Genomic DNA, 258,185 nt, shown 5'->3' with positions numbered 1-258,185 from the left:
AGTTTTGTCTACAGCCATGTTTTACACAGAGGCAGAGAGGAAATATTTTTCAGCTAAGAATACAACAGGAGAAAAAAACCACATTGATAAAAGAATTTATTTCATTGAGGGGGAGTCATTAATTATCAGGCTCATCTCTGTCCTTTCCATGCTCACAAGTAGAAATACATTGCAGTGCTTTAAATTACAAGTTTGCCAAGGCAGGAATACATCACTGGTCATCTCTAAATCTCCCTGAACTTCTGTCTTTAACTGACAGACACCCAGTAAGAAGCATTATTCAGATCTTTTTTTACACTATTACTACTTGTTTACCCCAAAGTATCAAGAATTTTATGTATAACAGTGAAATGGGGACATCACTGCACTGCAGGATGGACTTCCAGAGCCATTTCAGCTTTTACAGAAAAGGACTTCCTGCTTTACTTCCCTTCCATTCTCAAGAAAATATGCAATAGGAAAAAAAAAAAAAAGGGTTATACAAGTGTAGAGAAGCACTTCAACATCCTTCCCCACCTCCCAGGCTGCTCCAGAAGGCAGGCTGAAACTACACTGAGCAGGCCCCAGCTCAGGAAATCTCCAGACATCACACTTATCATGGCATTGCTACCTCAAATATTTTATCCAAAGTGATGATCTGCCTTTCATTTAACATAGCTGGGGGTTCCCTGTAAGTGCAATTCATTTTTATGGTCTATGCCATGGACGGTTGAAGCACTTCAGCCCCGGCAAATCCCGGGAGCTCCACACTGGAAAACCAACAGGTGCTTCTCCATGGTTCTCACTGCTGTGCCTGCAAGTCCAAGAGTTCTTTTGTTACCTAAAAGTCACTCCCCCATCTGTCAGTGATGCAGGTCTCTATCTGAAAAGTGCCAGTGCTATCCCTGATTCACCAGTGGAGATCCCTCTGTCTGCACCAAGGAAAGCAGCCCTGGATTCTTAACATGCCCATCATCTTTATTGAAACCTGGCAAGTGTCAGAAGGGAACAATATAATAATTAAATACCACGCTGCTGTCCATCTTCAGCTCCCTTAATCCACTCAGCATGTTTTGAATAAGCTGAAGAACACTTTGCATCCAAATAACATGCCCAAAGTGCAGAGCAAAGACTGGACACAGCAGACTGGGGCTGCATCACAAGCACAAGCAGCCCCTGCTGTTCCAAGAGCTGTCCACTGCTGCTCAAATGTGAAATGAGAAAAATACTTCTCTTGCCACTGAATGATTTAGCAGGTGCAGCCACACCACCTTCCCTTCCTCCTTCAACAGCTGAAAACAATTTAAAAGTTTCCTTTACTACCTCAAAGTGGAAATTTTGCAGCTTCGTATGAATTTGAAACCACTGGAAACTTCCCTGAAGCCTCCAGGCACCTGCCATGAGATGGTTATCAGCGATCTCCACACGCTGCTCCGGCTCCAGATTAAAAATGGACCTGAAGGCACATCTCTAGAGCTGCCCTACATGTCTCACACCAACACCTTTGCTCTCACCCCAAACATTTTTCCCCGTGCACCATCATGAGTTGTGATATGTGAGCATCTCCAATTTAGGAGAATTAGCAGAAGGGCATTTCCAGCGAGGAAAACGACTCCGGAGTTCATTTCTCCAAGCTCTGCCCGCTCGGTTTGGCAGAACTCGACCCTGCGGGAGCCTCGGGGCCCGCGAAGCGCCGGAACTTTTGGAGACGGTGCGTTAGGAAGTGTTTGGAAGAGCACAGCTCCCTCAGCACCGGGCTGAGGAGCGACACCTCCGAGCCAGCCTTGGCAGCGCGAAAAAACACTGAAAAAGCCGCCCAGGGGACGGAGCATCTTCACCCAAGCGGCCTCTCCCGCCATCCCCCTCCCTCCCCTCCCTCCCCCAGGGCGCTCCCTGCGGGCACAGCTCTTCCCGCACCGCTCCCCGCACCTGCCGCGCCGCCTCGCCCCGGCCGCCTCCTCCCTGCGGACCCCGGGGCGGGCGGCTCGGCCGGGGCCGCTCCGGGCCGCGCCCGTCGCTCTTGCCCCTGGCCCCGCCCGGCCAAGCCCGGCCTGGCCCGGCCCGGCGCGTCCCGGCCCGCCTCTGCCCCCGCGGGTCCCGCCGCCGCCCCCCGCTCACCTGCGGCCCCGCCGGGAGCGGCGCGGAGCGGCCTCAGCGCCGGCACCGTCCGGGCGCCATTTTGTCTCCAGCCTCGGAAGTGACGTTGGGGGGGAGGCCGCGGGCAGGTCCTGCCGCGGGACCCCCCCTTCATCCCCTTCATCCTCTTCATCGTCTTCATCCCCTTCATCGTCTTCATCCCCTTCATCGTCTTCATCCCCTTCATCGTCTTCATCCTCTTCATCCTCAGCATCCCCTTCACCCTCGGCATCCACTTCATTCCCGACACCTTCTTCATCCTCAACAGCCCCTTCCTTCTCTTCATCCTCAGCATTGCCTTCATCTCCGACACCCCCTTCATCTTCTTCAGTCCTTCATCCTCTTCATGTGCTTCATCCCCTTCATTCTCTTCATCTTCTCCATCCTCAGCATCCCCTTCACCCTCGGCATCCCCTTCATCCCCGACACCCTGTTCATCCCCAACAGCCCCTTCCTCCTCTTCTTCTTCATCCCCTTCATCCCCGACACCCCTTTCATCCTCTTCACCTTCAGCATCCCCTTTGTCCCCAACATCCCCTTCATTCTCTTCACCCTCTTCACCCTCAGCATCCCCTTTGTCCCCAACACCCCTTTCATCCCCTTCACCCTCAGCATCCCTTTCATTCCCAACACCACCTTCATCACCTTCACCTCCTTCCATTCCCTTCACCCGCAGTGCCCCGTTCATCCCCAACACTCCCTTCATCCCCAACATCCCCATCATCCCCAACACCCCCTCATTGCCTTCACCCACTTCTATTCCCTTCACACCCAGTACCCCTCCATCCCTTCCATCCCCAACACCCCCCTCATTGCCTTCACCCCTTTCCATCCCCTTAACCCCCAGCACGCCCTGCATCCCCTTCACCTCCTTCATCCCTAAGACCCCCTTCACCTCCCTCATCCTCTTCATCCCTCCTTTATCCCCTTCACCCCCTTCATCCTCTGCACCCCCAGCATCCCCCTGTTCGCCCTTCCTGCCCCAGCCATCACCGTCTCCAGACAATGAGGAGAGCAGCTTCGCTTTCCCTGTTGCTTTTATTTCTATTTTTTTTTTTGTCTGTTTTTTGACTTCTCATAATAAAGCAGCTCAGCAGCTCGGTGGTTTTCTTGCATGTGACTGAAAACAAAACAACAACAACAACAACCAAAGTGGCTGAGGCGAAATTATTTGAGTCACTGAAGTGATGTGGGGACTGACCCACACACCCCCTGAGGGGCCTGGGCTGGGACCCTTTTATACTCCATTTACATCATCCTGTCCCATCTAACCCAAATTTTCCTCACTAATTTCTAAGCAAGTACCTGAGAGGTAAAAAAAAATACGCATAATCACCTCCTGGGAGATACCTGTATTTCTATTGCAGTGTCTCTCCCCTTAATTACTATCTCACCTGAATATTCTATTCATAATGCAGTCAGAGATGTAATCCTCATGGGCCAGGACTATATTTTACCTGGAATTGTTAAGAATTTGCCATTTTCCCAGAGGAAAACACACTGACTCAAACTTGTAGAAAATAGAAGCCATTAAGGTGAATTTGAACACCTCTGTAGTGATGCTTAACTTTGGCAAGCAACAGCAGACTGAGAAATAACAGGACACACTGATGTTCCCACCTGGAATACTCAGGTTATTTATATTTATATTATAAAGCATTGTTTTAGTTACACCATAATCAGTTTTGAAACCCATAATTTTAGTAGTAAGAAAATCTTAAATGTGTTCAAACTGCTTTAACTTATTAGCTTAAGTGAATTTTAATTTAATTGTATTAACATTAAAGTTTATAATTAAGCTAAAGTAGTTCCACCTCTGTAAGTTTTGGGGTTGTTTAAAAAAAAAAAAATCAAGTCTCCGTTTTAGATGTTAGAGCCCTATACCTGTACAACAGGAAAATTAAAAACATAGAACAAACTACCTACTCTGCTAGCTGGAGTAATGAACCTTTCTACCTTCAAGATTATATATAAAGTGTCCCAAAAGTATCACAAATAACAGAAATTATAACTTTTCTCTACTTGTGTGTACAAGTCATCTTTTTTCCCCTGCATTTACACTGAGAAGATCTACCATCTGGTGGTGTTCCAGGGGACTTGCACTTTCAATTTACACTTCGTGCTGGTCAGAGAAGCCTACAAATCTTTAGCTGATTAAAGTTCTGAACCGTTAAGTTTTTGTATTCTGAAAATACCAATATTGCTGCTATTGTGCTCTTTAAAATGATGAATTAGCTCTTCAGATTACCTGTGTGTGTGTAAGCACACAGGGCCACAGAAGAAACAAATACAAGCAAAAGCTCTTTTGTAAATCTTGGATGTCTGACTGAATATATATTAGAGAGTTAAAAAAAAAAGGATCTTCTCATGTATGAAAATCTTCATGAGCCATGGCAGGAAAAAACATTTCTAGGAAAGATTTTTCTTATCAGAGGCTCTGAAGCAGCATTGAAACTGGACTCCAGTGATACCAGCATGGCCAGTTCTTCTCTTGTAAACTGGGACAAGGTCTCTTCTATCATAACTCTCTGTGCTGTTCTAGTTGTCCCTATAAACACAGCATGTTATGGCTCTCACTAATAATGTCCCTGGAAAACACTGATACAGTTGTACTGCTTGGGTTACTGGTTATTATTAGCTCTGAGTTTAAGTAATATTACCATCTTTTTCTATAAGTCTTTTTGGTAGATGAATTGACTGAACCGCTCAGACATTCAGTTATTAAGTATTCCTGCTCCTTTCCTGCTGGTTTAGGTGAGCCTTTCTAACCTCTGGGTCCACCACAGCCCTTATTTTCGTTTCTGCTTCCCACAGCCTGGCTCATTTTTGCACCAGTAGCAGGTTTCATTATAAAAATCTGATTTTTTTCGCAGAATAAAGCCGTGTCCCACTCTAGTCTGTGTTGTGACAAGCTGGCTCAGAGGATGAAACAGCACTGAGAGTGGAGACAGCAAATCACTGTCTGTATTCCTGCCTCTTCCAACTTCCAGCTGCTGATCAATCAAAACCGCTGAGGTGCTGCGTGGATGGTGCAGGCATGCTGTGAGTAACCAGTAGGTAACTCTGGTTCTGATGGAAGCGTTTTGAAAATAAAACCAGGCTTGATGGCTACGAGACAAGGTACAATAATCTGAAGCTTTTCTCTGTTCTGAACATGTTCCCTTCTCCTGTAAAAATGCCATCAGTCATTCCCACCACTAGCTGGGGCTCGGGTACAGCTTACCGAGAGAGCAGTCATTGTGCATCTGCATCAGCCTGCAGGGAGGAGTCTTTAATTTTAATAGTCTGCTTGTACATTCTTTATACATTCCTTCCTGTCGGGTGAGTGAAATCTCAAGCCATTCTTGTGGCCCTTGCTCAGTTTTCTGCATGAAACGCAGACGTGCTTCACCTTCTCAGACCCTTCTGTTGCTGCTTCCCACTCAATCAAGCACGTTTATTGTGTTAGCGAGCTAATTATTAATCATGACAAAACGAGGTAGAAGAACTCATCAGGAAAACTGTTTTCAAGGAGTAACTTCGTAATTAGGAGTTAAACATTTCTCAGCTTCGGCACTTCCAGGTTTAAACGAGCAGATGGCAGAGTTTGCCTCCCTGTGAGAGGTGATTAATAGTAATCTATGCTTTCATAATCTCATTAATATTTTGTCTCTTACAAAGAGGCAGGTCTTAGTGCCAGGAGTAGTTTGCTCAGGGTAATTCCAGGTCTGGATCACACAGGAAACTTTATGCAGCAACTTATACCAAGTAAATTCTTTCACTACTTTTTAACAGGCAGCCTTTGCTGCACTATATTTTTATATAAAACTTGCCTTTAAGGGCTGGCTTTCAGGTCAAAATCTCTTGTACTTTCTAAAGCTCTGTGTGAGTCGTGAGAAGTGGACTTTCCTCAATTCTCAGTTCTCTTTCTCTAACCAGTTTTTAGGGGTGTTGGCAGGGAACCATCGACAGCTGTGGCTGTCCCTTATTTCTCAGCAAAATGCCTCAGTGCCTGGTACAGGAGAGGACATTCCTTCAGGGAGGAAGCTGCTATTTCCTCCACTGTGCTCAGTTATTGCTGCTTTTTCAACTCCTCTGGGGTTTCTTCCTCCTCTAGATAGGAAATGAGGAAGAGCTGCCATTCCTCTCTTTTTTCCCCTGAGCACACCTGCTGAACCTGCTCATTCCTTCCCCGTTTCCTGCACGGGATGAATCAAATGTCATGAGGCAGAATATCCACAGGACTCAAAGGAATGTGTTATTTGAGGATTAGCATGGTTCATAAAAGCAGGAAATGGAGTTGCTTTCCAGCTCAAGTGAGACATACAGTACTAATTTCCTAAGACAAACACCAGGACATTTAAAATTGCCTTGTTAGAAAATGTTTAGTCATTCTGGAGGGAAGCAGGGAGTGTTTAAATAAGTCAATGACTTGTTAAATAACTCAGTTGCTGGTCATTTTTGCTGGTCAGTATTGCCTTGAAGTTATTACCAGATGGCCAGCAGGAAAAATTAGTTAAAGGGCTTTGTTAGTAGAGAAAAATCCATGTTCTTAAAGCATCAGTAGCTTCATGTTCTGCACGGGAGGAAGAAGTAAGAGGAGTTCTCCAAAGAATAGAACTAAATCTTCCTACCTTTTTCCCCCTCAAAAAACAGAGGGAGCTTCTAATTTTCCCTGGCTGTTACTGGAATTGTTGCTGTGGTGCATTAGTATCACTCTTATGTGTCACTTTTACTGCCTTTTCTACTGGAAGATAAGGTTGTAACATTTGTAGGAATTTCTTCCCCAAGTTTATCTGACTGCTATTGTTGGTATAACATCTAAAGTAGCCCCACAGGTTGGCAAATTCATAGCTCAGTTTTAGCTCAATCTGTAAATGTGAATGATATTAAATGTCAGTGAAGACAATGTGTTGCAGCTCTATTTTTCCTTCTTCCATTTCCTTTTTTTTCTTTTTTTTTTTTTTTTCCTGGATGGCACTGTTTGGTTCTGAACTCTCTGGAATCAATCATCCCTGCCAACTTTCTTTCTGGAAACAGAACACAGCTTTGGATATGCATGGAATGTGCAGCACTCCTTGCCTGCTGAGACATTTGCCAGTTTAACGTTTACCAGAGTCTGAAAAATCTGACTTCTGCAGCCTGGAGCTGAACAAACTCCATGATTGAATGGGGATCTTTGTGTTGGGAGTTCAACTGTTTGTTGCAGAGCAGGGGGACCTGTGGGTTTGGTCTGAAGCCTAAATCCACAAGGCCTGGACAAAGACACATGGCCAGTGAGATGCTCAGTTTATTTATCCAAAAATGCCTCCCTGCTGCAGCTGTAAAAAAAAAATGGACAAAGCACTAATTCAGCCTTCTCCTTTTGGCACCTGGTGTCAAGTTGCAGATCCCCTGTTACCTTCTGCATCCATCAGAAGCTGTCAGGCCAAACAAAATGCTGGGAATCTCAGTGGGGTTAATCTTTTAGCTTAAAAAAGCTGCCTGCAAAAGGATGGGTATGGATATTCTGCTACTTCATCTGGTGAAGTAGGTGAGTATAAATAGATATAACAATGTCTTCAGATGTGCTGCAGGCCAGTTATGATTTAGGTTTTAAATTGCAGTGCTTCAGTAGCACCTACACTGCAAAACTTAGGCTGGTGGAGCAGAAATTATTTTTAGCTGGAATGGTTCTTCATCAAAAGCGATCTGAGCACACCTGTGACCTGAGGGGCCTCCTACATTCAATGAGTTGCTTTTTTGCTCTGTTCCTATCCTCCACTAAAGAACATTAGGGATGATCTTACCATAAAACTTGCTGAACATCACTTCATTTGAACTAATAAGAAGCTGTGACAGGATTAATGTTTTAATGTTTAAAGATTCCTGGGCTGGTGGCTTTTCCCTTACCTGTGTTATAACCCTCGGCAAGTCACTTAATCAAGGCAGAACTTGCCATTCTCATGTGAATGATGCTTCAGCACACTTGAGTCTGAAACCTTGACAGAGGTGTTAATGTGCAGGTTGTACTTATTTTTAAATTAAGTAAGATGTGATTAAGATATTTGCAGTGTTATTCTGCAGTGCTCCTGCATGTTGGTGTTTAACTATAAATGAACACTTCTTAAATTTATAGGAGTAAATTGACCTCCATAATTCTTCTGGTGCAAACTTAATTATTATTGGTTTTATTGAAGTCGTTCTTCTGACATTTTCTGTTCTTACAGGAAAAACATGCCTTAAATGAACTGATGGAGGAATTGCTGTATCAATGTCCAAAACTGTTATAAACAGCGATGCATCAGCTTGCTCTCCTGGTCACAACTGCTGTGTATCATCCCCACAGACACAAATGCAAGGGGACAGCTCTGTTTATGATATTTTTTAGTGACATCTGGCACTCTCACAGGAAGCCTGGTGCCTGCTTGTCTGTTTGGGAGAGCCACATTCATGACTCAAGGCCAAGCTGCAAAAGGGAACGTTATTGTTGGTGACTGTAAAGGAATGAATGTGATCAGGAGCGAGGGCTGTGAGTTAAAAGCAAGTGTTGATTTATTGAGTGTTGTTCCCTGTGAATAAAAGTCAAACTTGGCCAGCTGGTGAAAGTCTGGAGCTGCTGTTTCCTCGTGTGTTCTCGTGCATAGGAAGTCTCCTGACCTGGGGCCTCGATTCCACCACTGATCATTCATCTGAGCTCACAGAAGGGTTTGCCCTGGGACAATGTGCTGTCTGACTCCTCACAGAGCAGAAAAGATCCCACCTTCCACAGAAATTCCACCAAAAACTACATAGGTTGTGTTCAATCTATGTTTGAAATCCTAAACCAGCTGGATTTTAAGGCAAGGACAGCCCAGTCACAGAAACCTGCAGGAGTTTTGTATGAAATCCAGAGCTCTGTGTGGACTTTTAGTCTGCATTTCTTGGGCATTTGTATCATGGAATTACAGATTAATTAAATTAAGGATTCAGTAACATATAGATACAAACCAAATAGGGGCAAGATTTTAAGGAACAAGCCATTGTTTCTTGAGGTTTGCTTGAAGCTGACTGGAATGTTCTACATTTGAGACTTCCAGGCAGCAAGGTGTATGAATCATCAGAATATTAAATGTGTCATTGTAGCAGCAGTTGCTGTTTCTTCAACTTTTCAGAATAACAGATGTCTTCTGATTTTTCAGAACCCTTGCTTCCTCTACTCTACACTGAGTGTCCTGTACTCCAGCTGATAATCAGAAGGTAATTACCTTCACTTTTTGCAGGTTCAGATTTAGAACAGCTCAACATTTCATACTCAGTCTCCACAACTGATGTTTCAGAGGAGCATGGGCTGTTTGCTTAGGGGTTGATTTTTACCTAAGACGAATAAAACTTCCCTTAAAATAGAGGGTGGAGTATAAAGGCACAGTTAAGACCAGAAAATTTAGGTAGTTGGTGCATGAAGTTTAACTGGCTTTTAGTGAGAGATTCTGGCGTAGGAGCAAAGCAAAGTGTCCTTGAGCAGAATTTCAACTGGTGTTCTGTCCATGATCCAGGAAAAGTCAGAACTGCCCACAAAGGTTGCCTGCTCCAATGCCACACATTTCTCAAATTTCTCTTGTTACTTCAGGCTTAACCAAAATTCAGAGCTGGCATAAGAATGTCTTTCTGATTTTGTGGTATTTGCAAGTTAGCAGTGACTGCAGAAGAAACTGGTGACATCTGTGCTATTCCCTCCAATGGGTGAATAATTCATAATTCCATATGCCAAGCATTTGGGAAGGAATTAATGCATCTTCTGGGGCAGTTTCCAGTACAGACAAGAAATTGTTAAATCTAGACTAACAGAAATTACTATTCTTTTGCCACAAGGAGAAGCTTTAATCTTCCTTCTTCCATATGACTTCACATGAAGATAAAGCTTATTACTCGTGGTCACAGACAGTCTGTCAACTCAAAAACTAACTAAACACTCCTGAATTACTTTTTCTCATATGTTTAGTTTTGAATTATAGTTTCATTTATCAGTGTCAAATGAATTGGTTGTAGGCATTGCACTGACAAGACAAGTAGCAAAATAAGTCAGGAAAATTGAAGGAAGTTTAAAATATTTTAATTTCTTCAAAGAAAACAACAATGACTGTAAAGTAAGACAATTTATATTATGATTTTTATTTCCAAAGCTTGGATTGATACAATAGTTCATGGCACACGAGAGAAACAGAAAAGCAAATACAGAGAAGTTGACACATTCAGCAATTATCAGCCTTGTGGATTATCAGGATTTTTACACCAAACACTGAATTAGATTTAGAAAATCTGATGCACTTGCAGCCACTTGCCACGCAAAGCCTTTGCTCTGAGCTCTGTGCATTCAGGTCCTGCTGCACTAAAAATGCCACAGCAAAGCTGCCTTGTACCTCAGTGCCACGCTCTGACCTGGGCTTGCACGTGTTGTCAAACAAATCAGCTGCACTCTTAGAAAACCAGACATTCCCAAATTAAAAAAATTTGTGTTCGCTAATCCAAAAGCTTCTCCACATCAGCTCTAGAGCTGCTGAGTAACTGGTTAAAGTGACCCATCAAAAGTGGGTATTTTCCAAGCACCCCTTAATTCAGGATGTGTATTTCAATCCCTGCACGTCTCTGCAACAAGAGAAGGCAGGAAATTCCTGATGCAACAGTCAGAAGAGCAAGCGTTCAGGTGGTAGGTCAGATCCAGCCAGGCCTACCCTGTTTTGCCACAGAATAACATAAGAATCACCAGCAGAAAATCTGTATCAAAGTGGAAAGATTTCAGCTTCCAACACCCAGTATTTTCTTAATTTGTAAATAACTGGTTCTCTCTGAAGCTAACTCCTCCTTTTTGATACATCATGTGGTAGATGAACATGCCACAAGCACTTAACCAGCCAAAAACACTTAAAAAAAGATTCTGAATATGTTCTGGATAGGTTTGGGGTTTTTTTTTAAAGAAAGGCATAAAATGTAATGTGAAATAATCTTTGGTTGCGTTTAAAACCCAAGCATGTATTACCTGTGAATCCCATTTCAGGTGTACATCTGCTTGCTGCAGGGTTTTTTCTTACTGCAAAATCTTTCTCTTCTGGTAAAATCCTGGATAGCAGAAATCCTATAAAGTGTCCCATACTCTGGAATCAGGGGGAGTGTGGGATGGATGGTCCTTAGAGCTGTGTGGGATCCCCATAGACCTGGAATGCTTTGACCATCTTTTCCATGGATCATCTTCTCACACAAATACAGGAACAGTCTTTAGTTCTTATAAAATAAGAAGCACTTGTATTTTCTGGCATAGAATGGCATGGCTGCTTGTTTCAACTCTTTTCAGGGCCTGGAAAACAACAAGCAGATATTTATTGCCCATCCCTACCCAAATGTTAGATACCTGATCTTTTTTTCCTCCCTCTCTCTCTTTCCCATCACCACTTTATTTCTCTTCCCAGTTGTTCAGTTGCTTTCCAGTACTTGTAGAGCTTGGCCCTGTCATAACTCCTAGATGATTTTACCTCTGTGCAGGACAGTAATTCCAAACCCCATGCCCTTGATATTATAACAATATCTGGCAATTTTTTTCTGATTTCTGGCGCCTTTAGATTCCCCCACATTGTGATGCAGCTCTTGCTGAATCTGATGCAATGTGTAACATAAAAATAGATTATTTAGTCAAAATAGACATTTCCCAGGTGATTCCTGGGACCTGCTCAGAGGATGGTGCTTGTTGGAAAAGCCTGATTAGCAATTTACTTACGAGTACCTGCCTGACATCTTCCTTACGACAGCAATCACAATTCCTGCCAGGATTCCAACTGCAACTACGATTCCAATGATTATTCCAACCAGTGCAATCGTTTCCAGACCACCTGAAAGAAGAAGTTGGGAGTGTGAGCACGTTTCTCATGGAGACCACTGGTAAGAGGCTACTGATACAGAACTGATGCTGTCCTGCTGCATCCCACTCCTTGGGGAGATTCCTTTCTATCTTGGGAGTTCTGAAGTAGGTTTGGGGAGTTCAGCAGCCTGAAGATGTGCCTTTGGGCTGGAGGATGTGGACATGGGGCAGGTGAACCAGGGGAGGCAGTTCAGGGATAGAAGGGGCACAGCCAGTGGCTGCTGGAAGGGGATTCCCTGTCAATTATGTTCCCCCTTGTCTTTTGAAGCAAATCTTCTCTTTAATACCTTTTTCAGTTTTCTCTGGTTCCCCACTCGGTTCACCTGCAAAGCCAGAAAGAGAACAGTTACTCACTCTGCTTTGTACGGAGTTTTCCAGTCCAATTTGTAATGCTACATGCAAGGAAAACTTTTATCAACTATATCACGATGATTTGAGGTTGTCCTTTTGACAGGAAGGGAGCAAATTAAAAGTTTGGGAGAGCGAACACAAAAAATTCCTAAGTAATAGAAAGAAATTAAAACCTGAGGGACTGATTGATCTGATATTTAGTAGTGAAATGTGTGATCACATTAGGATCAATAAGGTACTTATATCTGGTATAAAATAATTATGATTAAGGCAGAAATCAGATTTTAATTGTCTGAGATTGGCATATGCTGATAAAATTTCACCTTGCTCTGAGTGTATTTGCTGGACTATTCAGTGCCTGCTCATAAAGAGAACACCTTAAACTCAGCATTTGAATTTTCCAGATATTATTTAGTAGATGGCAGTAGAACTTTGACATGGAAAAAAACCCCAGAAATGAAAAGGTGTTTTACCATCCACACTCTCTGTGTTCACTCCATAACCGGTAGCGTTGTCACTGTCTCCATCCGGGACAAAAGCACTTTCTGTGGTCATCAGGTGTCCAAACTGCAAGACATTTGTTACACTGTGTAGTCTGGTGGGCAACTACAACAATTGGGAGGGGGAAAAGAGGGATAAGAAAACCTCAATACTCTCAGTCTATGTGCATGAAGACATTTAAATGTCTTGGTCATCCACATCTTGTCGATGCTTTTTGAGCTGTCACCCATCACCTTTGACTTGTCTACAGCGACCAAACCAAACCAAACCAAACCAGCTGGGTTATTTTCCCAGCTGGAGGCTTTTCCACATGAGATGACTCCTCAGCAGAACTACAGAGGAGATTGCAGGATATTGCAGCCCTGCCTTTTTTTGGTGGTTTGGGTTTTTTCTTTACACTGGTTTGTCAGTTTGGTTCCACTGAAGCTGAGGGAGAAACACTGAGTTGGAGGAGGCAGCGAGGGGCAGTGAACAGGCAGGTAACACAAAGGAACCTTTATCTGGCATTTTATACTCACCAGGGTCGGCAGAGCTTCGAATTCCGTGTCATTTCTGTCTCTGAAATCAATCGTTGTGCTTTCTTCTCCTTCTAGAACTGAGCTTGCTGAATCAAATTTGAGAAAATGAGTCAGGATTTTACTTTTTAGTCACCTGTTCTGGCTACTTTGACAAGAAAAACTTTGTTAAACACGAGCTCTGTGTACTGCTCTGTGTTCCTGCCCCACTTTGGTTTGTGAAATTATTTGGAATAATTGCAAATTCTCCTTTACTCTTACCCAAAGCAGTAGGACAAAGAGCTTAAACACCATCACTTAAAACATCTTGGCTACTAACATTTTGCCTAAGAAAAGATTTTTTTCTTTTTTTTAAGGAAAGGTTCCCTCTCCCCCCAGAGGGGATGTGATGCCACCAGATTTCCAGCTTATGCACTGGGATAAATGACTTCCAACATCTTCCATTTTCTAAAACAGTAAGAGCTTTCTCCCATCTTTCAGCTCAGTCTCAGCTGCAACCTTTCTTTTTAGACCTGTCAGCAATGTTTATGGGGGGCAGGTATAGTTTGAAAATACCCCTACAGAAATCTGTCCTGAGGTTTTTCTAACATTGCTAATGCTTAGCTGCCATAATTTGATTTTTTTGTTGTTGTTTTAGGCAACAATGTAACATCTTCCTTTTTTATTCTACACCTCTGTGGCATCTGTGCTCTTTGGTATAAAGGACATTTCCATTTTGGCCCTCAGAATGCTGTTTATTTACAAACACAGCCAGACTTCATTCAGAGGCAAAAAAAAGCTGGAACAAGGTAGGACACGAAAAACATGGCCCTGTGAAGATAACTGGAATTACCAGGAAAATGTTCTCATCTCCTCTGCATGTGAAGTTAAGAGTATATCTGAATTGTTTGACCAGGTCCAAATACTTTTTGTGGAAGATTTTACTCCTAAATGCACCCTACCTGTGTTGTATGTGATACAGAGGCAAGAAAACAGCTTTTGTTCTGTGACTGAAATGAGTAAGAATGGGTATTTTGCTTGATATCAGTTAAAATTTAAAAAAAAAAAAAGTATAGGAGCACTTTGGATCAGCTGTGCAAATACCACTTGTAATGAGTGTTTTTTAATTGTGAGTTCCATTTAACTTTTGTTCATTTGTAACTAACTGCCCCTTTTAAAATACAAATGTTATTTCAAATAAAAAAGCCAGTATTCCATTTTGAAATAGGTAAAAAAAAAAAAAAAAAAAAAAAAAAAAAAAAAAAAAAAAAAAAAAAAAAAAAAAAAAAAAAAAAAAAAAAAAAAAAAAAAAAAAAAAAAAAAAAAAAAAAAAAAAAAAAAAAAAAAAAAAAAAGGCACTGGCAGCTTAAAGGATGAATGAGTTGGGACAGAGGAAAAAAAATCTGAGTTTGTTCAAAACTCTCATTTGAATTCTACTGGAAACCTGCAAATATTTTTCCTTTGCTCCCAAAACTGTTTTCTGAACCAAACTGGAAATTTTTTTATCCATCTCCACCAATGGAAGACTGAGAGCTTTGTCCCACTGCCAAGAGACCAAACACTGAACTAAACTTAGATTTCTAATTCCATGTTTACTCAGGTAAACAGAATTTTATATTTTTGTACCTTTACAAGCCTGAGCACAGATACACTTTCTATTTCAGAGCCAAAAGGCTGTGCAGGTAGTGCTTTGGGCAGTAGCAGATGAAGGAAGTATATTCACATTATGCCAACATGAGGACTAATATAGAGGCTAATTAAGCCAGTCCGTGTCCCAAAAATCACCAAAAATCCACAGAAAGATTAGAAGAGGCCAGGGTAAGTCAGAGCTCCGAGTTAAATGGCAAAAATAATGTTTTGGTCATTTTTAATTGAAATACTCCAGCATTGTTGAGGAAGCACAAAGTGGGCTTTACATTTAGTTGTATATTTAGACACTTCCTAAATATCAGCATAATTTAAGATATAGCACTACTTATAATACTTATTTTTTTTGCTTATAAAGTAATCATTTTAGAGTGTAATATTGGATGTAAAATATTGGCCATGTAAATGTTAAGTTTAAGGAAAAAAATAGCAGTAGAACTCAACAATGTGAATCGTGTATGAATCAGTTTACCTTGTAATCCCAGTCAGAACTGAAAAAAACATCCTTTATTCACTGGTTGAAAAATAAGCACAGATGGAGAAAACCAATTACCAGAGGAAAATCCCCCAGCAGAAAAGTGAAATAAATGTTGTATGTTAACAACAAGCAGCTTATTGGGAGAAGCTGCTTATGCTCCTGGCGTGGCTCTCAGCCCTGAAAAACTGCCTGGTGGTGAAGGCAGCAAAGCAAACAGTGTCACACAGCAAAGGTGTAGAGAAACAGTGGCTGGCACAAAGAAACATAAAATAATTAGACTTTGTGTGGCACTTCTGGAGATTCTTGGCCGGGAGCGACATGTAGAAAATCTATTTTCGGTGCCTTTGCCCTCTCAGAGACAGACAAAAGGAGGTGGCCCAGTTTAATCTTGCCTAATTTTAGATAATCTTAATAAAGGCACCTAAATAAAAGGTCTGCTTGCCCTTATCTTCCTTCATAGTCTGTGGGGAAAGATAAATACTTGGAGAAGGTAACTCAGCTCACCTGAGATTTGGGTCACCCTTGGTAGTGCTCAACTGGAATGTGGCTCCCATGAACTTCCCCAGCTCAGATTGAACTGATTTCTGCCATTCTGAAGGTCTTGACCCAGTCCCATCCCCTCTGTATAACACTGTTTTCAAGCTGAGGTCCTGCATTTGCTGGAGAATAATCCCTGGAGTCTTTCCAGGTTCATTTTGGGTGGACACTGGGGTGGTGGTTAAACAGACACTACTGAATTATTACCCACAGAAAGGCTGGGAGGCAATTTGTTATCAGAATAGTGGGAGGGAAAACTGGATATTAGAAAGCTTGTCATAAAGAAGTTAAATATTTAAATGAAACTGAGAAAAACTGTTGGACTTGAAGCTTCTTTCCCTGTCCCCAGCACGAGCCCTGCACCACTGACATCAAAGGCAATGTAAATGGGGTGGAAGGGGTGTGAGCTCCTGTCATTTCTTGGTTTCAACTGATGTGGGCCAACTGTAGCAAGAGTCAGGGCTGAGTTGTGCTCCTGCATGTGTTCTTAATATTATCTCAGAGGAGGCTGTCAATAAAAATATTGCCTCACAGTGCTGGGGTTGTCTCCAAGGAGCACCAGGGCCTCCTGTGTTTGCAGCTCTGCGTTGCTGTGCATGTGAATTAATCACTGCACCCCTTCCTGCCACACTTCCAGCTGGGAGCCTTTCAGTTCAAAGCCCCCAGCTGCTCTCAGGCTGCACACCAGGAGAAAATTTGCTGTCTTTAAAAGTTTAATACTGCTTTGAAACCCTCCCGTGCTTAAGCATCCCATGACCCACTTAGGGGGAAGATGAGCTCACTACTTACATGCCTGGAGTGACAGTTTACTCCAGAAACCTCTCAGGGCTGCTCTCAAAGCTCAAGTGGTTGTGTTGGAAAGGAGAGGGAGTTGTAAAACTGTTGTTCATTAGCATTTCTTTCAGGTTATCTCCAAAAGCAACAAAGATACTTCTGAAGATGAAAAAACGTGGCAGGATCTTGTTTCTCTCCTGGCAAAAAGCTGAATAAACGGTGGGTAAAGGCAGTTGTAAGCCTGTAGTTTAAGCTTAGTCCTTGAAATAGGAAGCCCTCCAAATAGACTGAGTTTCCATCTCTGATAAGAGACCAGGAGATAAAAATGGCAAACCTTAAAGGATTCCCTCTAGCAAGAACTAAAATAATCTTTTGCTCTGCTTCTATCAAAAAAAAAGAAAGGAAACCATCCTCAGTTATTTGTAACAACTAAAAAAAGGAAACCAGCAGGTTAACTGTCAAACAAAAGCTTTGATCTTAGAATTCAAGTTTATTTTTATCTGTGTCTTATCAACATCACGTTTTATCCCATCCAGCTGTGCTGAAGAGCTGCTTTGGAGGATGCTGCTCTAGAAAAGCAGGGGAAAGAATTTAGCAGGATGGGTCACTTGGGAGGTGTCACCCTCCTGCTGCAGATGAACTGAGCAAACATCTGGAGCTGACTGATGGCTTTCAGGATCTGCTTCCGGAAGTGCTGCGGCCCAAGTGGTGTTGTTTGAAGGGCTGTGTGTGGATTTTTGTGTTCTCCATCCTGTTTTGGCTGTGTTTTACTCGGCATTTATGCCCTGAGGAAGCATTCCTCACCCAGAGACCTTAACTGGATTGTGAGCAAACTGAGTCTTAGTCTGTGTCTCATCACTGGAATTAGTTCAGTTGTAGTTCAGTGAAAACTTTTATTCCTCGTGTTGGAGGTTTAACAAAAATACGTGATTTGTGAGGAATCTGCCTTTTAAATACAGCAGCTCTGTAATTTTCAAATGGAATGGTTGTGAGGTTTTTTTGTTATTTGGCTTCATACTCAATTTAAGTGTATTCCAGAATCCAAAATCTACAACATCAGCTGAATTTTGTCTGAAAATAGTTTTCCATTATTTTTCTATTTTTGAATATTTGGGAGGAAAAAAGCATACAGGTGTCTCTTTTGTTGTGAAATGCTTCAACATCACCAAATTCAGGCTACAAAATTTTTCTGGCTTTGAAAACGCGAGGTTTCGAAGAATCTAACCTAGTGGATTCTGGGATTTGTCTTTTGAAGTTTGAGCCTTTGGCCAGTTAAATTTTTCAGACTTTAGAAAGGCAGGGAAGTTTGTTAATGAGCACTGAAATTCTCATTTGTACCTCATCTGTATCCTGCAAAATCATATCTGCAGGATCCCGAGAGCTTTGTGTCCTTGGCCTGTTTGGGGCATTTTCTTTCTCTGTTGATTTTTTTCTGGAAGTTGGAGTAATGTCTCATCCCATAAGAAATCCCCTGGGGTGTATTTGAATGTCTAGACTCTGTTGTTGAGGAGAAAGTATGTACTGTCTAAATCCTGCAGTGCCTTCTGCAGTTTTCCTTATGCCAAGACCGACAGTTTGCTTTATGTAACAAAGGAAGCTGGATGACAGAACACCGGGAATTTTGGAAAGCTGCAAACCGGCCACGGAGCAGGAGGCAGGATTTAGCTCAGCCTTATTTGGAGTGTGAGTGAGTTTGCTCAGGTATTCCCTGGAGCTCGTGATGACAACGCTTCGCTGAACGGTCAGAAATTTGGTCACCGCTTCCTTTGGTCACCACACCCTGCTGCAGATGGGTTTCATTGCTGGGGCTGCCTCGGCCAAAGGAACAAAGCCAGGGTTTAAACACGCAGTAGTGCCAAGTGGCAAAGAACCACTGGGCTGCTCCTCGAGTCGATCACGTGGCTCCTGAAGGTTACAGCATTCCACCGACGGAAGAGCAAAGCAAAATATACTTAAACTTTTCAAGGAGCTGCTCTTCAAGGGCTTGCTGTGTGTAATGACCCCCAGCCAAAGGTGGGAAACATCCCACCAGGGGAAAATGTGGAACCTTGGTAAGCCTTGTCTTAGGCATGATCAGCCCCAGAGCTGAGGGCATTAGGAAGGGACTAACTCCATTATGGGACGTTCCTTTAAAATATTCCTTGCAGAATTAGAGGTGAACACTCCAAATTTATGCTTTTAAGAATGTTGCTGGGTCAGCCTCTGCTTTCTTGTCTGCTCAGTACACTGAGCTCAGACTTGCTATCCCAGGAGGGTGGGATAAATCCACTTTATTATTGATACTTGCTGCCCTGTCCTCCTGGTTCCCTGCTGGCAATTTAATTGTTTTCTCTGAGTGTCTTTTGCACCTTTCTGTCAGTGGCAGGATGACAGAGCTGACAAGGAAGGAGCATTGCAGCCAAGGCAAGGAGGGAAGGACCAAACTTCGTGTCAGGGAGCAGCAGATTTTTCCACACGTGCAGCAGAAAGCAAACATCTGTGGCTGCAAGTACTGGGATATGTAAGTGCAGATGAGGGGAATTAAGAAATGAGCTCTAATACAGTAATAAACTAATCTTTTCCCTGAACCACTTCCTCTCCAGAACTCTGAGGCTACAACGATTCACAACTGCCTTGTTGAAGGTTATGAACCCCTTTGTATCTGCCAGCAGGACCCTTTGCATGTTCCTCAGCTCATTTGTTTGAAATACTCCCACCAAACACTGAACTGGAGACTCTTGGGTGTTAATTTTGTTCACAGAGTGATTTTTGGCTTCCTCCTTTTATTGCCATGCAGCAAGCAAGATCCATTCAAATATGTTTAGTCTGACTTTCCTCCTGCATTAATAATGTGCTAGCTAATATTTGGATGAGTTTCATAGTCATAAAACTACTTTAATGTCCATTTGGAGTTAAGTGTGTTCCCTTTACAGGTTTAGCAGTATCTCCTACACTACTCAAGAGAGCACATGTTTGCCTGAAAATGGTGTAACAGCTGCATTATGCCCACACAAAGGATTATTCTGATCCAATTTGTGCTGGATGTTGTGGTGTCTGTAATCAACAAGCACGGAATAAACACGAGGAAGTCATAAAGCAACATGAGGATGTGCTCAGCATCAGCTTCTCTGTCCTTGGAGAGCCTCTGACCAAGCTTCTGAGACTGGGAGCTGGAAATCAACAGTGCTTTTGTTTCTCTGTAGAACATCCCAGCACACCTGCACTCCCAAACCCCCCCAGCCCAAACGCTGGGCAGCAGTTTGTGCTCTGCTGGGGGATTCATCCCCACTGAGGGGGGCACAGAGAGACCTGAGGGGGAGAGGGAGTGGCAGGACCAGGCAGCATTTGGGTTCCATCCTGTGCTCCCTGACCACATCCAGACAAAAAGCAAACAAACCAGCAAAACAAAACGTGCCACTGAGATGGCCCATCTGCCCCAGCCGGGCCAGCAGCAGGAATGAGGCATTTCTGTGGCTCGCCTCAAATGACACATGGAGAAACACTGCCTGCTCCTGTTGGAGCCCAGCAGCCTTCCTTCACTGCCTTTTATTATCTAGTAAAATGCTCTCTAGGTTTTTAACTGCCTTTTTTTTTTTCCCCCCCAGATGATTTACAGTCCCAGGTCTTGGGTAAATGGATGGGTTCAGTGGGAACTGCTGAACGACAGGAGTGGAGAATCTGGCCTCTCTGTTCCCATGTTTTACTGGGCAGCCTGAGTTAATGAAAGGTCCACTTGTAAGCCAATAAATATGACTGTTTTCCTTGTTTGTGAAGTTACAGATTCAAAAATTAACTGTTGGGATACAGATGGGCAAAGCTCTGCTCGCCCAGCAGAGAGGAGAAAGCAAATTTTATCTGTTCTCTGCTGGTTTTCCACAAAGACACTGCAAAATACAGACCCTCTAATTTGCAGACCTACGACTAGTGATTCAGCAAGATGATTTTCTCCTTTTTTGGGGATAATTGTTTTGGGTATTGGACATGTAGAGTTAGATTTATATTATCAAGAGGCATGTATGGGACACGTGTAAGAGCACTCCTCATTCATGAGGCAGGGTGAAAGGTTTTGTGGTGCTTATTTAGTAGAAAACTGGCTCCCTTTTGAGTTAAATGTGACTGTCCCTCTTGGTTGTACATCTTATTTATTGTCAGCAGTTACAGAATCTGATTTTCAGGACAGTTTAGGGTTGCCTGACTTTATCATAGTTCTGCCACTGAAACAGCAACAGTTTGGGTAAATCAAGACTCTTCCAAAAAAACTTTTCTGGTGATTTTATCAATTCTGGGTTTTTATGATTTTGAAAAACATAAAAAACTTTTTAGTCTTTCATGGCTGACTGTAAACTTCAATTCCCTTTCTTCCCACATAAACACTTGTTATCTGAATTATCCTGTCAATGTGCTTACTTTCAGCCCAAACCACACTGTAACATGACCTGGGATAAACCTGACTTGCATAAGGAGATATAATCTAGTGTTTGCCTCTAGGTAACATCAGGCACGTGGACAGCTGATACAGCTCAAGTGACATGTGCTATCTTGTTAACGATCATGCTCATTTTTGTTCATGTTATGTGACAGCCACTGGAGTAATCTCCATCTCTGCAACGATATTTTCACCACAGGAAAGGGTTTGGGATGAAGAAATGCCTCTGAGAAGCACTGGTTTGGATGCTGGTGAAGGCCAATTTCCATTTCAACTCGTTTGGTCTGATCCAATAACTTGCCTGAGTTTTTATACGCTGATCACAGAAGGGCAACAAAAGGTATGTGCTAATCATTCCATGATAATAATAATCCTTTTGGAAATTGGAAATTCACTTCCTGATCGAAACAAAGCTGCTTTTCTTGAGTCAGTCCATAACCTGGAGTGCCCAGTTGTAAGAACAGGGAAGCTGCAGATTTATTTGTGGCCTCATTGGGTTAAGAAGTATCAGAATATGATTGGGAGATTTTTTTTCCCCTAAAACCCTCAAGCCACACTGTCCCCCCCAGAGTTTCAGATATCTGGATATACCCATCCACCAGGGACTGTTCAAGTCAGACATTCTCCCTTTCCTTGTCAGCCAGGCACAGACTGTGGAGGTGGCACTGCCACCTAAGTTCTCTCCTAACACATAATTGCTGATGGTTATCAGTAAACAACAGTAATACACATTAAATACTCAAGACTTGCTTATTTTACACCTGGAGTCCATTTTCCAGGTGCATCCTTTGGAAGTTGTGCTAAATGACTGGCTCCATGTGAAGAGAAAGCCATAAAACCAAAACACACCAAAAGTCTTAAACACTGTAAACTGTGTTCTAGATCCAGCTGTGGAGTTCACAGCTGGTTATAAAGCAGAGGTAGGATCTTGCAAGCAGCAAATACTCTATTTTTTTATAATTTTGTTGTCTGACCAGTAGGGTTTCAGCTGGACTTCTTCACTCAGAGTTGAGAGAAGATATGCTTAAAAATTCCCCGAAAGCCTGGAGATGAAACACCTTTTTTATCTGTAATTCTGGTATCTCAGAAACTGCTTAAGGCAATTCTATAAAATAGTGGTGGCTTTGCATCATTTCTAATGGCTTTAAACTTTGGTACATTTAATATTAATGCTTTTTAAGGCTAAGGCAGCCGTCCTTAAACAATTCCTAGAATATCCCACCATTTCCTAGAAAAAAAAACTGTGTGATTTTAGATTTTCTGTGAAATTCTGAAGCACAGCTCCAAACTTTCAGCCTCCTATTCTGACACACAGAACACCATTAGAAGTCTCAAGTCAAGACCCCCACAGGCTGTATATTGATATAGCCCCATTCTTTCCAGCAGAATGACAGTGATTATTATCAGGCCAAAATCAGGTCAGTTTTTTGTTTTCAGTTTGGGTCTCCAAATCCAAGTTTGACGAGTATATTTATGCTTTGGAAGACTAACGGGCTGAGTTCCACGTTGTTGTATTTAGAGCACTGGCACTGGGATGTGTTCCATGGCAATACCACACAGAAAGACTGAATTTCAAAATGATATTCCTGGAATCAAGTACCGGTCAGGATAATTCTGATTTACTGTTAAGAAATCAGACTCTTCCTCTTTAGGTGTAAAAAAGATGTCTCTTTTACCTAAAAGCGTGTCTTTTTTTATAAAATTCAAAAGAAGTAGTTTGCCAGAATAATCTTTTCTAAGTAGGTCCATAATAATTTTTAAATACATCTCAGGTAATAATTCTCCCTGGTTGAGTTTGTATTTAGAGCTCGTGGCTAAGTCAGGCTTAGCAAAGCCCCGTGTAAGGCTCAGATTCTCACAGACACACACACAGAAAACCCTTCCCCACCAGAGCCTAACTCAGCCCATCTGAAAACCTCTGCTGTGTTCCCTGCCAGATCACAGCTGCAGCTGAAGAATTCCACGGGAAGTTTTCCAAGCAGGACAGAGCAGCTCCACAAGCCGTGAGTGAGCGCAGGCACTGCTGAAGTGCAGGAAGCGGCTGGAAACGATTGGAACCAAAGTTTGTCCTTACCTTCCTCGGCGAGTGCTGCGAGGGGCACGCTCCCTAGGACGAGGATGAAGAATGGAACCTTCAGAAACATCTTGGATCTGCTCGGAAAGTCACTTTTCCTAACCCTGAGACCGGATGGATCCACACTGAGATTAATTTTTTTTTTTTTTTTTTTTTTTTTTTAGAGGCAGTGGAAGAATCGAGATCCCGAAAAGAAATCACTGCAAAGAAAAGACTTTGGTATTCCAAGTATTCCTTTTGCTGCTGTACTTGCAGAGGGGGAAGGCTTTCCCAGCTGATAACTGTACAGTTAGAGAAAACTGAGTGGAGCTGGAGTTATTTTCTTTAGCCAAGGGGTGGGAGCAGCCCAAGGTGGTCCTCGACGAGCAGCCAGGCCCGCCCTCCGCACGCTGTTTGGTCAGCACCAAAATTATGATCTCAGCCCAGGTTTAAAGTTACAGGAGCTGTGGTGGCTTTCACAAGACTTTTATTTAGCAAAGGAGAGGGGGGGGAAAGGGAATTTAGGCAGAGCGAGATGCTCCCTCCCTTCTGCAAACTGCCTTTAAAAAATACTTAAGGAACAACACTAAGGACATTTTTCTTGTTATTTCCAGCGGAGAACTGATGGTTTTTTCATTTCAAAGTGAGCCCCCGTGTTTGTCTAAGCAAATGTGGTAGTGAATGGGCATTTAGGGATACTGAAATAGTTTTAGGACAGGCTATTTAATTCTGCAGTAAATAGTGTCTGAATTTTCCTGTGTGTCTGAGGCTCTGAGCTTGTGTCCTCAAGTGACACCCTGGCTGTGCTCGACCATTTCTCCCTGCCCACAGGCTTGCTGGTCTCAAGAGTGCTGATACCACCCTTCAGAGAGAGGATTTTTCCTTTTAATATGTATTATGATTAGCAGTACAGCCCTACAATGAGCCTGTGCAAGACTCATTGGTTTTTCCTTGTCCATGTTTTTGGGAATCAGCCTTGCAGGGCGGGTGTGCAAGGCTGGATGGCACCAACATCTGTCAGACAGGCCTTTGCTCACCAATAATGGTTGTTAGGCAGGAACTGGGGCTGAACTTGGAGAGAAACTATTTATATTAACCCTATTCTGAGTCTTCCCTCATCCTGGGCAAGCAATAATCTCCTAATTTACATCTATTTGTGTATTGTTTGCTCACATGTGAATAGAGTGAGTGAGGAAGGGCAGGACCTTCTCCCTCAGCTTCTGCACCTCCAAGTCCTGCAGTGCCAGGAGCTCAAGCTCACAGAGGAGCAGCAGCAGCAGCAGCGTGGATTTATCTCCTTCCTGCTGACAGCTGTGGAGGAGGGAACCTCTGCTACAGGAGACTTGTGGCAGGGGTTTTATCATTTCTTAAATACACACAAACAAAAAAACCCCCCACCCAACGAAACAAACAACAAAAAAAAGAACCCCCTAAACCCTGGCTGGGTTGTTTTGCTCAGGGAATGAGTCAGAGCTGTCATTAAGACCCCACAACAACAAGGCTGAACGTAAGACATGATGTAAAAGGGGCTGCAGATGGGAAATGCTGCACCTTCCACTGGGATCTTCTCTCCCTCTCAAAGTGATGGGTGCCAAAGGAATTCCTTAGCTATAAATTATGGGGCTGTAATTGTGTTCTTTGAGATGGAGGGGAGGGTAGGATGACAACACTTGATGCCAAGGCCAAGAATTGGCTTATTGTCTCCAGAAAAACAGTGAAATAAATATTGCCTCGTACTATCTTTCAGCATTTGAAAAGCTGGGATTAATTATTCTCAATAGTGCAGTTCCAAATTTATTTAGGAGAATGTTTATTTATTGGGGAAATGCCCCTCATATGAAACTAAATCTTGCTAGGGGACTATGTCAGTTTTAATGGAATTTATCTTGAAAGAAATATTTTTTTACCTTATCAGAATGGAATGTTTGGAATTCTGTATGTATTTTTAGAACAAAAAAAAAAATGAATGTAGTACACCATGAAAGACAAACTGCTGCAAACAGTGACTTTTTAATGTCAATAAATTTTCAACAGGAGCAAAAAGGAGGTATTTTTAGGCTTTCATTCAGCTTTCTTCAAAAGCGCTCTGGAGACCTTCTATGATTATTTATATAAACGAACTTATCTCAGGTTTAGGAATAAGCCTTTCTAAAGGAAGAGCTATTTGCTGACTTAAATAAATTCTTTCTTTAAGCTGTACTGTCTTCTGGGTGTAGAGCTGGGGTTCTTGAGCTTTCAGGAGTTGGAGATGTCCAAATTCCAGTAGCTATTCCAACACTTTTCATTACTTTTATTATTCTTCCCAGTAAGGAATAGTTCCTCCTATACCAGCCTGTTCCTCAAAGGAAAACTCCTTAGCTAAATTTACTGAACCGTGAAGAATTTGACAACATCAGCTTCTACCATGGCATCAAAGTGCACCAAAGGGCATGAGAAACGCGCCTACAGATGCAAAACCAGCTGGAGAAAAAGCTTCTTCCTCACTGTCACCTTGGGATGGGATTGCTCCTGAAGGACAACTGGGACAGGAACTTGCCTTCCAGTGGGGACAGTTGCTGTGTAAGGAGATGAAGGCTGGGAGACACCGCTGAGCCCTCTGATTTAAAACAGCAACAAAATTCTTTCAGGAGAGCCAGCGTGCCCTTGGGAGAGGGGACGGAGCCAGAAGGATGAGGGAGCAGTTTTCCTCTGAACTTTTCCAATTTCCCAAATTAAGGGCGTTCAGTGAAACGGCAGCTCAGTCTCCTGTCATTCCCTTAAGCCAAGAGGTTCTGTGGCAACAAAGGACTTTATTCAGAGGTGCTGATTGAACAATTCATCTGCATTTAAAGCAGCCCTTGATTCTGTGTGTGTCTGAGAGCAGAAGGTGAGCGCACACAGTGCCTGGCTGTGGATGTGCACACGTGCCCCGCTGCTGTCAGGAGACGAGTGTTAGAGACGTAATTTGGTCTGGGTGTGTTATGACAATTCCCACAAATTGCCAGGATATGAGTGCATGGGTGACTCTCTTTTATTTTTTTTTCCCTGCCAGGCAGGTCTGTGTTTTCAGTCCCGCTGGCTGAGGGGAGGACGTGGGAAGGGGCTCGAGTCCACGCAGCCCTCGGGTTTGCATTTCATAATCGGCCCCTTCCGTCTCATCGTATCAGTGGTTTGCAGAGCCCTGGGAGAGGTTTGGGCTGTGTCTGGTTCAGTGAGAGCAAGGAATGAACCAGAGCTGGGGGAGTAGAGAAGTGGTGACTGTATCCTGCAAACTGTTCCGCCTCAGGGGCGAAGCCGTGTGGGACGATGTTTTCCCCTGGATCAATCATGAACACGAGGGCACTGAAGCCAATCCAAGGTTCCCCCAATCACAAACGGGCTTTGACTTCCTGTAAATAACCTGTAAAATGGGAGCATAACCATCCCCACTGTTTAAAGTCCACCAGAGAGACCAGACCAGTGCATGTACATCAGGGGGTGGTGACACTCTATACTCAGATCTAAACAGGCCACACAAATATCTCACAGAGGAATATCCAAGTTACCCCCCTGCAGCCCCACAAGCTGTCAGAGGTTGTAGCACGGGGACACATTTGAATGTTCTGACTTAGCCTGACTTATTGCAGAATTTTCCATGAAAGTACAGCTCCAATGCTCTAAAATTTGTCTTTCCACTGAACCATCTCGTCCATTACCTCCAATAAAAGAGAAATCTTAGCTTACAACATCTCCAACCCATATAAAGCAAACCCATATTTCCCCTTTCTACCCTTTCACTAAAAACACTCAAAAAGTGTAAATTAGGCATTCCATTTGATGACATCCTCTGCCAATCTCCCCTGTAGCTCAAACGACACTGTCTCTTTCTGTTGCCAAATTTCCTGTTTCTGGACCCTGGGGGCAGCTGTGGGCCCTGCAATATTTGGTCAGAAGCACAAAAGCTGTTTTCTGCAAGCTTTATTAATTTTCAAGCCATTTCCTGTTTTCCCTTTGCAGCCAAACCCACCCTTTTTGGCAGGTAGTGAAATATAAAAACACATGATCCAGCCTGAGGAAAAGTTCAGTTACTTGACAGAGGAGGAGACCCCAAATGATAACTCTGAATTTTCTTATCTGCTTTCCACAGGGACACTTTCCTTTATTGCCACGTAACATTCCAGCAGGTTATGTGTGGAATTGCAGAAGGCTTTTGCAGAACTACAGATAAGGAGTGGCTTTTACCTTCCCTTATTCCCAAATTGTTGAAGTTCAAGTCCATCATATCTTGTTTGCACAGGTCTCAAATAGGTGTCACTTCATCGTAGCTTTGGGGTTTGAGTCACTGAGGTTTTAGTTTCCCGTAGTAAGAGATAGGTCTCAGTATTGACAAACTCAAATGTTCACATTATGCAGCTTTTTTTTAAGATAAGCAGCTATAAATCAAATCCTGTTCCTTGACCATCTGTGCTCCTGGCAGGGTAATACATGCACAGAGCTGTGAGCAGCCCAAGCTGTCAGATGTGGATTATGAATGAGCAAATTGCAGCAATGCTTGGAGTTCTTGAGCTCCAGAAGGAATGATCTCTGTCAGTCAGGTTTAGAGGTGGGGTTGGATTTGCAGCTGCTATAACTCCCCGTTTCACCAAAATCAATAAGACTCTCAAAATAAACGTATTTAAGGAGAAAGAAGAAAGTATCTACACTTCAGATAGTTTCCTTTGAGATTTCTGGGCAGTTGTTCTTGTACAGGTCTCTTTTCTCCCCAATGCCATTTGAGTCAGGGATGAAAAGCTGATTAAGATGAGCTGGGAGAGGGAAAGGGCACTGAGGGCTGCACTGGAGTTTTACAGAGAGTGAGCTGATCTGTGTCAAATGTCAAGGCTTCTCTATGATATTTCAGAGCCTGTCATTTGATGTTGAAGTTCCAAAGTTGAAATTGATATTGTTCACACTTTAAGGTTCTTCATTAGAAGCAGATGAATTGGAGCCGTTTAACACAAAAGCCATATTCTTATATTCTTATATTCTTATATTCTTTATCCAAGAGTAACACCACTGCCTCCCAGGAACAAAACACTGCTGTGAAGGGATAGGAGACATTTGGTAGCTGGTCTGCAGTGCCTTTCCTGAGAGGATATGAGTGTTGGTTGTTTAGAGAGACCCTGGAGCAGAACTTCTGAGCTGCTTCCTCAATAAGGCTCCCCCCAGAGACAGCGAAATCCTCCAGGGACTCAGTCCTAAAAATTTCATGGAATGCAACAGGTTACATGGGGCTTAAGAACTGACTGTAGGGAGCGTGCACGATCCTGAGGACACCCTGGAGCTGGGATTTCTGTCAGGGGGTGCTTCATCCACAGAAACTCTTCCCAGCTCTGCAGTTGTCTCGACGTGACACACAACGGAGTGACTCAGAGTTAAATATGGAATGCCCACTCTTTCCTACTTTTAAACCTGGGACTGACCACCATGTGTTTAACAAAAAATTATGAGGTTGACGTAGGTTTTCTTAGGTCAGGAGTGTTTTTTAACTAGAACAGTTATATAAAGAAAGCAAGACAGCAACGGAGCCAGAGGGGGGGAAAACACACCTACTGTGTACTCAGTCTCATTTACTGCTGAATGGTTCTGGGAGTTTTTCTTGATGCTTTCAAAGGCTTTCACTGCTTCGAGTGTGAGTTTATACAGCTAAAGCAAATGCCTGTCAGTAAGAATTGACATGTCCTAATTTTTTTTACAGACACTTTGTCTCGGTGTGGTGGAAATTCAGCAAGAAATGTTGTAACCCTGACCGAGATCACACCTGAGTGGAATTTGAGCAGAACCCAGGACTGTTTGAGGCCATGCTGTGTCCTAACAGCAGCCAGGAGCTGTCTGGGCACCTTCAAGGTGGGGCAGGACTTGCCTGGGTTTACAGGGAGAGGGACTAAGGAACACACAGAGCATGTGGGCACAGCCAGTTCTTTGCAAATGACTAATTGTCTCTGGGAATAAACGTGTGTGTCTTTGAGAATGAAATGCACACGAATGAATAAAGGAGAAATAAGACCCCTATGAAGTTCCAGGGGGAAAGTCCCGTTTCAACTCCGATTTTAGGGAGGAATCACATATAAAATAATGTGGTTTCTTTCCCTTTCTGTACACTGTGCTCCTAAAAATAGGCAGCTGCGTGGAGGAAATGCACAGATGAACAAAAGCTGGTGGAATGAGTAGTTGTTTCAAGTGGGAGAGGGCAGGGAGGGACAGAAAAGCAGACTGATGTGGGGATGGACACTTGGGAATGTGTGCAGAGTGGAGTTCTCCGTGGCCTTTCCTGACTGTAAATGGGATTTACCTGCACATAACGTAAGTGAATAACCAAAAAGAGCCCATCTCCACAGTACCCTGTGGCCACGAGAGGGAGCGAGATGCTCACAGGTCCTGCTCGGTTTGAAACACGCTCAGTGCGGGGCTGGATCCCACCACTTCCCCAGTCCCAGGGAGCAATTGGAGCCGAGGAACGTGTCCCACACGGGGAAGGGTTTGAGCTGCGATTTTTCTGCCACAGTTTCAAGCAGCAGCATGTTTTTCCACCCCGGCTCCAGGTCCAAACGGGGTTGAAAACGCGAGGTTTTTGGTGAGAGAAAAAAGGGGCAGGGTGATCTCTGAGCAGCACAAACCACGGCTTGTCTTGCTGTGGTGACCCCAGCTCACCTCCTGACTGCCAGCCACATCCACAGGCAGCAGCAACCCGAGGAATTTCACTAAGGAACAAAGCACACCTCAAAGCAAAATGAATCCAAGCATTGAAATCGGGGCAGAGATCGGGGATGTTTCAGCTATTTGGCAAAATCCGGATCCGCTCACATGTTATTCCACTGACGTGTGGCTGAATCATGTCCTGCAATCCCTTCAGATGAAACACCACACCAGGGACTTCAATAAAGGGTCTCAGCTGCCACTGCTGTTGCTGTGACTGGGAGAAATACTAGACTAAGACTTTACAAATATTTCTGCGAGATGTTTATCGTTCGGACCGTTTTTCCTGAAAAATAAAGTGAATAAGTATCATAGCAAGGGGAGTCAGAGCAACAGAGGACACCAAGAAGGCAATCAAATCAAATGAATCTTCATGACAGTTAAAACAATGATTAGATTAAGGATTTAATTGTTCTCTGGACTGCACTATAAATCACCTTTGACTGGTTAGAATGAAATGATGACCTGAGAGCGTGTGGAGGGCTGGAGTGTCAGTTTGAGGGTAGAAGGTGGGCTGAGAGGAATGGGATTAAGTGGAGTTCCCAAAGACAGATCTTATCTCAAAGCACTGCATGGGATCACTTTGGCGATAGCAGCCTGCCAGTAGTAACTCCAGGAGGACAAGGCAGTTCAAATGCAGGATTTTCCTGTCTGTGGGGTAAGTTAACTCATGCTTAAAATTCGGGAATGAATGTTTTATGCTTCGCTCCGTATTTGCAAGACCTGTCTTGCATAAACTAATCCTGGGGCACAAAGAAGGAGGGAGCTGCTCTCCTGGAGGCCTCCTCAGCACTTTAATAGCCCCAAGCCATCTACGTGTGCCTTCAGATCAAGGCGCTATTGTGTTGTTAAAAAAAATAAATATTTAAAAGCCTCCGCCTTTTAACATGGAAATGCTGAAAGCTTTTGCAGTGAATATCATTTCACTTTAAAGCTCCAGCCTGTTGGTGCTTCTGGTTGTTTCCATATGAAATGAGGGAGAAACTGAGGTGCTGAGCACTCTGCTTACACAGAGCAGGAGGGGAAATAAGTATTGGAGCCTCCCTCTGCAGTGCCAGCACTGTCTCTATCATATAAATCAATTCAGGAAACATAAGCAGTGAATTAGGAGGATTTTTCTTTATTGGAATGTTAATAATATCTTGGTTTCACTGCAGGAAAACTGAATTAGAGGACCGTGATTCATGGATTTGTAGGCGTAGGCAGCTGTCCACCAAGTACAAAGAATATTAACAACTTTAATTGCCTGCAAGCACTACTGAGAATTCAGCATCTTTCATAGCAAAGCAGAATACTCCTAAAATAATTGATTTAGATCTAGATATCTTATCCTATAGCCCACGAGTCTTCCAGCAGTTTTATCCCTTCCCCTGTTTAAAAAAGGGTTACATTGTGAGTGTGAATCCAAGTCCGACACTGACTTTGGGATGGATTTTTTTTTTCACCTCAGGAGGTGTATCCAGGGAGTTTGACCTGTACTTTATTCATGTACAGAACATTTATGTTGCCCAAAGCTGCATGCTCATAAATCCTCCTGAAAGCTCAGCAGTTGTGTCCCTGCATCCTCCTGCTTTGGTCCCCCTGTCAGTTCAGGTACCAGTGATGAGCCACAGGCAGCAAAAAGGACCAGACAGGGCTTATAAAAGTGACAATAAAGGGCCTGCCCTGAGTGATGCCCAGAGACCACATCATCAGTGACAATACTGCAGTAAACTGGATTTTCTGAGGAGTGACAAGTCTGAAAACAAACTAAAAAACCATCAGTTTGCATTAACTAACGTTTTATTGGATTTTTTTACCATCCAAAGTACCTCTAAACTGATTCATGCTGCTCAAAAACAAGTCATTAAAACCCTTCTCAGTGGTGCAATTTGTAACACTTCTGCTTTGGCCACCCCTTGACTGGAGCAGTAGCCAGAGGAGAGAAGCTCTTCAGGGTAATGTGTGCCTTCCTATAACATTTTAGTGCAAGGAAAGGTTCCACTTTTAGGGATCCAAGAATAGCAGTACAACAAAAAGTAATTTTCAATTTTTTTTTTTTTAATTTTTTTTTTTACTGAAAGTCTTCCGTTAGACATTTTTGGCTTCTCTATTTTTAGTCAGCAGCCATCACACAATCCTTAAAAATATCTTTTTGCTTGTAGCACAGCCTGAGAAAATGGAGAGTACAGTGCATTCCACGGGTTACCACACGGACAATGTTTTTACCACGTTCCCTTTTTGTGCCATTAACTTCCTGAAAAATGTAAAAGAGCCTGGAGCAAACATACTTTTTCTTTTAGGTTCTCTTCGAATTTGAGATTTAAGAGACTTCACTTGTGACACTTTTGCAAGATGGATTTCTTTCTGATCCTGCTAAAGTAGATGCAGAACCATCTCAGGTTGTGATACCTCCCAACACCGTGCCCTTTAACTTCACTAACAATGCGTGTGATTTCCCTTTATTTCTGGTGATGTTACCCAGCTTTAATATCTTTCAAATGAGGCAGACCCAAAACTGTAGAAGGCAGGATGAGCAGATGAGTGAAGATGTTCACCCAGGCATTAATTATTCCCACAAAACAGATCTGCCCCTACAAAGGGCAGGCACTGAGTTACCCTCCCTTAACACCAGGGAGTAGTGGGGGACAACCCCTGGGTGCTGAGGCACCTCCACCTCCCCATCCTCAGGGTCCTACTGAAGTTCTAGTGTTTCAAAACCCTCTGTACCACTGCACTGTCAACATGTAGGATGAGAAATGTTGTGTTAGACCAGACTGCACCACGCCAAGAGGGACTGTAACAAATTCTGGGGGTTATTTTTTATACCACTGACTTAGCAGAGAATCCTCCCCCCAAGTTTGCTGCCAGTGAGGTAACTGATTTCTGAAGCAATTATCAAACTACCCATGGTAATAATTAGCCCTGGTTATCAACATGCTGGTGAAAAGCAGCTCCAGAGGCAGCACTGCAGGGCTTCCCCCTGTCCCCTGGGGGAATTGCTGCACTGGCTGATGTGATTCCACCTGACATCTCACCCAGCTTATTAACAGGGCGAGGGACATGTCACTAGGTATTAAGTCAAAGTCTGCTGCCTTCCCTAAGGGACACTCAACTTCTGGATGGTCAGAGAAAGTTTTTAAGAGGATGGAAAGATCACTTCAGAGGGAAGTCAAGTGAACAAGCAGAATCCTCTCCCATGAAGGGAACTGTGGCTGCTTCAGTTATACCAAGAGACTGGTAACTACACTGAGTTCTTGTCTTCTTGAAGACTTTTTCTTTGCACTCAGTAAAGTGTACAGGCCTTTTCAACATTTCTACTTCAAAGGCAAAACCAACTGGTCAACTAAAACACCTGTCAACTGGTTTCATCGCTGTAAATCCATTTGCTGTTCCTTAGAACAAAGAGAACTCCCCAAAGCCTTTTCAAGGAGGACAAATTAAAGCAATACACTTCCTCCCGAGGGAATACAAACTTGCTCTGCAGATATCTCAGGTTAATTTCTGGTTTTCCTTCCTCGCAGGAGCATTTTTTCCCTGGAACATTCACCATTTTCAGATTGCATATTCAGCTCCCGGCGCTCTGGGAAGGGCTCAGCAGTTGTTCTCTCCAGAAGGGCTGGAGATTTGGAGGAAAGCAATTCCCAGGAGTTCCCTGTCTTTTAAAGCAGACAAATCACGTTCATCGTGGCAACCACGGGTTAAAAAGTCCAACCTCTTGAGCTTTGCATCGAGGCTGGATTAAGTTTTGTGGTATCTCGGGGCGTTGGGAATTTGCTCTTCTCTCTTCAGCTTCACTGCTTGAAACTCAGGCGCAGGTTGAAACAAGTTTCAGATATCCAAGTTGTGTTCAGCTCCAGCTGCTGCTTTAAAGGCACTGACTTTCATAATTTTTTTCATAAATTTTCCTCAACAAACCCTGTGTTGGACTTGTCCCGTAATTTTTATTTAGAAACCCCCGAGCTTTTAGAGAATCTTGGATCTCTGATCTCCACTTTCAGATCTTGAGCAAATAAATAGTGTTCGAGGAGGACCCCGAGATCAGCTTTAATTGTGACTTCTTTAGAGCAGCAGTGGATATATGTGAGCATATCTCCATCAGCAGCTCAGGAGGGCTTTTAAGTTAATTGCCTTTAATTTGCTTTAAAGCAAATGTGGTGATTCTGGACCAGCCCATCAACTGTGTAGAGGGCAAGCAGACTACCCTGGGCACAAACTCCTTCCTGAGGGGAAAAGGGAAATAAAACTCACACTGGTCGTCTCTCGTGGCTGCTTTTAGTGACTGAAAAGGGTTTGCAATAAGGTAGTGACCACATGTCTGAGTGAGCCAGATGATGGAAGCCTTTTGATGGGTTTAGGCTGGTCTCATTTGGCTGCTGAACTGCACTGTCTGAAGTTTTCAGATTCAATCACTGCTGCTGCCACGCTGATTAATTTTGATGCATTTTCCCTCCCAGTGGCAGAGCAGCAGCAGAGAAGGACTGAGCAGGTGTAAGACAAGCTCCAGCTCACAGCTTCTATCAGCTCATAAATTCTAAGACAGGAATAGGCCGTTTTCCCCTTTCAGTTTTTCAGTCCTTTTTTAGGTGTAATATCAGAGGGAAAACTGCCCAGAGGAGCCCCTTGGCTGGATTCCTAAAAACTGCCTGGGCAGAGCAGGGCAGGATCTTTCTCAAAAAAAGAAAAAAAAAAAAAAAAGTTAAAGCCAAAATGGCAAAGACCTGAATAAAACTGGGACTGGTGCTGGTTTAGCTCTGGGTTTCAGTGCTTGATGGATCGATTAACACCCCGTCACTCGCCCAGGCTCCAACATTGGTGCCCAGGACGCATCGTTAATGTCTGATAACGAGCAGGAAAACCCTTCGCAGTCCTTCGGTGCACCTGGTGCTGCAGCGACTGCGTGCCTCAACTCAGCGAAGCATAAGCCTGGAATAATGACTTCCTTCATGGAAAAATATGCTCAATTAGCTGCTAAAAAAAAAAAAAAAAAGGGAATGAGGACGGACAGTTTTCAGTCTGAGTCTCTTGTAAGGAAGGATTTCCTGGCTGAGGTCCCAATCCTTCACGTGTGTCTGCACAATCATCGCTCTTTCTTTTTTTTTCTTCCATTACTCAAGTTATTTGGGGAAGTTTTGAACACTTTTATGCAGAGTGGTGGAATTTTCCATGGGAAACGTGAAAACTCTGTCAGAAGTGAATGTTTTTCCTCTTCTTTTCCCACTGCTTGGCATGATATAGCACAGATAGTACACCAAAGATGCAGGACCAGTGTGGTTTGTGGCTTGCTTTTATTTTCAAGGTTTCTCTCAGTAGTATCCTGAACAGAAAATTAAAAGAATGTAAAGCCAGATCACTGTTTTAAGTCCAAAGCCTGCCTTCTGTTGTGTTTATTCAACTCCTGCTGCTGGGAGCTATGGAGAGAAATTGGTTTTTTACCTTCCTTGCTCTCCTTCTCCGTAGTTCTTTGATTATGGAATTGTTACCAAGGATGTTTTTCAAACCCAGCCGGTCCCTTTAGGGGAGCCTGTAAGGCAGGATCAGAGATAAATGGGCTGGAAATCAAAATTTGATCAGTGTGGGATCCCAGCTCTATGGAGAGAAGAAAATTTGGGGGGGGGTTTTTGTTTGGCATCAACTTCTAATCGAGAAGTTTGTGCTTTTACAAGCCTGTGTGTACTAAAATTTACTGCTGGAAGTATTTTGGGCTAACAGGTGATAAAGCTGTGGGGCTTTGCTTGGGAGCACTGAAGAAGCACAGATTATAAACAAACCTCCATTTCTGAGGCCACTCACTGGAGCAATTTGATGTTTTACCACAGTGCCAGTTGAAGCACATAAGAAGAACACTATCTGGATTATATCTTTCATTTTCTTTAATGGGAAGAGGGAAAAGGGAACCTGAGAGCGCAGCTAAACTGTAGGAGTGTGTAAAACACGCTAAGAGTTCACCAGAAGGGACCAGAGCAGTTGTGGGTGACCAGTCTGAGGGCACCAGAGGGTGCTGTGCACTCAGCAGAACACAGGCCACACCCCCCGATTTTAGCAGCATCACTGCCTGATGCAAACGAGGGTTTAAAAAGTAAAGCTTTAATATCATCTTAGATAAAAAGAGCCTCCTCCCTGCTAGCCAAAACTGCACGGAATGGGTGGCAAGTGAGCGAAGCTTCAGAAAGAGTCAGGAGAATTTCTGTGCCGTGAGGGAAACAGCTGAGGGACAGAAATAAGCCCCAAAAAAAAGCTGCACAGACCAAATGACCCAGGAAACGTTGTGCAGAGAAAGATGGGTCAGGAGGAAAGGCTTTGAAATGGAAGTCAGCAGAGAAGGGTGTCAGACCATGGCAGGCACTGCAGCTGGGTTTGAGCAGCAGATCTGAGCTGTCACACCTTGGCAGTGAAATCTTCTTTGCCTGGATGCTGTGAGAGCAGGGCTGGGGCTTGACAGACCTCCAGGATACCTGTCCCAAAATATCCAGAGCCTGGGAGCGATCCCTCATCTCCTGCCAAGCCCTTCACAGACAGGGAAGCTCCACGGATTGTGTGCAGAATCTGCAGATCTGAGCGTGCAGGTGGTGTTGCTTACAGGGGGAAGCAGGTAAAGAATCCAGGGGAGCAGCTGAGCAAAAGGTTCCTGGCAGAAAGGAGTGGTCGTTTTAGCAAGGGCTGGTGGAATTCTTAGGGAAGCTGAATCCTCTTCCTAGCCCTGCCACTAACATGTTCTTGGATCTTTCACAAATTGTGCCTTATTGTCTGTGTCTCCCATCTGTGAAGCTGCATAATAACACTGAGGCATCTTGGAGATGGAAATGTCACTGCCTGGTTCTGTACATTTGATACAAAAAGGGGGGGGATCTGCAGAGGAGGAGCCACAGGGACCCTTCAGTCCTGTGCACAGATAACTTCTCTTAAAAGAGAGCTGGAACTCTCCAGATAAAATTACATTGCTAAGGACATCAAATCAGCTCTGTTTTACCGTGTTAAAAACACTTTTCTCTCTAACCTAAAGCCTTAGTTGAATTAGGGGCAGAAAACCAGTAGGTTACAGCAGGAGCAATGGTTGTTGAAAGCATCAGTTTTGCATGAGAAATATCAGTTGCAGTTGCTTGTTGATGCTGATTCACTGAATCCTGACCACAGGACTGATTTTGCATGTTTGGGTATTTTCATTAGGAGGTAGCCTGTCAAACTTCCACTTCCTCTGTAATTTAAAGGTAAATATTTTAAATAATCATCTCAGGAATTTATTTGGGCTTTGCCCTGGTGATTTATGGAGGCAGCTATGCCCATGTCTCTCTGGGTGGTGTTTTAGGAGTAATTTCAGACACTTGGAGCAGAATATGTCTTCATGGGAGGGATGCAGAGGCTGCTTCAAGGTGCTTTACCCAAAAGACCTCTGAGTTCGAAACGAAGTGTGCTGCAAAATGTGGGACTGGTGTTCAAAGGTGTAAACCTTCCTGGCATCCTCATTTCCTGACAGCAGAGCAGAGAAGTGCTGAGGTTGGAAGGGACCTCTGGAATCAGCTCATCCTGTCCCCTGCTCAAGCAGAGTCAGAGCAAGTTCACCCAGTGCTGTCCCCACCCGGGTTTTGTGGGGATATTCAACCTCTCTGACCACCCTCAGAGTAACAGAAATGTTTCCTCGTGTTCAGGTGGGTTTTAATCTGTGCCCATCTCCTCTTTTTCTGTCAGTGGTGCTTTGAGAACAGCCTGGCTCCCTCTCCATTCCCTCCCAGCAGGTCAGTGTTTCTCTGAGCATACTGAAGGAGAGGTGGCTGATACTGCTTGCATTATTTGGGACCAGGTACAGGTATCTTGGAGAACAGCCTGTCTTAAAAGGAAATTTTCCTACCCTGTCCTGGATGAAAGGTACTCTGAATTCAATTATGAAATCTGCCCTGAAATCGTGATTACTGGCCTCTCTTTGGCCTAAGAATGAGCTTTCCAAAGAGTTTGTGCCCTGTTCCTCAGGACACCCCCCCAAATACCAGCTGTCCCCAGAAAAATCATCCACAGGTGTGACCCCAGCACTCCAGTCCCGTTTGTCTGCTTACACACCGAGCATAAGGAGGGAGGGATGGAGTTAAAAATTAAGTGTGTAGCTGGCTGAGGACCTGCCTTTGTGGGTGTGGGTTTTGGGGGATGTCAGGAAAACACAGATGCCTTGTTGCCAAATCATCTCTGCTGTCCCATGGGAGACGGACAGATTGACTGTCAAATATTTCAGCCCCCTGAAAATGAAGGAAATCTGTTCAGTTTTTAACCAGCTGAAGATTTGATCCACGATTTGCACTTTTATGTGGTCCAACAGACATTACTGGGGCTGTGGTAGAAAGTAGCTTTTGGGGGTCATTAAAACAGGAAGGAAAAAGCCCCATATTCCTTGTGTAGCTGCAGTCAGTTATTCTTCTTGCTTAAAAGACACTGAGTCATATTTAGATAATGTGAATTGCTCTGAGAGGCTGAGAAGGCATCCAGAAACAACACAAAGCCAGCGTTCCCTGTCTTTGGGCTCCCCCGCCCTTGCTGCTCCTCTGCTCCCTGTTTTACAAATGAAAGGGAGAACAGTCCTTTGCAGGCATCCAGGATGCTGCCCGACTTTTGTTTGGATTTCCACAGGAATTGGTCACCTTGGTGCAGGCTCCTGCTAAGAAGCACAGTAAGTGATCTCATCGGAGTTTTTAACCTGAAGGGCTTTTTGAGCATAAGCTGTTGCTGTCAGAGTCACAGGATCAGGTGTGATTTCCAGTTTGCTGGAATATACAGCAAATGTGCAAACAGGCTCCGGGCTTTTTTTAGCTCACAAAAGCAAGGGAGTCCTTTGAAAGCTCCTCCGTGTACCCAATCATCGCTTTCCTCACCCTGCACGGCATCATAATATTCTGACAGTGTAAATCCTCACATTTGCCTCCCTCCCTCTCTCCTCCAGCCACTCTCCCTCCCCCTCCCAGCCTGCTGCTATCGGATCTGTGATGATATGTGATCTCCTGGATACAATCACACACACACACACACAAGTACCAGGCACTCCTGCTCAGCTGAGCAAAATGTCTTTCTCCTAGAAGTGGTTGCTCATCCCAGCGCTCAGATCCTTGACGATGTTGCCATGCTTCCCTTCCTGCCTCCTGCCTTTTGCTGCCTTTGCCTGCCTGCTTTTCCTGCCCGGGGGTCATCTCTGCCCTGCTGCCTGTAGCTGCATGGACTACCACACCATAGATTGCCGGGATCAAGGACTCCCAAGTGTTCCTAATCCCTTCCCGTTGGATGTAAGGAAACTTCTTATAGCTGATAACAACATCCAGGCGATACCAGCCGATTTCTTTATATTTTATGGAGATCTGGTCTATTTGGACTTCAGGAATAACTCCCTCACCTCTTTAGAGGAGGGCACTTTCAGCAGCTCCACCAAACTGGTGTATTTAGACTTAAGCTACAATAATTTAACACAGCTCGACGCCGGGACGTTCAAATCGGCAGAGAAGCTGATAAAGCTGAGCCTCGGCAACAACAACCTGGTGGACGTGGACGAGGCTGCTTTTGAGAACCTGGAGCAGCTCCAAGTGTTAGAGCTGAATGACAATAACTTACAGAGCCTCAACGTGGCAGCCCTGGAAGCGCTGCCCTCCCTGCGGACTATTCGCCTGGAGGGCAACCCCTGGGTGTGTGACTGTGACTTTGCCAACCTTTTCAGCTGGATACAGGACAATGCGTCCAAGCTGCAGAAAGGTAAAGCTGGGCGGCTTTCAGCGCAGTCCGTGTGTCTCCTGCGTGTGCGTGGGAGGGCAGAGGGTTCCCGGGCAGGCTGGCTGCGTGTTGCTGCCTGCAGTGCCCCACGCTGCAGTTCGCTCGGGCTGGGATCGCTTGCTGCCCGTTAAATGGGTGGTGGCTTCTTTTCAGCGGCAGGTCCTCCTCCCAGTTAAGAAACAAAATTTTTTTTTTTTCAAATTGAAGCCCTAATAATTTTTGATTTATGGACTAGAGTTAGGGAGTGAAAGAGCCTTTTCAAATCCATTCAGCCCAGAGCTGGTTCTCTTCCAGACTTCATTTTCTCTCGGGTAAATATATTTTCTACAGTAAGCCCTTTGAGCTGCTACATATCCTGTGCCAGCTCCTTAGGAAAAGCGATTTTTCTCTCATTTTACTGATCAGCTATAAAGCTGCTACAAAAGAGTTAAATTCCCATTTTATGCATCAGTGATTGTCAGCCCTTTCCTGGAAGTATTTTCACAGAATCCCAGAATATGCCGAGTTGGAAGGGACTCGCAAGGATCATCGAGTCCAGCTCCTGGCCCTGCACAGGCTCATCCTTGCTGTGATACTCTGTGTTTGAAACTCTTCAGTAGCTAGATTTTGGCTCTTTTCATTACGACAGCACTGCTTCCAAAATTAGAAATAAATTGAAATGGCTCTGGAATGCCCCCAAATGCAGGATATAGAACCGGTATTTTAGCCAGTAATTTTTAGAAAAGCGTAGGGGGAAAAATAAAAGTATTAAGACTGGCGTATCTGGGGAATCCAGAATCTTGCTCCACATGTCCCACCAGACCCCAAAGCCTCTCTTAATCCAGCTTTAGCAGGAGATCATCTCACAGTTCATGTCTCCCAACAAGCACCAGGGAATGAAGTCCTGCCACGGAGCGGTGCCCGAGGGCAGCTCCCCCTGGGAGCAGAGAAACCTCAGCAGGGCCACAGAGGGGACACCTTCCACCAGCCCAGGTTGCTCCAAGCCCCGTCCAACCTGGCCTTGGACACTTCCAGGGATGAAGCAGCCACAGCTTCTCTGGGCAACCTGTGCCAGGGCCTGCCCACCCTTCCAGGGAAGGATTTTTTCCCAGTATCCCATCTAAACCTCCCCTCTGGCAGTTTGATGCCATCCCCCAGTGTCCTGTCACTGCATGCTCAGAGTCTGCAGTCAGTTATTCAGGTTCTCCCCATGCTCATGACCTTGGGTAGCATTTTTTTAATACACTCATCTAGGTTGCCCTAAATATTCTTGACTGTAAAGCAGCTGCTTTAAGGAAGGAGTCATCTGAGGAAAAAGTGTTGGGTTTTTTCCTCTCTGCCTCAGTGAAACTTCGATCTTGATTCTTTCTACACCAAACCTGGGCCCCTTTTCCCACCTTCTCTGTTGCTTTAGCTAAAGTTTGCTTGATTTGAACCAAATATTTGCCTGTCTCTAGTGCTCAGTTCAAATATTCAAACACCAATTATCTTTACCCCTGCTTTTAATGAACTTGTAGGCTGTTCCCTTGATCCAGACTGAGTCTGGTCAGTCTGAGCCTGTCCCACCTCCTTCTCTGCTGCCCTGTCAGTGTTCCAAAGTGTATCTGAACTTATATCTCAAGCATTGCCAGTGTCCCCAACGTCCTCCAAGCTCAGAGTTGCTTTCCCACAGCGTTGTCTCTCATCCACAGTTGCGTTTTGGCCAAATAGCTTAAAAAACCACTAGTTTGTCCAGATCTTCCAAAACTTTAAGGAAGATTTGATTTGGGAAGACAAGGAGGGAAGGAGCAAATATTCAAATGGTTGGTTTGATCAGAGCTGTCCCCTAGGGATTTGCATTTATTCCCCGGAGCCAGTCCCCCCTCTCTTTGCACCCAGCCATGTCAGGGGAGATGTGCAGGGATGCAGAAAAGCGAGTGCAGTCAGCGTTTTCTTGTGAGCTGCTGCCACGAAAGCACTGACTGTCTCCTCTAATAAACTACCAAAAACATTCTTCCCAAAGGTGAGGGCAAAACCAAACCCAGACAGGACAGCCTGTCTCAGTGACATTTGAAAATACACGGCCACGGTTGAGTGCCTTGCAAAACGACTTTTGGACAGTCAGAGTTAAATTATTAGAATTCTGATTTGATCGCATTTTACATCCAGTTTCCAGTTTTTAATGATGTCACGACACGACACCCATCAGGAACTGATTAAATTAGTGTTACTTGTCTGGTTATACTTATCCAAAGCCATCCTGGCCTTTGCTGGGAGGAGTGGAAGAAGCAACTCAGACTCTCTGGCTCCTCCTGATAGTGCTGTGAGGCTGGAGACAGAAGGATTATTGCAGCAAACACACAAAGATAAGTAGGGCAGCAGGTTTTAAGTCTGGAAATACAGAATAAGAAAAAAAAAAAAAAAAGACAGGGATGCATTTTCAGGGCCCAAGAAAAGAGCTTTGGCTGCAAACAAACTCCTGCTTTGGAATTCTGCAGGTTTGCACTGCATGGGCTGAACACAGGGCTGGGAGAAGGAGATTGGCATTTTGGTTCCTCACTTTAAATGACACTTAAGATGGTTTGATGTGCCCCATCTGAGGGAAGTCACTCGCTATCTATGAACTATTTACAGCCTGAGCTTGATATAAAAATGTGAACTGAAATCTCAGTAACTGATCCCGAAGCTCTCCCCGTGTAATTAAGGTCCCTGGAGGGCTCAGTGATCTGAACAAAAGCCTGAACACCTCAACTCATTAGTTTTGCAGGAGCCAGGTCCATTTTCTTCCTGGCACGTTCCCAGAAATAGCTGGTGAAGTTCTAACTTGGGCTGACCTGTGTGTGCCCAGCTGGCTGGGAAAGCTGGGAAGGTTGGGAAGGTTGGGAAGGCTCTGCCCAGCTGAGCTGCCTCTGCTCATCTCAGCCATCATTTCACATGAACAGCTGGGATTTGACTGATTTTACAGAGCCCAGCACTTATTCACTTACCCTGAATTTTAAATAAAGGCTTAACTGGCATTAGGTGAACGCTCCACTCTGCCCTGGCAGATCTGCAGGGAGATTTATTAAAGGAACTGCAGGAGAAGTTTTGTACTTAGTCCTTTAAAACAGCAAACACATTCTTTTACCTGCAAAGAGATACTAAACCAGCATTTTCATCAAATTTTCACAACAATTTCCCTCTCTGATTTGGTTAGTAGTTGATTAAAAACAAATTAGTGAGCATAGTGCAAAGTAGACAAAGGAACTGTGAAGATCAGTGGGATGGTGATAAGTGGAGAAAATAGAATAGTTCTTTTTCCTACAGAAGGGAAAAGTGCCCATTATGGCTCACAATGTTTAAGTATAAAACTTATAAAGATTTTCTGGAGAAGGATGTTTGGTTATATAGGCAATTTTAACACCTGAATGGCACATGGTGGCCAATGATTCACAGTAAAAGCTTCCCATCAGTAGGAGTATGGATATCAAGAATATTGGATTATTGCTTTTGGAAATAGAAAAGTTGCTGTAAGATCTCTGTCCCTACAAAAATAGGTGTGAAACCTTTCATGGAAGGTTTTACTCTGTTGAGAGCATGAAAAAAACTCACAGAACAAAAAATATAATGACAAAAAAAATGCCTAAATTGGTCTATAAAAATACACTCAGCCATTTATCATACCTGGCTGGGCTCTCTCCTGCTTTCAGAGCTTGCTGTGTATCACATTTATCTTGGCTACAAATGTACTTTTTTTGCCTCATCTCTTCACCTACTTCTTTTAGTGATGCTGCTTGAAACTCAGGGCTCATCCAGCAAAGGGTGTGAGGGGTTTGAACCTTCCATTCCAGTGGTTAAATGCAAAGGGCTTCCATGGAGTCAATTTTTGGTGAAAAATACTGTTTAAAATTAGTGCAAAAGGCATTTGTTGAACCCCCTCTGAGGATCCCACCTCGGTGGAGGGGCTGGATTCAGAAAAAATGCCTGTAAAAAAGAAATAAGAGTCGTCAGCAATGGCCACATCAAAGGGCTTTGTAGAGGTCCCTGTTGCTGATTTTTACTGACCACACTTTGGGCAGCAGGGCCTGTGACCTTGTTTGCTAATGACTAGTGCATTTTTAACACTACTTTTAATTAGAGCTTAAGTATCCCTCAGAGTGTGACTGTAGTGTCTCCTTTCTGTCATCTTGCCCTTGTTTTGCTTTTGAACTTTTGTCTCCTCTCAGTATCTTTGGGAAGTTGTGTGGAGTTTCTGGGATTACTTAAATTAGTTGGTTAGTTAAATTCCCCACTACCCACTGCAAGAATTCCAAATTTTTCTGCCCTCTATGAAAACAGCATTGGAAAGACTTTCAGGAGTTTGATAAGAAGGTTTAGACTGAGCTTTTTAAAAGGGTAGCCTGTGACCACTGGTACTTAAAGGAAGACTTGAAAAACTCATTGAGAAGTGGCCAGAGACAGAATTCCAAATAGATTTATGCTGTGATAAATGAAATAGATGCTCTGGATGCCTGAAACCGAAGTAGCACATGTTTAGGCGAGGATTGGTGCTCATTTGGCCAAATTTTTCTCTGCTTTGGAAAATTGTGGGCACATCTTTAAGGTACTCCAAGAGGGTTTTAGTGCCAGTGCTGACACAGAAGCTGTTTAGCTACTTTCAAGATTTCCTCAATAGAGATGGACAGGTAAATTCTGGAAAAGTGGCATATTTCCAGGTCAAGCCTGTCTGTGCAAAAGAACAGGAGAGGAGGATGGCAGTGAGAGGAGGTAGGGGAAAAGCAAGAGCAGGTGACAGTGAGACTGTGAGCACCTGCTGGAACAAGAAACTCAGATAAAATTCAGTCCTAAAAGAGAGGTTCAGAAGTGAATCAGTGTAGTGGGAATCATAAAACAGGATCACAGAATCACTGAGGTTGGAAAGCACCTCCAAAATCATCGGCTCCACCTTGTGCCTGATCCCCACTTTGTCCCCCATTCCAGAGCACCGAGTCCTTCCTTGGACACTTCCAGAGGTGGGGACTTCACCACCTCCCTGGGCAGCCCCTGCCAGTGCCTGACCACCCTTTCCATGGAGAAATTCCTCCTGATGTCCAGCCTGACCCTCATAGGATTGACTCTCTAGACCTTTCCAGATCCAGAAGAATGGGATGATTTTTGTAAGGCTGTTTAGAAAGACCAGGCCATGAGGTGTCCGTTTCTTGCTCCTCAGACTCTTTCCATCATTTCATTCCAATATAAAATCTATTACTAAACTTCTTCTATAAATTAAACAGTGTCTTATTTCTCTAGTCCAGGCCTTTAGAGCAGCCTTGGGCTCACTGAAAATATTAAATATTGTCTTCAAAACAAAGCACCACAATCACACGAGAGCACAGGTTTTGTTTAACCTTCCAACAAGCGAGGATTTTCCAATCCTCTTGACTTCTCAGTCCTTCATTAGCCCTTATTTATTCATCTGCTATGGAGAGAAGGCTGCCTCAACTTCATGTACTAATATAGAACCTGAGCAAGCTTCAGCTAGAAAGGACAGGCTGTTCTGTCCATTCCAGCCATCACTTCTCCCCCAGTATCATGCACATGGTAGCACATCACCAGAACAGAACAGAGCAGACTATCTGTGCTTTTGGAAGGGAATTAAAAGCCTCAAGACATTTCACACATTCAGCAGCTTTTATATTCTGTTTGAGCAGAAACTCCTAACAGAAATTATCTTCCTTAACAAGCACATCAAATCTGTTTCTACATATACACATATATAAATATATAATTTGATCTCCCAGTCATTTTGCAGCAAAACAATCTGACTGCCACTGGCTTTTCACTTTGTTTCCCCCACGCTAAGGTTGTCTGGAGCACTTCCATCTTTCCCAGATTTGAGGATGTGAGGACAGCGTTTGCAGATGTGAGCACCTCGTGTTAAACTTTATATTTAGGCTTCGAGACAAACTGCTAAGTACCCTCTGATGTTGTTCTGGGAGTCTCTAGGGCACTTGGCCATGAAAGTTTTATTTAGGGACCTAAATCTAGGCTTCAGGGTTTTTTTAAGCCTCGCTGTTCTGATTGCTCGGGGCTATTTCCAATGGAATTTCATCTCTCTGCAGAGGCACTGCCTCTCTCACTGCTTATTAATACATCTAATACATTAGTGACAGGGTTTAAGTAGACTAAAGCAACTCTAGCTGGGAGCAAAATACCACACAAGAAACAAAATGCCACACTGAAACATTTCAAGATCCGCGTCAACTGCATTCAGCAACGCGAGGGAACAGCTAAATTCCACCCAAGAGGGCAAATACCAATTTTACTTCAAAAAAACACCCAAAAAAAAGCCTATTGTAGAACTGTTTACATAGCAATGAACACGTGTGCATGAAGCCCACTCGAACACTGACGGCTTCAGACATTTTTCTGGTTGTATTTCCTACACATCCCAGTGTTTGTCGTTTATCTTACCCTGCTGCCCGTTGCTGAGTGGCAGGAAACTCTTTCTCCTCATACCCGTTTTTTGGGAACCCTACAAAGACCCATCAGGACTGAGATGGAAAGACACCAGGAGTCCTCCAAGGCAGACCCAGAGGAAGCGACACCTCTTGGTGCTTGTCTGTAGCTGGAGGAATATGAACCAAAACTCACAGCACAAGAGGGCATCAGCCAACATACCCAGGGAAAACCCAGGGCACACCCAGGAGAAGGCAATGTCAGACCAGAAAATTCCTGGTCACACAGTGCCTGTGAGAAACATGGGTGGGTTATGGGCACAGAGCCCCAGCAGAATGATTGCCAATGGAACGTGGGAGCTGGGGTTTCCTGGGCTTTTTTGAGTTGGGAAGTTGCAATTTTGGGCCATAGCAGCACTGTCAGTTTTCATTCATTTATAAGGGAATTATTAATTGCCTGCACACAGGCTGGTTTGGGGCTGCATCTCTGTTCTAGGAGGTTCAGTTTTGCAGGGGAAGGATCTCAGCTGAGTGGACCTGTGTATCGTCCAGAAACAAATGCATCAGTGTTCATTAGGAGCCAGCAGCAGCCTAATTGCATGGGACTCACTGTAGGGTTCAGGTGTTGGACTCAGGGCAGTCACACTGCTCTAACACAAGGCATCTCAAAGTCATCTTGTTCTAAAACCCATGAGGGAATTTCATTGAAATAAACTCCACCTGGGACCCTCCTGCATCACTTCCTTATAAAAAAAAACATGTGTTTGTTTGTTTGTTTGTTTGTTTTCCTTTTAAAAACAAGCCTCTCCTTTTAACATTATGGTTCTGGAATTCCAGCCTTTTCACACGTCCCGTGTTACTGAGCCAATCTATTCCTCGGGGTACAGACCTGCATTTCCATCCTTATTTTTTTCAGTGTTAAGACAAGCCTGTCTAGAATCCAGCACCTGTCCCCTGACTGGGACTTCAAAGCAATCAGTACATTTACAGCTTGCCAGTGAAATGCATCTGCTCCTTCAGATGACAGAGCAGAAAGGATACAGAGTGTGTGACATTGTCCTTGGGACAGCTGGAGTTATTACAGATAATGGGATGGCCCTGACCAAAATAACACCAGCTGGGTATTTATAGCACCCTCACACTTGTTATTTCATTTACAGTTTTGTTTGGTATGGAGAAGCAACTCCTTGAATATGTTGTGGGAGCAATGAGGTAGATATATATAAATGTCATCAAAGGCTTTCTTGCTGCAGCCAAGCACTAAATATCAAGAGATGCCCTTTACAAGAAGCCTGGCTGGTTTTTTAAAATAATAAATAGGTTCTGCAGAATAAATAAATTAAAACAAACAAACTAACTAACTAAAAAAATACAAAAAAAAACACCTCCCAAAGAAGCTATAAAAATTAATTCCATTCTAGTTACACTGTGTGAAAGCAGAGCACTGAGGTTAAAAGGCATCTCCTGTCCTCCAGAAGGGTTGTGTGAGGGGCCAGGTGACTTGACTGGCCAGTCTATGAGCAACAGAACCGCAGTGAGGAAAAATCCTACACCCTGTAATGAATACTGATCGTTGTTCATGCAGAGGGTGTATGATGATGACCTGGAATCACTTCCTGCCCAAGGAAAGAAAAGAATTGGCTCTACTGCTGGGCACCAACGCAGCAGGACAGGTGGGGAACAGCCCATCAGCTCTCTGCACACTCTGGATTCTCAGGCATAAGGAAAACCTACCTGTAAATAATGTACAGCAAGTACCACCTTGTTGTGGAAGGAGGCAGATGAAATGGTTTTGTCTGTCTGTCACCTTTAGCAGACCTGTGTGACCTGGAGGTCATGAGGTTTTTGGGTCGACAGCTGGAAGCTGCGGTGCAGCAACCACTGCATCAGCTCTGGGAGGAGGAATCCCTTGTTCCACCAGCAGCAGAGCTGCCAGCCTTACTGCTGCTCCAAGTGAACAGTCTGTTCCAAATTCCCCTGGGAGCCCAAAGGAAAGCTGCTGTTGCCGTGCTGGGTTCGCCAAGAGCGTCACGACTCGGCAAAGGGAAACGCTCACCCACCAGGACGGCCCAGTCCATGTTCCTGCCCCTCAGTCACTGCCACGGGCTCCCACCAAGCTCTGCAGCCCTCCCAGGCTGCTCCCAGCGCTGTTTTAGCAGCTCTGTTTGTGGATGGGAGAGGGCAGTTTGTTCCTTTCTTGCTGAAAAGCTGATGCACACACAGAGGAGCTGAAGCCACAGCTGCGAGCAGGCAGAGGCTCTCACTGTCTTTCACCTCTTGGCATCTGTTGTTCCCAAAAACAAAGAACTCTCTAAAAACCTGAGGCCACACCAGCCTGTTGTGGTGTCACACAACAAAACAAGCAGCGAAATCCCACCTCATCTGTATGGTTTGAGAACATGACCCAGATTCCAGTACCCATGGCTACACGGAGAGGAGCTTCTTTATTCCTCCTTACTGTACAATCAGTCTCAAAATCCTGGCAGTGCCCGGATTGTCACGCCAAGAAACACCCTCCAAGTGCCTTGGTGTGCTGCAGATTGCTTTCTGTTTGCAGTCTGTGTGTGGTGAGGTGAGGTGAAAGCATCAGGGGAACAGGAACAGAGCTCACAGTCCACAGGCTCGGCTTTGATCCGTGGCAGAAGTGCTGTTGAGAATGGATGAGTGGGCTCATTTCCCTCCCTGGGATCCTGGGGAAATACTACCATAGTAAGTAATTTCTAGTTGCAAGAGCTGCAGTGTGCAGAACTGCTTAGAACAACAGTTTTCTTTTGGAGTCTTTTTTTTTTTGCTCTGTCTCTTTCTTTTAAAATATATTTAATATATTTTTTTTCTACTCCCTTCCTTATGGAAGCTTGGATCTGATACCACCATCTCACCACCCCAGCACAGAGGTGCTCCAAATGCTGGCAGGTGAGGACAGTAGAGAATTTCTTTTGCAGTGAGTTAAAAATAGAATAAAGTAGAGTTGTTTGTGGTCACCTGAGCACTGTTCCTTTAGACCTGCAGCGAGCACAGCTCAGCTGCTCTCAGGAGGTCTCTCCACCTGTTCTACTGGTTTCTTTTACAGAAACACTGTTATATAGAAACGTTTACTTTCTTGTGCTTGCCACAAGTCAGATGGGATCTGTTTAGGTGCCATATTCAGCTGGTGAAGGTTTTCACTGCAGTGATCTTTCCTATTAGCAAGGAACTTCCTCTCCAAATGAATTTGCAATGTGTTACATTCACTTTCGTGCTCTTTCTACACAAAAGCAGCAAGTGCTTTGATGCCTGTCAGCTTTATATTTATTTACTGAAAAATGTTTGCTTTTTAAAAACCTCTAAGACAGGTTTCCTCACCGTCTGTTGTGCATGGCCAGTGCACTCCAGGCTCAGAGAAAAATCAGTGAGAGTTTGGGCAGCTTTGCCTGGAGGAAACCAGTCGGCCTTGGGCACTTTGACTGCTGTGCTGTCCTGCTGGCACCTCCTCTCAGTGCCTTGTCAATGAGAGAAGCACGAGAGAGAGAAGGCAGTAGAACTTAAGGCAGATATAATAAATACAGGAGGGACTTTAGGGGTAAAAATTTAGTACAATCACCATTACAAGGTCAGTGTGATAATTGGTTCCATAGCAGAAGTAGCTAAAACTCCTTTTCAAATCAACACAACAGCTGGGCTGGGTTGGGTTGGATCCAGACAAACAGCTAGGCTGGCACCAGTAACCCCAGGAGCCCAGGTTTAGTAGTAAGACATCACATGCCATGGTTATCCAGCCACGGGAAAAATGGGATTCACAAATGCAGAGGAAATCTTGTCACCATTCCCTGTTTAAAGTGCCAGAACGGTTCCATGGCAGATCTGTGTGATGGAAAGGTCCTGTCCTCTGTGTACACACAGCAGGGAAGAGCCAAAGCCAGGGAGAACGTTCTGGGATCACCAGCAAAGAGTGGAAGTTCCCAAATTACCCAGCAGCAGTTCTTGTGTCACTAAGATACAATTCTTACATTTTTACATTTTCCCTTCACATTCATATCCTTGAGAGTAAGACAAAAGCTGTCCTGCCAAGAGCCCTACAGACTGAAATTCAGTATTTGCTCCACTCTAGTCCTGTTAATGCCCCCTCCTGATGTTCCCCTTGTTGTGAATGAAGAGGGAGCTGGGCATATGCAGTGAACTGTGTGCTTTTACCAACCAGGATCAACCTGTATTCTCAAAAGTTCTTAAATCTAGGGGGGGTTTTGCTTTCACTGCAAAGAGCCCACCTCTAGGCATTCTCCAGTAATGCAGGGAGGAACAATATCTGCCAGTCTGCCTGGCCTCAGGACAGCCAGGGAGAAAAGGTGGAAGCAGGTCACAGACAAACAAGCATTCATTAAACCCAAACTGTTGTTCTGACCAGAAAAACAACTGTAGTTTTGGAACTACATTGGGAAAAGTAATGTTTAGAAGGCACCAAGGGAACTGCAGTATCCCTGCTAACCCTCTTTTGGAGTCAAGAGTTTGTGTTCAGATGGGAATTGCTTCCAGGCCTCCAGGTTTAGATGCATCCAGGGTTCAACACTACCTTTTTTAAACCCTCAAATCACCATCCTTGATCACACCTGACCTCCTGGAGGCCAAATAACTTCATTTTCAGGAGCTACTCAAGGGGGTTTATGTAATGGCTTTTGGACGGTGACAGCTTTTGCACCAATTTTTCCTAAATATTGAACAAATTCACAAACCAGAAATGAACCCTAAAACTTTTCCTCAGCCCCTCAATCTCCGCCCTGGAGCGACAGAAGGACTCATTGATATTCCGCTGATTTATCTCCCTCTCCTCTTCTTCGCAGGTCTCCACGAAATCCAGTGCTCCCTGCCCGTGGAGAACAGGAGAATCTTCCTGAACGAGTTATCTGAGGTCAGCTTCAGTGAATGCAAGTTCAGTTTGTCACTGACAGACCTTTTCATCATCATCTTCTCCGGGGTCGCCGTCTCCATCGCTGCTATCCTGTCCAGCTTCTTCCTGGCCACCCTGGTGCACTGTTTCCAGAGGTGTGCTCCCAGCAAGGATGATGATGATGATGAAGATGACAGTGAGGACTGAACTTAGTCTATATCCTTAAGTTTCCTCGGTCTATAAGTTATTAGATCATCAGCCAAAGTCTAGGAAGAGAAGGAGTAGAGTAAAAGCTTTCCATGCAACCCCAGTGTGTGAGGATCCCTTCTAAGCAGTGATGGTCACAGGTAGGAGTGGCAGATGTGGCACTGCCAGCTTTGCTTGCACATGGAACCTGATGCAATCAGATTGGGTTCGTTTTGATCCTTCATCAAACACTGAATTTAAATTTGAGGACTGGGAGAAAAAGGGAGGAAAAGCAAAAAAAAAAAAAAACCAACAACACCACAAACTTCCAGTGTTGAAGACTGGAAAAAAAAAAAAAAGGAGGGGAAAGGCAAAAAAGCAATCCAGTGTTTTAAAAGACGAGTTCCCAGTTTCCAGATTGTCCTGATGAGATGCAGTTTCTTATAAGTACTTAAGTCTTGTTCTAAATGCCCTTTCAAAAAGACTGGAAGGATGGAAGCGTTTCAGCTGGAAAATATGGAAGCAATTTAAAATAGCCCCTTCCTAGATCAAATAGAGGGAGATTCTATTAAACTCACACAGCTTTCTAAGTAACAAAATGCAATTAAGATGATTCCTGGAACTGTAGAAAGCAGGAGAGGAAGGTTGGCATTTTCTCCCTACAAAGGTTCTCCCCAGACATCCATCCCCCATTTAATGACAGCAGTTGCAGGCACCATTCAGCCAAAAAAAAATTTTTTTTCTATAAGTGAACATGATTCTGGGTCTGAGTCATCCACTGCAGATGCCTGGCACTTCTTTGGTCATGGCACAAATACTAAATATAACATCCTTTTGCATTTTTAGATGCAATGAAGTAAAGGATTTCCCTCCCCTGCAGTGCTCAGCACCAGTAACTGTTGCAGCATCCAGTCCATTTAGTTATTTTAAAACACTAAGGGCTATATTCTGCTCCTGATTATACCAGAATAACCCAACTGAAATGAACACCAGGATCCAAATTGGCAACTGTATAAACAAGAGTGAAATCTGGCCCAAGATGTTTCTGACTGTACTATAGATTTGTCAAAACTTGAGCTCTTCTATATGATGGTAGATATTTTTGTTAAAATTAAAAAAAAAAAGACATTTATTACAAGAGATTTTTGGAATAGTGCTGGACAGCTTTTTAGGATAAGTATATTTTTAAAATATTTGTAATGGAAATATTTTTTTAAAGCTCTGTGTATTTAAATTATTATCTAGAGTAGCTGTGAGGGCTTGAAGTAATGACCACCATAGTAATAAGCAGCTAAGGACTGTGTGCTATTATAAAATAATTACAGCTGATAAAAAGTAGCATTTGTCGAACTACTGTAAATGCTCTTATTCCTTAAAAGAAAACACTCTGTGATTAAAATACTGCCTTGCTCAGTAGGAGGGAATCACCCTGTGTGGTCAGAGCTGACACCAGGACTCAGCACTCCTGGGCGCTGTCCCTTCCAACAGGGATCAGCTGGAGGACCTTCAGCAAATCACTCTCTGCCCGTGCCTCATTTCAGCACCAGGAACACCAAGATCAAAACCATTTCTCTCCTCCAAGTGCTTGTGCCAGGAGGGGGTGGTGCCCTGGGGCTGCTTGGAGCAGTTCCCTGTGCCAGTCTGGCTTCCCTGGCACCTCTGCAGTTACTCCTCTGGCTGCCAGAGTTTGCCCCCGGGGCTTTGCACCACGCTGAGGTCACACAGCCAGGGGGGGGGAGTGTTTCTTTTAGCTCTCCAGCTTATTCAATGCACTCACTGCTTCCCAGTGTTAGGATTATTGTTTCTGAGAGCACACTCAAGCAGAATGAAGTAGGACAGTGAGAGGATATTCTGTATCAATACTGTCTTATTCGATTCTGATTCCTTCAAGAGAAAAAAAAAAAAATGAAATGACATGATTTTCACTGTGTAGTGCCATGATTACAAAAAAAAAAAAAACAACAAATATATTTATAATTTCAACGTGGGCCTTCATGTTTATTTGTATGTGGGTATGAAAAAGGGAGACAGGCCGTGCCTGATTCATCTTTTCTAAGTGGGGTTGTGTGGTGTGGCTGGAAAGACACAACACGTTGCCTTGCTGGAGTTCCTGGAGCAAACTCCCTTTGCCTCCAACATGGATACATCATCAACAGTTTTCTATTTAGAGCTCTGCAAATTGTTCAGTCAGGGAAAAAAAAAAAACTGGGTCACACTTATTAGGGGGCTCAAAATTTGCAGGAGGTTCCCAAAATGATTTGTCCCACCAAAGTTCCCGGTGAGTTATTTCAGCAAACATCTGCCCTGCCTTTGGTAAGGAGTCCATGGGTTTGTGTCATCATCCTGTGAGGCTGAGCAGCTTTGTAGGGGTCACATATCAAACTCAGCCGCTTTTACTGGATTCTGCTCCTACTTGCAGGTCCATCCTACTGTGGGGCCTCAAAATGAAGATGTAGATTCTTTTACGGTTTGTAGCTTTTTTTTTTTTGCTCAACCCAACCCAAAGCCCTGAAAGGCCTGGATTATATTTGGAATTTAGCACCCCTCAGAACAGCAAGGAGCAGACCAAGCTGACACCCACATATCACAGCACAAGCTGAAGAGCAAGGCTTGGGAAAGCTTTATTTGGGAAGCTGCTATTCTGGATACTCCATCACACCAAAGTGATTTTGCAATGTAGGGTTTTTTTTTTCTGGATAAGAAACTTTAGTGATATTTTCCCTCTATAATAATTATATTTCAAAAGTATTGAACTGCTTGCGTAATATTGATTCTTTGTAAGCACCAGCAGTTACCTACTATTAGTATTGATTTAATTCTAATTGCTTGTAAATGAAACAGAACTTGGATTTAGTTCTTAATGGAATTTTTCTACTTTGATGGAATCTCCAGAGCAAAACATTCTCCTGTTGGAATATTACCAGAACCAGTGTTTCACCATAAAGATCCCCTGCAAAAGTTTGACAGCAAACTTCATCATGGATAAAAAAAATGGCCTGAGGGTTTCATTATTCCTGTGGTTTTACCTCTACAAAGGCAGTGATGTAGAGGTGATTCCATCTCCAGGTTTTGGACATGGGAAGCGTTCCTGTGTGCAGATGCTGCCATGGGGGGGATGAGAGGAGCCTGCACTCCCTGCTCAGGCTGTGATGACCCACATCAGGATCAGTGAATTTCCCTCCAGTGAGGGCTGAATTCACCTTCCCCTCCCTCAAGCAGCACTGCCTGCAGGGGATTAGAAACGTGCTGTGGGAAGCTCTCAATTTACAATTTCCCTTCTAAACCAGCGTTGTTTTAGTGATGCAATCCCACCCCCCCCCGTCAGAGCTGAGCAGACATTTTACCTGTTTCAAGGGGAAGAAAGAAAGATCCTCTGACCCAAATAAAGCGTTGCAGGCTCCAGGAGCCAGGCAGCAGCTGTCACATTGCCTGCAGACACGTCTCCTTGATGAAATGCTGGAGCTTGGGATGTGTGAGGATCCAAAAACTCTACCAAAAAAAAAAAAAAAGCAAATCTGCATGATGTCATTGAGACAGCCTGACTTTTAGAAGTGTGCACATTGGTTTAAAAAAAAAAAAAACAAAAACAAAAACAAAAAAACAACCTAATGCACAGGATATTAAAATAAAGAACACCTGAAGCCACTGCCCAAGCCCAGCATTTCACTCTCAGTGTGAGCCCCACATCGTCCTGAGGCAGCTTCAGTCCTGCTGTGGTTCCTACTCAGAGCTGAACATTAAGGGGGTGGTTTTTAGAGCAGCATAAAGATGCACTGGGACACCCCAAAGGGATGGTTCTGGAAGGTCTCACAGAGGAACAAACTGCTTGCCTACCTCAGACCTAGAGCAGAGGGTGGCCCCCTGCACACTGACAGCTGACATTTAGCCTGGCAAACCCAGAGGAGACAAAAAACACCGGGATGCTTCACCGTGGAGGTAAGTCCTTGTGATTCCCGGTGGTGAAGGTGATGTTGGAATGCTGAATCCTTGGGTGCCCTTTCCAAGAAGAAAGCAGAAACATCCACTGGGAAATTGGAGGGTAAGATCTGCCATGGGCTCTGGGTGCCAGGGAGCCTGTAACACACAGGAGCCACCACAAACATGGATTATTTCATGTCCTGTGCCCCCTGGAGCAACACAGCCTTGTAGAAAACAGTCAGGGGAGGTCAACAAACGCATTTCGTCACAAAAATACTCGGTTTTCTAATCAGATCCCTATTGCCACTTTCCCCTTCGTGTCCTGGTTGTTGTGTCTTTACATCTTAACTGTGCCTAGAACAACAGGATGCCAGTTTGGTGTTTTCTCTGCGTGGTGCAGCAACACAAATCCCCACAGCAACACCCAAAGTAGTCAAACCACAGCTCTGCTTGTGCTGACCAACCATCCAGCAGCGATTGTGAAGAGGGGGGAGGTCTGAGGGTCAGCCAGTGCACACCCAGGTGTGTGGAACAACGTGTTTCAAGGAGAGATTGATGGGAAATGAATTCCTAAAGTTCACTGCTGCCAAAGCAGTGTTTGCCTGTTCAAAAGCTTTCATTTGAATGTGAAATGCCAGGTGTCACTTAGAAGGCTGCACAAAAAGCTCTTATCAGCTCAGAAATGAGAAAGTCAAAGAAGTCCACACAGACCACGCTGGCAAGACACACTTCAATCATGTCTGTATGTTCAGTATTTCACTATTTGATATTTCAGTATTGTTCCAGGCTGACATCACCGATATTATAGATTTTGACTATTTCTTTTTCTTCCCCTGGTCTCACTTCTCACCAGCAGATCTCACTCTTTATCCTTCTAAGATCTGGATTCAAATGGGAATTGGAGTCCTGGGAGGAAATGACCAGAATAAAACCCTCAAGGTCATTTTGGCCAGTTGGGCAAATGCACCAGAGACGCCCCTTTTCATCTGTATGAGCTGTGTACTTGAAGGTGGGAAAACTCTGAGCTCCAAAAGACTCCCTATAAACATGGAAATGGATGGTTTTAAAAATGCAAGGGCAACCAGAGGGATGAGAGACATGGATTATGAATATCATTAAAAAGGAACTGAGGCACAGTTGGATTGACCAGTATTTTCCTTGGAGAACATTATTTTTGGGTTGCTTTGTTGAGTACTTGCTTTAATTTTAACACAGTGATGATAAAACCTACAGCCTGGCAGGGAAGTTTGGAAGATTGGCCATAAATTAACAGTTTGTGGGTTTAGAGCTGCAGAGTCATAACCAACAACCTGCAACATCTGTCTTGCTTTGCTCAGAATAATTCAGTTGCCTTCTGTTTGTATTATTTAAAAATCAATACAAAACCACATCAGAATTAACAAACAAACAAATTAAAAACTCCAGCCAACCCCCCTGAGTAGTTTCATTGGTTTCTTCCTATAGCAAGTCCTTAATGTTATTGTTTTTACTGACCTCAGAAGTTCAATAAGAGGTGACAGGGGAGTGTTCTAGAAATACATTTCAGATATTTCTTTCTTTCTATTCTTTATTTCAGGCACTTTTTTCCAACTTGGGGCTGGAAATTCTCAAAATCCAATTGTAGCTTCTGCTTCCAAGAGTGGTATCATGGCGTGAGTGCAAAGTTAGATAAACTGTCCGCATCTTTAAGAAAAACAAAACAAAACAAAACAAAATGCAAACAAAAAAACCCCAAACAAACAAACAAAAATCCCTCCCAACTCTCTTGAAAACAAAAATTGGAAGAAAAAGCTGCTTTAGGAATTTTTCAGTCCAGACTGGCTTTTTTTTTTTAACAATCAAATTAAAATAAACCCTGCAATGTCAGGTTTTAAATGAAAGCAGAAAGTGCTCAAGCCATAAATTCATGACTATTACACTGTATGGCTGGAAAGTGACTACAGACTTAATATTTAATTTATATTATTCCTTGAGGGAACAGAAATCATCAGGCTGAGGAGCTGGTGTTGTTTCTAGGGAAAGAATTCCATGCAGGCTGATTAGTTCAGCGTTGGTGCCTGGGATGCAGATCCTCCACCACGGAGCACTGTGGGGTTTTGTGGGGCTGTGAGTGCAGCAAAATATTGCTTTGTGCTTCACCTCAAGTGTGATGTGGCAAAAGGAATCACACTTGGCTTCAACTGTGATTTATTTCTGGGATATATTACTGGGAGATGGCTGATATTCTGTGCAGAGGCCACACAGCTTTTCCAGATGTGTTCTGGATCCAGTGCCCTAGAAAAGGATCTGACCCTCCTTCCCAAAACTCAACTGCAGCCCTGTGTTGCTCAGGCAAGCCAGGAGCTGTCATTTTCTGGTGATCACTGAACATCCCTGGCCTAGTTTGGTGATGGATTTATAATGAACATCTTTAACCTCAGCCTAGCCCAGCCATCTGCTCTGGGAAGAAAGCTGGCACTTCAGAGCCATTTTCTGCTTCAAGGTGTCTCCTTGTAAGTCCTACAGAACAAACAGTGAGTCATCTCCTCCCACCAGGAGAGAGAGCAGGATTGTAGCCCAGCTCAGTGTGAGGAAAGTCCCTCGTACTCCCGGCTCCAGAGCTGGGTGTGACTGAGCACAGGCACCAACTGCAGCTTTGTTGCCTCCCAGCTGAACCCTGGAGGGGTGACACACGAACCCCTTGAGGGATGTGTCGGGTATGGGAGTGTTTAACATCTGTGGGAGGGGTTTTCTTGACGATCTGATGAAAACAATATTCGAGATCACTGTTTTGTCTGGACTAGGCTGTTGGAGAACGCCGCGCTGGTTTCATTTCTTACTTCTCCAAGTGTTACATCAAGTGACAGGAATTTGCTTGGGGGTTTTTTGGGGGGGTTTAGATTAGCTTTGATTTTATTCTATGATAACAGATATAAATGGGAAAGGTTTTAAGGCGTGGGGTTGTTACTGCCAGCTCATTTCAGCCCTGCAGCCTCGCTGGGAGCAGTCCATGCTCAGCACTCAGGTGAGGTGGTGGGATTTGGCACATAGTGCTGCATATACATTGTATTTTCACCAGATTACATGCACAGAAACTGGGACTTAGCTTGGTTTCTCTATAAAACCCATGCTGACACAGGAAATTGGTTCCAAAGCTCGGTTGCAACAGAAGCGAGTGGATTTCAAACTTATTATTGTACCACTTTGGATCTGTGAGAAGCTGATCTAAATCCCACTGGGACCGAAGAAAACGTTCTCCACTGACCCCTCACAGGCTTTTATCAAGCAAAATGTCTTTGGATTCTTCCAAGGGCGTGTGGTCTCTGTGTTTATTTAAAGTTTGCCATTCAGTGAGCTGCCTGTTGGGCCATCCTGAACTCCATCTGTTCATTTCTTAGATGCAGGAATTGATTTCTCTGTCAGCAACTTGCACTGTTCCTGCAGCCTCCACCACACACCCCTTGTGCAGTGAAAACCCTGTCCCACATCTATGGACAGCAGTGCTTATCCAATGCTTATCCAACCTCCCCTTAGCTGTTCCTGATGGAATCCTTGCCTGTTTTGTATCCACACCACCATAAATTCCTGAGGCTTTTTTCTCAAACTTCCATGGCAACTGTCCATTTTTCTATTTAACAGGATGGCTCAGAAAGGGGAAGTGTCAGTGAGGGCACTCACTTCATTAATGAAAATCATTTTTGGGTGATGAAATTGCTCTCCACCTGCCTACTGTTAGCCAAAATGAACCTCTGTCAAGTCTGCAGGATTTTGTTCTCTTTTCTATCGCAGCTCTAGAAAAATAGGGACATCCAGTCTTAAATGGAAAAGTATAAGGAGCTTTGTCTCATAAAAATGAAGTCTAAGACTTGTCTGCCTTTTTTTTTTTCCCATGTTCTTTACTAGATGATCCCCCCTGCTGCCACCTTCAAACGAAGCGATTTGGGGTGGATCGGATATTAAAGCTTTAAGACAGGGGTTTAAAATAAATGAAATGCTATCAGGACTGTAATGGCAACAGCTGCTGTGTCTGCCAGCTGGGAGGCAGACTTAATCACCCCTCAAATCCCACTTCCCACAGGCCTGTGCTTGTTTTCTCTCCCTTCTGCCCTTTCAGCAAACCCCCAGCATGGGGATGCTCCCCGTGGGTCCCAGCGGGCTCTGCCGTGGAGGGAGGAATCTCTTCCTCTGACTTGTCAGCACAGTGGGCACTGAGCTGGGCTTGCCTGGCCTGGAATGTGCTTTCCAAAGCCATAGAATCACAGAATCAAAGAATCACAGAATCAGCCAGGCTGGAAAGGACCTGTGAGATCATCAAGTCCAACCCTTGATCCAACACCGCTCCCAAATCAGGAAGGAACCTTAAACCTCTGGGCATGCTTTTGCCTCCAGACCTGCAGACACAGATAGGGAGGTGCTGTCCAGGGCTTTGACACTTAAGAAAATGTATAAGGAAAAGAGAGAGAGAGAAAGAAAGGATAAAATAGAAAGTTCTAGAGTCACCCCCCACTGGATGCAGCGATGGAACTTGGGAGTTGCAAAGTGATGGGCTTGATCTGTCAGAGGGTGGGGGAAGTGCACAAAACTCAAAGGTTTCCTGAGTTAGATACACTCAGGTTCGGGTGGCAATGCTCAGTATCTGCACTTGCTGCCCAGCAGGGCCTTTTGGAGTCTGGTTTTGAAGATGTTTGTTGGAAAAGCAGCTCCAAAGGCACAAGTCCTGAGCCTGGTGCTCATAAAACTATTATCCAGAAACAAGGAACTTCTGTATCACTGTGGACTGAGTAGTAACTCTGTCAAATATAGTTCGTGGGTGCTGTCACCTTGAAGAAGAAGTTGTCCCTGCTGACTTTTAGGCCAGGCCTGTGGTTCAAAGCAGTTCCAGGTACCAACCAGTCCATCTGTCAAAACTCACTGGGGAAACAAATTATTCCCAACTGAGTCATCTCACAAAACAACTTGTGGTTCCCAAATGCCAGATTTCCCTTTGACCTAAACTTTGTATAAAGTTTAGCAAGAGAATTCAGTGTGATTGTATTTGAGACGAAACTGAATTTTTTGGTTGGCAGAAACGAAACGTTTCCTTGTGTCCCATTTGGCTAAAAGAGCCCTTGGAAGAAAAAAATTTAAGTGAAACTGGAAAGACCATTTCTCTGATTTGTGCAGAAGGTGCCAAATCAATAGATTGATTATTTATTCAGGTCTGGCTTCTCACCCCCAGCAGTGCAGGTAACACAGTGAGCAGCCCCAGACACGGCAGTTAACCTTTCTATTGTGTGTTTAACCATCTGTAAAATGGATATGATACTACTTACCTGCCTGACACAGCTGGACAGAGGCTTAATTTTTAATCAAGTTCTGTTGAAACACTTTGAGCTCTTTGTGTAGAAGATGCACCAAAAGGCAGAATGGTTTTATTAGGGTATTATTGCTTTTATATCTTATATTAAATTCCCAGACTATTGTACAGGGAAGTGTATCAGTTCTAGAAATAACATAATAAAGGAAAGAAAGTATCAAGAAGCAAAAGAGATGTACTGGGATGGAGAAAAGACTTCGTGACAGTCTAGGGTTCCTTCATCCCTATTAATTATACATGTGGAGCAACTTGTTAATGCATTTCTAAAGACATGTTGACACAGGCCCAGCCCTCTCTCCTGGCCACAGGCTTTGCAATTAATTGAACCCTGGGATCAGAAGAACTGGACAACGTCGTTGGAGGCATTTCTATAACAACCAAAGGAGAGCAGTAGGAGCACAACAGATTTCCTGGGTCCAGGAGAGAGAGGCAGTAATGGAACACCTGCATGGGGAGCTCGTTATGAATAATTTCTGTTGAAGGCCCTGGGGTTACATTTCAGGATGATTGTCTGTGGAATATGACCAGGTATTATTCTCCATGTTATTTCTGTACCCCCTATGCCCTCCACCACCTCCAAAAATAGTGATAAAAAACACCTAATTTTACTGAGAAACTCCTTGAGTCCTTCAGGAGTTACATTTATATGGTAAAACATAACTGCTTGTCTTTAACAGCCAACAGAAATGGAAACCAACATTTAATTACAGTTAAATTCATTGTCTAATATATGCTACAGTGTTCAAATCATATTTTTCAGCAAATTTGACACTCTGTGTGCTTTAAAGGCACAAACCCCTCACAAACCCCCTCTAATTGCTGTTAACTTCCACAGTGGGGGAGGTGCAGGGTCTCACCTGCAGGTCTGCTCTGGGAAGTGACTGCAGATGGAGTTTGTGGAGGTTTCCTTATCACAGAATCCCAGAACGGTTTGGGTTGGAAGGGACCTTAAGATCAGCTCGTTCCAGCCCTGCCATGGGCAGGGACACCTTCCACTAGCCCAGGTTGCTCCAAGCCCCGTCCAACCTGGCCTTGGGCACTTCCAGGGATGGGGCAACGGGATGGTTTCCTCCCTGTGCCATCTCAGAACCTCAAACCACACCTGTGATCTTCACAAAAGAATGGAGAACAGCCTGGAACTTCCAGGGACCGACCTGGGGCAATTTCTTCAGTCTGTAGGTAAATAAGGTCATAAACCCCACCCACATCAATGTGACATGAAGCTATTCCAGGAGATGCAATCACTAGCCCACAAGATTTTTATTTTCCCTTTTTCAGAGTCACTTAGAAAATTAGGGCTTTCCAGATGAAAACTTGAAGTGGGTTTAAATTAAACAAAAAGCCTTGCTGGATGAGACATCCTCCGAGTGTCAGAACTATGGCATTAATCTGATTATTTTGCATTGCTGATTCATTCACAGGGTAGTCCTCCCCAAAGCATCAACCACTGAGGGTGTCTCAGGGCAATTTATAAAATCAATTCTTAAAGCAACAAAATTATTAAATCAGGCACTTTTTAAAGGAACAGCAGATTCTGAGTGTGCAGCTTGAGGTATCCTGAGGAACGTGACCTTAATATGAGCACCTGCTGCCTGGAAAATGCTAAAAATCCGAGCCATCCAAATCACGTTTTTGGAAAAGCAGAAAAGGGTGGAAATGTATTTTTAAAACCTGAATAAGCCATCAAGTCAGCCTGTGGGCACTGGGAGAAATGTCTTTCTCGTGGTGTTGGAAATCAGTAGTTGCCACGCTCTGCAGGATGAGAGGCAAGGGGAGCAGCTCGTTTAGAGATTTCAGGTGAACTGGAAAAAAAAAAAAAGCAACACTTTACCCAGTCAACATGACTTTTAAAGAGATGCCCACACCACAGACAGCAGCTCTGCAGCCTCCCCCTTCACACAGAGGCCGTACTGGACTTTAAGGAGTTAAAGTTTTCTTCCTCTTGCCTTTTTTTTTTCCCTTTCTCCCTCCCTGACTGGCTCCAGCCCTGGCTCTCATCTGAAGGGCACAGCACACTGAGTGATGTTCACATGATACCAATGACAGCAGCATGATAAGCCTATTTCTGACAGTGTGGCAAATTACTATTATGAAATCCCAGGACATTTGATTGCAGAGTGACTTTGAGAGGGGATCACACACAGCAAGGTTATGAAGGGCTCAGTGCTGACTGCAGTAATGCTGACTTACTGGAAAAGAATATCGAGAGCTCTTTAAATAAAAAAAAAAAGCTTGGGAGATTCCCAATTCAGAAAACATTTGGCTGAGTATATCCGACCAAGCATTATGCTTCTCTGAAATGAAAGGGGAAAAATAATCAGCAGAAAACCTTAGGCTTTTTCCCCCCCCACCCCCACCCTCCATTTGATGACTCAGTGAAATGTGTTTGTTAGAGATTCACTCAGAAGGGATCAGGAACTTGAGGATGTCCTTTCCCCCCTGGCATCACTCACTGCAGGAGGTTACAGAGGATCTGTCTCCCTGTTCCAGCCTAAGGTCAGGATCTCCTCAGCCTGTGCAGTGCCCAAGTTCAACGGAGAACAAGACTCAAATCAAAAAATCAGCAGAAATGGGACAAGAAACAGGCAGTTCATGGCCTCAGACAACATGGAATTTACCAATAAACATATCTGCAAAATCCAAAATAGCAGTGACCCACCCACCTGCTGAATTATCCCAGGGGGGTGTTGAAACATGGAGATAAATAGTCACTGCTCCAGATACCTTCCTTTTAAATTTATTTAATCAAATTTATCAGTCAGGAAAATCAAAGAGAGGCATAAAGGGCTCAGGTTTACAGCAGGGTTTTTATCACACCTGTGGGCAGTGAAGTATTTTCCTGGTGAAATAAGTACTTAGTCCACTGTCTACTAAATAAACAGCATTATTGCCTTGTTTTTTCTAGACTTTGCTGATAAAGTTTTTAGTTAGGATAACTCAGGTAAAGGTCTAATTGGTTTTCTTGCTTTTATTCATTATAATACCAGCAGCTGCCTTTGCTCAGGCAAACACTGCTGCCCTGGCAGGTAAAATTAGGTGTGTAGCAAATTCAGATTTCTCTCTTTTTCCCTCCTTCCCTCATCCCTGACTAAGAACTACTTCAATGCTGTCTGAAATACATCTGCTCTCTGTGAGCGTGGATACAAAATGTAAAAACCCCTGAAGTTTAGGTAGAACTCACTTGGGTCTGTGTGAGGTTTTTGAACAGCAAAGGAGTAAAATTTGTCTCCAAAAGCCCCCAAACACCTGTAATTTCCTCATTTTAGCACATTTGAAGTCGATCAATAGCTCAGTATACCAAAGCTCCTTTTCCTAATCATCTCAATTTTCTAGGCCAAGTAGAACATTCCCATGTTTATTTTGGGATACACACACACACAACACAATCTCGTTTGTCTGCTGACTGGAAGGTTAATATTCCAGTCTCCTTTGATTACTTTTCCCAGATGAATTAGGGGATTGATCCCTGAGTTTAATAAGTGAAGACTTGCAGGTTTTCCTGTATTCTGCCTCCTCTGGGACATGAGTATATTTAGCTGATGATGGAACAAGAAGGTGGCCAGAGCCTGTCTGGGGTTTAAGCTGAGTGTCCAAATGTCTCGGGGTAAATGTGCAGCATCCACAGCTGCCTTTTTTGAAGGTTTGTTGTTTTTTTTTAAGGCACTTGCCCTTGGAATTTATTTCCTGGGTGGCACGCTGTGCTGTGGAGAGGCCAGGTGTTCAAATAAGCTCTGCAAATTTTTTTTGCCCTTTGCTGCAAGGCCTGGAGGGGATTGTCTCTGAAATCAAACTCCTGGTGGAAAAAAGTGCTTTTCAGTGAGCGAGGGGTTATCTCTAAAAGGGGAAGAAATGACAACTGGGGGTCTTTTCTCTCATCCAACAGACTTGGGTAAATGAGACTTTTACTTCACTGGGGCCAGGATGTCACCTTACCAGGTTTTGGAGAGAGAAGTGCTGATGCTGAAGTCGTTAATGCCACACTCCTGGGAGGGTGAGCACTATTCCTATTTCCAGGGCTCCGACATACCAGGGCTGTGAGAGCTGTTAACGAGCTGAGGGGCAAAGAAACTCTCTAATTGCAGCTGCCCAGCACGTGGCAAACTGCCACAGGCAAAGCCAACAAAAAAAAAAAAAACAAAACACCCACCCAAAACCTCATAATTTCATGCAACGATTCAACAAATACTGGAGTTTTCCACCATCTTTTGCCATTTGTTTCTTACTCTAAAATTCCACGTTTTCTCCCCACTAAATTCTGCAACGTTTGCTTCACAGAGGATATGCTACACCAATAATGCTCACCCTCCCTGGAACTTGGGGTTTAGTGACTTGCTTGATTTCAGGAACTTCAGGAACATAAAGTCAATTAAAACCTGTGAGACTGCAACTCAAATGACGTGCTGGGAAAGCACATGGCATATTCTCAGCCACCAAAGTGGCTGAGCTCTGTGCTCTACAGCAGGGGATTGATCCCTTGGCTCAACAAGTGAAGACTTGCAGGGTTTGTTTTTTTTTTTTTTGTAAAAAATTTACTGGTTGCTACATGAAAGTCACTTTTGTTCCTGATCCTGAGCTTGGCACCTTTTGCTGAAACCTCTTGTGGTTCTTTAGGGGAAGTCCTGATGCTGTGGGAGGAGAAGAAGAGGGCACAGGGAGCACCCACCTTTCACCAGGGGCTGTCCCTCTGAACCAAAGGTGGTGTCACCCAGAGAGCTGCCCCCAAACCCCATCACGGCAGTGCTTGGTGTCGAGGTTGAGACTGGCAAAATGGACAGGGTGGGGTTTAATCTATATTAAAAAAATCTATTAACAAAGTGGGGCAATGGGGGAGGATGCCCCCCAGAACTCTGAAGCACAAGTGGACAAGTGGATGCAAGAGAAAGGGGGCTTCTTGGGAATCATTACGGTCTAAAAATGGAATTATTTCTATCCCCCAGAGTCGCAGTTCCAAGAGCTGTGTAGTAACAGCCTGACCATAAGTCTTTCACAGCCAGTTGGAAATCTTTCCACTGTTTTCAATTTACTTTGGACCATATTGTGTGCAATTCATCTCATGCTGTAGAATTCCTAATTTTCCCCTGGAAATATAGTCTGGGGCCCTGCTGTGTTATATATATTACGATGCCATTTCCAGCAGAGTCTGAAGACAATGACAAATGCTGCTCTCACAGGAAATCTTTGTTCAGGTATTTCAGCTTAGTCATACAGGGGCTGATCCTCCAGTAAATCTGAATATCAATATTTATCTCGTACAGGCACTCCTGACACGGGAATTCCGAAGGACGTGTGAAAATAAGGAAATAACCTCTGCAGAATTCTTAAAAAAAAAAAAAAAAAAAAAAAAAAAAAAAAAAAAAAAAAAAAAAAAAAAAAAAAAAAAAAAAAAAAAAAAAAGACAATAATTATCAACGGTGGGTCTCCTTAAAATAGGCCTGGAAGGTTTGCTGTGGCTCGATGTGTTTTAAGGAAAGGAAAATGTTATTTTAACGGCGGAGCTGCCAAATTGCACCGTTTGGATTCCACGGCAGCAGCGGCTGTGAAACCCATGATTTAAAAGCTGCTATTTCTCTGCTGTCTGAAGCTAAACACACTTTTTTATTCTAACAAATCTGAATAAAATTAGAGCACTCTGCATAAATTCCCCCTGCCTCTGCGCCTGCTGTCTTAGCTCGAGGCAGAAGCAGATGCCTGTGATTTCCAAGGCTGTCAAACCAGCCCCAAAAGCCAAAGTTACGTTCACCTTAAAAACCCACCAAATTTCTTCCAGCTTGGTAACAAGCTGGTCCATTATTTTGCGGTTTTGGTGCCAGTGTTCAGTTTTTAAAAGGCCATCTGAAACCTCACAGGCGTTTTTGACATTTTCCCATTAACAGGGGCTGATATTTGGGGGGTTGAGAGTGCTTTGTGTGTGTTCAGATTTAAACTTTTAACACCTCAGATCTGTCACCGGTACACTGGAAGATGCTATTTTGGTTTTCTTCATTAGCAGCTCTGGGGGAAAAAAAAAAAAAAAAAAAAAAAAAAGTACATTGCTCATTTAATATTAATTGGAACATATTTTTTCCCCGTAGCAGTTTGCTGATTATGAATTTCAATGCCACAGAGGTGGCTTTGCAAACAGCGCCTATAAATAGAAAATAAGCGTTTTCTGTGGCATGCCCAGCCAGAGAAAAGGCTCATTAATCAGGGAACAGGTACAGCCCAAGAGCCCAGGCTGACTCTGCTCATGGAAACACAGGCTGACAGAGCTGTCTGAACGATCAACCACAACAGTTCTGTCTCTGCATAGGGAGAAAGTTTAGTCAAGTGTTTAAAATATGGAAATCAGAGTGAAAATGCGTTGTTTCCTCGGCTCTCCTGCAGGCACATCACCTCCCTGGCGTTTCATCACTGACAAAGGGCCTCCTTCCACCTGAAAACTGGGAGCCACATCTCTTGGATGCAGCAGTTACATCGTGTGGAGGGTGGAAGGTGAACGTGTGTAAACCACGGGGATTCGTGTGGCAACTGAACTGCTCCTGTAAAAGCCCTGCAGGTCATTTTTGGGCTGGTTGCACCAAAGCTTTGTCATCCGTGGCCCCTGTAGGGAGGGCATTGACTACAGCCAGAAAAACAATTATCCATGAGGGAGGGTGAGCCCTCGGTCAGCCAGGTACCAGTTAAGGAGCACCTTGTGCTGGTTTGCATCAAACCAAGCCCAGTTTACCTTCGACCCTGCTTTGACCCCTTTCTGCTTCTTCAGAAATAAGAGTAGTGACAATGGCACCTTCCATCCCTGGGGATTTCAAATCCTTGGGAAAGCTGTTTGAAGGAATATGTAGAAATTCCTTTTTCCTGAGGAAGAGGGGGGGACTCTTTTCCCTGACATCCCCCTCTGGCTCATTGGGGACCACCCGGGACCTTTGCAGACCCTGCCCTGCCCCTCGGAGCCCACCGGGCAGAGGTCGGCAGGCGGCTCCCCATCGGCACTGGAGGATTCCAGAGATTCCCAAGGACCGCGGTGCAGTTTCCAGGAGCACCAAACCAGATCCAATCCTGCCACCTGCTGCTCCTTCCACGCCTACAGCCCTTATGGTCAACTGCGGGCTTGAGCCTTGGGCTGCTCCCGCCCGGCTGAGATGTTACTGAGCTTGTGTTTACCGGCTGGGATTGTTGTGTTCGAGCCTTAAAAAAAAAAAAAAAACACCTGAGAGGCTCAATTACTTGCTTTGCTTTGAATATTTATCTAAACAGCAGGAATGCAGACTGTCCCTGCAGCACGGAGTGATAAATGTGGTGAAGAGCATCCACACCTGCTTTACAAAAACAAACACTCGGATTGTGCTGAGGACGTGTTTCAAAGGAAAATTACTGATAACACGAAGTATCAGGAATATTGAAGGAGACTGGGCTGTTCAGTGAGAGCAATGACATAACTAAAGGTGCTTTCAAAGCTCTAGTGTTTGAGGGAACAGGGGGAAAGTGCAGGTTTGCCTGTACAAACCAGTGGGGGTTGAGAGTATCCCTCCAGATATCTCCAAGTGAGGAGTTTAAATTAGAGAGCTGACTCTGTGGGCAGTTATCAGCAACCAGCATGTGAAGAGCCGTGGCTTCTGTATCACCGTAGGAATTCGAGATTGCTTTGGTTTTAATTTTAATTTTAATTTTAAATATCCAGGGTTTTCTCTTTATGGGCTGCCAGGCTGAGACACCCAAGCAGCTTAGGCAGTGTCTGGCCTCTCAGGCTCTTCTCCATGAGCACTTCCCTGTCAGGTTTGAGTGTTCCCCATCTTGAGGTGAATTGGGAGGGAAAGGCTCTAAGCTTCCAAGAGCTGATGTAAAGGATGTCCTGGTTGCCACAGCAGAATGTGGTTGTTTGGAACTTCAGGGAGCATCAGCACGTTCTTCCACGGATCCTTAACTGCCTCTCAGGCCAACCACTGTCAAGGACAAGGGCTACCATCAGGTCAATGATCACTTTATTTATAGTGCTAACTAAATTTAGTGTTAAATCCGCTGTGAAAATTTACAGCTTGTGATATTTACCTGCCAGGAGCCCAGACCCTCCTGACCAAATACCCAGTTCCTTAAATTAGACACAAAATATGTCATGGGACAGCAGCCTAAATTACATATTTACAGCACTGAAGCAGGTAAGTACATATTTACACAGCCAGCCCCGGGTTCTTATTTTAAAGAAGTGGACTGGCTTGTGCAGTGTATTTTTTAGGCACTCAGAGGTTTGGGAGCTCAGTGCCAGGGGCTCTCTGTGCACTCTGTGTTTACAGGGAGGATCCTTGGGGGTTGTTGCAACTGAAAGAATAAAAGTATATGACAACAAAGAGCAACTGCCTCTAAAATGTCTGTGCCTCGAGATTTTCCCCTTCTTAGCACATGGTAACGCTCCCAAACAACTGGTGGAGTATTTATGCATTTATGTAACAATTTCCTTATGGGTCATTGTTGAATAGAACTTGGGTCCTTCTATACCCAGAGAAAACGTTCCCATCACTGTAAATACAAATTAAGTGCTTTAAACAGTGTCAGGGCAGTTCTTCTCTACACCAGCAAGCTTAGGAGTTGCCTCACAATTACATCCAGAAAAACAGAATTCCATTCTCCAGCACTTCTACAATATCCCAAACTCATGCATTTGTGAAATAATTCCCACAAATAGCCTTTGGGGCTTGTGTAGCTTTTAAATCATAAGAAAAGAAGGAAAAGGGAAAGAACCGAGGGAATGTCTTGATCAGAGTCAGCTCATTGCACAAAGCAGGTTCAGGATGTGCTGCTGCATTTTTGTTGCTTACAGCTGCTCTCGGAGATAAGTGGCCCCTTTGAAATGTGAAGTATAAATTAGCAAGGTGTTTCTGCAAAGGATGTGTCACATTTTGTGAGGTTTGTGCAGTCTTTGTTCAGGTGATCAAGCAGAGCCTTACCCTGCTTACTGGTTAACTTGGTCTGAGTGGAATCAGTGGCTCTCAGTGCCCCTGTCCAGAGCTGGGTGACTCAGCTCCTGTTGCAGCAATTTGCTTTGTTTGATGAAAATCCTGATGGGAGCTGCAGTTCCTGCTGATGGGTAATGATATTCCTGTGAGGAAACCACCCCCTGTCGAGAATAGAGGGACCAAATATGAATTCCTTTGAGAAGCCAGTAAATTGATTTTTTTTTTCCTAAAGTGTGACAACCCCATATGACACTGAGATTATCATCACAGGTGTGTTGCAAGTGGGATCTGCTTGGACTTACAGAGAAAAAAGGGAGCATCAATGGCATGGCTTTAGGATGGTGCCTTTTAAGAGCTGACCAGCTCAGAGCAACAAAGAGTACAAAGATTTAAAAGAGGAAAAGCCTCGTTACTAATGGCAATTTGATGTTTCATCACTAATGTGAAAAAGAAATGTTAAATACACACCAAGCTTTGTGAGGAATGTGTCACTGCCCAGCAGAGAAAGCTTTTTCACATTCTTATGGAAGAAGGATGAGTCTGAATCCCAGTCCCAGGAGCTAAACAGGCTTAAAGATGCTGTTCCAAGGAATCAGAGCAGTGGGATGTGCAGATTTGGAGGACAGGACTTGGCAGCCATTGTGGCTCCTTTAGGCAATGCTCAAACTCAGACCAGTGAGGCTGTTTTATCACTTAACTGGCCTGGATAGCTCTCTATAAGCACCTTCCAAGGAATATTTTGAACTCCAAAAGAGGCCTCCTGACTGTGAGAACAACTTCTTGTCAACAGCCCCTTTCCCTCCTCCCTGACACGCTGCCATTTAATCTCTGTGACCACCCTCACTCCACAACCGGCCCCCTCAGCCCCCAATTCTTGCAGCACTTGCCAGCCACAATCAGCGTCCCTGTCACAGTCCCAGCCCTGGCAGAGCCTCTCAGTCTGAGGAATCCCTCGTCTTGTTCCCACAGCTCATCCAGGCTGACACGTGTCTCCTCCAGGGCAAGAAATATGCTGCCCTCGAGGCGTGGGCATCAGTTCTAACCACTGCTCAGCCTCCTCAGTGCCACAAAAACTTCAAACACAAGGCTGATTTCATGGCATCGAGGCTGTCTGGAGCTTTTTCATCACAGGAAGTTGTATCAGAATGTCTATTTGCTCCACGACAAATTGAAGAGCCTTTTGCTTCTCAGTCACGAGTGACCACAAGGCCCCCAGATTAAAAAAAAAAAAAAAAAAAAAAAAAGCTTGGGAAAATCTGGCACATCCAGAAAAATGTCATCCTTTGCATATTTTAATGATTCCCAGGAGCCTCAAAGGGCTTGGGATTAGTCCTTACAACATCAGAGTGGAGCAGAACAAACACTACCTATTTACTTGTCTGATACAAACATACTTAAATGCCAAACTTGATCCGTATTCCGAAGGCCTCCAAGTTCAAGAGGTTTTATCTCCGGGTCTATATGTCAAGTTGATCTCTTTTCTCTATAAGGTTATGCTATTTTCACCATTAATGTCCCCTCTTCCTGAAAAGTGGACATTTTACAATGTAACCCAGCTTTTCTGTTGCACATTTCCATGACTTGGCTGCATTTTCTACTTACTAGTCAATGGATTTCTGACTTATTGCAGATTTGCAATGATGGCATTTCCGATTTTCTCACCTCTTTTCCATGGGCTGTGAGCATCTTAATTCTTTCCATGACAGCTGTGAGCATCTTAATTCCTTCAGTTTTTACATGTTCTTGAAGCACAGGCAAAATAACCTCTGTTTCAGCGGGTTTATCATCAGTAAAAACCCTTGTAATTTCTGAAGATTGGAGTGAGCTGGGCAATGTTATGGCAGGGAGGAAATATAAATGAGATATTCTTGGTGCAGCCACATGCTTGCAGCGCTGCTTCAGCTTCATGGGTTTTTTGGGGGGGGTGTTGTCTGGAATAATTTAGGTCAGCTGAGTTTTGCAGGGGGGGGAAAAAAAGAGGGAGAAACCTTGATTAGCAGAGCTATTCTGTCTGCAGTTTTGTCTTGTGGAATATTTGAGATCAAGATACGTTCAGGATTTGTCACTGGCTGGTTGGTGTTTGGGTTCCTGGCTGCTTGATGTTTGGGTTCCTGGCTGGTTATTGTTTGGGTTCCATCACCACTGAGCTCAGGCTGAGAGCTGGAGAAGCCTGGGCTGGTCCTGCCCTGAGCTCAGCTGGAGTCACCACAAAGCTGGGGACGCGTGAGGCGGGTTTACATGGCCCAGGTGAGAACAGCTCATCAGTTAAACAGCTCAAAGGGGATATTTTGCTACCAGGTGTCACTAATGCCACCTGACAGCTCTGGAGGAGCCGTGCCTTTTCCTGTTTAAGGAGCTCCCTACCAGAATTCATTTCATCTCGTTACCTTGGGCTCCTTTGGGTGTTGTGGTTGTATATTTAATTGTAAATGGCTCAATAAAAAACAGACCAGACCTGTGCTTGGGGAGCCCTGCCCAGGCAGCTTTTGGATTTAGAATTAATGTTTTCATACAAATTTCATAGGTGGTTCTTGTGCCTCTCAGTAATTCCCTGTACATCAAGCCAGTCATTTCTTTCCATATATGAGCTTTGCTTTTAGAAGCACAGTAGATGATAACCATAAATGTTTCATTGGTTATAAATACTTAATAATTATGAATGATTGATGAGTAGATTTTTAAGCAAACTGATCAGAGTTGTATGAAAGTAGGGATACCTTTGTATTATTTTCTAAGCTGCATTCTAAGTCTTATCTGGGCTTTGCTGTGCTATAAAAGTGCCTGATTGGTATTGTAATTAAAAATATTAGCAGATGGGAACAAACAGAAAAATACACTTTTAATAGATTGGCAATAAAATTAATATGGAGGACTTCCTTGTGGATACAAGAATTTCTGTATCCACCAGTTTTCATTCCGCTGTAATCCATCCTTTATGGATTATTTTAGAGGTGTTTTTTTCCAGGAGAATGCCTTTAATAGCACAGTACTAATAGCTGGCTGTGATTCAGTGACTTTCACCTATTTTGCTTTCAATTTTTTTCTAATTGCCTTTGATCTCCCCGGGGCTTTGAAGCCTAAAAAAAACCCCAATAATAATAATAATAAATATATATATAACGCTTATCTAATTATCAGGGCTCTTGCATCTCTGAAAGATTTCATTAACAACGCTGCTCTCTGCCTCATGCCCTCAAGCTGAGGGGCTCATCCCTGTCCCGCTGATGTTTTTGGGTGTCTCCCGGATGGATCCCTTTGCCAATAGGTGCCACTGTTGCTCTGCACACACGTCCGAGTCGCCAATGCCCTTCAGCTGCAAACCCAACCTTGAGAAAGCAAACCTAAATCACGGTGACTAAAATGTTGCAGAGGTAAAACTCCGTCCAGACTATGGCCAGGGGCTTGTCCGTGCCAAGACTAAGGTATATGCTTTATCTTCTTCCTAAAAATAACTCTACTATTGCTAATCTTGAGCAAAAAAAAATCTGATGAATTGCACTGAAGTAATTCCAGATATATTGAATCTAAGCAATTAACTTGCTGCAGGTTTATTGTTGAGCCTCAGACCAAGAGCTCTGCAGATCTCTGCTCTGGACCAAACGTGATTTCGAGGCAGAAGTTGCACTTCAGGGCAATAAGAATTTGGGCCTCTGGCAGCACTTTTTCCATAGGTCGTTTGGGTACTTTCTCAACAGAGTGAGGTCTCAGGGCTATTCCCTCTCAGAGCTCTTCCCTCCATGTTTACAGTTTGGTAATTCAAGGTCAGCTAATGGAGTTTACTTTGCAGCTTATCTACCCTTAAGTGCTGTTCTGGATGTAAAGCCAAGGGCAATCAAGGTCTGCCTGCTTCCTGCACTGGGAGGAACCTTGCTTCACCTTGGCCTTGCATATGCAGCTATTTCATATGTCTGCTTTATTCTTGGATGTTTCAGGCATATTATGGAATAACACAAGGTTCTTTTCTGCTCTTTTTTCAAGGAAAAAAAAAAGAAAAAAAAAGCACATCCAGCTGTGTAAAAATGACAAAACAAAGGGCAAAGTGATTAGGAGGTTTATGTCCTTTCAGGTTCAATCACAGTTGTTGGGTTTTTTTCCTTACTGCAGCTATTCATTGACTACAAACCAAAAGATAAAAAAAATCTGTTTCCTGTGGTTTAATATCTCCTGAAATATTCCTGGCCACCTGCAGGTCGGGATGTAATCCAGCAACTTGTTCTAACTAGTAAAAAGCTCTGTGCCTATATAACCTAATTCTCATCCCTTCTGCATGGCCCAGCTCACACAACCAGTCTATATTAATAGCAGTGCTTAAGATCACCCTAAGCAGTTTACACAGCGTTGTCCCTGGCTGTTCTGTCTCTCAGCAGTTGGCCAAAGCCTTACAGATATTCTGACCCCTTTTACAGGCCAGGATTCTATGAGATTTTGGGGAAGATGTCCCTGGCTGGAAGGCAGAGCAGGAGTTCTTAGCTGGTTGTCTCAGCTGACAAGAGGCAAAAGCAGAAGTTTTGGGGCTTTCACAGGAATTGGACAACATCCTGGTCTGGATTCAGCTTCTTTCTTGTGCAGTTTCTCATCAGGTGCTCGAGAAGCCCAGAGCTGGTGGGTGGTTCTGAGAAATGATGAGATGTTAGAAATTATGGAATTCAATTTTTGGTCCTGGTGTTCCCACTCCACAGTTGACACAGGGGATGTTTGTACTGTTTTGACACAAAATAAGGGCAAAACAGATCTTTTGGTTGCCAGGGCATGTGTGTCTTCCTCTGGCTGGAAAATCACTGTTAGATACCAACAGGAACTGCAGTAATGGCATCAATCAGGAGTCCTGACTCAGCATAGCCTCTCTGGTAGATATTAAAATTAGCACAGCTTTATTTCCCCTAAATTCAGAAACCTCATAACACTCCATGAATTCTTCTGCTCCTTGTATTCCACAGCTCTCCTTGCCTTCAGCTGGTATTAAAAAGGGGAGAGAAATCTGCCCATTGACACTCTCCTTCACTGCTTCCTGTGGTGATTAAGTATTGTATGGACAACATTTCCACTTTATCAATCCAAAAAATAAACTCCTGACTGGGTAAGAAAGTAGCCAAAAGTCACCACAAGATCCATTTTCGGAATTAAAACAGGAGGAGGTTCCTGGCTCTAAATCCATATATTGACCACTGCACCATGTTCCATCTGATTGAATTAATAAGTCCAAAAACTACTGAGAATGGGGAAATCTGATTTCTGAGGAATCCAGGCCAACTTGCATCCGCTCCAGCTCTGGAGGGGAGGCAGCACAGGTTGTAACTGTGTTTATTGCAGTTATTGTCATACTCCAATACTAAATTTTGGATTCTTTGTTCCTTGTGATGGGTGAAGAAATGCTGCAGTGCCAGGCTGTGAAATGAGATGCTCATGATGAAATCAAGCTGCTTGTGCACAGCATTCAGGTGGCTCAGGGTGCTTTTGAGTCTGACTGTGCTGCCAGTGATATCACACAATTGTCAGCCCTTGTATTACTTTTACTTATCACTTAATCCCTGAAAATAAGGGCATTTGCACTTCAAGCAAAGTAAATTTCCAGTTAACTTAAGCAATTGCATCTGCACGTCATGAGATCTGATTAGTCTGATTTCCACACACGCATCACGGATTTGCAGACACACATTTAAGAAGGCTGAAAATGAAAAGCTGATTGTCTTGTGCTGCTTAAGTGTTTTGTGGTGCAGCAGCATTGCATATCCTACCTTCCAGCTGTCTGTCTGGAGAGAGTGATAATATTTGGGGGTGTTGAGGCACCTCGGTGGAAAGGGATGTTCCAGTAGATGACACTTGTGGGAAAAACATTGTGAAGGATCTGGGCCTCAGTGTAGTGCAGGTTTTCTGTATAAATTGGAGGTGTGCTGATTCAAATAATCCTATTTTACCACCAAGCTCCTGTTAGAGCTCACAATACCCAGTCCCAGCTGGTCGTAACACACTGGTCACCCTCCAAGGCAGAGACTGGGGAACATCCAGAGGGTACCAAGCAGTGGGTGCTGTTTGTGTGCCTTGGAAGGGCATCCCTCTGGAATCCAACCCACAGGGGAGCTCTGCAACCTGGGAATGGCCAGGGAGCTGCAGTGCCTTCCATTACACACACAGTTGTTTAAGGATATATAAAATAGGATTTAAGTATTAGTCACGGATCATCCCTGTCTGGAATGTTGGCACACACAGCCCCCCACACTGGAATTTTCTTTTCCTTACCTCAAATTTCTCCATGGTGGCTCTCCTCAGTGTTTGGGTTGTGAGCAGATAAAGACTCTCCTGTATCAGCTGCTGCTGAGTTTCACAGTGTCTTTTACAGACATGAGAAATACACAAAATTCAGCACAGCCAAGGCAGCCCAGTCATCACAGCAGCTCTGTCCCAGTGCTCCTTTCTTCCTCTGTGCATCTAAAAAGCACTTTTTTGGGAAGAAGCCTGGGTTATGTACTTTGTCTAAGCTGTTAAAGTCAGCTGGTGTAACTAGCTAGTGTAAAATTCTGGATTGGTTCCTTAGTATAAGACATGTAAAATATTGCTAATTATAAATTATTACTTATAATTGTTAACTACAAAAAATATATATAAATTCTGTACAGTCCTTGAAAAATTAGCCGTGGCTTGGTGTTAAATACTTTTACCTGCCACACCAGCATCTGAAAAGGATGAATTATCTTTGTTTTCCCCCTTTGGTCCTATTTCTGCTGCAGCAGCTGGGCTCTGCAGTACAGTCTGGCATCTTGCTCCAGGAAAAAAAAACAACAAACCTAGGGGAAGTAATTTTAGCAGAGTCAGGAGGATTTGCCTGAACAGCTCCAATATTGAACCTAACTGGCATGTTTTGACAAAGTTAAATGTCTAATGACAGAATTTTGCTGAGCTCTTAGGCAGGGCATGAAAACTACTGAGCAGCTCTGCCAGCAAAGATGCTCTTGTTTCCAGAAGCAAATGAAACCAATATCCAAGTTATTAAAGACCCTCTGATACAAGTTATGAGAAGTTCTGACCCCTCTGTTCCTGCTCCCACCTTCATGATCTTCCCCTTTTTCTTTCCCAGTCCTGTCCTCTTCTCCAGCCAGTTTCCAATGGGAACTGTAGCAGAGTATTTGGGTTCAGTTTTCCACCAATCCCATCCATCTTTCTGTGATGCAAACATATTTCATTGTCTCACCAGCACTACCCTCCCTGGCTGTTGGAACCACCCTTCATGTTATGTGGTGGAACATTACCCAGTGCTAAATCTGGGACAGAAAGGGGCTCCAGTCCTGCCTGTGTGCTGAGAAAATTGTGTGATGTGTGGAGCTGCCATGGAACCATTTGTTTGTTACCCCCACAGCGACAGTGACCACATTTTAGGCTGCATTGTATTTATTGTTGACCAAAAAAGTGCCTTCTAACCCACTACAGTCAGCTGAGGTGGGTTGTTTTGATCTAACAGAGCTCAGAACTCCTCTGCACCAACAAACCACACACACCTGCTAACACACAGTTTCTCTTCATACACGCACATTTTATTTTAAACAGCTGGTACAGACCAGGATGTCCATTTAAAGTACCATTCTCCTTTACTGACAGAGCTAAAGATAAGGGCTTGCAGCATGGTACAGGCTTGTATAAGGTTTGCATATTCCATGTTCCAACTAACAGCTGGAATGATGTTCTGATGAGCTTTGTTTATCATTCTTAATGGCTGCCCTTGACTGACTACCCATCACCTGATATTAAATACCCTAAAAAGATATCTTCCTAGGTCGAGGCGTGAACAGACTCGTGGAATCTAAGACGTTAACTATAAGCTTTTCAGGAAGTTAACAACGCTGTCCAGTCCCCTTTTCCCGGATGGAAATGAGAAACCACAGTAATCATAGAGGCTTATGATTCCGTGGAACCCATCCTCGAGGTGGTACCAGGTCACCCGAACGCCGTTGTCCTCCAGCCTCTTCTTGTACAACAAGCCGTCGTCCCGCAGCACGTCGTACTCACAGGTCAGGATGAAAGATTCCGGCAGCTGCTGAACAACAGAGTCTTCAGCCAGCAGAGGGCACAGGTTGGGCTCACAGAATCTCTTCACCGTCTCGTAAACTTCAGCTATGAAATCGGTGGGCCTCAGGGGTCTCACACCTCTGACCTTAAATTTCTCGGGGATGTTGTCCGGACTCACCCACTTGGTGTACTTCAGCCTCATGTCTGGAGGAATGTGAGAGCCCTCCAAGACCTCTTGCATGTGCAGTGCATCCCCCTTGAGGTACAGCAAAGCAAAGAAAGCAGCACGTTCTCGGAACAACAAGGGGACTCCTCGGTTTTGATGGTAAGATGGTAAATTGAAGTCCAGGGCCTGAAGGCCTGGGTAGAGCAGGATCTGAGCACGCAGTTTGGGGAAGTCTGACCTGCCTACAAGGGTCTGGCTCACAGCAGCTGCCAGGTTGCCCCCAGCACTGTCCCCACAGACAGTGACACGGGCAGGGTCCACTCCATAGTGCTCCAGGTGGTGCAGGAAGTGCTGGGTGGCGTTCAGGCAGTCGTCGTACGCAGCGGGGTATTTGTGTTCAGGGGCCAGACGGTACCTGGGACACACAGAGGGACAAGTGTAAGAGAAGGGAATGTTGTTAGCAGCAATCAGGAAATGGTGTCATATCGTTGTCCTTCAGCCCTATCATTTTGGGGTGCTCTTGTTCCACATCACCTCCCAAGCAGGCACTCCTCAGTCTGTGACTGCACATAACCTGTAAATTGTGTGTTCAGTCACAAGGACTTGCTGAAATAGGACTGCCTCTGATTCAGGGAATTGTGCAAGGTCTTACTCACACTCAAAACTTCCTCTGTCCTCTTAACAAGATAATTTAATCATTTTGTGCCCCTGCCTCCTATCTTAAAATGGGAGGAACACATGTGATTATTCTCTCTTTTCCTGTAGATCCCAATTGCCTGGAGGATTTTATTTCATGTTCACATGTTCAGCACAAGGAAGACTTTTTTCATCTAAATTCTTTATTGGCTTTTATATATTTCCTTAGTGTGCCAAATATTTCCATGTGTATCTTTCCTGAGCATCCCTGGGCACGAGCAGTTAAGGGCTGGGAAATCTCCATTATCTCTCTTTATGGTCTTCACTGACTTCTACAAAAATTTCTCTGACGAAAAAAGAGCATCTCCAAAACCAGTGCAGCTCTGCTGTGGCACCACAGCAACAATAATCTCCCAGCAACAGAACTGGGTAGGGTTCACTTACTGCACAGACACAACCACCGAGTCACTCTCCCTGGAGAGGTAGCGACACACCTTTTCATAGGTATCTGGAAAAGAAATACTGTCATCAGTGCTTTGCTACTGCCCTCATCTTTGAGACAGCCTAAGGAATGCTCATTCCAGAAAGGCTTCCGACTTCCTCCCAAAATCACACCCTTATTTCAGTTTTGTGAAAAGACTTTACTGCAATTCCTCCAGCAAGGATCTTACCAAGGCTTCCAAATACCCAGCCTCCTCCGTGAAAAAAGAGGATGCCTCTCCTTCGCCCGTCAGAGGTAGATTTAGGCTGATAAACCCTCACAGGAACTTCATTAAACTGCAGATCTTGGATGAAGAGCTTTGGATCCAGCCCCAGTTTCCGTCCCTGTCGCACATATCGGCCAAAGGTGATTTGGCTGCAAAGCCCAGTCTTCTCCAAAATCCTTCCCTGTTAAAGGTGAAAGAGATTAAGGCATCTTTAAAAGTCTTGAGCTAGGCAAGGTATAAAAACTGCATCATACATCAAACGGTATTTGAGGGAAATTATACAGAGCTCTGATTCGGAAAAAAAAAAACCACCACCAAACTTTTCCAAGTTCTCACATCCTACAGTCTGTAAAAAAATTTACTTGTACAACTCAACTCCAGTGTCACTGTAATGTCACATTAGAAATAAAAATTGCAGTATATATTTTACCTGTCAGTATTGTCCTGCACATCTTTGTGCTCATTCTTGTTTCATTTATACTTGGTAACAGCAATGAACTGTCATATGTAGAACCAGTTCGTCACTGCAGAGGCTGATATTCAAGAATTCAGTGAATTTGCAAATCTAAAGTGCTGAGCTGTGTTGTGCAAGTTAGTTATTGCTTTTTATTTGCACAACAGATCTACTGAACAAAATGAAACTGGCTTGCTTTCCCAATGCTCTTGCAATGCTCTTGCAAGCTACAATATAAATCTGATGTAATAAGTGAACAAACAAGAAGCTGGCGACCAAACACATAAACTGTTACACTGTTCACTGGCTAAACAAGATCCCTATTTTTAATGCCCAATGAGTCTCTCTTTATCCACTCCCTTGTCACCTGCTAGTGGATCAAGACAGACTCACTGGGCATTAAAAACAGTGGAGGTTCAGGAGAGCTGGGCAGCTTTGTCAGTAAATTTAAAGAGGATGTAAACGGTTTAAACACCTGTGTGGAGGAAAACAAAGTCTGTGTGACAGCAGGGGTGATGCTGTGGCAAAAGGAGTGACGGAGGAAACTGAAGATTTTAAGAAATTCAAAGACAGAGCGAGTGCCAGCGCCAGAGCTGAGGAGGGCTCTAAGGCCGTTTATGCAATGCTGCCAAAGGGAGTCCAGGGATTAAGTAAAGCAGCCCTAACCGGATTGTGTGCCATAAATGTCAGAGCCATGGCAGGAGCAGCTGAAGAGCTGCGGCTTTCCTTGAGCAAGGTGATCTCGCCTAAAGGTGCGGGCAGTTACCAGGCAAACCACCCCCTCCAGCCCTCAAATCGGGGCTTGCAATGGCAACCACCGCTACCACCGCCCGGCGCGCTCCCGAACGGCGTCTGCCCGCGACATGAGCAGCGTCGCGACCGGGGATGCCCGGGGCAGCATCCTCGAGTGGGGATACTCGGGGCAGAACCCCACCGGGGTGGCCGGGGCAGCATCCTCGAGTGGGGATGCTCGGGGCAGAACCCCACCGGGGTGGCCGGGACAGCATCCTCGAGTGGGGATGCTCGGGGCAGAACCCCACCGGGGTGGCCGGGGCAGCATCCTCGAGTGGGGATGCTCGGGGCAGAACCCCACCGGGGTGGCCGGGACAGCATCCTCGAGTGGGGATGCTCGGGGCAGAACCCCGCCCGGGGAGAACCCGCTGGGAGGTGCGTGGGGCAGAACCCGCCGGGGGATGCCCAGGGCACTAAGAAGCCGCCCAGGGGTGCTCTGGGCAGAACGCAACGCCGGGTGGCCGGGGCAGAACCCGGCCGGGGGATGCTCCCCGCATCACCACCCCGCGATGCGGCGCCCGCAGCATCCCACGGAGCGGGCGGGGACCCAGTGTCTCCACGTTTCGTTCGCTCGTTGCACCCCCTCCAACCCCCCCAACCCACCGCCCCGGGGGTGCCCCCCCCCCCCCCAAAAACCGCTCCCCCCTCCTCCCCTTACCCTGCGAACCGCGACTCACCAGGGCGGCGGTGCCCAGCAGGACGGTGAGCACCAGGCGCAGCTTGGCCGGCTGGTTCACCCCGGGCGGGATGTCGTAGCTGGGCAGGCCGAGCAGCAGGGCGGCCGCCGCCAGCGCCGCCAGGGGCAGGAGCAGCAGCAGCAGCAGCGCGGGCAGCAGCGCCATGGCCCGGCCGCGGCGGCCCCGCGGGGCTCCCCCGGCTGCGCCGCTCGGCAGAGCCGCGGCCCCGTCACGGGCCGAGTGCGGCCGCTCCGCAAAGCCGCCGCAGGGGTCATGGTGCGGCCGCGGCCGTGGGGGGAGCCGCGAGGAACGGCCGGAGGCGCCGGCCGGGTAATCTCGGTTCAGGGAGGGCCCGGCGTGACCCGCGCGCGGTGCCGGCGAACGGAACGGCCCCGCCGCCCTGCAGAGGCGCGGGGGACATCGCGGGGGACACCGCGGGGACACTGCGGGGGACACTGCGGGGGACACCACTGCGGGGACACCGCCCCCCGTGCCCGAGCCGCAGCTCCGGCCGAGGGATGCCGAAGGAAGGGGCGGCCTTGGCCGGGGAAGGAAGGAAGGAAGGAAGGAAAGAAAGGGCTGCCCCCGGCGCGGGGAAATATAAAGGGAAGGCAGCGCGTGGGGGTTGCTCGTGGAAAGTTCTGATTTACTCGGTCTTGTGGGATTTTTTTTATTCCCTCCCCTCCTTAGGACGAGGAGCGATGGCCGTAAACCAAAACGCAAAAAGTTTCACCTCCACGGGAGGAAGAAGTTCTGCACGTTGAGGGTGGCAGAGCAGTGGAACAGCTGCCCAGGGAGGGTGTGGAGTCTCCCCTTCTGGAGATATTCCAAACCCACCTGGGCGCGTTCCTGTGTCACCTGCGCCAGGTGACCCTGCCTTGGCAGGGGGCTTGGACTGGATGATCTCCAGAGGGCCCTTCCAACCCTAACCATTCTGGGACTCCGTGATTTTCACGTCCTCATTATGCTGTTATGAGTGTGCTCCCTGCTGTTCTTCTGTGCTTTCATCAGCAGGGTGTAATGAAGCATCATGTCAAGGAATACACTGCCTTGTCAAGCCGTGGAGAAAGCACAGATTCACAAGTTCAAGCACACAATCACAGCAGAGAGTCTAGAAAACAATAATACTGGGGAAAACCATTTGGAAGAACGGGAAAACACTTTTGGTTCGTATTTTGTCTCTCCTTGAGCTGAACCTTTCAGTACACACAGATCAGGAGCCCAGGTCACTCATCGTTTCTGTCTTTCTAAAACCCGCTGTCAGCATTTCATCTCAGCAGTATTTCCTGCCCTAAGTGGGCGTAGTGGAGACATCCCAGCATTAAATAGGGGTTTGTAGGGCTACAATTATTTCAAAGTTAGCGTAGTCCTTACTTGCCTCCACCAAAGTGTCCCCAATCAACTATGGCCTCACATTGCTACTCTTGCAGCCATGGAATATATTAATCTCCTCACTGAGACCTTGATCTCTGCTTGTTTATCCACAGTTTGCCTCTAACTCTTCCCCTCCAGCTCACTATCTACTTAGCTTTGTACTTCTTAGTTAAATGAAGTCATGCTTTGGAGCTTATCAAATGGGCATCACAAAGATCCTGATCCACTGTAATTTACAGGGTTTAATCCATATAATTCCACATGGGTTAATTATATGGAAGTATAATAATTTGGGAATTAAAGACAATGAGTCAATCAGATGCCAATTTCAAAGAAAACAACAGCAAATGGAAGGTATTCAACCTGTAAAGACTGAACTGTCGGGAGTCTTATGAGGAAAAGACCAGTGGTAATTTGCAGTTCATGGATATCAGAATTAGTATTTTACACATCAAAGAGTGCCACATTTTTGGTGACAACCACTACCTGAGGTTTGGGAGCCTAAACAGAGACTTTAATGGGAGAAACATAAAGAGGAAGAGTTGTTTTTTCAGGCCTTTTATGAATGCAACAGTTTTGTCCAACGCCCTTTTTCCAAATGAAAATGACAATCAGTCGCTATCAAATGAGTTTATGATTCCATTAAATCCATCCTCGAGGCGGTACCAGGTCACCCAACCACCATTGTCCTCCAACCTCTTCTTGTACAACACAATAGGGTGATTACATCTAATTAAAACAGTTGAATCACCACTTTCCAAGTTGGTTTATTAGTCAGTTCTCAGCACACCGAAACGCTCTTTAGGAAAGCATTCCCTCGTTTTGTGTGGTGCCAGCATGGAGACACATGGACCTTACTGTGGGCTGTGTCTGCACTGTTACATGATGAGGGAGGGGGGAAAATTAAAACAATCCCCTTGAAATTCTGTCTGGCCACCCTGGCTCCTGGGGGATGGTGGAGTGGGGGGAGACCCCACACCTTCCCCAATGGGCGGAGAGCCCTGAGGGGGAACTGGTGAGGGGCAGCTGGTGAGGAGCAGATAATGAGGGGCAGCTGGTGAGGGGCACCAGGGTGTCATGTATGTTGGTGGGGCTCTCCCTGCTTTGCCAGAGCGGGTCCCCTCCAGGAGGCACCGGGGGAGATGGAGCCATGAGGTGCCCGGGGAGCGGGTGCCCCCGAGCAGGTAGGCCCTCACATCCCACTCCCTCCATCAGGCAAATTGTCTCAGGGAGTTTCCATCTCTATCTCATCACCATCTCACCTCTGACGTCATCTCTGTCCCTCTCTCCTGTTGGGAGAGGGAGGAGAGCTGGGCAAAGCAGGGGGGGAAAACCCCACGCCTGCTGCCCCCGGAAGCAAGAGAGCCCTGAGGGGGCACGAGGGCATCACATTTACAGTTCTACCAGAGTTGTTCTCCACCAGAGGGGAACCAGAGAGGATGGATACGTGAGTAGGTGCCCCGGAGCAGGTAGTTCCTCATGTCCCACTCCTTCTGTCAGGCAAAATGTCTCAGGGCAGGGAAAAGGAGTTTCCATCTCTGCCTCATCACGTCCAACAGCTTTACCCCAGTCGTACAGCCCGGGTGTCTCTCATCCCTCTAAGATCTCCTGGGTTCCTGTTTTTTCATCTCCTTGAAAAGCACCCAGCTTTCTGTTACTGGTACTTCCATTACCCAGCCTTCCTTGTTGCTGGAAAGCCCCAAGAATGGCCTAAAAACATCATGTGTGCTTAGCTAAAGTGGAAATCAAAGTAATCTCACTTCGTATAAATATTTAATTTTAAATTTAATTAAGGAAGCTCAGCTGATAAAGCTTGGGCACTTATGGTTGACTTAATCCCTACGTATTAGGGGGAAATCTGGCTGAAACTCTATTTCAGGTCTAAAAGAAATGATTTTACAAAAAACATTGTCCTCTCAAGTAAGTCCCCCAAAAATAAAAGTCATCAGTTAAGCCTTGATGCAGCCAGCAGGACTCAGGTGTTTACACATAAAACTTTACAAAAATATCATCTAGCCCACAGTTCTGGCAGAAATCGTGGCAGTTACTCACCAGAGTAGTTGTAACAATCAGTAAAGCAAGTAGAAATCGAAGTTTTCCAGGATGGCACACTCCAGGAGGGATGCTGTGATGGGCATAGTGAGTTTGAATCGTTCTCCTGATTGCTAATATGAATGAAACAACAATTATCAGCAGCAGTATCGCTGGCAGTAGATTCAAAAATGCCATTTCGTGATACAAATATGACATGTCTTCATGCCTTTCTTTGGTTTGGCTTTCTCAGATAACACTAAGCCCTCAAGCTGTCCCAGTTCCAAGAGATCTGGCCACACACTTTAAAGTCCTTGGAGATGTTGTGCAATGGGCCAGCACTCACATTGGCAAGGAGTCAATGTGTTTAATATCCTGTTTATCTTTATGGTAATTGTGGGATTGATAAAGGGCCTGGTATCTTAAGGAGAATACTCGGAGTGTGGATGGTAAGAGTGAGTGTTGAGAGGCAGCAGCTGAGTTCTGCGTGTAGTTCTAGTTTATGACGTGTATTTACAAGCAGAGCCAGTGAAAGTGAAGGTGGAATTGTCTCGTGCAGCTGGTCTGCAGGCACAACACAGTGCTTCCTGCATCGTGGGCATGCTTTAAGTGGTTTGGAATGTATAGTTTTAACAAGGATATTTAGAAAAGAGAATGGGGACACAGCACCTAACTATTGTGCTCTGCAAAAGTAGATGCATCAGCCTTATTTTGTTGTTATTTGGGGCTTTGAGCAACCTGGTCCAGTGGCAGGGGCTTGGAATGAGATGAGCTTTTACGTTCCTTCCAACCCAAACCATTCCCTGATTCTAGGATTCTATTTAAGCACAACTTTTTCAGCATAGTCATATGTTTGATAAACGTAGGAAAACACAGCATTTCCTCCACTGTAATTTAAACAAAGCTGTCAATAGAGTATCTCTGTTGGGGACCATTGCAGCTGTTACTTCTGGGTTTTTTTTGAGTCTAAAATACCAGTTTACCCACCCACAGACATCTTCTGCAGGTTGGTGACTGGAAATCTCAGGTGCTACACGTAGCATAGAGCACAGGCTCTGCACTACAGTCCTGGAGTGTCAGTGCCTTTCCCCTTTGCCAAAACACACCCTTCTAGGAATAATGGAACCATCAGTTACAACTGAATAAAATAGGTCAGACCAGATGCTGAATGAAAATTTTACTGCATCTTTTATATTTGCTGAGAGAGTAGCAAGTGTCGAGTCCAAACAGATCACCGAAACAGGCAGACTGTGCATGGAATGCTTCAAACAGCACTAAAAGAAACTTTCATAGTACTCTTGAAATAACCTTTTACATTGTTCACACTGGCATAATTGCTTTTTAACAAATTGTCCTATCTGAACGTCTTACATGGAATTCAGAAGCATAAAAGACCATGGGAATTCGGTATTCTTACAGGAACGAATTAAAACGTTCGCTATAAGCTTTTCAGAAAGTTTATTACGTTGTCAAGACCCCTTTTTCCGGCTGGAAACGACAACCAGTCGCCATGAAGTGACGAGTTGATGATTCCGTGGAACCCATCCTCGAGGTGGCACCAGGTCACCCGAACGCCGTTGTCCTCCAGCCTCTTCTTGTACAACAAGCCGTCGTCCCGCAGCACGTCGTACTCACAGGTCAGGATGAAAGATTCCGGCAGCTGCTGAATTACTGAGTCTTCAACCAGCAGAGGGCACAGATTGGGCTCACAGAATCTCTTCACCTTCTCAAAAACTTCAGTGGTACAGTCAAGTAGCACACGTGGCTTGTAGCCTCTGAGCTTAAACTTCGCAGGGATGTTGTCCGGACTCACCCACTTTTGATAGTTTAATTTAATGTCTATAGGAATATGGGAGCCTTCCAAGACCTCTTCCAGATTTGTGGCATTCCCATTTAGGTACTGTAACACATAGAAAGCAGCACGTTCTCGGAATAGCAAAGGGACTCCCCGATTCTGTTGGTAAGATGGTAAATTGAAGTCCAGGGCCTGGAGGGCTGGGTAGAGCAGGATCTGAGCACGCAGTTTGGGGAGGTCTGACCTGCCTACAAGGGTCTGACTCACAGCAGCTGCCAGGTTGCCCCCAGCACTGTCCCCACAGACAGTGACACGGGCAGGGTCCACTCCATAGTGCTCCAGGTGGTGCAGGAAGTGCTGGGTGGCGTTCAGGCAGTCGTCGTACGCAGCGGGGTATTTGTGTTCAGGGGCCAGACGGTACCTGGGACACACAGAGGGACAGCAAATTAACAGAAGGAAATACCAGTTTAAAATGTTCCTGCCACCAGCAATACCCTGATCACCTCAGAATGTTCATTGTCCCCACGGGCTGATCATCAATAAACTATGCCTGGGTGGTGCAGATTATTTTGTTATGATATCATCTGTTCATGATATCTCTCAGTTCTTTAACAACACAGGAGTACTCAGCTGCCAACTATATGCAGATTTTACTGACAATCATTTACTTATTTTCTGCTTTAGCTTTCCAAGGGTCAGGAGCAAGTGGCAATACTTCTGGTTTATGTCTTTGTTAGGCAAAGTTATGCAACTATATCCTCATAATTCGAATCATTATACCAGTATTTTGATGATGTATTAGCTTGTCATTCATGTCATGCTTCTGTAAACGTCAGGGTATGGTTCCTTGAATAAGGATTAAGGAGATTATATGGCTTACTATCTGTTTACAATCAATTTTGAGTTTGGAATTTGAAAACATTGATCCAAAACTTCATTTTTCCACCTAGATATCCCAGAGCATTATTTGTAGTGCAGTCAGACAGAGAAAACAGCCCAAGCCAATCTTCAGTGGCTCCAAAGAAGAGCAGAGTGAATTTGTAAATCACACCCCTGACATTTCTCCAGGGAAGGTTGTTGCTGTGAAGGGGGGACACAGAAGGTGATATCTGCACTGTGGGAAATAATCTCTCAAAACCAGCAGGAGCAGAGACTCACCCCACAGATACAACCACAGAGTCACTTTCTCTGGCGATAGAGCGACACAGCTTCTCGTGGGTCTCTGAAAGAAGCAGATTTGAGTGGCTTTGGGTTGGGTTTTTTACCCAGAGTCAAAGAACTGCAAGAAGAAAATACTCTCTGTTTTTTTCTTCCCCCTCCTACACAGCTCCTCAGATCTTTGGTACCCCTTCAATCATTATTTTTTCCCCTCCTATAATTGTCCTTGTCTGTAAGGAAAGCTCCTTGAAGCACAGCAGATGCTTTCTTCTGGCAGCAGGAATTAGGAGATTGCACCTGTGGTTATACTCAAAGTTTCTAACTGCTACAGATCAAGCAACAACCAGCTTTAATATTTATTTACGTATTTCTTTCATGAAACTATAGTATGTTTTCTTTTAGACGTCTTACCAATACTTCCAAATACCCATCCTCCTCCATGGAAAAACACAACTCCTCTCCTTTGGCTGGCAGATGGAGCCTTAGGCTGGTAAATCCTTACTGGCACTTTCTCAAACCACAGATCTTTGATGAAGAGCTTTGGGTCCACTCCCAGGGTCTTTCTGCCTTGCATGTACCGGACAAAGCTCACCTGGGTGCAGATGCCAATGTTTTCCAAAATCCTTCCCTGTTCAAAGGCAAAGAGAACAGGGAGTTCACTCAAAAGATTCTGTATTTTCCAAAGTAAAGGAACTCTGTGGACAGGAAACTCAGGGTATCTCAGTCATGAATTTTAGGGCAGTAATAAATTAACAGAGTAGTTGTACAGGTAAAGTACAACTGAACAAGTAACAGCAGCATCAGGGGAGGTTGTGAGAGAGTTACATGGACCAAAGACCAGAACCCCAGACAAAGCAGCATTAACAGACTGGGGAGACAGATCTCTCTGCCTTCTCAGTGGGTCCTTTACCTAACATTGAAAGGGAGATTGGTTTTCATGGGTTACTCTCTCCTTGCCCCCCAGAAGATGTGAAACCAGAGCAAAAGTGAACGTTCTGGTGCTGATTTTTATGGTACAGACACTTCCCCAAAGTAGACTTGATTAAGTTAAGAACATATTTGATAATTGCTTTTTGATTCATCTCAGAAGTCTCACTGGTGTGTGCACTGTATTGACAAGAAGACTTTGAGATATTTAGTAGGAATTAACTTCTGCCACGGGGATATTCGTGCCAGGCATGAGGAGATGAAAAGAATACAAATCAAATATGGTCCAACATAACTTTGCATAAATAAAAAAAAAAGGTATAGCCTCTGTTTTGAAATACTTTCTGTAGCCATGCCAAACCAGTACTTTGTTCCTGAGGAAGATTTGGATCAAGTTCATAATATTTACTATTCTATTATGAATATTTCTTACTACACATCCACATTTGCATGGATTGTCAGAGCAGTGTCACTACTCCATATATTTACCTGTGAAAGGCCTTTTCTTCAGTGACTCCAGCTATTTATAATGTTTTCCATGCCTGATCTCACTCTCACATTCTTCTTGCTTGTTTTCTTTCACCCTGTGTTGTTTATATTGCAGCATATAATGCTGGTTTAGGGTACAAGTGGGCAGTGGATTGATGATCAAAAGAGAACTGGCTTTTCCAGCTGCTTAGGTGAAGTAATCTCTTTCTAATTACAATCTCTGTGTTGCCAAAGCATGAGAATATATGTCTAGAATTCTTTCCTGTGGTCCACTATAATCTTGAATATTTCTAACACAGAATGTGGGGGGTTTTTCTTTTTTTTTTTTTCTTCTTGTTTGAATTTTAAATTGTTTGTTCCTCTTGGAGGTGTTTAATTAAATTAATTAAATTAAATATATGCTATAGCCTCTGCTATCTCATATCTAACAGCACCTGTCACAAGAGCACCTGTGCATCTATCAGTACGTGGAAATACCTGTGATTCAGAGAGCTCCTCTATCAGCAGAGATCACCACATGTTCAGGGCAGCTTTTGGGGGCTGATTACCTACCCAGGCTGGTTCACCTGGAGGAGCTGGGCAGGCCAGAGCCCCTCATTTCCCATCAGCCAATCCTGCTTAGTTGCTGCAGGAGTTACATAAATGTATTTAGGGCAGACAGGATTCCTTCAGCTCCTCTTGGGCAACGTTACCTCCTTTTTGTCACTTGTGCAACCAGAACTCTCCCCCTTCACAAAACCAATTTTGAAATTGGTTCAATTTCTCATTTTATATTCAGAATAAATACATAACCCCCCATCAAACAATCAAATCAAATCATTGCTGGGTTGGCCCCAGTCGTGGCAGAAGCAGAGTCAGACATTCACACCCTTGTGTTAGGCAGCATTTAGGAGAGCTGGGCAGGACTGGACTAGAGCAGAGCAGTGTCCAAAGTCTGCTAAAAAGTGTCTTTAGCAAAACTGAGCTAAATACAACATGCAGCACGACAGCAGTGCCCTGCTCTCCTCCCTCTCCTCCTCTGGAAATTAATTCCAGGCAGGCTTCTAGCGCTGCATTAAGTTTAAAATCTACAGGTTCACCTTTCTTCCCCCAGAAATCACACCAGGTTCACTTACCACCACAGCTGTGCTTATTAAAATTATATGAATGATTCGGAGCTTTGCAGGCTGGTTCACTCCAGGAGGAATTTCTGAGTTGGAAAAATCAAAATTAATCGCCCCCATGACCAACAATATAAATCCAGCAACAAAACCTGCTAAGAATAACACCAGCAGTGTGAGTACCACTGCCATTCTGCTGAACAGCAATGATCTGAGATGTCTTTGATTTGACTTTCCAAGGTATATTTGGCTTGGAACTTCCTGATTCCTTGTTTGCTCTGGTTAAAAACCCCTCTCCTCCCCTTTACAAATACATTAGCAGGTATCTTTCCCTCTCCCACTTTCTTTCTCCCTCGCTCCCCTTATCTCACAAAAGATAAGCTGGTGGATTCATGAACAGATCTATGCCAGCATCATTTTGGAATTTTTGCAAGAAACCAGTCCCTGGATGGGAGAATGAGCTGCACTGATATTAAATCAGTTGGAGGTGGACAATGCACACAGGGCATTTGTGTGCTTTGAGTTTGGGACACTGTAAAACACCCACCTGAAGGAGAGTTTTCCTCAGAGCTGGGAACCTGCCTGTGATGACTGTCACTCCAAAGGGCCAAATGCATCCACCCCAGTGCTCTTTTGGAAAGGTGCACTTAGAAAATGGTGTCATTTCCCCAGTATCAGTTCTTTTTAGTGTTTGTGGTTCCTTTTAGCAGAAGACTATGGTTAAAAAAAAAGCCAGAGGAAGTTCAGATCCATGACTGGGTGACCTTGTAGCAGGTAACCTTCAGTAACTCACTGTGCTACAGGTGCAGCATAAAATTAAGTTAACAGTGATTAAAGAGTTTCAAATCAAACGCCTTTATCTTGTTCTTGCTGAGGAATGGGATTGTGCAAATGTAGAGATGGTGTACTTTAAATGGTGCTTGAGAATTAATTAATTAATTGTGAATCTAAGTCTGCAACTCTTCAAACAAGTAGGATGTCAGTGCACTGAAACTGCAAATTCCCAGGGAAAGGAAAGAGGTAAGAATCTAAGTTTAGTAGGCAGCAAGGGTTTTGTTGTTGTTGTTACTGTTCTTTTAAATTTAAACTGTAAGTGATGGGGGAGAAAGTATCATGTCGTTTTAGTTACAAAACTTTATAAAAATTTATTTTCATATTTTTTTTCCCAGTGGGAAGTTGAGTGTTTTTAGCAAATGTAACTCTTACTCTTGTAACACAAATGTTTGCAGTGTTAGCTTTTATTTTTGGTTGTTGAAAGCATCACAAAATCCCCAGAGCATTACAGTGATAACATAGGTAATATAAAGTTGTGCTTCTCTACCTTCTTACATGATCTTCAGAACTTCTTCAACAAACAGCATAACAGGTAGCCTTGAGCACAAGATAATCCTGAAAGAAAAACAAAGGCTACAGGATGGAAAAATCTCACTCTGCACTTCCCTAACACACTCACTGAAGTTCAGGGCTTCCAGTTTAAGAACCAAGTTCCAAAATGAAACATTTCTCAGATTCCAGATAAAATCAAACTCATTCTAGTTCCAGTTGAAGACTTCTGCTCCAGACAGGAGCCTTCCTTTTAGTTGCCCTTTTTTTCTAGAGCACTCTTTATGCAGATTAACCCTAGAAATTAAATTCATGGCTGCAATTCCACTGTCTGCTATAAAACTTCACAGAACCTGAGTTCTCCATCTGATACCACGAACACCTCCTGTCTCCCCTGGGCCAGAGCAGACCTCAGATGTCTTCAGCATTTCTGGGCAAGCTGAAGACTCTCCAGGAAGATTCCTGTCACTTCCCTTCAGCGAGTGCCAGCCATGCAAAGATACTGGAATGGTCAGAGTTTTAGTGGAACAGGATAGGCCAGTTGCCTCACCTTTGCATCTTGGTCTTACTGGTGTGTTTTCTAGAATGGTGGTGCTTTAAATAATCTTAACATTTGTTTGAGAGTCACTGCAGAAGCAGAAATCAGGAAGTACAAAATGCAGTCAAAATCCAAACCGTAAATCAGTAACGTTTTACATTCTTTGCCAAGTATAAATTCATCAAGGATAATGCCAGACTCGCATCGTTCTTCCGAAAAACACTTCTATAAACTGTTTATATAATTCACCAGACTATCCACTATCTTTTTTCCAGATAAAAAGGAAAAAATCCCGTAGCCAAAAAAGGCTACAATTCCATGGAAGCCACTCTTGGAATGATACCAGGTCACTTGAACACCATTGTCCTCCAGTCTCTTCTTGTATAACAGCCCATCGTCCCTCAGCACATCAAACTCACAGGTCACAATGTAGGCCTCAGGGAGCTGGCAAATGACGGAATCTTCAGCTAAAAGTGGGGAAAACGTCAGTGCTAAAATCTCCTTGACAGCTTCGTGGACTTCGGGTTTATACGAGGCGGGCGCCGGGGGCACGTAGCCTCTAACCTTGAATTCATCAGGAATGAGGTCAGCACTCACCCACTTTTTATACTTGCGCCTCGTGCTCTCACAAACGTGGCAGTTGCGCAGGACGTCTTTCAGCACCGTGGGCTCTTTGTTGAGGTAACGGAAACAGAAGTAGAGGACCAGCTTGCGGTACAACACGGGCACCCACGCGTTCTGCTGGTAGGAGGGCAGCTGAAAATCCAGCCCCTGCAGCCCTGGGTACAGCAGGACCTGAGCGCGCACTTTTGGCAGATCCCGGCCGTTCAGCAGGATCTGGCAAACGACGGTGGCGAAATTAGCCCCGCAGCTGTCCCCACTGATGATGATGAGAGTGGGGTCCACGTGGTACTCCTCTAAATTCCTCATGAAGTACAAGGTGGCGTTGAGACAGTCGAAATACTGCCCTGGGTAGGGGTGTTCTGGGGCCAAGCGGTACCTGAAATGGCAAAGTTGTTGTGGTTATTGTCAGCAGAGTTATAAACGTGGGATTTGTGGTGTTTGTGGTTGCTGTGAGAGTTATGGAAGCCTTTTTTTCTTAATTTTAAAGTTTATATTTTTTTTTAGCTAGTGTAGATTGGAAAGCCAAACTAATGGTGTTACAGATATTTTGCCTACAAGCACATTTCTAAATTAAATAAATTCTAAATTAAGTGAAAAATAGGGAGCATGATCTAAAATAGTAAATATTTTTAGCATATTTTTCACAAATATTTCGACTGAGAGCTGTATTCCCATAAATACTTCCACGGAAAAGTAACACTTACCCAACAGACACAACCACTGAGTTGCATTTTTTGGCCAAATAGCGGCATATTCTTTCAAAGGCTCCTAAAGAGAAAGTTTATCAGAAATGATGATTTGAAAATCAAATATCCTTTTGAAAATGTAAATATAGACCAGTGAGGAACTTCTGCTCTGCAGTATGGTCTTTACATGTTAACATGTTCTCTGGTTGTTGGTCTGTGGCTGTCGGGGCATCACAAGAGCAGGTGAGGATGGTGATACTGGGGAAACCAAGAAATCTGTCTGGGCTGGTCTTGCTTCTCACCTGGTGGGCAACAAAAGGTGTCTGAGGAGAGCATAAACTGAGGACAAATATAAAATAATAAGGAGCACACAGGAATTTAAGATTCAGGGGACTCCTTTGAGACAGAAACTGTCTTTACACCTGATGCCCTTGATTAATGGTCCTGCTCTGAACTACCCAAACCACTTCCTGACCCCATGATTTTAACATTAACAGCTTTGTGCAGTTCCCTCCCTTGCTCCCCTATTTGCTCCTTTTGAACCTGGCATTCACTACTTCCATTTGGGGACATTAACTCTGAAACTGTGGCTGCCCCATCCCTGGAAGTGTCCAAGGCCAGGTTGGATGGGGCTTGGAGCAACCTGGGCTGGTGGAAGGTGTCCCTGCCCATGGCAGGGGGTGGGACTGGATGAGCTTCAAGGTCCCTTCCAACTCAAACCATTCTGGGATTCTATGATTTGTGCCTGAAGCATGACTTCCATGTGTATGGATTTTGAGGAATAAGCCATAATTCTCTGTCCACTGATTCTGTTCCTCGCTGTGGCTTCTGCTAATTTGCTGGTTTGCAGATTTCAGGCCTCCTAGGCTGGAGATTCCCCAAGCCCTTTGGAAAGCTTGTCCTCACGTTGGTGGCTTTCCTGTTATCGAGTTCCAAAGGGAATTGAAGCCAAAGGTCAGGTCCCACACTCAGGGGATGGGTATGGCTCCTTGGCATTCACCAAGGCATGTGAACAACAACTCACTATGCAACTTGTGGTGTGGGGTTTTTTTTCTGCCAGTGAAAGGAATTCACCTTTCACTCAGATCACAGGGGCTCATCTCTTGATGCCACCCAAACTAGCTCCAGACAAAGAGCCTGACACGCCACGCAGCCTCACGTGCTCTGCAGTGAACCAGGGGAGATTATTTCTGCCCAGTGCAGAGTGGGACCTGAGGCACTGGGAGTTCCTGCAGGGTGCTGAAGGAACCAGGGAACTCAAGTCTGCCCATTACAGTGCTAGTGCAGACCTGCCCTTGGAAACAGTAAAAGATTTAAACCCTACAAGTTGTCCTGTCTGGAATGAAATCCAGATTTTCGTATTAGGGGCCTTGGTTTCCAGACAAAGCACTGCCAGCCTTGGTTGCTCAGAAGGGGATCCAGAGCAGTCAGGAGCTGAGCTCCCAGCTACTGAGACAACAAGGATTGTCTCCCTTTCTGGAAAAAATGTCAAGGATCGTGTGTCACCACAAGAATCAAACTTCCCCAAACTGCTCATTCCTTATTTGTATTTCCCTTCCTTTGGATTCCACGTTTGCACGAATGGGAATATATTTACAGATTTTTTTTTTTAATGCATTTTTTAAATTCTTCCTTGGACCCATGTTATATATTTTATGTAGGATAAGAGTAGCCTTAGCAGAGCAGAGTCCCTCTGCTGACAGCTGAGCGAGGGGCTCTTGCATCTGTAGCCCAAAGGAAGCAGAGATGTGACTCCCCTTAACATGACCCTATTCATCCCACAAACACTTTCCAGTTGGCACTGAGACTGCAGGGACAGGTGTCACTGGGAAGGACAAGGGCACACCTTGACTGGCATGTCTGAAGGTAAAAATGTAGAGGTTTGGATTCGACTTGAAAAATAAAACTTGCCCATTTCTTACTAATGCTCCCAAACGTGCCAGCGCCTCCGTGAAAATACAGAATTCCTCTTCTTTTGCCAGTGGGTGGGCTTTTGGGCTGATAAATCCTCAGGGGTACCTCATCTACTTTGAGATCTTTGATAAGCAGTTTGGAGTCTCTCCAGGGGGGTATTCCATCGAGCAGTATTCGCAATACAGTTAAATCATTGCAGATCCCCACCTTCTGCAAAACCTTTCCCTGTTGGAAAGAATTTGGAAGAAGAGGAGTAATGTTGGCTTGCTCCTGAACAGACAGGATTATTATATGTACCTGCCCTTCAATAGGTGCAGGATACATCTAAATGCTTGCTTAAATTTGTCACATGAAACAGTTTTCCAGCAAAAAGTGGCTGCAGTTTGACTGAAAAACCCAAAGAAGCTTTTAGGATTGGTCATATCAGTTTTATGATTTAATTTAACATATATCAGTGCTTACAGGTTTCAGGGGGCTGAATTGCTTCTTTTTTTTTTTTTTTTTCTTTCTTTCTTCCAGCTCCCAACTGTCCTTCCCAAAGCAAAGTGAAATCCCAGTTTGAAGGAATTGGACTTACCGCGATCATGGCTGAAATCATCAAGGAGTGGAAAAAACGGAGCTTTAGAGGTTGGTCAATCCCAGGTGGCAGTTCTGAATTGAAAAAATCATACAGTACCCCCACCAAAAACAGTGCTGGTATCAGAACAGGAGACATATAAATCATTACTATAATTGCTAAAGTTGTATAAACAGATGCCATTTCACTTCAGCGGAAGGGAACACTAAAAAAAATCTCTCCTGTGTTAAGCCCCGTTTCCAAGTGTGTCTGAGGTGTCTTCACAGGAGACTAAGAGCTCAGGTCATATGCAGGAATAAAAAGTTTATTAATGTTGCAATACAATGCAATGCAATTTTCTCCACCCTTCTTTTGCTAATGATATTATTGGCAACACTTCCTGACACTGAGGAGAGGGGCAGGGGGAGGTTTGTACCCTTTACAAAAGGTGGGATTTAAAGCATATGGAAATGATACCATGAGCTCTTCACTAACAAGGAGACATTATTATTCAGAGGGCCCTGATTTGAAGGTTGACTGTGGATTTGGTTTGTTGGTTTCATTATGGATGGAAGTTCCTGTTGCGGTGTTAAATTTTAGTGACATGGGGCCACTTGCACTTCTCATCAAGGTGTATATACACTTCTCCGAGAATAAAAATATTCAAATCCACATTTTTTTATAAATTGTTTCATGGGGGAATGCACAGACACAGTCATGCTTTAATTCTGGTTTATGTAAAAGTACATTTACTCAGTGTATAAAATTAGTGCAAGCCTTAACATACAGGAAGGTCTCTCCAGACATACTGTTATTTCTGGTGAAAGCTTTTCATCACCTACACCCTCAGGGTTTTATATTCACTGTAATTCTTGTTTGTAGTACAGTGTAGAGGCATGATGAATACAGGTGTATTGGTGAGGGATGATTACAGCTGGTGGCAGTTGTTTGGTGAAATAATTTTTCTGGTTTGTGTTCTCCTTACTAGAGTTCCGTTTTCCACACTACTTAAAATTTACAGCTCACAAACCCTTTTAGTGTCCTGGCTTTTAAAGTGGGATTCCAGTCTGAAAACTGAATGAGTCCTTAGTTTTGTCAGTTAAGTCAAAGTATTGATTTAAATCAAAGCAGTACCGACAGCTGATTTGCACAGCATTGGCTTGTGAAGATCACAGTGTGTGGGGTAAGGATGTGTGTGAGATATTGGGAAATAGGCAGGCCATCAGCTGCTCACAGTAAGGGCTGTTTCTGTGCTGAGATGGCTGATTTGGGGCCTTTCCCTTACACAGATTTAGGATATGGGTAGTTATGTTGAGGGCTGAAGCCAAGCTCAGGTCCCTGTGGCCAGGGCTCAATCTGTCCTCAACTTCTCACTGCTCTGCACAGGCCCTGCAGCACAGCTGGGGCAGCCCAGGGATGCTGGTGCTTATCAGTTCTAGAAATTATTTCTATGTATTGTGATATTCCAGCCCAGCCAGCGGGTTTCTGTTATTTGTTTTCCCATGTATTCCTGTCAGAGCAGCCCAGATCTTACGAAGTGCTTCTTGCTGATGTCTGTGCCATCAACCCAAATATCCTGAAATAAATTCCCACGTGGAGGTCACCTTAGAATACCGTGTTTCTTGATGATTCCTTATATTTGAATCCTCAGAGGAGGCAACTTTTGTGCTTTCAAAAGCGCCTCTGATCAAGAATAATAAATTCCTCAAGGCACTTAGTCCTTCAGTGGCAGTAAATGAAACTTTTAAAGGCAACCAAAGCCAGTTAAACTCCTGATATTTGGAGGGATCAGCTCCCATTATGAAAGCTCCACATCAAAGAGCACAGGTCTGTCTGCTGGGGCTCCATGAGCTCTTGCTGACACCCTGCTGGCAACAAGACTTTTCTTCACCTTCTCAGTGAGTCAATAGTTAATCACCCTTAATCAAAACCAAAACACCTCACAGACACCATCTCTGTTTTGAAACCTTAATGGATCTGACACAGTGGAAGCAATATTGCTTGACTGCCTTTTTTTTTTTTTTTTTAAAATTTAAAATTCAATTAACAAAGGGACAGTTTGGTTTTGTTTGTTTGTTTTTTGGTGCTATGCCCTGGCAGTTGTCATCAGCAGGAATCTGTTGTAAAGTCGTGGCAATCTGAATAAAAATCTTTCAGCTCTGCGTTACAGCCCTTCTGTTGCTAAAGAAACGGTGGTGAAGTAATGTTTCAGAATAATATCTTCATGTTTTAATCTCTTAATATGTTCCTTTTAGAGGATATTCAGAGCATGCTCAGTTAGAACAGGTTGGACCTCTGTGCTGTTTGCACCTCAGGTCTCCCTGCCCTGTAACTACAATGTTCAGAATCAAGCAAATTCCATCATCTGAGAGCTACCTGGTCCTTCTGGGGATGCTTATATTGAGAATGATGTCATGATACTGGTACCTTATATTCCAGATATTTCAGCTATTTCCAGTCTGGTCAGCCATTCCTGTACCTGCAGATGGATGGGTGGGAATATCTGTGACCACTGTCAGTCTCTCACGTTGTTATAAAACAGTCATTGAGGTTTTGGTGGGGTTTTTTCTCCCAATTGTTTTTGAGGTGGTAAATTATCATAAAAATATTTTATTGCCTTTCAATCCACTCTGTCAAATGAGTACCTTAAATCTTTCCAATCCAAAAGGCTTCTTCTCTTTCTGGGAGTAGAGAGCTATTCTAAAATTCCTTCTCTTATTTATTTTTCAGCATATTTCCAATGGTCACAGCAATGATGGGAAGCTAAAGTACAATAACAACACCTATCCAAAGAAATAACCATATTTACTGGTTTTCCCCAGGCTGAGCCCACGAGAGTTTCTGTAGCTGTGGAATCACACCCAGCTTTGTAGGCTGAGAATGTGTAAAACTCATCAACTTTGCCCTCAGCTCTCAGCAGCAGAGGCAGCAAAAGCTGCCAAAGCCAACACCGAGGGAGGCAGAAGGGTCAGTGGAGATGGTGCTGGTGAGCCCTGGGACTGTCATGTGTTTCCTTGTCAAGTTTTTGTCCAGCTCACTGTGAAACATTCCACTTTTGATTGCAGGCTGTTCCTATCACAGTGACCCTGCAGTCAGGTGATTATTGCAGAGCTCTCTGTGTAACACAGGAAATCCTACAGTGAGTAACTAAAGCACAGTCAAGGAGTGAGTCACTGTGATGACTAGGCTATTGATTCCATCAGGTACAGCCAGGCTTAATAATTGTCTGGAAGGAAACAGGAAAAAATAATGTATTAAAAAAAAAAATAAACCAAGCAATACTAGCTGTCCCTTTTTTGTTTTTTTTTCCTTCTTTTTAAATGTTCATTTCAAAACAAAACACTCTGGTAAATATAATTTGTCTGGCTTTTTAAAAATTATTATTATTATTATATTATTTTCTCTAGGTAATTCAGTAGGACAGTTAGACCCTGTAGAGTCATTTAACTGACTTTGGTTTTACCAAGTAGAGCACGTGAGGAACTTGCCACGCTCCAGTAAACATTTATTTTCTTGGTTTTATGTAAACAAATCACTGAAAGCATTTCAGACCTCTCCATACAAGTAAGCCTGAGTCTTCTAATCTGTGAGGTGGATTTAATATGCTCTTTACAGTGACAGTAAGAAGCTTTAAGAAATTACAGCTTATTCCATGCCCTGCCATACTGTTGTTTAAAGGTTCTGTGCGTTTGCTTCATCCATGTCCTTCATTTACTCTGCCTCCCACCTCCTTTTCGGTGTCCTCCCTTTTCCTTATCTCCATCTCCCCGCCCAAAATTAGTAGTTACTCCCTGTGTGTTTTGCTCCTTCTCGGGACTGAAAGCCATCTTTCACTTAGTCTGCCACAAATCTTTATTTTAGCCCTTCCTCTCTCCCTCTGGAGTTATTCTTTGAAGTCTGTCCCTTCCAATGACTCACAGGCTAAAGAGCTGCTAACAAATTCTGCAGTAAAAAGCTGCACTGTATTAAAAAATATATATATATAAAAACATGGCAAATGCCGTGTATTAGCATTCGGTTAATCCACAAATGGATTCCAAATACGCTGCCCTGGAACATCCACATGGGATTCCATGGCAGGTCACCACACCAGAACGTATTTTTATTAAGTCACAGGTTATTTGAATGTAAATGTAACAACTGCAACTGCCCCTGTTTTGCCATGGCCAGGTTTGTGTGAGTCTCAGAGCTCCAAATATTCAGTTTAGCAGTGTCAGCACAGTGAATCGCTGGGGTAATGAGCAGAGAAAGAAGGCTGACAGCAAAAAAAGCAGCCACAGTTTACAAGATTATGCCTATTTATTTCAGGAGCAGTACAGTCAATGTGCATCACAGGCAGAAAGTAGTGTTAAATGCTTGTAAGTAATTATTTATAAATAATATAGCCAATTAATTCAGAATTCTTGCTAATTGCCTCTTCATTTTAAAAATTCTTTCTGTGGTTTGTGACTTTTAACCAGAGTGGAACGAAGAGGTGATGTGAAGACAGCAAAGCAGAGGATAATTGCAGTTGTGGACTTTTTAATAAACCACTCTAAACTTGAGTGGTTTGGAACAGGTAATCTTAAATTGTCAGGGCTCAAAATGTGCTCTGTTATTAAACAGACAGCTTCAGGCTATGGAGACACAACAAGAGGCTCAGTAAAACATTGAAATCTGAGCCACAGATTGGCCTTTGGTGATGCCTTTCAGGTCCTCACCCTGTGTGCCCAGGGCACAAGGAGCTTTGTCAGGTAATTGCAAACCCAGGTGTGTGCTGACATCTGCCGATGGAACGATGCAGGGCCGCTCACTTTCCCTTTCCTTGTTTCCATCAACACCTTCCTGTAACACAGAGCTGCACAAAGGGCAGCAAGACCTCCCAGTTGCACTGAGCTGCCCAGCATTTCACTTGTTTACAGGTCTTGGCAGTGTCTTGATCTGTTCCTGGACCCCTTTATTTGTGATATGGTGCCTTTGGGCCAAAGCCTAAAGACCAGGTAAGGAATGTGGCTCCTGTCCCTGTGATTTGGGGTTAATACCTCTGCATGGACCAGCCTCATCCACACCCAGCCCTGCCGGGAGAGCAGCATGCCCTGGGCTATCTCTTCGCTCAGGGTGCAAACCCCAGAGGGAATCATCCCCTGGGGCACCTCACCTTCCCCTGTGGCAGGATCTAGTTATTTCTGTCAAGATGGGAAGAAATTTTGCCATCAAAGAAAACTTATTTCTCAAGGTCATATTTTCCTAAGCTCTTCGTAGGCAGAGACTCCTCGATAACCCAGAACTTCTCTGGGTTAAAAAAAAAAAAAAAAAGTAATAAATCTGTATTATCTTCAGCACATCATCTTTGAGTTGTAATACCCACGAGAGATTTGACAGTTGTCAGCTTTTGCCTTAGCCTGACTGGATCTGGATTTTAGTGTCAGGAATGTACTGGTCTATCCCTTCATGGACAAAGTGCCACTGATGTCACCTCAGCATTAGTGGCATGGGTTGCCCATATGAAAACCAGGCAGAATTCAACAGTGTCAGTGGAGATGTGTGCTTAGAAATCAGGAAAAGACTGGAAAGATTTTCTGGGTCTTTTCCTTAGTCATGTTGTATTCACTCAGAGAGGCCATATGGAAAATTTCCCTTTTCCCTGACTGTTCTGTGTAACTAAATGTCATTCATATTGTTCTGCGAGGCTTTATTTGCTCATATGCAGAATATAAACCCCAGCCATGCAGAGCATTGCAGAAGGTCCTTCCCTTGGTTGTGGGGTGTCTTGTGGCAGAACATCTGCCTCACATAACTGTCTGCAGCATTTTGCTTCTGGGTATAGTTCAAATAAGCCAGAGGGGGGCAGGAAATATATACAATAATATCAGGTACAGAGGACATTATTTGTAAATGATGGAACTGGAAATTTCCCTGACAAGAGTGACAGTAATTTCAGTGTGGGGAGTGTTCCAGGTGTTAATTTAAGCAAAGACAGTTAGAAGTTTTGACTGTAAGTAAAACTGCATCCTCGTCCTGCTTCCATTTTTGCGTCACGCCTCCAAGTGTAACTCACTGAAGAATTTGGGACAATACAGTCTAGTAACATGGTAAATTATTACAATTCAGGATATAAGACTATAATAGAAACTGAAACAATTACACTCTTGGACAGTTATAAATTCACCTCAGAACAGCATCATTCAAACATTTACCGACATTTATTGACAATGTTGAGTACATTTCTAAGAAAACACCTTACACTTTTGTTATGCCATTTTATTTCATATTGTTTGACTTATCATACATCTCTTGTTGTAAACAGCTTAAGACTGACATGAACTTTGATTTGGGTTTTTTTTTCCTTTCTCCTTCATTGTCCTTTCTCTGTGATGGCACTTCACATGTCCCTCTGTGGGAAAGTCCTTCCTGCACCAGGCACTGCAGGCCTGACCAAAGCAAGCTCTTTGTAAAGGAAATTCTATTGCTTTATATTCCCACATATCTTTTACCTATATACAAAATATATTTTCATGATTTTTTCAGTAGATGTTGTTTTCCTTAACCAATACTTCTTATAACATCTGTAGTTCCATGACTAACCCTTTTTGTCTCCTCCTTTCTTTCCCCTTCCCTTTCTTTCATTTATGTCCATGATCACATTTTTTTCCTCTTGTATTCTCAACAGAGAACTCCTTGTCTCAAATTCAGCTCCCACCACGTACAGGCTTTCCTAAACCATTTACCATGCTCATTATACACTGACCCTGTAGATTGCATGCCCTGCTACCTGCCCCAGCTTGTCCTGGGTTTGAGTTTTAATATTACCAGAACTCCATTAAACCAAACTGCATTGCAAACCCCTTGCTATGTGGACTGGATCTTTAATGGCTACAAGAGAAAAATGAAGAGGTGGTAGAGGAAGGAAATGCAAGTTCACCTGATTTTGCCTCTCCTGGAAGAAAATCAAACAAAAGCCATCGCGAAATCAGCTTATCAGATAAAAAGAAGACAGATGCGATGCAGAAATCTAAGGTGATGACTTAAGGAAAATTGATTTATAAAAAAAAAAAATTTTCGTAAGCAATAAGATAGGAATCAGGAAAGGAAAGCAAGAAATTGAATTTTACATCAATCTTAAAAAATTTACTATCTTTTCCATGCCTTTAATTCCAGATTTGAATGCTATTGCCCAACCCAAAGTAGCTGAGAACACTGTGCCATGGAATCCCTCTTGCAGGTGGCACCAGGTCACTTTTATCCCATGATCCTCTAATCGTTTCTTGTACAGCAGTCCATCATCTCTGAGCACATCGAATTCACAGGTCACAAGGAAAGTCTCAGGGACCTGAGCAACAACACTGTCTTCAGCCAGGAGTGGTGAAAAAACAGGGTCAAGAATATCCTTGCTGTATGCATAGAGTTCTTCTGAGGGTGGATATGTTGGACTTGGTTTGTAACCTCTTGTTTTAAACTCCTGAGGGATGCAGTCAGGACTCACCCATTTCTGATACTTCAGTCTCAGCTCTTCTGGGACGTGGCGACCTTTGAACAGCTCTGGGATGAGGGACACGTCTTTATTCATGTACTTGAGGCCCAGAACCAAGGTCCGCTCCTTTAACAAAATGGGGACTTTCGCATTCTGCTGATAGGAAGGCAAATTGAAGTCCACGCTCTGGAGGAAAGGATAGATCAGGATTTGTGCTCTCAGCTTTGGGACATCCCTTCTGTTGGCCAGGGCTTGGGCCACCGCAGCAGTGAGTGTCCCACCACTGCTGTCCCCACAGATGACAACACGGGAGGGGTCGACTCCGTGGTCCTGCGCAGTCCTCAGGAAGTGGACGGTGGCGGTGACACAGTCCTCAAACTGGGCTGGGAAGGGGTGCTCGGGAGCCAAACGGTACCTAAAGAGGAGTGAAAGTGTTTTAGCAGAGTCACAAGCAGCGAATGGGCCCCTTGGCATCTTGTCATTCATCTGTTTCTCTCTGAAGACAGGAAAATACCCTGAGATCGTAATTACAGCAGTGGAATTGCTCCCAATTAGTGCTGTTGATGTATTATTTGCACTGTTCACATCTGGGAGAGTCAGAACGCTGTTCTACCTTTACAAAATGCTTCTCTATCTATCTTTTAGGTGACTGAAGGCACATGCAGAGTTATTTTGGAATTAGCTGGCAGGGCAGGTGTGTCTGAATCAGTTACAGCAATTCCAGTTAGAAACTGGAGGGAACATTTCCCAACACATATGAGCATAGAAAATTGATAATGACAACCTGAAAGGTTTACAGTGGTGTTCTGTAAGGGAAATTCTTTAAACAGAATCAATGAGGGATTGGTTCTTCAAGAATCCTAGCTTGCAAGTAGCATTTAGTGCAATTGTAATTAATTTTCCAAGACATCAACTCTTATCCTGAACTTCTATAAACTGGTTCTCTTCAAAATGCATTACAAGTCACTGGGAAAATACTTTTAATGTTCATCTCAGGTTGGTTGCAAGTTAAATGTGGATATCCCCTCAGTTTTTCTCAAGTACTAAAATGACTATTTGGTGGCCTGGGCAACTGTGCTTGTAACAAACAGTCCGCTTCAGGCTTTCAGCTTAAGGTGGTTTGCATATGGCTCTAGAAAACAAAAACATCCTCAGCTCTTCGTGGTGGCTACAAATTACAAAATTACTGTAATGGATTTCATTTGCAAATAAACAAGTGGGGATTAGTTGACTAATTCTTCTCAGGAGAAATTAGCGCTGGTGAAACCAATGGGATCATTAAAAGGCAGGCACTTTACAAGGGAGCTTGGCTAAATGTTTACAAACCCAGGAGGAGGCACAAATTGCTCCCAGTGTGTGTCTGACTCCACTCACCCAACAGACACCACCACTGAATTGCTCTTCCTGGCCAAGTACCGGCAGGTTCTTTCGTAGGCCCCTGGAAAACAAAACATTGCCAGGGGATTGTGACTGGCTTTAAAAACAACTTGATCTTCCGAAATTCTGATCTTTGTTGTGTGACTGATGTCACGCTGTGATTCTCCTGTCATGGCATGGTCTAATCTGGGCACTGCTCATCGTTTCCCTACATCTGCAGGAATCTTCTTGCCAGTAAAAAAACCTGGAATTTACAACAATGCATTGGTTTGGTCCCCTCTTTGAAAAGTCAGTTAACTACTGGTGCCACTTCTAAAGTGGTTTTGAAGGTGAGAAGTTGGTTTTTTTTAAAAAAAAAAGAAAAAATACAATAACTCCTGCTAAATCTAGCACAGCAATTTTTCTCGTGCATGAGGCACCATCTCATCCCTCAGGCATTCCCATTTCAAACACCAAAATGTGTCTTGTTCTTGCTTGGCCACTATAAAGACCCACAGCAGGATACACACAGAGAAGCTTGCACACACACGTGAACACAAAATGGGTGCTTTAAAATAAGAAATAAAGTTCTAATGACATTTTCAACTTTCCTCACAAGCGTGAGGAGGAAGGAAAAAAATGATCAGAGAATACTGCAGAGACACAAGAGAATTTGACACGATGCCTACTGCATGGAAATAAAATTATTCTGCTTACAAAATTAATTTTAACGAACTAATTAATGACATTAACTTTGTTATTTATAAGGTTTAACCTACTCTTCTTGTAATTTATGAAATACCATATCAGATCAGAAACTCCTTGGTGGAGTGGGTGTGGAGTCTCCCTCCCTGGAGACGTTCCAGACCTGTCAGGACACAATCCTGTGCCGTGTGGGATGCTCTGGGATGACTCTGCTGGAGCAGAGGGGTGGGATCACTGTGGTCCCTTCCAGCCTCCCCCATTCTGTGACTCCCAGTGCAGTTACAGCTCATGTTATTTGTGTTACTTACGGATGCTTCCCAACCATCCAACTCCTCCATGGAAGTAAAGCACTCCTCTTCTTTGGCTAGTGTTTGATGTTTTTGACTGGTAAATTCTTACTTTAACCCTTTCAAACCTTAAGTCTTTGATAAGAAGACGTTTATCTTTCAGGGGTGGTATATTCTCCATTACAGCCCTGAGGAAATGAACCTCTGAGACGATACCTACTTTGTCGAAAAATTTTGCCTGTTAATAGAAGAAACCACAAATTAGTGCAAATTTCCACCTAACCTGGAGATTGAGCATTAAAAAATTAAAACTCAGGAGTCAACTCAGGAGGGAAAAAAAGCAGCTATTAACAGTAAATAGAAGGAAGTGTCAAATACTTCACTTTGTCAGGTGGTTCAGAGCAAAATAAGGAGAGAGTAGTTACAACACTTTATCTGTGGATGAAGAAACCTGGCCACTATTTCATTTCCCAAGCTCTCACTGCTTTTTTAAACTTGCAGGAAAAAAAAAAAAATTTCCATAGCATTCACCACAGCTGTCCTCCTGCCCAAGAATAGCTGTGAACCCTGGCTTGATCTTCTCACAGCTCACTGATTCTTAATTAACCACTCGGGCTAAGGTTCTTATGGCACTCTGAGCTCGTCGACTTCATCGCATCCCCACGGCTTTAAGCTGTTTCAGTTGGAGTTTCTATTCCTGCTCAACGTGAACAGGATGAGGCAATATCCCAGTGTCCCCGCTAGACTGGGTTCCATTTTGCTCTCCTTCCACAGCAGACACCTCTTAAGGAGCACTTGAATTAGTTGTGCTGCCAGTTATTCGTGCCAGTGCCTCTCAAAGAGGGCTGCACTCGCAAAGGTCTGAGTGGATCCTAAAAACCCACCCTCGAGGCTTTCACCTCACGTTTCACAGACCTCATGAAGCTCAGCAATGTGGAACTGTTAAATTCTGTGTAGGTATCCCTATTTTAGGCCGTCTGAGGAGCTGATCCCACAGGCAGGAAGGATCATCTTATGGCAAAGTTTTAGTCTCATATTGATTCCTTCTGCAGAACTCCTGGTTTGTGTCTGTGGGAAAATAGTTTTATTTCTTTAATCTTCCATTTCCCTCCGGTATTTTCCTTTCCTCACACTAATACTTGTGTAACAGCAAAGGTTAAACCTATTTGTATGGAGTATGGAGATCTTTGTCTTGGAAATCCTGAAAAAATAGGAGTCCTAGGGGTCCTTCTCACTTCTCTCTCCACTGTGCTTAGTGCTGGCTTTTGTCCCAGCTGAAGACTGGATATAGTAGTAAACTTTAATTTTCCATGAGGTTTTGACGTCATGGATTATCAGCCCTTAAAGGATTTGGCTACTTTGGCATAAGGAATTTGCCCAACAGCAAAAGCAAGGGTTGCTACACGACTTGAACTTGCATTTAAATTCTGGTTTAACTATACATTAATATCCTTGTCTTTCTCCTCCTTTGAGTTGCTCAGCAGAAAGGATACAAAATTGTAAGTTCAGAAGTTAAAAACTACATCAACCAGCAGTAAATTTCTAAATTCTGCAGTTTAACAAATTAATTACACAAAGACAAAACTTTGATGGATAAAGGGTTATCACACAGCTTTTACCAAATCTGGAAGTTCACACATTGTATAACACTTGCAAGAAAATTAAATTTGACTTGAATTACTATCCTGTTTTATTGCATTGCTATTGTAGCAGTGCTGGGGCCTGGGTGGGGCAGATCTCCAGAGAGTGTGTGAGTCACCTTCTTGGGAGCTCCCTGGCTGGCTGCAAACAAAGCTTAATTAGCAACGAAGCAGAAAAAGGAAGGAAAAATTAATAACGTTAGAGCCCAGAACTGAAGTGATATGTAATACACAAGCCGAGGAGACAACTAAAAGAAAAGAAGCTCGGTTTAGGTATCACAGGAGAAGTGTTTTTAAGATGACGGAGGCAGCAATTAACTCAGGACAGGATGATTGATGAGACAGAACGACAAGTGCAAGTCCCGAACGAGTTTTGAAGAGAAACGACGATGTAAAGCAAGGGAGGATCAAAAATGTGCCGAAAACAATGACACTGAAAGTCGGTTTATATATCGTGTACTGTCTCAAAAGAGAAAGTCGTTTAGGCTCTTTGAAAGGCAAAAGCCCGTGAATGTGGCAGCTCTCTCAGGCGGCCCAGGAGGAGAGTGGCAGGGTTGGAGAAGAGGTCACAGACATCATCTGATTGCTCCCTCTGTAAGTCAGCACGGGGCGATACAGAGCACAAATTCCACATAACCCCGTGCAGTTCCCTTCCAAGCCTTCCAGCACCGTCTTGAGGCAACAGGAACAACAAGCTAAAACAAAGGCTGTCAGAAAAAAACTGGAAATTACACCGAATTTAATTTTCCATATTTCCTTTGGTGCTGGATAGCACCATCTGCTCACACCACCGAATCAGTCCAGCTGATTATATTTGAACGTTTATTCTAACCATTACCCCTCTAACAGAAATGAAATTAAAAACTCCAGCTTTAATCAAAGTTTTACTTACCAGACCAAACCCAAAGTTCATCAAGTAATGAAGGGCATAAAGCTTTCTGCGCTCACTGAAATCATGAGGAATTTCTGCCTTGGAATGTTCATAATAGAATGCTATTGCCACAAAAACAGTCAAAGCAGAGAGAAGAATGGCCAGGAGGAGTTCCATCTCTGTGCTGGTAGGAGCCCAGGGAGGAACCAGCTGTGGGCTCCCTCCCCTTTTTCAGGCTTTTGGATTCCTGAAGGTAAAGGCATGGGATTAGTAGTTCCCTTCACAGCTCATAATCCAGCTCTTAAAAATGCCAATAGGAAGATGAAAACATGTGGCAACCCAACCACACAATTAAACAGACAGTAGCAATTAGTCATGGGAGAGACTTGCATAAGCAGTTTTTCATATTCACAGCTACACAGGGCTGTGTTTTGAGGCCATGCCTATCACAGCAGCACCACCACTGGTGTAAGTTCAGAAGACAAAAGCTTGTTCTGTCTCTCCCTTTTCCTGACTGCAGGCAGATCTGCATTACCTGAGTCCCTGGCCTTTCTTGGTAATCACCTCCAGAGCCGCTCAGCTCGTGGTTTTATTGTGCCTGCATGCCTTACTTCTCCAGACTTTCACTGAAATCAGGGTTCAGTGTTGCAAACACGTTTCATCACCTGTGATGACAGATTTTGGACGCTGCTGTGCCTTGGGATCTCCGAGTCCAGCGGAGCCAGCGGCAGCTGCAGCCTGCTGTGAGGGCTGTGTTCTTGCCTCACCCTTGGAGGCTCCTCTCCTGCACCAACTCTTGTGTTTAGTTGGCTTGTTGTTTGTTTTTTTTAGCAGCCTCTCGGCTGAGCCTCGCAGCGCTGCAGTCTCTGTGTGCCCCGGGATGTGCCGCATACAGGTGTCATTCCAGGTAGAAATACGATTCCAGCCGATGGAAAATACCCTTGGACTTCAGGGTTATACTTGGAACTGAGTGGACATCAGGAGCCCACCCTTTCTGTGGAGAGCTTTAGGATCTGTGCCTTCCTCTGGAACTAACGTATTTTTCCATACACAAATAATTAGTGGTAAGATTTAACCTGAAACAAAAAAGATCTGTAAAGCAAAGGTTTTCAGCTCATGTGATGCCACCTTTGGGAACGGTGTGTTTTTAGCAGTCTGCTCAGACTGTGAAGGCAGCAGATTCTCAATCTGAAAAATAGCAGTGTGGGTAAAATGACTGTGTAATTTTTTTCCCCTTAAATCATAATTTAAAAAATAACACAAGGCATGAGCTGCCCTTGAACTGTATATTAAAGTGAAACAACACAGAGAACCCCTCAGCTTGAGAGTGCACAATCCATGACCTGCATGGGAAAGACCTCAGGCTTGATTCCTGACTTCAGAAACTGTTTCTTAATTGTTTAGAATAAACAGCACGAAACTTCATGTCTGGTGATAACTGAGAAGCAGCCGATTGATTCCCTCTGCCCAAACTCATTTTATCCAACAACTGCCTGCAGACTTTCCTTTCCCAATGCCCCGCTGCCCCTCCCTCCACAGGCTAACTCTAATAATCAGGTTCTTTTGGGTTTATCCTCCTTGGTAGCATTCGATGCCCGGCTCGATGAGGGATGCTGGTGAAAGGCTCATGGCCTGGGGATTGGACATGCTCCTGGGCAATGGCAGCGGTGCATCAAACCCCTCAGGACTGAGGCTTCAGCTTTCTTACAGCCCGGACAAGAGAGTTGGGAAACGCGGTTACACAAAAGGTGATTGCAGCTCCCCTCGTTAGCGTTCAGCAGTGAAAGGAATTAATCGGCTAAACTGCGCTGTCCCAATGACTTAGGTGTGGTCTAAGTACACTTATCAGATCTGGCCCCTCTGGGGATCTGAGGAGACTCCTGACACCTGGGACAGATCCTTTGTGCTAAGGTTCTTAGCACCTGTGGTTCTTCTTTGTCCTTAATCTTTTTGGTGCCAATTCACCAACAGCTGGCAGGTCTTGGACTCTTCCAGGCACGTTAACTGGATCCAGACATCACAGCACGCACCCACCCACCTCCCCCCACACAAAAGGGGCTCCACACAAAGTCCTGACGTGCTGCAGTGCGGTACAAACTGTACAAGAAACAAACTAGTTGGTTCCTGAAGTAATAATGTGCTTTTTTTGCTTTGGGCGTTGCAGGTGCACAAAGTCATACTTAATGTTTTATAAGCTTAGACTCAGCAATTTACAAGCTTGAGGCCCAGGGTGGAGAACCATTCCCTAAATAAGCTTTCAAATGTATGCCCTCTCCAGTTTCTGATAAATTCTTTACCTTGTCTCTCGCTCTTGTGAGACAGAGCAGAGGACACACCACACCACAGTCCCATTTTCTCCTACCCCAGGAACATTTTCTCTGGTCAGTGTTAGAGTTTAAGCACCACAATGTGATGAAAAGCACCAGTAATACCTCCCATGAGTTAAATTTTACTCTCTCACATATCTATTCCTTTTCCCTTGGACTTCACATAACTCACATTTACACGGTGAAGTGACCTCTAAAAATTTAGCACTTTAAACAAAGGACCAACTTTCTTACTTATTTCCAGTGAGGAACTAAATGTCAGGGCCTGAAATCTTGTCAACCCTTCAGATTTTTTTTTTTTCCCTGTTCTGTGTCTGCACATGCAAGGGGCACACAGAGACTGAGCCGGGTGTAACAGATGCGAAACGTTCCCTCACCTCATCTCCAGGCAGTCGCAGGGATTCTCTGTCTCTGGATCTTCGTGCTGATTAGCTGGCACCAGGAACTCCCTGCGAACGGGTGCCTGGCCCGGGATACTGGGAAACCTTTCAGGGAAGGTGTAACCCAAGGAGCTCCCTTTCGAGTTGTGCAGAGCGTGAGAGCCATCTGGTGCTGGAATCCTGAACCTGAGACCCGAGCTAGCCTAGTCTGAGCTGTGAGCTCGATGGCAGAGCACTGACAGGGGCTGTGAATGGCTTCTTTTGTGCCAGAACTCCCGTGCACACCTTTATTTCCCTGTATATATTCCTTTTGGAAGGACACTGGTGTGCATAATTGCGTAGGTGTCACTGATTGTCACTGACTGCGTCTTAGGTACTTGGAAGATCCACATTTTGGAAACTGTAAAACTGCCTCCAAACATCTTATCCTAGCAAAGCACAGCCCACAGCAGATCTGCAATTAATTAAAATAAAGTAGAGGACAGGAAGTTCCGTGAAGACAATCACATCTTGTGACTTTCTGAAGTTTAGAAAACAAGGGAGTCGTGACTAAGCAAGGACCACGTTATTTCAGCACTTGCTGTTCTCTGCTTACCCATCTGCACTCCATGGTTAGAACCCATAATTAAAATGTGTGTGTGTTCAAGAGAGCTAATAATGCTGCTGCCACATTATAGAGGTGAATTTGGTATTATTTGTGGTAAACTAACAACTGGAAGAATCTCAGGAGTAGATCAGTGCAGAGTTCGAGGTGTAAGTCCAGAGACTGGATAAAGGAAAGAAAACAAGTATTGCTGAACTGACAAGGAATATCATGCTGAAGGATTGAGCGTAAAATAGCATGAGATCTGTAACCATCTCATAAAATCCAAGGTGCAACTCTACATCCTTATTTCTAGCACTTCCAACCTTCTCTGTACCTGCCAAAAGTCATAAAAAACCAGGCCTGATGTGGAAGGTGCAAACAGAGAGACAGGAATGAAAATTATCTGAATGAAGATAAGCCTAACAACTCTCACAGGTGGGACTGCAGTTCATGAAGTCTCACCCAAACTACCTTTAGGCCACCCTGCTCCAGTGCAGGTGACAGTAGAGCCACGGTGGTGCATACAGGGATTAACTACTCCAGTATTCTCCAGCTTTGGACGTGGCTTTTGCAGCAGATACCACCTGCTGCACTGGCCTCAGCTCCCAACCCGTGAGCTGCTAAACCACACCTTGACATTAGAACCTAAAATGAATCCCCAGCTTCACACCATGCCCTTGCCTAAGCAAGGCAAATCCTGAAATCCTAAAACAGTGGAACATTTGGAACTCTATCACATTATGTCCTCCTGGAAGAATTTCTTTGAAGAGCAAAATTGCTACTACCTGCATTAGGAAAAACGAAACAGATAAACTCTCTGTTGTGGCAACAGAACGTGAAGAAATGTAATTTCAGTTTGCTGAGAGGGACTGGAGAAGGAGAATTCACAAGTACTGACTTGTTGCTGCAGAAATCTGCCCCAGCCCACCTGTCACCATATTTAATTAGCACGGTGACAGCGTGGAGAATTTACCCCACCATCTTCTTCCTACTCACAGTTTGCCTGGGAGAGATCAGACAATACCAACCTCTCTCCACAGCCGTGTGTGCATGGCTATTGCAGGTGCAGGGTGCTTGCACAATGTGAGATATTTTACAATGCTGAGACACTGCATGCCCAGCAGGTCTGCCATGCAATGGCAATTATCTTGGCATCTGTGGTTACCAAAGCTGGATGTGTCCTAATAACAACAGAGCAAACTGAGCTCAGGTTTTTCTTTTCCTTCCTGTTTTTGAGATTATTTTGGCGGCTTCCACGCTGTTTACATGTTATCTGCCCAAAATCCAGGTAAGCAAGTTGAAGTAGTGAAGGTATTTTCACTCGGCAGAGGTGTTGGGGGGCACTTCCCTGTGCTGCCCTGCTGATTTTGGGTACTCTCTGTGGGCTTGGGTGAGCACAGTGCTGATTACTCACACGCTGCTTGCTTTAGAATATTTTTTATGATATGGTGAGTTTTTATGCTTTGACATATGAAGAGAACACAAATTCTTACAAAGCAAGAAAAGAACAGCAAAGCAAGCTTACAAAATAAAGAATAAAAATAAAAATAATTAGGATGTTGCTAAGTTATAGCAGTAAAAATCAGAGCTGAGCAGACCATGCTAATGTCGCAATTTCTCGCCCCGATTCTAATGTACAAATAACTCGTAAATAGTTAATTGAGTCACACTCTCTCTGCACAGCAGTATGAAAGAAAATATTTTAATAGCCTTTTATAAAGTCTACAGCGTGGTTCACCACTGTACTTGACGACGGAAAGGAGAAAATGCCATATCCAAAAAACCCCATAGTGCAGTGGAAGCCTTTTTCCACGTGGTGCCACGTGACTCTTACATTGTTGTCCTCCAGGCGTTTCTTGTACAACAGCCCCTCGTCCCTGAGCACGTCGTGCCCACAGGTGACAATGCAGGTGTCAGGGAGTTGACAAACAACAGCATCCTCTGCCAGCAGGGGGGAAAAGCTGCACTCCAACAGCTCGGGGACTTGTTCGTGGACTCGGGGTAAGAATGAAGTGGGTAACGGTGGTTCATAGCCCACTTTAAACACCTCTGGGATAAGATCGGGGCTTATCCACTTCCTGTATTTCAAATTCACACTCTCAGGAACGTGAGAACCTGCCAAAATCGGTTCCTTCAGGGAGCAATCCTTCTTCAGGTACTTGAGAATAAAGTGGACTGTGCGCTCCCGGGACAGGAAGGCAATGAAAGCATTTTTCTGGTGAGAGGGCAGATTGAAGTTCAGCGCTTGGAGAAATGGGTAGATGAGCACCTGGGCACGGATCTTTGGGAGGTCTGCCCTGTGCACCAGCTCTTGGCAAACAATGGCAGTGTATGTGCCCCCTACACTATCCCCACAAACAATAACCCGAGCGGGATCCACCCCGTAGGTGTCTGCAGTCTGCAAGAAGTGCACAGTAGCTGAGAGACATTCCAGAGTCTGGGCTGGATACTGGTACTCAGGTGATAAATGATACCTGAGAGGTAGAAAACACAGCTGGGGTTACACGTTGTGAAGTGTCTCATCTTGAATACACCCCATGCAGTTGCAGAAACTCCCCCAAACCAGGATTACTTACCTAGTTTAAAGATTCACATGCTGAAGAAAACCAGAACAGCTTCCCCTCCCTTTCCTTCTCGAAACCAATTCCTCCCAACTTAATAAAATCCTTTAGTAATTAATCTTTTCATGGAAGAATTTGTTGGAAACTGAAGTTTCTACCACCAGCTATTTCCCAAAAGCAGAACATCTTTAAAAGGCAGCAGTGGCCCATGCTGGTTTTAAAAGAACTCAGACTCATTATTTACTCCTTAAAATCACCCCCAGATGATTTTAAATAACCCCCTTAAATATTAAAACCTGGCATTGGCCTTATAATCCCTTATTATTGAACAAAGGCAATTATTTTTGTGCTGATAGCAATGCAAAATAAAAAAAAAATCTCTTTGTTCCCCTGAAAAAAGCTGGCAAACAAATTCCTTCTGTAACTCTGCCCCTGGATCAGGCATTTCTCGTTGCCATCCCCTGGCATGTGCTTGTCCCACATATCAGCACTCTGGGCTGGACAACACTTAAGTTTCTGTTCTTCTCTTCAAAGAAATGCAAGTTCAGGGCTGTGTGGGGAGCAGGGGGAAAGCAGCAAAATTCTGGGATTAGCACTGGGAGGAGCTCACTTACCCAACAGACACAAGCACTGAATCAGATTTTTTGGCTATGTACCGGCACACTCTTTCATGAGATCCTGAAGAAGAAATGTTGGGGATGTAATTAATATCTTGGAAAACTTCAGTCAGCACCATCCCCTATTCTTTTATGACTTATTGCCAGGACTGAGTGTGGGCCCCTTGCCTATTTAGGGAGTACCCAAATTTTCTCTAGGATAAAAATAATCCAGACCTTTGGACAGCAGCACATACTGGGAAGTTCATACATTTAGGGAGGTTGTTGATCTATGAGGAAAATAAGGAATTATCATTATTACTGTTAGAGAATGAGCAATGGTTTTAAACTGGGAGAGGGGTAGAAATCAGTTTGGATGGAAGGAAAGACATTTTTTACAGTGGAGGTGGGGAGGCCCTGGCCCAGAGAAGCTGTGGCTGCCCCATCCCTGGGAGTGTTCAAGGCCAGGTTGGACGGGGCTTGGAGCAACCTGGGCTGGTGGAAAGTGTCCCTGCCCGTGGCAGGGGGTGGAACAAGATGATGTTTAAGGTCCTTTCCAACCCCAACCATTTTATGACCTTATGGTTCTATGATAAAGGGTGCTATATCCTATAAAAAATAATTTCAATTCTAAGTAAGTGCAGATTAGAGAGTTTATAAAAAGGAAGAATAAACATTAAGTGCTTTCCATCTCTCACTCTCTCACATGACTCTTCAGTCACTTTTCAGGTTCAGGAGAGTTTTTAAAAAAACATGCAGTTAACAACCCTAAACAACCATATTTTCTGTCAGCTCCTTACTGATGCTTCCGAAAATCCCACATCCTCCATGGAAGAAGAGGACTCCTCTCCGTTTGCCTGCAGATGGTTCTCTGGGGAGGTAAATTCTCACGGGCACACCATCAAAATGCAGATCCCTAATGAAGAGCTGTGGATCCCACAGGACTGGCAGCCCATCCGTGATCAGCCTGATCAGGGTGTGCTCCTCAACGATACCCAGACGGTTTAAGTTCTTTGCCTAGACAGATATAGCAGGGAAAAGGAGAAATTAATACAGGGAATACAAGTCTTCCCACTCTAGAAAGGCCACAGCTTACCTTTTTTTTAATACTATTTTTAAGATATTTGCTACTTTGTAGGATTCCCACAAATAACCCAAGTGGCTTTGGGGATTTCAGTTAAGAAAATGAAAATGCACACCTTCGTGATTTCTGGAGGAATGTTGTAATACTTAGTTCCATTAAATGTATTATATAAATGCCTTCTAATTCCTGTGATCTGGATTTACCACAGGTAACAACAGGCATTTGCTGAGGTATGGAAGTTGGGAGGCTTGGGGCTCCTTTTCGAATCAGGGAAGAAAAAGAGGCTTTTTTTTTTGAGGACAGTTCCAATTTCAGGTGTGTTGAGTCACGTTATGGAGGTGTCTGTTCACCTCCATGTGTACTTTGGATACCTCAGTTAAGGGATTTGAGGTTAGCTGAGAGGAAAACATCCCTCCCATGACAGGATTTAGTATAATGGGAGAAAAAGGCTCCTGCCAGTCTGGGTGCAAGTTTGGGAAATTACTGGTGTTGGGTCATCTCAATGGCACGGGGTCAGTGAGAACAAGCTCTAAGAAAATCACTGTGTCTCTAATTATTAGTGAGGGGCTGCTGGACTAAATGAAGAACTGATGAAAATGGTTCTGAATTGTATCTCCTTCCCCATCAGTGAAACCCCTGCCTTTTTCAACATCTCACGTGAGATGATTCTGCAGTTACTTTTCTACATCTAATCAAGGAAAAATCCTATTCTGAGGACAGGAAAACAAATAGGGAAGGTTTGCTAAACGTGTCAAAACATTTCCTTATCCCAGGCCAGGATAATGCAGATAGTCTGAAGATCCCCCTGGAATCCTCCTGTACTTTGAACACATTTTAATGGATGTATTTCCTGCTAGGGACAACATTTCCCTTCCCATTACAGGGCGACTTACACACCCTTATGGACTATTGCAATGGATTCTTCTGGAATGATGACAATCATCACAAGCCATTTGCAGATTGTGCTGTCCTCTTCTGAGCCACAGAGGTCTCTGTATCAATGCCTTACAAACTATACAGGCCAGCTTTGCTTTTGTAAATTGTTCTTTCCAACCTTGTGTATCACAGATATTGTTTCTTCCTAAAAAACTAGACCAGGCTGCAATAAACAATTTGGGTGAGGAGTAATAAAAGAAAGGGCTATGAGAAAGAAGATCAGTTAGTTAGAAACAAAGATGGGAACCCAGAGGTGATCTGGAGTTCTTTTACAACCCTGTGCCACAAATGTCAGCAGTGTTTGGGGTGGTTTAAGCCCCAGTTCCCTGAGACAAATGGGTAACTACAGTTCTTGCCTTACCTTTGGAAAGGCCCAATTTTAGGGAAAGATTAACATAAGAGCCAAGGCAATTGTGGCAGAAACCACAGAGTGAATATAACCTCCCCCAAGCAGCAATCTTTGAAGCTCTCATGACTCAAGGCAGTCCTTCTGTCAGAGTTATGGTTTTGGAATGGTATGAAGTTGGCAGAATTGCCATTTAATCTCATCTGCATTTTCTAACATCCCTGAGTTTATCCAGAGCTTTCACATCCAGTAATAGATGTGACACACTTGGTACCAGAGCATCCTATCTGAAGATCCTCTTTCCTTCACTTAGGAGTTCCTGATGTTACAGAGGCATCTCCATATTCAGGGAAAACACTGGCATGAAGGAGAACAGGAATTAGGTAGGTACTCTATCGAAAGACTTCTTGATCAATACTTCAGAACCGTTAGCAATACACAATGTGATCAGTGTTAGTGGGGGAAACACATTACATAAACCAGGTTCTAAAACAAGCATGTGTGTATGAAAAAGGGCATGTCAGTAGAGCTTTTCTTGTGAAACAGGGTCTTTGAAAAACTATTTACTGGAACACCTAAATTCTGGCACAAACTGGCTTTTTATGTGGAAGATCATATGGGGACCAGATTTTCACTTTACAATAATTACGAAATCACATACCAACAAGCAAAACCCACTCAGTTTGAGCTTCACAGACTTTGGGACTACATCAGACAGTCTTTCTGTCAGCCACTTTGAGGTGCTGAGCTTTGCCAGCCACAGTAATTCTCACCAAAGCTTCCTGTCCCAGTGCAACGTGGACAGTCAGTCTGAACACAGCAGTGTCAAACAAAAGCCAGGAGGGGAACTGGGAGGCCTCCTCTCATCTCTTCCATTTGAGATTATCACTGACTCCCTTATGACAGAGGATGTTCCCAGATAGAGCAGGAGCATCGTCTGTGTGACACCTTTGGTGTCAGAGCTAAACATTTACCCGGTGACGCAGCTTTTCTGAGACACACATTGCAAGTAAGGTGGGAGAAAAGAGGAAAAACCTGTCCTGTGTTGTAGAAAAGAGAGGTTTTTACTGCAACATACAGCACACACACATCACTGGCACAGGAAGGGCAGAATTCATCAGGATGAGAGGGAAAAGTTAACTGCACAAGGCATTGTGCACTTAATAAGAAACCTGTGAGGTCCTCACTGCGAGGGCTGCTCCTGGGAGCATAAACACAAACCAGAAATACACCCAAAGTACCAGCAGATGTCTAAAGGTTTTCAAAAAAAAATTAGCTATTGAGTGGATTCAATGCAGAGCAAATGGGGAAATGCAGCTTGGAAACCACCCAAAAAAGGAAGCAGAAATTTAGGGACAATATTATCAGCGAAGAGAGGATCTGTACTATTGCATAACAGACACTTGGGAGCTGTAAAAGTGGGTTAAGAGTGTCAACTGAAAGAATATTTTCACCCAACCAAGTACAGAAACTTGGAGAACTTAATAACATAGAGTCAGATTATAATGGGATTTTCCTGCAGGCTTGCTCTGACCATGTTACCAGCAGGATGTGACAGGGCTTAGGCTGCTCCTGTGGGCTCCTGTTGCCTTCCTTGGAAGGTTTTTGGGCAAAAGCTGTCTCTGTGATGGCAAAGCCCACAGCATAGTGAGTCTGCCTTACAGGTACTTAAATAAAAAGTGATAACAGATGTAGCTGAAACCAGGAGGTTTGGTTAGATGACCTCTGGAGGTGTCTTCCAACCCACCTGATTAGTATCTAACTAAAACTCAGTAACTCAGTGACTGCAGAATGAGAAACAGAATGATGGGTAAGAAAATGACTGCAGATAATTCAAAATGTAGGAAGTTGCCTTACATATATCAGACTGCACTGAGCTACAGAAACTTTGGTTGCTGTTATTCATGTAAATTATACCCACAACCTTCCTGTCATCACCCACAGGACCAACCAAATTACAATTGTGACATAAGGATGGATATCTCAGTATTTAAAAGAACTCACCTCATACTGAGTGCTTTTACATCACTAATAGAACACCAAGTCAACTTTTGGCCTTTAAACCTGTGTTACTGTGTGGCTCCATTACATTTAGCTGCAATATTTACATGCATATCTTCTTTCTCCAGTTCTTCCTTCCCTGACAATCCCAGTATCACAGAGCATGAGGAACTCACCAGAATATCCATCAGAACGTACACACAGTGAAAAAAACGGAGCTTGGATGGCTGGTCAACATCAGGAGGAATCTCTGCCTTGAAGGACTTATAATCCCTTACAATTAAAACCAGTAACACAAAAACCACCAGAATTCCTGCTATTAAAACCAGAGTATAATAGGACTCCATTGTTCTTCGGTAGGAATAATTTATTAGGCACTGATCTGGCCCTGTCTATATTTATATCCTCCAGACTGATTCCAATTTACATTCCAAGTTCCCTCCACCCTCCTCCTCCTCCAGATGAGGCTCCACGTGCTCACAAACATCCGGCCAATGCCAATGACAACTGCACTTGGCATGGTCAAAGTTCACATGGAGGAGAATCACTTCCAGGAAGTGTCATTCCTTTGTATATTCCAAGGTTGCAGATGGACTTTATTTTTAATCTGCTCTAATTGCCTTCCGCTTTATGAATAGCTCTCTGTGGGTTTTTACAAGTGAGTGGAATGATAACACCCCAACTCCAGAGCCTGGGGAAAAGTGGCTGAGCTGGGCTCCAGTCTCCATGTCCAGGAATTGTAGTGGTTCCACTCTTGGAACGGGTCTGAAGGCTGGTTCAGTGCTGATCCTTCTCCCCTGCTCTCCTGCCAGCGCAGACAGCTGGCCACAAGAGTTAGAACAGACATTCCGAAGCCCATCTGGGACTCAGCCACTTACAAGCTGTAAAAGTCCAAGGAATTTTGCTTGTGGAGATCCACAGAGAGCTGTCAGTTATTTGGCAGGAAGGTTCTTTGGGTTCACCAATGAGCCAGTGATAGCAGAGGAAAAGCCCCCTCGGCTTGGAGAACTTTGGCCCTAACCCTCTGTGCTAATTCCTTCTCCAGACAGGATTTGGATGGCTTTACAGCTCCACATTTTGGTAATTTTTCCAAGACAACTCTACTTTATCCAGTGTTGTAATTCAGGGGTGATTAGACCACACTGGATCCAAATGGTTGGACCATTGAAATGGTTATCCCCTGAACACTCTGAAATATTCCGTTATCCCCACTAATCTCCCAGACACTGCATTTTAAAGCCCTTATAAAAGCTTGTAATCGTGGTCATAGAAGAGAAATACTCCATTTTATTCTTCATTTGGCCAACCAGGGATCTTGACTAAACAAAGGTGAGTCCTTTCTAGCTTTTCTTACACACTTTAAAAAAGCAGGAAAAAATATATCTGCTTAGAAAAATCCCATTTATGCAAAATACGCATTAAAGGAAAGAGTGAGAAACTTCAAGGTGATCTAGTCAGTGGGGTAAAATAATATTTAGCTGTGTGGAATGAGTAAACAAGATGAGTCATAAGAGATAAAGTACCAGATGATAAAGAGTGACAAGACTGGATTCTTAAGAAAATAGGTGTGATCCTTAACTTCAGTGGTCAGCAACTACAGCTGATGGAATTAAGGGGTTTAAAATTAAAAGAGAGAGAGAGAGAAGAGGTGTTAAGGTAGGAAGACCACGAAATCCTTGTAAGTTATAACGTGGAACTCTCAGCTTGACTCAGCAGGCCTGGACCTTGTAATCACAACAGTCACCTTTGAAATACTGACTCGAGTCAGTCGATTAAGCTGGGGAACAATTGATCTCTTCCATCGCTGTGAGGTGCAAGACACTTCACTGAGCCCCTCCCAACTTCCCACTCCATCCACAGCTTTGAGGGTACATCAACTGGAACGATTTCAAAAAAACCTCAAACCAAAACAAAGAAAAAACAAACAAAAAACCCTCGCCATAAATTAAAGCAAAAATTAAGGCTACTTATTTATTCCGAGAAGGAATATTTAGGTTGGGGTTTATTGAATTTAAAGCAATCTTATTTCCCCACATCAATTCATACACCTGATCCCTCTCAGCCAAAAATGTTTGCCTTTGACAGCAGAATTCTCTTCCTAACATTGCTCCTCTTTTTGGCTCCCTTTGTAGAACTGTCAACTTTGAAGGATCTTAGGACAGTCACAGCCCCTGAATTAGTTCACTTTGGTACCTACTAGTGAGCCTGTAAGGAATTGTTTTAAAAAGACATTGTTAGAAAGAATTCAGGGAACATTTTATCCTGAGATTTCTTTCCTAAGCTCATTTGAAAGTTTCCAGTGCAAACTTGTTACAGGCATTAGCCTGCTGTTCAGTTTTTGTCAAAATCCATGTCACGTTGGTTTAGGAGGATTTCAGGATTTTCAGGACATAATTCTTCTGCCTTCCCAGTTCCTTGTGTGTCTTAGAAGTTTTGCCAGGACTGAGGAATTAGTCAGAGGGGATGGGTAAATATTGACTGGTATAAAAGTGAGGTAAATGCACTGAAGAGAAGGTAAGATGAGTCCATCAGTTTAACAAATGCAGTCACTCCATTCCTGTGGCATTTTTTCACTGTTCTCTCTTCCAATACAAAGCAGCAGCCTAACAGATAGAGACAGATTTGGCTTCTAATTAGAGATAGGTGAGGAAAAAGAAGGGCTCTTAGTACAAATGGCAAACTCTAACACGTACTAAAACAACCCAGCAAGTGAAACAGGTACCACATCTGTGATGTTGCATCCCTGAATCTCAAAAAGGGATGTCATCTGGAATTTAGAATTACTCAGTCATCTTTGGTCACGACACTGCTTGTGGTGAGACCCTGGGAAAGGAGTAAAACATCCAAATGCAGCTTTTCACACAAGACTGAACGTAGAGTCTTTGTTGTCAGGGCTGGAAGTTAACCAGAAACCTGGGGCCTTTGAGCTTAGTCCGTGGCAAAACTCCACTTACAAGGCAACAGTATCAGACCCTTAAGAGCACATAGAAGGCCAGTGTGGAATCACAGAACCACTGGGACCCGTTTCAAATGGAAAATGTGAACTCGAGGGAGGAACGAAATCAAGAAGCACAAAAATGTAGCTCTCAATTTATCCAAATCTGACAGCAGGACTTCACCTAACAAAAAACAGATCAGCCTGGCAAAAGGTTTTCCTTTTTTTTTTAAAGGAGGTTCAGTTTTATTCTGGGATCATGATAGATTGTCCATGATCAAGAACCCTGCACTGATGTAAAAACTGCTGTTACTTGACACCATCATCACATAGACTTTCCATTGTGTAGCTGCTCCTCTGTGCTTCCAGGTTTTCACACCCTGTACCAATGAACTGTATATATTTGGGTGGTTTTGTTGTTTTTTTTTTTTTTTTAAGTTGAAAACACAGAATTGTTAGCCCAAATGGCTTTCAGACATGCCTCGAGCATGGTTTTGATTTCCAGCTGTTTTTCCCTTCAAAAATTCTTGCAGTTTAGCAATTTTGTTTGCACCAACAGCCTCCCCAGGCTGGCAGGAACTTGGCTGCAAAGGCTCTGGGAACAAAGTCAGAGTTCTGCCAATAAATAGAGGTGCAACATGAAGGTGTGTGTAGAGAGTGTATCAACTTGTTTTCCAGGTAAATGTTGTTTTTTCATTGCTGTTTTTTCCTTCAAGACAGGGCAAGTCAGAAAAAGTCAGATTCTATGACTCTCATTGAGAGTATGAGTAAATCTACACTAACTACAGTCCAAAAGCTGTACAAGTACAAACCCAGAAATTTAAACAGTCCAGTATCTTTTTACTCCCACTCCAAATTTGGTAGCAACTTTGTACATAGGTCAAAGTCATAACGAATAATAAAAAAACCACTTCCAACACATATTTGGATTATTATTAGTCGAGCTGGAAACAGATACATGAAATCAATATTCACGAGATTATTCCGTTCCCACTGGCTTCAAAGGAACTGCAAATGTTTTACATTAATAATGAATTTTCTTTTAAATCCAAACAGGTTAACTGTGTAATACTGCTGAGTTTTCTACTTTAAACGTGTCTGTGGTCTCTTTATGCACAAAAGAGACTGAACTCGGGAATCCAAAAATCAAATGTACTTTGATGGAGTTCATATCCTTTCATTTTCAACACTGCTCCTTATTTCCGCACCAGAAAAGTTGTTATATTTGTTCCCAGTCCAGACACTGAGTCATTCCTGTTTAAACCAGACACTGGGCTCTCTGGGTAATTTCTCTCTCCCCTTCGGAGTTTTTGGACTGAGAGGAAAACTGTAATGCCAGGTGCCTCCCTAAGCTCCATTTCTGAAGGTATTACTGTAAAAACACACCGAGGTGCTAAATGCTGCCAAGGGCCACGGAAACTCTCTGAGCTCTGGTTATTTCAGAGGCAGCTCAGTCAGGGAATACTCACTGATTCAGACAGTATGGACAGACTCGGAGTTTCCAGTTAGAAAGCTTCATCTTCTTGCTCCAAAAGCCTCTCTCCTGACACTCTGTCGTGATGCAGTGACAGTCATATGGATTATTTCATAGCAGGTAACCTGGCAGTTAAAGGTAAGAACTCTGCAAGTCTCTCTCTCTGTCAATTTTATTTCCTTGGGTTTTTTTTTCCTTAAAATGTTCGTGTAACTTAACGGAGTTGAAATTCAAGGATTCAGATATTATTCATATTTTGTGTTAAAAAACCTTTGTGTGGTAAAGCTGTTGAACAGGGGGGGGTACCAGAAACTCGGCTGCTCCTCTTTCTGCAAACAACCAACCCCTGAATGTTCTGTTCCCACACGGCCACTTTGAACAATGCCTGTTCCCAAAAGTACCTACTTCATTCCAAAGCATAAAACTGAATTTATTTTCAAAGGGATTAAGCTTCCAAACTCCCCTCTATTGGTTGTGTAACATAACTTGTATAGACGCTTAGACTCACACTCCCACTGAGGTGGTTTTTTAGAACTACAGACATAAAGGTTGGAGAAACTCTTTAAATTTGTCCATTTTTTTTCTCAATTCCAATGTGTACCACTAGATGGCTTCCCAGGATAGTGCATCTGGATCCAGAGCTGAGTGAACGTGCGGGACTGGATTCATTTTGGCACATTCCTAATGATATATGCAGATATAAACCCGAAGTCCCTTCCAGCTCAGCTCTGAAGACAGCATTGTGAGGTTTGACATCCTTGAGAACTTTCGACATCCCCAAAGCTTTGCATTTTAGGTTATTTTATTTCTGATTGCTGCCACAGCTTCCTGACTGGGCATGAGCAGCTCTCAGGTGAAATGTGCAGCTGGAGCCCCCTCAGAAAAGCTTAATCTGTACAGCTGAAAACTTAATTTACCTACCTAATGCTTGACAGTGCAAACAGCCAGGCTGGGGGGCCCAGCTGCAACACACTCTGCCTTTTCTCCTGTTATAAAGAGCTGTGGAGACCTTCTGGTGTTGCAACTGTGTCCTCATCACTGGACAAAAAAAGGTCTTGGAAAGGCAGAGAGAACACTCTTTGTTGTGAGAAGTGAGTGTCCCTCTGTCATTTGGACTCTGCCATTTTCACTGCCAACTACTAAACCGCCAGCTTTCAGCAATGCAAACATCTTCCAGCGTGGAAAATCCATGAGGTGTCATGTTGGCCATGAAAACGCTGGTCCAGTGGTACTGGATGGTGACTATCAGCCTAGGCTGGGCTCAGCCTGCCAATCTAGAGCTGAAAGTAGCCTTTCCCTCCATGCCAGCTTATCTTAGGCAAGCAGCTCTCTGCCAGAGCTCCATGGTGCAGAGATGGTTCCTGCGAACTCAGCCTAAACCCCGACTGTTCCTGGACCTACTTTTCCCTGGGCTCAGGTCAGACCATAGCACCTTCTTTCTGGGTGAGGGAGGAGGCAGGGGCTGCCCGGCTGTGGTTCCAGCACTTTGGTTCCAGCAGCCAGCCCGAGGTGGCACCAGCTCAGAGTGGCACGGAGAGAGCCCAGGGCAGCCTGGAGGGAGCCCAGCAGGGCACGCAGTGAGCCCAGCACGATGTGCAGTGAGCCCAACAGGACACGCAGCCAGCCCAGCACGGCATGAGCCCAGCGTGGCACGTAGCAAGCCCAGTGTGCCCACGAGCCCAGCGTGGCAATGCAGCGGGACAAACAGAGCCCTGAGCGCACTCGGCAAGCCCCAGCATGGCATGAGCCCAGCGTGGCCTGCAGATGGCCCAGCGTGGCAATGAGCCCAGCGTGGCAATGAGCCCCGCCGTGCCCCCAGCGGGGCCCGAGCCCCCCCCCCCCCCCCCCCCCCCCCCCCCCCCCCCCCCCCCCCCCCCCCCCCCCCCCCCCGGTGCCCGCAGGTCGCCCCCGGTCGGTCCGAGCTCGCCCATCCGAGCCGCGCTCGGGGCCGCGGCGGGCGCAGCCGGCGCGGGGGAGGGCAGAGCAGCGGCCACTCCCAGGAACAGTAGTGAAATCTCCCCGACACTTTGACTGTCAATCAGGCTTAATGGGGTATAAAAACCTCCCCAGCGCCGCGGCCGTGATCGGCAGACAGAGCAATGGGGAGAAATGAGTAAGAGCCGGAGCTGAACTAGTGCAGTGCACGGCGTAATTCCTGCTCTGTGATCCAGGCGCTCCAAGTGAAAAAAAAAAAAAAAAAAAAAAAAAAAAAAAAGAACAACCGGGAGAGGGGGCAGAGAGAGGCGGAGATCAGCTCAACCTTTGCAACCGGCTCAGGACAGAACGTCTATAGATATTTATAGATATAAAAACAAAAACAAAAACCTCACCCTGAATAGAGCCTTTCTTAAAAAGAAGGTCCTGGCAATTCTGTCTTATTTAAGCAATTTCCTGAGTCTAAGAATAGAAATGAGCTGCCTGGAAGGCACTGCAGGCTGAAATTTGGAGACATAGGCTGCTTTATTTTATTTTTCCAAATATAAAAACCTTCCATTTGGATATTGGATTTTTATGTGGCTCTTTGCAGCGGAGGGATGTGTGGTTTCTTTTAATTTTACTCTTTTTTTTTTCTCTTTCTCTTTTAATTATTAAAAAAGCCTTCCAGTTAAAACGCAAGGAAACCGTTTTACCTGCATGTGACAATCCCAGAGGACACCGACCAAGAAACAGGGGAGTGACTTGGTCTTCTGCACTACTTTACTCCTACCCCCATTTTTTTTTAATTTTATTTTTTTTTAGGGGGGAGAGAAGGATTTTTGCAGCCCAAGAACCTCTTGCCCCCAAGTTTTGGAAGGGGGGAGGGGGGGTTGAAGACTTGTCACCCACCTGGGGGTGCACGAAGGGCATCGCTTTTCTTTCTGTGCCAACTTGGTTTCGTGGAGGTTTGGAAGAGAATTTTTGCCCGGGAGAAGAGGACGATGATGTGGAAGTGGCTGGGCGCCCTGCTGCTCTTCCCGGTGCAGATGGTGTATCTGGTGGTGAAAGCTGCCCTGTGCCTGGTGCTGCCGCCCAAGCTGCGGGACCTGTCCCAGGAGAACGTGCTGGTCACCGGCGGGGGCCGCGGCATCGGTCGCCACCTGGCCCGGGAGTTCGCCAGGAGAGGAGCCAGGAAGGTGAGAGCATCGCCACGGAGGGGAGGGGGGAGCGCCCACCTGCTGCTCTGCCGGGGAGTCCCCTCCCCGCCAGGTGGGATTGACGGGATCGCCTGGAAAAGCTGATGGAGAAGGGGCTCTCGTTCTGCAGAGCCCCGGCGTGCTGAGCCACCACACTGGGGTGCATTTCAGAAGTTGCCCGCTCCTCCTTCCCCCCATCCTGCCTTTCCCCGTCTCACCCAAGAAAACGTGACGGCTCTGGGAGAGCGGGGACAACAGTTCCCCGCCACCCCGATGGGTTTGCGTGGACGGAATTAATTTCTTGTGCTTCCTGAAGCCCCTTGTATTTTGGTGTTGGGGCAGCCCAGAGCTGCCCAAAGGGAAGATGAATGAGAACCCAGCAAGGAAGGAAAGCACAGCTCGAGCGGGAGCTGCGAGGTTGTTTGCACGTTTCCTTTAGGAGAGAGGGAGAGAGGCTGAGACTGGTGTGTCTGCACAGCAGCCCAGAAATGCCGGTGTAGCTGCTGTGTGCATTCTCCAGCTCAGGAACTGGTGGTTTACCTTGAAATGTTGTGTTTTCCCAAGTACAGGTATGTGCGTGTGACTCAGCCAGGGATACAGAAACGCACAGCCCCGAAATGAGGCTTGGGATGGAAAGTTTCATCTCCCCCTTGATGGGTAATAAAGGGGAGGAATGGTGAAATTAGACAGCTGCACAAATACTTCTCTGTGTGAGAGGATGAATGAGAGTAAATAGAGGATAGAGAAGAGGAAAAATACAGAATGGGAGGATATTTAAAGAAAAAAATTTGCATTTAGTTTGGGATAATGTTTTGTCACTTCCTTACACATGCATTACAGTTTTCCCTGTGTGGTACAGAGCTATTCTGGCATTCAGCTCCGAGGTGTAAAATATGTCAGCATTGAACTTTGATGTTTGTCTATGTTTGTGTTTAAACATCATGTTGAGATTTACACATTCTGGGAGTCAGAGCAAACAAGTTGACTGACCTTTGGACCCAAGCAATTTGCTGAAAGTGTATTTATATTATCTGTTGGAATACCACGCCTCATTATTTATTTATTTAGGGCGGCTGGTTGCTATGCTGAGCTCTGGCATTAAAGTGCCACCATTTCTACAGCTCTTTCAAGAGCTGCTTTGCTGCAGTCGAGCTGGGAGCTGAACAATGGCTGTTGGCCCTGAGGAACCAGGGGACAGGGGCCAAAAGGAGAGGGGGCTGTTTGAGAGAGAGAGCTGGGATGAAATCACTGTAAACAGGCACAGACTATAGTTCATCTTATATTTTATCTATAAAATCTCCACGCATCTTAGAAGGAAAGAATAAATGACAGTAATGTTTGGGAACCTTTGTACTGGTCTCGCATAATGTTGTGAAATGCTCTGTTTGCTCATTATTGGTTAGAACTTTGGAGGGGGGGGGGGGTTGCCTTTTGGGATGTTTTCATGTCTGTCATCAAGGGGATTTTAAGTTTTTGTATTGACTCAGTTTGAGTTTGATTGTGCTTTCAGTTACATCATGGCCATGCAGTGAGCCAATATGGAACTCAGCAAGTTCTGATCCCCTGGCAGTGCCACTGCCCGTCAGCCTTTGGTAGAAACACCAAACTCGACGTATTCTCCTTAACACTTCTAATGCCAATTTTACCTACATGTGGTAGTTTCCATTCCCATTGCTCTGAGATTTCATTGCTTTCCCACCTTCTGTACCCAACCCTGACTTTGTGGGTTTGGTGCAGCCTCCATGGACTGAGCAAAACCTCTGCTTGGCACCGCTCTTCGACCTTACGCTTTGCCTCAGACAACCAAAAAGACATGAAAAAGACCTGAAGTGGCTACCAAGGCAGCTTTTGCTAAGGCTTGTGAAAATTGACTGTTCTGGTTTTCTCTTCTCTTTTTACCCCATTAACTGTTTTACAATTACATGCAAAGCTTGAACTATTGATCACAATTAATAATTAACAACGGACTCCGATGACGGGGCGGTGCAGCTACAATATTCCGAGTTTAGAAAAAGACATCCACCAAAGGCGTGAAATTCCAGGGCCCGGCCCAGTGTCCCAAGGAGGTGAATGGCAGCAGGAACAGGCAGGTTCAGGTTCCAGCAGTGGGTGTGCAGCGTGTCCTGTCCAGGTCCCCCCCGGCGCCTGCGCACACAGACATAGTGGCGGCCTTTTGGAGGTAGGCGGCGATATATAACCATATTTTTGAGATTAGAATCTCCACAAAGATAGGTTAGTTGGGACTGTGAGCATATGAAATTTCCTCTGGTGATTAGACTGGATGGGATTTCGCCTGGCACTCTGTTTCAGAGGCTGGTTTTGTTAACTGTGCCTGAGCCGTTTCCACGCGAGGTGGCAAACGTCGCGTCTCCCCAAGGTTACGAACGGTCACATCTGCGGCTCTTTGACTGTAAAATTTGGTCTTGCATTTAGAGCTACGAAGATGGCAAGGAATGAATCCCAGAAGGGTTTATGCAAGTGGAAATACAGTGGCTTCTGCTCGATCCACGAGCATGGAGACTGAAATTCGCAGTTGAGAGAATGGAATTCTCTTGGGGATGATCATTTAAAATCCATCCAGATTCCCATTCTCCCATTTTTTTATGTCCATTGCTCTGCCATTGTGACTCGGACAGATAAATGTCTAGGAGACATTTTCTTCTTGGGTGATGTTTCTTTTCCAGTGGTTGTTCATTGGCCTCTCTGATGAGATGGCCAAGAAGGGCACAAAGCCGTGCCGGTCGTATTTGCAACTTCACCATTTCCTGCTTATTTTCAGTTACGACTGCCAGCGATTTGTAGGCAACGAGACACTTTAATCATTAGACCCATCCCTGCTCAGGTGTATCGTGAGATGTCAGAGGATCCGTGCTCCATTTGTAATTTCAAGTAGCTGTCAAGGACTACTTGGTCATGGGAGGCCTTGTGTATTGAAGCGCTTCCTGGAGCACTTCTGGAAAACGCCCAGAGCATGTAAATGAGCTGCATGCAGAGCTGGAGTGCTTGCAGATGATGCAGGACATGTTAGTGTTATTATGAGGGATGAACAGCGCTGACTTTTCTCCGGAAATGCTCAAGTGTTGTAATTCAACTTCCCAGAGATGTGTCCAGATTCGTAAGTGCCGGCTGAGGAGCTACTTTGCTGTGGCCGAACTGCTGGACAAATGAGCTTTCTCGGCTTTCCAGTTCCTTCTTGGTTGCTTGCAAAATTCATAATCCTCGCTGTTGTTGGCCTGAACTCTTGAGAATTTTGCCTGTACCCTACAAGTGTTTGGGAGCAGAGCATCACCCCTGCCTCAGCCTCACACACTGGTAGCTCTGTCGAGGCCCGTAGCTGTCGATAACTCTGTGGTGAGCCAAAATGGCAGAGAATGTCTGTTAATGAAACAGGAGAAGGAGAGATTTTTATGAGTTTATGATTTAATGCCTATGAAATAAAAATCCACTTCCAAGGCCTAATGGTGTTTTGCAAAGGCTGTACTGTATAATCCAGTTAATTTTGGGAAGACTGGCCCCTTTGAACAGTGTTTCTTGTGTTGGAGAACAGCCCTCTGCAGATGTGAGCAGTCAAGGGGGTGTGGGGGCTGAATGGGTTCATTCACTGGTGGGTGCAGTGGGAAACTGCTCCTGGTTTCCTCACAGCCATTTGCTTTTCATACAGCATTTTCATTACAGTGCCTTTGCCAGCGAGTTGTCAGCCCTGGTTTTGATGGTCTCCAGTGCTGAAGTTTTGATTGATGTGTTTTTTGTATGCCTTGCTCTTTTGTTAGGCACTACTTGAAAGCTTCTGCTTTGAACACTGATCAGAGATTGTTGTTGTTGTTGTCTTGGTTTTATTTTCCTTACATCCCTCCTGAATTTGTTTAGGCTACAGAAATAACCAACAGCCCTGAAATCTCAACTGCTCTTTCCATCGTTATTTTCACAACATTTGTCAAAGGCAGACTTCATGTCTGCATTTTGGAAGGTTCCTTTTTTCATTTGGGTGTGCTGTCCTCTTTCAGTTCAGTGGCAACTGGGGTGGTAAGAAGTTGGTGGAGGAAGGAGCACCAAGGAAGGGATGAGAGCTGTGCAAGCCCACCCTGCTCCTGAGACCTGGAGTTTCCCCTCAGTGTCTCACCAGCTCCACCAGAACCGAAAACCTCAGGTGCCTGAGAGCCTTGTGTAACTGGAGGGGTTTAGCTGGGTGAGATTTGAGGCTGTTAATTGTGTTTAAACTGAGAAGGATTGCGGAGAGGTTACGTAAAAAATGGTATCAGGTCTTAGAATTTGGCCTTGTGTTCCCAGTAATGGAAAATCTGGCAAGTTTTGAGATGAGTTTTACAATGGCACGTTCCTCCCACGCAAACTGCATCTGTAGGTCTATGAATTTTTCACTTTGGTCTTTATGAATCACATTGATATGTTATTTCACAGAATAATCTGAGTTGGAAGGGACCCACAAGGCCCATCAAGTCCAGCTCTTAAGTGCATGGCCTGTATAGGATTGTCCTGGTTTGTAGGGATTAGAATATACCTTCTAAAAACTTCTTCCTAACACATACCACTGCTATATGATAAAAGATGAACTGCATTGTGAATAGAGCTGGAAATTAAATTCATCCTGGTCTCCTGAAGTGAGGGCAAAATACCAACACTGCTGCTCTTCCAGAGCTGTGACCTTTTTTGAGGAGCAGCACAACAGCTATGAGTATTTCACATGGATTCAGTAAAACTTCTTATTCCAAAACGTCCTCTAAGATGTTGGCCATTCTCAAATACTCACCTGTAGAAGACTCTTAATAACCTGTACTGGAGAGCAACTCCTGCCTAAAGAAAAACCTGACATGAAATTGGGGGCACACAGGAAGGTGAGTGTGCCATGGAGCCCCCCCCGGATGGGCTGCAGCGTTCCCGACCTGAAACGAGTCCCCTGGCAGGTACAAAGGAGTGGGGAAGGGATGAGAAAGCGTGAGATACCTGCAGCAACCTCAGCAAGCCCTTCTTGCTCCTGTCAGGCTTCAAATCCACCGTGGCCGGGCCGGTCCCCAGCAAGACGTTTGTGCTCTGCAAGTAGGAACTGATTTCTGACACGTTCATTCCTTCCGAGCTCAGAACACGACTAGACCTGCTCTGGCCACCCCAGAGGAGATTAGTCCTGATAAAAAAGAAAAGAACTGATTAAAAACTACACTACCTCAGAGCTGAAAGGACCCATTTTTCCCCCCAGAATCTGATTAATCGCCATGTGCTTGTTTTTAACGGGTGTTGTGACCTGACACAATGAAATCATCAAATTAGGTTTGTAAAAAAAAACAGTTCTGATGCTGCCAGTGTGCTGCACAAAATACCCTAAGGTGGCCTGGTGGATAATTGTTTCTAAAAGGCTCAGTGCAAAATTTATATATATATATATATATATATTTAGATTTCAGTGCTAAGACAACTGGGTTGTCAAGTGAACATCTGTCCCCATCCTGAATGTTCTTCCTGCCCTGTGGAGGTCCCAGAATGAGGTACAGCCCATGTGTCTGATGGATTTCTCTGCAGGCATTTAGAAATGCACATAACTAACCATTTGGAAAAGGCAATCTGACGTGTCTGAAAGTGAAAAAGAGTAATGTAATCTAAAAGGAAAGTTCACATTTTCTGTGATGCAGATATTTTAGCATAATGAGAATATTTACCCACAGTGCAAATACCAGGTGATTAATCTCTGCTGTTGTGTGTGTGTGTGTGGTTGGAAAGAAACCACCATAGGAACACAGCAGTTTCAGGCCCATGTTAAATGATGGTTGCTTTAATCTCACTTAAATTTAAGCACTTAATCTTACGGGGAACTATTAGAGCATGTCACAACTTATCAGCAACCAGAAGTACGTGAGAAGAATTGGGGAGTGAATGTTTTTCCATGTCATGCAGAATAATACATTAATTTGAAACTTTTGGTAAGCTCTGAGAGCACAGCTTTGATGGGGTGGGTTTATGGTCTCCAGAAAGGCTTTATTTCTCCAAAGATTATATCCTGACGGCAGCTTTATTTAATGGCTTCCTCTTGGCAGCTCCCTTCCTTGTTGATTGAATTTAAGGATGGGCAGAAGAACCCTTGTTTGGAGTCCCAGGCTGAGATGGCACTAAGCCTGTGCTGTGTGCTGGTGCCAAGGCCAGCAGTTGGAATAACATGCTGAGTAAGTGTCTCTGGCTGGCAAACACAGCCAGGATTTATCAGCTCTCAGATCTTTGGTGTCTGTGAAGCAGCGCTGGGGCTGGAGCTGGTTTAGTTTATAATCTGGAACATATACCTGTCTTTTGTTACTGGGGATGTTGTAAGGAGAATAAATAATGTTAACAAGACGTGGAGCTTGCAGGGTTGCAGGCTTGTCATCTCCCATCGAGATGCAGTGATGTCATGAGAAAATATTGTCCCAGCGAGACCGTGCTGTGTTGGCACAGCAAAAGCCAGCACTTCTAAAAATGCTGAAGGTCTGGCATCAAGGCAGTTAAATGAGGCTTCCCACAAAACACAAGGACTGTGCCAATGCTGTAAAAAAAAAAAAAAATAAAATCTTGAAGTTTTAAAGATGAGGTTATATATTAATGTTGTTGCAGTGCCTCAGAAACCCACTCACGCACCAGAAATTGTTTAGCAGGAAGATGCTAAATGTGCTCTGTGAGGACAACAGCAAGAGATGATGCAGCCTCAGGGCTGGCAGGGATAAAATAAAGAAATGTGACAGTGGAGATAAAAACCAAAAGGCCACACTGAGCACCGGCACAGAACTGGTGGTGATTGTAAAGCAGGGACTGCGGCACCACTCCTTGAGCCACTGGAAAGGTTTTGGGAAGGCATTCCAGCAGTGGAAGTTTTAAGGTGTGGTTTGAAAAGCAATAGTAAAGAGCTCTGGTGTGGTAGAAAACAGATAGGTTGTTTTAAAAATTAATGCTGGGAGGTGAAAGCTGCAGTGGAAGATCTGATGGTAAATGAAAGGTGATGGGTAACGTGGGGATGGTGGCCTTGAAAGTGAATAGAGCCTGTATTATTTACAGCCTCTGGAAGGCTGGAGGAGGAGGCAGTGACATTCAAAGTGAGGGCTGACCTGGTCAAAGCAGGAGATGGGGCGTTCGACCTTGAGCAGGGCGGTTGGACCAGGGGACATCCAGAGGTCCAGACCCTCACCCAGCCTCTGATTCTGTGATTCTCAGTCTTCTCTGTACCAAAGAAAGGAAAAAGGCTGCTTCCCTGAACTTGAGGGCTGACAGGAAGCTTTGGGTCTCTGATGTTTCACGTTATTATCTGAAGTGATTCATCCCTCTTTTATCTGCATCGTTTCATCACCTGCAGTGACTTATAAAAGTGCTGCTCTGTATTTCTGCTGCATTTATGTCATGGCTCTGGCACAGGGTAGGAAAAAGTTGTCTCAGATTTGTAGAACTGTTTCCATCTGAAGCACTGTAGGTAGTTTTTACTGCATTATAAAATGAATCAAACATGCTGTGTTGACCTCATGTCTAATTAGCCTGGAACAGCAATTTGCTTTAAGAGTGACCATAAGCTCTGCCTGCAGTTCTAAGAATTCTGACCAAAACATTTTAAAGGAGACAAAGGTTTCGTGGGGTTTTTTAACCCTGCTTTTTAACCTCTCCTGATAAGGTGATACTGTGCAGTGGATAGTAAGAACATGAAGGGAGAGCTTAAAATTTAGACTCTGATTTACATTCCTCAGAGAGATCAGCAACATTCACAGAGAACATACACAAAGTTGGCACATCAAGAACTGACTGATTTTACATCACAATGCCAGAGGCAAGACCAGGAACTCAGCCTGACAGTAACCTGGAGGGGATGAAAGTAGTATGTCAGTTTTTCCAAGAAAAGAACTAGGATGATGGTGATGAATTCTACAGAAGTAGCCAGTTAATTAATTCTACAGGAACTATGGGGAAAAGAAACAAAGATAGCAGTTTTCACAATTTCCTTCCAATAAAACTGGGCAAGGATCTAGAAACTGTCTCTCTCCTTTGGGACAGTTTGGAAATGTCAGCTAATGATTACTGCTTTTGCAAGTTTGCTTTAAAATCCACTAGCAAATGTTAGTTAGTGTTTAATGTTCATTTTTGACTTTGATTCCTGGCCCAAACTGAAGACACAAATCTGACTTGATTGCTGCAGGAAAACTCCTCGAGACAGGGAACAGCAGGCTCAGAGCTGACCACCGAGAGAGAGAGAGAACCAGCTCTGGCATTTTTAAACCTGTGCTTATCAGGAATAGAGAGCAGAAATTATTGGAGAGATCTTTTCAGCTGGGCCCAGACTCTGTTCTTCAAAGCATCATGACAACATGCTGAGGGGTGGAACGAGTCAGACTCAGGCACTGCCAGATCCGTGGGCTGATAACGCTGACGCCAGGACAGAAGGGTCAAATACATGTTGTTTGACCTTTGTCCCAGTGGGGATTAAATTGATTCTCATTAATAGACGTGGGAATAGACGGGTACCTTGGCAGAGTTTGTAATTAATTGAAATTGTTCATCCTATTAGCTTAGCCATAAACGATGCATAATTACAGCGAGATTGTGTGGACAGCCACCCTTATGTTGCCACCTTCTTAATTACAATTTATTGAAAGCAGTGCTGCAGAGCTTATTTGTTTTGGTTAACACAGGGATTCCTGTTGTCTTGCACTGCCTGAGCAAATGTGGCAGCTCTCCACTTGTGGCAATAAAATGGTGTTTGAAAGCAGAAGAGCAGCTCTGCTCAGTCAGTTTTGCTTCAGGTATGTCTCTATGAGGTAATCCTGGGTTTCGGTGTGTAATCAGTGGCAGTTCTACTTCCAGTTCATTTGAACAACATAAAATTATACATATTGAGGGGGTATAAAAACAATACCTGCAAAGACTCTGGGCTGTGATCATCCTGCAGTCTGAAGTTTTAACCGTGGGTTAGGTTAGAGAGCTGGGGTGGCACTTGATGTGACCTGGTTAATATATTTTGTCCCTTATCTCAATGAAACAGCCACTTAAAATAGGTGCAAATGGAGTTCAGGCTTGATTTCTCAATCATCCTCCGTTCTCTTGGGCAGCACAGGTATCAATGTGCACCAGGTGTATCCACGGGTACTGCTTGTGTGTTAGGTAGGTCCTCTTTGCCAGTCAGCCCTGGGCTGGAACTGTTCTCAGAGTTCCTGTGAGTGCTGGCCTGTGTCAGAAAGTGAAACTTTGGACTCTGTAGAAAATCTTATTTCAGTGTTTCTTAAAAGCTTCACAGAGCAGCAACTCTGTCCTGTATAGCCAGGCCTCCCTTAAGAAATCAGGAGTCACCACTCAAACAGTCATGATCTTTTAAGTATTTATATTTGGGTTCTTTGTTCTGTTTGCCCTTTAACACCCAAGTCACATTTTCAAGATTTTCTTCGTGTCTGAGGACCTACCAAACTTGCACCACCTTACCTGAAAGCAGAAATTGTTGGGCAATCTTTTCACTGGACCTCAAGAAAAACCTCAAGAAAAACCAGGCTAAAATTAGTGGGAGTGAAAGGTGTCCTAAAGACACTGAGCAGTTCACCTTTCCGTGCCCTTAAACAGAATGGAGCAGCAATAACAGTGGACAATCAGATATTTTCGGTGTGAAGATTAAATTAGTGTTTGTCTCCCATCTGCCATTTCAATCTCCTTTCTGTTGACACAGACACCTTGTCTGGAATCAGCACATTCCCTGGGCGAGGCTTGGAGAGGGAATGGGAAATCCTGACGTCCACTTTCAGCACCTTGGTCTGATGTTGATTACAACCTCAGACTCCTCGTGCCCCACCTCCTAAAAAACCTTCCCAGTGAGGACAAACTCAGCCTCCAGGAGCCGAGGTTGTGCTTCCAAGGGGAATATTAAAGACATCCAGCTGGTACAAAGTGCTTCTTTTCCAGAGTGGTAATAGAGCAGGGCTGGCTCTGGCCACGGGGAGCTGTCAGGAATGATGTCAGAACATTCCCAAGGCTGTTGGGAAACACAGGAGTCCTGCCTGCCTCACTGCACCGAGTTGTTTGAGGTTGGGACGTGCTGATGGTGCTTTCTGTGCCTCGTTATTGGACTTTAATCCAGGCCCCTTGGAGACCACTGTCCGTGCTCTGTTTATGTTCCATGTGCTTATGGAAGCAGGAGGTTTGCCCCTTTAAAAGCAAAGCCTTTACCCATCAAAGGAGGGTTTCAGGGTTTATTTCCCTGGCTGATGATGTGCAACTGTGGCAGATCCGTTCTGTGACACCTTCCCTGCTGAAAGGAGGGGGCTGTGTGTGCACACACGTGTGTGGGTGAGTGATCTGGCACCCTGCATCTCCTTCAGAGCCCAGGGTTCAGCAGAGGGTCAGCCAGCAACTCCTCACACCCTTACACTCGTTTCCAGCTCTCCCAGAGCTTTGCTGATGGCTTTGACCACTGTCACTGTGTCATCTGAGTGCAGCATCTGTGCAAGAACCAGAAATTCAGAAAAGCATCTTAGATCTAGCAAGGGGCTTGAGTTTCTCTTCCTGATTGACTTAAAGGGGAAAGGGGGAGATGGGAAATTCGTAACCACTGAAAATAAACGACAAGAGCAGTGTTTCTTGTTGTCGTTGACGGTGCAACTAAATAATCAGAATGCTGGTTATAGACTGGAAAAAGGTCCTTCTCAGAGAGAGTCACTTTATTTGGGATGAAGTCAGAATGGCTTCTTCAGCCACTGGAACCAGTAAAAACAGTTAAACAAACCACTTCTAGTTTGCATTTGAGTCACAGAGTTGGGCCAAGTGGGGTTATTTGTTTCAGGCTTCCAAGTGCCATTTCAACACCGACAACCCATCCCAGCTCTCCCACTGCTGCACGGGGGGATTGCTGTCAGTCAGGCCAGTTACTCAGTTGGGTTTGTCCCTTTGTGTACTTGTATTTCAGTGGAAGCAAAGATTGTTCTACTCTGAATGTGAGTCAACCAAAAATAGGCCTGTTTTTTAGGGCTAAATTTCACACACTTCCTAGAAGTAATTTGCAGGCTGCTGGTGGGGAGGGAACCCTTCAGGCAAAGAGCTTGTGACTGACTTTGAAATCACTGGGAATTACTGTGCCTCAATATTCTCTGTCTGCCCCTCAGCTAAACCTCAGTTACTGGCCAGGTTACTTCATATAGTTTATTTTACTGGTAAGTCAAGTTTGTCGCATGTTCTGCGATGGCTTACTTGATTTTCATGTTCATATTGAAGTGAATTAACTTCATTTTGCATTGGCATAGGCAACTTCCAGGGAACTGCAATTTAGGAACATGCTAAAGCTGGATTTGTGACTGCCAGACCAGCCCCTCTAGTTTAAATAAATACCTCTGTAGCAGAATCTGGTTAGAAAACTGCTTTGATCATTTCTGGATAAAAGCAAGGAACATAACTTTTGTTTCCACATTTAGGTATCGTTTTATTTAAGTAGAGCTGTGCTGCTTTTCACATTTTTACAAGCAGGGCTGCTACTTCATCTTAACAATGTATTGAAAAAATTGGTGTAATCAGTGAAAGACCCTTTTTAGCCTTGCAGTACCCCTGGGGAGGGGGGTGTGTGCTCTGGGAGTTTACAGTCCTCTGATTCCCATCCTCCTCCTTTGACTTAATAGGCTGAGAGAGTTAAATATGTCCTGAAAACTGCCATTTGTACAACAGATGAATAGATTTTAGAAATTCTGCCCTGTTGCATAGCAACAGCCACCATTAAAAAAAAATAACATTTTGAAAAGCACATAAAAAGATAGGCAAGCAGTTAGGCATTTCAATATTAAAGCCTCCTTCCAAGCAGTGTCCTTTATTTCTCTGAATAAAATACTTGCAAGAAAGGCACCTTTTGACAGCTTTTCTACGGTTGGAAAATGGTAGCAATCCTGGTTTTCTGGAGGCAAAGAAAGGCGTGGAAGGGGAGCTTGTCTGGAGCTGTTGCTGGTGTTCAGTTTATCCACAAATTCAATGCAGGCTATTTTAACTCCAATACTTCTCCAGTAGCCTCCCAGGAGAAATTATTTTTTTTCAGTCAAGAGCTGCATCTTATTATGCACAGGGATGATCTGGAGAGTATTTTAGGCCTTTCTGGAGGGCACTTTATAATGACAGCACTGGCAACATTTTTCACCCTTGGGTTTCCATGGCTGTTTTGTTGCAAAGCTTCTCCCAGTTTTACAAATTTAAACCCTTCCCCTGGTCTTTCTTTTCTGGGATGTTCCTGCAAGAGCTGGGGTTGTCTGCCTGCCTGTGGCTCCCTGTGGCTTGTAAACACTCCCTGTGGCTTTTCTAATTCAGTAAAGGTGCCATTTTGTCCACCTCATTTTTCTAATTTTATTTGTTTATTGCATCTATTATAATCTATTATTTACGTATTTTATAATTCATCTACTTTTACCATTTTGTGTTTATTATTTTTATAGAGGAATTTTATATATTCCCCCAAGTAAGTGAAGTGCTGGTGAATTACTCATCATGATTTGGCTGAGAGCAAAACTGGAGGTTTTCAGAATTCAAGCTGACAATTCTTTAGACTGGTAATTCAGCATAATTCATGCTTTTATAAACTGTGCAGGCCTAGGGGTCCCAGTGCTGTCGCAGGGGGATGCAGTGGCCAGTTTACTGGAAGTTAAAACCACCCAGCATTTCAAGGTTGGGCTGCTCTGCTACAAAATTCATCTCAGAAATGGAAAGGCAAACTCTAGAGAAGAATCAGCTTCGATTGGCACCCAGTTTGTAGCTCCTTTATTCTCCTTTTCCATACATTTATACTGTCTGATTTTTCCACTTTGTTAGTTAAGAAGTAGCAGACTTTTCAGTTAATTGTTGGTCGAAGAGGCAATTTTAGGAGTTGCTTTCACCCAGTCAGGTGATGGAAATAATACTGTGTTGGAGCCACTTTTTAATTCCACGTGTCCCTTGCTCCTAAAATTACCCTGTAATCTAAAGTTGTGAATTTTATTTTAGCTTTCCAGAAACAAACACTTGTTAGCCATTCAGTGTGAACGTAACTTTATATATCATGTAAATGTTTGTTACGTGAACATTTAACCTGCCACGTGTTCAGAACTCTTTACCTGGAGAGTGACGTAGAGTAAATAAAAACAATAACGCGGCATTTTGGAAGGAAAACACGCACACAGCCAACCTTCAGCAAGGTTGAAATGTCCTGTCAGACCACGGCAGGGACTTCTTTTATATATAATAACTGGAAATGTTATTTACTGACTTTCCATCCCGCCTGCTGCGCTTTGCAGCACAAAAGGTCTTTCTGCACCTGCATATTTACCCTCCCCACAATTTCCTGAGGTCTCTGTGGACGTTTTTACAGAAACGTGGATTGCAGGGATGCCACGCCAAGGGAACGGAGGCGGCAGCACGCCGCTTATTTTTGCAGGGTGGAGTGTTATTATATTTCCATCGGTGGAGATCTCCAAAGCCTTGCCTCAAATACAGAACTTTTCTAACATCACCCATACGCCACTTCTTCCTGCTCTGCAGCCAGGGGATTTTACTGCTGGCTCTTTTCTTTGTGTGCTCTGGATCCGTGGAGCAGGGCCGGTTCTCACACATGGTGCGGGCAGACATTCACCATTTGAAAAAAGAAAAAAAAAAAAAAAAGCCTGTCGTTTCTTCCCCCACAAATGCTTCCAGGAACCTTCGCAGGGTGACAGCTTGTGGCCACTTGGTGCTTTTGTTGGAGCGTGCACTCGGTTTGACCCTGTCCCAGCGTTAATAGGATTGTAAAGGCTGACTCCTGCGTGACCCCTCCTTGCAAACAACCCTCACCCTTCCCCTTCCTCAACTGGGCTGAGCTGGGAAGTGTTGCTCCCAAGGCAGTCTGGAGTCGCAGTTCAGCGCTGCAGACGAAAGCAATTGGAAAAAAAACCACTGGAAAAAAGTCAGCATGGGGCCACCTGTCCTTAAATAGTCCTGGCTGGGAGAACAGTGGGCATTTGTTCGCTTCTTTAGGGGGAGCTGGTCTTAAATGCCTGTTTGCAGACACGAAGTCACACGTTTTCTTTCCAGGGAAGGCCTCCGGTGAGGTGTTGACATACTTCTCTGTGATTTCTGTAGGTGCTGTTTTGTTTCCTTCAGAGTCAAAGAGGGGTGACTGGGGTAAACTGGGACTGACTGTTGCTTAGGTGAATAATGTTAATCCCATTGAGTGCTAAATCAACATATAAAGTGCTAAAAGTTCTGACTCTAGATTGAAAGGGTTGGAATTCGCTCGTTAAGTCTCCTCCTGAAGTCTCTTCAGCCCTAACTTTTAATGTCATTACTGTAGGCTGCTCAAAATAAAACCAGTGGTTTGTGTTTACTGTGGTGGCAGGATTAAATTTAAATTCAGTTCTTAGGGTCTTTACAAGTTCTAAATAGCAATCTAGAAAAAAAAAACCACCAGATAAATGGCCTTACTCTCTTGACTCCTAATGTTTACCTGTAACTTTCTCATACCCATCCCTTGCAACTTTGATATTCACTGTGGGAACTGCGAAAAATTCCCCCCTGGCCTGCTTTGTTTGCTCACCTTCAAGAGAAGTGTCACCAAGGGCCCGGGTTAAGTATTTTGACCTACTTCAGGCAACGCAAAGTCCTTTTTCTCCTTTCTAAAGCAAAGATTGGCTTTTCACACTGCAGGGCCACACCTTCCCCTCTCCCATTAATCTGCCTTTAGATGCCTCTCCCATGGAGAGCTCCTGAAAGAACTTGTCTGCCTTCGCCCTGGGGGCAAGAGAGGGGAAAGGGGTGGGGGAGAAAAACCCTTCTGCCATTGACAGGCTAAAGACACGGAGCTTTTGAGGCTGTAGGATTTAGCCTGCCGTTCTCACGATATGCAAAAACTCTGCCAGGATTAGGGGATACACTGGAATGCGTTTCTTCGGAGGGCCCGAGTGTGCGTTAGCACTACCAGGCTTTGTAAATATAGGGGATAAGGCCGGCATACTTCAGTGGATTATCTACACTTTGTACTTCCTAAAAGTATGCAGAACTCCGAGTGTTGGGCGCAGAAAGGCTTTCTGTGTTTGAACAAAGGTCTGTGCAATTACAGATACCAAGCTCAGACAGAGCAACTTTTGTTCCACTGGGCTAGGAAGGAGGTTGAAAGGGGGAATGAAATGTGTTGACCTACCAACTGCTTCCTATCTCTGCTGATCTGGGGCTGGGAGCTGTGGTTGATTTGTGGAGGCAGCAATAATGAGATCAGGCAGGAAGGGCATTCGTGTCTCTCTGCAACACTTTAATCTTTCAGTGTCTTCAGACTGAATCAGAGAATTGCTTCATGAATCGTAAAATGGGGAAACTATTGGAGTGGAAGTTATATCTGCTAATCACAGCGCACCTTGTGTTGGAAAAGCCTAAGAGTGAACAGTTCTGTACTTTAACAGACATCCCAAGGGGAGTGTTAAGGAATGGCACATGTTCAGTCTCAGAAATGCTTTTTTGGTGGGACACCTTTCCAGCACTGGTCCAGCTCACTGGAGGGAGGAATTCTAGCACAGCAGGTTTGCTGAAGATACAGTGCCAAAATAATTGACAATATAAAAGGGGCAACATTCCTTTGCTGCTGTCCTTGAATTGTGCTAGCAATAAAATCAGGCCAAACAAGTTAACTGGCCTTGTAAATAATGTAAAACTAGCTCTAACCTCGTGTCGTGCACAATCATTGCACTTCAGGCTCTGGAAGCAGTGATGGCGTGTGTACATTGTGGTTGACGGCAGCTTCAACGTGGACCAGTTTATATAAATTAGTGGCTTTATCTGATTTTGCGGTGGTCAGGAGCATAACTCTTACTCACTGGTGTTATGGTGAAAGTCGGGATTTGGCCCTGCAGTCGGGATTGGGGCTCTTGGAATGCAGATCTCTGTTGGAAAGCCTTGCCTTAGCCCATCAGCAGCAAAACCCTTCCCCGGGACTCCCCTCCGACCTCGGGGCACGTCTCATTAGCAGATTAAGGCCGGAGTTAAACGAGTCCTCTGGGAGCTGAGGATGCTGCGCCTGCCCCTCCAGCTGAAATGATTTTCCCAAGGTCAGATAAGGAGCTCTGTGACTCAGATCTGGAGATAAGGTTTGTTTTGCAAAAACCCGCTCGCGAATAAATCCTGGGAAAATCTGCACCCAGTGTGATGTCACAGCCCTTGCCTACTTTAAAGTTCATTAAGAGGAGGGCGTGTTGAGTTCCTCTGTCATCATAAATCTCTTCTTGCCTGTGTCCAGTGGCAGGAATCCTGCCCTGCTGCCTCCAGCAGCCTGGGGCGGCAGGGATTGCTTTCCCATTCCACCTGCCCGTGCCAGCCCGGGGTCAGCCGGAGGTAAGCGCGGGCTGGAAGCCTCGCAGCGGGATTCTCCACCTCCCCGGGCTGCTGCCCTCGCCAATTTTCTGGTCAGTAACTCTCTGAAAGGAGAGCGTGGCTGTGCGGCCGGGAGGGGCAGGGCAGGGGAGGATGACGAGAGATGAAGGGGAGAAGAAATAAGGGCTGGATTCTTTCCAGGACGGAAAAAGTGTCCGTCCAAGAGTTTGTCCAAAACGCAAATTAAATATTCCACTCTCCACCATTAAGTTCCCGTGAATGGGTGGCTGTGCAGCATCCTGACACGCTGGGGAGCCAGGAAAGCCACGTCTCTCTTCTCCTTTATTCCTCTGTGTTTTCCTCTGTCCAGACAGGAACTTCTGTGTCTGCTGGAGTCATTCTGTCCAGGACTCAGCCCCCAGTTGGGACACGCTTATTGCCAATTTAGAATTAAACTTGAAAAGGGAAGGGGACACAGAGCAGACTCGGAGGCCCACGTCTCATTTTGAAAATTGTGCTTCCAAGTAAAATGGGCCATTTCCCAAACTGCAGGCCTGGACTCCTCATGAATGCAGAGCCCTCGAGCCCCAGCTAGGGCAGGGTGAAGGTAAATGATGCCTTTCTTGACGCTGACTGAGCAAAGGATAAAATTCCTGCTTGCATGCAAAGGGAAGTGAAGAGCCAAGAGCTCACAGGGCAGCAGCAGAACAGGGGCCTGGGCCCACAGTCCCTCCTTAAGTCCACTGGGAACAGAAAGGTTTGTTCAGCAGGATGGAGAACATGGATAATTATCCCTGATTGCACATATTGCAGAAGGTGAGTGCAGGAGAGCAGAGGGCTGATGGGTTTGTAGAAAACCAGGAAGGAATAGGAGAGTAAGGACCTAGAAAACATCAGTGAAACTGCTGCAAACAAGAGAACATGGAAGGACTAAGCCCAAGCCCTCTGCAAAGGCGTTCAGGAGCAACAGAAGCCTCAACTGTGAGGCAAATGCAGCAACTGCAGTCTTGCCTCATTGTAAGATCTGGTGTCCTGGGAGGCCGCAGGGAAGGCTGTGCCAATTCCATCTGGCCAGATGGAAGAGAGAAATTGAAAGTCTCACATGATCTCGTAGGAGCAGTCAAGGCTGAATTTGGACCAAAAGCACGTTGTGTTGAGTTCTGGGTTTTATCCATCTGCAAAAAGTAGCCGAAATGACGGCAGGAGCCCTCGCTTCCCACTGGCTCGTCAGGGAACTTTCACCTCTCACGGAAGAATGGTCTTTTATTTACTGCTTCTCTCTGGTGCAGGCTGGAGCCTTCACCTGAGTGTGAACAGTATCAGGGCCACGAAAACTTCCCATGGAAAACAATCAGTGCTGAAATGAATGTTGTCAGCAGGATAACCAGCAAATTCTGCCTTCCCCAGACGGCCCAGATTTTAACGGGGTCACCTTGCAAGGCTTGCCTGTAGGATATTAAGGGTCCCAAAGAAACTGTTGGGGCATAAAAAAAAAAATATTATATCCAAGAGTTGCATCACAGGCAGATGTTTTTTGACAGGTCATCCTTTGCTTAACTGTTCTTCCATGTACATTTCCTGACATCCAATGCATCAGTGGCAGCTCTTGGGAGTAGGAGGCTGTGAGGATGTTTGAGGGAGATTAAAGAGAAGAGTGAGGGATCTGCTTTTTATTTTGCAATAGCAGTGTGAAGCCCTGGAGTGCTGGGGGTGTGAGGGCAGTTCCTTGCCTTACTCCCCTCATCTGACACGTTATTTCTCTTTCCCTTTTCCTTTTTCCTTCCATCACTCTTCACTGAATCACTTAATTTTTTAGTGTCTGCACTGACTGGCCAAAGTTCACCCTGCTACAAACCCTGTGGGCATCAAACTCGATGTTTTCAGTTGACCTCTGTAGTGGTTTTTTCCTCCCCTTTCCACAGAGCTGTAGATTGTGAAAGAGGCAGCAAGTGCCCCTGTGCTTGTAGTCGAACAGCATTTTGTGAGGATTTCCTGAAAGCTTGTGAAATTTCTCACATGTTCTTGATTTCCCTTCTCCAAGTCTGCAGAGTGTGCATAAAAAACACCCCTCAGTCTAGCCCTGAGTTCAGAAGTGAGCGAACAGCCCTGAGTTTTACAAGCTTTGTGCAGATGCCAAGCCCTGATGATGGCCCAGGGTGATACACTGAGGCTTTCGAGGCCAGGCCAAGGCACAAGCTGCAGTTTCAGCCATGTGCTTTCCTCCAGCCTGGGAGTCTGAGCACGGCTTTTTTTTTTTCCCTTGAAAATTACTCCCCCTGAGATAAGATTTCCCCACGAAATGGCTCTGGCATATTTGTACACACTCTGAAGTTGCTGGTGAACCAGCCAGTTGGAGAGTTTGAGGATATAAATCCCTCGGTCCGGGTGTGTTTGTGTTCACGGATGTGCCAGTGACTTGGAAATGGGATTAATTGTAACTGTAACTCGTTTAGGAAATGGCTGAGGGCTTGGGTACCTCTGCATTTTAGCCTTGCTTAGGCACAGGAAGAGCTCTTTGACCCTGCCAGAGATTAGTTTTAGTGCCAGTTATAAGATAAGCTTAACTAGTCCTTAAAAATAAGCACATTAAGCTTTGCAAGAGGGTTGTTGTGGGGAAGGAATACTGCATGCATACTACTTAATTTTTTCTGTTTATCTTGCTGTTATTAAGTTAATTGCAGGGGTTGAGTTATGAGCAGTGATGTAATTTAGACTTTTGGCTTCCTGTTCTTTCAACTTTTGGAAACCCCGAAAGATTATTTAATCTTTAAAGTTTAAGTGGGCTTATTTTTAAGCATTGAAAATCAATATATCAGATTCATATTCAATACACAGCAACTGGATTACATATGCTTGGAAATAGCAATAACTCTACATTTTCAATGTAACAACCTTTTCTTTTTTCTCTTTTGGATCAGCACTGCAAGTTATTACATATAATAGGCTGAAAAAATATGTTTTACTGCACCAAACACAGAACAAATAGGGAACACAGCAGATAGGCAGGAAGGTCTATGATTTTGGACTAAATTTATCTTTCTGTACACGTGTGTAGGAAAAGCAGGGAGAGATTTGAAATTACATGATACAGAAAATTTGCCAAGTGTTTCATATATTGGTCATTTTAGGCTAAAAATCTGGGTTTTTTGTGTTAGTTCGTGTGGTTTGTTAAGAACCAGTGGGACACAGGTACCCACTCATGTCCCTTCCCCATGGAACAGAAAATCATTGCCAGTCTTAAATGAAGCAAAACTCCAGTGAATCAAAGATTTCCATCAAACTGTTGAAGCCAGAGGCAGGTCTCCGTTATTTCAGATCTGAAGCAGAAGCAGTTCCACTCTAACAATAAACATTTCTCGCTGCAGATCATCCTGTGGGGTCGGACTGAGAAGTGCCTGAAGGAGACCACGGAGGAGATCAGGCTGATGGGCACAGAGTGCCACTATTTCATCTGTGACGTGGGCAATCGAGAGGAGGTCTATCGGCAGGCCAAGGCCGTGAGGGAGAAGGTCAGTGGGGAAAGGAGGCACCATCCCTGGGAATGTTCAAAAACACGTGGATGTGGCACTTGAGGACACGGTTTAATGGTGAACGGGGTGCTGGGTTGATTGTTGGACTTGGTGATCCTAAAGATCTTTTCCAACCTTAATGGTTCTGTGAATCTATATATGATGTAAAAAAGAAAAAAAAAAAAAAAAAAGAAGGGTGACCATCCAGATTGTGTTTGAAGGGATCCAAAGTCCTGCAAGGCAAGAATGTCAAAAGTTATGAAAATAAGGGTGCATTCAGGCCATAATGGCTACTCAGCTCTAATGGTCGCTCTAATGGCTGATTTGTGAGATGTTCCTTGTCACGAGTCATTTGCTGTCCTTGCAGGTGGGTGACATCACCATCCTGGTGAACAACGCTGCCGTGGTCCACGGGAAGAGCCTGATGGACAGCGATGATGATGCACTGCTCAAATCCCAGCACATCAACACCCTGGGACAGTTCTGGGTAAGATCAGCTCTTGTGTCCGCTGTACTCACAGCTGGGAGGGAGAGTGACAGATTGCAGCCAGAAATGGCTGCTCTTTGGTCTTCCTAAAATCAGCCTGTCATGAAAACAAGAGGGAACGAACAGTGTGAGGGGCAAAGGCCAGAGGAACAAGGTCTAAAATAAATATGATTTTTCCAGTAGTAACTCAGCATTTGATGCTCTTTTTTTCCCAATCTGTGATTTCCAGTGAAACATTTGATGTCTTTTGAGAAAGCCTGAGCCCACAGGATGGTTTTCTGCATGGTGCTGTACAGGGAACATCAGAGGAGCGTGGGACTGCATTGCTCAGGGAGTTTGTTCCATTTTGAATTGGGCATTAGTAACAAAAAAAAAAAAAAAAAAGAGCTTCTTGTGCTTTCATCACTTTGCTGAAGACGTCATCCTGTACAAGTTCTTAAGCACTTGTTCCTGGCCCTTATCTGGGGGTGCTGCTTGCTTAGTGTGGATGCTGTGGAAAAGATTTTCTTGTGTTTCCTCACAAACTTTGCCTCCTTAGAATCTCTTACAAAATGACAAAGCAGCAAGGTCCTGTCCCACTCCTTTCCCAGCACAACGAACAGAACACTTTGGCTTTGTCTCTGTGTCATCTTATCTTTCTCAGTAACTATTGTTTTGTCGTATCTCTGCTGAACAGACCTTTTTTTTTTTTTTTTTTTTCTTTTAACTCTGTTGTTCTCCAGACCACCAAGGCATTCCTGCCAAGGATGCTGGAGCTGCAGAATGGACACATTGTGTGCCTGAACTCCGTCCTGGCCTTGTCAGCCATCCCTGGTGCCATTGACTATTGCACCTCCAAAGCCTCCTCCTTTGCCTTCATGGAGAGCCTGACCCTGGGGCTGCTGGACTGTCCTGGAGTGAATGCCACGACAGTGCTGCCCTTCCACACCAGCACAGAGATGTTCCAGGGCATGAGAATCAGGTCAGTCCAGGGGAACTACAATAAAGCATCTCATTTTAAATGAATCATCAGAATACACTCCTAATTAATGCTTCATTTAGTGAAGAGAATTCGATGTCTCATTTGGCTGCCTGGGAACAGAGGGTCACTCTAGGCCACCTGGGACTCATCAGACTGGTTCCCTCAGTGTGCTGGAATAATCCTCCAGCCTGTTCTAAAGGGAGACATTGGATTCTGCAGGGAGAAATAAAGCTGGTTTTCCCTGTGCAGCCCCCAGAGAGGGAGGGGAGGGAATCTGCAATTGAGGTCATGCAAGAGGAGCAGTCTACAAATTACTTGAGAATTAACAGTACAAGTTCCTTCTTTATTCACTGAAATAATTCTTCCCCACTGAAAGGAATGACAGCCACTTACTGAAGTGAGGCCATCGGTGCCTCCTTTTTACCTCTGTGCAAGAGAACAACTAATGGCTGACCAAATTAATCTTTTAGAATGGACAAAATAACCTATTAATATAGTTTGGGCTCTCTTAGTCAAGAAAATATGCAGTGTCAAGCTATTGCTGGAGCTGGGAAAAGCCTTGTGTTTGGAATTAAAAGCAATGGAGGAAAATATTTGTCTTTCACCTGTCAAGAATTTGAATTAAGCAAAGAGCAGCAGAGAATAAAAGGAAAAACACCAGCACTGAAAAGGCAGCATTTGGTACTGGTTTGCATTCAAATTAAGAAAAGCCCTGAATCAAGGCTCTGAATACATTCTGCCACTCTCCCTGAAGGCACCAACGTGTACATTCTTAACTGTTTAGGTAACCCAGTAGTACTGGTTGGAACTGGGCTTTCTGTTTTCAGGCTGTTTGGCTGGAACTGGAACTTTCTGCCTCCTCCAGCCTGCTTGGGGCATGTTTGAAGGCCAGCAACAAGAGATAGTTTGGAGTAACAGGACTTGGGCAGTGATATCTTAAAGGAGGAGTTTGATTAACAAGTAATTATTTTAATTTTTGCTTTCTTTATTCAGGTTCCCCAGTCTTTTCCCTCCCCTCAAGCCAGAGACAGTGGCCAGGAGGACGGTAGAGGCTGTTCAGACAAATCAAGCCTTCCTGCTCCTTCCATGGACAATGCATGTTCTTGTCATCCTAAAAAGGTGAGTAATTTCCTTTGCCCAGCAACAGCCTGGCCAGACAGGGAAGGTTTTCTTTGTGTGTGTCCACCAAGGCAAACCTCAGGCTGACTGGAACTGCCATCCCAGATGGGATGGATCATCCCTTCCCTTGAGAGAGCAACAGAAGCAAAAGGAAGACACTTTCTGAGACTGCCCTTGGAGATGTTTTCCCTGGGTATAACCCCTTTAGGAAACAAGTTTCACTCCCAAAATTTGGTTTTCTGAGGTCTGAGCTGGATTTGTGTCTAGGAAATCTCTTAACATACACACGTGGTTAGTTTTGATTTAGTAAGTGAGTTGTTGGACTCTGGGCTTCACATTGCACAGGATTTCTGTGCCATAAGGGCTGCACATCCCAGCTGTATTTAGAGAGCATTGCTTGTGTTACAGCAATGAAACCATTAAACCAATATTTCTGTGTATGGGTAGGACGGGAATTTTAAGATCCCTGAGGAAAAAAAAAAGTCATAACTTCATATCCTGAAACAACCAAAGAGAAAGGACATTTAGCATTGTGTTTCCATGGCAGTTTGTACTAAAGCCTTTGGAAAAGCTGCTTCAGTCAGGAACTGAAACACGGCCATGAGATTTCTGGGGAAAATAGTTCCAGTCTTGCATTTCAAACAAGAAAAAAATAATTCACAATAAATGCTTTGCTCTGAATGTAAAACTTGGGATAAAAGTTCCCAGAAACCCTACAAACAAGAAAAAGGGCTGTTCCCCTTTATTGTAAGAATTAATAATTTATTTTCCATTTCAGTAGCTGTCAGGAAATTAGATCTCTGTCCATTTGCACAACAAGGTGGCAAGTTAACCAGAGGACTCAGGGTGAATTTGTGTGTTTCAGAGTACAGTATTTGAGAGGAATAAAATATGATGGTATCTTCCAAGATACAGCGTTTACAGACATTTTTGGATAAATATTTCCACAGAGAAAGAGTAACTGGGTGGAACTTTGTCCCTTTAGGCCTCCTCACAGCAGGACAGGTCTGTGTGCTCTCACCAGCTGATGTTTGAGAATTTACGTATGTAAATGCATATTTACCCATCTCTCATTAGGACGGACCGAAGGGTTTGTCTCATCTGCTTATTCTCCCCCTGCTTCTCTTCCAGCATCCTCCCTCAGGCAGCACTTGAAGAAATCCACAAGTTCTCTGGGAGCTACACCTGCATGAACACTTTCAAAGGGCGAACATAGAGCCGATGGCACAGGGACTGGTCCTGAGTGAGCCCCTGACAGGACTGTGAATCAGCAGCCTTGGCTTCCAGCCTGTTCATGTGACTTGTGCTGCTCTGAGGCAACGCATTTCTTGCAGGTCATATCCATAGTAACATGACCTTTGCACAGGATTGAGTGACTGGACTGTGGACCCTTTGGAAAGGAAAACAAAGCGCGTGAAACGGTTCTGCGGTGTTTAATTCTTTAGAGTTCAATTGTTGAGTCTCCTCCTAGTTTTGAGATGTAATTTTTGTTTCTGAAGTTGTCTGTGGGCTGTCCCAGTGGAGAGGCAGCACTTGCCATGCCAAACACACTTTGTCTCCTCTCTTCCATGGTTTCATTTCTGCTTTTGGAAAGGGGAACTGAAAAAAGTACTTTGAGGAACTAAAAGTTATGGACATTTAACGGAAGTTTCTCTCCCTTCCTTCGCTTTCCATCCCTTCCTTCACTTTCCATTCCATGGTGGAGCTGTTCCCAGCACACCCTGGGGAAGGAGCAAACCTTGGAGCAGTGTTTTCTTTGCTAAAGGCCACCCAGGACTTCTATGTGGAAGGACTGAGCTGGGCCCAAAGAGAGTTGTTGTATTTCACCTGTGGGGGCTGGACAGGAGGGTTCAGGCAGCAGAGCAGTTCAAATAGTGGGAGATTCCTTCTGTCACTGAACTCATATATGAAATTTGTCATTCTGAATTTTTTTCTTCATTTATGATCAAATATAAGTACGTTTTTAGCATTAATCCCAGGTTGCCACACATGTAGGCAGCAGCATCAACAATGGGATGAACTAAATCTAGAACTAAAACTGGAGCCTGCTTGTACAAACACACATTCACTGACATAATCCATGCAGAGGAAAGTCCACTGTATCAGTCTGCACAGTGAGGTGGAATAATGCTCTAAAAACAGAAGAGTCTGTACTGTAGAGCTCATGAAATGTGAAGTTTGGAAGCACAGTTAGCAAAGGCCTGATTAAATGCATGTTGAATTCAACTGGGGATTTACCCATTGTGTTTTAGGGGCATTGAATCAGGCACTGATCAGCCAAAAGTGATAAATATGCTTGGGCTGAGATGCCAGAGCAGCCAGACTCTATTTATTTTTGTAATGATATATTCTCTGTGACAGCCTCGGAAGGGCAACATTCCTGTGCCAGATGCAGCACTAGGCATAGGAACCTGGTGAGAACCTACTGGAACACAGCTACCAGAGGAATTCATGGAATTGCAATGCAGGAAAGTAACAAGCCTAACTGGAGACACCTGAATGAAGCGCCTCAAGGGAAGGACATGCGATTAAAGGAGTGAATTTAGGGCTCCTGACTCGAATTTCAAGCTTTTCCATACATGTCCTGTGTGACCTGAGGCAAAATGCACCATCTGAAGGAGCACCCTGACCTGCAAAGCAGATATTTCTGGTGTTTCCCTGCCTCAAAAGTTGAAAGTTTGACTACCTAAATGTCTGTCAAAAGCTCAGCAAATCCAAATGCAACATCCTGCAGAAAGGAAAAGCAGTATTTGTTCAAGAACCAAGAGGTTCTATACAAAAATTTAGACAAGGACAAAACCCATATGCTAAAAATTTCTAAAAGAGATCTGAGTTACAGCAGAAAAGCTGTGAGCTGTATTTGAAATATTCCTTTGGTCCTGCCAGGTAGAATGGAGACTGACTGCTGAGGTGCCAGGGTGGGAATGTTGAAATCAGAAGGTCTGACCTCGCTGCAGACCAGCAGATTTCTCACTTCTGGAGCAGTTCTAGGGGAAGATGCTGCCAGAAGTGCCACTCTGCCTGGGTCAGTGCAGAGATGCAGCTCTGTGCCAGCTCTGAACAGGTTTCTTACATTGCAGTTTTCTTTGGAATTCCTGGATGTCTGGGGCTCTCTGGAGAGGATGAAAAAGAAACTCTCTGATTTCGAGGCCCACCTCAATAGAAGCTTTCAGCTTTATTTTTTGTCAGTTTTTTCAGAAGGAATTCAGTTCATTGAAAGCACAAATGCCATGAGGGGAGAACCCTTCCAGGATCTGAAGGTACCAGATTTATCCAGAGAGGCTTGGGAGGGGAAGGGATGATGATTCCAACCTCCCTCTGATCCTTTCTAGTTCCTCAGTAATCCTGGTCAGGCATTCCAGGCTCGTGGCTGTCAGAGCAAACAGCCCTGGTGAAAGAGCAGTGTCCCCCTGAAACGAAACCTTTCTGCTGAGATTCTATTTCTTGGTGAATTTCTAATGCAAAAGCGAGGTAAAACCACACACTGAAATCCCCTTTCATCCCCAAATCCCATCCCAGAGGATGGATCTGCTCTTTTTCCTGCACCACACCAAAGATGTTCCCGATCGTCGGGGTCTGTCTTACACACCCTCAGTGCTGTTGATTTCTTTCTAATGAATATAAACAAGTCAGAAGGGAGCTGAGAGTCATCATCTCGCTCCTCTCATCCACACACACACACACACAGAGCCTTCCCTCTCTCTCCCCTCAGGGTCCCGGAGCGGCCAGCGGGTCAAATAGCAGTCACAGTGGGGGAGAGGTATGCAGCAAACAGGGAAATAACGAGCAAAACATCGGCTTGGCTTTTCAGATAGTCAGGGAGAGCTGGGGAAGAGAGTTCCTTCCCTTGGGGGTGATGCACGGTAGGAAGCTCTCCATGCAGTGAGGGGCTGGGATGAGGTGGAAGAGGGTTTTTTAGCAGGCAGGCTCCTCTGGAATGCCTGCTGGGCTCTGCTGTGCCTTCCACAGAAGGTTAGCGTTGGGTAATCCTGAAGTGCTGCAAATGTGGACAAGCTTTGCTGAAGCCTAAGGCCTTCTCGAAGGAATTTCCGCCCTTTGACTTATTTTAATTTTGGTTTTCCCCTCTCCCTGCACTGCCTCCTGCCCTCCACTGCTCAGTTATTTTCTTCCCTTCTGTTTTCCTGTGTCATTTGCTGCACTTTTCCGTGCCACCATCTTGAGGCCAGATGTCATCCAAGAGTCTGGAGTAAGTTGGGGTGTATGCTTATTATCCTGCTGGAGGAATCTGGGGGAAGCTGTAGGAGCAGGTCACAGCAGTTTCATAGGAAATTAGTTTGCCTTGCTCCAAACTATGGAGAAATAAAAGGGTCCTTCCTATCACCTTTATACAGCAGATTGCTGCTGGTTTAATATTTGAATACTAGAGAAATGTGAGCTGTTTTGGGACACGTTCCCCTGACATAAAAAGGCCCTATTTAAATGGGAGGATTTTTTTTTTTTTCAGTTCCAGGTGGTTTCAGAGGGTGGTGTTTATACAAAGTGATTTTCAGAATTAGCGAGGCAGGGCAGGGAGAGGAGGAGTCCTTGGTAAGGGAACCTGATCCCTCATGTTCAATATTTCACGTTGTGGTTTTCGATGAGAAAAAAAAATGCAGCCTCATGCGCCCCTCGTGAACTTTAAAAAGGTCCTTCCAGCCATATTCCTGCTGATGGCGTGTTTTTAGCAGGATGGTAAAAAGGAGAGAGTTCTGAAAGTGGGAACTTCACCCTACCCACTCACTCACCCATTGTTCTGCTGAGGTTAAAAAGCAACAGAGTCCATCCCTCTTAGTTCTTCTAGAACTGCACAGAAAGTGCCTGGGCAAGTGGTTCTGATGTTTGCAAAGAGAAACTTGTTGTACTTTTATGTAATGTGTTAATTAGTGTGGGTGGGTATGATCAGATCTAGTCTTGCAAGCCTTTCCGACAACTCCCTGAACACTCCCACCTTCAGATATTAACAGATAGCACTGCACTTGCCAAGGCTCATAAAAACCCAGGAACAGCCTTAATGCAGGCAGAGCAGAAGTGGGTGCATTTATTTCACAGAGAACACGTGTGCCTGGAGCAGACATTACCCTGGTGCTTTCCTCGAGCTGAAATGCAACTGTTGAGGGAAGAGTGCAGGGTGACCTTGGATCATCTCCTCTGGTTTTATTTCTTCACGTGGCTTTAATAAACTTAATCTGGGCAACAGCCACTTTTTTTTTTTTTGACAGCAGTTGTTCCTAAGTTTGGGGCAAGGCAGGATTGTGTCAAATGCAGTCTTTTGCATTTTTCCCCAACCAACCACCAGCCCCTGAGGAACAGAATATTCTGCGCTGTTTGTAGCTCTCACCTCCCCGGCACTCAGATCCTCCAGCCTGCTGTGTTTGGAGACTGAGCAAACCTGTCAGTCACCAGCAGCACTTCCACTCTCTAGGGAACAGGATCCTCTTTGCCCAAGTGCCTTTCTGAAGGAGATGTTGTGAGTAGTGGCAGCCACAGATTCAGTAACATAAAGACACGAGGAAAAACACAGAAGTTCACCTTCTCCCTGCTGCTCATTGTCTTTCATCCAGCGTTTCCTATGGGAAGCTGGCAGTTCAGACACTTCTTGCCCCCCTTCCCACCCTTTTTTCTGCTAAAGTCACCTCAGCACCTTTCTTCAGTACCTTCAGGGGGCTGACAGCTTCAGCACAAACAACCCTGTCTGTCTGCTCCAGGAGCCAGATCAGCAGGGAACGTGTGAGATGAGACCAGAGCCTGTTCTGATGGAGCTGCCCCAGCCTGCAGACCACAGGTGGGAGACACAGGACACAACTTGAACGTCCCCTGTGCCACGGGAGGCAGCGAGTTCCCCCTGTTCCTGTCATCTTTCCTCTAAAAACATAACACCCTCTTTTGTTCCTGGAACAGATCCCTTGAGCAGAAACACACTGACCCAGCCTGCCTGGACTGGATACAGCTAAAAAATCACACACCTCTGAGGAGACAATTTACATCTTCACACCTTCCCAGAGAGTCCAGAATTACTAGTTCTTTGCTCTGGGCATTGTGACATACTAATGCAGAAAAAAAAAAAAATCAAAGGTAAATATATGTGCTGATTTTTTAAGGATAAATCGAAAAAGGAACAATTCCTCCTTAAATGAGGGAAGAAGGCACTCTAACTGGAGCTGGGGAGTGATGGAGAGTAAGTATATGAGAAAACAAAATAGATGCAATCTTAGGGGGAGTGTGACGGCCCTAAACAGGCGAGACGCCACCTTACATTCCTGAAGTTATATAATAATAGAGGCCTGTGATTTCCATCCAAAGGCAGAGTCTGTGAAAGAAGTGTGTTGTTACTCCTGCTCCTTCCAAGGGGTCACCGTGCCCTAAAAAGCAGACCATTAACTCTGTGCCTTGCTGGCTCAGGACGCCCCGATGTGCTGGTTCCTGATGGCTGTATCTTTGTTTTTCAGAGGGAGGGAAAGCAGCACAAACATGTAAAGACAAGGAAGGGTCACTTTGACTCGCCACTCACTTTTTCCTAACCAGCTGCAAGGACCATCCATCATGCCCTGGTTTTACAAGGACACGTGGTTCTCTGGCTTGTGCTAGCAATATTGTCCTGACCTGGTGCTACCAGGTAGATGTGGTTCCATTTTCTATTTTTTTTCCTTTAATCAAAAGCCTTTTTAAAATTTGATTTTTTATTTTTCTGAGCAAGTTGCCTGTGTATTTTACAGGCTTTTCACAGAAAGGCATCCTAGACACGAAGTTTCCCTGTCTGTGTTAATCAAATTACAATGAAAAGAATACTTTGGGGTGTAGCCACCAGCTGCCCTGCTGCCTTGGGCATCACTCCTGATCTCATCAGTGTTCCCAGAGACTGGGCTGGCACATGGCAGTGTTATCAGCCACGAGATAAGGAGGCAATTCCTTGCTATCTTTCCCAGGAAAATCACCTATCTAATGCCTTTATGCAGAGAGAGGACTGAAATAAGAGCAGGGTGATACAGTTGCTGGGATATTTTGCCTGTATGCAAAATGCTGTCATATGGAACAAGGGTTTATAATAAAAAGGGCTCATCTCAGAAGAATGTTTACTGAAGATGGAAATGGCCCTTATGGAAATCGAGTGATACCTGAACACACAGTTCCTGTTCCCAGAGCCTGCTGGGAACGCTGATTCCCTGCAGACAGGGCACAGTTCACTCCCTGCAGCTCTGCCAGGTAGCAGCAGAGGTGACAAGCTCATTGTCTCCACTCTCTCAATTGTTCAATGTAGGAAAATAAGTGCTTTTCAAAAAAACCCCAAACCATCCATCAGAGAACAAGGCAACCCTTTGTGACAGTGTCAGCCTTAGAGAACAGAGAAGTCTCAGGTATCAGAAAGAAGCCCCAGCATTCCCTACCTGATTCCTTGAGGTCCCAGGCCACATCTCCCCTGGTTAACAATAATAATAATAAATTTGGAAGCGTATGATTGACTCAGTTCAGCCATAGGATTAAACAGAATCACACATCAGTCTGTGAGCTTCTGCTTGTCCTTCTCCTTCCCAGCAAACAAAACCTTGTGTTCTCTTCTGGACTCCCACCAGGGCTGCAAATTCATGGAGAACATTTGTGGAGCCAGGCAGTACTTTATTCCCATTCTAGGGGCAATGCAAAAGCACAGAGAGACACCAGCAAGCACTGTCACATGTGCTTTGGTGGCTGAATAGTGTGTAACTACCGATATTCTGGAATATTCAGTAGTAGTGATCTGACACGTTTCTCAACTGCTATAGCCAAAAAACCTTCACCCACATCAACTGTTATAAAACTTTTGAACCCTAAACCACATTCAGCTTCTCTGTTGGCCTGTTGTTCTAGCTGAGGTTTAGCATGTTAATCAGATGATCAAATATAGCCTTGAATTTCTTTAGGAGGGATCTGAAAATGAGACAGAGAATAGTAATTGAAAAAAATACCAACAGTGTTGATGTGCAGAAGTTTCTACATGCATGAAAAAGCACATAAATCATTTACAAGCAGCTCGGTTTAATCATTCAATAGAATGTTCTGCTTCCAACACCCTTCTGACCTCATTCTGATTGTTTGAAACGCACACAGTCAATGCATCTCCATTCCAGTTTTAAAAATAGGTTTCCTGATACACCTCTGTTCAAACAAATTTTTAAGTTTTCCCACGTAAAACCCACCATTTGGTTCGAATTCAGACAAGTATTCACAGCTCTGGCTCCCTACATCAGTCATGAAAATAATTATTTCAAACTCTCAAGCCCGGGATTTAGGAGCAGTGACACTTTCTGGCTGGACATGTCCCATTTCCTCTGATGCAGTGGAGTAGGTAGAGTTGCAATATTCAGTATTTCCCTTTGAAAACCTCTTCCTATGGCCAGTCAGAGCCAGTGGCTCCTAAAGGCACAGAGCAGAGGAAATTCTGTCCCATCTTTGTCCTGCCCCGAGTTCTCGCGAATGAACTCGGGGAGAGGAGCTGCTTTTGAATGAGCCACGGGAGCCGTGCTGAGTTTATTTTCGTTGGGTTTATATTAGGTCTGATTTCTGCTGATCCCTTCATTTTTCATCGTTTCGTCTGTCTCCTCCGATCGTTCCCGCTGGAGAGGACTGCGTTTGGGGAGTTCCCGAGCCAGAACGCTGTGCCTGCACATTGTTCATCCCTGCGCCCTCCCTCCAGGCGTTCTCTCACCTGTGTCCACACCTCCTCAGACATTAACTCTGCAAACTGCCCCGGATAGCTTCAGATTGGCTTCCTTTGAAGCCTGAAGTGTAGCAGAAACCCCAGAGAGCTGGGACTGCTGCCTAACGAGTTCACAGCTGCATATTCTGCGTAACACCCACGGCCTCTGAATTTGAACTGGGAAGGACTGGTAGGGAGTGGGTGGCCAGGACCTCACTTCGTGGTTAAGGGGGAATATGAAAGTCATCTGCTGAAAAATAGAAATACGGTGCAAGCCCCATTAATAAGCACTGCTGGTTGCACTTACCACTCAGAAATATTAAAACAGATTATTTTAATGACACCTCAGAGTGTCCTTTTGCAGTCTAAAGTACATCCATCCTCTTGGATGCACTTTAAGGCTGGATGAGCAACTCGTATCCCAGTGATCTTCATTACAGCCAGCAGTGCTGCTTGACACGGGCAATTCCTGCTGTAGAATCAGCCTGTTTTCTTTCACTGGATTATTTTTCCATAGACCCCTTTCAGATTTCCATTTATCAAACACTTGATGGTTCTCGAGCGGTGATTTGCTTTGCGAGCAACTCCCGCTTTGAGCTCTTGCCATTCGCTAATGTAGAGTTTTCCTGTGGAACTGGCCATCCACATCACATGGTGGCTTTGCTTTCCCCTGGCTGGATGCCTTCCAATCCCACAGAAAGCTTTCTAGGGGCTCCAGCATGTCTGGTGATGGCTGTGAGATGGCTTCTGGCAGCAGTGTTAATGCAAACGCATATTTGAGTGCGTTCTCATGACATATTCCAATCCTCTGATCAAAAACGTGCCTATAGACGTTTTCAAGGGGAAAAAAAAAACACTCTAACTTGGGACACTGTCAAAAGTGCATTTGCCTCTACTTAGAGCAGAAAATTCTCACAGTTCGGTTTTGTTTCTGTCACTCTCGGCCTCAGATCATCAGGGGGAAAATAATCACACTGGAAATAGGTCACTGAAATAAAAGTGACCTCCTGACATCAGGGCACGGCATGATTCCACACCAGGGGAAAGGCACGATGATTTTTTTGGATTTGTGCATACTCACCTCTAGTTCATTTGAAAAAATAAACCCACAAGTGGACTAGAGGTGTGCTGCCCCTGAAATCTGGGAAGGGAACAAATGCAGAATAAGCAGAATTCCTGAGTGTGCAGAGAACACAGGTGCATTACCAGGAGAGCTGAGCTGCTGCTGAATTCAATAATTCAGTTCACCTGATGTTCATGTTCTGCCTCTGCACTGCTTTGGAGGACAGATCTGGAACTCATCTTTTAAAACTGCCAACACAGTATTTTACTTTCCCCTGTGCAAACCTGCCCCTACCAGAGCAGTTCCACTGGTTACAGACACAGGAAGGGGGACACAGAAGATTGTACAGTCCTGCCTGGTGTCACACAATGAGACAATTTACGATTTCGCTGATGGCACAACCATCTGAGATCCAGGTCAGAAACACTGCAAAATACAGTGTTTGCCCACAAATCTGCTTAATTATTTCACTCTGTGTAGACAAACCCTGGTGGCAAATCCCCAAATCAGATTTTCACACTTGTCCTTGACCCGTTAGATTAGATTACAGCTTCCTCCTAATGCCATAATTGCAACATTTCCATGCCTTGAGCCAAAACAAGGCTTGGAAACCTGGCCCTGTGGCTGCTCCTGCCCAGGGATGTTCTGGGGGAAGGGGGGAGGTACCTGCTGTGCTGAATTGGCCTAGAAATCCCACAGAGGCTCTGAGGGTTTAATCACAGAAATGTTTGCTCGGGGGCACTCACGATGGGCTCTTTTCTTGGAACTTTGAGCCTTTGTTTGCATTTTTCCCTGGGATGTGTTTACTGTTCATTTGTGCTGCACATGCTGTGAAAAATTAAGCCATTATGTCCATATTTTTTTTTTCCCCCTTTCTCCTGCTTTCATTCCTTTTATCCCCCCACCCACCCCCCTTCAAAATCCTTACAATTCCTTTCATTACTTGATGTTAACAGGGCAAAAGAAATAAATACTTGAAAGAAGATCCAAGCTGTGTTTCTGTTTGACTGCGGAGCTGCTGCGGTAACCGAACACCGGCCTGCAAGGTCAGAGAAAGAGAGGAAGGAAAAAAAAAAAAAAAGGAAAACTGCCCAAAATCTCAGCCCTCAGCCCACAGGTCGTGGTGACTGTTGCACAGCCATTTCCAGCCCCGAGAGCTGAGCAGTCGCTCTGTAAATCTCCGAGTGTTTCATTAGAGTTTCCTTGTCATGCGGCCGTTAAGTTTTATAACCTTTATATTTCAAGGGGAACAATGAACGTGAATTCCTTCGAAATGCCCCCTAATGGATCCCACATGTGAGCGATGGTTTCATAGTTGGGTTGCTCCGTAGGTAGCAAAGTGGATGATGGTTGGGCTTGGCCACAGCCCTGGGATGTGCCTGGTCAAGATTCCTGCTGTCCAGTGCCACCCTCCAGCTCCCACGGATGCCAAGGTCACCGTGGAAGGAAGATTTGTAAACGCTCCTGGTCAAAAGCAATGACAAAAGTCAGAGGGTCCACCAACAATCAGGAAGTTTTATTAGTAAATGACATGCTCAGGTGGAAATTGGTGTGAGGGTCCCTGAGCTGTAAGCACGTGGCAGTGGGGTTTGGATAAAGGGAAGAGAGAAAGGAAGAGAGGAATTCGGGAGGATGGAAGGAGGGAAGGGATGGTCAGTCCTGGTTCCAGCATTGATCCAGCTGATGGGATGTCAGTCCTGATTTCATTGCCAATCCACCAGTGTCCAGGGATGTCCATGGTCCTGGGGCACTGCCTGGGCTTGGGAGGGGACACCTTTTTATGGACAGGTTTTACTAGGCCTAAAGGGTTAAAATGGCTGTGTCAAGTTTGTGCCTTTTTTTTTTTTTTTAATTATGTGATTCTTAAACTGCACTTGTAAACAGTTTGAGTTGTTCAGTTCAGCTTGCCTTTAATTATGCTGGGGTGGCTTCTTTTGAAGTGTTTTTGCTTTGCTGTGTGGTGGGTGGAAGGAGCCAACAACTGGGATCTGTGGCACCTGTGATTGACTTTATCTGGCACCTCCTGTAGCAATTCTGTCCCTTTTTACCCACCTGTGACTAATTTCACCGGTTTTGAAGAGGTGTTAAAATCCCTACCAAAGGCTCTGGAAGTTTGCACAAAGAACTGCTTGTATGGAAATTACTGTTGTCTATTATTTTAATAGTTTAATTATCCTGATGCAGTGGTCAGTGCTGTTGAGAAATACAGATACCAGGTGAGTTATGCAATGTGGGCTGATTGTTTGGTGTGTGTATCTTCAGTTTACTTCTGTAGCAGTTTGATGTCTTTCTCACAACCTGAATTGGCTCTTTTTAGCAACTTCCATGCCTTGAAAACGTGCAGGGCTAGGTGAGGGGTGCTGGGATTTTTTTTTTTTTATTTCAAAGAGCCCTCTGTAAACTGGTATTTTGCTGCTTTAGTGTGGGAGTGGGGAAGTTTGGAATGGATGGTGTCATTAAATTAGTGACCACATCAGAGCTAGGCCAGTCTGCACTGCTGCCAGAGAAATGTGTCAAGGCGAGGTCATCCAGTGACCCTGAGAAGCAAGTTTAATATTATTCTTAGACCACGAGGAATTTCCACTTATTGTAAAGCTGTCAGGCTGTTTCTGCCCCTCCAGTCAGTGGGACAGGAACTTTGTGTGTGCAGAGATACCGTAATGGAGTTTGGGGCACTGTGATGATGCAGATCACAGAAATAATAAGCTGATTGTGAGAGTTCCTACTGCAGCTGAAGCTGCTCAGGTGCATCGAAGCCGTGGAACAGCCGTAGGGCTCTTTGTCAGGTCGAAAATGGTAATAACGAAGTTAAGGTTTACAGGAAACATTTGTTCTGCTCAATTAGCAGAGTCTTCGGCACATCCTCAGTCACCCTCTCACGGAGGAGGAGGAGGAGGAGGAGGAGAGTGCCAGCAGGAGGGTTATAGAAACGTGTGGATTCTTGGGATTAAACATGAGAGGGAGCCGGGAGAGCTCGGCAGGGCCGGTCGGTGCCCGGTGTCTGACGATGTGCCCGGTCATTGAGAAGCCCATCAAACGCGCTTTGTGCCGCCCCGGAGAGTGTTGGGAGCGGTGCTGAGCACAGCGGGAAAACACGGGGAGCCTGCCAGGAACGCCTGTTCTCGGGCAGCTTTTCCCGCAGTTTGCATCACCGGAGCGCGGCTCTGACGTGCGGGGCCGAGAGGTGGTGGGGAGGGTGTTCACCGGGGGGTGAAACCGGTGCCCTGCAGGGCAGGGGGAACACTGAGGGGTTCTTGTCGTCCACTTTTTGGGTACGGAGGGAGGGTGGGAAAGCTGTAGATTATCAGTGAAAGGGAAACTGCTTGGCAGCTTGTCTGTATTCTGCAGGATGAGCAGCTTATGGGTGCATAAAGGTCCGTGGATCAGGGAATCCTGTTTTCCAAAGAGCAGCAGTAGCACATCCCATCTCCCTACCCCCCAGCCTTTCCTCCGCTGATTTTGCTGGGATTGGGGGTGAGAAAAACCCTTTGGGTCTCTGTGTCAGGTCTCTGTGTCACTGCAGCTGCTGCTCTGTGCTTTGTAAAATGTGTGTCTGTCGGGTTCCTTTTGAGGATCTTGAGCTGCACGAACGGGATAATCGACATAACTGGGCTAACTGACACCTTGGAGATCGTGGAAGTGGGAACTGGGTGCCAGTCCCCTGGCAAGGGCTGCCAGAGGGGATCAGGCATCCATTCTAAACTACTTTAGGAAGCGTTGCATCCTTGGAAGAGCGACAGGGTGAGGAGGAGGGGAGGGGAGGAGGAGGAAGGGTGCAGGGGCTGTGCCATCCAGCCTTGGGAAGCCCGATAAGCTCAAACACCGTATCAGGCGGTGTTGCTGACTGTAGGGCTTTTCTGTTTGCTCCCGTTGAAGTTTGGAGCATAAATAATGATTATCTGTGCTTGGCCCTGTGTCCCAGCCCCCGCTCCGCTGAGCAGGGTCAGGGAGAAGGGAATTAGAGGCGGTGTCTTTGGCTGACATGAACCCGCTGGGGAGGGATGAGAGGAAGGGGGTCTTGGGGGCTGGGTTCAGAGCAAGGTTAGCCAAATATCGGATAAATTAAGCAAGAGAAACAGACAGCTCAGCTTGCAGTGAACTTTTCACCCAGCTAACCTGTTCCTCACCCTGCATTGCACAGGTGGAGTACGACTGGGAGCTCAGCCCTTGCTGTCCCTGCCTCCCTGTTTGCTGCAGTGCAAAGCCTGGCCAAGGGGAGAGCAGGGACTGCAGAGGGGGCTGCTTTGCTCTTTGGAATCCAAGAAATTATTATTATAGTTCTGATTGCTGTTCTTCAGAATCCTGGAGTTAACACCGCTGATTGCAGAGGGGTTGGTTGTTATTCGCTCCAGGGTACGACGAGGACCGGTAATTTCTGGTCATAGAGGCTTGGGAAGAAATTCCACACTGGAGAGGGCAAGGAACAAATGAGAGTGTCTAAACAGGGATGATGAGAAGATTCTTTGTGGGAAAAGGCAAGACTGGTGGGAATTCTGGTGTTTATTTCTCTGACTTTTCTTCTGCATTTACAGCGCGAGTAAATACAAATAATTGCTGACAGATGTTGTAAAAACACAGCATTGTGTTAACCTTTAAGGTTAATTTTTTTTTCTTTGTTAATAACAGATATTGATAACTCGACACGGTGCTCTGGGCTCTTGCTCACATCACCTCTGTGCAGTGGGCTCTGCTCCAGAGGTGTGTCTGGAACCAAGAGCTGAACTTGACCCTTTCCCAAATCCCCACTGCCTCCACTCCCTCTCCTCCCCAGAAAGCTGTAAGCAAGTTGAAGTTACTGCTTCTTAAGCAGTTGCTCCATCACACTTGGTGAGGCCTGAAGTTTTGGAAGTTTTTGATAGGTTTTTTAGGCCATTCTTCTGCTCTGTGGTGTGGCAGGTTTTTTGGACAGTAATACCTGGTATTACTTCAACCTAGTTTTTAGGCTAAAAACCCTGTGCTGAACTGGGACTCTCCAGTTCTCCTCTAGTTTTCCTTTTCCCTTTTTTCTCACTGTAGGTAAGAAAGGTCTGAAACCAATAAGAGCTGCCTAATGCACAGCATTTCCAGGAGCTGGGTCCTGTATTTTTCTCTGTGTGCCTAAATTCCATAAAACTGCAAAAAATTAAAAAAAAAATCCCTGATAGATTCCCCCCCACACACTTCCTTTAGGAGCTTTTACTGTCAGTGCACTTCTGGATGGTAAGTGCTGGGAGCTGGGTGTCTGAAAAGGGAAGAGCATTGTATAAACCTGGAGATAATCCCTGACTTCAGGAAGCCACGAGCCTTCCTGGAGCACTGAGTGGTTTTGGGGTTTGCCTCCTCTGCTGCCCTTTCCCCTGCAAGGACAGGAGCTCTTGGGTGGGTTTGATGAGCCCAGAGAATGGACTCTGTTCAAACTCACTCTGTTGTGTGCTTGGTTTGGGCTGTTGTGTTGTTTTGCTGTGTTGTTCTGGTTTGGTTTGGTTCCCTTGGGGTGGTTCTGGCTGGCTGATTTTACAACCTGCAGTTTCAAATGCAAATTCCACCGCTGGGGAGGGGACGGGGGGACAAGGACAAGGTCAGTGGTCATCAGATAAACGAGGCTACTCCTTCTCCAGCAGTTCAGGCCGATTCAGCAGAGCTCTCAGTAACATCACAATCTTGCTGAAGACCAATTTGCTTGTCTGATCTGTCAGAGTGTGTATTCTCCATAAAACTTGCTCCCTTTTCCACGCGCTGGTGAAGTTTGCCAGACCAGCTTGGCCAATCCTGTTGTGGCTCCAAACCCTCTGTGTCATGGCAGGCTGGCTGCTTCTACTGTATTTTTTTTTCCTGCCCCTTGAGTGACATCATTTAAATGATGAGTCCCTGAGATGATTCATCCCAAAAAAAGATCTAATGATTGTTACCAGTTATTCAAATCAGCGTTACTGATTTCCCGCATCCTCCCACTGGTCCCTTGAGCTCCCCCACCCACTCGTTTTTCACAATAATTCCCAGGCTTTCTGGCTGCAGGCTTGGGATGGCCTCTCCTGTGTTAAGGTGTAAGTGTCTGGTTCTCCCCAGAGGAACGTTCAGGGCTCGTGTGGGCAGATCCCACCTGGAATGGAGCTGGGGAGGTGGAGGGAGCTCCAGTGAGGCTTCCAACGGTGTTTGCAGCACATCCCCTGCTCTCTGGGCTGGGCTGGTGTTGCTGGCAGGCTCTGAGGTGGCTGGTTCAAAGCTCAGTGAGTGGTGTGTGTGCAGGCTGCAGAGCTGGGGTGTCCAGGAGTGGGCTGGAACCTCTGGAGCAGTTCTGGGATCATTGCATGCTCTGCACTCGGGGAGAATTGCACTGGTAGTGACCTCGTGTGCTGCTGCTGCTGCTCCAGTTTTTGGTGGTTGTTGTCTCTTCTCTCACAAATAAAGATCCTCAACTCGTGAGGCTCTTTTCTCCAGCACTGTGGCTTGAAATCTGCAGTGATCTGTATGGTCAAGAGCTGCCACTGAGAGCAGCTGTGTTTTCTCCAAGCAGCTCCTCAGTCTTGCCCCTTTTCCCCCATCATGTTCCTTTTCATATCCCAGTGTGTTTTTCCTTTATCTGTGGCAAGGAGAATGAAAGGATATTGAGGAAACAGAGCACAGAATTAAGGTCTCAGTAGAGGACCTCTTTGGATGACTTATAAAAATTCAGTCCTTTTCCTAAGACTCCAGGGCTTTTAAAGGGAAACGATCCCTCTTGTTTGAGATTTTCCTATAGAGGAGATATAAGGATATTTTTTAGTATTAAATAAAGGGATCTAAAGCGTCATCCAGAGCTTGCACAGGATTCCTGGATATTCTAGTGCACCTACGGATGGTTTTGGTGGTTCTAAACAGTGCAAACAAGTAAGGTGATGACAAGGTCTGTGACTTCTTAGTCCTGACTCTGCAGCCTGTGAAGTTGAGCCCCAAATCACCCAACAGCTCTTGTGGAGGGAGAGAACTGCTTTAGGAGGCAACCCTTGGTGCTGGATTGTTCTCACGGTGAAAAGCCTTGAGTTGGCCCGGCAGAACGAGCTCCCACAAAAGAGCAGCGGAGCCGCCCCCCTCCCCTCCTTTCTGGAGGAGCAAGTGGATTTCTGGCTGTTCCTGTGCGTGGCACCGAACCCCCTCCCTCCCTCAGCAGCCGAGGGGAAGGAGGAAAGCTCGGCGTAACCTTCGGTGTGTTATTTATTATCGCTCCGCGGCCCCCCCCGGAAAACGAACTTTGGGGGAACCGCGAGCCGATGGCAACGGCGAACACCGGGAAAAGCCCGGGAATCAGCAAATCCATTGTGTTGCGCTGACAGAAAGATACTGTTACAACACACTTTAGCTGCCAACTTGCTGCAGTCACTCAATCCATCACGGTGGGCTGCGGGATCACAAGCCAGTGAAACTCAGCCTGGCGTGTTATTTTAGTCTTACATGGACTGTGAGATAAACGGGGCATGAACCGGCCCCCTGGCAGGGGGTCGACCCCCGGCGCCCTCATTAAAGTGCCAATCAAAAAGAGTAATGGGGAGGAGGGGGTGGGATGGAATTCTGGCTCCTCCGGCCCCGCATCGCGCACGGTCCCGGCCACTCCGGCGAGCCAAGGGAAACATTTCCCTGCTGAACAGGAGCCAGCCCTCCAGAAATGCCTCCTCCCCGCTCGTGGTGGGAACCTGTTCCTTCCTGCTGGCTGGGCAGAGCAGGGAACGGGGAGGATCATTGCCGGGCACAGCCTGGAGAAGGTGTGGATGTGAAGGAATCATTGCCGGGCACAGCCTGGAGAAGGTGTGGATGCGCTTTCTATGGATACACAGGCACTGGGATTGTGTCCATCCTCAGTCAGTGGTGTGTTTTGTGTCAGAAGTGGCTCATGGTTCAATATTTGTGTGTGAAAGGTGCAGTGGAACCTGCTCTCCCCTGAGAGCATCAGTGGGTTGGTTGTGTGGGCAGCAAAGTTTTTAGCAGGGCCTGTTGCTAAAGCAGGAGAAGCCACAATGGTTTCAAAGTAAAGTGGAGTAGTCTTAGACCAGATATAAGGAAGAAATATTTTACAGGGAGGGTGGTGAGGCGCTGGCACAGTGTGCAAGGTGTGCACGTGGATTCCTGTGCGGTGTGGGGGTTATTTCAGCATTCCATGGGAACCTGCAGCAAGTTGATCCTGCAGGACCAGGATGATCCTGGGGTGCACACAGAGCTCAGGCTGAGGCTCATGAGCAGTGCTGGGGGGCCTGTCACTGATGGCTGGTACTCAAACAGGCCTGGGAGCTCTGCTTGGGCAATGCTTGTTTTTGAGACTGTGAGTGCAGCTGACACTGCTGTGGGAATTCCTGGATGGCCTGGGATGCGTTCTGGGTGGTGTATAAATACCTGTTCTTCTGCGTGTTGATTCCTCTGGCATGTGCTCAAAGGAGAGGGCGAAAAGGTACCTATGAAAAGAAAGAAAGGCGAGTGAAATTGTTTGTGTAATGTGGATTTTTAGTGTTTGAAATCGGGAAGCTCAAAGTGGGGGAGTTGGCTCTTAAACCTGCTTATAAATGTCAGCTCTGCTATGATCTCGGTGTGATTATGACCTTGGCAGCTGTTTACTTTTGCTCTCAAGGTTTTATCAGCAGCAGAGAGTTTCTCCAGGGGGAAACTGGTTTGGTTTAAAATATTATTGTTTTAATGGGCAGGATGAGCAGTTGGGATTAGTGTCAGTGAAGCAAAATGTACAGGTAGTAACTGGTGTCGTGCTGCAAGACCAGAGAGTAACCAGTGAGAGAATGGTGTGAGTTTGTGTTGTCTCTATAATCCTCTGAAGACTCTTAGTGCAAGTGCTGTTACCCCACAAATACAGATGTATTTGGCACAGCAGGTAGTGCTGAACAGAATTTCACATTTCTGGGATGTTTTACCTCCAATACTGTTTCCTCCATACTTTGAGATTAAAATAAATCCTGAAAAAGGATGAATGGAATGGCCTGGAATTGCCTTGGCAGAGGGGGAACATCCCTGGTGGTGCTCCTGGTGCTGCTGTGTCAGGGCTCTGACCTACCCAAGAGCAGGCTGGGGCAGAGCCTGGGCCTGTGAATGATGGGTCATTTTAAAGAATTATTTGATTTTTTTTTTTATTTTAATCCCCCTCCCACCAAACCTCCAAGCAGACACACGTTTTTTTGCTACATCACTATTTTGATACGCGGTGGTTTGTTCTGCTGGTTGTGAGTTGTTTGCCAAGGGCCGTGGAGCAGCAGAGCTCAGGAATGGTGAGTCACCCTCCCGGGGCAGAGCAAATGTTTGCTTTTGCGGTGTCTGGAGGGCTGAGGGATGGCTGGTATGATGGATTTCTCTTTTATTTGTTACAATTCCTCTCCAGCTGCAGCGTGCAGGGGACTTTTTTTTTTTTCCTTTTTTTTTTTTTGCTGGCATTTTCAGAAACCATTGTTCTGCAGCTCCCGTAGCAGCCCTTGTCCTTTGGGTGACCCGGCCATTTATCCAAACTGTAAATGCACATGGAAGCTGTTTACTTCTCTCGTGGCCTTTCAGTGCTTTTGAGTCAGCCCAGAGGTACAAGGTTGTTTTTACCCACCACGAGAACACGTCGTGCTGGGCCCAGGGGGCAGGCGCTGCGGTGTCAGATGCAGGGAATCAAACAAAAATAAACCCAAACCACAAGCAACAAAACCCCGTGTGGCACTGGAGCCTGACAAGTGTCCCCAGGCCCTGAGCAGAGCTGACCCAAAGCAGCTGCTGCAGTTTGCTCCCAGAGATTGGGATTTCTGGCCCAGGGTGTGCTGTGCTTCTACTGAGAAAAACACCAAAAAAAAAAAAAAAAAGACTGTTTTTTTCCCCAGTGTTTGTCACTGGTTAATGGGTAACCTTTTCTTTCTGGCAGGAATCCTTGTAGGATTCTGCCCTCTCCTGTCTCGAGGCACGTGCAGGGCTGGTCCCAGTGCTCCCCTGGTGCTGGGGTTGCCTCAAGTTTTCCCAGTCCAGAAAATCTGCTACTGCTGGAGAACCATGAAAAGTCTTTGGTTCAGTCAAACTGCTCGGTGTCCTCTTAATATTTTCTCAGGCAGGTGGGTTTGTGCTGCCCTGAGCCCTTTTTCAAAGCTGTCAGAGCAGAGATGTAAGAAAAAGGCTGCGGGAAAGTCAAACCAGAAACAGGAGTTGGGGAGTTGGAAGTGGTTTGTCCCAGCCCTGTATTGAATAAAATTAAGGATCATAAAGTGCAGTCAGAGTGTGCTGTCGGCTGGAATTCTACAGCAGTACTGGAGTCTGCAGCTCTGGGCACATTATTTTATTTTATTTTTTTTCCAGAAAAATAAGTTCCTTCTTTGTAACAACTCTGCCTTTAGGAATAGAGGAGTTTGGAATTTGCTTCTCAAGAGAACTTTAAAATGTATATTTGGTGTGTGTGTATATATTAAAAAAGTAGTACAGAAGCACAGACACACACTGTTATTCTTTGTTAGAAGAAAAGTTGTGTAAGTGGATTTTGAGCAACTGTTGACTTAATTAAAATGTGTTTTGAGTTTGCTTTGGTGTTTTGGTTTTTTTTTCAGTATCTGTGCAGCAGGCTGTAAGCTGAGGAGTGTCACTGAAACCTGCTTTTTCAGAGCCAAGTACCACAGGTGACATCACTGTGACCAGCAGATTGAGGCAGCTCCTTGGAGGAGAAGAAATAGAGCAAGGGGCTGGAGGAGTTGTCAGCTGAGTGGGTCAGGCAGTGTAGGAAGCAGGTTGGTACTAAGCTGTGTTTTAGAGAGAAAAAGAATTAAAAAACCCCAAATACATATATAGTTGGCCTAAAACCTTAAGGTATTTTACTGAAAAGAGATAAATGTTAAAGCATCCTGCAGTCCAGGGACTGAGCAGATGGATCCAAAGGTCCTTGTCGCTGGGAAATGGATGATTGTTTCTTGGGTTTGAGATGTGGCCCATTTAGCCACTTAAGCTTCTCCCCACAAAAATGTAAGCACTGCACTGCTCTGGAAAACAGCCCTGGGGACTGGAGCTGCTGGGATGTGTCACCACAGTGATTTACTGGGAGTCTGCTCAGGAGCAGAGGGCAGGGGAGGATGGTGTTGTCCTGTGCAGGGACACCTCACCACGGGGGCCCTGCTGGAAACAGAACTGTCCCTGCTCCAGGAATGGTGTCAATGAAAGGGGTATTTCACTGTGAAACAATGAGATGCAGAGGGACATGGAGAACTTCACCCCTGCCTTGTGTAAAGTGTCTAAAAGTTACTGAGTCTCCTTTTTTCCAGTTTCTTCCGTGACTTTGGAAAGTGAAGACATTCCCTTTCTCAAGAGGCAGCACGTGCACTGATAAGTTATCTCTGGGCAGGGGAGTCAGACCTGATTGCACAGTCAGTCAGTCACTGGGGAGGGGGGCAGGGGAGGATCCAGCAGTGACAGTGGTGACATCTTCCTGGATTTGTACACCTTGGCAGGAGCACAGGATTGAGCACGGTGTGCCAGGGAGAGAGGACAGGAGAGGGAAGGGGAGGATAATGAAGTGGAGGAAGGGGGAATAGAGGGGAGGACAGGAAAAGGGAGGGAAGGACAACAAAGGGCAGGAAAGATAGGAAAGGATGGGGAAAGGAAAGGGAAAGAAAGGGATGTGACAGGAAATAAAGGGGAGGAGAGGACTGGGGAAGACAGGAAAGGGAAGGGGAGTAGCAGAAAAGGAAGATAAAGAGAGGAGCTGCCACCACCCCCACGTCACATGTGGCACTTCCATGTTGTGTATGAGGCACCTCTTTACCACTTACAGACAGTTCTTCCTTCCTGCCCCTGCTGAGCTGTTATTTCATCCACTCTTTGTTACACTTGGAACGGTTTTTTTTTTACACAAATGAGATCCATTGTCCACTGTGGCTCCCTGAGTTGAGGGCACTCCCAGGGTGACAGTTCAACCACTGCTATTTGCACATCATCTCTGCATAAAATAGTTACAGACCCCAAGCATTCAATCCATCCCTGTAAATGATCAGCACAGCTCCTTGTTTCCCTTCCCCACCTTCACCAGGCAGGTATTTTCCACGAGTTCAGAACTGGTTCCATTCTGACCTTCAGTACCAAAATACTCCCACGTGCCTTTATGAAAGGACTTTACTTTCAAGTTAATCTTTTAAAGGTGCAGCTCAAAGGTTTACCAAATAACTAAAGGTTTACTTTAAAATTTAGGTTACTCAGCACTACAGGAAAGTTGTAATCTGGCACCTCCAGGGAATGACACTGAGGGTTCCAGTTCCTGTGGATTTAAGGTGTTCAAGGACACTCATTCCTCATCTTCAGCCTGGTTATGGTTAATGAGACAAATACTGATTTGATGTACAAAGTTGGAAAAAAACATGTTACTTTTATTATTTGAAAACTTTACTTTTGAAGATGTTGTTGTGAAGTCAAACAAGTGATTTCCTCTCCCCCCCTTCCCCAGGCACCATTCCCTACTCCCCCCCCCCAGCTCTAAAACCCTCCCTGCATCTGAGAGAGGGGCAAACCTGAAGTTAGAGATTCCATTTCCAAGGCTCCTCCCTTCACCTGTTTTAGAAATAAGTCACACTGTGAATGTAAAACTGGATTAGTGAGTCCTCACTGTAATATTTACCAAAATGCTATTTTTGTTAAAAAAAAGAGGCTGACATTTTCGTTGGAACACCAGGTCTCTGTGCATTCACCTGTACTAGTGAGTTAGGAGAAAAAAGAAAACCCAACAAAAATCCCATTAAACTACCCCAACCAATGCACCCTTCTCACAGTGTTAAAGCTCCAAACCACAGGCCGCCTGTGCTCCAGCAGCTGAAATTAACTCTTAATCTTACGTTTTAAATGTTTATTTACTTTCCTGCACTTGGAAAAATCAGTTTTCTCAAGGGAAAAAAAAAAAAAGAGAGAGAGAGGAGGGCTTGTGTCAGGTAGTGCAGTACAACTCAGTAGAGCTCCTTTAATTTCTTTACACAGTAAACAGACTTGTATTTATACCAACACCCGCCTGCCCGCTCCTATTTACAGGGACACTTGTACATATATACATGTTAGCAAAATACAGGGCTTCTCCCAGCCCCAAAGCTGTGTCAGCTACACCTCTGTCACACACCTAGTGCTTGAAAAAGAAAAGCCACCTCTCTTTGTTTTCACTAAATACTAAAATGATACTTCTTTTTCCCTTCTCAGTTCTGGCTCCAGCCTGGTGCTTGCAGGTCAGTCTGGCAGTGAGGAAAGGGGGGGGTTTTCAAGAGTCCAGCTCGAGTTGTTCTTGATTTTCACTGAGTCTCAGCATCAGCTGCTGCTCGTAGTAAAGGCTCTTTGCATAGTTGATTTCTTGGGACAGCTGTACTGCCAGGGCTTCTGATTTCACTTTCACCTGCAGAAAGAAAGGGGATTTTCATTTCCTGCTGTCAGCTAAAGCTGAAGAGGTTTTAAGTTCTGAAGTGAGGAACAGAAAGGTGTCAGTGGAGATCCCTTCTGAGTGCTGAGACAGAGTAAGGAAGAAGCAAGTGGACCAGGTGGACACACACAGGTATTTGAGGGTGAGAGCAGGAACATGTTACCATATCTGAGGTTGTTTCCTTTGCTTCCCCTCCTACCTTTTATCTGGCTGCTCTGTTTGGAATGTAAACTGCCTTGGGTCAGGGGTGAGCTTGTAACTGGGCCTGTAAAACAGCCCCTGAGCAACTACTGTAATGGCACAGAAAGCCCTGTAATGGGCTTTAGAAGAGAAAACCTTGATTAACTTTTATATGCTCGACATAAACACTGTTTCCAGTCTTAAGAGACCTCACAGTGAAAAAACACCACAAGTAGGAGATGAGTAAAAAGCCAGAAAAGTAGCCAAGTTCTATTTCTGTGGTAAAGTTAAAAGCCTTTCACAGGTAAACGCATGGTTTCTTCCTGTTACTTTTCTGCCTGAAGGAATATTTTAGGGTTTGCCTTTCTTGAGCTTTCTCAGGAGTTCAGGGAGTGCCTGAAGTTGGAGAGCAGGAGAAGGTTCTCCCCCCCAGAGGGGGGCACAGGTTGGGGCACAGGGAGGGGAGGAGGTGCCAGGAGCTCACCATGGGTCTCTGCTGGGAGGGGCCTGGCATGGCCACCCCGCTGCTCGTGTTCACAGCCTTCTTGGTGAGCTGGATGTAGACGTTGCCGTGGTCCTTGGACACCAGGCAGTGGTACAGGTCATCGTACCTGACCTCCAGGAAGATGGCATCGCGGTCCGTGTAGTCGCCGCTCTTGAGGAAGTACACGGCCTTGGAGGAGATCAGCACGCAGTAGCTGTCGATGTTCTCCACTGCTATGAAGCTGCAGCAGGGCACAAAACCGAAAATTATTACCTTGGAGCTAAAAACAGCAAACTAACCCGTGTCTTCACCTGTTTTGAGTGACCTCCTGGAGTCTGTCAGAAGATGTAGCAGTGGAACATGTACAGTTCGTCTGTCTTTAATTTAGGCAGTTTAAAAGTGGAGCTGACGAAGGACCCTCTCACCTAGTTATAAAAAGATCATGCTGTAAATCAGATATTAGTGCTAAATGCCTGGCAGCCAGCTTTGGGTATTTCCAGGGCACATAAAAACGTCCTTTGACAAGGTTTAGGAGGAGTAATTTCCTTGCACTGGAGCGCTCTTGAATCTTAATTGCAACCAACTTCAGTTCCAGAGCTGCTACGTGAAAGGTGTGCAGATATTTATGATGGGAGCATTATCCTTGTCCACACTGCAACCTTCCTGTGCTTCCCTGGTCCCCCTTCCAAACACAAAACAAGTTGAACCTGCTGCTGGGATCAGTAGCAGAAAAGAGAAATTAGCTGTTTAACACGGGGTGAGAGGTTAAGCAGCAAACAGGTTTCCCCAGGGAGATTAGGCTGAGTGATGAAGAGGGAGAGAAGAGTGAGTCAGGAATATTGAGAGTTATGATGTTTGAAGAGGCTGGGGTGTAAAAAAATAACCACAAGAGATGCAAAAGCGCAATGGATGTTGCACACACAAATGCTTCTCCCCCCACTTCTGATTTACTACTGAAATGAGCCTCATTAGTGGGGTTTTTAAATGCTGAAAAATTCAGCAACTCGAATGTGAAATCATAAGTGGATAGAATAATGGAGTGCTAAATAGAGTAATAAAGCTCTGCCAACAGCCCCAGGGCTGAAGCACATCTGTAAAAGGAGGATTCTCCTGCTGTCAGGCAGGTTCCCAATCCCTGCCTTCTGAACCACTGCTTATCCAAACCTGAGTGCTGCTTGCTGTCCTCAGACAGCCTGCAGAGCACTCCACTGCCTTGGAAACCCATGGAGTTTGTCACTACTCAGTGTTTTTGGTGGCAGAGAAGCTTCTCATCTCCAACCCCACCCCTGTCTGTGCCATTTAAGTAACACTGTGCCCAAACTACCCTGAGCTGTAGCCAAATAAACCCATTGTTATAAATGGAATGTCAGCAGCCAAAAATATGGCCAGAGGTCAGGTCATGGTTTCTTTTTGTGGTGTAAAAGGGTGACTCCAGTAATTCTGTATTCCCAGTGCTCTCAAAGACACTGTTCTGCACTGAACTTGCCTTTCCCTCCTCACTCCACCCACACTGAGAAAGGTGCCCCCACCAGTTCCAACCCACACCGTTATCTTAGTGCTGACAACCAGCCTAATTAAAAAGGGCCTCTTACAGCTTTGCCAGCTTGGACAGAGCTCCAGGATAGGATAAATTAAACTGTGTTCCTTTAAGTAAAACAAACTAGGAGGAAAAAAAAAAAAAAAAAAGGGGAATTTCAGCTCAAAGGAGCCCAGGTGAAAGACAACATTACCAGAGGCCCGGAAACCAGCAGCTGCCCCGCAGTTTCCTACCAGAGTTCAAACACTTCAGGGGAAGGTTCTGCCTTTGAAATTAGTTAAATAGGATGGAGAGTGACATTTTTTATGAAGTATCACAGAAAACTTAATTTAGAACCCGGAGCAGCACCTACAGCTGCAGAGGAACAGGCTGGACAGGCCCATCAAACAGCCCAGGGATCTGACAGGGTCACGGTGCCACCGGGGACACAGGGACATCCACGGGGAGAAACTGGGCACCAGCAGCTCCTCCAGAGCCCAGGGGAAGCACCTGGGCAGCAGGTCTGCAGGGCTGGGTTTGCTCCATAAGAACAACAGATGATGTATCCGCTTTCCCAGCGAGACTTTTACTGGTGTCATGTATATATTGCGAGGAATGGAAACAGAGGTCAGTGATTTAATGGAGAAGCCCAGAAACATTAGCTAATTTGTAGTTCAAGCTCTACATTTTGTTCTGAGTTTGAGTCATGCATCATTACCCCTCTGCTCTTGCCAACTGTTACTTTCTCCTCAATGTCCAGTTCTCAAAACAGGTATTTTTAACCTTTTCAGATACTGCTTAAGGATACAACTTTTTAATTTTTCAAACCTATCTACACTATTAAAAATATCTCAAATTAATAAAATGAAAAATTAAATGAAACATGATCCAGTAGAACAAAGTAGAAGCAACCAGATCCCTGGAGAATTTGTGGGTTTTTTAACAACATCAGGAAGTAATTACACAATATTTTCCAGAAGTGAAACAGCGAGCCTAACTGGAAAAAAATGTGGAAACATTTAGTTAGAACAGTAGAGCAAGGTATTAAACCCCCTTTTATGGATTTAACTCTGAAGGAAAATATGCAAATAATCAGGTCTTTGAATGTGTTTCTGATTATGATACTAGGATAAAAGTCAGAGGCATAATTTTGTACTTATTTTCCATGACAAGAAACACTGTGTTCCTGCTGAATGATGTTCCTGATGGCAAGAGTCACAGTGAATGAACAGTGGGACTCGATGACAAAGCCCACTGCTCTGCTGTGGATCTCTGTTGGTCACAAATAGCTCTTTCCATTCCCCCTGCCTGGGAGCCAGCCAGGCACAAAGACCCTGGGGTGGGATGGGAATGGGATAAACCAAGTGTAAACTCCCAGGGCCACAAGCAAGTGGCAGATTGCAAACTCTTCCTCCCAGAACCTGGAGTGTCCCACGACATCAGACCTGCCCAGGGACACTGGGGACACCGAGGGACCCTGCTGAACTGGCACCTCCCTCTGCAGCTCCACCACCTGCAGTTCTGCCCCTTTTGCCTTGGCACAGGCTCTGATGGGAGACAGAACAGTGTCTGACACTCCCCACTGCCCCAGCTGATCAGTAACTGTGGTGGAGACCAGGGAAGGGATGAATGCTGCCTTTAGACCCCTGTCCAACAAACTGACCTCTCCTGCACAGTCATGAAATCATGAAGGTTGGAAAAGCCCTCTAAGATCATCGAGTCCAACCATTCCCCCAGCACTTCCAAGGTCACACTAATCCATGTCCCCAAGGGCCACATCTACTTCTTCTAAGTCCCTCCAGGGATAGGGTCTCCACCACTCCCCTAGTGCTTAACAACCATGTCCAGGAAGAAATTTTCCCAATATCCAACCTAAATCTCTCCTGGCACAGCTTGAGGCCATTTCCTCTCGTCCTGTCCCTTGTTCCCTGGGATCAGCACCCGAATTCCTCTGGCTCGCCCCTCCTGTCAGGGAATTGCAGAGAGTGAGAAGGTCCCCCTGAGCCTCCTTTTCTCCAGGCTGAGCCCCCCCAGGTGCTCCAGACCCTTCCCAGCTCCATTCCCTTCTCTGGGAACACTCCAGCTCCTCAATGACCTTCTTGTGGTGAGAGGCCCAAAACTGAACGCGTGTCCGTGCGTCTGAAGCAGTTTTAGCCCCCGCCCCCCACTGACACGACGGTACAAACAGAGCAGTTGAAATGGCCGTGTCAGTCAATACTCACAACTCATCCTGGATGTTGTCTGTCAGCTTGAAGAGCTGCTCCTGTCCCTCAGCTTGGCTCTCCAGGTAGCGGGGCAGGAGCCCCTGGGGCCCCCGACAGCACCGCGGCTTCCGCACTCGCTCCGCCTGAGTCCTGCACGGGAGACACAGAGGTGAGCTGGGGCAGCCCTTGGCCTCCCACTGGCACCTGTCAGCACACACAGCTCTGCTCATTTTGAAATACAAGGGTGTGACAAAGCCTTCAAAGATCCAAGGTCTTCACAAACAAAGTGTATGGATCCTGTAAGACCCGCTCTGGGAGACGTGGCACTGGGTGGTTCTCCATCTCCAAGAGGTGTCTGTAGTTTTCTTCTACAACGAAGGGGTAGTGGGTAAATTAGTAGGAAGAAGCAACCTGAACTGAGTCTACTGTCTGCAGATTTGGGATCTGTTTATCAGCAGAGCTTTAGTGATTTGACTGTTTCTTCTCAGTGCTCTACAGAAAATAAAAGTCTATCAAACCAGAGAGAGGTCACACTGATGGGCACTGCCAGTAGACTGCAAACTGAAGGTGGTGGAAACTGGAACGTGCAGTTAAATTAAGAAAAAGAAAAATCCTCATTAATAAGCATCTCCGTAGCAGGGTTTAACACACTTCACCTTTCTGCGTGTCTGTTAAAAAAGGGCAATAATAAAGGCACACACGTGAGGGCTGACAGACATCAGAGGTCAGTATTGGCCACAGCACTGCAGGCTTTGGTTCCTCCCTGAGCAGTATTTTGTTAAAAAATAATACTCTGAATTCCTTCAAGCTCCTGGAACGCCCTGCCCCTGAAGAGTTGTGTTACAGGCTGCTGAGCCCCGTCCCTTCCCAGCAGCATCACTCTGGGGCTGCTCCCTGCTATTTCATCCCTCTTTCCAGGCTACTGCTGTTACTGATTTCCCAGCCAAATGCTCCATTTTGGATTAGTGATCTCTGCTTCCCATCCTGACCCTTTTTTTACAAAGACCCTGCAGGAGGAACTGCCTCCAGCCTTTCTGACCCAGAGACAGGAGGAAAGTCCCACAGAATGTCACCTTTGCTTTTGGAGCTGCTCAGCATCGGCACACAGAGCATTTGCCTTCTGCTCCTTAGACTTCTTAACTGCCCCTTGGGTTTCTTAGATATGAACAGGATTCACCTGTACTGTTGTCTTTCTGAACCTACACCAGCAATGAACAAACACATGCCTGTTTTTACCAACTAAGACTCTTACAAAGCTGTCAACCAAACAATGCAAAATGTTGAGGCGAAATTCCAAAGAAATTTAAAGAATTCCAACCAGTGTAATTCACATCTTGCTGCTTGTCCAACTTCCTAAGTTCCCAAAGCAGGAAAATGGCAAACTATCACTGATCCAAGAAGCCTCCATCAGCTATTAAACCTCTCCATGCCACCCACAGCTTCTACTGACAAGTCTGAGGAGTGTCTGCAGTGTAAGGTGGGTTTTAATTCACTACTGGCCAGTCAATAACATTTTGCTGAGACACTTCCCATGCTGCTTTCAGGAAGGTTGGATAAGCAGCCCCTTGGGAGTGAGGAGCAGCAGCGTGCAGTGGGTTTTCCATGACCTACCCTCCAGATAAACATTCACCTGGGCCATCTTCTCTAATGTTCTGTGGTACCTTGAGAAGAGGGATCGGAAGCACCTGCAAGCAAGACTACCTTAAAAATGGGAATAAAATAGGGCCTTTTAATCCCATAGAAGAACTCTGAACATTGGTTTCTAATGTCTGGTTTACAGCAGGTCAGAGAGGAACAACCAGCACTATAAAGGTACTGGGCACCACAGTGGATTTCTGGAAAGTTTGGCAATTCTGAGCTGCGGTTGGTTTGTGGTTGGTTTTAGGGTTTGGTTTTTGTTTTTAAATGGAAGAAGCACTTCAGAGTACAAGTACAGTGCTTGCTGTCCCCTCCATGCTCAAACATTCATCCTGGTGATAACAGATCATTCCCATCTCAGTGATAAGGTCAGCAGCTTTCCAACCCAGTGCCACTGGTTCGAGCCTAAACTGCTTTGATTTAGTCCATCAACCCCTTGGCAAACTGCTCTGTTTGGTCTGCACAGCTAAAAACATTCCACACCACTTGATTTTTTTTAATCTCAAAATTTGTTCTACTGTCTCGAGTTACGTTCTGTAAATAACAAGCAACGCTGATGAAATCCCCGAAGCTGCAGATTTGTAAAGCAAGAGCGAGTGGCGGTGCCCACATCTGGGTCCCATTACCCAGGCACTCAGCAGATCTGCTGATTCCTTTTTAATAAGCACACAAAGGCAATACAAGGCAGGAATGCCCTCACGTCTGCCCGGCCCAGCAGGGAGTGGAGCTGCTGGATGGAGCCACAAAGGGCTTCCAGAGGGTGTCGGGAGGTTGAGGCCGACCCAGAGCTGTGCCCTGCTCAAAGCTGAGCTCTGGAGCTCTCAGCCAGCTCGCTGGGCACGCTGGGACCAGGGTACGGCCTTAACTGGTTGGTGTTTGCTGAGCAGTTCACAGAATCCTTGGGGTTCTGGGAAGCTTTGTAATCAAACCCATCACCAGCCCACTGATGAAGGAGGGGGTCAGGTATTAGTGGGGATAATTATTTACCAGCTTTTACGTTGAGATAGCTCTGTGGGAGACATCACAAGTTTTCCAGAATCCCCTGTCCTTGTTCCTTCCCTCCACATTCATCCCTACCAGGTACCCTCCCAGCAGGTTCACACCACCAGGTCTGTAGATGTGATTCCTGCAGAGGTGCATAAATACACAGTGGTTGTGAGAACAGGAACTGTTACTCATCTTTCAGGGTCTCCTGGAGACTTAAAAAATTTCCCTGAAGTGCACCCAGACTGCCCTGGCAAAAACCTTAAAAATAAAATTCAGAAGGCATCAAACTCTGTGTATCAACAGATTCTGGTCTGTTAAAACAAAGCATCCCACTTCTAAAATGATTTAGAAATTATTTACAAATTTACATCTTTCAGTTTCCTCAGTATCACACCCAGAATAATTATTCACAATAAAACAACTTTAGGAAATGAAGCAACTTCTTCTGAAAGAAAAAGGACAAACCCCATGACTGACACATTAATCACCAAACTTTTCATTTCAAGTATGTATCTGGGGAATCTCTCATCTGTCCTCTGGGTAAGAGAACAGCACTGGCAACTACAGATCCGTTCAAAAAACCCAGCCTGAGCATGGACACCCCAAATCCTGCACAAACAACAGCTCTCAGTGCAAGCAGATGGAATTCTGACACCTGAAATTAATATTTAATGGATCAGGCTCCTCACAGAGACTTCACTGTCTGCACCCCCTGCCTGCACCCAAACGCCAGGGCCACACACCTGGGAGTGCCCCCAGCCATGGGCACCTTCCCAAGGGATCCCTGGCCCCAGGGCTCTCCCCACACTCTCTAGGAATCATTTCCTTCAGGCAGACCCAGTTTGTGCTGCCAAAACTTCCAGCAACTGTCACCAGCAAAGGTGTGTTCCAGTCTGACCACCTTGTCAGCCCAGCCCAGTGAAGCAGTAACTTACTGGTTCTGGTACAGCTCAAAATCAGTCAGTGCTTCCACTGTAAACTTGTTTTTTCAGGTTTGCATAAAATTTATTGCCAAAAGCCTGCTCTGGGCTGTAACCTGGCACACTGACTTCCAGCCTGGGAACAGTTTTTATCCCCTTGTAATAATTATAAAGCAACCTTAATTCAAACAAAGGAAAATGGCAGGTACTGTGAGACACAATTTTCAATAGCTGCTGGCTTTTACAAGAAATAATATCAAACTGTTCCTTGCTTGGCTCTGGGAAAAAGTCTGGTACCTAAATACAGGGAGTGCTTTGTCTGAGGGGGCTTCAGTGCACTTCAGGCATTAAAAGTGACTTAATCTGATAGGGTGATTCTGTGATTCTATCTTCTACCATAAGATACACAACTAAACTACCTGACACACTGAAATTCCAGACTGACCTGCACCTGCTGCCTTCCCCTGGGATCACCATCCCACGCACGAGGTCCATGAAATGCAGAAGGAGGAGAGTGCTTGTGTCGGATGTGATGGGAGGACACCAAGCAAAGCACACTCACAAGTGCCAGAGCCAATTAAGTGCTAAACAAACTTAAAAACTGAGCTCCAAACTCGGCCATCACAGCCACCACCTCCTGATGCTGCAGCTTGACCTGGGGAGCACGCAGAGAACAAACAAGAACAGACGTGTGCCACGTCTGCCAGGGGCTGTTCTGCATATCACACCTCTGCACAGCACCAAAAAGCCACTGTTTCCACAACTCTTTCCTCACTGGTGCACTCCAAGCAGGAACATGGCCTGGATTTCCTGAGCAGAAGGGAACAGACAGCAGGATTTAATGTGCCAGGTCTCAGCGTTTGAGATTAGGCCTTGGGCCTCATCTCAGGAAATGCTGTGGCAGTCTGGATTCTACGTTACCTGGTGATTCTTATTTCAAGGGCTCAGTGCACTTGCCTCCTGCCCCATGCTGAACTTTGGGGTGCAGCTCCCTGTTGGATCCCAGAGATCCAGCACAGCTCTGCCGCGGGATTCACTCCCCGCTTCCAGCACAGATGCTGTGAAGGTGTGTTCAAATGCACACACGGTGCAGTCAGTTGAGTGTTGGATTTGGCATCAGAACGTCTCCCTTAGATGCAAGAATGTGTAAAATCCTGGGCCAGACAGCTCCCTGCTGACTGCAGATCTGAGGAAGCTCATATGGGCCGTTGATTCCAGCGAACGCATGGAATATATTGTGCTTGTTAAATGTGTTCCCAAAATGCTCGTTTCAGGCAGAAACATGCAAATAAATGGTGCCTGGGGTTAAAACCTCCCACTTACAGTCAAATCCCTCCTCTTTGGAGGGATCTCCCAGCTCAGATGCTGCAGACCTTTAGCTGACCCGACGTGCCTTTAGGAGGATCCAGTGTGCTGAAGGAGCAACTGTTTATCATGGAGGCTGTTCTTGCCAGCTTCTTGGAGAAGGAGCTCTTCTCCCCCTTCCCTTTTCTTCTGGACACCAGATCAAAACCCAGTTGAGAACTATTCCCTGGGTTTATGGTTGCACACAACCTCATCAGGCTCCAAGTTCAAAAGGAAGCGAGAAGGGACACCTTCTACCATCCCAGGTTGCTCCAAGACCCATCCAACCTGGCCTTGGGCACTTCCAGGGATGGGGAGTCACATTTATAACAGTCCCATCAAACCCCATCCATGCTGGCCAGCCAATATCCAGTTGTAGTAAATGCAAACGTGGTCACTTCACTTTGAGTGTAAAATAGTTTGAGCACAACAGAAAATGCTTCCACACTGTACTCCTGCCTTTCTGGGAAAGCAAATCCGCTTTGGGGAAGAAGAAACCAGGGCCCCTGCCCAGCACCAGGACAGTGACTCTGGGTGTGCATGAAGGACTCTGTGAATCAACTCTGCTGAGAGTTTTTTCTCTTTCAGACCCTCCTTTTATACTTCCCAGTTACTGCAACTGGGGATGCAAGAGGCACAGCAAAGTCCTCCAGCACAAACCTCACCCAACAAAAAGCTACTCACAAGGTTTGTTTTGATTTTTAAAGTTCACAGTTGCAAGAACAATTCAGATAGACTGGCTGTACTTACAGAACTGATAAAGAGCATTCCACATGTTAACAGCAACATTAGGTGAAAAAATTATCTATAAAAATACCAGCCACATGCTAAATGAGGTGACATCAAGGCAATAAATAGCTCCATCTGTATGAAAGAGTTTGCAGAACAACCCAGAAGACGTCTCTGAACAAAAAAAGTAACTCTGGATAAAGCAATGCTGAAAAAAAAAAAAAAGCACTGGGTTGGATTTTTTTTTTGTTGTTTAAAAAAAAAAAAAAAAAAAAAAAGAAAAGATCAGTTTTACATATTTTTCTGCGATCACTTTATAAATCTGCTGCACATTAGAAATCAGACACACATGTACGTTTTCCAAGCCCAGCAAGTCGAAGGTTTACATTTTTAATAGCAAAGTGCCTATTTCTGAATGGCAGCAGTGTACATTACAGGCAGTGTGAGAGGGTTAAACAGGACAGCCTCGACTCTTTATAAACTTTTGCCCTCTGGATATGTACTCATTGGCTGCTGTACAAGACTCGAGCTGTATTACACGCCTTAACGATATGGTTCAACTGTCGGTCAGGCTCGGGGCTGGCGCGGGGCCAGACCGCAATCAATGGGACACAAACCTCCCCCTTTCAGATCATCACGAAGGCTCATATTATCTCCTTTTTGTCGTGCTGGTTAAATTTATGGAGCAGAACCCCGAAGCTGCATTCCTTGGCCTGGGCCGGCCCACGCGGGCCTCCCTTTGTTTGGTACTGTAAGGAGCGTGCTTTGGAGGATTGCGGGGTTGTTAGTTCAGGCACTGACTGTTTGCTCATGACTGAAATGAAAAGAGTTCAGGGGAAGGGCAAAAGGACAGCACAAGTGTAAAACCCCATCCCAGCAGGCCCTGGGCTCCCATCTACCGGCTCCGGACTGGGACTGAACACAAAACCTTCCCGGTAATGACAGGGCAAAGTCTGTCTAGTAACAGGTAAACAGCCCTGAGAACACACCTCGCCCTCAGCTCTCCTGCTTTTCAAGTAAGCCTGTAATTGCTGCATAAATATGAACCCCGGCTAAGCTGGCTTTAAAGCACCGCTCAGAAGTGGTATTGGTTTTAAAGCAGTGCTGTATCTCTTGGTTTGAAAATAAGAACCTGTCAGTGCAAAGCTGACCGGCTGCACGGTTTAGTGTTTCCACTGTTTTAAACAGGGGGAGTAACCTCAGAGAACCTGCTGCCCTGATATTTAGGATGTAGGAAGGAATTCTAGTAAGGCACAAAATGAGTGGAAATGCGGCAGGGAGAGAGGATTTTCATTTTGTCTAAAATGGGCGTTTTCCTACGTCTTTATATTTGGTCTGAGGGTGGGAAAATGTCCATCTCTGGGTATGCTCAGACACTCTACTCAAAGCTGTATTACTGTGGTAATTAAAGGGCACTTCTCGATGCAGGTCACAAACTGAAGGATGTACAGAAACCTTTAACAAAACCTCAAGGCAAAATCACCAGGAGTGAAGGCAAATGGAAAGACAAGTTGACAGACTCTGTTCCAAATCCACACAAGAGAAGCAAATACATACACGGAAATCCCCAAGGACTCTCCCTGGCTGTGGAGGTGCCCATGGACTCATTCTTCAGCACACAAAATATCCAAATTACCTCCATCCCTATTAAAACTGGCAAGACATTCCCAGGAATGGCCCAGACCTGTTGTACCAGACTTCACCCCTCTGGCAGCAGCAGCAGCTGTGCCAGGCCAGGAGGTCACTGGGGAGCAGCTCCTGCCATTTGTGCCTCAGAAAGGAGTAAATAAACAAATCCTATACTCTGATCGCACTACACTACGTCTTTCCTGCTATTTTTTATGAACTGAAAATCCTGGAAAATGGGCCAGAAGGTTATGGAAACCCACAGAATGTGTATGAGATGTCTGTCTGCCACTCGTGGGGCTCAAGCCCGACGGGTTCTCTGCAGAACTCGGGACATTCCAGCTGGTTGGAATAAAGCTTTTGTTCCTTCCTGAGGTGCAGACGCTCCCACCTTATCCCACCTCGTTCTGAGCAGGCAGATTTGTGAATGGAAACCGCAAATAATTTATGGCCCAGTCTTTGATGACTTTCTACTTGGTTCTGCTGATGCTAATGAATGAATATATTTTTTTTTTTCCAAAGACTCTCCGATTCTATTTTAGGAGGCACCACTGCAGACTAGTTAAATCAGCAGCTCTCTGAAATTGTTTCTACCCAAGACAAGTGCTACACAGAATACACCAAGACAGCAGCATCCTTTAGCAGAGATTCTACGCTCTGAGAACCACATGAATACCAGAAAACATGCAACAGAGTAAAAGGTGTTGCTTTTCCCTTTTGGCCTTGGCACCCAAAACCTTTGGTTGAAACAGAAGATAATCAGACAGAACATGCAGGCTCTAGAAATACAAGTATTTCCAGAGGACATAAAACTTTCTCCCTGTCTAGCTGCATTCCTTTGAGTTAACAGCTAAATACTGTGAAGTGGGCACACTGAGGAAGAATTCCACTTTGTGAAGCAAATGCTTCATGTCACACAAAGTTTAAGTAGTAGAATAAATCTGTGGTAAATCCAACAAAGGATTTATCAGCTCTTTTCAGAAGGAAGTTCATAATTACTTCTATTTCTGATGGACTACACCAGGCCTACGTGACAGTGCCGTGGATTTAACCAAACTGGGAAACATTAGTCACCTACTGCAAAAGTCTGTGTGTCCCAAGAAACTTCTCCACGGCCTCCAGACATGTTGCAGTGGCAGGGAGCAAGTGCTGTGCCCACAATGTCCGTTTTCAGCCATCTCTCTTTTCACACCAGACCAGCCTAATACAACACAACACCTTTTCCTCACTAACTCACCCCTTTTCCAAACCAGTGAGTGCACACAGTGCCATCAGGCTGGCTCTGATATCTGCTCTGAACCCAGCCTGAGCAGCAGTTTAGCCCTGGCTGGGCACAGCTTGCTGGGTTTAGGTGAACTGCCTTTAGGTGAACTTATCAAGGCATGGGTAAATATTTTGGGGTTGTGGAGACCACCACAGTAAGAACTCTGCATTCATTACCTTATGGAATTATTTGTTTCTAGTAATGAATGGACACCAAAAGAAAAACACAACTGCACATTTTATGCTCAGGTAACTCCTCAGCATTGCTCACTTCCATGAGTTCCATTTTCTCCATCAGTCCTCCCCTCACAACATTCCCTTCCAGAGCCTGTCTCCCTTGACCACAGCCTGAAAGCATCCAGGGTATCTTTCTGCCCTCAAATGTCAAGTTAAATACAAATGAAGGAAACCCTTCTTCCTCACAGAAGAGCTGCTGGGATTTAGGATGACAGCCAGTCCCTCACAAAGCCTCCCTCTTTAATGCCAACAGACGTGTCCCCACTGGTGAACCCAGTGACTGCAGTTTTCTGAAGCCAGGTTTGTGTTCAGTTCAATACATTCTGTCATGGCAAAGCAAAAAAAAAGTTGCACAAGTCTCAGCTAAAGGTTTAGACCTCCCTTTTTTTTTTGGAATTTAAATCGCCTACAAAAATGCAGGGTGCACAAAACCCCAGAGGCACAATGTGAGGGAGCTGCAACGAGCAGCCTCAGCAACTGGAATCCCTGGGCTTGGGAAAGGGTCTTTTTACCAGCAGTTAAAGGGGTTGTTCTGGGGTTTTCCTCTCCCAAGTCTAGCTCATAATCTCCAGAGGCTCATCAGTGTAACATATGCAAAGTGTAAGACCTGCATGATTAAACGTTGCCTAACCCATAATTGCTTATTTTTTCCTTAAACCTCCTATTACATAAAAACATTCCTATAGAGCAGATGTGAAAGGAACCACATCTATATAACATTAATGAAGGATTATGTTGCTGCTGTAGGTCCAAACACTGTGGTTTTCACTTCCACTCCTTCCAAATTGTTAAACTGAGTCAAGGTCAAAAAAGGGGACAAAGACAACCAACTGCAGACAACTGAGGGCTCCAAATATAAATGGCCTCTGGTATTGCAGACACTTAGGAACAGCCTCCTGGAAACATTATTCAGACATACAGTGGGTATTTGCAATAATGGACAAAAAAGTGTTAGAGTTTGGTACCTGCTGTCAAACCAGTCCCACTCAACCACTTCAGAAGTGCAGTTAAATGGGGAGTAGAACTGCACTCCATCCTCACTTCTCCTGATTTTAGGAGCTCCAGAAGAGTCACCACAAGTCTCAACTGCTTGAATTCCTCCCATGGAGCTTCAATGGGAAGATGACTTTCCCTTTACAAAGAGCGAGCAATGCAAAACAATCTTGACAGGATTCCACTCCTTCTCCCACAGGGAAATAAATTCACATTTACTGTAAGTAAATCAACAGCGAAGAACAGACACCTCAAAAACAGTGCCAGGTTCTCCAAATGAACTACAGCAAGTCACCAGTGATAAAATAAAACCTAACAGAAGAACACTGAGCAGGTGAGACTGCTCACAGAAAAAGAAGCGTCTACTGAGGTGCTGCAAAATGTGTAGACACAAACCCAGGCTTGCTTAACTTGAAGGATCTAGTGATGTGAAACTACATTTGGAGGACAAATAAGGAGGTGTTTAAAACTCCAGTGAGGACAGTGAAGTACTAAAGGACCTGAAGAGGTCAGAAATATGGCAGGAAATTAAATGGGATTCAACCTGCAAAATTGCAACCTGGTTCATCAGGGGAAAAATAATCCAGAAGGCAAATATTAAATGACAAGGAGATAGCTGCAAAGCAGTAAAATAAAACAAAACATAAAAAAAAAAAAAACCCTCCTGGGTTGGGAAAACAGCAAGCAGAAAACTAGATATCCATTTGCAATGTGATAGGGCAGGAAAAGCAGCCAGCACAGTTCTGGATGGCTTGGAGAGCACAGCCTGGCTCCCTTTTCACACCACACTGAGGGGAACCTGCACACTGGGGGGATTTCAAAGCTGCTCCATAAAAGCAGTGGAACAACCCAGTCAGTCAATGACAGAGGAATGGAAACCCATAGGATCCAGTTGGACAGGGATTGAGGGATGGGAGGTTGGGCTGATGCTGAGGAAAAGCCCTTGGCTACAGTTGTGCCAGGGCTGAGACAAACAAGCTAAGCAAGAGAAAGGGACAAACCTACTGTAAAGACTCTAAAACTCAGATCTAGATCAAGTCCAAGGTCAGGACACAATCTGGGACACATGCAGAGGTGTTAAGGATCAAGCAATATTAACCAGTAAAACCTGAGAACCTCGAGGATATACTCTTGGCAGTTAATTTTGCCTAGTGCTCCATACAATTACATATTTTCTACTTCTCACTGTCACTGATACTCTCAACTCCACTGCTTTTGACCTTACAGTACAAATCACAGCTAACAGAGGATGCACAAAGGCAAAAAACCATTAATTTAAAATCACCTGCTGTTGACTTTGTCTCCAGCTCTGAAACCTCACTGCACATCTCCCAGTGGGGTGTTGGAAGTTGGAGAGCAAAGGAACAACCAGCACAGGCTGCTGCTTTCCAGGGGAAGCACATTTAAAAGAACCAAATATTTACATAACACTTTTCTGTGACCATTAATGGCTTGCCAATCTCCTGTTCTTTACTAGTACAGTCTAGCTCACAGACAGAATTCATTGGAACTGGGGAGGTCATGGAGTTATCTCCTTACTCCTAATTTTCACGTTGTGCCTCTCAGAAAAGAACACAAACCCTTGCAGCAACAGCCCAAGAATAATCTTAAACTCACACTGACCTGGCAGAAGCCTGAGAGAAAGCCATAAAGGCAGTTTCCTGCACTACTTGTTAGATTAGACACACATCTAAATATAAATGTTCTTTACTTGTGCTGCACTAGGATGTAAAACACGTTTCTAGGCGAGAGCTTTCCAAGCATATCCAGAGACACAACAGCTTTCCTGTTTTGAACTGGTCTTTAAGACTTTTGGCAGTATATGACAAATATGGAAATAATCAGAACTCTTGTATGTGACACTGGAGTACTTGGAACACATAAAACCCACTCAATAAAGGTATCAAGTCCCAGGCATTAACTGTTTATAAATTAGATGTATGCTGCATTGTCAACAACTGTTTTATGCTCTCCTCTGCATTAAAGGTATTAAGGCAGATTTATTCATAAATAACAAGCATAATAAATTATATGATTAGATAATAAGTTAATAAGATTAGCCTTTAAACAGTCCAGCCTAAAGTCAGATTTAAAGAGATATTTTCTTGTCCTTTAAACCCCTCACCCCTTAAGCTCTAAAGGCATTGTCTGTGCCTCGGCCATTTTGGCTCCACGTTCCCAACACACGGCTTGTCCCAATACAAATCCATACATTTGAGGCCAAAAAAACCTCCTGTCCATGTATCCTGATCACAGGAACATTAGCTCCAGTGTTCTATTCCATTCAGGAACTTTGCTGGAATTGGAGCTCATCTTTGAGGAAAGCCCACGACCTCAATTAAAATTCTTCATCCCACTCAAACCTCATCCGACGGTTCAAAGTCAGGCAGCTGAAATTCAGAGAGCTTTTTTTCCCTTTTTTTTTAAATTCAGCCATGTAATTAGAGAATTGCAAGGGGCCTGTAATTTACAGTTACACATCCTGCCATTTAAATGCAACTGCAATGAACTGGCTGACTCAGGTTCGCACCAGCACCGGGAACGTGCGCACGCAGAGCCGGTCCCGGGGTCAGGTCAAACCGCTCCTGCCACGCTCAGGAACTCCCAAACCCTTCCAAACTACACTGGAGATCAGTTACTGCCACACACCCCCATCCATCAGGGCCCTGGCTGCTTTTGTGTGTGCTGAGCTTGGAAGAGCCTCCCCAGCCCAGCAGGCTCCAGCAGAACGCTGAGCAGAGCCAGGAGCTCGGGTTTGGAACGTTTGTTCCCCTCTCCTTCCAAACCACACATACTTGAGCAGTTACAAATGCGGCGGGGGGATAGTGGTGAACAGCAGCCTGAAACATGGACAAACCCTTTGTTGTGTGGGCTGCTTTGTTTTGTTTTGTTTTTTTTTTTTTAAACCCCCAGAAGAACCATTTGGTTGCTTCATTATATAAGCACAGCAAACCCCCCACACCAAACAAAACATGAATGCCAAGTTGCTCGTAGGTGGAGGTGGGTTTTGAGGGGTTTCTTATCCCCCTGTCACATTATCTACATATTCTCAGGCACATTTGTTTATCTAAGAAAGGTTTTGATCAGATTTTTGGGGACTGGAGAGCTGTAGTGATTGAGTAACCTTGGAAAGGTTGGGTTTTGTTTTTTTCCCATTCTTTTTCCTTTCCTCTTGTAGAAGGTTTTTGGGTCAGAAACTCTGCAGGGTGTGTGTAGACACGAAAATAATTTTTCTGTGACAACAGTATTTCAGAATCTAGTGGAACCAAAACGTGGTTCAGCTCATCTGCCTTAACCTCTTCTCTTAATTGACAGTTAAGAAGTTACAGGAAGATGTGCCCCAAAGAAAACACAAGCCCAAGATCAGGCTGCTGGAGACCCTCTCACCCTCTCCCAATTGCTCTCTAGTTTGGCAATCACCGTCACCATCTCACAGAATTCTGTCAAAACATGAACTTTAAGAATATGTGTGGCTTGAAACAAACTGTAACAGACCCAGAGCCGAACCAGAAATGCAGCTACAGCACAGCCAGGTGTGCTTCTCCCCACCTTGACATCGATCAGTCTGGACAGTCACCAGTTTAAGACACGTACAAGGGAAACACTGGATGTGTTTTCTCAGGGATGCACTTGGAGTTCTCATTTAATTCCGTGTATGTAAATGTACTTACCAAACTGCAATCCTTGACCTCCTGGTTTTACAAATCAGGGTAAGTACCAAATATGTAAGACACACGTGTACACACTTCCATTTTCACAACAAAGCACACCCTGGGTCATTCTTCAAGCTTCCTACACCTCACTCACACCTCATCAAGCTTATTGTTACTCAGTCCCCGGTGTAGACCCTTCAGGGTTCCAAGAGTGGCATAATAAAACACAGGAAATGGAAAAGCCAAATGGGAAGACAAAACAAGCAGAAACCCCAACATTTTGCAAACATTTTCCTCCAAGCTTTCTGACAAGAAAACCTACTTAGGGTTCTCTTTCTCTTCTCCAGCACAGAAATGTCATGTACATACAAGAGGACTTATCACACCAAGTGAACTCTGGGCCACAAAGAGCACAAAGACTCTTCTCTCAGAGCAGTTCCCTGTCAGAACTTGGCCCTTCTCCTCTGCCACACTCACAGTCGGTGCTAATCAACACTCTTACTCTGAGCAAAACCACCACTAACCCCAGGGAAGAAACCTGCACATCTGTCCTGATGTGCTAAGCCCTCACACCCCCAGGAGGATGGGGAAGCAGATAACCATGAGCACGCAGGGGCACACAGCCACATCTCCTGTGACTAAGAACTAGTGTACAAAATGAAAAGGAGAAGATAATGACTATATGTTGATGCCAGAACTCTTCAAACCTTTGAAGAGCTGTTTTTCTACAGTTAAATGGAAGCTGGAGGTAGAGCAGGGAGAAGAACTCCTTCATTTCAACTCTGCGAGAGGATTCCACAGTAGGAGTTTAATGTCATTACAAACAGCTATTCTAAAAATTTTGCCTGATCTAATGCTGCAGCTTAATAATTCCTATTTTATCTTGCAGCTCTTCTGTGCAGATTTCACCCTTGTTACAGTATCAGCAAATGCCATCTATTAAACCAAATCAAATGGAATTGAAAAGGGCCCCAGCACCGATCACAGCTCACGGTAAATCTGATTAAATTATTGTTGCTTTGCCTGAGGAAAGATAATCAGATCAGAGATTGCAGCAGGTATTAATACCCAGTTTTCCAGTAATATTGATCAGGAATATGAAGTGGTTGCTGACCTGGGGCCGCTCAGGGTGGCCGTGTCTCTCACTGCCTGAGCCGTTTCCGATGCGAAATCCAGCGCTCCGGCCACGGGTTTGGTCACGGTGCCCACCAGCCCCTTCCCCAGGCCCGATATGAAACCACTGACCCCTCCTTCCGTCTTCACACCTTCCACTGTGGAAGTTATGACACTTGTCAGGCCTCCAATGATACCTGGCAAAGACAAGAATAGCAAATTAGGTCAGACTTATTGCCTCTAAAAATTCCAGAACCTCATCCCAGCTGATGTTGTCACCTACATGATTTATTGTCATTTTATGTTCCAAACCAACTATATCAACCAACAACTTTACACTTTGTATATGTAGCATATACACACACCCCTACAGACCATAATATTCCTCAGATAAAGACTTAATTCATTACTAAATATGTGTATTTTAAAATATTTGATAGTGGTTTAATTTCAGCTGTGCTTACACACACAGTCCTCATCTATTGCACAGGTGAAGCAGCTACTTAAAGGTGACAAAAGCTGATACAATTCGAGACAGAAAATAGAAAAGTGCATTTCTCCACTGGAAAAAGTCAATTACTTTAAACTGGCACTTTAAGTGACTTTAGCTGTGATGACACCAACAGCCATTTCTGTGCACGTTTCCCTTCCTAAGAACCTCAGAAATCAAGAACCTACTGAGGCTTCAAGAGATTTGTGTCTGAGAACAACACACTGTACGGATTTCACATCTCCAGAATCAGAATATCAGTTTTTAGTGCCCTGGCTCAAGCGCTCTCCTGTCCAGCATCCAGCCAGGTGCTCCTTCAAGGTCTGGAAGTGGAGGACAGACACAGCAGGCAGCACTTCAAGAAGACCAAGCCATTTAAATCCCTCCTCTTGAGTAACTATAGTTTATGCCTAAATCCTGTCTGTTGAAACGTAGGAATTAGCAGTTCTTTTCTTTTTTTAAAAAAGCTGAATGGGAAGAATTTAAAAATGCCACAGAACGAGGACTAGAACAGTCACACTAATTACTGGATAAAACAACCCAGTGAAGTGCTTTTAGAATGGACTGCTCAGCAAAGACTGATATATTTTAGACTTCCTCCACTTCTACCAATATAATTTATGTCAGGTTGTACAGCACACACAGAGAAACCTCTCCTGATGCATTTCATACCTACAATATGTCTCTTTATGACCAAAGCACAAAGACTTTTCTCAGCATAGAGAAGATCCTGTTCCAGTGAAAGCCAGCTCAGCTTTGCACAGGCTGCAACAGTTCCACTGAGAGAATAACATTTAAACAAACTGAGTCAAGATGATGCAAAATATAAATATTTGATTTAAACTTGGCTTGTATTGATTTAACCTTCTTCAACAGATAAATCATGAGCTAAATTGATGTGAGATTCTGGCCAAATTAAGACTGGTCCACTGCCTTTTACACAAATTCATGTCTCTAGTTCTTAGTAGACTGAAAAAACCCACAAAATAACCCAACTGGTGAAATGTTACTTTAAACTGCTGTACTGATTCCAAGGAAACTCAGGTTTCTGGAACTGAAAGCAAACATAAGAAAGCCACAATCCAGCCATATTCATTTTTAATTTTAACGTCTGGCCCTCAAAAAAACTTTTTGTGGGGGTGTTTTATGCCTTTAGAAAGAAATAGATGTTTTAGATGAGCTTTCTTTGAGATTTCATGAGAATTTGAAGAAAAAAAAGCTTCCACTTCTGGTGAAGTGGAAAGACTTGATTCTTAGATGAAGTTTCTGTCAACTTTAAAACCAAACAATCCCCTCACCCCAACCTGCCCCCACTCAGATTCAAACATAAAACCTCTGACAGCTCCACTGCCCTGGCTTCAGATAATCACCCAGCAGTAACAGCCACTGTTCTTTGCAAGCTGATGGTTCCTTTTAAGAGAGAAAGGAGTTAAAATTGCAGCTGGGGGGTTACCATGTGCCAGTCCATGGATTCCAGCCACGAGGTGCTCCCCGCTGGTCGCGGCGTGGTATCGGATGTATTCCCGCTCCGTCTGGTGCCTGTTATCCATGGTCTTTCCCAAACCATCTGACAAGGTCCCAGCAAACTGCAAGATGATAATAATAATAAAAATAATAATAATAACTTTGTCTATTATTAAAAGAACAGAAGCTGTTTCTCTTCCATTCGCTGCAGAAAGGTCCCAGATCCTGGCTGGGAAATGCAGATTTTTACAGATCATTTTGTTACACGTACAGAGTCTGTTCAGCTTTTTTTCTTTTTTTTTTTTTTTTTTTGCCAAGAAGAAGCCTCAGAACTCCATCAGCCTGTGCAACTGAAATCCTGAGGTGACAGCCACAAACCAAGGACCTGCCCAAGTGCAGTGGTCAAGCCAAAACAAACCAAGCCTGTGAAAGATGTACCAAAAGAAACGCCAGTGACCCAAGGGTGACCTCTCAAAACCTCACGGGAATGTTCTGCAGATAGAAAGCTTTTCTTCTGCAGAGATATGTGAAAAGCTTGGAGGCAAATATGCCTGTCATGAAACTGAAACATTTGTGAGAGTTAATGAAATTCTTTTTAGCAAGCCAGGGGAGAAATGGCTGTGCTGGGGGAGGAGTGGGGAGCCAGGCCCTGCTCCCTGCAGCTCGTGGGGCACCCCCTGACACACAGGGGACCTGAGAAGCACCCACAGGTACCACACACACTGCAAATCAAAAGTCCAGGGGGAACCCTCAAGGTGTGTGTGGAGCATTTTGACTCCTCACACCTCCCTTGAACAGCGTGGGGGAAGAGCTGGGACATGCTCAGAGAAGGAAGAGAACAGCTAAGTCCAAGCAGGGTTTGTTCTGGGAACTCTGACCACTGCTGTGGGAGAGTCAGTGAAAAAGCACCGAATAAAAATGATCTATTGTCATCTGCTGACCCTCAGTCTGACGTCATCAGATAGAAACCAGAAGCTCGGTGGAAGGAGGGAGGCAAGAAAAGGAGACAGAAAACCTGAAACCTTGCCTTGTATTCAGGATATTATTACAGGAAAGGACTCCTAGCAGGCATTTTCCTGGAATAACCTCCAAAAACTGGCTGGTTTTTGATTATGTGTAGTTGGACACCTCCTGTACCACTCTCAACTACCACCAGCACTCTTATCTCCTTTCAGTAAATGAACAACTTCATCCGCTCTGCCCTCCCCAAAGGAGAGATCATTTAAAGCTTTGTTGTGTCTTCCACTGGGAATGCCCCAGGTGCCACAGGAACGTCAGAGACACTCAGGGCTGCAGCAGTGGAGTCACTGCTGTCCTGCAGGGTCAGCTCCTCCACAACAAGAACTTCATTGTCCCAGAACTGTGCAAGGACCTGCCCTGGTTTCATGGCCCATCTCCTCTGCACCCACATCAGTTCTGGGAAAACCCTCTGTGGTTCAGGTGTGCACCAGAGGACAACAAAACACGGCATGAAATTCTGATCCACTGAAGATTAAAAAAGAACTTGACAAACAATCTTTGTGTCTGATGCCAGAATGGCATTCCCCTCCTTTTTCTGTCATTTCTTCCAAGGCTGCATTTCTTTTTCACTAATGACATGACATCCCAGTTTGAAATACTCCTTCCCAGCTCAAAGACAAACCAGTCCAGTGGCTCCAATTATCTAAACAAGTAGACTTTAACAACAGGGATGAAAATTAAATCCCATGACCTTTCCTGTGACTTGATCATATGGACACTAAACAGAACATGGTGATCAGGGACTGAATTACTTCTTGACCTTCTTGTGAACTTAATGTAGATTTTATTTTTTTTTAAATTAGTCTAGAAATACAAACCAACCTGAAGCTATCTATGAACTGTGTTTAAGGTTAGTTTTTTTTCTGGATAAATACTTTGTTTAAGAGGATTAGAAGAGCTGCTATAAAAATTCAAAGGCTCAATAGGCCTTCAAAATTCAAACCTTATTATGGAGTATATCAAGGCCAGAAAACGTTTTTTCCAGAACACATTTTAGAAGTTATATTAGTGCATAATTGGACAATCAGTCAGCAAGAATATACCAATTTATTAATATTGATCAGAACTGGTAATCTCTCCTTGCAGCCTTGTCCCCCCTGCACTGGCCAGCTTCACTAACCCAGCTTTCCCAGAGGATATAATCCAGTCTTTCCTCAAATTTCCCTTCCTCTGTGAAGCAGAATCTGACACCTAATCATCAATAACAATCCTGTTTCAGTGTACAGACAGAAGTTTAACATAATAGTGTATTAGTAGGAAGGAAAAAGGAAAAAAACGTCCCATGCACACAGTTGAAAAGTCAAACTCTCCATTAGCTGTAAACCCAAAGTTAAACAGGGACATTTTTGTGTGATTTAGAGAATACCACTGAATTACAGCTGTAAACACGGCGATTGAAGGATTTTAATTTACCAAACCTACCACGGAACGTTTCCGTTTTGCCGCGACTCAGGTGACAAAATCTAAACACACGTTAATTACAAAACATGAACTTCATGTTGAATTGATGCAGCTCCTCCTCCCCCCCCACCCCCCCCTCCCCGGGGCCTGTTTGTTTTCTGGCCTCATTTAACAAAGACTGAAGCCAAACTTTTGTTGCCATTTGTACCATTTGTACCCAAACCCCGGGGGTTACTCGGGGAGCACACCCGAGTGGGGCCCTCCTGAACCCTTCCCAGCTGGGACCAGCCCTTCCCTGCTCTGTGGTGCAGAGTTTGTCAATTAGAGGCGGAACACCAGGGAAGATAAAACCAGGACCGTTTTGGTGATGTGAAGGGGCTGCTGAGCAAGGAGCAACTCACCATTTCTGGGAGATTTAGACTCTTGTCTGCAATACTCAGCCTGTGGTGTCAGTGTTAGCCTGATCCCTGTGAACCACACCTGTGCCATCCCATAATACAACTACAGGTATGAAATACAGGTATATAATACACAGCACCTGAAGGCAATTGCTGTTGGGTCACAACTTTTTCACTTTTTTTTTTTTTTTTTTTTGCCTTTTCTGTGCACCTCAGAAATACTTTCCCCAAAGTTTTTCTGAAGCCTGTTTCAGCAAACAGGGTGGTATCTACCTAAATAAAAAAGAAAATTAAAGATTTCTAACACCCCCCCCCAACACCTGCACAATTCTCTGCCCACTCTGTGTAGATTATAAGCACTGTGTTAAGAAGTACTTCCTCAGCAGTAGCAAGTTACTTCAGGATCAGAAACCTGAGTAAACACCAGAAATTTAGGCAGTTTAAGTCCAGCTTAAACTACTAGGGGGAGATCTGAACACCTTAAAGCACAAACCCAGACTTGCCTTGTTCCCCAAAATGCCTTTGCTTTCAGATGCCTCCTTTGGGAAGGGCAATATTAAACATTAGGTCTGAGATAGTGGGGCTGGTGGAAGGGCAGAGATGGCCCTTACTGAGCTCTTAACCCGGTCACACTTTAGAAAACAGCCTCCAGATAAACAAAGGTGACACCAAAAGTGTGACCCACCCTTGTCCTCCCCAGCTTTTGTTAATAAGGTGTGACCTGATAACTTCAAAGCGTCCTCGAGCCCATGTAAATGCCAACATAACTAAACGCAACAGTCTGTGGAACAAACATGTAACTAATCAAGTGGCTTCTAAAAACCAGCCCCCCCTCTTCCCCTTCCCTAATTTTCATAATGAGCTCTTTGTCTACTTGAACAAAATAAATTAGTCACTTGGTCTTTTATCTCTGCATTTTCAGACATCCTTTGCCTTGAAACAAAACTGCCACACAGTACATCAGTCTCAGCTCAGAGCAGTTACCTGTTTGCAAAGCCAAAGGCACCCAGGTGGCCCTGAACAAAGCCATCTGCACCAGGACCAGGGGAGAAATGGGGATTTCACTTGTCAGCTTGGCATCTCCCAGCAGAGCCAAGTAGGAGCCTTCCAGACTACTGACTAAACGTCCTGTCACTTTAGGGACTGAAAATATTTCAATTTAGCATCAATGTGCATTGTTTAATGCTTTGTTTTATCCATCCTGCCTGGACAGAAGGAGAACCCCTCCAAAAAGCCCCAGTCAGCTGAGCATTCACCCACCTTCATTCACAGATATCCTCTGGCTCCCCTGACCCTTTTTGCTCCCAAAGCAGATGGTACTTCCTGCATTTTCCCCCTACCCACCATCTCTTCCAGCTCTACACTCTAAAGATACGTGGATCCCTGCTTTTCATCCCACACTGGTTCATGATGTGAAGCTACCAACTGGTCACATGCTGCAAAGCAGAAAACATTCCCCACTGCACTTAAGCCTGCAGGGTGTAACACAAACTGATCCTCCAGAGGAGGGTGGAATATGACATTTTCCTCCAAATCCCTGGGCATTATGCTATCTAGACTATCTTTGGAAAAAGCACGTAAAGCACTCTGAGCACTTCACAGTTTTTGAAGATGTTATTACACTTCTGCCAGCCTGGGGCACGCTGGCCTCAGCCTCCTCTGCAGCCTGAAGTAAATCGATGAGTCATCATTTCTTGTGTTCCATTTACACACCGTCACCCATCGATATTAACTACCCACCACGATCTGCAAAAGCAGAGGAAACAGCGTCTGTCCAAAAAAACTAATCTGCTCGTGGTGGTTTGGGTTATTTGGTGTGTTTGTTTTTCTTTTTAAAGGTCCAACAATTAAGGCAGTTTTGCCACAAAACCTTTAGCACGGACTGTGTATCCCTTGCTGTTTCAAGCAACAGAAGAAAAACAAAACCAGTGTTTGTGAACCAAAGCTGGTGCCAAACAATAAGGCTTATGGGGCACAAGAAGAATTCAAAGCAAATGAAAAACTCGACTTTGGACTGCTTGTTCCCTCTAAGCCAGATGCATGAAGCACACAGCATGGAAATAAGGTCTAAGTAATCTTTTAAAGTCTTTTTAAGCTCTTGGCACTGCCTGGTTCTCTAAGGACATCCCAAAAGGATAAATACACAATTATGACTTGAGTCCAAACATTCCATTGTAATTCTAGCATCAGAGAACGGTACATTTACAAATATTATTGACTGAGCAAAGCAGAACATTCCAGGATGGAATGCTAAGGGAGAAAGTGATGAAATTAAATATAGATCAGTTACAACTTCTGTGCAAACCTCCAAATGAACTGCATTTAAATCAGAAATCACAGAGTTTATTCAGTTCTCTGCTTTGCAAAACTCATTTAGAAAGGAGTTCAATCCCTTTGTGATCATGTGCCTTGTAGCAATATCATTAAAAATCACCTTTATTTCCTACAACTCTGCAACCTGTTCAAGGTATTTTAGAGGAAGCAGATTTTTACGCTGACTACTGACGGTAAATTACAACAGTTCAAAATGAAGCACTTATTTGACTCTGTGGAGGAAAAAACCTTCCCAGTGTACATGTTCTAGGCTAAAGGAAACATAAATACATGCTGCTGGAATTTGGGGTTCAAAACAAAGATGCAGAGCAGTCAGGCAGCCTCAAATCTTGCTGCTATGCTTAGGAAAGTGTGAGAAGCAAAAAGCCCTGCAGGATTTGAGATACACACACGGACTGAGGTGCAGTGGGACAGATAAAAGTGGTCTAGTAAAATCTGCAGGATAAGTTCTCCTGCTTTTACTGCACTCACTCCTGTGATTTACCATAAAAATAACTTTTAGAGCAGCTTTTTTGCTCATCCATAGATCACAGAATAGAACCATAGAACATGATGGGACCCATCACATGCATTGGTGTGGGATGGAAGCACTTCATATTTCATTTTACAAACTGGACCCCAGTAAGCCAACAGACAGCACAGCTTCTTCCCTATCTTTGTGGTCACTGGTGCATTATACTGAGAGTAAAAAGCGAAATGCTTTAAGAATTTGAAAAAAGAGCAGGTGTTTGTCGAGTTTCAAAGGCCTCCTGGTCTGAAGCTGTTCCACAAAATACTTTTTCCATGGCTTCAGTCAGTCTCTTAAGAATTACTCGGGGTATTTTAGCAGGAAAGTTTGTGAATTAGACTTTTATCCTTTCCTTTGCACATCAGCACATCCCCAGGTCAATTGTTCCATCCAGTCCTAACCAGAAAGGGCAGTTCAGGCTGAGCCCCAAACACATTTCTACCCAAGCCAAACCGTGCAGAGGGAAACGTGTCCTGGCACTGTGAATAGACCCGCCACACTCTTCATTTAGAAAATACTAAATCAGCAAAAAGCGATAATCAGCTTCTCGTTTTCAGAGCAACATCAACTTTGACCCCCTCCAAATTACCGACAACCACGAGGAGCCGCCGGCTTTTCCCACTGAACAAACACGTTCCTTGAGATTCCCTGCAGCATTCCCCACCCCTCTTTATGTCACCCGCCCAAAGGAAAGGGGCTTTAATTAGCTCACATCCCATCGTTAACCGGGCTTCCTAATGCATCCTGACAAGGGCGTGCTGGCGGTAATGGGAAGCCCCCTGATGGGAGGCTGCGAGGAGCCTGATTAGCCGGCTATCCCAGGGGAGCCCCGCTGTTCCCATCCCGTGGATGCCTGACGAGTTGGGGTCGCTTCCCTGCGGGACCTCCTGGGAAGCGGCAGCAGCAGGTGCCCGCTGGCAATAGTTTTGTGTTACAGGGCTGACTGAGTGATCCCTGCAGGAACCGCCGGCTGTTTTCACAGACACAGAAGGCAGTCAAAAGTCCACAGCGTGAACTTGGAATGACCCCAATTGCAGAGTCACTGGCGGGTTCATCTGGAGGACAACTGCGCTTTATTAAACAACTAATACTCTTAACAGATAATTCCCCTCCTCCAACCCCCCCTTAACTCTTTAAGGTCTTCCTGTTTGTTTATTTTTTTTTTTTTTGGGGGGGGGGGGAATGGAATTATTTGCCTTCCTTCGCTCCCCTCCTTAAAACCCCTCCATGTACTGAAAAACTGAGAAAAAGCCTGAAGAGCTTCAGTGCCTCGAGTTAAAACATAACAGCAATGTACTCACAAGGGGCACATGAGGTTTGGGTTTTCACATCATCTTCCCCAGCTCTGTTGATTGGGATTTCCAAGGGCATTTCCATCAGCACCCACCCCAGCAGTCCGTCTCTCTCCAGCCACTTTCTTTTTCTGCCATGGTCACCTGGGACCACACTTGGGAGCTGAAAGAACCTCCACTTCAAAAACCAACAGGTTTTCCATGTTCCACTTAATTTTTGAAGGAAACCTGATGCAAGCATGTGAACGGGACCTGCCATCATGTGAATGTGTAAGTGGTGAACAACTCTGTGAGGGCTGATGGATCTGCTGACCTGATCCCAGTGATCTCTTGGTGCAGCTTGGCCATCACCCATGGACACAGAAATGCTATTTTCCCTCCTCAGGGATACAGAGCCAAGGAATTTCAAGTTAAAGTCTGTACTATTTATCATTTTCTACACAGCTTTATAACTTTGTAACTTTAAATACACAGTAGGGAGGTGCAGTCAGCCTTTTGTCAAGACTGAACTCATTAATTTCAAATCCACACCCCATTTTTTCTCCTTCAGATGCTAATGGTGATATATGGGACAGATGTGCCTGTCTTCATGACATGCTAACTCAAAAACTGTAGCTTAAGATCAAATTTCATTTCATCTCTATGATAAATGCTTATTTCCAGTGTCACAGTTTGATTTGGCAGCACTTTGCATACCTCATTTTAAATGCTCCTTTTCTCCCTTAATTCTCCAATGAGTCAGCAAAACAGGAACACTGTATTTCATTTAGCAAGAAAATCAGCTGGTAAAACCCTTCAAAATGAAGTTTAGAGCAGGTGTAAAACTTCAAGCTCCCTAATCCTCCTCTTTTTTAAAAATTGCCACATGGTCACCTGTACATTCCTCTATCCAGCTGAGCATCCCCCTGTCTGCAGTTGCTGCCTCACTGAAAGTTCCTTGTATCAACTGATAATTTCTCCTGGAAAAGGCTCATTCCAAGCTGTCAGTTTGATTCTGAATGGGCCCATTTAGGACATCAAGTCCACATCAAACCAGTTCTTCCCACAGGAAACATCAGCGTTTCTGTCTGATCTACCCACGCCCACGTCTCCACTGGAGTCAAAGCACCTTCACAAATACTCTGTGCAAGAAGCTTTGTAGAAGAGAGGCTGAATTTAACCCAAACTGTGAAGAAAACTTTCAATCTGGATGCTGGCCACACACCTTTTATCCCACGGTACAAACGAAAAACAGAAAAAACCCAGCACTTCAAACTTCTCCAGGATGATCCTTTATCCCCAGACCTTTTGCAAAGATACTGATTGCAGGTATACTAGATGTTCTGCACATTAAAAGTGACACTTTCCATGGCTTTTGATTGTCACTAAATTGGTCATTGGTGTCTTTTCAAACTGGCAGGAAATGGGGAAATGGGCTCATCTCTAATGTTCTCCCCCTACTCAACATTTCTGCCTGGGAATTTCTGTTTCTTTCCATCTCACGATCTGCACATTTTGATACAGATTCTCACTGCTCAGCACTCAAACCTGCACATGGACTGCTCATCTGTGAATGAAATGCAAGTTAAACTGAAGATGTGCCACCTGGACAAGCTGAAGGAGCACCTGTGCTACAGCGGGGAAGACATGAGGAGAAAAATTTAAGATTATACTGAAGAAAACACAGAAATACCTACATTTGACCTAAACTGTATAAATCACTTCTAGGAATAGAAAAAAAAACATGACAGCTGCTGCTAAATCCCACAACTTCAGTACCTCACCTACCCTTGTGAAGGATGACTGTCAGCTTTCCCAAAGAAAAAAACCCAAAATTCTGATCTGTACAGTTGCCCAGAAAGATGAGAGGTATTCCAGCCTTCCTCACTTTTATCCAGTGTGAGACTGCCAGTGATCACACATACTCTGCTGTCAACAGTCGAACAGAAGAGCAGGGAATCAAGGGACAATTATGAAAATATGGAATATAGGAGACTCAAAACCCGAATGTCACCGTGATCTTCCCACATTATCAGCTGGCTGTGTTGTTTAATACTCTCCTGAGGAAAACACCACCATTAATTTCTTTCTCAGGTCCCCTGTCACTAAGTTATGACTTGATTTTCAGCTACTTCCATGGCATTTTGAGCTGATATTGCTGGAGCTGAACCCCAGTGACTCCAAAGATGGGATGATGCCAGTTCTTGCTTCTGAAGGGTATCAGATAGGAGGGGTTGGTTACATAAACTAAAAAAATTTAAACAAAAGGGAAGCATTAGAAACAATTCTATCTGTTTCTGGGTAGAACCTGCTCAAACTGCACCTCCGTTCTGTGCTCTGCTACAGCCTCTTCCCATCTTATTTACTGCCAGCTTTGTTAAAGTCAACATTCATGCAAGTCAAATACTTGTTCATGAGTTGGTTTTAAATAACCCTTTTATTACTTCCTCTTCATTTTCCATTCAGTTATCTTTATTTTCCTGTCACTGCCGACCACTCAAGGTTCTGCTTTGATTTATCTTACAATGAGGGTTAAAACTCTTATTTTTATTTCTCTTTGTGTTGCTTTTATGCTCCTGTTCTACGACTGACTCCACCCGGAGCAATATTTGCATCCTTACTTGTCTTTTCCTACCTGGTTGCAACACCTCCCCCCTTTTCCTATCTCTGTCAAACACATCTACACCTCTGCCATTACTCTGAACTGAATGAAAATAAATGTATGGAACGAAAGTCCAGGGGCAGAAGTTCATTTGTGCCTCTCCCTCAGCCAGAAAAGAAAACGAACACCCACATGCAATTTGTTGCAGCTCCTCTCTGGGTAAGTTTTGGCATCTCAGGTGCTGCTCCCAAGCCTCAGGAAGCCTTCCAGAATCCTGCACACTTCCCAAAAACCTAACCAGGAAACTGTGGCTGATGGCTTAGCTTTCCTTAAGCAGCCTAATTAAAGTTCTCACTGGAAACTTCAAAGTTCAATATGAAAATGAAGCACTTTCAAGAAGTTCATCGAGTTCTTTTTCTCAGGAGGAAGGGAGGAACAAAACAATTATTTCCATCCTATATATATATATATATATGTATCCAGAAATAAAGCCCAACCTCAGAGTCATTACAGGCACATTATTATGTGCTCATAATTCATAAAAGATAACAGAATTCCTTGTAGAGGTGGAAAGAAATCAGGCAAATCAAATACAGTATTGACAAGGTGATGAACCTTTCCAGGAATTCCCTGTGTCATCATAACACCCATTTGCCACTAACAGATACAACCATTTGGAGAACACAGTTTTGTTCAGATGCTAATTCAGTATTCAATATTCACTTCTAATTGAAACATCTCTGAAACTGGAATAATTCAGGGTTTAGTTCTATCGTGCCCTAACGGGAGAAATAAAAAAAAAAAAAAGTGTGGATGCCAAGAATGCGAGACATTTCTAGGCATATGGCAACTATAGAAGGCTCCATTCAGAGGGAATGAAATTCCCTCAGGTGTCTATATTTAGGATCAAAGAACTTTTTAAAATACAGAACTCGGGAGTCTCCAAGGGATAAAAACTACAAAACTGTCTGGAGTGAACTTTATTTAACCTAAGGTTTTGTGCCAATTTAAATACTCTGCAGCTCTCCACTTGAAAGAAGGCATTACCCACTGCGTGCTCTGAAATGCATGGAAAAGCCATTACAGGGATAATCAGCACAACTATAAAATAGAAAAGCAATAAAATGACAAAACCAGATACAACTCCAACACTTACTTCTTGCTGCAGCCGAGCAGTGTTACTTTTAAAGCAACGATTACAGTGTTACCCTCTGTTTATCTGTCTCCTCACACCATAATACCTAACTCATCTTAAAATCCGGGATAGGGTTTTATTTTAGACACTTCATAAGTCAGGTACTCTAACAAGCAAAATGGGGATTTTTTTTCCCAGCCCTCAGTTCCTTGGCAGAAGAGGCTCCTCTGGTTTTGGCTGCCTGAGTTCCCAGCTCCACAGAATGAGCTGCAAAGAGGAGGCTCCTCTGTGGCACCTCTGAATCAGGTGAAAATTTATGCAGTAAAAATATACTTGAAAATACCTTCCCTACAGAGAGCACCCAGAGCAAGATGAAAACGAGCTGTTGTTTCAGTCCTGTTTCTCTCGGGCAATTCAAATTATTTTTTTACTCTCCACATTATTTTCCTTACCGATACCCTACCTATCTTAGACACACTCATAAGGCATATACAAGAAGAGAAAGGATAAAAGTTCTAAAAACTGCACTTGAAATGGCATTTTTTTTATCACTTGGACATTCCTGGCTTAGTTTTCTAGCAGAAAAATTCATCCTATTTGAGCCTTTTTACCATTGCTTTCTATGTAGCAGAACTAAGATCCAACCTTTGGAAGGAGGGGTAATCAAGGAGCTCCATAAAGTACTGTTAAGCCTTCCTGAAGGATATAATTCTCTCCTGGTTCTGGAAGGACAAATATATAAACCATTAAAAAAGGTTTTAAAAGGGAACTGTGTGAGACTTTGCATCACAGAGACATTTTGGATGTATCAAGAAGGAAAAAAAATACCTGGGAAGACAGATAAACAGTGCATGGGGTGACTTTCAAAGGTATAAATGGGAAGCAGGCACTCAGCTCCTGTGGAAATTTGAAAGGAGTTCAGCATCCAACTGCCCTCCTGCCTTTGAAAATCTTCCTTCCCAAAGCCCTTGGTTACAAATGACTCCAAAGTTCAAAGAATGACCTTGCCCTTGTGGGAAACAGAGGAAGGCTCGTGCCTTTTAAAGGAAGATTTATGGGACTGTTGCTGCAGATGTGACTGAGATGAGGAAACAACACTTTATAGAAAGGAAACTCTAAAGAAACACACTCTATTGGGTGGAGTGGATGGGTCACCGGAGACAACAACCACGAGGAGAAAGGATGGACGAAAGCAGATGGAAACAGCTGCCTTCCAGGAGTTCCTCGAGTCTTTGACCACACTGCTTGGAAAAGGTTGTATTTGCAGTGCTGTTAATTCCAGAATTACCAAGTGGGGGAATAAGACAGGAATATCAACCTGGTGTTTTGTCTGAATTTCTTGAAATTCTCCAGAATTGGCTAATGCTGCAAACAAGAGGATTAGACAAGGTGCATGTCGTGTCTGCTCTTGGTTCAGCTGCCTGGGTCAGTTCCAGCTCTGCACTGGGTGATGGCTGGGTTTGGTAATGTTAGTCTTGAGATGCCTGTAATTACCCAGACTCTACATTTCACATCTTCTGAGTTACTTTTTCCCCCACTAAGAAGGGGAAAAAAGGAACTTTCCTTCTATCCAAATAAGGTTGGGAAAGGGTGAACCATTACGATGCACACGCACAAACCTACCAGGCTGGAAAATGAAAAGAGCAGAAAGTAAAGTATTTTTCCCAAAAGCAAATTTTAACAACACATCTTTTATGGGAAGAAAGCATGAAGTAGTTCATGCATATAATAAAAACATTTCAAGGACACAGGTTTGCTCATTAGCAAGGACAGAACCCACCATGACCCAAAGTGCTCCTATTTCTCATTGCTGCCTCAGATCATCCCCCTCTCAGGCACTAAAGAGAGTTATTTCCACTGATATAATTGAATTCTGCCATTTGTTATCAGGAAGGACAAAAGAATGTTCACCATGCAGAGACTTTGGAATTAAACTAAAGATAAATTCAAAGCAATCTAGGAATTCCTCAGTTTGTTGCTATGTGGCATAAAAAACCCCCAATCCTCAAGTGTCAGCATAATAATTGCTGTTCACATCAGCTTAAGCACTTCCCAAAAGTAAGAGCTAACAACTCTTGTTACACTAAATAACCCCTTAAACACTCCACCCTTCTCTAATGCTCTCTTCTCTGTAGTTTATATACATAACAGAATACAACTTGGTTCATTTGCAGTTGGGAGATGAGGCCACACTTGAGCAACTTTTTAGTTCTCACTCTGGCAAACTCCTGCATTCAATCTGCAAAGTCTGTGTATAAATAGCAATAATAAGGCCTTGAGTGGGTCACTGACTCCTGTCTCTGGCATCCCTCAGATGTGAATAAAAAGCATTTAAAAAAAAAGGACAATCTACTCTTCTAAAAACACTATTTTTACAAAACAAACAGGACATAAGACAATTTATAAGTGGTCAGTGATTCTATTTGACTTCTTGCCAGACTATTTTTTTGCTTATTGCTGCGGGCAACTTTAATATCACCACCATTACCTTTGCAGCAGAGTTGGATACTCCGTGTGTGACGTTCCTGATGAGCCCACCCACATTGCCATATTTTATAAGGCCATGAACACCTTCTGTGACATCATTCAGCAGGCCCATGGGGTTGCCAAGGAAATCCACAGAACCCAGGATCCTGGCTGCCTGACTGAGCAGCTCCTGCAAAAATCCAGAGGAAGAATGAAATATCACTTCTGAATCACATTAACACCAGCCAGGTTGATTAAAAGATGAAATATCCCACCCACAAGAGCAGCATAAAACAACCCAGGTAGTTTTACTGGAGAAATGGACACACAAATACCAGTAGGATCAACAGCAGTTCGATCTTAAAATGCAGTATATTCTTAGAAACATGGGATGTTACTACTCCATATGCCAGAGAAGCAACGCAGCATTGACACTTAATAATCAGGGAAGAGCTCCCACACCCTCAGAGAACTCCCAAATCAAGAGAGGTTCAGCCTGTGCCACCACACAATCCACGACATTTACCTCCTGGAAGTGTTTCAGGATGTCATTAATGATGAACTCCTGAGTTTCATAGGGATGGACCCTCGTGAAGGGGTCCAGGTTAATCACAGCGTCTTCAAAGCGGATCAGGGGGAATCCCAACGTGCTTTTCAGTGCCTTGAGTGAATAAAAGATATTGCCATTTTCATTCACAGCACCCAGATGAATTTACCTTTGAATGGGTAACAAACCAACATTCTCTGAAGCTGCTGGAATAGTTTACCACTTGGATATAGAGAGGAATCACCCACAAACCTTTTACTTGCAAGCAATGATCAGTTATTAGAACTGTGTTTCTCCAAAAACTCCATAGTCACTAAACTTCCCAAGTCAATCTGTTTCCTACATTTGATTGGAATATTTCAGAACAAAATGTGTCTAATATTCCACATACAGCACTTTGCTATAACCGCTCTAATGTTCAATTAAACCAAACCTTAAATGAATTTCCTTGACAAAACTGGAGATTTTCCACCCTGCTGAAGTTCTATGAAGGGATTAAGTGTCAGGATGAGCTGGAATAACATACAGAATTTCCTGTAAGCCTGAGGCTCATTTTTTAACATCATATGGTGCACTGAAACTCTTTAAACTAGCTTTTCCCATTATTTGTCAAGGAAGAAAACCAAGACTGTAATTAGCTCATAGGCCATCTGCACATAAAAAACCACATTTAAGGTGGACAAGCTATACATCTATATACACACACAAATAAAATGATTTCAATTAAAAAACTAACAAGAAAATGAATCGTTTAAGACAGAAGGAGATCCCCCCTGTTTCAGGTCTTAATAATGCATCTGCACAGTCACCAACATCAGAGAATCTGAGGAAGATAAGAAGCCTGACACTTGTGTTATATCTTTACACATTAATCACCAAAGCCTTGCTGGTGTAAGTAACACGATTTTTGTGCCATCTGCAGGCAATTAAGGCAAGTTACAGGTCTGAAGTGAAGTTTGCAAGTAAGAAAGGAGCTATTTATTTTTTCAGTAAATGGATGACTAGCCAGAGTAGTCCTCATTATTCACTTGGGTAGGAAGTAATTTCCTGTTTAACTATCAAATATTATATAAGGCAACTTTGTTAATACTGGTACCTAATAAAAATAATCTGTCTACACCAAATTACCAGCCAGCCATGTCCAAGCCAGGAACATTAGAGGCAGTTGAAAAAACTTCCACAAAGGCTCTACTGTGATTATTCTGTGCCTCCTGCCCTGAACTCTCCCGTGCTACAGAACTGAATGGAACTCTGTCTGTGAAAATCAATATACAGGACTCAGGCAGGCACTGTTATCATTAGGTTTGCCCTTGGGAATGTTGCTGACGGCTGCCAAGACGTATCCATATGGAATCCTGTTCCAAGGGTGGTAGGAAATCCAAACACAACAGTGCACAGTGCTGGGTTCTTAAAGGCAACTCACCAACCAAGGAATATCCCAACTAAGGAACATCCCAACCAAGGAATAGCCCAACCAAAGAATATCCCAGCCAAAGAATATCTCAAACAAGGAACACCCCAGCTGAGGAACATCCCAACTGAAGAACATCCCAACCAAGGAACATCCCAACCGAGGAACACCCCAGCTGAGGGACAACCCAACCAAGGAATATCCCAACAAAGGAACATCCAAACTGAGGAACCTCCCAACTGAGGAACATCCCAACTGAAGAACATCCCAACTGAAGAACATCCCAACCAAGGAACATCCCAGCCAGCTACTGAACTGTCCTCTGTACGAGGATTTGGTAAAAGCCTGATGATCAACCCGTCTTGGTAAGATATGACACAAAACTGAACTCCTCTAAAAGCCTGCACAGCCTGATGTTTTTAACATCAAAGACAAAACCAAGCCTGGTTCAGGGTCTCAGTTTTGGTTTTTGAAGAGGCAGCAGCTCAGTAGGGAGGGTTTTTTGTGGTTTGGTTGGTTGGTTGGTTTTGTTTCAACTCTTCCACACTGGAGTGAAGTTGTATTAGCTCAGAGGGAACTGAAATATTTTTGATTGAAATGTTAAATTTATTATTATTATTATTATTAAAATGGCAACTGACCATTGCTACTTTATTATGTCCAGGTTTGGGAACACTGGAGGAGATTATCTTCTTGCTATAATCTGGACTCCCTGCTCCGCTGAACAACTGTGCCAGATTTACTACCACATGAAAAGCACCAGATTTTCCAACCTAATCCACCCTCAATCTGAATTTACTTTAATATTGAACCAAATTGCACGGTGCTCATGCAAATTCTCCAATTCCAACAAAGCATTTTTTTGGGATGAAAACACTCAGAGTTGTCCTGTATTTCTGAGTAACTTCTTATTTTATGATAGTTATTCCCTGTAAGCTCTTTACACTTGCATTACTGTAACTAAGATCCTTTGTAAAGCAGTGAGTCATTGTCTGTGCCTCAACTGAAATCAGAAAAATGAAAGGGCATGACAGAAGAGACTGGAAATTATGCAAATTAAATAACAGAACTTATTGGCACTTCCGTTATTTGTAACTTCCATAATGGAAGAGTAAATGGAAATTAACGCTATTAAGTTAAAGTTCCTGTTCCCATTTCCTCCTCTTTCCTCAGTTGCCCACTCTGGGAATGCACTGGGGTACCTTGAGATCCAGAGGGAGCTTGTTGGAAGTGAAGACACTCAGTTTGATTTGGGGCACACTGATTTTCAGGTTTTCGAAGTAGTATCTCTTCTGGGCTCCCCCTTGTTCAGCCACCTTCTCGTGGAGGTTCTCATCGTACTTCTCAACCTCTGCACCCAGACAAAACACAGCAATCAGAAGAGATGAAAGGTAAATAAATATGGGGTTAGGAATGCACACTCTGGGAAGAGTTAACAGTGCTCTGGACAAATAAGAAGTATGTGTGACTGCTGGTGGAGCCAGCAGAATTACTCATGCCTTGTGACACCAAGTTGACCTCTGAGGCTCAAGAATTTTTGGTCAGATCTCTCTGCATCTCTAAAACCTGTTATTTGAGCTTTTAATCTCACTTCTAATTTATCTTAATTAGCACAGAGAAACAAGGAGATAACACATAACTATGCAATGTTTCCTACTGTGCAGTCTTGCTCTGACAGTCTGTTTTCCTCTCTGCTTTCTCTGTAATTCCTTACACACTCAACTAGGAATATAATGTACAAAGCAAGTTTTCAGTTATCACTGCAGTTCAGTAAATCAATTTACATAGAGAGTGAGTCAAATGTTATTGCCATTAACAGGTTGGTGTTATTTGTAAGGGCATCTTGGTGGTGTGAGAAGGCAGGGGAAGGATGAAAGATGCCTTATGAGCTCAGGTTGAACAATTAAACACGTTGACTGTAAATGATAAAATAATTTTGGTCTGAATCTTGGATGACATCAGCACCATCAGTGGATAAACTACAAATAATGTACAATAAGTAAGGAAACAAAAAAATAGCAAACACATCAGGGTAAACCAAAACAAAGGACTGAATAGTAAAAAGCATAAGAGAAAAACTCAACATTTTTTTATCTTGCTCATCACTAGAGATCTAACTGTGTAAATAATCTGTGAAAGGCTGGTAATCTTTCAGAGACAATTCAGAAGATTCTGTGGATTAGCAGGACAGAACTCTGGAGCATCATTTGTAGGCTTGGCCCCATTTGGAAATCATGCCAAAAATAGTTCTTTTCCTGTGACAGGGATTATGTAACAGCACACACACACTACTGCATCAGCCAAGTGACTTTTTCAATTGCCAGGCCAAACCAAAACATTTCAGGAAGTTTCCAAAGTACAGATAAACCCTAAAATAGGAGGATTAGAGCAGCATCTTTGAGATTAGGAGGTTGAAGAGGTCTGTCTTGCCTCACTGAATGAAAGAAAACTCCCATTAAAATTACAGTCAGGGGCATGGATGCCACAACTAAAAGGTCAGGCAGACAAAAATTTTCCTCCTGTGAAGCAAGAGGAGTTGCTCAAGGAACAAATTAACAGGGATCCTACTTCTAGCCTTGGGTTAAATAAACAAACCAAACAAATTACTAAACAGAGTGGCTTGCTAAATTAATAACACAGTTTCTTTTATCCCAGCTTAGATGAATCCAGATCCAGGAATTGGAAAACTGCTCCTGGGAATTCCACACCATACCTGACTCAGACTGGTCGTAGCCAAAGAAACTCAAGAGCTTCAGGAGCAGTTTCTCCTCAATTTGAACTGTGAACTTTCGGGCAGTGATCATCAGGTGCTGCAGAGATAAACAAGGCTCAGTTTACAGGATTAACACCAGAAATACAAGCCCTATAAGCCATTAGAAAGGACAACGTGCTCTGGTTCAATGGGATATTTTCACTTGAATGGATTCAGAGCAAAATTCCCACCTTCAAAGAGTCTCTGGTACCTTTCTTTCTTTCAAGTTCCCTACAACTAGTGATGATTATTTCAGTTTTCTAGAAGGTATTGTGCTTCATTACCTAATCCTAACACTACAAAATCCCCTTCTTTGCTGTTTTCCAGCCCTGAAATCAGCTCTTTTGTTTGTTAGTTTTAAACTTATTTATTATCATTTTCATCACTGTGTTGTAGCTTTGAACACTGTGGATATGGTGTCCTTTAAGCTCCAGTATTAATCCAACAAAGAGTATTTCACAAATCACTGCATTAAGCAAAACTTAGGAAGAGGAAAGGTCATTTAAGCAAAGTAAGACCTGCACGGCACAAACAAAACGTTGTGATTTACCTTGTAGATATCAGTCAGGGCATTTTTACTGGGGAATTTCATGGCATTGACTTGCACAGCAGGCCCAGTCTCCAGGGGCTCGTTCTCGCTCATCTTGGGCGTCAGAAAGAGCATAAAGGGCCGTGTGGTGCCAATGAGCTGGTTGTCCACCTGGACAGTGGACAAGGCAGAAAAAAAGGATGATATTCAGGAACAGAAATCTCAGAAACAGCTCTGAATGTTTTTCAAACCTATTGTGACAAGAAAAACTGAGGAAGACCTATGAATAAATAAATTTGTTTCAAAATACCTGTATGTCATGCACACTGAGCTCTAGCACCTGACTTGTGGAGAGCTGGGTGTAGTGGACATTAATTCTTGTGAGGCTTGCAAACACAAGCTCTTCAGGGACTTTGTTGACCAAAGACAATCCTATTCCACCTTCCAGTTTCACAAGAACCTGAGGAAAGAAAAAAAAACCCACCACTAGCAAACCAACTTCTGCAAAGAAGTGATTTTTTTTCAGACTCATCTCCAGAGAGACTGAACAGTCTTAGAATTAAAACACATTAACCCAAGTTCTGAGAATGAGGAGTTTTAGCAGGAAAACCTACAAGTTCGTAAGAACACCACAGGGAGAAGTTAACGACCAACCACCCCCTGCATACTACCTAGAAGGGAAAATGGTAAATAAAAGAGACAGGGACTGGCTGTAAGATCTCACTTCCAACTCCTGCTCTGTGTCTGGGCTTTTCAGCTTGCGCAGCTCTTGCTCCGTGACAGGAAGTTCTTCTCCTTCGCTGAACAAACGATCGTTTCTCCGCTGGTTAAAATCAGTTATCTGAAAACAGATCAATTAATAAATGATCACTGTCCTGTCTAGAAATAACAGCTACATTGTCCTACCTTATAAAATTATCTTTTTAAAAAAAAAAAAAATAGGTACAGTGAAAGCTTTTGTGGTTTGTGATATTCTCCCCCCCACTTCGTATCATTATAAAGGCAGCTTTTTGTAAGGGTTTCAAGATGTGATGAGGACAAAAATATTTCAAGTATAAGCAAATAACAGAACTCTAGTCTAGTTAATGAAGGACTGGCACCTGCAGAACTCTTGTTGGCCCATCTGGGATGACTCTCACAGCCAGGACTCCTGAGCCAGGCCTCATCTTTTGGTTTATGAACTGCTGTTCAGGTGGAACTGGCCCCAAAAGTTCAAGGGAAGTATCAGGACCCAGAACAACTTCAGCTCCATCATGAAGCCCCAGCATTCCTCCCTTTGCCTGGAGAAAGAAAAAAAAGAGTAAGGAAAAAACTTAGTTTTTTCAATAAGTAAAAACTTCAGATAACTATTTACATATATTAACTTAAAAGTGCATTTTACTTTCCTATCTTCACTCTTCAAAACTAAAAGAAGAGCAGTCCACCAGCATTTTACTTGCTAAAGGTTCTGGTAACTCATGTTTAATCAGTTTGGCAGCTAAGAAAAGCAGCCAAGATTGATAATTGAGTATTTCCAGTTAATATTAATATAAAACTGAAGCTATCTCATCATCCATGGACACAGGAAAGCCCTTCCTGAAAAGTCTCCCAAAATGACAGAAAGCTTTTTAAAATATGAACTCTGGATCCTTACTGAGTCAACACCTAAAAACAGCAACACAGGGCTTTTCTGGTTGCTTCAAGTAGTAACTTACTGAGCTGCAGTAATTTGATCACAAAATGATCAATGCAATATCATGGTACTAAGCCAGTTATTTTTCTAATTATTAGGGCAAGATGTTTAATTATTTGAAACTAATAGGAATATTCAAACATGAATTTAAAACACGAGCTGTCTACACAAGTCTGCTCTTTTCTGTATCCTGAACTCTGGCCTCGAAGCTTTTAGTTCACTCCAATACTAAACCCAAATGACTGTCATTTATATCACAACAAACAAAAGATCACCACACAATCAGTACTGACCTGGACAACAAGCCCATGAATCCCACAGGTCAGCTTCCCGTCCCGAAAGCTCCACGTCTGGGTCGTGCTGCGCCGCCGGTCGGGCCTTCTCAGCATCAGGGGCTCGTACCTGCAGGGGAGGCACCAGAGCTCAGGAGGATTTATCTGCAGATGTGTTAATGGTGAACATTTATTTTGCTCCAGCTCAATTTCCCAGTTTCACTTCTCAAGTGCTCTTTTAACCTGCTAAACCTGCATTAGCCCCGTTTTGAAAAGTATTTCCAAGTGGCACAGGTGGTCATCAGGGCTGTTTACAGAATGTGCCTTCAGAATGATTTCTTTCCTTACTCAGAGAATGAACTGTGTTTAGTCAGAAGCCCCCCCAGGTTCCTGAGGAGCTGGATGTGCAGTACCTGTTGTCTGTGACAGCCGCCAGGCCGGCGATATCCAAAATCATGCTGGAGTCCTCGGAGCGAGGGGAAGGTTTCTGGGGGTTGTGAGGAACTGAAGAGCCCTCATGGCACAGCATTCCTGCCTCTGTCATCCTCCACAGCTGGGAGCGCTTCCCTGGCTCCTGGGGCATAAAAACTCCACATTTAAACACAGCACAGAGCAAGTATTTCAGTTCTGTTTTGCTGTCAGAGGCTTTGAATTGTAATTCTTGCAGTGACTTGTATATATTTAACTTCAAAGGCCTGAACTGGAATTAGGAACTAATTTGGATAAAGACTTCTAATGGAACTCTGCTGCATCACACATCAGCAGTCAGATGCAGAGCTGCATTTACAGATGTTTTTTAATCTCAACAATATTCAAATATAGTTTCTACATCTTAAGAGGTCCAGAAATAGAAGACTTAGCTTACAATGAAACCTTGTAACTTGATCAGAATATCCAGTGTTCAATTACCACACTCTGTTGTCTTGGAGGCATTTACAACATTCTTTACTAATTTTAATCCGATTCCCTTTTCTGCCATCTCTATCCCCATAAAAGTCTTACACAGAAGCACCCCCACAATTCAAAATAACCTGTCACTTTGGAGCCTGCCTCCACCCTTTAAAAGTTAACTCTTTTTTTAAATGTTGTCCTACTCTCAGCATTTGATTTTCCTTCAGCCCAGAGCAACAGCATTTGAAAAAAAAAAAATCAAATGTGACTTGGCACCTTCTTTTTCAGCACAACTCTTTGAGTCTTTGGAGAAACATCAAGGACAAGCTCTGCATTTGCAACATCCTTATTTGAAGCAACTGGTCTTCCACTTGGCTCCTGTAAACTAGAACACCAAGAAAATATCATGATTATTCAGAGTAGCTGCTACTTCTGTAGCTTGAATTAGATCTGTATTAAAAACTGAACCAAGGAAGGTTACACTTCCAATACAGCCCACCAGACATAAATTTATATTAGGTTTTTTTCCCCCTCTTGTTAACAATTACCAGTGCAAGCTGTCCATTTGAGTACATTCTTAAAAGAGGCTTTCATTTCTGACTGCAACAAGGAACTTCAGAGGCAAAACAGATGAATTGCAAAGACAATTTTCTACCTTATACTGAGGAAAGCAGCAAAGCCTGTTTCGCTCTGCCAGAGTTGTTTTCAGCAGCATATAAACTACTGCAAGTTTACACTTCACAGGCATGTTGCAAATAGGTGTGAACTGTGGTAAAGGGTCCTCTAGACACCAATAAAAATGAAGCCCCCAGAGAGGACCCCCAACCATCCCTGCTCTTCCAAGATCAGACAGTGGGGTCACAGCAGATGCCACAGCCTTAATCTGTGTGACAGAATAAACAATGCCAAGCTGCACCTCTAAAACAAAGATACTATGACCAAAGGAGGCAGATACACAGATTACTGACTGCCAGACAACTCTCAATTTGGCATTTCTTCTGCTGGCCACAAGGTTGATGGAAGTTCAGCTGCATGTGAAAAACTTGGGAATGGCAACCATTAAGAGGATATTAATGCAAAGCTTACTGAACCCCATAAACACTCCAAATATTTTCATCTAAGATAGGGAGAATTACCCTGAGAAGGTATATGTAGCAGCAATGTAGATGAAGTTTTCATAGTAGAGCTGCTTGCTGTCTTGGAAGTCGTTCATGCAGCAGATGACCTCAGAGGAGCCTGCCCCCTTCACTGTCAGCATGATGAAGGGGGGCAGGACAGGCTCATCCCAGGCATAATCCAGGGAGGTCATGGGCTTCACTTCAGTGTAGAGCCTGGGCTCCACCACCCCGTGCTGGTTGAACACGATTGGGACCTGCAACAGGTAGGAAAGAGGGGTTGGTTTCCCACAGGAATTGTTCATCGGGCAGGTTTTTTGCTGCCATCGGCTCATTTGCCACGAGTCGATCATGGGAGTTGAAAAAAGAGCACTTCTTTTTTCTCCCCAATATGCAAATCCTTCCATTCAGGTCTCAATTAAAAACAGTCTGAAAGGGATGAGAAATGTCATCTTTGCTTTGATCTGTCATCTGTGGTTCAAAATGTCTTCAGTTCCATGGCAGCATCTCAAACCCTCCTAGTCTAAATTAGGAGACTAGAACAGACTTCAAATTACCCAGAACAGTTTCTCTTCAGTAACAATGCTCTTCCTTGCAAGACTTCTAAGGCACTCAGGAAAGCCACAACATTAGCACTATTATTTGAACAAGATGTAATTAAGTGCTTCCAATTTTCACGAGAACTTTGGAAAAACACGACTATTACAAAGACCTCTTGCTACACAAATTTTGTTTCATTACACAATCTCTTCTAACAGATATAAAGAACTATTTTACTTTAAAATAAAGGGGGGAAAAAGGTGGTTTTTTTGTTCTTTTACCTTGGAGAAGTTGTCGATGCGGAAGGGCGGCGGGAGCTGGTCGGTGTCGCTGAAGGCAATGCGGTACGTGGCTCCTTGCAGGGTAATCTCTACTCTCAAAAAGTAACATTTTCCCAAGGTGTCCCTGAAAAAGGGTGGAGTACAACACAGGTAAGCTGCTGATCAGCACTACCTGCAGTCCTGAGCATGAAAGAGCTGCTTCTATCAAAGCCCAGCAGCACGTTACAGATTTACAGATCACAGCTCCCTCATACTGATATGGAACGAGGACTAAACATCTGCTTCTACCAGAAACCAGAAGCACGTTAAGGAAGATTTTTACAGGATAGCTACCTCATGTTGATGTGGAATGAACTGTTTTTGTTGACCTCGAAGCCCCCAGACCAAACGCAGTTTGGGACATCCATGAGCCTCACACACAACAGCTGATCGTAATCGTTCCGTGGCCAGTGGAAGACGACGCTGGAGCCAGGCAGGGTGGAGATGTATCCATCGGGATTAGATGTTCCCTAGGACAGAAATCAGGAAAAAACTGGTAAATAATCCTGGTACTGAAACCCCACTATTAATCTACAGATCTCCCAAATACCAACACAGCAATTACTCTGTTAGGAATAACGAGAAAGATCCCCAACCAACCAACCAACCAACCACACTTTCAAGAACAACATTTGTTCTTTTTTTTTTTTTTTTTTTTTTTGTGATTAACTACAGAATTATACTGAAAATAATCCCCAGGAATCTTCTTACCCTCCCTCTGGCAAATTCCCGCTGAACAAAGGCCAGTTTGTAGCTTGATTTATTGTCCAGCAGGTAGCGGGGAGCAAAGGTGACCATGCAGGTGTCAATGTAGCGGCCTCTGCCTTTTTTGACGTCAATACCTAATAAAACCAGGGTGAAATAAAGCTACTGTTTAAAAATAAAACAAATAAAACAACATATTTCACAGAGCACAAGTTCTTTCTTGGGTTCCTGAGATGCACTGTTTGTGCCACAACACTGCCATGTTTGGACACATTAAATGATAAATGTCATTTAGAGATCATAACCACTGAAGATAAAACCCCCCTAAAACTATTTTCAACCACAAGAACATCAATGCAAGTAATTATTTCAGTTTTAAACATATGAAAAATTCCTCAAAAAAATCCTTGTGGAGTAACTTCCAAACTCTCATTTAATTAAAAACTAAAACCTTATGGAGATATTGTGCTTTCTGTACACCAGGAGCTTCACTCCTGCACATCAACCTGTACAAAGCAAAACCCACAGGAGCAGCACATGCCTGAACAGTTACAGTGCACAGAACTCAAAATAATCACAGTAACGTGAAGGGATTTCAGACTTGGAATTAACAGACAGGGGGAATAAAGACAAACAGGCAGCAGAGTTTGTAAATGCAGTTATTAACGCTCAGTTCTGAAATGTAAAGTTCAAAATAACTGAAAACTGATTTTTAAGCTAATAAAATTAAAGAAATAAAAATACTTAGAACACAATTTCCTTGTTTGATAATTTTCTCTGGACCCTCAAAAACCTTTAACAAATTATCTTTCTCTGCTGGAATTGTTCTGTTTCTGGTGCCACTGCCATCACGTGTAACCAAGAGTTATAGAGGATTCTCCCAATATCCCTGTCACCACCTACCAATGTTATAGATGAGGCCTGGCCTGTTCCCATGTTGGATCACCTTGAGGGCTCTGACACCACTGCCCCCATCCAGGGAGAATCCCTGGCACCAGCCAGGCATGCCTTCAGGATGGATTCCTCTCCCAACCCGCATGGTACAGCTAAGGGGAAGAGGAAAACACCAAGATTTACTCATTTAAATGAAGGATCAGGTAACAAAATGATTCTGGTGATCAAACACGTGGCCAAGATGCAAAGAGAACACCTGTGTTTGGATATAAAAGCCTTAAAAGTCATGGTAAATCTCTTTTTGTATGGTTGATTGTGCATTTCTGCCATAAAGCTCTTTCAGCACATTGGTCAGGATTCAGTGGTTATGTCATGTAAAAGGGCTTGGCAATTTTCAGGCTGATTAATCACAAACACCTTGGAGTCTATTTTATCCTTGAAAGAAAAAAATAAATTAAAATTTCAAATAAATCCAGACACAACAGAATGAGCCAACCAAGGAATTTTCAGTAGGAAAAGTCTAAAGATCTAATACGCTTATTTCTGTATTAAAAAACTTAATAATGGGCCATTTTAACAGGGAAAGGCTTTTCCTGCACGATCCTCATACAGATATTTCAGCACCCAATCTGTGAATTACTTTCATCTTTGCAAAGTTCCTCCTGATTGCTCTTCTTACTTACAAGTTTGGCTGCTCTTTATCAGCATAACAGAAGAGCAGTGGGCTGAGGCTTCTTGCAAGCTCATGCTCTTCAAACTGCCCAGCAGCATCTGCTTTTGCATTATCCTGTCTGAAGATCAGTGGTAATCCTTTAAATAAACACACACAAAAAGAGTGTTAAAGTACAAGTCACTTTTGAGCAAATTAAAATGAGAATGGGGGAAAGTACTTCAAATTAAGGAACAGCTAAAATATTTTGGTTGTAGAATTATCCATCAGTCTGCCTGTATCCTCCTAGTTCCTCATTTAACCTGCTTAAAACAGCTGCAGGTCAGGGGGTCTGGTCCATGCAGACCTGAAAGTGCCAGTGGAATTTAACACAGGTTAACTGCAATTAAGACCCTTTTTCTTTCTCAAAGCATTTCAGTCTTTGAAACCCCAAATTTTAACAGTGATCTAACCTATGTCGATTTATTTAGAGGTACAACAGCTCATGTTTGAAAACCTGTAATAGAGCAACTCAAATGTCTGAGTTATCTGCTGTAACACTCCGACAACAGCTGCTGGCACTACTAAAAAAAATAATTCCTGCAACTTTAATTCCTTTTAATAAAAAAAAAAGTAGTGTTTAGAAGCTCTGTTTGGCCAGAAAGCAAATCAAACCACTGCAGGAAATCTTTCTTTCCCAGCTCATGACCACAGCAAACCTTACCAGTTTTGTTGATTAACCAATATGGTGCTGAAATGAGTATTTTCAGGGAGCCCTCAGCACGACAGACAATCCTGATGGTCAAGTTCAGCAGCCGTTTGTTGACGTCATACAATCTCATCCTCACCATGTAGTTCTGGGTCCCAGGAGGAATCAACAGCTCTTTGCAGACTGGGAAGTTTTCCAGCAATACCCCTGGGAAAGCAAAGCCAAACCAAATCAGACCTACCATCACCCCCTACAGAAACATTTGTTCCTGGTGTTGAGGTTGGTGTTTGATCTTTCTGAATATTTCAGGTAGCTCGTGCCCAGATTAACTTTTAAATCTGCCCAGCATAGTGAACTTTGACCTCAAGAAGAAATGCCACAATTTAGGTCACAAGCAGCAGAAAAAGTTCTGTAAAGAACCCTTCTTAGGGCTCATTATTGCTTTAGGCATCACAACTCCAGCCAGTGTTGAATAATTCTGTACACATTTTCAACACCAACTTTTCCTGTTAGAAAAAAAACAACAAAACCACCCAAAACATTGGGAACTTACTTATTTCCCTCCTTTATCACTGACCTCTCCAGTTTCTGTTTCCACTCCCAGGAAAACAAGAAAAGAGCTGAATAAGGAACAGACTAAGATAGCTGACAGATCTGGGGGAATGATGGCAACATCAGTACTTTGTTTTTTTCCTGAATGTGTGCACTTGGTTATTAAATATAAAAAGCCCTGCAAGCCAATGAAATAATCATATAAACACTGTCCATTTTTTAATTTTTCCATTCTGCACCGCAGCTCCTTTTAGATGAAGGTTCCTTTGAGGTGCTGAGGTACCCTGAGGGTCAGAGAATGGTAGGTGGCCAAGCCCCTTACCCAGCTCGATGTTCTGGGAGGTGTCAGCTGTGTGCAAGGCCACCTCTTTGCCGGGTTTCAGGGTCCCACTGATGGGCAGACCCTTCACGTAGAACTCCAGCTCACAGGGGAGGAGGTTGCAGATCACCACCGTCGGCAGGAGGTAAATAGTGTGCCCAGGCTGCCTGAAAATCTGCTTAGCACTGTCAGAGAATATGCTGGAGGGCATGTAATCAGGGTAATTCTCCTTCTTGATGGCCACACAAAACCTGGGGAGGCAGACACAGGAGATGGTGATGAGCTGGGCAGAAAAACTGAATCCTATCTATCTGTATTGCACTAAATCCTCTAAAATGCCCCAACTTCAGAACTGACAAGAAAAACAGCATTTAGAGTTGTTCTCCACCTAATCACTTTGTTGTCTGACCATGAGGTATTTTGTATTTATGCCTAATATTAAAACAGGAGTTTCCTGATTTTAATCAAAGACTGAATTTAGTCACTCAGAAAAACCTGGTCTGTTCAGAGATGTAACAGAAAATGGCTTTTACAGGTTACCAACTATAAAAGCAGCTTCTATAGACTTGCAAAAACATGTTCTCAACTATTCCTAAGAGATTCTAACTATTAAAGTAAACTATAATCATAAATGCTGATTGTGTCCTTCCTCCCAGTAGATACATCCTTCCTCTGACCACCTGACACTTCAGTTTTCCATTAGTTCAGAAAAAAATGAGCAAGTAAATCTTCATTTTAAATAATTTGTGCATTTTCCTCCTTGTGATATGTTCAAAAGAGGCATATTAAGAAAAGAACTATGGAGCTGACACACAGCAGTAACCACATGGTGTGCAAAGGTCATTTCCTGACCACCTTCCATAATCTCTCTTCTAGTATTTCCTAAATACAGGGCAATCCTAAATCAACCATATCAGAAAACCACAAAATTCCATTAAGTCCTTACTATGCAGCAACATTTTTGGACTTAGAACAGAGCACAGGACATTGAAGGCAAAGAATGAGTATTTGTGAACACTCCTTTGGCAAAGCACTCATTATCCTCGGCGAGACAAAGCAGTTAATTTAATATAACTCCACATTCTATTTTCTAATCTTTTATTTTTCACAATAAATATTAATACTGTGCTTTGTATTCTCAGAGGGGCTTCAAGGAGCCCTGCAGAAGTACAGCAGCTCCACTTCACAGACCAAACAAAACATCCCATTAAACTGCAGCGGCTTTTCCTTTCTTAGCATTTCCTTTCTTGTTAATTAGTTCAGATGATAACAGAGCTTACAGAAAAACAATTAGGTCTTAATTACCTGAAAAACCTGCTGTTTTCAGACTCCATGGAGTGGCACTCCCTCTTGCTGCTGCACACCTCAGCTGTCTTCTGAACGTTGGTCCAGTGAATTGGGGCCTTACAGAAAAAGACTCCCATTCCTTTGGGCCTGGCCTGCAAACGCCAGGACGTCAAATGTAATGGGATGGCAAAGGAATCTCCTGGCATCACTGCTGGAAGCACAACGGGTTCTGCAAGCAGAGGAGAACACACACATCTCAAGGCAGGCCCCCTCACTGAAAACCATAGAATTTTGAAGTAGGGAGTCTCAGATTTTTGAAGCCCCGCGTTTCATTTTAATATAAATCACTTCCTACTTTATGTACGTTTTAAACGCCAGCCTGTTGTTTTCAGCTCTATTAACAACCTGGCAGTAGGCAATTTTAGGGGAAGCAGCCCAAAAACTTGCTGGAATTTCAATTCTTTTTTTCTTGGATGCTTTAGTAAAAATGCTTATTTCAAAAAACCCTCAATCCTTATACATTTTGGCTTCACTGTCAACATGTCACGACATTTCTACACGACACCTTTGCAGGCAAAACTTTCTAGAATACTGTTAAGAGAGAGAACATTGCTACACACAGAAATAAGATGCAGTATTTACAGAGTCTCAGCTTTCCCTGTTTACCTGAACAATAAGCAAAAATCCTAACGGATCCTCTAGCTCATCTTGTTGATCATTTTCTTCTTAACAATACCCACTTTCTCTCCAGGGAGCTCTGTTTTGGTGCGAACAATCACGGAGAGTGGGGGATGTTCTCGGGGAGAAAGCTACCCTTCCCATGGGATATATGGAATATTTAGGGCACAGGGATTTCCAGCACTTACTGTCAGGGGCAGAAGGACTGTCCAGTCTCAGTTCCATGGGGGTTTCCAGCTTGTTCTTCACCATCAGGGCCGAGCGCACCGTTATCACCTTGCGGGCACTGCCCTCCATGGTCACCTCAAACACCACCCGAACTGGAGGCAATGAAGAAAACTGGAAGATAATTTAAAAGCATTAAAAGGCTCAGGTAATGAATATATCTACAAGAGGGGCACCTCAATTTGGAAGCAGTCACTGCTGGAGAAAAACTGAGTCCAACCATGTGCGACTCCTAATGTAGTCTCATAATAATCATCATTTATAATCCTGTACCTCTCCCTCCAAACACAGTAAAATTAACTATGAGAAAGCAATTTTACAGACCACTAACTCCATTATCTTTTTCAAAACAATGGAAGTTCAACTAAGAGCAACACAGATACCGAAAGAAGACTCTGTACATCATCTCACTATTACATTATTTTATAGACCAATGGAGTTTGAATTCCAAGTCTCATATATTTACAGTCACTTATTTCCTCTGTCTAAACTAGAAAATAAAATAAAGCTTTCTTAAAATATTCACATTTTCCTCACTCTTTTACTGTGTATTTTACCTCCTACGTTACATAAAGTCATTGCCACTTCAATCCTGAACACAACAATTGATATTCCAGCATTGACATGCTAGAATTCGCATATTGGAATTTAAGACCCACTCTCCAAACATTTATACTAGTGAGGAATGGTAAGCCATAAATATTTGTTCTGATTTGAAAGTCCATTTTGTTTGCTTGACTTTTTGTTTCCTTTCTATTGAAAAGGTTCTAGAAGGATGGAAAAGCCAGTTCACTTGTAGAATTCTTTGGTCTTATTTAAGTCGCTTCTAAAAATAGAAAATATATACTCACATAGACTTGTGGATGTATTATATTTGTTCTGCTTATTGGGCTTCCAAGCTGAAAGTAAACAAGAAAGTTAAAGTTGTTCAACTTTTAAGACATTGATTTCAGCTGTAATACAGAACGAGAGAAGAATAAACTTTCATCACTGTGTTTCTGATCTTCAGTGCAGCCTGGAATCATGTCAGAACTAGATTAGCAAAGCCTGTTTGTAATACTGCTTTAAAAAGAAATGGAGCTGAAGAAGGGTTTATTGTAAAGAAAAATTCCCCAGATGATGTTCCTGAACAGCAATTCTCAATTTGCCTCCTTTCCCTTCAAGTTACAGAGGGATGATGCTTTTTATGCTTCAATCTGAAAACATCAGAAACAATGCAAGTAAGAGACCACTGGTTCTTGTCAGTAGTATCTTGAAATTAAATTCTGTTTTATACCAAAAAGATCTCAACTTCCTATTTCTCCAGTGCTCAACAACCTCCAATAGCTACTCTCAAAACTTAGCTAGCTCTGAAATCCACATTTTTATCACTGAGCCCCCAAGAAATGCCAGCCTGATTATTACAACTGCATTTCCCCTTCATGACAAGTATATTTTGTCTAAGCAGCCACATATTTCAACAATCTCTTGGCTTACAGGAAATTGCCAGTTTTGTTTATTTTAAGGAAATTAAAGACATGAAAAGCATTCCTGCAATAAAAGAAACAAAAATAGCTGCTGAAATGCTGGGCTGATTTAAAGCTCAGCCTCCACTGTCACTAAGATGTTAGTTCTGTCCTCTGACTGCCAAGCACAGACTGACTGCTGACTGCTCTGGCTGGGGCTTTGTTCCACATTACATTGTCAATTAGAACCCAGCATCTCCAAACTCTCCCACTCCAAGCTAAAACTGGAAAGAGGACAATCTCATCCAGCAGCTGCTTTCAGATCAAAATCCTGCAGCCATCATTACTCTTAAATTATGGATTTTACTAAACCACTCCAAATCAGAACTTACAGTGGAGGAGGAGGAGTTCTTATCTGGGGCAGCGTATCGGAAAAATGTCCCAACTTTGTCCACAGACACTGGGCTGACTTCTTCCCAGCCATTGACTCTCACTTGCAGCTGATGAATCCTCAGGTCATGTGTGTGCCTACCAGGTCAGACCAAGTAATTTAAAATTAAGCATTATTATACAGTGTAAATACCAAATAATTCAAACCAAGGCTGCAAAAAATCAATCTCACTGAAGCATTAAAAAGTCTCAAGAGTTTTTCTGTTTCATGGATAAAGACAGACCTGATTTCCTGCCTAATTGTTCCACCTTCCCTGATGAGCACACAGAAGTACAGCTATGTTATATAAGCAAAAAATTAAAAAATATGCGACATATTTGTCAACAAGTTCTTATCAAGTAAATGTGATAACATCTACATTCGACAACCAAGGCCTTTAGAATAAAGGACACTGATTTTTAATTGAGGGTCCCAAGTCTTTCTGAAAGCTTATAATAATCCATTACATTTAGGAACAGCTGCCACCAACAGCAATAAAGAACTGATAATTTAACTCTATACAAAAGCATTAAAAATCAGAACTAAATATTAAGAGGAGATTTTTTAAAAAAATCTACTTTTAATGTAACACCTACTGGTGCCCTCACAACTATGATCCCACGTGTGCCATATATAAATCCATAAAACTTCACCTGTGTCTGAGTTTCCCTCTGGCTTCAAACTCAAATGGAATCTCTTCCCCAGTGATAACTTCTTGCCACTCACTGACATTATGGGCATCATCCAGCAAGGTCCCATTTTCCTCAGGAACAACGCCTGGGCTCCCACTGTGAGACAGAGCAGCCCTGGGAAGAGAATCACAGCATTTTACAAACTGATTACTCCAAGTGACAAGTGCTTTGTACTCTGCCTCAGCCCCCAGTGAACACGTTCACATCATGAATGGATTTGATTGGTTTTCATGTTCTGTTGGGCCTCTTGAAAAAAATAAATAATTTTTTTTTAAAGTAGTAAAACTATCTCAGTGTCAAAGAAGAGGCTTTTAAATAAAACTGGGCCTTGCCTTTGTGCCTCTGCAGGAGAACAGCACTGCAAACAACAGGGTTTGGCTGACCTGGAGGAGAAGCCAGACAAATCTGTTTGAAGTGATGGCCCAACAGGTCCTTACCGGGTGGGGGTGGTGGTCAGGGTGGCAAACCAGAGAGTGCATCCCGTGTGATTCCTCAGAGCAAAGGGCACAAAGGGCTGCCTGCGCTTGGGGGTCTTCATTTCACCTGCAGAACACAACACACACTCGTCTGATTGCCCTGCAGAAGCCTTTAGGAGGTGCTGGTGTGGGATGAGACACAAGGGCTGGAGAATCATAACCTGCACTAACTATGGAAAAACTGTCTGAAGAAACAGGATATCAGATTATCTGATATCAGATTATCTGTCCGATAGCTAAATTTTTAAAATTAGTAACTGTTACAGAAATGGTGCAAAACAAAGTCTTCCCCTACATCAACCCCCCTGGGAACTAAGCTTGATCTCCCTATTCTTTTGTTTCTTCATGTCAGGTCTTATAAAATACTCTGCCTCCAGTCAGACCTAACATGCAGAAAATCTAAAACCCCAAGCATAATCAGCAACTTTTTATGTATATGCAAATGCTCATTAAGTACTTAACAAACATTCCATTAAAATTAAGTTCTATACTGTATTTCATGTGATATAAATACAGAATTAACCACTACCCCCTTTGAATGGGACTTTTATCCTCAAAGAGTGAACAAGTAGAAATATTTTCCTATACAGAATAAAACCTACTAAGTATGGAAAGTAATTTGAGTGAAGCCAGGGGCAATCTGGTTTTGTTAAAAAGCTGGACAGCAAAATCCCAGCAGATACTTCACCTCCCATGGCTGAATTTTTCCAAGCATGGATTTCTAACCAGCACACAAGTGTTACTCTCATCTTCCACACTGCAGTGCATCAGATCTGTGAAAATACTTACTGTGTTTGGACAGAGAAAACCCCCTGTCAGAGTCCAGTAACTTCCTTAAAAAGGAAGATAAATGGTTGCTACCTAAATACCCCCATCTTCTGGTCTGAGGGAAGTGGGAGGAAGGTGCACACAATAAATCAGCTGCTTAAAGGAAAGGCAGGACAGAAATGAAATCTCTTCCCCAGGACTGATCTGCAATCGCTGCAAAAGCTTCAGCACAGGTTTCCAGGGGCAAGAAGGGGCAAGGTGAGGAGGACAGGGAAGGTTTGGAAGGAGTTGCCAATAATCACATTAAACTTTCTTCCAAATCAGTAACAACAAACCCCTGTAAACCCTCCCATGGTCAGTGGAGACTTAAATCTGATCTAAAGCTCACGGGAAAGTTCCTTCCAATTCAATGGCAAGAAGATGAAATCTTTGAAAATGAAAACTCTGATTTTTGCCAACTGCAAATAAATGTTCTTAGTTTTGAGCTTCACTTTATACAATTTTTTTGGCTAGTCCAGGTTCTACAAAATTACAGACCAGGAGCCAAATGAACTTTTCCTCTGGTGTTTAATCGATTGCCAGTTTACTTTTGGAGACTTTTAAAAAAGAATTTTTGGCACTGTGGCCAGATTTTCAAAGGAAAACATAATGTAAAAGTTGCATTTTGAGACTACTGCCTGAAGAAAAAAAGACTATCATTACATAGAGGGTTTTTTCATAATTAATTTAGTAATTTAGCTGCAACACCCACTAAAAGTCAAGCAATGAATAATAGATGTTTTGCCATTTGTTTGATTTTTGGAAAAACATTTCAGAAAAATAAGTCCTTCTATCATTTTCCATTTTGAGTTGGTTTTTTTTTTTCTTTTTAAACTCAGAGAACATATTTCTAAGGGGCCCTTGAACAACTTTTCTACAGGGCTACGTATTTGTCAAATGTGCTGTTTTGTCTTCCATAATGTCAAAAAATTAAAAAATCTTTCTTTTTAAACTGTATGGTTTTGCCCCAAGACAGTAAAGTCAAGTATAACCCAAACAAATACCAAGATATTTGGTAGGAATGCCTTCCATCCTAAGGCTTACTCAAAACAGATTGTTCTTTCTGAAGGCAGCTGAAAGTTTTAAGTAGCTAAATATGCTGAATTAGGCATAAGTAGGTACACTGAACGTAATGTTGGATGTTTTTAGAATACAAATAAAATACTGTGATATTATTATGCTATTTTTAATTACACTATACTGTCTCTCTAGAAGAGGGACATTGATTAGCCAACAATTCACATAACCTTCCTCAATCAGACAGTATTTCTATATAGGGTCAGTTATACTTCTCCCTTCTTTCCTTAAGATCCCAGAGAAGAATAACAGATAAAACCAGGATAAAATACTAAGTTAAGCAGCTTCAAAGCAAAGTAGCTGTCATGTTCTTTAGCTTGAGGCTTTTTTAGATTTGATTATTTTTTAATATAGAGGCCAATTTACCAGCAAGTCACACATCCAGCCCAGTATTTATTGTACAAGAGCCTTCCAAAGAATAAAACCACCTTTGTTTTTTTTTTATTTTGGTCTCTCTCTGTACAGTACCTCTAGCATAGATCTGATGCTCTAGGTTAGTCAAACTGGCTGTACTCCTAGTTCTAAGGTAGACAAGAGGAAGGCCTGGCAGACAGGAAAGACAAAGTTAGCAGGTAAGAAAAATCCCACATAAATACAGGCAAGATCTTCCCCATCATGCATTGGGGAAGATCAGTTGGCATCATGCAATTAATTATAAGTCTCTCCCCCTTGGTTTACACTAAGCTGGTATTTGAATTGATAACATTTCTTCCAGAAGTAATTCTGGGAGAACAGAAGCTAAAAAGAGCCTATCATGTATTAAGAATTATTCCTTAGATGACTTATCTTATTCCTTAGATCACAAATAAACCAGGATTTCTCTCCAGAAACTCAATTCTATAGGGCTTTGGGGTACAGAAAGAAAAAGATCCCCTCTGCACTGCACATGCCCTGAACTCAATACTCTGATTTAATCTTTGATGGCAGAGTCACTCCATTAATTGACAGCAAAGGAAGCAGCACGAGCAGTGCAAAGCTCTCCCTCAAAGCTAAGCAGCCAGAAAGGCTTTTGTTTTTAAAGAGCTGAACACAACTGAACAAAACACAACTTTTTAATCTTTTTTTTTCCTTTTTTTTTTTGCCAAACATCTCTAACAAATCACTGTGTGCTGTGAAGCCCAAGTACTCCTGTTTGTAATCCATCAGACAGATGACTGTGTGTGTCAGGGCTGTTTCAAATAAAGTGTGATTAATGAGCAACATACTCTGCCCAAAACATGGGGGATCCACCGAAGAGCCCATCCAGTCTTCTGAGCTGATTACATTCACTTCTTTGTCCTGTTTACAGTAATCTTCCATCCATGACTGTTTGGTACATGTGTATTGCTCTAGAGGAATGTAAGCACAGACAGCCAATGTCTCCAAGGTGGCAGTAAACAAAGTCATTGAAAAGTGTCTTAAATTCATCACACTCAAGTTACTCCACCTTAATGGCAGCAGTTTTACCTCGCTGTTTTTTTTTTTTTTTTCTGTGAGACACTTCCATGAGTTAAAGACAAACAGCAGCTCATAAAATCACAGCAGTATCTTCAAAAACAAATAATTAAGCTTTTATTAAAAAAAAAAAAAATTAAGTGGAATTCCATGTCCTTAAGACACTCCTAAAGCAATCTAAGAGCTCTCCTTGTGCAGGCAATTAACCATAAATATTTCCATGTTAGAAGCACTTCCTAGGGATTTGGTTCTTTCGTTTTCAAGAAGTACAGGCACATTCCTGCATAAATATCAAGACACTAATTGGGTCCTCTAGCACAGTGTTAATCACAAGCCAGCCTTAATACTTCTTATCACTGGTATTTAAAAGCATCACTGGAACTCTTAGGAATCACTGATTTTGCTTTCCCTGCTACCTTGGCTCCCCTCTTTCTGCCAACCCCATAGGTCTTCTGGGAGAAAGGACCAAGGAAGGCTTTTCCCTTCCATCTGCAAACTCAGCTGGTGCCACTTCTTTGTTGTGCTCACCAAATGATCTAGAATGAGCAACAACATTCCCAGGAAATGCACGCAATCACAGCCCAGCAGCACAAGAAGCTCACGTGAAATTTGAGTTAACGACAAACAAAATGGTTTTATTTATTTCCTAAGGTGGGAATTGAAGCTCAGGTGTTCAGAGACTGCAGAACTGAAAAGAGCAGCTCCCCACTACACCTGTCAATGTCCTGAAAAACGACGAGCTTCCCAAAATATTTTTAAGCACTGTAAAGTATGGAAAGCTTTGGATGAAAGCCTGTTTCTGATTGAAAATAAATTTCAAATAACACATGAATTTGATAGAGTTCACATGACCAGAGAAAGAATTCCTGCTGACCTCCTACTAACACTTTCAGAGTATGTGACAGAACACACCTTGTGTAAAACACCAGGGAAGGATGGGGGGACTCGGCCAACCCTCCCCCCTCCCCTCCCAGGGACACCAGCAGGGCTCACTCAGAGATGTCTGTCCCGCTCAGGAGTGACAATCAGGCTGCCCAGGGATGCTCCCAGGGAATGTTGCCCCTACTGTACCTATGAGGACAGAGGTGATGTTGATATCCAGCCGTGGCTTGGCCTTCACTTCCAGCTTGAGGCGGGCGGGGTGGAGGCGGCTCGAGGGTTGTTGCTGCCACGACACCGAGCAGGGCCACGGCTCAATGAAGGGCTCCCAGCCTGGGGACAGACACCAAAGTCACCTCTGCTGCATGTGGGAAGGCCACACTGCTTACATATTTCACTACTTAATCCTTTCCTTTTAATCTGCACTCGAGATAAACTGCATTTGATTTGCTACCTGATATAAAGTGGCTCCAGCTCCTCCATCTGAACCCTGTATGTACACACTGCATACCACGGGCACTGCACATGCTGTGTGCAATTACTGCTCTTTATTTAACTCAGCTGCAATGAAGCCCTCTGAAATGGTTTTGAAAATGATTTTCATACAATTATACAGAAATCGGCCTATTATTATCACAGAAGACAAAGGTCTAAAAGCTATTAAAAAAAATCCCCCTCTATGTATTTTTAAAAACAGAAAGACTGCCTTGTTATTGGCAGGTTATTGCTGAGGTGGTTGGCACCAATTAGGTATCAGAAAATTTAGTTCCTCAATTCAGAAAAAAACACACAACTAGATTATTTCTTTTGTCAGTGTCTGACTTGGATTGTTTTTCTTATTTAAAATATAAATTCTAATGGTCATCTTATGTTAATTCTGTTGACTTCAGCCTAATCACCTGCCCTCCCATGCTCTTCCTTCCTGAAATACCTAACAAACTGAATGCATCAAACACATAAATACTGAAAATGTGAATACAGACACTCCTATTTACATTACTGTCATGTTCCTGGATAACCTGTTTATGCAATTACATTTGAAAACTTCAGTGCTACTTTCAGATCAACAAAACCTCAACTTTCCACATATCCCTCCACCTGATCTCAGGTCAGGATATCTTGTCTAGGATCACAGGTTCTCAGACACACACACAGACACAAAGGGCAATTTTCCCCACTCCCTTATAGGCATTTCGTGTCAGGGGAATTTCAGGCTCCTCTAGTAGGAAAGGCTGTTTCCTAAACATAAATAAGAAAACAACACCCCCCCCAGGTACTTCACCTGAAAGCTCTCGATTGTAATAATCTCCAGAGAGGGTAAAATGAGCGTAACCTTCAGGGCTGGTTCGCAAATGTTGGAGAAAATTCAAACCTGGGAGGGGGGAAATAAAAATGAATGTTATACTGATGCAAAAACAACTCTTAAATAAGCAATGGAAGGTTTTGTCTTGTCTTTTAAACTGAAGTGGTGCAAAAAGCCTATCACCATACTCATCAAATAACATTTACAGACTTACAACAAGGAGCCTCCCCAGGGCTCAGCAGAGATTCCATTAGTTATGGGATGTATAAAGGGGAAAGCAGAGTCTTAACCCTACAAGGACTGCGATCTTCTTAAAAACAAAACCATAAACCAAACCAACCGAAAAAAAAGATCCCCCAAAACCCCCAAAACTCCACACAAACCCCACCACCACCAAAACGCTGTCAGTTGAAATTCCACAAGTCCTGAGGGACCAGAGCTGAAAGCAGACCCTGACAGTCAGAACAGGCACTCACGTGAGAAGGTTAACTCAGCCAGGGGCACGTCACAGTCCATGCAGTCATCAATGAAGCAAATGCACACACTCTCTGCCTTTATCTCCACTCCAGAGATGAACTGCAAAGGCACAAGCCCTTGGCTGTCTCGAGCAGAAGAGCTTTGGGAAGCTGATTTCAAAGGTTCAGCGTTCTTGAACAACCAACTCGCTGCTTTTTTCAAGTCGCCTTGGATGAAAGCAAACAACCAATCAATCAATCACCATCTGCTTCCTCGAGGTATTTAGTAAAAAACTTATGAAAGCAAATTATTCCCTTCCTCTTATGGCAAGTCACCAACAGTCCCTTAAATGTGTTATGTTTAACAGCACAAATATGAGATTATACATACCTTAGAATCTTTTAAGAGTGAAAAATGTGTTTTGAAGTTTGCAAATCAAGTGGCAATATAATAATAATAATAACAATCTGTATTAATGCTAGGAATGCCTCTAAATATGTTGGGAAGCATGACAGTGCTAAAGAAAAACAATCACGTCTGTTAAAGCTTCACCTTTTCATATATTACATGGAGAAACAGGGAATTTATGATTCAAAAAGGGAGAGATAAAAACATGTGCTCTCAAGAGGAGCAGATGGATAATGTCAAGAAGCAGGGACACCATGGAAAAGAATAAATCTGCATATAACCCAAACCCCCAAACAGAAATACAGTCAAACACCTCATATATGACACCCCAAAAAGGCAAGGACAATCTTTGGGGGGTGGGTTCCACAAAGCAGCAGAACAGGAAAACGAATGTTTAAGATTATTCCAACACAGAGCCAAAGTAAAGGAATTCTAAAGAAGGAAATACTGCCTGTGCATCAGCTACCTGACAGTCTGGAAGTTTTTACTTAATTGCAATTAAGGTAATATGGACAATCTGCAAGGCCATCTAGATATCTGATGTTACCTTGGCAGATCAGAAGAGCCTTCCGACAATCTTCCATGCCAAATCCCAGCTCCTGGAGGCGGGCCAGCTGCACCTCTGGAATTGAACAGTTAACCAGTCAGAAATCATTGACAGCTATCTACTTGGTCTCATTTCTAAAATCAAGATCTATCTGCTCAAAACCAGGGTTTTGTTTCAGATTGCAGCTGTAGTAAATCACATTATTCAGCACCGCTTTTCCTTTTTTTATAGTACCATCATCAGATAATTATAATCAACAAGTGTTTCACACCGTGGAGACACCCACATCTTTTGTGTTAAGCATTTAGACCTTGTAGAAACCTTCTTTAGATTTAAAAAAAAAAAAAAAAAAAAGGCTTTACTCCAACAGTTCCAAACATACCCAGCACAGGATCCAGCACTCGTTTGGACACATCCCTGCTCTCGTGAGTGGAAGAGGCCTCGGTGGCCAGGGCTGAGCTGGGGGGATGGGCAGCACTTGCAGCAGTTGTGTCAGGCAGAGCTGCACTTGTCTGCTGGGGAATGGACTTGGCAATCGCCAGGAAGAGCTGAACGTCATTGTAAGACAGTCTGATATCCAGGGCCTGCAGCTGAATCTAGATGGAAAAGCAAAATGTAAGAGTCATTTACCCTTTTCTATGTATTTTTTTCTTGTATACTTTGGATATTAATAAAGCTTTTCCCAAAGGAAGACAAAGTTTAATCTTAAAAGCTGATGTTAAATGCTCCAATAATAAATTGGCAAACGTATTTACCAACAACCAAAAGTGTTAAAAGCACATCCCAAGGGAAAATGTTTTTACTTTGGTATAATGGTAAAAAAGTCTCTAAATAGAATTCCCCTCTAATAAGCTCTAACAATTAGATACAGAAAAATAACTTTGTCTTTCAGGAATGAGTAACTAACACGTCTACATTATCAGCCCACTTCTTTCCTCCACTATTAATCTCTATAATACATGCCAAAATTCCCTCATTCATTACCACTGAGAGCATTTGATTCATGCTTTTTTCTTTCCCTTTTTCACTTCAGGAAAAAATTATCTTATTCTTTTGGAAGTCTTCTATGGAATCCTTGGGCATAAAAATATCTGTGCTGGATCATACTTTAGTATTCTCTATCACAGACAGTTTTATTCAGGTTTTTTAAATTACCTCTAGAATAGGAGGAAAATCTTCACTGTTGAAAGCATCCAGCAGTCCTGAACCACTTGGGTAGGAAGAATTCCCAACAAGCTCCATATGAATCTGTACCGGATCAATAATTGACAGTGCAGTCTCTTGCTCATTTCCCAACCTGCATGAAAACACCTAAAAATGGAAAATTGTTTAAAAAAAATTATGAACTGAGAGAACAGGTCAGGCAAGAACTAGCAATACTCAATGTCTTAAGAGAAACAATATAAAACTCAATAAAATGGGAGCATTCGATGAGGAACTAACAAACTTCAGAAATAATTTGTGTGTTATTCCTGTTGCGTATTTATTAATAGTAAAGCATCTTCACAAGCTCCTCTGATTTCAGATGTTTGCCAACAGCAAAGTTTCTCTGTTCTCACCTCAATGCCAAACAAGCTCCCAGAGAAAGGACGATCCAACAGCTTGGGCTTGTAGGTGAGAACAGTCGTCCCCTTCAGAATGATGGCGTTGGTATCAAAGCAAGACATGTCCTCAACCACCACAAATTCAGTTCCTGAGCCAAGCAGAACAACAAATAATAACTATTATTTCCTTTAATGGGTCTGGTTTTCCACCAGCACGTGGTTTTTTAACGAGAAAAGCTCCTACCAAAGCACTGGAGAAGAGCAGGTTTACCTGTCACATTGACCTTCACCTCCAGCTGCTTTTCTGCAGTCACAGGCAGGGAAGAACGTTTGGTGACGACCCCACTCTTGACTGTTTTGGGCACCACGGCTGTGTCAGTGAGGGATGTTCTCTGCCGGGAGGAGAGGGGGTTCTCCCGCTTTTTGGTATCTCCAGGGGTGTATAAAAAGTCATGGACCAGCAACAACCAGTCAAAGATCAGGAACACACGAAGGTTGTTCAGAACAACTGTGAAACTGGAGGAATCCTTGGTAGACCTTTCAAGAAGAGAAAAGAGTACAAGTCAACTTTACACCTTGCGTAGATTTAAAATCACCCTGTAAACTCTCACTATCCAGTAAGAACTATATGAACTTCCAAGGGATACACTCTACAGAGTACCTGTCCTTTAAAAAGAATTTAAAAAATATAGAGAGAAGATTGAATAAGATTATTTTATATATATATGTAAGATTGAATAAAAGTCAATCTTATGTATACTGAATAAGATAAAGTGGAATAAGATTGAAATTCATCAGGTTGCTGTACCCACAGAGACCCAAGAGGTCTGAAGTGTCTGAATTTTAAGCTGCAATGACACTAAAAATGAACTGAAAAACTGCCTAACAGGACATTTATGAAAGCTCCTTTAATACATTTACATTGTCCATATTAATTTGCAAAGTCTCAGACTTTAAAAACCCATCTTTTTATTACCATTTGACATCTGTTGGGTATCAAACCTAAAGTACTGCCTGTGAAAGTCAGACCTGGCTCTGAGATGAGACGTTCAATGTGTTTCCCCTCACACCCTGACAGCATTTTGCAGCACAGGAAGCTGCTCTGTCATCCCCCAAAAATGTCAGCCTGCCTGAACTCCCAGCATCCCATTCTGAGTGTCTGCCTAGGAGGGAGAAAAGTGTTTGGCTTCAGGATCTGGAATACCACTCCTATTTGGTCATGCTAACTGGAAAATCATCTGAAGTGCTTAAGTGCCATGAAACAGTTTTATATCCAACTATAAAATCTCCAAAGAACTGTGATCCTTTTGTGGGAGCAGCCTGTCTGCTCTGCTTCCAACAGCACAAGCCTTGAACTCTCCCTGGCTCTCCAGGAGATTTCCAGAGGCACCAGCCAGGACAACACTCTCCCTGAGCTCTGCCAGCACCTCCAGCCAATGCCAAGGATGCTCTCAGCACTGAAAGCAGAACACGTGCTGGGGCTGGAATTTAAAAGCATTAACAGTTGGGAAGAAGATTCTTGAAGCCATCACTCATAAACCAGATTAGGCTGTTCTGTGCAAACTCACTGACTGTGCCTAATCCAGGCAGCTACTGACTCAAGAGGCCTGTGAAAAACAGTTGGTGGGGTTTTAGGTGGTAAAAACCTGTGTTTGGTCAGTAAATCTGATCAAAAGTGAAAGCAACATCTTCAGTCATCTCACTTCACCCTCTTTTTAAAGCTAACATCCCCCAACCAAACACCATGCTGACACAGGTAACTACTGTTATTATACTTCATATGTTCCCATTTTCAATATTAAATTGGATCAAAATAGACAAGGAAAAACCAAACAGGATAGGACAGAACAGAGGAGAGAATACAGAGGTTGTTTGTGAAGGAGGTGCTGTTTCAGTCTGTATTTGATGCTCTCAGAAAGGCTTGTGTGACACCTGCTGGGAAGCAGCTTTTGTGCAACTGATATTACAGATTCTACAGTCTGGTTTTATGCAAACATCCAAGTGAGAGGTCAGACTGATGGAGCTTTAAGCACTACTGATTTTAATAGCTCAGAACTTTATTTGATTCACTAGACACTCAAACCTAAATTTTATTGCAAAAAGGGGGGAAAAAAATCCAACTTCCAGTTAATTAATAACTGCTGATTTCAATCTCTCAAGCACCACTGACCACCCCAAAAACACGCTCAGACTCAAAAACAATGCCAGCAGGTTTATCTACATTAATAAGAGCTGTGTTAAAACAGGACAGTCCTGGTTATGTCATTATTAAAAACATGCAAATCCCAGAATTCCCCACCTGAAGTGCAGCTCAATCTGGATGGCTCCAGGGCTGCTGGTGTTCTTGGAGGACTGGAAGATGCAGTTGAAGACATTTGGGGGCCCTGCAGCGTATTTCTGGCCAGCATAACGGGTGTCAAAGGCCATCATGGAGTGGGAAACCAGATTGACAGACTTGGTTCCATTTGAAGAGCTTTCAAAAAGCAACTTGGATTTCTTAAAGTCAAACCTGGGAGAATAAAAAGCAAAACAGTGCACTGAATGGTCTTATTTATTCCTAAAGGCAGTTATTTTAAAAGTATGGGATACTGCTGGTATTTAGGTATTTTCTAAACAACTATAGATGTTGTGATAGATAGATTCTATCACAGAGATAGAAAGTAGATCAATACTGTATGTAATTATATTTTTCAATTACACAGAACCTTCTGGATTAAAAAAAAAAAAAACAACAAACAAACCAAGCCAACATAGCAGAAATCTGGTTTTTTAAACTTCCCTCACATCATTTCCTTAATTAAAATACTATTCATCTTGAGGAAGTCAACTGATTACTGAACTGTTGTTTCAAGGACAACATAGATGGTATCTTTTGTACAGTGTCATTCCCTTCCATCTTTCAGAGCAGCTTAAAATCTCATTTGAATTTAATTAAATTCTGTTTCACTGCATTATTAAGCTGTAATTCCACATGACTTTGATTCTTGTCCTAGATCTTTCAGATGAGCTCAGTATTTAGGATAAGGAATTGAGTAACTAAAGGACACTCATACCTGGCTAAAGAGCTGTATCCATCTCTTCCCTTTGGATCCATCAGTTCCAGGCTCACGTTAACCATGTCAATGAGGAACGACATGGAAGTGTACACCTCTCCACTCAAAACTGTCTGAAAGTGCAAAACACCAACATTCTTTTTCAGAGCATCTGTTTTAACTTTCACTTCTGAATTAAATTTATCCCAGACCAACGCGAGTCCCTCTCCTTCAGGGAGTGTCATCAGCCATTACTGAGGAAATGTGACGTTTCACAACGTGTTTTTAAAAAAGTTAATCCATTTTCACACCACTGCCCTACAGCCCTGCTCCTAAAATGTTGCTGCCATCAGCAACCCCCCCCACCCAGAGACATTCCAAGGCAGAATTCCAGCTGCACACAGCTCCTCTTACATGAATCCTGGGATCCTGCAGGTCGTAGGGACGCATGAACTCCTCGATGGGCTCGCCCAGGTTGTTCTCCAGCAGCCCCCGGATCAGCTTGTACTTGTTGAGATCCAGGGAGCAGTGCACTGACGACAGGTTGCCGTGGATTGATATGTCTGCAACTGCATGGCTCAGCTCCCTGCAGTGAAAGGGAAACCCCTCAGCATTCCCAGGAGCTCTGGCACAGCAGGTCAGGCTTTCAGGATACAATAAAAGGCAGCTAAAACCCCAGCTTCAGGCTGACAGCACAAAGGGATCCTGCTCAAACTCACTTGTCCAAGTTTCTCTCCACCTGTAACTTCAGCCTGAAGGGTTCTGTCAGCAGGCTCCCTCCTGTCTGCCTCACCAAGTAGGATGGAAAGCTCAAGTCTGCACTGGTGTCTTCCACAGCCTTGGAATACTCTCTCTGGTATCTCTGTGCAGCAAAGATGTCCATGTCCTGCAGATCAACCACAATGCAGTCTAAGAGGCAGATGTGATCCTCTGCAGGGAGGAGATAACACATTCAGAAAATAAAAACCAGAATCTGCACAAAACTGATGCACCTAACTTTTAACAAGAAATTTATTTTAGTCTTGATTTTATTCCAATTTTGGGGTTTTTTTATTCACACTCATCACTATCTGTAAGTAGCAGGCACCAAGCTCATTCACAGGTAAATGTAAACTGTCAATGGAGAGTCCAACTCCACAACTCAAACCACCCAAACTGCAGGATTGTTGAACTACAGCTCCCTAATCCTGTTCCTCACATACCTGGGCTGTCAGGGTTGGGAACAACAGGCAGCTTGGGTTGGTGGCTTTGCTGTTTATTTGAAGTGTTCAGTGCAGGTTCATTCTTCAGCCTGGAAATGTTTGTTCCTGATGATTTTTTCATGACCAATCCTTCCATCGGTACTTTGGACTCATCAGCACTTGTTTTCTTCAGGCTGTGTTTTGGGGTCCCCAAAGGAGATGAAAATTGAACTGAATCCTGCTAAAGAAAGGGATTTTATAATTAATAATAGATCTTTAATTTAAAGCCTAAGGAAGCAGCGCATCAAGGTTCAAGCTGCAACAAATTCCTGTCAAAAAATTCCATATTTGATTTGAATTTTTTGCCAGTACTTTTCACTGATGGCCAAATTTTTATCCTACAACCTTAACAGCAGATGAAAACATTTCCTTCCTTAAGGAGTTAATTTCAGCAACAATTCCCAAAAAAGCTGTGAAATCTTTTCAGTGAGAAACTAATTCAAAAGCTGTCATGTAAATGGAATTAATACAAAATGGAGGGGTAGGACTGTCAAGATATTAAATGTTTCTGTAGAATAAAGATGGTTAAATATAAATAACATATGCCATGGAAATCTTATGAGCTGCCTTGCATCAAAAACCTGCAGAGGGTAAGTTCACTAGGAAAAGTCACATCATCATTAGGAATTTCTTCTCCCAGAAATCCTGCTTGACCAATTTCATAGCTTTCCATGATGGAATGACCATTTTCTTGCCTTATGTGGGTTTTAAATATTAGGGAAAAAAAAAAAAAAAAAGGAAGGAAAAATTCATTGCAATCATGATAAGGATTTGAAGAAAAAAATTTGAAAAAACTGGCATTTAACTTTATAATGTAAAAGGTGCATGCAAAGAACAGTCATCATCTCATCTCTAAATCTATGAATTTATGCAATTAAATCCAAATTAACAGCTCCTCAGACATGCAGAAAGAGCACACCACAACAAATTTACATCCAATTCTTATAGAATTCAGCAAAGTCTTTAGAACAGAAACGTAATTTTTAATGATAGAAGGAACTTTTTAAAGTGCTAAATTCCACAAGAATATTTCCTTTTTTAAAGATGAATGAGGAGCACCTGAACACTGCCACAAAGATGTGAAATACCTCAAATAAAACAGGATCCTTGTATGCATTGCCTTGTAAAATCCGATCCTCAAAGATAAACAGAGGACAGAGGAAAAAAAATGAAAACAAAATCACCAGAAAAAAAAAAGCCAAACCACACCTAATCCCTTTTCAAACACCTGAATTTCTACAGTGCTTTACAACACCATATTTTTAGGCTGAAATAAAATTATTGTGCACACATGTTTTGTATTAATTTCTAATATTGATTTAAGAATCTACCACTTACAAACCTTTAAATTCATCAGCACAGTACAGAAAACAACTCAGTGTTACAGTCCAGTTGTTTCCTTACAGTAAAGACACCGTGGATGTAAATCAGATGGAGGCAACAGACACACCACAAACTGCTGCAGCAATTTAATCATTTCTATCCCCCTTCAAAATGGAATTAGGGGTTCCCAGAAAACCACCTATTAAAATTATTCATAGTATAAAGTCTGTATACAAAGTAAAACTAAAAATCATTTACCAGGTTCCAGGAAGAAAATGCACAAGAACTAGGAAAGCCACCAGCTGTCAACTGAAGAAGTGGTGTTCTCACCTTGTTCTTTAAGGAGAAGGTGCCCGGCATTCCTGCAAACAGGAATCTGTTCTTGACTTTCAGCTTTCCCAGGTTGGCCACAATCAGACTGTTGGACTTGGAGCTTTCAGGGATGAGCAGAACAGGAGCACCAGCCTCGATATCCAGGAGAACTCGGGAAGCTCTCTGGGCTTTGTCTCGGACCTGGGAAAAGCAAAAATGCATTTAAAAACATAACTACGAAAATTCCAGGAAGTGGGGGATTATTTCACGCTCATTAGTTCTGAACTGAGCAACACTACTCCTTGATTTACAGAATTGAGGTGTGGTAAAACTTATACAATAAAAGAACACCTCAAATTGTTATTTTAGGCAGAGAATAAAGAGTCATTAACAAAGGATTCTGATGCCAAGAGGAAATACTTGTGCAGCAGGTGCAGCATCAGGAGTGACACAAACTGTCACCACTGAGCTAAGGGGCAAACCAGGTACTACTCATCTCACTGTTACAGAAATTCCTCAAGAAAAATTATTTACAAAAGGAAAAAAAAAAAGCCATTATTTAGAATAGGTGTTTCAAAACCAGTTCCAAACTCTCCAAGTGATGCACAACGAAGCATTTTAATAAGTCCAAGTATTCACTGGCTTTCCTCCAATTATGAGAAGCAACTTTTAAACCTGCCTGTCAATACTAACTATGTAAGTCTCTCCCACAGTAGGTTTTGTAATGAAAGAGTCCATGACTTTCATGATTATTGACAGATTTTATCGTGCTTGAGTTCAGCATCTGATTTTCTCAGTCTACCAAAAAAGTAATCCAGAGAGCTGAGTGGAACAGAACCGCTCCCTTGGTTCTCCTTATTCAGGGATTATCACCTGGTGAACACTGGAGGAAAAGGCAGATGCCAAAGTTTTAAATAAAGAGTAAAACTGGTATTCTACACTCGCAAAGAGGAAGGTTCTAAATAAGGTATTTTGACTACAAGATGAGAAATCTGCAGCAACACCAGAACTCTAAAACTTCCCACCATTTCAACGTGAGTTGAAATAAATACCATAAATTTTATATTGCACTTCTACTGCAAAAGACAAGCTGGGAAAGAACAAAAAAAAAAAACCCTCCAGACATACTGTCTGTCCTTCAATGGCTGCTCTTTGCCTGCCCAGGACGTCCTGGAGTTGAGTGAAGTGCTGGATGAAAGACACCACCTCAGCCTGGAAGCGCTGGGTGTGCACGTACTGCACAGACGCCATCCTGAGGGTGACACGCACATCACACTCCCTCTGCAGCAAAGGGTCTGGCCTCCCATACCTGCAAGAGAGGTCCAAAGCAAAAATTAGCAATCTCAGCTGCCTTTTATAAGCAGCTTATTAATTTTTTTTGCACTCGAAATGATAATAATATAGAAGATTTAACTGATGTTCACGGCACGCAATTAAAACTATTGCAATTCCAGGCACGAAAAATTGGGTTTGTATTATTAATTATTTCTAAATTGTGTATTTGTGGGAGTTTTAATCAAGCAAACAAGAAAATTCTACATTTGGAATGTACTTTTTAGCTCTACCTACCAGATAGACCTTTTGATTTTATACCTTAATGTAAGTGCTCCACTGCCTGATAATGTGTACATTCAATTCTGAATCAGTGTGCTGAGGTATTTGAAATTATTCCATAACATTACTTGGATAATTTCTGCTCTGATTAATTCTAGTGGGTGGAGGAGAGGGGTGGCAAACCATGAAACAGCACAGGATAAGAATTCTTGCTTTAAACAAGCTAATACTGAGTAACAAGAAGTTTAAATTCATACTTAAAGATTTGGAAAATGAGAGCTTCTTCACCACTGGTAGTGAAACGTTCTCTGTAGAATTCCCCATGAGCTGTAAGATCACTTAAGGACAGACTTCCAATACTTCCCTGCAAGGCTAAATCTCCCTCTGCAAAACAAAGGACAGATAATCAGGATTCTCCAACACAGATAAGTTACTAAACCTCAGAAGTTTCTATTAGTGGGATAACCTCGTTACGAGTCATTAAATCAATCACATTCAATTAAACGTTAAACCTCATGTTCAAAGAGAATCACATCTTTCTGCTCCAAAGATGAGATTAACCCAGACATAACTCGATGCTTTATATATATCATGGGATTACATCACTTTCATTTGGGAAAACTGAGATACAACTGCTTTTTTCCCCCTCTCAAACAGTAATAAACACTTGTTCTGCTCTGTGGAAGTGAAGTGTTAAAATCCCAGCCACTCTCAGCTAAAATGATCAAGGCTTTGACAACTGGGAGGGCTGCCAGGATCTCAAATCAAGCCTGAAAAAGCAGAGGAAGGAACAGTGGGAAGGGAATGTGCATCTTGTCCAGGAAAAACACACAAATACCCAGTGAGCACCAAAATTAAAACATTTCAAATCACAACCCCGGTGCAAAACCTCCTTGTGTTTCAAGCTGCAAACAACCCCAGCCCTTCCATCCACTCACCAATCACTTCCAAGTGAGCTGCAAGCTTTGCCACGCTGGCTTTAGCCAGTTCACTGGTTGTCTTATTCAGGACTAAGGACAAGGAATGGACCTGGCCAAACAAACAAGGAACAGATGGGTATTAAACAACATGGCTTGAGAGCTGGAACATCTTGTTTAGTTTGTTTTTCGAGACAATTGCACTGTAACACACGAATGGTAAACCACAATTATCTGATTGGGAGACACTGCAGGAAAGCAATGTTTTTACTCCCTTGTTTGCACATTAACAGGTCTCCCAAGCAATTCAGAGTGACCAGGCCAGCAACAAATCCCAGCACTGTCATCTGCATCCTTCTATCTTTGAAGACTTGTACCATCTAAGTTAGAATGCAGGACCTTTGGACAAAGACTATATATATATATATATTTATATATGTACGTACATCATGGTCTTTTTATTTTAAAAAAAGTGTTTATACATCTAAATGTATAGACATCTATGGAGATACACATATATATAAAATATATACTTTTTTGCTATAAATAACTCCACAGTACCTAGAACAGCACAGAACCGACTTCAGCACGTCAGGTCTTTAATACTGAAGCAACTTTAACATTCAGGACAGGATGGTCACAGAGCAAGGGAGTCAATCATTCTGCAAATGTTTTGCTTTTCTATAATCCCCATTTTTTTTAAGCGACATCTACACACACCTTGAACCTGTTTCTGAATTTATGCACATTCCCCACTAGGAAATAAAACACTTGATGTAAATATCACCTTAAGTTTCTATAAATCAGAGGTTTTATGACAGACAATCCAATGACTGTTTTGCATCTCAGGTATACCTTCAGATCCAGTTTAGTGTTTACAGGCTCTTGGGCTTGAGAAGCTGACAAGGAATTTATTTCTGATTTGATTGTCTGCTGAGTATCTTCGGGCTGCGGCTTCATAGCATGGTTATCAGCAGTGGATCCAATGCCAAAGAAATCCAGTATCACTACCCACGTTTGCAAAGTTATTAAGACATCTAGACAGTTAAAATCAACGTCTACGCTACGGTTAATTTTGTGATAGCGAGAGGAAAATTCGGGGTGTTTCCTATCCACTAGAAATATATTGATATGAACTAAGGAATCATCAAAGTTACTTTTTCCACAGGGCAACTTGGATCTGTCTGCTGTTGGAGAAGGAGGTGGAGTCAGAGGATACTCAGAATCAGCGACTTCTTTTGGCTTCTTCCGGGAGGCACAAACTGGTCTTTGGTAAAGCTGAAAGACATTTGGTGCTTCTTCCATGTGGGACGGGAGGGAACGGGGCATGTCTGGATATTCTGCATTGGATACTGAGGGGCAGGACTGGGAAAGGTACTCCTTGTGTGCTAAACTGGAGGGTTTGGGTGCTCCCCGGGACACCATGAGGTTCTTGTACTTGGAGTCTGCTTTCTTCTCCAGGAGATCCTCCATCAGCAGGGAGCGCAAGGCAATCTGGATGGACAAGGTCTGAGGGTGATCTTTGGCAAACTCAACGTCGAAATCCTGAAACTTAAGGCTGACAAGACCCTGTGCCCCAAGGGTGAGATCACCACTGAGCTGAACCTGGAGCTCGGAGATGTGAAAGTTTGCTTGAATCTGAGTAAAAGATTTTGTTTCCCTGATGGCCAAGGACTTGTTCGGAGCGGAATTAAACCCGGAGTGACTGAATAAGCCATTTTCCTTCCGCTCACTCGAGAATTCTGGGCCCGCACTAAGAAGTGATGCTGAAGGAGAACTAAGACCAGTTGGAGACACAGAAGTGGTCGAAAATTTGTTCAAGTCTTCGCTGTAAATTAAATTATCCAGAGTCTGAAGGACTTGTTCATACACGTGTTTTGCCAACACCACCTGCAGCAAAGAGAAAACAAACAATCATCACATTAGAGCTCTCCATATTAATAAATTCAGTACATACATTTTAACACTCACAAGTGGGAAGACTGTGCAGTTTCACACCACACTAATTTTCAGCTCATCCACAAGTAAAACATAATCCTGAACAAGCTACAGTGCAAAGCTGAAGCAAAACAATTCTTCTGTATTAGGTCTGCAAGATGACACCATCTGAAAACATACAGGAGAGGATTCCACAATAGGATCCCCTGTATTCCTGGGCAAAACCCATCCACACAGAGTTAGTTAGAGATAATTCACCATCCAAACTATCCTTCATTTGCCATGCTGAGATTATACAGTAATATATGGAACAAACATTCTACTTAGCCATCATTGCTTGTCTTCTTAGCTTTAGAAGTTTCAGTTTCCTCTATTTAAAACCTCTGCTCCTGCACGGATTTTTTTTCAAGATAATAGCATTTTAATTCTTAGTTTCTACTAGAACTGCAAATACATTTATTTGGACAGTGACACAATTACTTTTCCTTCTGTGTTCAAGGTAAGTTTAAGTTAGATAATTCATAAAGATGTCTAAAATGCCCCCAAATAAAGTAAAATGTTCATCACTGTTATTATGACTTCAGACTGTCTCTTCAAACCATGTGTATAAGGATATGATTTCTAAACTACCAGTATGTTAAACCTGAAGATCCTGGCCTGAAAAATACTTATTTTCTATGAAGGGAAATACTTTTATATTGACAGTAGAAATTACTACATTTCTGTACCTGAAGAGGGTTCACAAATTTCCCTTCAATCCTCATAACGCTCGATACTCCGAAGTCTTCATTACTCAGAGGAAAAGTTAACTCCAAATCTCTCTCTAGTGGGATCTTTTCCAATTTAAACTGGATGGTGGTGTTATTCAGAATGTGGAAGGCTTTAAGAGAAAGTGAAATTAAAACAACATTAGAAAAAGCGATTATCCTATAGAGACTGTACAGAAGAGATGACGTAGCAGCTCTTGAACTTGCTCAGAATATACAGCCAGACCTATGGACAACACACATTTTTAGCACCATCTACTACTCATATGAAAGTCATTAAGACCCCTGTGATTAACATACCCTGGCCTTTATGTAATGATTCGAAGAAGTCATGACGAGTAAAATGGGATTCCTCCTGGCTGTTCACGCTGGCAGGACCTGAGGAGGAACGTGGCCCATGAGGTGTCTCACTTGCAGGCTCCTTCTTGCTGGTAAACTGACTGCTGTTTAAAGAATACATTTTAATATCTTTGATTTCAACTTGCAGCCTGTCACTGGTAGATTCATCTTCTCCCGGTACAAAATTCTGAATGGATATCTGTCCCAGGTGACCTACAAGCAGTTCAGAGCTGCCAGGCTTTCGAGGGATGGAGACAATTGGGGATTCAATGTTTACATTTAAAATGAGCTTGATAGTATCAGTTTGGAGGGGCTGTGATCCAAATGCATCCCCTTCAGTATCTTCTGTGCTGGCAAAATCTCTCGATCGCGGGGTGGTGTCAAACAAAGAAACCATCTCACTGTACTCAGCAGTTTTAGTCGCCAGGACTGTGGTGACTTTGGAAGCTGCACTTTTCAACATGCTGCGGAAATTCTCCTCCAGCTCGTCCATGGACAAAGTCAGCTCCTTCAGAAACTTGGCTGAGTGGTTGTAGTGTAAGGAGGCCATTTTGAGGTTGAGAGAACACTCCTCTTTTGACTTCTCTGTGAAAGTGAAACTTAAAGCATCCGGAAGGCTGTTCCCATCATCAAGCCTGAAGAATAAAGACTCAAAGTAATCTGCATCCCCCATGAGATTCTCATACCTCACCGTGCTCCCTATGCTCACCACATACTGGTTCTTCACATTGTCCTGGGTCAGATCCATGAGGTGAAGGCATCCAAGAGAGCCATTCACATCCAGTTTACTGCACATGGAGACGTTGACTTTGGTGCCACCAATGCTGGCCGTGGCGATTTTCCTGCCATATTTTTCCCCGTTTGTCATGCCAACTGTCCTGAGGAGCAGGATATTCAACCAGTGGATATCAACTGCTACCTCTGTGTTCTGGGCATAAGTAGACTGGAATGTTTCCTGTTCCCTCCAGTCTCTTTCCAAGTCAGTGATTAAAGGCTGGGGACTGGAATCTTCTTTGTCCTTTGGGAAAGATTTCTGGAGAAACCCAATCAGTTCAACGATAGTCTCTGGGTTAAGGATGATATCCAGGTTGTTGACCTGTAGAGAGATCACCTGCAGGCTGCTATCCAAATTCATGGATGGGCACTCTGCACTCACAAACTGATACTCTAATTTTATCAGGGACTCCTGATCCTTCCCGTTGTTCCCAGGTGAAGTGTTCGAGGCCGTGGTGCATCTCTCTGCCAAAGCAGCGACGTCGATGGGACGTGCTTCGTGCGGGCCAGAGACCGGGGACTGAGCCCTGCTGTCTCGAAGGCTTCCTGTCGGGACATCAAAGCTCAGATTCTTATGAGAAGCCATCAGGAGATCAAAATCTGTTCCATATGTTTGCATAGTATCAACCAGCAAGAGGCCGTGGACGGTCAGGGACACCTCCGCATCGTACGGCCTCTTCACGAAATGGGCGTTGGTGCCAAAAACCTTGAGCACAGAGATGTACCTGCCGTTGCTCTCCACGCCCAGCTGCATGCAGTTCACCTTGAACTCAGCCAAAAGCAGCTGAGACTCCACCAGAACCTCCCTGGTGTGCTGCTCCAGCATGACAACACTCTGGGTGAGATTCATCACCGAGTCGTGCAAACTGCCGAACTGGTCCACCTCTGCGAAGATCTTGTCCCTCCCCAGGTGCAGGGCATCTGCAGACTTGCTCTCAGATGTGCTCAGCTGTGTGAGACAGTTCTTCAGAGCCAGGATTTTGTCTTCATTGATGTGAATCTTCAAGTCTGGCAGGTTGCCAGACAGGACAGCCCCTGGGTATTTGGGGTCAGAGGTGTAGATCAGTCTGCGCTCCAGCTGCAGGTGGACGTTGAATTTTTCCACCACGTGGGTGGGACCCACGTCACTGTCCTGAACGTGCTTCCAGTTGTCTTTCACTCGGCCCACCATGATCTGAAGGTCCATGAATGAGAGTGTGTATCTCTCATACATTTTTTTACTCATTAAGTGTGCCTGTAGCTGCTCTTCACTTATTTCTACTCCAGGAAATTCTGACATTTTGATGCCACTACTGGTGTTGGATTCCGGTGGAGGGGTATTGGGAGGAGTTGCAAGAGGTGTTTTATATTCCTCATCACTCAGTTCATTGGCTTCGGAGGAAAAATTATCTGCAGTTCTTTTAGATTCTTCTGTGGATTAAGAAAATAATAGTAAACAAACAAATAAACAAAAGTATTCCAAAAAGTATTCGATTCCAAAAGTTTCCCATCATTATCTGGTCATCCAGACTTAAGCTGTATTTTTTTAAACACAAAGCATACCTGGCACTGTCCTTGCCTTCTTACACATTATATATTATCAGATTCTATTAGGTATATATATATATATATATATATATATATAAAATATATATATCTGTGTGTGTGGTTGACTTTATTGACTAATATTGACTTTCATTTTATTATCATAAGAAAAGGATTCTTTCTACTTCTTTAGAAAGCAAGAAACCGCCCCCAAAAAAAACTTCCCTGCCCTTTTTTACCCTTCTATTTTTAAGCTCTGGGTTTCTGAAAGAAGGTGGAAAGAACAGGAAAGCTCCAGTAATTCTAGATCATACCTTGAGAATTGGTGAGCAATATTCTTCCCAGATCAACAACAACCAACACTGGATCCACAAATTTGAAATCATCAGGAAAGATCACCTGAGGGGCAGAGATATCAAGGCACACGGTCCAGCTTTTGCTGTTTTCCTGGAAGTTAAGAAGGAAGATTTAATAGGTCAGAAGAAAACAAACCCAAAAAAGCCATGGGTTGACTTTCACAAACTCCAGCCACCCTCAAGTCTGGCACCTTGTTAAACCACAGACTCCAATTACAGTCAATAAAGAGACATTTTCAGTAGGTGAAACATCCCCTGTAACCACAAATATGGATTTCCTGACACCACCACCTGTAAACCCCCCTCCAACTTGCTTACAAAGGCCACACCAACAAACAACAACAAGCAGCCCCACTCTTAAGAGCTTCAAGTCCTAAAACAAAAGGCTAAAAAAGCTCCATAAACATTTTGGGGCCACAAACTTACAATGAAGTCTCCAACCAGTAACCGGTCAATGGTTTGCCTGATTTCGGCTTTGGTCTGCATTTTCAGCTTGTTGTACTGTCTCCTGGCAGCTTCAGCCACTCTTGCCTCCAACTCAGATTGGTAACCAAAACCTGCACAAGAGATGGAAAACTCACTGGGGATAACTTTGTGTTACTGAATAAGAAAAAAAAAAAAAAAAAGAAAGGAAGGAGAAAACAGAAAAGATGTGGTTTAAATTTTCGCAGTAAAATACAGGCCAGGCAAACACAGCAGTTGAAAGGCATTGTCTGTACCTGCTCACCAGAGAAAAGGAAGCATCTAAGCACAACACAAACAGTCCCCCCAAAAAAACCACTTCCCTAACCTTTTTCTGGTCTTTTTTTGCTTAATTTAAATTTAAAGTGGAGATTCTCTGATCTGTGCTTTGTATTTCTAAAATCAAAGACAAGAAGAGATACAAGATCACCAACAAAACCCCACCCCCCCCAAAAAAAAAACACATAAAAGGTTAACCTGAGGTATGAACTCTTCCCTTGTAGAAGAAGTCAGCTACTTTCTTAATGGCTTGTGGATTGTAAATAATGTTTAGGGGTCTGGTACTGACTTCCAGGCGCCTCTCAAAAGTGCTGTGGATTGGGTTTCTTTCATAAAGCATTTCAAATACTGGGGCATCAGGATCTGCAACTGAAACAATAGATGAGTTACAAAAAGCAGTTGTAAAGAAACCCCAAAACAGACATATAGATAAAAGCAGAAAAAAACACAAACCCCAAAGAATTTAATAACTGATTTTTAACTGGTATTACTGGGAAAGTAGAAGCGTCTAAGAATTCTTCAGTAACAGAAAAGCAATAATATGATCAACTTCTACAATCAACAGAATTCAACATGTTTATTTATATATATATATATATATATATATATATATATATATAAACATTTGTATAACTGGGACCTTACTACTGAACTCCTAAAAACTTTTTTAAACCAAAACACAGAGCAAATACAACTCCTATTGTCTTGAAATACATCTTTTCTTACTTTCTTCACAGCCAACTTGCATCCACCCTTCTGTCTGAACAAAGCTTCTATGATTCTATCTGTACCACTTGCAAAAAGCATCTGCATGAATTCAAAACTCTAGGCACTCAGTTTGGAAACCTCTGGCTTGTAGGAATTATCTCATCAAACAGAAAATGAAATCTTTACCAGTGTTCTGATTAGTCATTTCTGAGGACAAACTTTGGAGTCCAAAGGAAGACATGCAGCCAACCTCTTTTTGCTGATAAGAATTTAAAAGAAAAAGATTTGTTTAGATAAAATCAACCAAGCCACCTGATACAAGCATATAAAAGTATTTTCTGTTGAAATGTATGTATAGTCTGAGATTATTGTATACATTTTTTTTTTCCCCTGCCACGGTGGAACAGGAGAAGAAAGTATGACTAAGAAGCCAACACTACCCACTCCTGCAGTCAGGCTGAAGTGCAAATTGCAGCCAGTACAAAGTACAAAACACATGGGAAATTCTCATGGCACTGCATTCAGATTCTGTTTGCTCAGAAGAGAAATCCGAAATCTTCTCTGGAATTCATTTCTGCCTTTAGAGTTATAGTGCACAGGTGGAATAAAACCTGCACTTGGACCACAGAGCTTTATGGGAAAGAACAATCACTGGTTAAAGCAGCAATGCTGACTGTTCCAAAAATCACATGCTGTTCAACAAATTATCTTCAGCCCGACACATGTAAAGTCACAATCACACAGAGCCAAAGATGAGGACTTCTGCAAGTGATCTTTTGAGAGGGAGGGGAAAACAAAGTTCAACAAGTGGAAATTTTTCCTCAAGATTTTTGTGTTCTCTTTCTGGGACAAGAAAGACGTGTGTTGAGTTTTGGAGCATAACTGGTTTCCTACACACTTATGCATCTCACAGAGTAACTTAGGAGAGTTTTTTTCACCTACAGGATTTGGGAAAACGAGAACAGGAAATATGGTCCCTTCTGTTGCCAAATCCCTCAGGAAAAGCCCACCAAGCTGAACTTTGAGGAGGGAAGACTTTCTGCGAGGGAGGGATTCTGCCAAGATCTTTACACCTGGAACATAAAGACATAAAATTGTTTCTTTCAGTGCACAGGATGCATTTGACTTTAATTTCACAGATAACAAACACTGTCCAACAAACACTTTTGAAAGTATTTAAATATATGTTTATTTCTACCAAAAAACATTTTTATAATTTGTTATACATTACAATGACTGTGAGGCAGCTCTGGTCCCTTCTGAGAAAGAACAGAAATGGGGTGAATACCTGAAAATTCCAGCTGCATAAAAGCAGTCTCCTCAGCAGGCACCACCCTCTTCTTTTTCTTCTTATGCAACAGAGTGAAAGAGCCACCCTGCAACTGTAGATTTAATTTAGCAAAAACATGATCTCTCTTGGTAAAGGTATTCATGCTTGAAGCATCTGCAGCAGGATCAAAAAAATCATCTGCACCTGAGAAAAAAAACCAAACAAACAAAAAACCAAAAGAACACATTAAATAAATTAAGATTGTGAAAGGCTACTGAAGAATGAAATGGTTTCTCTCAATTTGAAAATAAAGATTTCCCCAGCTCTAGGGAAGAGAAATAGAAGCAAAAAATAGAGCAGATAAACCTTTTTCCTTAAAAATACTGAATATTCCATAGAACTCTTCTGCTTCAATAAGGAAATGTAAGTCTAAATTTACAAAGACCCCAAAACCCAGGGCTGTCAATGTTACACCCAGTCACATGAACCCCCTAACTTGAACAGAAAAAGTCCCCAAAGCACTTTGCCATAAATACCAACAATAGTGGAAGCAAATTTATTGCACATAAGATCAGCAGGTTCAGCAGGTCCTGAGATACTTCAACAGGTTGTTGAGCTCTAGGCAGGCTCTGCTGCCTGGGGACTTCAGGTGACACAGGGAACCCTTTAACAGCACAGAACCCAAGAGCTGCTTCTGTCCACCTGCACCAGCAGCAAACCCTGCATTTCCATACCCAGGATGTCTTCTGGATTCCACTGTTCCTTGGGGTCTGGCAGCAGCCCTTCAAAAGGTTCCCCTTCGTACGTCTGCTGGGTGTCTCCATACCAACCTCCCCAGCCAGGAAACCAGGACTGCAGGTACTGCAGCATCCCAGTGCTGCTGCCATGGCTGGATTCTGCCCCAGGGGAACCTCCAAGGGAATCAGGCAAGGGCTCTTTGACGCTCTGTGTTTGAATATTGAACACACACACACACACATTACTGCTGGTGAGAGTTATCACAAGTGAACAAAAACATCACAATAAAAACACAACTCCATCTCCTGTTTACTCAGCACTCCAGCAGTGGCTCAATCAATGCTCAGCCTCCAGAAGAGCAGCAGCACAGAAACAACAAATGTATCATCACTTAGTGCTGCATATTCATATATGAAGCCATATGTCATGATTTAAATCTTAGTCTACAAACACTAAGCCAAGGAAGAAGTCATGTGATACCATAAAGCACAGCTCTAAATTTTAGCATTTGTATTTGAGAAAGATGACATGGAGCTGTCACAGAGATTAGTTTCTATTTTATGATGTGTGCTCAGCAAGCCATTTCCATGGGGCTCATTTCTGCCACATATTTATTCTGGGAAAACACTCACTACAGGCCCTCATTTCCACATTCTGTTTTTAAGATGGAGAGTACCTGCCCTAGAAATTCTGGCAAGGATACTGCTGGGGAAGATCATCATATGACTAGACAAAAGATGGTGACACAACAGTAAAAACTGCAGGAACTGAACAGTTTTGCAATTTTAGCATTAATACCACACATCTAAATCAAAGCAAATACATGCTAAGGCTCTCCAGCAGAACAGAACACACAATACCTCAGAATAATCAGATAATTAGCTAAAGATTCCAAGTATTACCCTGTATGGAGAATGTTCCTCACCTCAGCCAGGTCATGAAATTTATTGTGAACTATCTCATACAGAATCTTCAGCTCTTCATAAGTCTGCTCATCCTCAATGCGATGCATTTCTGCCTGGAAAGACAAAAAAGGGTAAAGCATCTGCAGTAAAAGAACACAGCATCTTGTTCACAAATATTTCAAAGAGTTAGAGACTCACAGGAAAAACTAACATAGCATTAATGATCATACCCAAGTGCCTCAGCACACGAAAATCAGTGGAAGTCATGTGAGTAACTGCAACCCTGACATTCTCCTCCACTACAAATGCAGTTTATTTGCATTGAAAAATACATTATTTTAACACTTTTCAGGGTAAAAATTCCTTACTACTAAAAATTCCCAACTACATCCTCCTATCAGAAATCAGAAGCAAGATTTGCAGCACAAAATTTAAGCCGTGGAAAGTAACTTGATTAAACAGGATGCCTTAGCCTGGAGCAAAAAAAGCTGCTGTGGAGTAAAGGAGGTGGAGGAAATGAACTGTGTAAATTAGGACAGTGTAGTATTCACTGCCAGCTACTCAGACATGTTGTTCTCTTTGTACTGGTTAACAAGTTGTTTGTGGAAATGATGACTTCACCTAAGCCTAAAGAATCTATCATGGGACAAGAAATCAAAAGACATTTTTCTAGTCCACTGCCCTTGTTACATTTCACAGCTCCAAAGAACACAATACAAGCTTTATCTATGAAAGTGAAAGTCTCCTGCTTTGCCAGGTGTTGTAAAATTTTCTGTACACTGACCTACTCCTACAGTTCATCTCTAAATAACACAAGTATGGACTACAGGCAATTTAAAGCATGAACAGATTTGCACCTGTAATTAAGACAGGTGAGGTACAAGGTGCCCTCAACTGACTCAACAAAAAAGTCCCAATACATATAAAGATAAAAAGCAGCTAATTATAGTTCTTGGATTTTTTTTTTTCTTTCTGAAGTAGGTCACAGGTTCATTACTGGGGGCACTAAATTCTTCATCCTAAAATCAATTGCAGAAAACCAAACTTAATAATGAAGGACCCCCAAACACAGTCAACTAACCACAATTATCTACCCAATCCTCTGGGCACACATATTTCTGATACTTCAATACATTTTGGATCTGTGGAGCACATGAGTTAAGAAAGCATGTCACAGGCTGACACGAGCATTCTGTAACAGTTAATGTTATTTTTGGTGAACACCAGCCACAGCTCAAAAAACAGACAGCTCTTTGCAGAGCAAAACAAAAACACAAGAACCCCGCAGCACACACACCTCCCACAGGCCCAGGTTTCAGCTTTGAAAGCTCAGCTGTGGCCAGAAGAAAGTCTGTTCAGCAAAAATGGCTGCAGCACGACACGAGGTGTCTCTAAACCAGACCGGACGTTAAACTGGGAAGATGAAACAACCCGAATGTAAGATGATTAATTAACATCAGAGAAGAAACACAGCTCTAAATACCTGCTCTGCAGCAGACAGTGGCTCTCCCTTCAGCTTGCTGTAGTACAGGTCAGTGTAGGACACGGCATCCCGGGCCCGCTGCAGAGCGAATTCCCACGTGGAGCGTTGTCTCTGCTCCCTGATCTCCGACAGGTTCGCGTTCAGAGCAAAGATCCACCATTCCCGGCAGCTGGGATGGCAATGCAATTTTTTATGATATTACTGTCTTACCAGTATTTCATAAAAAAAAAACAACCCAAGGGCATGGCAAACTGGTGAAAGGTCCAGGGGATTCAGTGGAAAGCAGTGGGCACCTGGCCAGGAAAAGACAGAGCTCCCCAAAGTCCCACCACTCCAGTGGGATTTGGTCCAGCTGTCGTGGATCAGGCACAGTCAGAATGCTGAGTTACATAAACTGGACTGAAAGCCTCAGGTAAGGAGAATTTTAGTTTGAATTGTGCCTGAATATATACATTTAGTCTGAATATATACAACTGATTTATGAGGTAGAGGAACGAAATATTAAACTGGATCTCTAATATTTGGTTATTATGTACCTTTTTGTATTTTTTCTCATTCTAGTTTCCCCAGGACAGCTTTTGATGTCCTACTAACAACATCACACATGGAGATGTACTTACTTCCCTGTTACTGTGACCTTTGGTCTCCACTTCCTGAATTTAAGCTGCCGTTCCTTTCTTGCCAGTTCCTTTAAAAATCCCATGATCTGCTGGTACTGCATCTGTTAGTGAAATAATACACAGATCCATGAGGCAATACTGGAGTGCTTTCCAAAGCAAAGGGGAGGGGACAAAACCCACACAAAAACCCAACCCCACGCTCAGTTTATCTGCATCAACGGCCTGCACGTGGTTTCAGAATTTACATTAACGTTCATCATAATTCATAATTTTGTTCTCCAGTGTCACGGATCTTCTCCCAGCAGGTAATAGCTCATGTGTGACACTGCATTTACAGCTTCTTTATTTACAAATGCACAGAATCAAATCTCCTTCCATCTCAGTTATCAACATAACATCAGCTGCTACTGTACATTCTACAGGCTAAAAACCCCCATGTGCATCCCTACAACAAACAAAACCTTTAATTTTTTTTTTTCAATAATCAGCTGCAGTAAAATAATTCAATTATTTGGAAAGCTTGGCTTTAAAAGAAACAACTCATTCAGTATGTCCATTTGAGCTGCCTCTCAAATAAAATCTTTCAGAGAGTATTCATTTTATGCTGCAATAATGGTATTTAAGGTGTTACAAACACAAAAATACCACACAAAACAGTCACAGTTTTACAATCCCTGTTTCAGTTACTGAGAGGTAAATGGCTGGCATTTACCTGTGAAAGCTTCAGGGGAATAGTCTCCAGCTGAATGTCACATTCCAGCCGTGGAGTGTGGCGGGATCTCAAAGGCTCCTTGGAGCAGTTCCTCTTCAGGAGAGCAGAAGTGCAGACAGGCTCCATGATGTAATTGTGATCCCGACTTTCCATACTTCTATCCATTGCTTCCTGTGGGTTACAGGCAAATTTACTCTCTGGGAAAGTGAGTGTCCAAAACTCATTAAAATGCCCCGGTTTCATATGTTAGAATGTACTTTATCTGCATGCCAGTCCATTGGAACCTCTTAAACACCTTCTCCCTTCCAAAGCAAAACAAGGTATCTCACAGCACAGCCTTTGTGGGTTGCACATGGATCCTGTCATTAGAGCACGAAACCATAAACTTCTGTTGCTCTTGAAATCCTCATATCCAATAAATTTTAAGTCATTTGGGTCTTCAGTATAGAAGGGAGACTAACAACAATTTCTCTTTCACGTACAAAACCTGTGTACCTGCAGCTGACCAGGAGGGAGGTCACCCAACAAGGTGCAGTTGGTATCCCAGTAAACACTGAAGTCAGCAACATCCAGCTGTTTTTTCCGCATGAGCTTCTCCACCTGGAGGAGAAAAAGTGGAACAAAGTCAAGATCACACCCCACGTGGAGAGTTTTCAGCTCTACACACTCAACAAACAACATGAAATGCTCAGAATCCATCTATTACAACAACCAAAAGATTATTAAAATGCCATGAGGTTTACTAAGCATTGCCTAGCCCCCATAAAACGCAGGATCCCACCTGAGCTGCCAGGAGCTCTCAAACACAGCTGCACTTACGGGTTCAAACACCGCGTTTTGCATCGAGACGTTTTTGATGCAGACACCGAACGCGAAGGGCTGCGAGGGATTTGTGACCCCATCTTCAAACCTCAAGTGCACATCCTGGATTTTTAACTAGACAGGGAAAAAACATTACCAGAGATATTATTTGTATCATTACAGCAGACAGCAGCACTTTGCATTAATACTGATCTCTGCAGTTCTCCGATTTCTGGTAGTCACTTGGACCTCACAGAAATCCTGTTCCTCATTTCTCTGTTTGTACTCTCTGGTTCTGTCTTCCCTCCAAAAACCAACAAGCCACTTTCAAACACAGTGCACTTATCTTTTCCTATCCCACTATTATTCTCCATTTTAAAGGCAAACTGCCAACCCAAGACTCACAGACTTACTTCAATGTTTTCTACAATCCTGGTGACTACAGATGCAGTAACTGAGTACCAGTAGGATTCCCCTTTCTGCTGCTGTTCTTTCTAAAAGAGAAAATAGGGATAAGCATTTACCAACCACTGTAAAAGCTGGTCAGGAGAAAACATCCATTGTTACACTGAAATCACTGTTAACGGGGAGAAATTAAAACCCCAACTATTTCAGTGTCTCCAACATATGTGGGACACATGACACGATGGTGAGGGGTGGTGGGGCACAAACTGCACTGTGTCAGCATGTGCAGATCAAACTCTACCTTCATTTCCTGGGCATTTGTTCTCTCACTTGTTAGCAGACTTAAACATAACCCATACACCATGAAACACAAGCGTGACTCACCTTCCATTTTTCCTCAAGGGCCAGCAGAAGGGCTTTCTTGTGTTCTCTCTCTTGCAACTTCTCCCGTTCCTCATCAAACTCTCCCTTTTTTTCTGGTGCACCAATGAGGTGCAGTTTGGAGACAGATATCACCCATGGGTCCACGTGGGGACGATAAAAAGGGATCTGCAGTGTTATTTTGCCAATGAAACCTGGACATACAAAACAGAGACGCTGTCAGATTCCTGGGGAAACTCACTTTATCACCCTTAGAAATCCTCCAAGAAAAAGTGGTGCAAGAAACAAACAAGCTAAAATAGAAATAACCTGAAATCAGAGGACCTCATTTGTTCAAGCTCTGACTCACAGGTCCTCTAAAACATGCAACACTTCCTGTTCAGAAAATATCTGCCCTGCACACACAAGCAAAATACAAACCTGCCTTTACTTCAAATGGTAATTCCAGTTCCTTTAAAGCATCTTTTTTTAGTGGCAAGTTTTCCAATTCAACAGCACCTGCAAAGAGCAGAAAAAAAAGACAAGTCTGCTAAACAGAATTATGCTAAAGAAAGCCAACTTGAACATTGCAAGCCTAAAATGACTGGTATTGTGGGTTTTTTTTAAACATGAAATAGGATTTCATGAGAACAGCCAGCCAGGTTGTGTTACAATCACAATGGTTACTTAACACACTTGTTAATTTTCTGATGCCATGTGCTCAAACTATCTGATGAGGTCATCCAGAAGCAATCTCCTGTGTGGTTTTCCATCTGAACTTCACTGTAACCATGGAGGAAGCCTTTCCTCTACGGCCTTTTCAAAAGAGATACTTGTTTCCTTAATATTGCCAAAAGAAAAGCCTTGAAGTGTTACAAAATATTCTCTCTAGAAACAGCAGATAACACAGCGAAGGGTGAACCAGAAAGTATTGATTGGAGGACTCTGGGACAAAGTACAGAACTCGTGGACATAACACGACACAAATCAGATGACAGGGCAGTAACTACGAGCACCAAAAGGTAAGAGGCAAAGACTGCAGGACACTTCCTGCCACAGCCACCAGACCCTGAATTAAATTAAAGGTTAAACACAATATTAAGCCATTACTTCTAATCCCCCTTCCAGTTATTACAGAAACACTGGCGTTTTTTTTTAAATCACAGGAGGAAAACACAACAGAAAACACCCCAAGGCCTCCCTCACCCTTCAGAAGTGCCACTGACAGCTGGTCTGTGTTCAGGTTATTGACATATTTGCCCAAGTAGGTGTTGAGGACCCAGGCTACCAATCCTTCCAACATGACTGTCCTGGAAGAGGGCAACTAATGGTTTGCTGTCATTTTCTGGATTTCTCTTCCATAATGAATCTCACTCTGAAAGAAAAAAAAAAAAAAAAAACAAGAAGAAAATTATTGTCTGAAATATCCACCCTCAGCAGAGTTGGCATAGCACTGTAATTCTTACTGTGATCTATCTACAGAGAAGTAAAAGAGAAGTAAAATCAACTGAGGTTGATTTCTGCCTTTAAAATGCTTTATCCTGAGCTCTTTAAGTTTCACACAGAGCTCTGCTGATTACACCAGGATTCCTCCCCTTTGCACATTCAGTTCATCTTTCCACCCTTTTTTCTAACCAAACCACCACATTTTGTTGCAACAACCAGCAAGGCCAATCCACAATCCTCTTCCAGAGAAGGGAAGGCTAAAATTCCACGTGGATCTGAAGTAGTTTTGCAGTGGCCTCCTCAGCCTCTGGTGCCAGTATTTCCTTCATGCTGGGCTTGGCACAGCCTGCTCTGAAGCAACAGCCTGGAGCCTCTGACTGTATTTCTGTAGAATTCCTACACGGCATCTGTGAAGCAACTCCCCAAACCCCTTTTTGGGAGAGCCTGTGTGTGGGAAGTAACCAGATCCAAGCCCCATAAATAGCTCATCAACAGTTACTCCACCAGGTTTCCAAAGTGACAGCAGAGATTCTTGCACCGGGGAGGGGAGAAGCTACATTAGGGCAGCCCCACTGGTCAACATTTCCCATCACACTCTTCTCCAGACGTTTCTGTTTCAACCTGTGTGGCAATCAGGGCATTAAGATCCCAAAGCCCCTGTCCAAGTTTTTAACCAGTGAATTGCAAAAGAGCTGTGAGCTCCTGCAAGGGCAGGATGGAGCTTGGCACAGCAAGGAGAAAAGCGTGCAGGCCATTTCTTGAGGTTAGAAAGGAGTAAATGTATCAGTTTGGTGCTTTAAAAAACCCTCTCCCAATCCCCCAGACCTCCCTAAACCACGGAGTTCTACAGAGCAGAGAAGCAAAATACATAATTTATTTACATCTGACAACTTCAAGAGTCACATTTTAAATTTCACATCAGGATTTAAGGTTTCCCCCACGAGGAAGCTGGCTTGCTTTTAGGCACCTCCATTAAAGCCTTTATCTCTTTTTTAAAAAGCCAGTGAAAATATTTAACTGAGAGTTAAAGAAAATAACCAGACCTAAGCAAACAATGAAAGGCTTTTCCTAACGGTTGAAAGTGAAACCACGTTGTCCTGCAAAGTGAAACAAAAAATAGCACAGGGAAGTTTGGTTTTGACTGT

The 258,185-nt window shown here is 43.9% G+C and overlaps 11 protein-coding genes and 1 long non-coding RNA gene across 23 annotated transcripts in view; 2 read left to right on the top strand and 10 right to left on the bottom strand.

The window, feature by feature from the left end:
* Positions 1–2,177, bottom strand: part of PRDM2 (PR/SET domain 2) — a 56,821-nt gene extending 54,644 nt beyond the window's left edge. For both annotated transcript variants that reach the window (XM_027898772.1, XM_027898770.1), the window contains exon 1: positions 2,098–2,177. The gene's annotated coding sequence lies outside the window, so the exon portion shown is untranslated. The remainder of the gene's footprint in view (positions 1–2,097) is intronic.
* An 8,026-nt stretch (positions 2,178–10,203) lies between these two features.
* Positions 10,204–23,357, bottom strand: PDPN (podoplanin). 4 transcript variants are annotated; one of them, XM_027898791.1, is made up of 6 exons: positions 23,224–23,357; positions 13,333–13,418; positions 12,787–12,919; positions 12,250–12,285; positions 11,822–11,933; positions 10,204–11,404 (listed from the first exon to the last, which is right to left on the bottom strand). In XM_027898791.1, the coding sequence occupies exons 1-6, from the start codon at positions 23,291–23,293 to the stop codon at positions 11,398–11,400; spliced, it is 444 nt and encodes a 147-aa protein (XP_027754592.1). In that variant the 5' UTR covers positions 23,294–23,357; the 3' UTR covers positions 10,204–11,397. The 4 variants fall into 4 exon arrangements, with proteins under 4 accessions (XP_027754592.1, XP_027754594.1, XP_027754593.1 ...); XM_027898793.1 differs by having other exon boundaries at positions 11,828–11,933; XM_027898792.1 differs by having other exon boundaries at positions 11,832–11,933.
* Positions 23,358–38,817: 15,460 nt separating this feature from the next.
* On the top strand, positions 38,818–51,224 carry LRRC38 (leucine rich repeat containing 38). Its single transcript, XM_027898790.1, has 2 exons — positions 38,818–39,594; positions 50,801–51,224. Exons 1-2 carry the CDS (start codon positions 38,967–38,969, stop codon positions 51,052–51,054), a joined length of 882 nt encoding a protein of 293 aa, XP_027754591.1. The 5' UTR covers positions 38,818–38,966; the 3' UTR covers positions 51,055–51,224.
* A 22,468-nt stretch (positions 51,225–73,692) lies between these two features.
* Positions 73,693–76,417, bottom strand: CUNH1orf158 (chromosome unknown C1orf158 homolog). Its single transcript, XM_027898789.1, is given in 6 exon segments — positions 73,693–73,787; positions 73,790–73,825; positions 74,424–74,504; positions 74,507–74,599; positions 75,450–75,525; positions 76,256–76,417. Coding segments are annotated over 6 exon segments (510 nt in total). The 5' UTR covers positions 76,385–76,417.
* Positions 76,418–76,717: 300 nt separating this feature from the next.
* Positions 76,718–80,808, bottom strand: LOC114065127 (arylacetamide deacetylase-like 4). Its single transcript, XM_027898784.1, has 4 exons — positions 80,644–80,808; positions 78,685–78,901; positions 78,458–78,521; positions 76,718–77,792 (listed from the first exon to the last, which is right to left on the bottom strand). The coding sequence occupies exons 1-4, from the start codon at positions 80,806–80,808 to the stop codon at positions 77,018–77,020; spliced, it is 1,221 nt and encodes a 406-aa protein (XP_027754585.1). The 3' UTR covers positions 76,718–77,017.
* Positions 80,809–85,300: 4,492 nt separating this feature from the next.
* Positions 85,301–89,717, bottom strand: LOC114065125 (arylacetamide deacetylase-like 3). The gene is made up of 4 exons (XM_027898783.1): positions 89,533–89,717; positions 87,413–87,629; positions 87,002–87,065; positions 85,301–86,264 (listed from the first exon to the last, which is right to left on the bottom strand). The coding sequence occupies exons 1-4, from the start codon at positions 89,707–89,709 to the stop codon at positions 85,487–85,489; spliced, it is 1,236 nt and encodes a 411-aa protein (XP_027754584.1). The 5' UTR covers positions 89,710–89,717; the 3' UTR covers positions 85,301–85,486.
* Positions 89,718–91,603: 1,886 nt separating this feature from the next.
* LOC114065128 (arylacetamide deacetylase-like 4) lies at positions 91,604–95,362 on the bottom strand. The gene is made up of 4 exons (XM_027898785.1): positions 95,180–95,362; positions 94,611–94,827; positions 92,707–92,770; positions 91,604–92,378 (listed from the first exon to the last, which is right to left on the bottom strand). The coding sequence occupies exons 1-4, from the start codon at positions 95,360–95,362 to the stop codon at positions 91,604–91,606; spliced, it is 1,239 nt and encodes a 412-aa protein (XP_027754586.1).
* A 6,883-nt stretch (positions 95,363–102,245) lies between these two features.
* LOC114065130 (arylacetamide deacetylase-like 4) lies at positions 102,246–107,524 on the bottom strand. The gene is made up of 4 exons (XM_027898788.1): positions 107,489–107,524; positions 104,978–105,194; positions 103,983–104,046; positions 102,246–103,023 (listed from the first exon to the last, which is right to left on the bottom strand). Exons 1-4 carry the CDS (start codon positions 107,507–107,509, stop codon positions 102,246–102,248), a joined length of 1,080 nt encoding a protein of 359 aa, XP_027754589.1. The 5' UTR covers positions 107,510–107,524.
* A 4,938-nt stretch (positions 107,525–112,462) lies between these two features.
* LOC114065129 (arylacetamide deacetylase-like 4) lies at positions 112,463–118,631 on the bottom strand. The gene is made up of 4 exons (XM_027898786.1): positions 118,461–118,631; positions 114,718–114,934; positions 113,936–113,999; positions 112,463–113,234 (listed from the first exon to the last, which is right to left on the bottom strand). Exons 1-4 carry the CDS (start codon positions 118,629–118,631, stop codon positions 112,463–112,465), a joined length of 1,224 nt encoding a protein of 407 aa, XP_027754587.1.
* Positions 118,632–124,913: 6,282 nt separating this feature from the next.
* Positions 124,914–150,377, top strand: DHRS3 (dehydrogenase/reductase 3). 3 transcript variants are annotated; one of them, XM_027898782.1, is made up of 7 exons: positions 124,914–125,051; positions 125,434–125,806; positions 145,441–145,584; positions 145,952–146,071; positions 146,794–147,032; positions 148,026–148,151; positions 149,283–150,377. In XM_027898782.1, exons 2-7 carry the CDS (start codon positions 125,612–125,614, stop codon positions 149,365–149,367), a joined length of 909 nt encoding a protein of 302 aa, XP_027754583.1. In that variant the 5' UTR covers positions 124,914–125,051; positions 125,434–125,611; the 3' UTR covers positions 149,368–150,377. The 3 variants fall into 3 exon arrangements, with proteins under 3 accessions (XP_027754583.1, XP_027754582.1, XP_027754581.1); XM_027898781.1 differs by lacking the exon at positions 124,914–125,051 and having other exon boundaries at positions 125,109–125,806; XM_027898780.1 differs by lacking the exons at positions 124,914–125,051; positions 149,283–150,377 and adding an exon at positions 149,137–149,229 and having other exon boundaries at positions 125,460–125,806.
* LOC114065124 lies at positions 147,580–169,383 on the bottom strand. The gene is made up of 3 exons (XR_003572878.1): positions 169,026–169,383; positions 158,795–158,798; positions 147,580–147,590 (listed from the first exon to the last, which is right to left on the bottom strand). It is a non-coding gene; the product is annotated as an uncharacterized LOC114065124 (long non-coding RNA).
* A 1,370-nt stretch (positions 169,384–170,753) lies between these two features.
* Positions 170,754–256,966, bottom strand: VPS13D (vacuolar protein sorting 13 homolog D). Of its 6 annotated transcripts, none has more exons than XM_027898773.1 (70): positions 256,801–256,966; positions 256,036–256,113; positions 255,619–255,809; positions 255,243–255,323; positions 254,848–254,964; positions 254,524–254,628; positions 254,029–254,199; positions 253,317–253,417; positions 252,697–252,865; positions 251,234–251,326; positions 250,305–250,515; positions 249,589–249,774; positions 249,243–249,373; positions 248,487–248,559; positions 247,791–247,961; positions 247,278–247,408; positions 246,810–246,942; positions 244,159–246,381; positions 243,820–243,971; positions 242,009–243,043; positions 241,175–241,265; positions 240,494–240,620; positions 239,811–239,991; positions 238,701–238,883; positions 238,136–238,183; positions 237,009–237,228; positions 236,526–236,736; positions 236,221–236,392; positions 235,828–235,940; positions 235,074–235,283; positions 233,046–233,311; positions 232,790–232,923; positions 232,386–232,541; positions 231,613–231,826; positions 231,231–231,305; positions 230,296–230,502; positions 229,799–229,888; positions 228,709–228,849; positions 227,409–227,531; positions 226,672–226,746; positions 224,281–224,386; positions 223,805–223,957; positions 223,114–223,249; positions 222,128–222,175; positions 221,240–221,390; positions 220,392–220,602; positions 219,090–219,337; positions 218,231–218,422; positions 217,541–217,667; positions 216,867–217,009; positions 215,970–216,100; positions 215,553–215,728; positions 215,220–215,343; positions 214,420–214,655; positions 213,560–213,668; positions 212,806–212,966; positions 212,414–212,522; positions 211,549–211,728; positions 211,173–211,289; positions 210,759–210,908; positions 210,470–210,619; positions 209,881–209,977; positions 208,370–208,518; positions 205,736–205,870; positions 205,232–205,399; positions 192,064–192,196; positions 190,122–190,317; positions 175,636–175,767; positions 171,898–172,138; positions 170,754–171,209 (listed from the first exon to the last, which is right to left on the bottom strand). In XM_027898773.1, the coding sequence occupies exons 1-70, from the start codon at positions 256,895–256,897 to the stop codon at positions 171,078–171,080; spliced, it is 13,227 nt and encodes a 4,408-aa protein (XP_027754574.1). In that variant the 5' UTR covers positions 256,898–256,966; the 3' UTR covers positions 170,754–171,077. The 6 variants fall into 6 exon arrangements, with proteins under 6 accessions (XP_027754574.1, XP_027754575.1, XP_027754579.1 ...); XM_027898774.1 differs by having other exon boundaries at positions 237,009–237,225; XM_027898778.1 differs by lacking the exon at positions 226,672–226,746.
* Between the last annotated feature and the right edge of the window lie 1,219 nt (positions 256,967–258,185).

The sequence above is a fragment of the Empidonax traillii genome, unplaced genomic scaffold (assembly GCF_003031625.1).
Source record: "Empidonax traillii isolate 1590-97213 ecotype Southwest subspecies unplaced genomic scaffold, ASM303162v1 scaffold623:size392626, whole genome shotgun sequence".
NCBI lineage: Eukaryota > Metazoa > Chordata > Aves > Passeriformes > Tyrannidae > Empidonax > Empidonax traillii.
The sequence above is the reverse complement of the archived record's forward strand: the minus strand, read 5'-3'. Positions and strand labels throughout refer to the sequence as shown.

What these genes read in the sequence shown, in the direction of transcription:
- PDPN (XM_027898791.1), bottom strand. Translation starts at nt 23,293, where the DNA reads ATGTTTCTGAAGGTTCCATTCTTCATCCTCGTCCTAGGGAGCGTGCCC. An exon ending in TCGAAGCTCTGCCGACCCTG is followed by an intron (nt 12,920 to 13,332) that starts GTGAGTATAAAA and finishes CAATTGTTGTAG; the next exon opens with TTGCCCACCAGACTACACAG. An exon ending in ACCAGAGAAAACTGAAAAAG is followed by an intron (nt 11,934 to 12,249) that starts GTATTAAAGAGA and finishes TTCTTCTTTCAG; the next exon opens with GTGGTCTGGAAACGATTGCA.
- LRRC38 (XM_027898790.1), top strand. Translation starts at nt 38,967, where the DNA reads ATGTTGCCATGCTTCCCTTCCTGCCTCCTGCCTTTTGCTGCCTTTGCC. An exon ending in TGCGTCCAAGCTGCAGAAAG is followed by an intron (nt 39,595 to 50,800) that starts GTAAAGCTGGGC and finishes TCTTCTTCGCAG; the next exon opens with GTCTCCACGAAATCCAGTGC.
- LOC114065127 (XM_027898784.1), bottom strand. Translation starts at nt 80,808, where the DNA reads ATGGCGCTGCTGCCCGCGCTGCTGCTGCTGCTGCTCCTGCCCCTGGCG. An exon ending in CTGGGTATTTGGAAGCCTTG is followed by an intron (nt 78,522 to 78,684) that starts GTAAGATCCTTG and finishes TTTCTTTTCCAG; the next exon opens with ATACCTATGAAAAGGTGTGT. An exon ending in TCGGTGGTTGTGTCTGTGCA is followed by an intron (nt 77,793 to 78,457) that starts GTAAGTGAACCC and finishes TGTGTGTCCCAG; the next exon opens with GTACCGTCTGGCCCCTGAAC.
- LOC114065125 (XM_027898783.1), bottom strand. Translation starts at nt 89,709, where the DNA reads ATGGCAGTGGTACTCACACTGCTGGTGTTATTCTTAGCAGGTTTTGTT. An exon ending in TAATAAGCACAGCTGTGGTG is followed by an intron (nt 87,630 to 89,532) that starts GTAAGTGAACCT and finishes GCCTTTGAACAG; the next exon opens with GGAAGGATTTTGGAAAACAT. An exon ending in TCTGTGGTTGTATCTGTGGG is followed by an intron (nt 86,265 to 87,001) that starts GTGAGTCTCTGC and finishes TGTGTGTCCCAG; the next exon opens with GTACCGTCTGGCCCCTGAAC.
- LOC114065128 (XM_027898785.1), bottom strand. Translation starts at nt 95,362, where the DNA reads ATGGCATCTGTTTATACAACTTTAGCAATTATAGTAATGATTTATATG. An exon ending in TGGCACGTTTGGGAGCATTA is followed by an intron (nt 92,771 to 94,610) that starts GTAAGAAATGGG and finishes CTTTCTCTTTAG; the next exon opens with GAGCCTTTGAAAGAATATGC. An exon ending in TCAGTGGTTGTGTCTGTTGG is followed by an intron (nt 92,379 to 92,706) that starts GTAAGTGTTACT and finishes TTGCCATTTCAG; the next exon opens with GTACCGCTTGGCCCCAGAAC.
- LOC114065130 (XM_027898788.1), bottom strand. Translation starts at nt 107,509, where the DNA reads ATGAACTTTGGGTTTGGTCTG. An exon ending in TGAACTTTGGGTTTGGTCTG is followed by an intron (nt 105,195 to 107,488) that starts GTAAGTAAAACT and finishes TTCTATTAACAG; the next exon opens with GCAAAATTTTTCGACAAAGT. An exon ending in TCAGTGGTGGTGTCTGTTGG is followed by an intron (nt 103,024 to 103,982) that starts GTGAGTGGAGTC and finishes ACTCCTCTTTAG; the next exon opens with GTACCGTTTGGCTCCCGAGC.
- LOC114065129 (XM_027898786.1), bottom strand. Translation starts at nt 118,631, where the DNA reads ATGGAGTCCTATTATACTCTGGTTTTAATAGCAGGAATTCTGGTGGTT. An exon ending in ACGTTCTGATGGATATTCTG is followed by an intron (nt 114,935 to 118,460) that starts GTGAGTTCCTCA and finishes ATATCTGTCTAG; the next exon opens with GCAAAGAACTTAAACCGTCT. An exon ending in TCAGTGCTTGTGTCTGTTGG is followed by an intron (nt 113,235 to 113,935) that starts GTAAGTGAGCTC and finishes TCTACCTCTCAG; the next exon opens with GTATCATTTATCACCTGAGT.
- DHRS3 (XM_027898782.1), top strand. Translation starts at nt 125,612, where the DNA reads ATGATGTGGAAGTGGCTGGGCGCCCTGCTGCTCTTCCCGGTGCAGATG. An exon ending in CCAAGGCCGTGAGGGAGAAG is followed by an intron (nt 145,585 to 145,951) that starts GTCAGTGGGGAA and finishes CTGTCCTTGCAG; the next exon opens with GTGGGTGACATCACCATCCT. An exon ending in GTTCTTGTCATCCTAAAAAG is followed by an intron (nt 148,152 to 149,282) that starts GTGAGTAATTTC and finishes CTTCTCTTCCAG; the next exon opens with CATCCTCCCTCAGGCAGCAC.
- VPS13D (XM_027898773.1), bottom strand. Translation starts at nt 256,897, where the DNA reads ATGTTGGAAGGATTGGTAGCCTGGGTCCTCAACACCTACTTGGGCAAA. An exon ending in AATTTGTGAACCCTCTTCAG is followed by an intron (nt 243,044 to 243,819) that starts GTACAGAAATGT and finishes TCTTTGCTGCAG; the next exon opens with GTGGTGTTGGCAAAACACGT. An exon ending in ACACTAAACTGGATCTGAAG is followed by an intron (nt 241,266 to 242,008) that starts GTATACCTGAGA and finishes TTGTTTGGCCAG; the next exon opens with GTCCATTCCTTGTCCTTAGT.